The sequence below is a fragment of the Myodes glareolus genome, chromosome 14, assembly GCF_982192425.1.
Source record: "Myodes glareolus chromosome 14, mMyoGla1.1, whole genome shotgun sequence".
NCBI classification, from domain to species: domain Eukaryota; kingdom Metazoa; phylum Chordata; class Mammalia; order Rodentia; family Cricetidae; genus Myodes; species Myodes glareolus.
This window is the reverse complement of record NC_142039.1, coordinates 2,154,628-2,442,985: the sequence shown is the minus strand read 5'-3', so window position 1 is coordinate 2,442,985 and position 288,358 is coordinate 2,154,628. Positions and strand designations below refer to the sequence as shown.

General features: G+C 42.2%; 3 protein-coding genes, 5 long non-coding RNA genes and 1 pseudogene across 16 annotated transcripts; 2 read left to right on the top strand and 7 right to left on the bottom strand.

Annotated features, from left to right (window-relative positions):
- Positions 1-17,342: 17,342 nt before the first annotated feature.
- Positions 17,343-37,120, bottom strand: LOC125417628 (uncharacterized). Its single transcript, XR_007237186.3, has 2 exons — positions 36,634-37,120; positions 17,343-19,202 (listed from the first exon to the last, which is right to left on the bottom strand). It is a non-coding gene; the product is annotated as an uncharacterized LOC125417628 (long non-coding RNA).
- Positions 37,121-37,229: 109 nt separating this feature from the next.
- LOC146891890 (uncharacterized) lies at positions 37,230-38,381 on the top strand. Its single transcript, XR_015005004.2, has 2 exons — positions 37,230-37,527; positions 37,798-38,381. It is a non-coding gene; the product is annotated as an uncharacterized LOC146891890 (long non-coding RNA).
- Positions 38,382-39,603: 1,222 nt separating this feature from the next.
- LOC125417413 (uncharacterized) lies at positions 39,604-41,653 on the bottom strand. Its single transcript, XR_015005003.2, has 3 exons — positions 41,214-41,653; positions 39,896-40,007; positions 39,604-39,791 (listed from the first exon to the last, which is right to left on the bottom strand). It is a non-coding gene; the product is annotated as an uncharacterized LOC125417413 (long non-coding RNA).
- Positions 41,654-96,443: 54,790 nt separating this feature from the next.
- LOC148119744 (uncharacterized) lies at positions 96,444-117,795 on the bottom strand. The gene is given in 6 exon segments (XM_087896732.1): positions 96,444-98,198; positions 98,231-100,094; positions 100,096-100,668; positions 100,670-102,070; positions 111,522-111,582; positions 117,771-117,795. Coding segments are annotated over 6 exon segments (5,646 nt in total). The 3' UTR covers positions 96,444-96,476.
- A 331-nt stretch (positions 117,796-118,126) lies between these two features.
- Arhgap12 (Rho GTPase activating protein 12) lies at positions 118,127-221,767 on the bottom strand. Of its 8 annotated transcripts, none has more exons than XM_085698915.2 (19): positions 221,625-221,767; positions 202,925-202,961; positions 199,612-200,366; positions 162,018-162,278; positions 158,665-158,805; positions 157,237-157,317; positions 154,656-154,781; positions 150,303-150,377; positions 145,929-145,990; positions 141,035-141,116; positions 134,198-134,299; positions 130,502-130,600; positions 127,797-127,899; positions 126,398-126,514; positions 124,012-124,110; positions 122,426-122,503; positions 122,188-122,322; positions 121,846-121,948; positions 118,127-120,909 (listed from the first exon to the last, which is right to left on the bottom strand). In XM_085698915.2, the coding sequence occupies exons 3-19, from the start codon at positions 200,287-200,289 to the stop codon at positions 120,735-120,737; spliced, it is 2,517 nt and encodes an 838-aa protein (XP_085555041.2). In that variant the 5' UTR covers positions 200,290-200,366; positions 202,925-202,961; positions 221,625-221,767; the 3' UTR covers positions 118,127-120,734. The 8 variants fall into 8 exon arrangements, with proteins under 8 accessions (XP_085555041.2, XP_085555040.2, XP_048316568.3 ...); XM_085698914.2 differs by having other exon boundaries at positions 127,797-127,902; positions 221,625-221,766; XM_048460611.3 differs by lacking the exon at positions 221,625-221,767 and adding an exon at positions 215,528-215,640 and having other exon boundaries at positions 127,797-127,902.
- Positions 221,768-224,590: 2,823 nt separating this feature from the next.
- Positions 224,591-231,385, bottom strand: LOC146891889 (uncharacterized). 2 transcript variants are annotated; one of them, XR_015005001.2, is made up of 2 exons: positions 231,171-231,385; positions 224,591-224,849 (listed from the first exon to the last, which is right to left on the bottom strand). It is a non-coding gene; the product is annotated as an uncharacterized LOC146891889 (long non-coding RNA). The 2 variants fall into 2 exon arrangements; XR_015005000.2 differs by having other exon boundaries at positions 224,591-224,846.
- Positions 231,386-233,945: 2,560 nt separating this feature from the next.
- LOC146891887 (uncharacterized) lies at positions 233,946-259,552 on the top strand. Its single transcript, XR_015734922.1, has 3 exons — positions 233,946-234,334; positions 237,373-237,581; positions 258,396-259,552. It is a non-coding gene; the product is annotated as an uncharacterized LOC146891887 (long non-coding RNA).
- Positions 259,553-259,901: 349 nt separating this feature from the next.
- LOC148119743 (small ribosomal subunit protein eS28 pseudogene) lies at positions 259,902-260,630 on the bottom strand (annotated as a pseudogene).
- A 17,900-nt stretch (positions 260,631-278,530) lies between these two features.
- LOC148119742 (igE-binding protein-like) lies at positions 278,531-279,641 on the bottom strand (the record flags this gene model as incomplete). The annotated part of the gene is made up of 1 exon (XM_087896315.1): positions 278,531-279,641. A coding segment is annotated over one exon (1,107 nt), but the record flags the coding sequence as incomplete, so codon positions are not given.
- Between the last annotated feature and the right edge of the window lie 8,717 nt (positions 279,642-288,358).

Here is a 288,358-nt window from a genome sequence, read left to right as displayed (position 1 = left end):
TCTTGGCAATGGCCTGTTTTCACTTTTCTGGGGTCTAGAACATGTGGCCCAGGGCTGTGCCTGCTGAGACAGAGGGTCCCACACAAAGGCAGTTGCAGTGAGGAAGGAGAGGGAGGCCAGCCCACTCCCAACCCCACCCACAGCTGTGGAGCCCATGAGCCCAAGGGTTAATCTGTCCCAAATCCATCATTGTGACAGCCAAGCTCACAAATTAGTCCTGCCTGAGGTGATCCTGACCCTGCCATTTAATTTTTTGAAGGTGTTTTTTGTATGGCATCCGATGTTCAGATTGGAGCCCCCATGTAATCACAGAAACCAGGGATATTGAGGACAGGCCCAGGTGTACTACAGCTCGCCCAGCCTCTGTCTTTGTTAGCACTGACCCAGGGCCACCAACAGATGGACCTGTGGGGCCCAGAGCTGGCCCAGGAAGTTCCTCTGCTGAGTCTCACACTCACGTGCCAGCCTTCCCAGGCTGCCCCTGCTGTCACACAACAGATAGGGCCCCATCAGCCTGAGTGTTACACACCTAGGGGCTGTCTTCATGACTCTTGCAATCATTTGGTCTCTTACTTTAAGGGACCTGTGAGGATGATTCCTGTCACCAAGAGGAGCAAGCAAACCACCCTCTAGAGGACATTCCTGTGACTCCATGTGCTGGTGGGACCCTGGGATCCCATGGCAGCTGAGTAAATAGCAGTGAGGTGGGATCCTGCCCTGCCCTACTTCTTTCCCAGCCTTCAGTGGGTGCAGGTGAGCTCTGAGAGGCAGACGGGAGAAGCCGCTGCCCCTTTGCATCTCCTCCCAGCCATTCTGTTGCCTACAAGTGTCAGTACAGGTTGAAGAATATGTCTTGCTACAGGTGAAGTGTTAGAGTAACTTTGCAATCTGTTGTCTGAATTTTTGGGTCACTGTTGAAAGAGTGAAGGGCTGTAAATAACCATGCCAGAACATCTGAATCATGAGCTGAAAATTGATGCAGTCTCCAGGGCTGGGCGCTCATTTGGTGTATTTATTTTAAAAAATCCTGAAGGTCCTGCATCCCACAAGGTAGATGTGGGAAAGAACAGAAGCCATCAGAAAAGCCTGCCTCTGAAGGCCACCATGGTGATCCTGAAGGCCATGGTGAGGGTGGGATTTACTCGCCCAAGAAATGGCTAGTTTGACTGCAAATGAGGGAACCCAGTCCCTTCTCTTGTCTGAAGTGCTTCTCTCGGCAAAGGAGCTAAGTAAGTCCTGCGACTGAAGCTGCAGGCCCGCTCTCCCTGCAGCCTGAGATGCAACACTGCAGTCTTCAGTACCTGCTCACTCTTGCCTTCTCGTCTCAAAGTGCCCGCACATGCCAGCAATCTGAGTTCAAGCCTAGGGTGGGCTAGCTAGTGAGACTCTGTCTGAGGCAGGCCAGACATCAGACATTCATCTTCAGGCCTTCTCACTGTCCACGGCAGCGCCTGCCCCACCCTGAGCAAGCCCCTCCCACACCCACTCTGGAACCCAGGCCACACATCTCCGTAAAGACAGCTTCCTCTATTCCCAGAGCCAAAATGACCTGAAGTGAGCTAAAATAGCTCGTTAAAATAATGGTTTTCCTCAGAACCCAAAGGGGGAAATATCATTGTTTAAGAATAAAGCTTCTTAATTTTTAAAGAAAAACCTTAACTATAAGCATCTTTTACCAGTTGGAATTAGAACGTTTTGTTCTAGCCGAGACTCTTCACTGGTCTACAAAGGAATACGCTAAGCGGAGTGGAGTGGTAGCCACCTCAGCACCCAGGAAGTTGAGGCAGGAGGATCATGACTTTGAGACCAGACTGGATTACAAGACAAGAATCTGTCTCAAAAAATAAAAGTAAAAAGGTGCAAACTAGTACAGTCACTTGGGAAATCAGTGTGAGGTTTCCTTGGGAAGCTGAGAACAGATCTACCACAAGATCCAGCTATATCACTCTTGGGCACATACCCACAGGACTCTACATCCTACCACAGAGAGCTTGCTCATCCATGTTCACGACTGCTCTATTCATAACAGCCAGAGATTGGAAACAACTTAGATGTCTATCAACTAATGAATGGATAATAAATTATAATACAATGTAATATTATTCAACTGTTTAAGAAACATGAAATTTGCAGGTAAATGGATGGAACTAGAAACCATCATCCTGAGTGAGGTAACCCAGACCCAGAAAGACAATTGTCATATGTTTTCTCTTATATGTGGATATTAGCTCTTAAGCTTCAGATATGTGTGTTCTATTTAAAATACCCATGGAAGCTAGGTAGCTGTTAAGGGACCAGTGGGGTGGTGGTGGTGGAGGGTGTCTGCCTAGGAAGGGGAAACAGACTATAGCTTTAGGAAGGGAAATGGGAAAATTAGAACATGAAGAAGGATGGGAGGGCAGGATAGAGAGGAAATATGGGGAAGGACAGCTAACACTGAAGGCCTTTGGAAAGGCCATGTGGAAATCTACTACTATGGAAGCACCCTAAAATATATACAAAGGTGAAAGAGTTTAAGTGGGGTAACCTAATGGAGATATAATATCCAACTAGACATTATATGCTACCAAACAGAACCCCCAGTATAATGACTCTTTTTGAGTCATTGGCCTGAGGATGCTCATGGACCCACCCCAAACACTAAAGGCTGATGTCTGTGCCATTGGTTACCCTCCAGGATCCTATGGCTGAACACGCCGTCTATTTATACCACAGAGCATGGAAAAATCTAGCTGATGCCCAACTAGGAGCTTCTCCGCTATGGACCAGTGTCCATGGTGCTAGAAGATGCTGAACATGCTGCCAGAGGAGAAAAGCAACCATCCAGTTATCCAGCTCTAGAAACCCTGAAAGCTACAATAACAGCCTGTCTATAAGATGTGTCCACTAGAGCACAAATGTTACCAGAGTAACCAACTATTTAAGACCTGGTCCATGAGATAGAGCCCAGATTTGGCACTGTTAATGAGGCCAAGGACATGAGACTAGGTAAATCATGGGAAAACTTACTAGTAATATTCTGTTAAATGAACATAGAAATAAAAGGATTCCTAAGGACATATTGTTATACCCATAGCATAGAACAGAGCATTGTTCAGTCCTTATCAGATAAGCACTTCCTTGCAGTAGGTGGGAATTAACACAGACATCCACATGCAAACAAGTCACAGAGAGTTAGAGAAGCAATGGAGGCCAAGACATCACAATCTGCCTTTACAGGGGCCAGGCAGTTGCACATGCTCATGTGGTCAGACGCATGTGGAGGCCAGAGGTTGGCATCGGTGTCATCTTCTGTCACTCACCACCTTATTTACGGAGACAGGGTCTCTGTCTCCCCAGTTCAGATAGACCAGCTGGACAAAGAGCTCCAGGTATCCTCCCATCTCTGCCTACCCAGTGCTGCAGTTCCAGAAGCATGCTGGGAGTCAGAACTCGGTCCTCTTCTTGTGCAGTGAGGACGTTGCTGACTGAGCTATCTCCCCACATTGCTATTATTTTTAAAAATCTGAAGCTTGTTCAAAAGCTTGTTGAACTAATGCAGCTCAGTAGTAGAGAGCACTTGCCTAGCATGTGAGCCCGAGTTCCATCCTCAGCACCACACACACACACACACACACACACACAAATAAGTATAATTAAAGTTTAAGTTAATACATCGTGAGCTTTCTAAGTGTGTGACAAGAGCACATACCATGAACTACAATTAATAACAATTAATTATTACTGCTAATAACATGGGATCTTTATTAGAAAGTAGCCTGAACAACTGCTAAAAGATATAATGCGAAGCATAGCTAAAGTCAGTATGGAAAATCAATATTCAATATTATATGGGAATTCAATATTAGGACATGTGGAATTCACCCTCCTTCTGAAGAACAAAAAAGGCATGAAGAACAGAGCAAAGGCAGAAAGACTCGTGGGCTAACCTGTGGCAAACTCAGCCAGGAGGCATGTATCCAGCAGGATTACACAATAGTTATGTGGAATGGAGATGGGCATATGCCTTGATTAAGTTTCAGAGATTGCTAGCCTGGAAACAAAGAGGAATCACACACTGTTCATGTGAAGACATAGACAGGCTGAAAGTATCTGAGGCATACTGTGAACGATGTCATATCAAACAGAGTGGACTTTCAGACAAAGAATGTAACTAGTTTTTCATAATAAAAGTGCTGTGATCCCAGCACTTGGAAATCCAAGGCAGGGGGAATGTTGTCTGAGGTCATCCTGAGCTACATAGTAAGTTCTAGGTCAATCTGAGCTACAAAGACCCTGTCTCAAGAAATAAAAGCAAGCTGGGTGGTACTAGCATAGCACTTGGGAGGCCGAGGCAGGGGGATCTCTGTGAGTTCAAGGCCAGCCTGGTCTACAGAGTGAATTCAAGGACATCCAGGGCTGTTACACACAGAAACATTGTTTCAGAGAAAAAGGAAAGAAGGAAGGAAGGAAGGAAGGAGAAAAGGAAACAAAAAGAACAACAAAAAGACAAAAGAATGTGTGCATGCAGCTCACTCTATTCTTGAAGGGAGGACTAGATGAAGTCACAGATATAGACAGGTTTAGAACAACCTTTCTTCAATGACTGATAGGAGAAATACGTTGGTATAAAGACAGAGAGAATGGGAGCCCGATCAGCTGAGCTTATCTCTGTCTCATCACAGCGCAGCCTACAGCTAGGAATGGGCCTACGTGCCTGCTGGCTCACACGCCAGTGGCAAGAGGAGCTCTGTAAGTATCAGAGGACAGAATGATAAAAATCAATCAAATGCTAGTGAATAAAAACAAATCTCCAACTAGAACTTTGACCAGAGGGGGTTTTGTCCATGTTCTCTGGTCTCAACATGATAAAAAAAATCAGTATTTTACATAGATTGGACTTTGAAAAATAATCTCTCAGTCAAGTCTAGTTGCACACATCTCTAACTCCAGCACTTAGGAGGTGGAGGAGGAGGAGGGTTAGAAGTGAAAGCCAGTCTCAGCTATATAGCGAGGCTGCGTTAGATCCTGTCTCAAAAAACAAAACAAAAAATCCTTCCAAATCCCCATAATTAAAGTAGAAATGGGGGGGGTGTTTTATTTTTTAATGAGAGCATTATTAGAAGGAGGGTGGGAGAGAGCATGCCATACCCTCACATGTTGATCATTTCAAACAAAAAGGCACTCGAATGACACAGAGATCTTCCTGTCCGGTCTCCAAAGGAACAGTGAGATGCTGTCCCACACCCCAATAAAGAAAGAAGAGAGGGAGGGAGGGAGGGAGGGGGAGGGGAAGAGAAAGGATGAATTGGAGAAATAAACTTAAAATTTGGTTCTGGGGCTAGAAAGTTCTTGCTGCTTTTGCAGAGGACTGGGGTTTGGTTCCCAGCGTCCACACCATACAACTCACAACTGCTTGGAATTCCAGGTCAGGGGATCTGATGCCCTCTTCTGGTGTCCTTGGGCTCTCTTACTTAAGGTTTCTATGCTGTGATAAAACACCATTACCAAAGCCACCTGGGGACAAAGGGTTATTTCAGCTTCCATGTCCTGTACAGTCCATCATGAAGGAAGTCAGGGCAGGACTTCAGGGCAGACACTGAAGTGCAGGCCATAGAGGACTTCTTTTTACTGACTTGCTCCCCCTGGCTTGCTCAGTTTGCTTTATTACACCACCCAGAGTGGGCTGGGTCCTCCTGCATCAATCAGCAATCAAGAAAAGCCCTTCAGGCTTGCATGCAATAAATGTGATGGAGGCATTTTTCTCAACTGAGATTCTTATTCACAGCTTGTATCTAGTTGACAAAAAGCAACCAGGACAGGTACCTGAATGTATGTGTGTGCGCACACACACACACACACACACACACACACACACACACACACACACAAGCGCGCACACTCGCGCAAGCACGCACACACGTGTACACAAATAAATAACAAGAAAATATTTTTAAAATAACCAGTCATGTGGCACATATTTGTGTTTTAGTAAACAAAGCTTGCCTGAAGGTCAGTGCAAAGCAGTCACACTTGTCAGCCATACATGCCAGGCAGTGGTTGCACACACCTAGCAACCACACTAGTTAACCATAGAGGCAGGGTTGTGGTGGTGCACACCTTTAATCCCAGCCTGAGAGGAAGATAATGCGGGATGAAACAGGAGCTCTCTCTCTTTCAGTCTGAAGATGTGGAGGGCCGCAACCACATTCTCCTTGCTTCAAGGGACAAAGGTAGAGATTGACCTCTGTGACCTCAAGGTGTGATTAGTCCCAATGCCTGGGAGGCAGAGACAGGCAGATCTCTGTGAGTTCAAGGTGTTGTAGCACACGCCTTTAATCCCAGCGCATGTGCTTGGTAACCTACTACTGCTGCGTCCCTGCCTACTTCCGAGGCATCATCTGGGATAATGGGCAGTGGACCAATCCAAGAGTGACACGTCAGAAGCGAGGACTGTTTCCTTTATAAGGGCTGGGTTCCCCTCATTCTGGGTCTTCGCAATGTAAGCTGATGCTCTCCTCTCAAGACGCATTAAAGCTTTACTGCAGAAGAATCCTAAGTGCCCCGCGTCGTTCTTGCAGGCGAGACGGTAGCGTGGGACATGAAGATTTAAAAGAGGTAAGAGCTCTCTAGTGGCTTGGCTGCTTTTGCTTTTCTGATCTTCAGGTTGAACCCCAATATCTATCTGTGGGTTTTTATTATTCAAACTATAAATAACCATTTAAAAACACATCAAAGAAAACAATGAAGAAAGCAAATAAGAAATGAGCAAATGATAAACCTCAGGATAAAACTCAAGAGTGATTAAAACTGTGTGTGATTTTATGGTGCTATATTTGGAACTCTCTATGAAGAACACATTTCCCAGGAACTATAAGCAATCAGACTCAACAAAACAGGACATGAGGCTCTTGAAAACGGCAGCCTTAAGAAAGTTACTTCCCAAACCCCCACCACTGTGAAGAACTGACTGCAGCTTTTCTGGGAATTGTCAGAAGGAGACAGCACGCTGGGCACTGGTAGTGCACGCCATTAATCCCAGCACTCAGGAGCCAGAGACAGGCGGAGACAGGTGGATCTCTGTGAGTTTGAGACCAGCTTGGTCTACAAGAGCTAGCTCCAGAACAGGTGGCAAAGCTACAGAGAAACCTTGTCTCAAAGAACCAAAAAAAGAAAAAGAAAAAGAAAGAAAGAAAGAAAGAAAGAAAGAAAGAAAGAAAGAAAGAAAGAAAGAAAGAAAGAGAGAAAAGAAAAGAAAAGAAAAGAAAAAGGAAAGAAAGCAAAGGAAAAGAATAGTCCCCAGAGGGCTCGTATATTTGAATGCTTAGTCACCAGGAAGGTTTGCAAAAGATTAGGATTAAGAGGTGTGATCTTATTGAAGGAAGTATGTTCCTGGGAGAGGTCTTGGAGGTTTCAAAAAGCTCACACCAAGCCTAGTGTCTGTCTGTCTGTCTGTCTGTCTGTCTCTCTCTCTCTCTCTCTCTCTGAACCAGGATGCACTCTCAGCTACTGCTCCATCACCATGTGTGCTGCCATGCTCCCTGCTAGGATGATAATGGACTAAGCCTCTGAAACTGTAAGCCACCTCCAATTAAATGCTTTCTTTTATAAAACTTGCCTTGGTCATGGTGTCTCTTCACAGCAACAGACTTAGACAAGTGAGAAGGGTGAAAGAGGGGTTAAGGGAGGGCATACCAACACTAAAATATTTTTTAAAAAATACACAGAAACCTGTTGTGGAATATTACTTTAACTAGGCAAAAACGTGTTACATGTGTTTATGCTGCATTTGTTTAATTATGTAAAGATGTGTTGCTGTTCCACCTTGCCTGCCTAAGGCACCTGATTAGTCTAATAAAAAGCTGAATGTCCAATAGTTAGGCAGAGGGCTAGGCAGAGCTGATGGGCAGAGAGAATAAATAGAAGGAGGAGTCTAGGCTCAGAAGAAAAGAAGGAGAGAGAAGAAAGAATGAGGGAGAATGAGAGGGAAATGTCCGGGGCCAGAAGGCAAGCAGCCGCCAGTCAGCTAGATAGAGTACATACAGAATGACAGAAAGCTAAAAAGCACCAAGTCAAAATGCAGATAAAGAGAAACAGATTAAAACAAGAGCTAAGATAAGGTCAAGCATTTATAACTAATTACAAGTCTTCATGTCATGATTTGGGAGCTGGTTAAGACCACTGTTGAAGACACTACACACATTAGTCACAGAATACGACTGGCCAGGAAGCTTCTTTTCTGCTGGCTAACTGTCACCGTCCTGGAAGGCAGCACACAATCTGCCGGGGAGGAAAGTCACCGACAGCGTGAACTACCTGCCATGGCAAGATGTCCCTATGGGTGCAATAGTGGCACAAACATCCTGAGATAACCAACCATCTCCTGGTTGGACTTAAAGCCAGCTCCACAGGAAGGAAGGCATGAACCAGAACCCATGGCTGGAGAGCTCATAGGCCCTAGGAATGAATCTACTACTTTTACTTTGCTAGATAGACATATTATCAAATCTAAATTCCTATCTCTATCTGTAGATTAGTACAGCTTTCAGACCTCATCAGAAAAGTTTTTGCAATGGATGATGGCTAGTGCAGAAACTTGCAACCATTCAGAGTGTAGAGAGGAAGGACCAGTGGTATTCAATCAGGTATCTGTATTACACCACCAAGGACTCAGAGACCACCAAGGAAAGGCTATATGTAGCACGAATAATAAAAACCCAGAGACAGAAATTGGGGTTCAACCTAAAGGTCAGAAAAGCAAAGCAGCCAGCCACTGGCTCTTACCTCTGCCTCAGTCTGAAATGGCGATCCTGCCTCCAGGAATCTCAGAATGACTGAGTTGAGAGCTGTCTCCTCCCATCTCATATTCCTCTCTAGGGCTGGGATTAAAGGCGTGCACCACTACTGCCAGGTTTTTACGGCAAACTAGTGTGGCTACTGGGATTAAAGGTGTGTGTTACCACTGCCTGGTCTGTAAGGCTGGCCAGTGTGGCCACTTTACTCTCTGATCTTCAGGCAAGCTTTATTTATCAAAATACAAATGAAATATCACTACAGCTATAAAAGTCAGAGGTCAGGGAAAACCAGGGCGAACAGCGTCTTCTGGATGTAACTGAACTGCTGTACTCAGAGCTCACAGCAGTGACAGCTGTCTGCATAAGAACAAGCCTGCTCGGATAGGTGGGCCTAGGAAAAACCCAGACCCAGAAAGACAAATATAATATGTACTCACTCATAAGTGGCTTTTAGACATAAAGCAAAGAAAAACCAGCCTATAATTCACAAACTCAGAGAACCTAGACAACAAAGAGGACCCTAAGAGAGACATACATGGCTCTACATAGGAAAGAGATTAAAAGACAAGATCTTCTGAGTAAATTGTGAGTGTGGGGACCATGGAAGAGGGTAGAAGGGGAGAGAGGAGGAAGGGGGAAGCAGACAAAAATTTATAGCTCAATATAAACAATTTTAAAAAGAACAAGCGTGTTAACAATCCAATAGGAGAAGTTCCCCGAACTGAGGTTTCTGACAGGTGGTGTTCTCTGGGAAGGGGCAGCAGCTTTCTGTAAAGCTGTGGTTCCTGCGGGCTGAGCATGCTCCAGCAGAAGGCCCCACATCCGTGAGGATATGGGCAGTCTAAACTGGACTCAGTGGGGCTTTAGAAAAGAAAGGACACAGGTTGGGAAGTAGGAGGATAGTGAGTGGATCTATGAGGAGTTGCAGGAGGAAGGATATGATCTAAACACATGTCTGCATGTAGGGAATTCTCAGATTAAAGGAGTATAGAAGGCTGTGGCTCCTTTAGGATGAAGTATCTCTTGTTACCTTCAAGAGTGTGCATGTGAGCAACCTTGGTGTATGCCATTGCTTTGCAGGTTCTAATCATAAAATCTGCAAGAAGCACTGTGCCCTGTGCCTCATGTGGCTGCAGGAAAACCTTCTGTGCCTCAACCTCTCCTTCCCAGTCCCCTGAGACTCAAGGACAGGTCTTGGTGGCTCAGAATTCTAAGCTGCTCCTAAAGAAAGGATCAGATCTTTCCTTCCTCCCTTCTCCTGTTTGCTGCCTGGTTATTAGGTGTCAGCTTTAACTGTCAACTTGACACAGGCTAGAAGCGGGTGATGAGCCACCTAGATTAGACTGGCCTGAGGGCAGGTCTGTGTGAGACTGTCTCAACTGTTAGTCGATACAGACAAACTCAGCTATTAATTGTTATAGGGTGCCACTGTGGGGGAGCATATACCATCTTTTGAACAGGTAGGCCTAGGCTGTGTGAGAAAGTCAGTTAACCCTGCCAGTAAGGCAGCAATGGCTTCACTGTCAAGGTCCTGCTTGAGTTCCTACCCTGATTTCCCTCAGGGTTAGATAGTAACCTGTAAGCTGAAATAAATCCATTCTTCCTCTGAAGCAGCCATCTTGAACCATGAAAAAAATAAATAAATAAAATCCAAAACCAAAAGAGTGAGCTCAGGAGGTAGCCAGACCAGATACAGTTTCTCCACAGACTGTGAATCCATCCGTCACCCAAGCAAAGTTGGAAAGCATAGGCTCGACACTTTCCCTCCATGGAAGGCCCTGCCCTACCCTCTGGGGAAGTCCAGCAGCCCCAGACTGAGGCCCTCCCAGCAAAGGCTGACAGCCCTCCAAGGACGCAAGAGCAGCTGTTGCCCACTCTCTGTGGCCAAATGCCACTCTACTTCGTAAGAGCTGACCGCCTGCCTACTTTCCACTGCACGAAGATGCCAGAAAAATTGTGTTGGTGTTAAGCCAGGTAGAATTAGCACTCTTTCTTGCCTTTATCCTGGATTACTTTAATAACTGTCTTTGTCAGTCTTATTTAGTGCTTCTTACAATTTCTAGCAAATAACCTCATTGAGTCTGTGCACAGGATTAAATAACAGCAAACTTCAGAAGCCTGCCTGGGAATAGTCAACATAAGCCAGCTGTACCCTAAAATGTCTTTTGCACAAGGAGCCCTGTTCAGTAAAAACGTGGGCATACAAACCCCTGACTGACACCCAGGAGCGCATACCCCGGCTCACATCTCTCACTCTTTGCCTCTGTTTTATCCCAGAGGCCACCTCACAGACACTCCATCTTCTGGGAGACTGTGTACCCTCTCCCTACGCTGTCTGGTCTGCAGAAGACCCTCAGGAGGCTGCAATTCCACAAGGGCCCCACATTCTTGGTTACCCCTGGCTAGAAAACACCTCAGCCTTCCTGAACACACAGCCTTCTTCAGCTGTCTAAACTAACAGCAAGGTTGGTTGACCTGAAATGTCCCTAATGTGGAAAGGATCCTCACACCGCAAGTCAACAGTCACCAACCTCCTGTGTCATTAATCATTTCCTCAAGACAAAAGAGGCTCGTCTCCTGCACTAAGGAGACCCACCAAGACACACACGTCTTCTCTGTTGTGTTCACTTCTGAATAAATCTCTTGTCTTGACCATGTGCCCTGTATTGACTGAGCCTTTCAGGGGTGGCTCGAGGGACTTAGGTCTGAAGAGAAACAGCTTGACCATCTCACTGCCTGCTCTCCACTTCTTCCCAAGTCGAGATAAGATTTCTTTTTCTTTCATTTTCTCATGCACTGAAGTTTAAAGGTCTCTTTTATTGCTTGGTTCTCTGCCAAAACCATGCCTTTCATAGTCTCATTTTGTAGCCCAGAGCTTATTCAAGATACTTTCCTAAGGAGGGAAAAATCCTTGAGAATTTAGTGTTGCCTCGGAACAGTTTTTCTTTTTTTAAGGTAAAATTCAGGACAGAGTCCATTCAGGAGCCTAGCTCCAAGAGGTAATAAACCTTGCAAATCACGGCTTCCCTCACTGTCCTTTCTTGAGTTCCATTGCTCCAATTTCACCCATACCCCCCACCGATTCCCTCTCCCAACTTCACATGCTCGGTTTTTGGTTTGGTTTGGTTCATGCCTTTAACTTTTTTGATTTTTTGACCTGTGTTCGTTTTTTAAGCCCACTGAGTCCAGCTGTTGTTTAGGGCCAGTCACTGGGCATGGGCAGCGTGTCTGGGGCCGGTTCAGAGGAAGCTGACTCTCCCTGCCCCAGCAGTCATCCACTGCAAAGCTCCTCCTCTGCGGGGAAACTGGGGAACCCTCTCCACTCTGCTGTCCTGAAATGTTGGCTGTCTTATTACAGAAAACTAGGGGACATCCCTGGGGGCTTGGTCTCCAATCTCTGGTGGTTCTTGGAAGACATGGGCCTCTCAAAGCCCCTTTCCTGTCTCAGTCAGGGTTTCTACTGCTGTGACAAAATATCATAACAAAAACAAAGCAAAACGTGGGAAAGAAAGTGTTTATTTGGCTTACATGTCCACATCACTGTTCAACAATAATCAGCATTAAAGGAAGTCAAGACAGAAACTCAAATGCGGCAAAATCCTAGAGGCAGGAGCTGATACAGCGGCCATGGAGGGAAAGGACGAACCTACCAGCTTGCTTCTCATGACTTGCTCAGCCTGCTTTCTTATAGAACCCAGGACCACCCGCCCAGAATGGGCTGAGCCCTCCCACATCGATCGCTAATTAAGAAAATGCCCTACAAGCTTGCCTACAGCCCAATCTTATGGAAGCACTTTCTTAATTGAGGCTCCTTCCTCTGATGATTTTAGTTTGTGTCAAGATGGCATAAAACCAGTCAGCATGTCTTCCATTCTGATCTAAACCCCTCCTCCAGCTATTTTCTCCTAGGGCCCCACATAGCTTCTACTTCAGGAGACGAAGTGCACAGCTCCCTGCTTTCCCAGCCTGGCATCTTTCTCATATGATATCTCTTATTCCTTTCCCCTAATTTCTTGATACCCTACCCATCTCTATTCTAGGAGCCGTCTGACATGGAACTAAGTATTGCCCAGTTATATGCCAGGCGTGGGGGCCCACAGAAGTGGGTTCACTCCACCTTGACTGACGGTCAAAAAGCTTAAGACTACTCTTGCTCTTTCAAAGTTATTGACAAGAAGTCTGACTTGAAAAGTGGCTACAAACAAGATGTCCTGACCTAGGGTGTGGTTACTTGGTGTTTTGGATACTACGATGACCCATAGAGGTGGATGTGCTTCACTTTGACCGAAGATCAGAGAATTCAAGCCTATTCCTGCTTCTTGAAGGATAAGACAGGACCCTAACCATAACTCTAACCCTAACCCTCAGTGACTGCTTACAGGGTCCTTGATCTAAGGTGTAGTTGCTACACATCCAGCCTAAAACATTAGAAGGCTTAACTAAAGAAATTATGACTTCATGTCTCAAGTATTGAAGCAAGTAACTGTTCTGGTTGTTGTTTGTGTCGTATTAAAGAGGTCTTTTGTCTTCTTCCCCCTTTTTATATTGGGGTATATAAGCATATGGAAAATAAATGCAGACATATTCAGTATTCACTGGATTGCCCTCCCGGTTCTATTTTATGTCTCTGTATTTCTTTCGTATCTCTGTTCCTCCTACCTAATCCACAAGCCCCTACCCTGGAACGAATGAACCCTGTCGAGACCGGACCCCGATAGATGCTGCCCCAATGAGTGGCTAAGACAGCCATGCCCAGGATCAGGCTGGCGAAAATACAGGGGAAACAAACACAAATAAATCATTTCAAAAATACGTGGGCACAGCTGAAACAAATAGGTTTCAGACAGAGACACACACGTGACCAGAGAAGCTTGTCTTCAGGCTGTAACTAGGAGGCTCTCCTCTGTGGATCCAGGACCGAGTTACCTAACCTCTCCGAGCTCTGACGTCTTCAGCTAGGGAGCTGGGGGCAATCACACCTCCCCCCGGGATTGGCTTCCTCACACTGAGTTGGCACTGCAGCTGGGATGACTTCTATGGCAACAGAAAGTTAGAATGGCCATTTCACCATGCTGTCTGTCATAAGCACTGTACCACCAGGGGACCCTAGGGCAGCTGCAGAATTTCAGAGCAGACAGGAAAACGAGCTGAGTGGGAGACTGGCGGGAGAAGTTTGTGAGGAGGGGCTTTAGGCTCCTGCATCTGGCAGGAACCCCAAGAGCCTCGCAGCTGGAGGGGAGATGATCCTTGCAAGGTGAGAAGTGAAGCTTGCGTCGGTATCATCTCTGCGGGCACTGGACCAAACTCCAGGAGTCTGACCTCGAAGTCCACTCTTCTTCCACACCTAAGCACAGTAAAGCTCTGAGGAAAGGCTCCCACGTGACAGTTACCACAGCACAGCTTTGGGCACAGCTACACAGTAACTCCCTAGCAGTAGCAGAGCACCTGTGACCTTTGCAATAAGAATGAGTTCTATTGGCTGACAAACAGCCCAGGGCTGGGGACTAGAGCAAGGATCTGAGACAAGCCTAAGAATGGACTCTCTTGGTGGAGATGCAGACCACATGGGCCTTCTTTTGAATGAATGGCTTCCATCTGTTGAGAGACAAAGCTCAGGATTCATACCTGAACAATGCTCAGGACATTGGGGATTCGGGGAGAGGCTGGTTCCTAATGGAATAGCAAAGGACCACCAGCTGCTTGACTACTTTATGGCATTCCAGGTGAGAAGGCATCATTCATCTCCTTCCACTGAAGAAAATCAGACAATCCTGGGTTCTCCAATGCTTACTCTGAATTGTACTTCCTACATGCACCTTAGACTCAGGAATCATTTTAGAGGAGGGAGTAGAAAGATTCTAAGAGTCAGGTCATGACGTTCACTGTGAGACTGTGCGTCCTAGGAATGTCAGAGCGACATCCGTACAATCTTGTCGACATGACTGCCTCAACATGAGCAGAATGGCAATGCCAGCAGACACGCCAAAGGGGAAAGGAGAAAGCCCACGAGGCCTCGGCGCTACACAAAGAACTTTAAACTGTGAAGAAGGATGAGAACATGAGAAGCAGTGTTCCCTAGGAAGCGCACACCAACTGGTTACACAGTACCAAGTGATCAGTCCTGAAAACATACATACAGTCAACATTATATAGACTGAGCAGGATGCATTTATGTATTTAGGAATATATGTGTATATTCGTATACATATATGTATATGTGTGTATATGCACACATAACAGGAATTAATGAAAAAAGAGGCCATGAATTTGAGAGAGAAAGGAGGGGTATATAAGAGGACTTAGAGGGAGAAAATAAAAAAGGGAAATGATTACTTATATTATAATCTCAAAAAATAAATAATTTTAAAAAGGAGACTGTTTTAGAACTGTTTGTTACTGTGGTCCCAACTTCATCCCAAGCATAACCACATGTACAAGATGTGTTGGTTACTTTCCTTGTTGCTGAGACCAAATACTTGACATGAAGCAACTTAATGGACAAACAACTTCCTGGGATCACAGTCTGAGGGACACAGTACCTCCTGGAGGTTCCACAGCCTTCTCAAGTAATGTTACTGACCAGGACCCAGGTGCTCGGGCGCTGGACCCGAGACGGACATTTCCTATGCAGCCCATCATAGTAAGTTCTTCCTGGTGTGTCCTCCAAGCTGGGCCTGACTGGCACCTGGCAAAGTCTGAGCACCTGTGTCCTGGAGCTGGGGTGCTCAAAAAATGCGCTGCTGAAGCTCCAACACAGCACAGGAAGGAGAACGAGCGGGTTCCCATGACCCTCGGGTCAGAGTGATCTCACAGCAGCAAGGTCCCCACGCTTTCAGGCTACAAAGCCTGCTCACATTGGGACTTCAAAACAGTCCACAAGCAGAGATCCAGACCCCAACAGCGCTCTAAAGACTGGGGGAGGGGCTGTCCACAGTTGATCAAAGTGGACCTGAGTTGGTCCCACCACCCAAATAACTCAGCTCCAAGGCACCTGACCCTCTCTACTGACCTCATGAGTATCCACACGCATGTGGCAGACAAACACACATACACACATATAAATAAAAGTAAGTCTAAAAAGATTCTTATAAAACACTACTTTCAGAGATGTCCCCTACTCCTGGCTGGAGAACTATTAGCAGCTGATGGCTGCAGGACTGAGGAGAGTCTGTTTTCTTCAGGTAAGCGGCCCATGCTCCAGCGGAGGGCCCTACGTGCATGTGTGTGTGTGGGCGGCACACAGTGGATTCAATGGGTCATTAACAACAAGAAGAAAAACAAGAAGTTGAGGGCTGGTAGGGGGTCTGAGAAGAGCAGAAGGAAACTAGGAAGTATATATAATCAAAACACATAATACACATGCATGGACCTCTCAAAGAAGAAACATGTGTTTGTTTTTAGAGATTTGGGGACTGGCAAAGAGCTCTGCAGTTAAGAGCACCTGCTGCTCGTTCAGAGGACCCTGGGTCAGTTCCCAGAGCCCCCATTAGGCAGCTTACAACCTTCTGAAACTCCAGGGCTCCCTTCTGATTTCCTCAGGCCAATGACACACACATATGCACACATGAATGTTCTCTCTCTCTCTCTCTCTCTCTCTCTCTCTCTCTCTCTCTCTTTCTCTTTCTCTCTTTATCTATCTCTCTCCCTCTCTCTCTCTCTCTCTCTCTCACACACACACCTTTTTAAAAAGACTTTTTCAAAATTAACTCTTAATTTTTGTTTCACTCTTGAGTTTTAACCTGTTGCTTTCTGCACCACACTGAATCCCAGCATGAGTACAGGGTGGCTTTACAAAACTTTATGCTTCAAGACATTAACTGAAGCAGTGTGCACAATGGAAAAAAAAAGATTAGAAAATATCTTAGCTAATTGTGCCATAATGAATGCATTAATGAAATAAGCAGTGATACATTCTCAAAGTGAATCATTAAACAGTGAAAAGACTAGCAAAAAGCACAACATAGAATCACACAGAGTGTGATCTAAAGCATGAAAAAATGTGTGAAAAACTTGGAGTAAAAGCACACTGTATTTAAAGCTGTCTGAATTATGAGAATTTTGTGATATTCCTTTACAATCATCTATATTTTATGAGTGTGTTTGGTACAGTCAGTTCCAACAGAAACCACTTAAAGGTGAAGTCCATGGTTGCTTGGCCCCACATACTTAGACAGAGCCAGGAAGTGACATGAGGAGGTCTCATCCCATGGCAGAAAGGAAGAAGAGAGAAGGAGAGAGTGAGGACAGGGTATAACTCAGGCATACAATGCCTCCTCTGGTTGGACCTCACCTCCTAATGTTCCCATCACCTCCCAAAAGAGCACCACAGGCTGGGAAATCAGAGTTCCACACATGAGCCTGTGGGGACAGTTCATATTCAGAACATGGCAACGGGTAAACATTGCTTCTATTTTCAGGGCAGGGTGTTGTGGGCAGTGGGACACTATCGTTTCCAGTCTTGAGGGCCAGACTGACCACACTCTACACCAGGACTCCCCAAATGTTTTCCCTTTTACACAACCCTAGGTGGGTGGGTCTGTAGACTGAGTATGCAAATCAGATGCTTAATAATATAAACCATACATAATTTTATTTATTTATTTATTTTGGTTTTTTTTCGAGACAAGGTTTCTCTGTGTAACAGTTCTGGCTGTCCTAGAACTAGCTTTGTCAACCAGGCTGGATTTGAACTCACAGGGATCCGCCTTCTTCTGCCTCCCATGTGCTGGGATTACAGGTGTGGGACAATACCTCCTGGCAGAATTTTATTTTAAAATTATTCCCTGGTACACACATATAATTTAACCATTATTAAATCAATCCGAAAGCAAATTTGTATAGTAAAAAGATGGATTGCTTTACCTTTCATTTTTTTACATAAATAATTAAATCTCATGCCAGTAAGATCACTTGGCACATAAATGTGCTTGCCACCAAGTCTTACAGACCTGAGTTCAGTCCTCAAGGCCCCGCATAGTAGGAAAGAACCAACTCCTACAAATTATCCTCTGGCCTCTGTATGTGTAGCAAACACACATATAAATAAGTTTTGAAAGATTAAATCTTGGCAAATATTTAAAATACTAGAGAACATAATGAATATTCAACATTTTTCATTGATTGATTGGTATTTTGATTCTGAGGGGTTGGTTTGGCTTGGCTTTGAGTCAGGGCTCATGCGGTCCAGCATGAACCTGAAATCACTGTAGCTGAGGAAACTTTTGAATGTCTGCTCCTCTGGCGTCTGCCTCCCAAGAGGTGGGATGGCAAAAGTGCCACCACGGCCAGTTTTGAGCAGAGCAGATTTGGCACAGAGTGGACAAGCACGCCAGCATCTGAGCTGCATCCCAAGCCCCTCGGTCATTGCTGCTTGGTCGGTTTCATTGCTGCTTTGTTTTCTGTTTGTTTGTTTTTTTCTGAGGCAGAGTTCATGCTGTAGTCCATGCTGGCCTTGAACCTGTCAGCCACCCTCCTACCTCAGTTCCCACAGGACTCACCATCCCACCATCACACCCAGCTCAACATATTGTGATCTGTAGGGATCAATGCTGTGAATAAAGTTTTAAATAAATGTAGACACAAAATGGCAGAAGTATGTTTATGGTCACAGAATTGTTAGAAATTCTGTTCTGATCCAAAGCCAAAATTCATTAAACAATTTTTAATGAAACTCAAGTCACTAATTCAGACAACGATGTTTTGAACTCAAGTGTTCTAACCCAGTAGGATGCACTAGCACACCAGCTTGACACCTGCATGCTGAGGTCACAGGAAAACACAGAAGTCTGTTCCTGTCAGCATCGCGGTTCACAGAGACAGACTCAGCCCGAGCAGCGGTGCTCCGGGGGTTCTTTGGCGATGCATGGTCATTGCACGCATGACACAGAGTGTGCCGTGCCTTGTGCCCAGAACCGAGGTTGTGGTAAAGTCTATCACCAGAAACTACCTCGGGTTCTGGATAGGTCTAAGTTTTTAATTCATTTCCTATTGTGTGTTCAGAAACCTTTTATTCTTGCCAAATTCTTTACAACACCACATTCAAACTCCACAGTTTAAGAAGCAGTGTTCTAGCACCCTCTCACCCATCTGTGTCAAGCTAAAAACTAAAACTAACCAGCAGGCAGAGCGAGGTCACGCAGGCCACAGCTCTCCTGTGCTCTCTTCGGCCGGTGGTGTCCTAGAACAGCGCCACCCCACCCTGGTGCAAACGCTTGGGAGCTTGTTTTCTTGGGGTTAAATTTAGGCCAGTGTCTCATTCCAAGTTCAGTCTGCAGCTTGGATGAGGTTCAGGCGAGCCTCTGTCTCGATAGATGGGGTGGAAGAGCCCTGAGGAACGGGTGGTTCCTTGAGTCGAGCTCCGCACAGCCACATGGTTCCCCTCTAGATGCACAGTCAGCACCTTGATTTCAGAATGTCTGATGCCTGGAGCTGTAAAATAACAAATCATTTTTGTTTGGAGCCTCAAAATTTGTAATAAATTGTAACAATGTATTATTATAATTATTATAATTGCAACAATGGCAGCTGGAAACTAATGCCCAAGGGCAGCTGTAAAAGGATGACAGCTATTTGTGTCTCACGGAATCGCTGAGTCGATGACAGGCAACCTTTGCTTAGCAATGCATGTGCTGAGCCCTTGGTGTGAGGCCGCTGCCTCTCACTGCTTTCTGCAGAACTTTATGGGAACCAGCCGACAAAAAGAAATCAAACTAGGCAGGAAAAGTGGCATCACATAAACGTCACCACCATGCAGATGACACTGAACTCTCGTGGAAGTCACACAAGTTGCTCAAGGTTACACAGCTGGCTACCAGCAGGCAGAAAAAACACTCCCCTCTTGACCCGCGCCAGGGCAGGTACTTTACCACACTTGCGGTCCTCCTCCTGCCAATCAGTTAAGTGTGTGAGGGTGCCTGCACCACACCCCAACGCAAGCAGGTGACAGTGGTGGCCACGAATCTGCCTCTCCCCAGACTCTGCCACTTTACCAGGCTAGAGAGATGCTTCTGACAGCTGTGGAGCTGTGGAATGCTCCCAGCCACTCCCACCTCCTTGGAGAAATGGGAAGCCACAGTCACCCTGCTATGCTCTTAACTCCATCTCTTGAAAATTGTCACCCAGAGAAAACTAAAGCAACGGCAGCGCACCTGCCTCACAATACAGACGCCACACTGGCTGCGCTCACATAGACTCCTCTGTGGAGAACACTGCTAGAAATGGGCTGCAGGCGCCACGTGCTGTTGACACCATCTGAAGATGATGCATTCCTTCCATGTCTCTGAAATCAGGTGATGCACTCCGTTCACTGTGATGCCCTACTCTGTGATGGAGGAGGGTTATCTGTCTATTGTGTTATTTTCATTGGTCAATAAAGAGACTGCCTTGGCCCTTTGATAGGACAGAAAATTAGGTAGGCGGAGTAAACAGAACAGAATGCTGGGAAGAGGGCTATGAGGCAGATGCCATGGAGCCAGCCACCAGGTCAGACATGCTGAATCTTTTCCGGTAAGCCATTACCTCATGGTGCTACCACAAGATTATTAGAAATGGGTTAATATCAAGATATGAGAGTTAGTCAGTAACTAACTCTCTAGAGATAATGGGCCAGGCAGTGTTTAAGTGAATATAACTTGTGTGTTATTATTTCTGGGGCTAAGCTAGCTGTGCGGGAGCCGGGCAGGATGAAAAGCAGGCCTGCCCGCAGCCTCTCACTACATATGGCGCCAACGTGGATAACTGAATCCACATAAAGCTTGAGAAAGCTTGGGAAAGAATAGAGTAAAGCATGTTTTCTTGGTAGCAGCAATTTCTCAGGTCTGCTCTGCTTGCTAGAGGCAAGCAAGCACTCTCATCTAAGAGAGGCTTCCTGACTCAGCTTTAGCTGCAAAACTTTGTAGCTCATTAAGAGGTCCTGCCACGAAACACTTAAATGGTATTGATGAAAAGCTGAACACATGCTTTTCAGTTTTCAGCCATAGCAGGAAAAAAGCTGCGCTGTTTTAAAATGCTAGTTTTCTGGGCTGTCCTGCCAGGGCAAACTCTGACTCTTTCAGGTAGGCAGTCTGACTGAGTGTGGTCTGTGAGCAGAATGCTGCAGCTTGCTGGCAAGGACCTTGAAGCGCCATAGAGTTGTGGCAGTGAACACAGCTCTGGCTGGTACCTCAGCCACGAGGATTTAGCTGTCAAAGCCACGGCTTTCATCCTCTCTTTAAAGACTCCTGTAGTCAGAAAAAGAGAGATATATAGTAAAAGAAAGATTCGAAGTTGAAGAAAACCTCTAAATGGTTTACAGTGTGCTAAAAATATATACAGGCTAAAAGTTAAAGTTCTTAAAGTAAAGAAAGAAAGGGAGAAATAGGGTGTGGTGGTACACACCTTTAATCCCAATGCCTGGGAGGCAGAGGGATATTAACCTCTGTGACTTCAAGGGACAGAGGTAGAGATTGACCTCTGTGACCTCGAGGTGTGGTAGTACACGCCTTTAATCCCTATGCCTGGGAGGCAGAGACAGATTTCTGTGAGCTCAAGGTGTTGTAGCACACACCTTTAATCCCAGCACTGGGGAGGCAGAGACAGAAAGATCTCTGTGAGTTCAAGGACAGCCTGGTCTACAGAGTTATTCCAGGACAAAGATATACAGAGAACCTGTCTCAAAAAGTAAAAGTAAAAATATAAGAAATAGAGGTTAAAGTAAAGCCACATAAAGATGGAAAATAAACAGAGAATCTTGATACTGTATGCTATTATGCTCTCTTTGAATTGTCTGAATGCTGAGGAAGGAGCAACAGCTGCTAAAAGATATTTGTTTATAAATGCTGCTGAACTAATCCAAGATAGATATGTTGAAAATACCTTGACTTCTGAATTTGGATCTAAGGATATGATACTTTGGAAAGGAGGTTCTTCTTTTGTTTTCACAGAGGATGAGACCCTGTGGATTGCTTCTATCCCAATATGGTATGATAGACCACGCCCTCCTGAAAGGTTGCTGTGAACACCCTCAAAAAATTACTTCATTCACCTATCAACTGAGACGAAGCTAGCAAACAGGTTTACTGTGAAAGACCTGATTAACAGCGCCCCTATTCAGCAGGAAGAAGTTTGGAGAGAAATAACTACGTCCATATTCCCAGATATTGTTTATAAATGTTCTTTTACATTTAAAGGGGGATATGGTATAGATATGAATAATTTGCTTTGTTATGGATTTTAAGGTCAATTTTGTTATATGTGTATATATTTCTGATTTTGATTGTGTAGTTCATTTAAAAATGCAATGTATAATTAAAAATATAGGTTGTTAATGGATAATCATCGATAATAGTCAAGCTTGTAGTAATGTTAGTCTGATTTTCTAGAAGTGCATAGATATATTTCAGATAGACATCCATATCTTTCAAAGACTACAGAACATGGCATTTAATGTTTTAATAACTTAGGACAATGAGACACGTCTGCTCCTGGCAGCACCAATCTACTTCAAGAGGAAGATGGGCATCGAAGAGGCTCCTTATGGAGTTGGTTAGCCATTTGGGCAAGAAACTGCTCTTGCCTGGACTGTTGTATAAACTGGACACAGAGAACCCGCAGAGAGAGGACTGCTGAACTTGCCTAAAGGTGAGATGATCTTTCGAGGTTCTTGATTCATGAAAGAGTCTGCGAGACATTCTGCAGGACATAGCAGATAGTGACTGAACTGCCTTTGAAATTTCCTGCTTCATGGAAATGTCTCTGGATATTATAGGCCTGAAGGCTGAAGATGGGTGCCCCAACGATACAGAGGAACTTTGGGTGACTGTCCAGGCAGCGAGATGTCTCTGTCATTTCTAGAGTTTTGGAATTTCTTACTTCTTGTTTACTTAGGTAATATATCCTTCTGGAGTCTTTGATGGAGTTGAAGAATGGATAGTCATAGTTATAGTTCTCCATTATTATGATAAAGATATAGTTATAAATATTGTGACTGTAATTCTTGCTTGATAACTGTTTTGTTATGTGTAATTTTACTATGTTAAAATGAAAGCCTTTCTTTTTTGTTTAAACAGAAAAAAGGGAAATGATGGAGGAGGGTTATCTGTCTATTGTGTTATTTTCATTGGTCAATAAAGAGACTGCCTTGGCCCTTTGATAGGACAGAAAATTAGGTAGGCGGAGTAAACAGAACAGAATGCTGGGAAGAGGGCTATGAGGCAGATGCCATGGAGCCAGCCACCAGGTCAGACATGCTGAATCTTTTCCGGTAAGCCATTACCTCATGGTGCTACCACAAGATTATTAGAAATGGGTTAATATCAAGATATGAGAGTTAGTCAGTAACTAACTCTCTAGAGATAATGGGCCAGGCAGTGTTTAAGTGAATATAACTTGTGTGTTATTATTTCTGGGGCTAAGCTAGCTGTGCGGGAGCCGGGCAGGATGAAAAGCAGGCCTGCCCGCAGCCTCTCACTACAACTCTGGGCAGCTTCAGAGGGTTCCCAGGATGCGGTGCCACTAGAGTTTCCTAGGTTTTCCATAGGCACCTGGTGAACACAGGAACTAAATAAACACTGGCTTTCCCCTGAAGCCCAGGCCTGTCTCTCCTGCCCCAGGAGCAAGGCCCTGGTGTGAGCGGGGTTAGTACCATGAGGCCACCACTACCACTAGATCTTTCATGTTCACCACTGGTTGCCAAAGGAGGTTGGAACCTGGAACATGTAAGCAGCCCCAGATGTGACTATCGAAGTCACTTCAGGACTTTATTTCAGCATAAGAAAGACAGAGAAAAGGAGTGTGGGAGGAAAGAAATTATACATAAAAGACTGGAAAGGAAGTCAGCAGGAGTCTGCGGGACTGACAGGAATGGGGCTTCTAAGAGCGCTGGATGGAGGGTGAGATATGAAACTCAATTGGGGAGGATTTAATGATATAGGAGGCTCGCTTGAGCTCTAGGGTTTGGTGTGCTGGCATGAGCACCTGGGAGGCATCATAGTACTGTTGGCTAATGTTAGCCTGAACTCAACTGTGGCTAGCGAATAAGGAATATTTCAGAATTCTGAAGGAAATAAAACTGAAGGTTCAGGAAAGCAGATATTAGAAGGGATTTGTTCTATGAAGCATGTTCAGCTGCTCCTCAAGCATGGTCCCCTGAGGGTCAAGGGCATTCCCTTCAAAGCCCATAAGACTGTCATAAGTATGGCGCTCACTGGTGCCCTGGGAAAGCTCTTCCCAGCCTGCTGACTGTAAGGAGTCCCTGGGGGAAGTGACAGGGGATTGGGCCCCCTTATCTTAATGGGATTCCAGAAGAGTAGAGGCCAGTGGAACTCAGTTTCTCCAATGAACTGCAAGACTGGAAAGTAACAGTGCCATCTGGCTTGTAGGGATGGGTGGCACCAGTGAGCTAATGTGATTTCCCCACGACTGAAACAGAAAGAGAGACTGTTGAGGTTATGCCTGAGATATGTAGGCAGAAATATTCCAGGTCAGTTAGGCAAGATAACAGTCAAGATGTAAAACTTACTTACTGTTCAGACCCCAAAACCCAAATCCCTTGCCTTGCCTCAGTAGAGGAGCAAAGGGTCACTCCAGCAGACCACGAGACACCTGCCTGGGGGTGTGCCCAGCCTTTCTCACAAGGTCGGTTGTCCACACACAGCTAACAGCAGAGGGCAGTGCTGAGCTCCACAGGAGGCATGATTCCTGCGATGATCAGTGGGCCACCTGGTGGCGGGTTGATGGGGCAAAGATTTGTCTTATTCTGAATGGATTTATATTCTATATGGTTTTGCTTTCCTGGCTCCTAGTTCTCATCCCACACCATCACTATCACCTGGGCCATCACCACAAGACATAGAAAGTGAAGTCCATGTGTCTTCCACACACCAGGACATCCAGAAGCAGGTGGTTTGACCTCAGGAAGCTGTAGCAGCACCTGTGGGGAGACAACATTCCGCAGAGCTGATGCTGTCTCTGGGACGTTGTGCTAACAAATGTGGCTATACTTACCCCACAGCTAACACAGTGTTGTTATAGAGCATGACCAGAGCAGCCAAGTCGAGGAACTGGGGGGAGATGTGGAAGTAACCACTCGCTCTTGCACCTCTTAGATGTCACTCACTTACTGCCTATTGCCGACCTCAAGCCGTGCTGGATTTAGGATGAGTCTTTGCTCTCAGACTGGGCCAATCCTCTCTGTCCCTAGTGTCTCACACTCTATGAACCTACAATTCACTTACCTGTGCCTGTGTAAGGGTCATCAGCTCCACATGGATGGAAGCCCTTTCTAAACACTTTGTTTACGAGCAGGACAGAAGTTTAAAGAGAGATCTCCATCTGGCTCGGACACTAGCTCACTTGCTAAGGGTATCTAGAACACTGTGTTCCAAACGGTGGAGACTGAGGTGCTAGCTCGGTCAGTAAAGGGCTTGCTAGGCAATCATGAAGCCCTGAGTCGATGCCCAGCCCCATGCAAGAAGTTAGGCATGGTAATGCATGTTTGCATTCCCAGTGCCAGGGAAGTGGAGATCCCTGGGGCTCAGTGGCCAGGCAGCCTAGTTCATTTAAGAAGCTCCAGGGCAATCTCAAAAGAGTTGGATAGTGTTCCTAATGATGATTCCAAAGGTGGTCCTATGACCTCCACACATATGTATATACACACAAAAACTGAATAAAACATTCCAAGTAATAAACAAACTGCAAAGTTACAACTAGTTGCAGGCATATTTATGAGGTGACCTGGGGCCCACATGCAGCTGAGCAGGGCCTGGCTCTGCTGGAGCGGAGGAGCCTAAAGAGTCTTGGGAGGCATCCAGGAACACGGGGTCTAATGACAGGGCCCACAGGCTTGTGGGCAGCGTTCACAGTGAGCACTGTCCACACCTGTTGCTCGGCCTTCACCACGTGACCACTGGGACTTTAGCAGCCAGCCACAGAGTCTGCAGCTGCTGTCACAGGCAAGAGCCCATGAGCTGCCAAGGGCTCTGTGCTCCATGTTGCTAAAAGCATGGCCCACAGCCCTAGAGGGCCACATGAAGTGTTCCCTCAGAAGACATGTTGCTTGCACTGAACCCCCAATCCCACAATCAGATATTTATGCCGTGGTTGTGGGTGCTATTCCTCTTTTTTGCTGCACAACATAGCTCATGCTGTACTTCTCCATCAAAGCATGACTGCTCTGGAAGCCACGACTTCTTTATTCTACAAAAAATACATATGAAATACTTTACCTGGAATTTAAAATTCTATCATTGGAAATAACCGCTGAATTTCATTAAGAAAGAGCTATGTGAGTCTTTAAATATAAATATGTAACATATTTGCTAAATATAAACACATCTATACATGTTACAAATAATACCTATAGGCAGATGGATAATAGACACATTTGAGTAACTGTTAACACTGTCTTACAATCTTGCCCTCCACTACAAAATTCTCTCTTCCATTTCCTCGGGCTCCATTCCTTCTGGACTGGGTCAGCACTCTAGGACACCAGCCACTCCATTCCTCTGCCTCTGAGCTCTGCCCATAACTATGGATTAAATGCTGAACTGCTCACATGAATTACAGATCTTCTAAACTCCAAATAACCACTTCCCAAATCAATTGAGAAAATAACTTGCTACAGAAATTCAATCCTTCCACATGCATATTGTGTTCTGGGATTCTCAGTATAAGAATGCACCTTAAGCTCTGGGGGAAGTGACTGACCGAGCAGTGAAAGCACTTGCTAAAACAGTCAGGGTTGCTTTGGTTCAGTAATAGGAAGCTTAACTGGCCTTAAAATAGTAAAAGATTTTTGAAAAACTAGGTTACTGCTCAAAGTCAGTCACTTTCCCCAGAGGTGTTTCAGGTAAAATTCTAAGACTGGGAGGTAGCTCTGTGGTAAAACACCTGCCTAAATGAGCAAGGGCCGAGGTTCCAGTCGCTAGCAGACACACACAGACACACACAGACACACAGACCCCTTCTGACTCAAGGATCTGACACGACACAGGGACTATGTCAGTCACTGTCAAATCAGCCAGTGCTGAGATCGCATACCTTAGTTTCTAGATGCCTAGATCTGACGGGTTTGACTTTATTTATGAGAACAATAGCTTGTGTGTGTAACCCCTCCATCCGCTCCTCTGGGGCACTTTCCAACTCCTCTGTGTTCAGAGTGTGTTTGGAGTTGGAGAAGCCGGAAGGCACTGTGGTGCTCACTGCAGCTCCCAGGCAGCTGGTGGGCAGGCTCTGACCTGAGCCCTTCTACATCCAAAGAGCCTGCCAGGACCACAACAGGGCGCAGGTGGGGAGTGCAAGCTATATCACCCGTCACCATGGTGACCTCACAGCCTGCAGCGGCTCTGCCATCACAAAGATGTCTGAATGGCTTCCTAAGAAGGGTTCTGGGCAGTGGGCAGCTCCAGCTGAGTCCAGATCTGGGGAAGTCCTGGCCACCGACACAGCAAAGCAATTGCCTCTCTTGAGGCTCCCAGCAGAAGTCAGGGTTCTCTAGAGAGCAAGGCTTTGCCAGAAAGCCTGAGAAATGCCTCCTGGCACTAGTGTGCTCTACTTCCCTGGAACGTCTCCGGGACTGGGGATTAGACCTTAGTCCGAGGCTGTGTTTTTCTCTGTGATAACTGAATTATGTGGAATATAAGGTTTAGCTCAAAACTTTCTCTCCTTATCCACCAGGCTTCTAGTGCATTTTGTAGCTGTTTCTATCAGGAGACCTTCCAAAGCCCTCCAAATCCAAACCCAGAAAACACAGCAATGTCTAGGGTCCCTCTGCCCTACCCTTCCAGCCCTTTGCTACTAACTGCAGGGCCAGGATCGCAACTGGCACCTGCCACACATGAAGCCGAGACAAGGGCCAGCACCCAAGGGAGCCCAACAGCTGGCAGGCCTCTCAGCTAGGCTTCAGAAAGGAGGGGAGGTTAGTGTGGGCAGGGGGGCTCCTGATGGGACGTCTCCAGCAAGACATCTGCTTCCCTGGCCGGGAGATCTGAAGGGCGGATGCAGGAGATGGAGGGGGTGACAGGGCAGCTTTGCCAAGCCCCACACTGCTCCCACTCTTTGGAGGTGGCTGCAGCCTGTCCCCTTTCAATGCCTGTCTCCTCTCCCCTCCCCCTTGTCAGCTGGCGTCTCAGCAAAGAGAAGTGTCACAAGAAAACAAAGCTGTCGGCTGGCAGCTGTCCCAGCCTGGCCTCCACTCCTCTTGTGAAGCCCACTGAGTACCAAAGGCTCTTCCCAATGTGCTGAGCCCACCCCAGGCAGCTCCTGGGACCTGGCCAGGTCAGTATAGGACATCTCCTTGCTTCCATGGACTAGTCTGACACTCTGGCAGATGCCAGAATTGATGGGCTCAAGCCTTGAGGGCCAAGCAGCTGCTTTGGGAAATGGAGGGACAAGGCAGAGGGGACCTGGGTTTGTCTCCTCACTAAATCTCAGATCTGGAGCCTGACTGGCGGTCCAGAGAAAACAGTCACTCCATCCCTGGCTTCTGCTCTCCTGAAGTTGCTGGACGCTAGAATTCCAGCTCCTCTGAACTGAAGGAATTGGTTTGGGGGTGAACACTCTTTGCAAGGACAAAGAGCCATTTCTGTAAGTTTGATTAGAAGCCTATCCTCCCTGATTAGCACATGGATTTAAAAATAAACAGTTCTGACCTCCCCGGTTTATAAACTGACAGAAGGCCATAGACCTTGGGTAGCTTGCAACTTTCTTTCATCCACCACGGCTGCTGCCTGTGTCAGGATAGGTGTGTAAGCATCTCATCGAGGGACAGTACTGAAGGTGGCCAACCAGCTCAGTCACAGAGGGGACACTGTCCCTAGTAACCAGTGATACCAATGTCACCAGAGAGTACTGTCCTGCTAGCATGAGCAGTCCATAGATGCTCTTTTTTTAGATGTTCCCAACGGAGTACAACAGCCTATGACAAAGCCCTGACTCTTGCTCCCCTGCCAGCAGCCTGGTGCTGTCCCCTGTCCATCATCACTGTGTGCTCACTGACTTCCTGGCTCTGATCTTCCTTCCCACACTCCTGGTGACTCAGAAACTTGTCAAAAGAGCCCCTAAGCATCAAACTTGCCCTATGGGTGATCAAAGCCCAGCCTCCCCCATATAATTTCTCCACAAGGTTACCAGCCACTTTCTGCACACTGGTGGCCAGTGATTCCCAGTGTGGCTGCAAATTCTGTGCATCTCACATAGCTTTCACCTGCTGTGGTGCATATTCCAGGGATGCAGACAATACAGGCGCAATGGGTGCAGTGCATCTCAGAAGCTAGCACAGGCTTAGGCGTACAAAATGAAGGCTAGTCTGCCTGGAGAGGTGTCTCGACAATTAAGAGCACTTGTTACTCTTGTAGAAGACTCCAGTTCAGTTCCCAGCACCCATGTCAAGTAGCTCACAACCATCTGTAACTCCAGCTCTAGGGAATCCTATACCCTCTGCCCTCCTCTGGCCTCCTTTGGGTACCTGCGCTCACATGAGCATACCACACTCACAAAACACATAATTTTAAAAAAAAAATCTCAAAACAACAGATGACTAGGGGCAGCTATTCCCTTACTGATCTCTCTCTCTCTCTCTCTCTCTCTCTCTCTCTCTCTCTCTCTCTCTCACACACACACACACACACACACACACACACACACACACACACAACCTTGCCCCACCCCCTGCCCAGGTTCAGACCTCCATCACTTTGTCAACTGCCTGTTCTGTCTTCTGTCTTCATTCAGTTACTGCCTCCTCCTGCAGCTCCTTCAAGTAGCCAGCAGGGGCAATATCCCTGTTTGCCACCTAGGACAGCACTTGCCAAGTATTTGTAAAGTAATTGAACCCTCTGGATCTGTCACTAGTCCCCAGCTCAGCCATGAACGTCCAGGCTTCTAAATCACAGCTTGACATGAGCTTGCCTAGTTTCCTGGACTGTTAACTTTCTCACCATCTGCACCAAAGTGAAAGAGAGATTCTCCTTTTACATAATAAGGAGAAACAGGGAATACACTTGGCCAAATACACTAAATGGGACTATTCTCCCAGCAGTTAGAGTAGAATGTGAGGCATGACAAAAGGAAAAAGGGGGATCTCTTGTGCATTTCTCCCTCAATAGATTTTGCTGGCTTTGTTCCCCAAGGCCCAGAAAGCCAAAGGAAAGATGGTATGCACAGCAGGGTCCCAACATTACTGTGAAACGACCAGAAAATCTAGGTGACCGTCACAGTATCCTCAAGAATGCACTTGCCACCTGTGAACTTCTGGTTCCCCAGAAGACAACAAAAAGTCCTTGCTCTGTCTCAGAAGGTGAAGGTAAGAACCAGGAGAGAGCTTTGGAACAAGGGAAAGGGATGTGGCATTGGCCTGCCCCCTTCTCCAGCAGCTCCCTTCCTTTGCGTGCCCACTCTAGGTTGACTTATGTGTCATGCCCCACTCCCCATGAAATTCATATTTTGAAATATTAACACCTAGGACTTTAGAATGTGACTAGATCTTGGAGACAGGACCTTCAAAGAGGTGATTAAATTGAGATCACTAGGGGGATATGTGCCACTGTAACCTGTATGTTTGTAAGCGATCAGAACACAGACCAACCCAGACGGGGGACCAAGTGACGAGCCAGGGAGCCAGGGGAGGAAATTAGCCTCTAGAACTGTGAGGAAGTGAGTGTCTGTTGCTCGAGTCGCCCAGGCTTTGATGCCCCCACCCTTCTATACCTTCTATACCCCTTAGCCAGGGCTCAGCTAGTGAGCAGTCCTGGAGCAAGTTCTCAAAGTTAAGCATGTTCTTCCCACCAGTCAGGAGGTCAATTTCCATCCCAGAGGCCCCCTCCACAGGGGCAACTCCCACCACTGCTAAGCCATTTGGGAGAGCATACCTCCTGACCACCGTGAACCTTGCTATTAGCTATGAAGTCCCTGCTCCAATGTATCCAATGTATCATCTAGCGACACCAATGTGGTCTGACTGGCTGAATGCTGACTGACTCCTGAGCCCCCTCAGAGATGCCAAAGCAGACACTAACAGGCAGGTCTGGGGACCTTTGCTCTTAGCACCTTGGGGACCAGAGTGCAGCCCCGTTCCTGGATGGATAAGTGGCTTGCCAGGGTGAGGGGCATCCCTGAACCTGAACTTCAGTCGGATGGAGGTGAGGATGATGGACTGCCAGCACGGCGGCTCAGAGGGCACTGTTCGTTAAAGCACACATGCTCAGCATGTCCTGAGAACTGCCTCATGGGGTGGGATGAGCCTCGGGTTCCCTCTGCTTGGTGGAGCTCAGTGAAAAATGACTCAGCCTGAGTAGCACATAAAGCACAGGACAGTGGGGTCCTGCAGTGAGAGCCTGTGTTTGCCTGGAAGGAGAGAGCAGGGGTGCGAGGTGGTATAACCCTGGATCTCAGTTTGCTTCCCAGTTGTTGTGATAAACACCATGAGCAAAAGCAACTTGGGGAGGCCAGGAGCCTCTCTGGCTTGCAGGTTGCAGTCATCATTGGGGAAAGGCAGGGCAGGAGTTCAAGCAGGAGCCAACAGGGAAGACCGCTTGCTGGCTTGCTTTCATGGCTTGCTCATTTTGCTTTCTTATAGAGCACAGGACCACAGACCTAAAAATGGCACTGCCCAGGTCTGGACCCTTCCATGTAATCACCAATCAAGAAAATGCCCCGCAGACCTGGCCACAGGCCAGTCTAATGGAGGCGAACCTTCAGTTGAGCTTCCCTCAGGTGGCTCTTGCTGGTGTCCCATTGACAAAAACTAACCAGAACATCTGTCTTGCCTACGTAACCAGTAAGAGCTGGTCCTGGACTAGGCTTCTCCACTCCGTGTCCCTTTCTTGTTTTCTGCATCTATCTCTTACATCCAGTTTCTGAATATGATTGACAGAAATGATAATAAGACCAGCTAGGCCTCTGCTTACAGAGCCACTGCATGCCACACCCTTTGTGACACCACATTTAGTCCTGGCAGTCACCCTGACAACTCCTCTTCCCTCTATGCTAGAGATCTGCCTCAAGTCACACACAAGGAAGGTGGAGGCAGAGCTCAGCCAGGTCTGTTCAACTTCATCTTAGGATGAGAAGCCTCTATTGCTGGACGTGCTGGGAGGCCCGGCTGAGACTGAGACCAGCATCTGAGAATGCTACCCGGTCCTCCACATGGCCACGCTGATCTAGGCTGCCTGGCTTTGCACAGTCTCTGAGAGGGACCGGTATACCAATGGCCGCTTGGGTCTCTCATGAGACCTCTCAGATGATACTACCTGGGGTGTCCAGGGTCAGAACAGTCCTGACAGAGGAGGGTGTGCCCCTGCCCTAGCACCTCTGCTTTCTCTGCCTCTGGTCACTTGAGACAAGATTATTTCTCACCAGTCATGGTGATGGACATTCTCTTAAATATCCTGAGGTCCTGGCCTATCCGTCCTTGCTACTGTACCTGAATCCAGGCATCTTTAGGAGTTCCCAGAGGGCAGCACAGAGGTATCCGCAGATGTAGTGGGTGCCTACACCCGCTGCCTCCCTGGATGGAGTCCTCTCAGTCCTGAATGTGGCCTTCTTAACTTCCCCTTCCACAAACCTCTGACTCTCACCTCTCCTGCCCCGTGAGAATTCTGGAGTCTATCTACAACATGAGGCATACTGTGGGGCTTCATCCATACAACCACTTACTCAACAATTATTTTCTAAGTATGTGATATATGCCAAGCATGGGAGACAGGACAACCAATAAGAAGTACAGGAAAAATCTCTGCCTAGGTAGAATTTTGTTCTAGCTGAGGAGACAGAATAAGCATTTGAGTACAAAATAAGTTAGTGCAAGTGTCAGCAGGAGGAACGAAGGTCAAGCGTGGTGTAAGTCTCAAGTAAAGATGCCAGGGAGACACTTTCCAGAAGTTGCTTTTGAGTAAAAACATGGCAGAGCCTGCAAGAACACAGCAGGTTGGCTATCTGGGGAGGGTTGGCGCTCTAGGCAGAGAGAAGGCAGGGTAATCACTCTTCCACAAAAGCAGACTGGAGGATGGGGTCGGGAGTGGAGTGGGTCAATGCAGGCAGCTCTCCTAGAGGGGCTGGCAGAGGAATGCCAAAGCCAGCTGTCCAACTGGACTCTACTGCTGTGTGGCACACAGACTGAAGCAGGCAGAGGAAGACAGGGGCCTGTCGGGAGGCCGTGGCAGTTCTGGGAAGGTTGGGTGGTGGCTAGCCACAGCAGAAAAAATAAAAGTGGTGTTAATATCAACTGTAGGCGGGACTGCCTATTCCACTCTGTCCCCTGACACACATGTCCAAACACAGGTCATCACATTCCTACACTCCCACACTCGTCCCAACCCACCCCAAATCTCCACCTTCTCTGTCCCATAACCTCCTTCCTGTCCAGAAAATCAAATACAACCCCAATGCTTTCCAGCGAGATGACCTTGAGATGACCTTGGGCAAGTTATTTTATCCCATCTGATGCTCTTTTTAACTGTAAAATAGGAAATCACATTTGCCCTCAAGGGTTATGAAAGTGAACCTCACAGACCACACACCATGGACATTCTATCATGGTGACCACTGATCAGACCTGCTCTTACCCATGTCTACACCCCTGTGATGTGGGTACAGGCCACCCATGCCACCCTGGCACATGGTGGTTAGCACCTCAGAGTTAGGTGTTTGGCTGCCATTGAGTTCAGGGGACACACGCATTGGCCAAGAGAAAGGTCATCTCTGCTACCTTCCTGGGGATTTGGTGCAGGAAGACAGAGGTAGCCAAGGTTTGGCTGCACAGGAGAGAATGGACAACAGCAAGCCAGACCCACAGCACAGAGCAACAGGGCAGCAGGAGAACGCCCTGGCCATAGGCCTCCTCCCACCTGTGCCTGTGCCTGTGGCATCAGCGCCCTTTAGTCTCAGCCTACCTCCCTGCACCTCCAGCTCTTCTCCCATGAGCTGCTGTGATACCAGAACTTGCTAGAGGCAGCAGCCATGGCTCGACTGAAAACACCTCCCAGGGTCTGCCTCCTGGTAAGTGCTCAGACTTGACAGATCACCAAACCCTGCAACATCATTAAGACTGCTTCATCTCCCCTAATAAGATGATAAAGAGAAGGCATTCTGTCTTATGATCAAAAATGATAAAAATAAAATAAAATTCTGAGTCCTCTAACTTTGTTCAGGATCTCAGGCTTACAGAGCACATTTACTTTTGAGGAAGTCAGGGGTTTCCCACAGTAAGGGGGCAGCTCTCAGGAACACCAGGCATTTACAGCCCATGGTCTAGCTAAAGATCATGCCTTCGGGCTTGTGTCGTGGACGGAATCTGAAAAGGCCCCAGAGGCTCTCACTTTGAACACTCGGGCCCCAGCTGTGCAGGCACTAGAACTTTCAGGAGGGACGGTGTGGGGGTGGGCCTCTGAGATTATACTCCTGCAGCCAACTCCACTTTGTGGTTGGCGGGCACACTAACAGCCTCTGCCTCATGTGCCCAACACTGCAGAGGGAGTGGCCCTTCCTGATCTTCCCCACTAAACTCTGAAACTCTCAGAATCACAAGCCCAAATAAATCTTTTCTCCCTTAAGCTGCTTCCATTAGGAAGTGCAGTCACAATAATGTAATGAACAGCCTGCAGTGAGCTCTGCCCAAGTGCTGGAGATTCCGAGGGCTGCATACCCTCCTCTCTCCTGAGCCTGTCTCCAGCCTCCAAATGCCTGGGTTTCCCTTCCGGCAGTGTGCCCTGCCAGCAGGTGAAGATGGCCACCGTTCTCCTTCACACTGGCTGGATGTTCACAGGACTCTGAGCCAACGGGCTGTCTCAGGGACGTCTGGGTGGGAGCCAGGAGATAGGACAGACAATAGGGATATGCTCTGGGGCCATTTTCCTTTCTGAAAAGATCTTCATTTCCAAGCTAATTGCAATTTCAGATCTGCCTGTTTCAGACTTAGCCGGATTTGATTTGCCAGGTCTTCTGGCAGGTTGTTCCTGGCCTGTTTCCTCCACCTTTTTCTTGGCCAGACATGACCAGCACTAATTTAACAGAGAAAAACACAGTTCTCCAAATTATGTTGGTGCCTTATGTTAGATCATTATGGCATCTGGGACAAATCCCAAACAGGATTCAGCTGCTGCAGATGCTGACCTGAGCTAACTTCACCTTCACCCTGCTGGCTGCTATGGTTTGGATCTCAAATGCTTCCATGTTGAAAGCAGTTGATGGCATCACTGGCAGATGCTGGAACCTTTGCAGAGTGGAGCCTTGGGATAGTTTATATTCGTCGTCAAAGTGACTGGATTATAAATTACCTAGGAGACTGGCGAGGCATATCTTGAGGAGTATGTCTTTTTTAGGGTTTTTTTGTTTTTTTTTTGTTTTTGTTTTTGAGACAGGGTTTCTCTATAACTTTGGAGGCTGTCCTAGAACTCGCTCGGTAGCCCAGGCTGACCTCGAACTCACAGAGATCCACCTGCCTCTGCCTCCCAAGCGCTGGGATTAAAGGCATACGCCACCACCGCCCAGCGAGGTGTATGTCTTTCCAGAGATAATTGATGGGGAAGACCCACCCTGCCAGGCTCTGGCGTCTGCCCTTCTTTTGCTTCCTGGACTAAATTCCTCTGCTCTGCTCTGCTCTGCTGGACTGAGCCCTCTGAAACTATGGGCTAAAGGAAATCTTTCCTACCGCAAGTTGTTCTGTTGGTATTTGGTTAAAATGATGATAGAGTAACTAACATAGGCTCACTAAAAGGAAATTAAATCCCTGGAGATGGGCCCTTAAAGGGGTGCTGGAACCCTAGCTTCCTCCCTCTCCTTCTCAGCACTTCCCAAAAGACAGGAGCAGGCTTGATCCTCTATACCATCCCTGCCATAATGTTCTGCCTCACCATGGGCCCAAAGCGGCAGAGCCAAGGTACCACGGCCTGGAACAGTGAACCAAATAGGTCTTCCCTCTTGTAAGCTTCATTTGCTTGGGTATCTTGTCACAGCAGCTGAAGCACACACACATTTGCTACAAAGGAACCTCACTTTCCTCAGACTTTTCCAGGATGTTCTAAGCAAGGATCATGTGAAGTCCAAAGCGAGGCTGGATCTTCTGAGTAGACTGAGAGAAATGGAGGCCTCTCTCCCAGAACTAGACTAACCCTACCATCTGAAAGGCTGCCTTCATTCTTGTGTTTTCCTAGGTCAAGGCACTCAGGGGTTGGACTTCAGGGCTGACCAGAAGTGAGTGAAGAATGGGGTGTTTGCAGGTGGAGAGGGGCTTCCACAGGTAGAAAGTATGTATGTGGGCCACGACTCAGCGAATGCAGGAGCCACACTGCGAGTGTGACAGATGCGTTCCATCAGTTTGTTCCACACTTCAGAATGTACAGTTAAGGGCCTTTTGACGTCAACTCCAGGGTGAAATCAGGAACCATAAATTCTGAGGATACAAATGTTTATGAGGAAAGACTGTTTTTCAAGCATGGAAATAGTAGAGATTCTGTTTGCTGACGCCTTTCATCCTGTCATTTCAGGCTCCTCAACCCCTCAAGACTGCAAAACAGAAGTATTTCAAATACTGATGAAAGAAATTCCACTTTCTGCTTGATGGAATTTGTAGTTTGTTCGCTAAAGAAGGGCATGGACGGTGGGGGGGGGGGGGGGGGGCGCGATTGTGTAATCCAAAGAACCCAGACCATCTCCTTTTACGGCAAGTCCTGAGTGGAAATAATTGTATTCATCTTAGAAGCAAAGGGACTTTAACCTTTGCACGACAGAAAGGGGTAAATTTGTATTGTTGGCCTCATTATCTACAGAGTAAAGTCTATAAGCATCAGAACATAGACGCTGTTGATGGGTTGCGTCAAGATAAGCAGCAGCAGGGTTATGAAGTCTGGGAATTGCCACTGGGGTCAAGAGGGTCATAAATACCTACCAAAAGAAAGCAAGAGGAAAGGGTAGCACTTGCTGCTTGCTTAGAGTTCCTGGGTCCCTGCTGGACGGTGCAGGAGCAGGTGACGTCATTGGGCGAGGGCGTACACTCGGAGGGTGAGGGGATCGCGCCATAGGGGAACTGCAGCAAGCCCGTTGGTGTCTGCAGCTTTCTCAGATGCACCAGGGTAAGGCAGCGGGTGGTGGGCGGGACCCCACGCGCAGCGGCTCCCAGGCTGGGCGAGGGGTCCTGATGAAGCAGGTGCGCCTGCGTGGCCGTCCAGGTGGGCGGTGACTGGTTCTTGTCCAGGGTGGGATGTCCCTACTCTTTCAGGACAGGTCCGAGTGCGCAGCAGCCAGGCAGCGAGGACGTTGGGGTCGTCCCTTCCGAGCCTCTTACCAGGTAGCCCGAGGTAGACTTTAGCGCTTACCCACATCCCACAGAAGCCGAGCCGCTACTCGAGGCTGGGGCGGGCCATCCGGCTGCTCACTGATTCCCGAATTCTGGCTCCGCCCACCAGAAAGTCCCGCCTCCCCATGGTCTCCATTGGCCGCCGGCCCCGGCTCTCCACGAAGCCACCAATCCTCTATTGCATCGACTTACAAAGGGTGGAGAGACTCCTCGCGGCCGAGGTCGTTCTGTGCTGGAGAAATCAGTCTTGTTATTTGCTTGAGATTAACGCAAACCCCAGCCAGAAAGGCCAAAGACGACAGCATTACCTAGCCACGTAGGTCGAGGGAGCACTGCGACTGACCGAACCCCAATAACCATCCCTGGCCGGTACAGTGGCCGAAAGCCCTTAAACTGAACCTTTAGCATTGGTTCGTTTTCCATCCGGAAGGCCTGGCCTCTGATTAAAAGAACCATGCTTTTAATACCAACTCTTGGGAGACAGAGGTAGGCTGATATCTGAGTTTGAGGCTAGCCTAGTCTACAAAGCGAGTTCCAGAACAACCAGTTACACTGAGAAACCCTGTCTCAAAAACCGTGTGTGTGTGTGTGTGTGTGTGTGTGTGTGTGTGTGTGTGTGTGAACCAACTCCAGATTTCTAAAACAGGATTGTTTAGCATTCAAACCTGAACCATAAAACATCTTATGGGAACTGAAATGACAGTTTATTTATTTATTTGTTTGCTTATTTGTTTGTTTGTTTTTCTGTCTCTGCAGGGAGAGAAACTGCAGTCTCATTCCCCTTGCCAAAGAGGGAAAATCAATGGGTTTTTAATCTGCAAGGGAGATGGATTTCCTATTCAAGCTACGGAGTTGTGGAACAGCTCTGGGCTGAAGATTGATGGAACTGTCAGGTGTCAGCCAGCAGGCGCATAAGTAAACCTGTCCACCCCCGAGGCTTTGAAGGTGTGTAGGAGGCCCAGAAGTGTGAAAAGGCTTGTGCAAGGCCACCCCGCTGTCAAGAACCCAGAGAGAGGGCCCATGAGACAACTCAATAAGGCACTTGCTGCTTAGCCTGCCAGTGTGTTTGGTTCCTGGATCTGACAGAGTGGAGGGACAAAACGAACTCCTGCAAGCTGTTCTCTGATGACATACTTGCATGTGTCTTCCGAAAGATAGATTAAGATGTAACTTTAAACAGTTCTTAGAGCCCAGATAGAAACCAGTACGTTTTCTGCTATGCCAGTGGCTCTGCCAGTGGCTCTGCCAGTGACAGCCTTTGACTCTGAAGAACTACACACGGGTTTCGTCAGATTCCAAAGCCGCTAGGAACCAATCTATAAAGCTTTAAGTTGGCAGTATCATGGCTGATGGCCAGATTCTCTTATTTCCCAAATGACACCGAATCTGCCCGGTTTGCTATCTATTAAACCTGGTAGCCATCCAGGAACAAATTTCTGTATTTCACCAAGCCCAGTTCCTGTTTTCTGGGTACCTCCCCCAGTCCAGCACCAAGTGTTTATGGAACTTCCATGCCCTCCTCAAGTGATGCAGAGAAGTGCTTGCCTACAGGGCTCTGTTGGCTTGGTGAGACAGAGCATCAGCATTTAAGAACAGCTGGGATGAACCTACCTGGATGATCCACACACATGGGCTGAAGGCACAAATGAGGTCTTGCAATATTAGTGCTTTTAAGTATTAATGACTCAAAAGTCCTCCAACAAACAGGACTTTGGCTTGCTCTCTCCTCCTTGGGGTCGGGGGTAGCTCAAAGTCTCTCTCATCTCTGGTCTTTGGCAATGCCTATTTGTGTAGCTACCTGTGATGCGGGGACCTGAAACCCCTTTGAAAGATGTAACTTCCCCATTGTCAGTGGTGGCTTCCCCACCTCACTTAAGACCCAACCATTATCTGGGGAGCTTTCTGGACTCGGGACAACCAGATAACTTCTAAGAATTCACATGTTCATATGTGTGCCTTCAGTGGAGACAACGGGTCTTATGCATATTGCTGGGAGCCATGCAGTCAAGAGCCAAACTGAGGTCCTGTTCCTCTGGGCTAGTCATCTGAACTATACGTTACTCCTGATGGGGGAAAGAAAAAAGAAAAGGGACCCTGTTGCCGGATATTTGACCGCACTATGAACCCCAAGATTACATTATTTCCTGGAAAAACTTGCTTGTACTTGTGGTGTGGCTCAGTCCTAGTGCACACCTTTAATCCTAGACATTTCTGTTTGGTTATTATAAACAGATTAAATAAACCAAACCATACATCAAGAAGTAGAGCAAGCAGCCAGTTAACAGGAAGTGAACATAGGATTATTAAGAAAAAAACACAAAGAGTAAGAGGGAGTCAGGATGGATAGAGAGACACACGGGAGGTAGAAGGGAGGAACCTTGAGTTGGAGGAGGGTGGCTGGAGATGGTGGAGGAGAAGAAGGCTCCTGGGATGTGGAGCAGGAGGATCAGCTGGCAGCTTTCTCTGACTCTCTGGGTAGCAGGTTTTCACTCCTGCATCTGGCTCCTGCATCTTTATTGGTAAAAATAGAAGGATTGAGATGTTATTAAAAAACAACAGGAACTAAAATGTACTTCAATCTTCCCCAATTCTTCAGAGTTCAGAGCCTTTCCCCACTACGTTCAAAGGCAGTGCCTCCAACACTGATGGGCACCTTCATTTAATCAATACTTCAGGTCACCGCTGGGTGGACAGTGAGAGAGAGCTGCAGTCAGGACTTCCCACTGCAGGAACAGTGTGAAGCCTTCAGCCTGGAAGGGAAGGAAGAGTTCAGAGGTGAGAGGAGAAGTTGGAGAGACAACCAGACCTCACAGACTCATAACTAGATAAAAGGAAATGGAGTCTTTTAACAAACCATTGCCTTGGTCCAAGCTGGGGCGAGGCACAGCTGTTCAAGAATAACAGCTTCTGTGTGATCCATGGTCACAGCATTGTGATGAGTCCGGGTCATTCAGAGATTTACCAATCTGGCCATTCGTAAATTTTAAGAAAGAAGAAGCTTTAATTTATATGCTGTGCGAGGTTTACACTCGGAACTAGATTCCCAGATGTAGCACCAGCCTATCTAGTCAGGATTTTAAAGGCAAAGTTATATTCTGTCTACAGAACAAGCAGAAGGTCATCTCCCACAAAGCAAGCTTTTATTTACAGAAGCAGAAACAGTGCTTTTGTTAAAGTTGTACAAAACCAGACAATTACAAACATTAACCCTTAGCACCCTTAACATTTGTAAGTCCATTTTTGCTTTGTAGGTCTGTTAAGCAAATTTTAAACTTTTAAATATACAGTTAGCCATCAACATAATGTTGGCCGTCATATTCTCCCCTTGAGTTGTGTCTTGAGTCAGATCCTTGAATCTGTGGTGGATACCTGTTCATATTGGGACTTAGTTACCATCAGCTCAGTAACTCCTAAGTGGGAATTTACATATCTAGTTAAGGCCGTGATGATGAGGGGCAGGAGCAGGAGAGCTAAGGGCCTTGTGATGGCAGAGTTACTAACCAAGAAGGGCCTGAGAAGGAGAACCGGAACCTTTCTCTTTTTTTCCACCTAGGGCCTTCTCCCTTCTTCAAGGTTTTTCCAGAGCGCAGGCAACTTGTCTCTAATGATTCCCCAATGGTTTGCACAGAATCAGCGACTTTCCCCTATGTATGTATGGTTATATGTATGGTATGTATATATGGTTATAAGTATGGTATGTATGTATGGTTATAAGCATGGTATGTATGTATGTATGGTTATATGTATGGTATGTATGGTTGGTTGGTTATACAGTAACCTTGCTCTGCATAGAGCAGGTCGGGTGCTCGCCCATGATGTAAATCAACCTCAGCTAATGAAGCCACCTGTTCTTCCAGTTTGGCAATTAATTTTTTTCTAATATGGACAGATCCTGGGTCATTTGGAGTCCTAGGTTTTCGAAGCTAATGTCAGCCGTTACGTACCAGTGGTGCCTGTTCTTCCTAACCCTAAGTTTATTAGGAGGCATATGGGGAGGGCTATGTTTTTCCTGAATATAGAGCTAGAAGGGCCTGGCCTGCTCATCCATGTTTTCTCTCCACTGAACCATCATAGACATACATCCAGGGGAACAGGGACACCAAAACACAGAATTCCAGGGGTTGATGCACATGTCAAATAGGCAAGCAAGGGTGTAACCTGACAGCACTTACAACCCAGTTTCAACCAGGAGTGAAGCAAGGAATGTCCACCTGATGAAGCAATGGCCAGGAGTTGTGAGACATTTATGGCAAATTTGCATTTGCTCTTAAAGGGAGAACCATATATCCTACGAAAGAGCAAGAGGGAACAAAGTCAGACAAAACACTATTCTTAGCCTATAACCTGCATCAGTTTTATCTTTCGTAGACAATCTATTTCATCAGTGACACACTTGACTTGGGAGTCATGTATCCAGGTTTGGATGCTATCTGCCTCGACAGCAGTGGGGTGGTCAGGATGACAATTCATGGTCCCTTCCAGCAGGGTCCCAGGCTCCTTTAGACTTAACATTCCAGCCTTTTGTTGAGGATAAGGGCAACATACTCTCTTCTATAACTGCTTCTCAGCTGAAATTAGGACATCATTGTCAGGACCCAGGAAGACTGGACTGCCAGTCTTGGGGGACATTCATCAGGAGTATCATGCCAGGCTGTGGGGGACATTCATCAGGAGTATCTAGTCTGCTGACCCAGCTGAGGAGACAGGAACAAGCACACTGGCTGTGGTGGTTTAACCCGCTTTCAGTAAGTCCAGGGCTCACAGCCATTTAGAGCAATTTGTAGTCCACAGCTGATTTCATGGGTGGTGTCTGTCAGCTGAGTAGAAATCCACTGGGACAGATAGAGACTAGAGACAGAAGTTGAAGGAAAATCTCACATTTAGAACTTCCCTCAGGAATAAGCAGTAAGCGGGGAAACTTAGGGCAGAAGTGCTTATCTGGAGTCCATTTGACCTGTGGCAGGCGAATCCAAGTCTCAACTGTTTGAAGCTTACGGGAGTTTAAAGTTTACAAAAAGAGATAAAGGTTTTTAGATATGTTATCATTATCACTGTTTGTAATCTGTACAGAAATCCACACCGTAGAAAAGGCAGTAGGCTCACACCCTTGAGTCATAGTCAAAGCTTTGGGACCAAAAACTTAAGTATGTGTTAAAAGCATTAACATATTTTCCTGTCCAAAGGGATGATATATACAAATTGGACAAAAATAGTTTTAGCACAACAAGAAGTACCTTTTAGTCTATATTTAAAAAATAAAGGAAAATTTAAAATTTGAACTTGTGACAATAATGGTCAGGCTTTACCAGAACCAGATAAATAGCTTATCAGAACTCCATTGATTATTATGTTACAACTCTAAACCTTTAAAGTCTTAACAACATATATCATCTTTAAGTTTTATTATTATTATTTAATTTTAAAAATTATTTTCTCATACCCTTACAATTTACATAAACCACAAACATTTCTCCTTTTTCCATTTAATCATTTACCATGAAACACAAGTGGTTAATTGCTGAGAGCAGTCATTGCAAAGCAAGTTCTTTTAAATACAGGAATAGTAAAAAGTTACATTGAAACCTGTGTTTTAAATTTGCCTTTCTCACCAGGAGACCTAATAGCTCTAGAAAAAGCAAAGACTGGTTTTCACATATGAAATGTATTGACCAGGCAGCTGCTATTAAACTGATAAAGCAAATCAACATCAGAGATCTGAGATAAATCTGACCAGGAAGTATAAACCAAACAGCCTCTGTATCAACAAAATGGCAGAAATTTACCCGCTACCTGGATGATTACCATAGGCTCCTCCCCTGCAGTCTCCGTGGAGCCAACGCGGCTTCAGGCTCCCGCAGTCACACAGGACAACATTAACTCCCTGACTGCCACCCTGGGTTCTGTGCAGCTGTGTGTGTGTGTGTGTGTGTGTGTGTGTGTGTGTGGTGGAAGAGGGGCAGTCAGCGTCCTGCTTGTCCTCACTCTCGCAGGATCTTGGAGGCGGATGAAGCTGGGGCAGTCCCACCGATTGGCTAGTGTTACCACAGTACTTGCGGCTTCGCCTTTGGAAGAGACCTTAGGGCTGCCTCTAGGAGCCGCAAGTTTTGTCTACCACAGGAGACATTTTTCACTGAATACTTTAAATACTATATTCACATATTTGAAGAATCTTTGAAGGTCCTCTCTTAAGTATACCTGACTTAGTAAACTCTACTTGTTTTAGGCTTAACCTGGAAAACATATACAGAAGATAAAAAAAAAAAAGCTTATCCCTGTCAATGAATTACATTTGTTCTTAGCATGACTACAAGCATAGTTCTGAATATGTCAAAGAATTTGATCATTTATAGGTGACTATTAACCTGAGTGTTCTAATTATAGCCATTAAAAAATTACAATTCTTAGCCAAGTGGTGATGGCATACACCTTTAATCCCAGCACTCAGGAGGCAGAGGCAAGCAGATCTCTGTGAGTTGGAGGCCAGACTGGTCTACAAGAGCTTCCAGGACAGGCTCCAAAGTTACAGAGAAACCCTGTCACGAAAAATAAATAATTAAATACAATTCTTGAATTGAAGCTCTTTTGGTGTCAAAATAAAACCTCAAATTATAAATGCAGCCCATATACAGACTAAGAATCTTATTTTTGATCATTTTATATTGCATTATTTATAGAATATCACAGTTTCTTATATGATTCAGTTTATCCAAGCAGCTAAAGATTAACGAAGTTAGCAAAGAAAAGGAGGCCAGATAAACATTTTCAGGTGAGTTTCTGTTAGCCTGACTAGGCCTGAGTAAGGAGAGGTATTCCATAGGCTCTTGACAAACTACTTAAACTTGCTAATCATAAGACAGGAATATGTCAGGTTCTGGTGCTCATAGCTGTGACCCTAACTCTCTCGCTTCTCATTTCCCTCCTTATAGTTTTTAAATTTTCTTTTATCCTTTTTCAACCTAGTTCACCCTGTTTCCCAAGTCTCTGTTGTTCTTTGTCGGGAATAGCACAGATCTCCGTGCTGCTGGACAGATCTTAGCCTGTCCAAAACCCCCATGAGACCTTATCTCATGATATCAAACCCCTGCTGGTCTTAAGAATTATTTTAAATCAGAAGATTGTACTAGGGATGCTGGTCCATGATAATGACTGTCAGGTTAGCATCAAAACTTGGAGGAGACCTGGGCTGATTTTTTTCTTAGACAGCTTCTTTTCTGAAGCTGTTCTGCGTGGTTCTGCCTCTAGCAGCATTTCCATGTTGCCCTTTAAGTGGATTCCTCAGGCCTAGTCCTCTGGCTCCTGAACTAGTGTGTTCTGTTAGCTCAGGTATGAATCTAGCCATAGCCTTCTATGTAAAGTGCAAACTAGAATTGTCAAAGTACTAGATGAATCTTTGCATGTATCAAGTCACTGATGCTTGTTGACTCAATGAATTTTAAGAACACCTGAGGACAAACATTTGGTTTAACCCATGACATTATTTTGAGGCAAACCTGACATCCAGAAGACCAGTTATTTAGCCACATTTTTAGAAGTGCAAAGAGTTACTGAACACAATAAACAAAACCTCATATGTGCTGCCTTGCTCATAACAACTATTACATTTTAATTCATCAGAGTCTTTTCAGTGTTGTTCCCTGTTTTTTAAATAGGCTTTGATTTTATGATATCCCCCTCATCTGTTGTTCTTATTCTCAGGAAAGAATCACCACACAAAAATCCATTCCAATCCAAAATATCTGTTATTCAAATATTCAAAAGCATCCATTCCTTTTAAAACAGAGATGAATCCAAGCATGGACACACTATGTGCTGCAGTAGATTAGGATAATCTTTGCATGAGTGTTCTACCATCAACCCTCTTGCTGGAAGTTTTAAGTTAACTTTCATTACAGATTTTACAGCCCTCTAACAATATCCAATAAACTTACAAATTGTGGGGTACAGAAAGTTTACATAATAGATTAAAAATCTGGAGATAATGTTCATACTTTAGCAAAAATTTTAGAGAAATAAATGAGAAAAAAAGAAGTGAGTGAAAACAGCCCCCATTGGGAAGAGTCTATTCTTCTGTTTCTTCTTTCCTTTCTCTGTCACAGAGTCAGGTGGCTCACCTGACACAGGACGGAGATTTTAGAGGAAAGTTTCAAACAAGCATACTGGGATCAAGAGAAGGAGGAGCCAAAACCCAGTCCAGAGACAGCTTTTCAAGAAATAGAATAGCATAAAAAACATAGTGATATTATCCATACCTAAAAGACACTTGAATCCCTAAAAACTGAATCCAGTGACTAGAAGGAAGGACCCGAGTAAGCTAAGGATAAAGGCTTAGAGATGAACGTTTTATGCACAGTGGATCACACCAGAAAACATAGATTCATCAACCAGTAGCTTAAAACATTCACACAGTCAGGGGAGAACCAGATAAAAAGAAACATTTGGTGGCCACCTTTGTTCATCCATCAAACAGCTGATTTCTATCTCGGCTTTTCCAACAAAGGCCAGCGATATCCCAGTGGTCCCTCTGACTTAGGAATTACGCTTATGTCTAGATTTTCCAGAAGTCCCAAAATGCACACTACAGACAAACAGGTGCCTGATCTACACACAGCTCCAGAAGTTTTCTGATCCCTCTTTTCTCACAGTCTAGGCACTGAGAACCTGTCTGTGGCTCCCTCCAAACACTAGGCCTGTCTTATTTTTCAGTTCCCACCATGTCCGGAACCCTCAGGGACTCAAGACTCTCTTGTGAAGTCTGGATATTAAAGGTCAGCGGCTCCCTCCAAACACTGGGCCTCTCCAATTTCTTGGCTTCTAGTATGGCAAAAGCTCCCAGGGTCCCAAAGCTGGCCAGAAAAAAAAAGGTGGATCTGGCTGAATGCCCAAATCCCAGACAAACCCCCAAATGTTATGAGTCCGGGGCCTTCACCAATCAACCATTAATAGAGCTAGCAAATAAGAGGTTTTAATTCATATACTGTCACCTGGTTGATAATGGAAGTTACAAAATAATCCCACACTAGCTAAGAATTGCATATAATAAAGGGTTATTTACTTAGGGGTTGACTCACAGATCACAGTCCTAGATCACAGTCCTCTGCATAAACGGGGAACAGGAACCGAATCCAGCAGCCAGAAGTGAGAGAGCTAGCACATGATAAGCCTGGCAATACTTAATACCTACATCACTTAAAGATTAAAACTTCATATCAGAACATTTAAACAACTGTGCAGTAAGGGAAGGCAATAGCCTCCAAATGTAAACAATGTTTAAGTATCTTGATCAGAGATAGAAATGTATAATGTTGAAGCCACAAAACAATCCCACACCAGTTAAGAATTATGGATAATAAAAAGGGTTATTTATTTAAGGGGAAAAAACTTACAGATCACCATCCCAAACAACAGTCCCCTTGTCACAAACAGGGAACAGAGTCTAGTCATCGGAAAGGGAGTCAGAAGCAAGAGAGAGAGAGTGCCCAGTTCCCACTGCTTTTTAAAGTATAAGAGACCACGGCCCAGTGGGCTGGTATCTTAAAGGCTATTGGCTGAAGGAGTGGAAGGAGCTCCTGCAGCACCTCTCCCCCTTTCACTTAAGTAAGAGAGTTCCAAAACCAATACAAAAGAATATACACTAGGAACAGATATCAAGTATAAGATTAGAATTACAATCAGCATAAACAATATTAAGCAAGGAACATATGCTAAATGTTTTAATAAGCATTCTATCCTATGGAGTCTAAGTCTTGTATAGGAAATGGTTTGGCTAGATCATAAGAGTGCAGTAATTATGACTATCTTGTAGAATGAGCAGTGGGCTACTTTTTGTCTCACCCGGCTCCTGGCCACCTAGCTGTACACCTGAAATAACAACACACAAATTGTATTCATTTAAACACTGCCTGGCCCATTATCTCCAGCCTCTTACTGGCTAACTCTCACATCTTGACTAACCCATATCTAATAATCTGTATGCCACCACGAGGTCGTGGCTTACCGGGAGGATTCTAACCCACGCCCATCTTGGGCAAGAGAAGCATGGCATCTGCCTGACTCTGCTTCTTTCTCCCAGCATCCTGTTTTGTCTACTCCTCCTATCTAAGCTGCTGTCCTATCAAAAGCCAAGGCAGTGTCTTTATTAACCAATAAAAGTAACACATAGACAGATGATCCTCCTACATCACTATCTAATCTTCAACCCTATTGAAGGCCTGAGAAAGGAGATAATATTACTTGAGCAGGCAGGAAGTATAATCAAGTACCTTCCAAAGCAAGCAATATATGATGGAGACAATTAGCTACCTGAGCAATCACCCAAAGTCTCATTTTGCAATGTTGAAGCAATCAACTTTGGCTAAGGCCTAGTGTAATTGACAGATCATTTTCAGAGGCAGGAAAATTTTCAAAACCATCTTACCCTGTCTTGGCAAGATTTGACAGTCCTGCTTATCCATTTCCAGATACTATGTAACTTGTCAATGGTTGAGGCATTGTCAGTTTCTTGCCCAAAGGCCAGTTTTGCCAAGAAGAAAACAAGCTCCAAGTGGAGTGTCTTCGGTGCTCAACATTATCTTAGGAATAGATTGGTGCTGTCAGAAGCAATCATGTTTCATGTCAACAGAACCCTAAGTTATTTAAATGCCATGCTCCACAGATCCTTGAAGTGGTTGAAGAATACCTATCTAGACAGAATACAATTTCTATGTAGTTAAAGAACCTAATTGATCTAACTGTATGTACAACAAACATGAACAATTATTGACCTATAATAATATGAAAATATACCCTAAAAATGTATCAATATACAAAATGTCCTAAACCAAGGTAGAAGCATACATATATACAATCTGGCAAAATAACTTAGTATATATGTACAAATAATGTAACCAAAAGTAACAAATATAATTTGAACTTGTATCAATATACAAAAACTATACCAATGTAAATTGTCCATAAATAATAGGTCACAAGTATTTACTCTATTACCCACTATTACTAACCCTCCCTTTTTTTTGAACAAACATAGTTTTCTCCCTAACTCTCTATCTGGTACAAGTAATAATCAACAACCCCTAAACAGTGTTCCCAACCCTATGGACAAATTTTTTTTGGTTAGGGGACATCATCTTCTAGAATTGCTTTCTGCTGTCATGGGGCGATGTTCTCTTAATGAGATCCTGCAAAAATAAGTGGTGATTAAGTTCCAAAATTACTGTCTAGTATAGTTGCAAACAATTTCCAATCAGTCAATATGTTCTTTTTTTCTTTCAAAGTTCTCATTTGGAGTTCTGGCCAGAATATGAGAAGGTGCACCATTTCATCAGATGTCTTACAGTAGCACTGTCTACATCACAATGCCATCTCAGTTAGGTGAGGTGGTTGCTGTGGGGCCCCATCTTCTTCCTGGAAACTTCAAAGATTACTGCAGGAAAAGGATCAGTAGGAAAATCTATTGTTCATCATGAAATACTTAAACATTATTTATATAGACATATACAGACATATATATTTCTGTACATATATATGACATACATATTTCATATGAAAGGTATGATAGAGACAAAAATAGATATGAAGAAAAAAATTTTAATTCTTTTTTCTTTCTGTCCCATATCATATGGCTCTTGACATGAGATAGAAACTCTGAATTTTCTTTAACAACATGCTTGGATTTAGAGAAGGACAGAGCCAGAGCCATTGTCCAACTCCCAAACCAGCTCTATGTATTCATAAATACATATATATATATATCAGTTACCTGATCTCATAAATTGGATTTCTTTTTCTCGATGATTCTTAGTGCCCAGTTAATTTTCCTTCTGTCAGTATCCAAACATCCAGGGTCTCTTGAATTTTTGAAGATGAGTATTTACCTGCAAAGACAAGAACAGAACTCAGCCCCAACCCTTATGAAGTTTCCTAACCACCTGTATAGTTGTCACCATTGTGAATGTGCTGTCATTTCTCTTTTTCAAGAGGTTTCTCCTTTTCCAACCAAATCTTTATTAATTTTGATGATATTCATAATGTTTCTTCTCCTGATGAAACAAAAATAAAACCCCTTCCCCAACATAGCACATCTCCTGATTTCCTTTGTGAGGTCAGCACATCCTTGAAATAAACTGGTTGACTTAATTCAGAAGACTTTTCTATTATCCAATGTCTTTCTGCTGCTGTTGTCCCTTTCTCATTAGCATTAAGAAAATTCAAGGTTAATAAACCATTATGCAATCTATTTCTGGGGGTATTGTCCATCCCTTTCTGTTTGTTCAGCATATCCTTTATAGTGCGATTTGATCTTCCTATAACTGCCTGACCTATAGGATTATTTGGTATACCTATAATGTGCTTTATATTATAATAAGCAAAAAAACTGTTTCATTTAGATACATATGCTGGACCATTGTCTGTCTTTATTTGTACAGGAATGCCCATGATAGTCATAACTTCTAATAAATGTGTGATTACTACATCAGCCTTTTCTGAGCTCAAGGCAGTTGCCCATTGAAAACCTGAATACATGTCTATGGTGTGGTGTACATATTTCAGTTTAAAAAATGCCATAAAGTGAAACACATCCATCTGCCAGATTTCATTCATTTGAGTACCCTTAGTACATCCTGCAGGCAACGGTGTTTGATTATAGAAAGAGCAAGTAGGATGCCTCTTTACAATCTCCTTAGCTTGTTGTCATGTAATAGAAAACTCTTTCTTTAAACCTTTGCTATTGACATGATTTTTTTATGAAATTCTGAGGCCTGCAACACACTTCCAATCAATAATTGATCAATTTCTGCATTACCTTGTGTTAGAGGACCTGGCAGACCAATATGGGATTGAATGTGTGTTATGTACATAGGAAAAAGCCTATTCCTGATTATGTCTTGCATCTGGATGAACAATGTAGTCAATTCTGTATCATCTGGTATAAATTCAGCAGTTTCAATATGTAAGACAGCTCTTTCTGTATATTGTGACTCAATAACTAGATTGAGAGCTTCTTTAAAATCCCTTAGTACCATAAGACTAGCATATAATTCTGCCTTCTGGACAGAATTATAAGGGCTTTGTTCTACCTTACTTAATTCTTCTGATTTGTAACCTGCCTTCCCTGTTTTATTTGCATTAGTATAAAATGCACAGACTTCTGTTATTGATGAATCATGTACAATTCAGGGAAGAATTCAAGAAGTTCTATTTACAGGGTTAAGTCTATCACTTTTGGGATAATTGCTATTAATTTCTACCAAAAAATTACCACAAGCCCTTTCCCAGGGTTCATTGTCTTCCCATAACTTTTTTTATTTCATCAACAGTAACAGGCACTACAATCTCTGCTGGGTCTATACCTGCTAATTGATACAGTCTCAATTTACCTTTTATAATCAATTCAGAGACTTTCTCCACATAGGTTTTTAATTTTTTACTTGGCTTATGTGGTAAAAAGATGCATTCTGATATAATATCATCCCTCTGCATTAAAATTCCTGTAGGAGAAATTCTGGAAGGCAATATACCTAGAATACAATTAAGATTTGGATTCACCCTATCCACATGTGCCTCCTGTAATTTCTCCTCAACAATTGTCAATTCCTTTTCCGCTTCAGCTGTTAATTCTCTGGGACTATTCAAGTCTTTACCACCATCTAAGGTTTTATTTAAATGAATTATTAGATCAGGTGCTATCCCAACAGCTGGTCGTAGACTGGAAATGTCTCCCAATAATCTTTGAAAGTCATTAAGAGTCCACAACCGGTCTCTCCTAATTTGTGCCTTTTGTGTTCTAATTTTCTATAAGCCTATTCTGTAACCTAGGTAATTAACAGAATCTCTTCTTTGAATCTTTTCAGGAGCAATTTATAATCCCCATTTAGGCAAGACTTTCTTTACTTCTTCTAACATCCTTTCTAAAGTATCTGTATTTGAATCAGATAACAAAATATCATCCATGTAATGGTAGATTATAGACCTAGGAAATTGCTTATGTATTATTTCCAATGGCTGGCTGACCAAGTATTAGCACAGTGGGGCTATTGAGCATTTCCTGTGGGAGGACAGTCCATTGATATCTTCTAGTAGGATGAGAGTTATTATAAGTAGGCACTGCAAAGGCAAACTTTTCTCTATCCTTTTCTTGTAAATATATAGTGAAAAAATAGTCCTTTAAATCAGCAATTATTAAAGGCCATATCTTTGATAACAGAGAAGGCAGAGGAGTTCCAGATTGTAGAGGGCCCATAGGTTGAATAACCTTGTTGATAGCCCTTAGACCTGTCACCATTCTCCATTTTCCAGATTTCTTTTAAACAAATACATGAGAATTCCAAGGGCTGGTAGATTCTTCTATATGTCGAGCATTTAGTTGCTCTTGTACCAGCTGTTCTAAAGCCTGCAACTTTTCCTCAGCTAGAGGTCACTACTTAACCTATATTTGTTTCTCAGTTAACCATTTTAAAGGCAGGGCTGTTGGTACCTCTGAAGGTTTATCAATTGCTTTGTGTTCTTGTACAGTCCGAATGGCTGGTGTCTGTCATCTGTAATATCTTCTAATGTTTTCCTCAGAAACATAAGTTTTGAGGGCTGTAGGAATGTTAATCTGGGTATTCCATTGCTGTAATAGGTCACGACCCTACAAATTCACTGCAATATTGGCTATATATGGCCTTAGTCTTCCTATTTGCCCTTCTGGCACTATACATTCAACCCATCTTGTGCTTTGTTTTACCTGAGATAGGGTTCCAATTCCTAGGAACTAAACATCTACCTCTTGAAGAGGCCAATTTGGATGCTAAGATTCTGAAGTAATGATTCTTACATCCACACCTGTGTCTAATAAGCCTTCAATAGAAATGTCATTTATACAAACTTTTGGCTTTGGTCTTTGATTATTAATAGAAGTCTGCCAAAATATATGTTTCCTCTGTCCTACTGGAGTTTTTTACTCATCCTCCACATTTAACCCATCATTCAGACCAGTATTGCTTTTTAGAGCAGGCATTGGATTTTTTAATTTTCCTGGCAAGACACGTTCTCCACAGTAACTGGGAATGACTGGGCCACATTTGTCATGAGGGTCTGCGAGAGGCCCCCCACAGCATTTCCTGATGGTATCGGGTTGCCTTGTCTATCTGTCGTTAACCTCCATTCATTGGTCCAATATTGGCCTTTGGCACACCTCCTATATACCTGAAGGCTAAGTCCCTCTATTTCTGCCATTCCCAGAGGAGGCATTATTCCTAGGAACCCGTTGTCTACAAGACTTTTTCAGATGTCCCATTCTACCACAATTAAAACATCTGGTATTCTGATGTTGTCTCTTACCATCGGAAATTGCTTTTCCTACCCATGCTTCAGTAGCATAGTCAAGTGTCTCAACATTCATTATACCCAAGACCATGCATCCATGGGTGCTGATCTGCTCTTTAAAGGCCTAAGGATCCATTTGCACTCAATGTTGGCATTCTCATAGGCCAGAGATTTAATTATTGTACACCTAGTTTCTGGGTCAGTTGCCCCTATTTGTACAGCCCTAGTTAGTCCTTACAAAAAAGAAAATCATGAAAAGGTTCTCTCTGACCCTGTTTAACCCTAAGTTGTGATTCAACTCTATTTCCTACTTCCTGAATCCTGTCCCAAGCCTTTAAAGGTGCTGTAGTCCATAGGGACAAGGTGTGGTCATCATAAAGAGCTTGATCCTGAGGATCAGGGAAAAATCCTTTACCTAGAATTTGATCTAGGGAAATCTCAAGTCCTTTTGCTTTTTCTTGTTGCTCTAAAATTCTTGCTTCCTCTTTTAAAAAGCACATCCAAAGCAGCTGTGGTCCACTTTCTAGAACTGCTGAGATTAACTGAGCCCAATCTTGAAGCATGGCTTTGCTACTGAAAGCCTACGATTTAACCATTTCCCTAATAAAAGACGAATGTAGTTCATAAGCTACAACTGCTTGTTTAATTTCCTTTAGATCAGTCAAACGTATGGGCTCCCATGTATATTCCTTGACAACCTTAGGGTACTTGGAGCCAGATACTTTTTCTGATGTTATTACTGGACAGGCAGGCAGAACTCTGAGGAAGCTATCCCAGAGATTTTTACATAATGACGAGGCTAAATTTTGCCTTTTTACCTTTTGTTCCTGGTCATCAAATTTGATAATTTCCTCAATCTTTTCAAATCTGTTTACCACTGCCTTTTGTAACTTCTGGATCACCTGTGTTCGGCTTTAATGCCCTCATTGAGGATTCCAAGATCTGAAGTCTGTCCAGTAGAGATAATGTCTTATCCTTGGACATAATCTTTGTAGCATGCATATTACCTTCCTGGGGAGACATTCTATCAATCTGCCATACCCCTTTGACAGAGTCCAATTAATACATTCAACAGTGCAAATTCTTTCAAATAATGTTTCAGTACCCACTGTCATTGATTGGGTTTTATGTGCCAAATCAGCTGTTTCCTTCTCTAGACCGCTGAATCTTCCTTTAAATAAATTACTATCAGTCTGTACCATTTCCAAAAGTATCTCATTTGACTGAGTTTTGTTAGTTAAACTGGCCATGCAGATTCATAGCCTCTTTCCTGAGAAGTGGGTTTCAGTCTGAAAAGATTGTACCATTTCTAAACATGTCTCATTCCTAGCCCTATTGTCAATCCATTTTTTAAAGAAAAAAAATATCGAGGACAAGACTAATTGTCAAAATCAAAAATAGTGATATAGAAGGGACATCATATAAGTCTTGTAAAACCTCTCACATGGTGTAAGTAAAGAGGCTATTGAAACTTTGGACAGTTAGAATGCCTGGCCTATTGTCCTTTTAAATTAACAACTTATGCTCTATACTCAGGATGTTAAATCTTACCGGTGGTTCAATTAGCTGGATTAGGTGCAATAACTGTAACCTGCCAGTAGGTGTCTCAGGCCACCTACAAAACTAATCCAGTGGGGCTCAGTGGTGACCGTGAATTCACCTGTGGTCGGTATGAAATCTGATTTTAGAGCAGAATGCTAAAAGATAAATCACAGACTGTGTGCTCTGAGGATGTATAAAGCAATGGAAGAGGCAAATGCAAACAATTCTTTAGAATGCCGCAGAACATCTGGCTCAGATGGGGGAAGCCTGCCTCTCACTGCAATGTCTGCAGTGCGCCCTGGTGGGAGGCAAATGGTAGGGTTCATGGGTACTTGAAGCCAATCCGAGGCATGTAAAGAAAAATGAACTGTGGCTTATCCTTAGAAAAGCCTCTGTGTGAGATTCTATATGAACTGCTGGCTCCACACACAGGCCAAAGCCTACTAAGGGAGGGCTCATGCTGAGCTGGCTGGCATCAGGCAGCAGAGTGGGGGGTTGTAAACCCAAATGCTGGGCACCAGATGAAGCCACAAAACAATCCCACACCAGTTAAGAATTATGGATAATAAAAAAGGTTATTTGTTTAAGGGAAAAGCTTACAGATCACTGTTGCAAACAGAGAGCAGAGGTTCTGGTCACCAGAAAGGGAGCCTGAAGCAAGAGAGAGAGAGAGAGAGAGAGAGAGAGAGAGAGAGAGAGAGCGAACACCTGGCTCCTGCTGCTTTTTAAAGTGTAAGAGACCACACCCCAGTGAGTTGGTATCTTAAAGGCTATTGGCTGAAGGAGTGGAAGGAGCTCCCACAGCCTAATGCAATATGATAAATATATCCTAAAATTATATCAATATACAAAATGTCTTAAACAGAGGTAGAAGCATGCATGCATACAATCTGACAATATAACTTTGCGTAGGTGTACAAATATTGTGAACAGAAATAGGAGTGTATTCAATACAACAAATATAATTTGAACTTGCATCAATATACAAAAATCTATACAAATGTAAATTGTCCATAAATAAAAGATCGCAAGTATTCACTCTCTTACTCACTATTATTCGTAGTAGCATAAGTTCTCACTAATCTACCTATTGTCCTATTCAGTTTTTCCTCTTTTTATTTTAATGAGATCCCCAACCCTTCATAATTTCCACCCAACTCCCAACCCTATATGAGTAATAATCAACCCCTTAATGGTGTTCCTAACCCTGAGGACAAACTATTTTGGGAGAGGGGACATCATCTTTTAGAATTGCTTCCAGCTGTCATGGGGGCAGTGTTCTTTCAGCCGTTTCATGCAAGACAACTCTTTCTGCATATTGTGAATCAGTAACTATATTGTGAGGTTCTTTAAAATCCCTTAGTACATAACTCTGCCTTTTGGTAAGAATTACAAAGGATTTTGTTCCACCTTACTTACATCTTCTGACTTGTAACCTGACTTTCCTGATTTATTTGTATCAGTATAATATGTATGGACTCCAGTTATTAGTGTGTCATGTACAATTTGGGAAAGAATCCAAGTAGTTCTCTTTATAAGGTTAATTATATCACTTTTGGGATAATTGCTATTAATTTCTTCCCCAAAAAAATAGCACAAGCTCTTTGCCATGGTTCATTGTCTTCCCATATTTTTTTTTAACTTTATCAATAATAGAAAGCACTATAATCTCTGCTGGGTCTATACCTACTAGTTAATAAAGTCTCGATTTTCCTTTTATAATTAATTTGAAGACTTTTCCACATAAGATCTTAATTTTTTACTTGGTTTTTGGGGTAAAAAATCCATTCTAAGATAATATCTTCCCTCTGCATTAAAGTTTCTGTAGGGGAAATTCTGGAAGACAGTATGACTAGAATGCAATTAAGATTTGGATTCACTCTATCTACAAGTACCTCCTGTAGTTTCTCTTCAATGACCATCAATTCTTTTTTCACTTCAGCTGTTAATTCCCTGGGACTATTTAAGTCTTTGTCACAATCTAAGGTTTTGTTAAATGAATTATTAGATCAGGTGTTACCCTGACAGCCAGTTGTAGACTAAAAATGTCTTCTAACCACCTTTGAAAATCACTTAGAGTCTGCAATTCGTCTCTTTTAACTTGTGCCTTTTGTATTCTAATTTTCTGTAAACCTATTTTGTAACCTAGGTAATTGATAGAATCTCCTCTTTGTACTTTTCCAGGAGCAATTTCCAATCCCAATTAGGCAAAACTTTCTTTGCTTCTTCAAACATTCTTTCTAAAGTATCTGCATTTGAGTCCGATAACAAAATGTCATCTATTTAATGGTAAATTATAGACTTAGGAAATTGCTTGTGTATTATTTCCAATGGCTTATTTACAAAGTATTGGCACAGGGTGGGACTATTGAGCATTCCCTGTAGGAGGATGGTCCATTGGTATCTCCTAGTAGGCTGAACATTATTATAAGTAGGCACTATGAAGGCAAACTTTTCTCTATCCTTTTCTTGTAAATATATAGTGAAAAAACAGTCACTTAAATCAACAACTATAAGAGGCCATCTTTTGGTAACAGAGAAGGCACAGGAATTCCAGAGTGTAGTGGGCCCATAGGTTGAAAAACCTTGTTGACAGCTCTTAGATCTGTCACCATTCTCCGTTTTCCAGATTTCTTTTTAACAACAACTACAGGAAAATTCCAAGAGCTGGTTGATTCTTCTATATGTCGAGCATCTAGTTGCTCCTGTACCAGTTGATCTAAAGCCTACAGCTTCTCTTCTGTTAAAGGACATTGTTTAATCCATAGTGGTTTCTCAGGTAACCATTTTAAAAGCAAAGCCATTAATGTCTCTGAAGACTTGCTAGTTGCTTTGTGTTCTTGTACAACCTTAATGGCAAGTGACCTTTGTTTATAGTATTTTATAATATCCTTCCCAGAAACATGAGTTTTTGGAACTGCAGGAATGTTAATCTGGGTATTCCATTGCTGCAACAGGTCATCACCACACAAATTCACTGCAATATTAGCTACATATGGCATCAGTCTTCCTTTCTGTTTTTTAGCCCTATGCATTCAACCCATTTCCTGCTTTGTTTCTCTTGAGATAGGGTTCCAATTCCTAGGAATTGAATATCTGCCTCTTGAAGAGGTCAATTCAGATGCCAAGATTCTGGAGTAATGATACTCACATCTGAAGCTGTGTCTAGTAACTTCACAATTACAATGCTATTTATATGCACTCTTAGTTTTGATTTTTTATCATTTATAGAATTATGCCAAAATATACGTTTCCTATTTCCTACTGGAATTTTTTTTATTCATCCTCCATGTCTATCCCATCTTCCAGAACAGTATGGTTTTTTACAGTAAGCACTGGATTGTTTAATTTTCTTGGTGAGACATGTTCTCCACAGTGACTGGGAATGACTGGACCTTATTTGACATGGGGGCCTGGATTAAGCCCCCCAAGGGGTTTCCCAATGGTATCAGGTTGCCATGTCTATCATTTGTCAGCCTACATTCATTGGTCTAATGTCAGCCTTTGCCACATGTCCTACATATACCAGAGTTCTCCTATTCTTGCCTTTCCTAGAGGAGACATTGTTCCTAGGAATTTCTTGTCTACAATCCCTTTTCACATGTCCTATTCTTCCACAATTAAAACATTTTGCATTTTGGTGTCTCCTCATACCATTGGAAATAGCTTCTCCTACCCAAGCCTCAGTACTATAGTCAAATATCTCAACATTCATTGCATGCAATATCCATTCATCTATTAGTGCTGATCTGACCTTTAAAGATCCAAGGATCTTCTTGCATTTTAAGTTGGACTTTTCAAAAGCCAAAGATTCAATAAGTACATGTCTAGTTTCTGGGTCTGTTACTCCTACTTGTACAGCCTTAGTTAATCTTTGTAAGAAGTCACTAAATAGTTCTCTCTGGCCATGTTTAATCTGAATAAATGATTCAATTCTCTTTTTCAGTTTCTTAATCCTGAACCAAGCCTTTAAAGCTGCTGTGCTACATATGGTCAATGTACATTTGTCACAGAGAGCCTGGTCATGAGGATCAGAGTAATGACCCTTGCCCAGAATTTGATTTTGGAAAGTCTCAAATCCTTTTGCTTTCCCCTGTTGTTCTAAAGGTTTTACCTTTTCTCTCCAATATCACTTCCAAAGCAGCTGAGGTCCATATTCTAGGACCACTGAGACTTAGTGCTTGAAACCCACGTTTTCACCATTTTCCTAACAAAAGGTGAATGTAGTCCATAAGATACTATTGCTTGTTTAATTTCCTTTAGATTGCTCATATATATTGATTCCCAAGCATATTCTTTGACTACCTTAGGGTACTTTGTGCTAGATGGTCTTTCTGAGGAAATCACCAAATGTGCAGTTAAAACTCTGAGTCTGTCACATACTGATGAGGCTAAATCTTGTCTTTGTATCTTACATCCCTGCTTATCCATTTCAATAAATTCCTCAGTCTTTTCAAATATTTTCACTACTGCCTTTTGTAAAGTCTTAATCTCCTGTCCAGTGTTCTGTTCTAATGACCTCATTGAGGATTCCAAGGTATGAAACTTGTCCAGTAAAAATAATGTTTCATTATTGGACATAATTTTGATGGCATACATATTACCTTTCTGGACAGATGCCTTATCTGTTAACCTATTATAACTTCTCAACAGATTCTGATTGTTAAATTCAATGGCACAAATTCTTTCAAATAATTCTATCAAAACATGCTATCCCTCTCCATAGTATTGATCTTCTCAACTGACTGTCCGTTATTATTCTATAAGGACTGTATCATTTCTAAAAGTGCCTCACTCTTGGCCCTGTTATCAAACCATTTTCTTAATGAGATAATATTAAAAAAAAAACCTAATTCCTAAAGTCAAATAAATGAGTGTATAAGGAAAATCACATATCCCTTGCAGAATACCATCCACAGCATAAGTAAAAAGGTTTTTAAATTCATAATTGGTAATATTGTCTCCATTGTATAACTTTCAAATTTATTAATTTATTTACTGCCATTAGATTTCAGTAAATTGCTGTAGGTGTAAGAATCGTTATTGACCAGCAGGTGTCGCGGTTTCAGCCACATGGCAGGAAGATGCGACCAGTGGTATGTGGGACTGTTCACTCAGCTTTGGTTTTGTGCATTGGTGCCTGGTTAAATAATGGCACTAACATGGACAACTAAGTACACTAAAAACGTGAGAGAGTTTGGGAAGAAATTCTAGACACAAAAACAACAGAATTAGGCATGGCTTCTTGGTAGCAGCATTTTCTCAGATGGGCTCTATTTGCTAGAGGCAAGAACATTCCATTTAAGAGAGGCTTCCTGATACAGCTTTAGCAGCAAAAATATTACAGCACTCTTAAGAGGCTCTGCCACCAAACACTTACATGGTGCTTATGAATAGCCAATAGCATGCTTCTTGGTGGTGGCAGGGACCTTGAAATGCCATAGAGTTGTGACAATAAAAATGGTTTCTACCAGTACCTCTGCCATGAGGCTAGACTCTCAGAAAGATAAGGGATGGGGTGGATCCATCTGTCAAAGTCAAGACTTTAATCCTAGTCATATCGCTGAGCACATTAAAGACTCATGTGGTCAGAAAAAGAGAAATATACAGTAAAGATAGATTCAGATGACAAAATAAAACTCTATACGTTTTACAGTGTGTTTAAAAATATATGTAGGCTTGGGAGAGAAAAGAAAAAGCATAAAATCATTTAAAAAGAAAGAAAGAAAGAGAGAGAGAGAGAGAGAGAGAGAGAGAGAGAGAGGGAGGGAGGAAGGGAAAGAGGGAGGGAGGGAGGGAGGGAGGGAGGGAGGGAGGGAGGGAGGGAGGAAGGAAGGAAGGAGGGAAGGAAGGAAGGAAGCTGGGTGGCAGCACTTGGGAGGCAGAGGCAGATGAATCTCTGGGAGTCAACACCTGGTCTACACCTAGGATTTGGGATTTCCTAAGGAAGTGTTCAGCCTCCTCAGTCAGCCCTCCACAGCCTCTACACCAGCTCCAGCCTCCAGGATTCTTCCCTGCTTGAATTCCCGTGCTGCCTTCCTTCCTTTGGTGATGAACAACAATGTGAAAGTGTAAGCTGAGTAAACACTGTCCTCCCTAACTCAGTTTTTTGATCATTGTGTTTTGTTGCAGCATAGAAACCGAAGACAAACAAAGCTACTTTCCGTCTACACATAAGCAGAAGGTCATCTCCCACAAGGCAAGCTTTTATCTACAGAAGCAGAGACAGTGCTTTTGTGAAAGTTGTACATGACCAGGCAATTACAAAAATTAACCCTTAGCACTCTTAATATTTGGAATCCCATTTCTATTTTATAGTTCTCTTAAGCCCAGTAATTTTTTGCCTGTGATAAAAGTATTTTCTTTTCTTTTCTTATATGCTTTATTTTATTATATACTAATCCCAGTTCCCCCTTCCTCGCCTCCCCCCCCCCACCTTTCCTTCATCCCACCCCCACCTGCTTCTCAGAGAGGGTAAGGCCTCTCATGGGGAATCAATGAATTCTGTCACATCACCACACTGAGGCAGGACCAAGGCCCTCCCTGTTGTGTCTAGACTGAGCAAGGTTTTTCTTCATAGGAAATGGGCTCCAAAAAGCCCCATCATTCATTAGGGATTGCTCATGGTCCTACTACCAGTGACCCCACAAACTGCCCAAGTCACCCACTGTCACCTGCATTCAGGGGCCCTACATCGGTCCTATGCAGGTTCCCCAGCTGTCAGTCTGGAGTCAGTGAGCTCCCACCAGTTCAGGTCAGCTGTTTCTGTGGGTATCCCCATCATGGTCTTGATCCCTTTGTTCATATTATCACTCCTGTCTGTCTTCGACTGGACTCCGGGAGTTCTGTCCAGTGATTAATTGTAGATCTCTGTATCTGCTTCCATCGGTTATTGGATGAAGGTTTCAGGAGATCTTGTCTATTTCCCTTTTCTAGGTAAATTCATGTATGTCTCTTTTAGGGTCCTCTTTGTTACTTAGCTTCTCTGGGGTTGTAGACTTTTAGACTGGTTACGCCTAATATCCAGCTATGAGTGGGTACATACCATATTTGTCTTTCTAGGTCTGGATTACCTTACTCAGAATGTTTTTTTTTTCTTTTTTGTCCATTTGCCTGCAAATTTTAAGATGTAATTGTTTTACTGCTGAGTAGTATTCCATTGTGTAAATGTACCATTTTCTTTATCCATTCTTGCCTCTGTTGAGGGGCATCTAGGTTGTTTCCAGGTTCTGGCTATTACAAATAATGTTGCTGTGAACATAGTTGAGCAAATATTCTTGTGGCATGAGTGTGCCTCCTTTGGGTATATGCCTAAAAGTGATATTGTTGGGTCTTGAGGTAGATTGATTTCCAATTTTCTGAGAAACTGCCATACTGATTTCCAAAATGACTGTACAAGTTTGAACTCCACCAGCAACGCAGGAGTGTTTCCCTTACTACACATCCTCTCCAGCATAAACTGTCATCAGTGCTGTTAGTCCTAGCCATTATGACAGGTGTAAGATGGTATTTCAGAATTGTTTTAATTTGCATTTCCCTGATGGCTAAGGATGTTGAATAATTCCTTAAATGTCTTTCAGTCATTTGAGTTTCTTCTACTGAGAATTCTCTGTTTAGATAAGTACTCCATTTTTAATTGGATTATTTGGTATTTTGGTGTATAGTTTCTTGAGTTCTTTGTATATTTTAGAGATAGGCCTTCTGTCAAATAAAGCACAATAATTTTTAAACTGTTAAACATAAGGTTAGTTATCATGAGTGTGCCTAGATAGGGTCTTAAGGCAGGAGGTGAAGAGGCCCTCATTCGGCTGGAAATACACTCTCTTCTGAACTTTAATCTGTCTCAGGAGGTATCTCCAGTCTATCCTGGGGCATAATTGATCTTTGGCCTTCAGTGTCTTGAGACCTGTTAGAATGAAATTGAATGAATGAATAAAATTGGCTTCCTACCTACAAAATGGTGGACTGGATTCTGACCCAAGTTCTGCCCACCTATAAGTTTACAGAAAGCTTTAACTCAGAACCCTCTCCATGCTCCCCTGACCTACAAACTATCCATCTGCATTAACCCATTTTCATAATTGTTGGAGGAGAGGAAGAGAATAAGAATAAGCCTATGTGATGGCCTGACACAAGGACCACAGTCTCCCCAAGCCCTTTCCCTCTGATAGAGGACAGAATCCCTCATGCTTCCCTGGGATTTCACACCTTCTCTCCATTCTCCTTCAGTCTTGGGTGCCATTGGAAGGCTCAACAAAGAGAAAGGTGCAGTGGAACCATTCAGGCATGGGGCAAGGGGCTCCTGTAGGGTGAGAGCCTAGAGTTGAGCAGATCCCCATCCATCCCTCCTGACCCCAGCATTCCACCCTGCACAGAAGTAGGACTGTGTATGCCAGTATAGTAGAGACCAGCACTTTTGGCCTTCTGACCAAATTATTGTCTGTATATTCCCACCATGTCCCTTGGCCACCAGCATGCTGCTTGGATACCAAAGACAATGGGCAAAAGTTGGTTTGTTGATGAAATACAGTGTTGCTACATGTCACCAGAGATAATGAGTAAGAGAGGTCAGGTCTGCAACCAGTGAAGAGAGACTGCAGAGATGTCCCAAAAGGGCAAAGCAAAGGGCTTTTGTTGGGGAAACTCAGACACATTCTTAGAGGACAGATCCATCCTCTGTGTAATGTGTGTTAGGGTCCCAGAGAATCCCCCAAACAGTCACATATGCAATAAACAAGAGTGCTTTATTAATTCCAACAAGTTGGGGTGGCAAATGCTTACCCCCCCCCCAAATAAGGTCACAAGTTCCTTTTAAATGGAGTTAAGGGAATTCCAGGGAGGAAGGATTAATCTGGGGCTGATTGGTAGAGGAAGGATTAGTTTGGGGGCTGATTGGTGGGAGGTCCTAGTGGTTAGGACTTTCCAACAGCAGGGAGGAAAGCTTTCTTTAGTTATCAGGAGACTGTGGTCTTCTGTTGATTGGTTGCCCCTGAGTTGTGGTTTTCCCTCAGAACTGTTTGCTCAGCTTCAGTCACCTCCAGTAAACTGAAACTAAGGCCTTGTCCCTGGCAGGGTCTATTAGAAACCTGTCATGGCTCTGGTCTGGCTCCCAGGCCCTCTCAGGTGCATTCCTGAGCATGCTCAATTCTAGGGCATGTGTCACAAGTTCAACAACAACAGATGGCAGAAAGGATCAACTCCTGGAGGTAGAATTTAACGACTACCTAAAAAGACGAAAATTTTGAACCAGATGTGGTGGCACATGCCTTTAATCCTAACACTGGGGAGGCAGAAGAAAATGGATCAAAACTAGCCAGGGCTGTATAGAGAAACCATCTTGGGGGTGACCTGGTTCCTGTAAGTTTCTCTGGAGGTCTTTATCTGAAACAAAGAAAAAAAATAACTGAAAGAGTGCTAACAGCAGTTCAAAGGGGCACAACACACAGAAACACAGCTGAATGGATACATAGTAGCAATGCGCTTACTTGAATGGAGCAAAACAGCTGAGCCCAGAGTAGGGGCTGAAAGCCCCAACTGTTGATGAAGTCTGGCTTCCCTCAGCAAAAGCTGACAGAAGCAGGCACAGAACTTATTTAGGACCTGAAGGCCTTTCACAAGGACTTGTTTTCTTTCTTCTGCATGGTTTCCTGTGGAGATAAATGCTTCCCACATGGCGGAGGCAGATCTTCCCACTCTGCTTTGATCCTCAGACATAAGGATCCCCGCCCACAGACAACCGATGTGCACAGTCCTCCCACCCACCTCTAAACAGATGGTCACTTCCCCACCCCACCCTGCAAGACCACCATCACACAACCAGAGGGCCCACCACCACCTGAGGCTCCAGGGAACATAATCTCACAGAGGAAGGGTCAGAGGCTGCCCCTGTGGCCATCACCCGTAGTCCTGTGGCTTCCTCTTAAAGCCCCTGGGGGACCACTGCTCCCAGTCAGACAAAGCAGTAGGGAAAACCGAGGGTTGGGGAACACTTCTGGAATGGTCCCTACAAGCTGTGTCTTCAGTCCTCTCAGTCCTCAGCTGGAAGTTTGGGAAGGCTACAAAACCATTATGAGGTGGGCTCAGGTTCTGGTTAAAAGAAGAAGCCTGCACCAGGCCAGTTCTGGCTTGGCTTCCAGGTCAGCAGTGGTGTGAGGAGCCTATATCACACACCCCTAGAGCCAAATAAATGGCTGCCAGGCCTTCCCTGCCACGATGAGGCGAAATCTCTCTGAAACAGTGAGTTAAGTCTCTCTTGGTCTCCTTGGTCGTCACAGGAGCAGGAAATCAACCCGCATGTCCGATATCGGTGGCATCTCTGTAGAAAAACGTCAAGGTGTAGAGGCAAACCCAACCCACGCTTTGAAGTGAGCACTGTCTAAGGCCCTGTCCCCACCAGGAGTCAGCCCCTGGGAAAGAAACAGCACTGTGCAAACGCCCTCATGAAGCTCGCTGTATCATTTAAAAAGGAACAACCCTGGAACTAACTTACCCACAAAATAACAGGGGACTCAGACCTCTCTTGTATGTTGAGTTCTCCATGACATACCCTTATCAAAATTAGTATTTGTGGTAATAAAGATACATATGTTTTTCATAATCTATATGATTATAATTCGATTACAAATATTGCCAACAAATTAAATGCATAAATATGGACATTTTAAGCAATGCTTTAAATTTATTTTATTCATTAATACTACAAAATAATTAGGCTTACAGGCACAATGTGACTTTGTATATGCACAATTATGTGTTTTCTTTTTTAAGATAAGGTCTTAATGTGCAGCCCCAAACTCTTAATCCTCCTGCCTCAGCCTCCTCAGTGTGGAGATGACAGCCAGGAAAATATACCCATATTTCATTACTTCTTAAAGTTGTAGTTCAATGCTTTGTGGTACAAATACTTGATGTGGGATTTCCCTCTGTATGCTGTGATTCCATTGATAAATAAAGGAACTTCTTTGGGCCTATAGCAGAGCTATAGGGGAACAGAGTTAGGTGGGAAAACTAAGCTGAATGCTGGGAGAAAAGAGATGGAGTCAGGGAGAAGCCATATAGCCCAACCCGACAGACGCTAGAACTTTAGCAGGTAAGCCCCAGCCACATGGCCATATACGAATTAATAGAAATGGGTTAAATTAATACGTAAGAGTTAGCCAATAAGAAGCTAGAGCTAATGGGCCAAGCAGTGATTTAATTAATACAGTTTCTGTGTGATTATTTTCGGGTGAGCAGCCGGAACGACCAAGTGACCTTCTTATTACAAATACCTCATTGTGATAGTTGTCATAACTGAAAACGAACAGCACCAGCACATCACTGGGCACTTTACCTTCCTGGGCGTGTCCCAGGCGCGCTTCCTCCTGAAATCGGACTGAGTGGATCCACCTCTCAGATGCCGAACATAGGTTCTACTTGAAACGCTAACATTCTTACTGGCAGACTTTTAAACAAGAAAATTCTCTCTCTACATTTTAAAGTGTGAAACACAAGAGTTTTTAACATGTGAGTGTCCTTCTCCCAGCAGTACAAACCACATCGATTTGGAAATCAGAACACCCCCTGCAGTGTTGTGTTACCACTAACTGTTAAACGCACAATGACATGAAGGGGCAGGTGACAGACATTCTTCTTACTTTTTTAAAGTTAAGCAACGTGCTAAGAATGTGGCTTGTAACCCAACACTCTGGCAACTGGGTCTAAAGGTCAGAGGTTCAAACCCAGCCTCAGCTATCTAATGGCACTAACTCATCTTTATGTTTACTGTTCAAAACATGTAAATACTCTCCCAACTTCTGTACACATAAAGGACATTTTGCTCATTTTCTATGCTCTTAAAATACTGCAACATTTTCACTATGTGAAGTTTTATTTCATACAGTCAGCTCTGTGATGATGGTCAAGATTCTAGATACTGCAGCTGACACCAGGACTCTGGTTGAATTTATGTCTACAGTAAAATATATAATAGTAATTTTATTATTATTATTATTTAAATATTTGTGATAATTCTCTGAGAATTTCATACAATGTAAAATACACTATATTCACCTCAACTCTCCAAGAACTACCCCTACCCCCACCCACCCCCAACTTTATGTCCTTTTAAAAAAAAAAGGTTATTTATTTTATGATTATTCTGCCTGTATGTATGTATGTATGTATGTGTGTGTGTGTGCGTGTATGTATGCACTCCACATGTGTGCCTATTGTCACCAAAGGTCAGAAGAGGCGTTGGATCCCCTGGAACTGGAGCTGTGAACAGCTGTGAGCTGGGAACCAAACCTGAGTTCTCAGAAGGTCAGTTCTCTTACCCTCTGAGTCATTGCTCCAGCTCCTTCCCCCACTTTTAAAGAGGCTCACCAAGTCTAGTCTGTGCTTCCCATATACTAATGGGTATGAGACCATCCATTGGAGTATGGTTAATTGCCACAGGCCACACCCTTAAAGCAAACAGACTCCTCCTCCCCTAGAAACCATAGACTAGCCATAGCTCCTTGGCTAAGGGAGGGGAGCTTGTGCCTCCTTCACCTTTGCTGGAATGTTGTCTGATTTGATTCTGTGCAGACAGACAGACACAGCTGCTGTGAGCCCATGAGCACAGTGATCCTGCAATCTCCCCCTGAAGATGCTGTTTGTTTCACACTGGTCCTCCCCAATCTCTGGCTCTTATAATCTTTCCTCCTCCACTTTCCTGACTCCCTGGGTTTTGTGGGGAGGGGAATGGTGTAGCTGTCTCCTGGTGGTCAAGCATTACACAAACACTTATTCTCTGCACTGTGAGGAGTTTCGAGTTTCTGTGTTAACCACTGTCCACTGAGCAAGGAAACATCTCTGGTGGCATCAGAGACGTGAAGTAATCTATAAGTAGAGAAATAGGAATCTAGAAGACAGTTTAAAACTATATTTGTTGAGCAAAGGAACAGTAGTAGATTCATCCCTGGATCTTGTGAGCTTCTAGCTGCCTCCCTGAGTTGGGGGGCGGGCAGACTTAGAATATGGTGAACGTGTTTCCTCCTTAAATTGAATCTTGAGTGTCTGTCAAGGATAAACTTGTTAAGCTTGATTCCTGGGGTGCTGTTTGTAATGGTGGGGCCTTTACAAAGCAGGGCCTATAAGAGGCCCGAGTCATTCGCAGGCAAGCCCTCACCACTCTCCTCCTGGCGGAGAGTTCCGCAGTTCTGACGCACCACAGGCTCCAGTGTCCATTGATCAGGCCCTGAGACCACACTGGGAACACAAACAAACCTCTTGTTTACAAGCTCACTCTCTCAGGGATTTTCTTAGAATAGCAGAAAGATTGACTCTGCATTACTAAACCTGTCATTATCTTCAGTTGTTTTTCTTACAATGACTTCCAAACACAAACCTCCTGGGCTGGAGAGATGGCTGGGTAGGTGAGAGCACTTGTTCTTTCAGGGGACCTGGGTTTGATTCCCAGCACCCACATAGTAGTAGTTCACAACTGTCTGTAACTCCAGTTCTGGGAATCCAGTGGCTCTCCTGGGCCTCGCTGAGCACCAGGCACATGCGTGCTACACAGACATACACGCAGACAAACCACTCATGCACATAAAATTTAAAAATGGATTGATCTTTAAAAAAGAAAAGATTCCATTTTTAATAAGATATGCCAGGTGTCACAATGAATTGTGTTGGAAATATATACTTTCATCACACTATGTGAAGATCTACTTCACCCTGGGATTTTAAGATTTGTTTCTTCAGATATTCAGCAACTTCTTTTTTTATTTTTGGTTTTTGGTTGTTCGAGACAGAGTTTCTCTGTACAACAGTCCTGGCTGTCCTGGAACTCACTTTGTAGACCAGGTCGGCCTTGAACTCACTGAGGGCTACCTGACTCTGCCTCCCAAATGTTAGGATTAAAGGCGTGCGCTGCCACCACGTGGTCAGCAACTTCTTTCTGTGCAAATCATTAATGTATTAGTCTGAGTTCTCTAGAATAACAGAACTTATAGAATGAATATTTATATTTTTATCTATATATGCAATCACACACACACACACACACACACACACACACACACACAAGATTTATTAGAATGAATTACAGACTGTGGTCTAGCTAACCGAACAATGATTAGTGAATGGAAGGGCCAAGAGTCCAGTAGTTGCTCAGTCCACGAGGCTGGATGCTCAGCCGGTTTTCAGTGTGTGCCCACATCCCAAAGAAGTAGGTTCTAACGACAGCAAAGGAATGGACTTGCTAGAACAATGGGAGCAAGCAGGCAAAGAGTGAAGCTTCCTTCTTCCATGTTCTTATACAGGCTTCTAGCAGAAGGTGAGGCCCGGATTAGAAGTGGGTCTTCCCAACTCAGAGTTCTGAATTAGAAGTGAATCTTCCCACTTCAAATTAAGCAAAATCCTTCCCAGGTGCGCCCTCCATTTGGGGCTTACTTCCCAGGTGCGCCCTCCATTTGGGGCTTACTTCCCAGGTGTGCCCTCCATTGGGGCTTACTTCCCAGGTGCGCCCTCCATTTGGGGCTTACTTCCCAGGTGCGCCCTCCATTTGGAGTTTACTTCACAGGTGTGCCCTCCATTTGGGGTTTACTTCACAGGTGTGCCCTCCATTTGGGGCTTACTTCCCAGGTGTGCCCTCCATTGGGGCTTACTTCCCAGGTGCGCCCTCCATTTGGGGCTTACTTCCCAGGTGCGCCCTCCATTTGGAGTTTACTTCACAGGTGTGCCCTCCATTTGGGGTTTACTTCACAGGTGTGCCCTCCATTGGGGCTTACTTCCCAGGTGCGCCCTCCATTTGGGGCTTACTTCCCAGGTGCGCCCTCCATTTGGGGCTTACTTCCCAGGTGCGCCCTCCATTTGGGGCTTACTTCCCAGGTGCGCCCTCCATTTGGGGCTTACTTCCCAGGTGCGCCCTCCATTTGGGGTTTCCTTCCCAGGTGCGTCCTCCATTTTGGCTTTACTTCCCAGGTGCGCCCTCCAATTGGGGTTAGTTCACTCCAAGTGTAGTCAAGTTTACTACCAAAAATAATTATCACAATGTTTTCTCACAAAAACACTGTATTCAAGTTCTTCTCATTTTTTTCCATGTGATCTAGGAGTCTGAGAATTGGAATAAAAGGGACTATGTACCCCAAGCTAGTAACCCTCACAAAATGGCACAAGCTCATAACTGGAAGGAGGCAAGTGAAAACGTTTGCCTAGGACTGGGTGTGGTGGCACATACCTTTAATCCCAGTACTTGGGAGGCAGAGGCAGGTGGATCTCTGAGTTTGAGGCCAGTATGGTCTACAGAGTGAGTTCCAGGACAGCCAGAGCTACACAGAGAAGCTCTGTTTCAAGAAACAAAAACAAAAATTATTTGCCTAAGAATAATTCATTCCTGCCACCCTGCGTCAATTTTCTCTTGATACAGTAAAACACTTAAAATACTTGAGGATAAATACTTTATAATGGAAACAAGTTGTTTTTGGTGTCTGTGTGGATTTTTTGTTTGTTTGTTTTTGTTTTTGTTTTGAAATAGGGTTTCCCTGCAGCTTTGGAGCCTGTCCTAAACTAGCTGTTGTAGACCAGACTGGCCTTGAACTTACAGAGATCCACCTTCCTCTGCACCCGAGTGCTGGGATTAAAGGGGGGCGCCATCACTGCCTGGCCTGAAAATAACTTTCTTTAGGTCACAGTTTTAGAGGGAAGAAGTCTAAGCTAAGGAGACGTCCCTGGTTCACCCTCTCCTGTGAACTAAGCCACAGTGTAGTGCCCCAGCTGGGGCCAAGCATTCAAAACATGAATCTGTGAAATGCTTCTCACTCAAACCAGAATGTGATCTCTGTTTCCTGGCCACCTTTATATGAGCAGCTTCCTCTTACTCCAGTCTCCACCATAATGAACTGCGCTGCGCAGTCCCAAAGGGGTGGAGCCCACATAGTTCAACTGCAACCCCCAAACCTTCATGCTTTGAAACTAACTCCCTTGAGTATTTTCTCACAGCAAGAGAAGCTAATTACCACATGTGATCACGGAGAGGTAAAGGGGGGATGTGCTCCTGAGCATCAATCCCTTGGCAGTGGGGAACCTGGAGCCAGGACTCAGCTTGAGAGTTCTCCAGATGAACCAGCTGCTGGAGTTCGTGTAGAATGCGTAGGCAGCTCTACATCTCTTTTTCCAGGCTGCTGGGCTGTTCTCTGTTCTTTCAGTGACTGGTCTGGTCTGAGCGTCTTTGAGGCATATCAGCCTGTCTGAGAGTGTCTCCCAGCAGGCCTTACTATTTATATATGCAATATTAATAGGAAGAAAGAGACCTTGTGAACCTCCTCCATTTCAGGGACTTCCTGAAGGCTCTGAGTGGCTTACTTCCTGAGCTTAAGGAGCTTCCCAGGAAGATGAAACATTGCACCTACCTTTGGAACATCCTGGGTCTTAAGGCACCTCTCTCCAAGATGCAATGCCTTATCCCAGAGGAATTGCTACAGAAAACTTTCCCATAAGGCCCTGCAAACGAAATCTGAGGGACTGTGGTCCCACCACTGAGGACAACCCTGGGCTCTCTCAACATGTGTGAGCTTCAAAAGTCTCTCCTTCCTAGGCTGAAGCTTTGAGCCAAAGACATAATAAAACATTTTTCTACCTTAGCTGCAGGTGTTGAGAGTGAAAAAGGATCAGATCGGCACCCATGTTCTTCCCCACAATCATCTGGACATTCCCACTAGGGTGTGCTCTTCCATCTCATGCTTCTAGATGAGGAAACTGAACTCAGGAGTTAGGAAATCATTCTCAAGGACAAGAGGTAGCTGTGGCTAAGAAGAGTCGCTGCCCCTGAGAAGACCTGGGTTTGGTGCCAAGCATTCACACTGATGCACAGCCTCCTGTGAACCCTGTTCCAGGGACCTCTTCTGCGACATGTGGTAACATATGAAATCTGCATATATACACATATATAGAGACATATATGTATATCTATGTATATGCAGGCAGAGCACCCATACACATAAATAGAGGGGGGAGGTCATTTTCTCAAGGTTTTGTGAAGGTTTTCCCCAGGAAGTGGGGAAACTGGGACTGAAATGAATCCCTTGTACTGTCTTCTGGGGAATGCTATTGAATTTGGGCCTGCAAGTAATTGTAAATGCTTGACATCTACAAGGTGGAGAGGGGCAGAAAGCAGGTCTGAGAGCCCCAGGCAGCCTGTGATGGCCATAGCTGACAGGCGCAGGGGTAGGTAAGAGTGGGTGGTGTGTGTGATGTGTGTGGGTGATGTGTGCGTGGTTTGTGGGTGATGTGTGTGTGGTGTGTGTGTGATGTGTGTGTGGTATGTATGTGATGAGTGTGTGGTATGTATGTGATATGTATGTGATGTGTGTGTGCTGTGTATGTGTGATGTGTATGTGTGATATGTGTGTGGTGTGTGATGTGTGTGGTGTGTGTGTGATATGTGTGTGGGAGTGTGTGGGCTGTGTATATGTGTGGGCTGTGTGTGTGTGTGATGTGTGGGGTGTGTGATGTGTGTGTGTGGTGTGTGAGTATGTGTATATGTGAGAGAGAAAATGTGTATTTGTACACATTTATGTGGGGAGTGTGAGAGAGAGTTTGAGTGAGTGTGTGTGTGTGTGTTTGTGGAGCCAGATTCCCACCAGCTTGAGGAGAACTGTGCTCTAATTTGGGACTCTTAAAAGCCAAACATGCATTTTGTGCTCTTGCCAGCACTGGGGCCTGCTTTATGGATGAGCAGGAAGCCCCACACCGACTTAAAAGGCCACCTGGAGAGCTGACTGTGATGTTTAGGAGTTACTCACTGCTGATGGACAGCCCTGGCCCTCTGTTGCTAATCTAAACTGTATGTGAGCCGCTGTCTATGCAGGGGCCATCCGAAGCAGTGGGTGGGCGAGAGACAGCCAGCAGTAATCAAGGTGCTGGGAGTAGACAGAACCCAGGGCTGCACAGTAAGAGGAAGCTGAGACCAAACAAAGCCAGGGAGGCAGCTGCTGCTGTGTGGCAGCTGTGGGGCATTGAAGGCAACAGAGCCCATTAAGTTATGCGCACAGGAGGCATGCCTTGTAAATCAACAGCAGGCTGTCTTCAGGAAGACTCCTACAAGCCATGGAGCCACACGCTAAGGCTTGGATAAAGGAAAAGCAGAAAGAAAGGGGTCTGGCTGTCCTGAGGATACACCTCTGGCAAGCCCATGAGGGTTGGGTGTGAAGCAGAATCTCCAGGGATCAGACCACTTCCAGATACCCTGGGATACCTTACTTGGTCTCACTGCTTCTTAGGTCTCCAAGGGGTGTAGCAGCCCCAGCCCCACTGACCCTGCAGCTGGAGAAGAAACATGGGGTGGTTTCCTCAGGGCAAAATAGCAATAGGTCAGCTCACCTGGCTGAGAGCTGAGACGGCTCATCTATAAAATGGGGCACAGGTGAGCATCCTTCCATCCAGTTCCCTGCTCCCACACTGAGACACTTCTTAACTTTCTAGAGACAGTCTTGATCAACTGGATTTCTTCTACCCTCCCCACCTTTTTTTAAAGTTTTTTTTTCAACATTTTATTTATTATGTATGCAGTACTCTCAGTACTCTGTCTGCATGTGTGCCTGCAGGCCAGAAGAGGGCGCCAGACCTCATTACAGATGGTTGTGATGTCTGCCTTCAGGCCAGAAGAGGGCACCAGACCCATTACAGATGGTTGTGTGTATGCCTGCAGGCCAGAAGAGGGCGCCAGACCTCATTACAGATGGTTGTGAGCCACCATGTGGTTGCTGGGAATTAAACTCAGGGTCTTTGGGAGAGCAGGCAGTGCTCTTAACCTCTGAGCCATCTCTCCAGTCCTTTTTTTTAAAGTTTTTTTAAACACCCCCCCACCTTCTTCCCCCTCACCTCCCTTTCTCTCCTCACCCTCCCTTCTCCTTCCATCCCTCTTCCTCTCTTTATCTCAATTCTTCTCATCTTTGCTCCTAATCTTCCTTTTATTTTTCTTCTCTTTTCTTTCTTCTTCGCTCTTACTTTGTTTTGATTTTGAGGCAGAGTCTGATGAGCCCACAGAGGCCATTACTCCAGCTCCTCCTACCTTACTCTCTTCAATGTTGGAGCATAAGGCTTGTGCCTAAACCAAGCCCTGCAGGAGACTGAATTTCTAGAAATCACAATGGCATATAGTTCATGGCAGAGCTGAGAGCAGAAACTACATCCCTTGATGGGCATCCTGATGCCTAAGCAGAGCATGACCTGGATCAAGTGTGTGCTGCGACCACACTTCTGCAATCTCCCCTCTCTGAAATGACAACTAAACAGAACTTCACAAGTTCGGTGCTTAAAACAACATTTAGTGGGGGAAAATATCAAAAAATGTCAAAAATATCAAAGCAAGCTTCCAGCTCCAACTCTTTAGCTTTGCTCTGTACCCACCCATCGTTTGCTGCAGACAAAGGCGGGATGAATTGGGACTGTTCACAGGATGCTCGGCTCTGCAGGCCTGCGGGCCATGCTGTTGTCTCAGAGAAGAGGGTAGAGGGAGAGACCCGTCAGCACAGGGCTTCCTGTGGCCTGAGCATCTGCAGCCAGGATCTTCCTCCCTCCTGTTTGCGTTGTCTGTAACACAACACATTCCTGGACTCACAGGCTCTAGGGCCGTCTGCCTCCTGAAGGTGAACATCAGTTGGTATTTAGAAAGAAATCTGTTTCGCCAATTAATGACAGTGTTACATGTGAATGTAAAATGCCACTGAAAGATTAAACATGGGCCAATGAGATGGCCCATGTTAGATTCCTGTGCTGCGGGAGTACCTTCTGCTCCTTCAGCCAATAGTCGCTGAAGTACGAGTCCACAATGCTGCGGGAGACCCTTCCACTCCTTCAGCCAATAGCCGCTGAAATACCAGCCCACTGGGGTGTGGTATATTTGTCTTTTAAAAAGAGCCGCAAGTCTCAGCTCGGCCTCTCTCTTGGTTCCGGCGCTTGGTTCCGGCTCCTGCTCCAGCGACTAGGCTCCTTTCCTGACGGTTTGTGTGTATGTAAGTTTTACCCCCCCAAAATAAATACCCCTTTAAAACCTAACTGGTGTGGGATTGATTCACCATTATCTGGTTCCCGAACGTGTGGGTTTTTCCACCCTCGTGGCGTGGGCCAAGCAACCAGAACTGCACACCACTACTGGCTCCCGACTGGCCCCAAACTTGGGAGGATCAGGGAGGGGACTTTTTGGCTTCTGCTACCCCTATCGGGCACTGTCTTCCCCGCCACCTTGCTGAGTCCAGCGCTCGACCTGCACCGGAGCACACGATCTGTGAATTTAACCTCTGGATTTGAGTGTATATATTTTAGAGTTTACTTCCTGGTCTGACTCCATTGCCACGTGGATTCGGGTGCGCCCCCGCCACCTACTGGCAGGCAACGGTCATTACAGGTAAGATCTTTCTTTTCTGTTGAATATAAATAAATACATACATACATACATATATACAAGTACAATTTCTTTTGATTGAAAATGTCAGAAAATATTACTATCCAAAAGTTCAATGGCTTTTTTAATTGCGCTATGAAGGATATTCTGAAGGATGTATCTGATATTCCTCTTACTTTGTTATTTCTGGGATCTGTCGCTTTTCTGGTGTTTGGCTATTTTGTAAGGATGATGCAGTCCTTACAGATTGAATCCACAATGTTGAGGGCAGAGATTAAAATCTTAAGGACAATTCAGGCTGACACCAACCTCCTCAAAAAAGAGTTTGGAGTTTTCAAGGAGAAGACTAGATCAGAGTTTGGAGTTCTCAAGGAGGAGACTAGATCTTTGTCTGATATGACTCTGTCGACTGACCAAAATATCAAGAAGGTACAGTCTGATATTGCGTCTTTAGAAGGGAGCTTCACTGCTCTGGAGGAGGGGACAATCAAAATGATTTGTAACCTCAAGTCCATGACTGTAAGTGCTGAAACATTAGCTGAGAGGATTAAAACCATTGAATGTGAAAATCGGACTTTATCAAAAGGGTATGATAGATTAATTGACAGGATTTCCATACTAGAAGGCACAGTACATGCCATGAGGATTATGTCCAAGAAGGATATGGTATCTCTAACGGACAAGCTCCACACCTTAGAATTATCAATGAAGGCGATTGTGTCCAAGGAGGAAATGGTGTCTCTGACGGACAAGCTCCATGCCTTAGAATCGCTAATGAAGGCTTTGGAGCATAATACTGGAAGGAGATTCAGGACTTACAGAAGGCAATGGTGAGCAGATTTAATAAGATTGAGGAAATCATAGACTCTGATGAACAGGAGCAAAAGGTAGAAAGGCAACATTTACCTCAAAAAACTCTCAGTCTACATAGAGTTATACCTGCCTTTCCAGTAATAACATCAGAAAAGATAACCGGCTCCAAAAACCCTAGGGTCATTAAAAAACATACATGGGAGCCTATACGTATGAGTGATCTGAAAGAATTTAAACAAGCAATTGTGAATTACGGACTACATTCATCCTTTGTTAGGGAGATGTTAAAATCCTGGGCTCTCAGCAGCAGGGCAACCCCTCAAGATCGGAATCAATTAATGTCAGCTGTCCTCGAGAACGGACCTTTATGGCATTTCAAATGCCTATTCAAACAAGAGGCCAGACTTTTACAACAACAAGAATCAGCGAAAGGAATTGAGGTTTCTCTAGATCAAATTCTAGGGGAAGGACTTTACTCTGATACTCAGGAACAAGCTCTTTATGATGAAAACATTTTATCCATATGTGCCACAGCAGCTCTAAGGGCCTGGGACAGGATTCAAGGCTCAGGTCAGAGAGTCAAATCGTATATCAGGGTCAAACAGGGTCAGAGAGAACCCTTTAGTGACTTCTTACAAAGACTAACTAAGGCTGTACAAATAGGGATATCTGATCCAGAAGCAAGAAATATAGTAATTGAGTCTTTGGCTTATGAGAATGCCAACGTAGAATGCAAAAGGATCCTGGGGCCTTTAAAGATCAGATCAGCGCCTTTGGATGAATGGGTATTACATACAATGAATGTTGATACATTTGATTATGGCAATGAAACATGGGTACAAGAAGCAATTCCCAAAGGTAAAAGGAGACATCAGATTACAAAATGCTTTCATTGTGGCAAAATGGGACACATGAAAAGGGACTGCAGACAATGGAATTCCAGAAATAATGCCTCTTCTAGGAATAACAGGAATAGAAGGAATCAGCCTTCAGGTTTATGTAGGAGATGTGGAAAGGGCAAGCATTGGACGAATGAGTGTAGGTCAACAAGAGATAAACAGGGCAACCCGTTGCCATCAGGAAACGCCATGCGGGGCCTCTCACCGGCCCCCATGGCGAATGTGGTCCCATCATTTCCGATCACTGCAGAGAACATGCCTCTTCAGGGAAATTAGAATGCCCCATGCCTGATGTTAAAAGCAATAACGGCCTGAAGGATGAGTTAAATGTGGTGAATGAATCAAGAAATCTAAGAGGACAAAGAAAACGTATATTCTGGCAGACTTCTATAAATGAACAAAGACCACAGCTAAGAGTGTGTGTAAATGGCAAATTTATTACTGGCTTACTGGACACAGGTGTGGATGTAAGTATCATTACTCCAGAATCTTGGCATTCGCATTGGCCTCTTCAGGAGGTAGATATTCAGTTCCTAGGAATTGGAACCCTATCTATCTCAAGTAAGACAAAGCACGAGATGGGTCAATTGTATAGGTCCAGACAGACAAATAGGAAAATTAAGGCCATATGTAGCCAATATTGCAATGAATTTATGGGGCTGTGACCTATTGCAGCAATGGAATACCCAAGTTAACATTCCTGCTGCTTCCAGAGCCTATATTTCTGAGGAAAATATTACAAGATATAACAGATGGCGGAAACCAGCCATTAGAGCTATACAAGAACACAACACAATTGATGGCCCTTCAGAGGTACCAACAGCCATGCTTCTACAATGGTTGACTGAGAAACCAATATGGACTAAACAATGGCCTTTAGCTGAGGAAAAGTTACAGGCTTTAGAACAGCTGGTACAGGAGCAATTAGATGCTGGACATATAGAAGAATCTACCAGCCCTTGGAATTCTCCTGTATTTGTTGTTAAGAAAAAATCTGGTAAATGGAGAATGGTGACAGATCTTAGAGCTATCAACAAGGTTACTCAACCTATGGGCCCTCTGCAATCTGGAATTCCTCTGCCCTCCCTGTTACCAAAGGGATGGCCTCTTATAGTTATTGATCTGTAAGATTGTTTCTTCACTATACCATTACAAGAAAAAGATAAAGAAAAGTTTGCCCTCACAGTGCCTACTTATAATAACTCTCAGCCTGCAAGGAGGTACTAGTGGACCGTCCTCCCACAGGGAATGTTAAACTCTCCCACCCTGTGCCAATATTTTGTAAGTCAATCATTGAAAATTATATGCAAACGATTTCCTAAGTTCATAATATACCACTATATGGATAATATCCTGATATCTGATCAAAACAAAGATACCTTAGAAAGGCTGTTTGAAGAAGTAAAAATAGTATTACCTAAATGGGGATTGTAAATTGCTCCTGAAAAAAATTCAGAGAGGAAATTCTGTTAATTATTTAGGTTATAGAATAGGTTTACAAACAATTAAGACTCAAAAGGCACAAATCAGGAGAGACCGATTATGAACTCTTAATGACTTTCAAAGATTATTAGGAGACATTTCCAGCCTACGCCCGGCTGTTGGGATAACACCTGATCTAATAATTCATTTAAACAAGACCTTGGATGGTGATAAAGACTTAAACAGTCCCAGAGAATTAACAGCCGAAGCAGAAAAAGAACTGACAATGGTTGAAGAAAAATTACAGGAGGCTCATGTGGACAGGGTAAATCCAAAGCTTAGTTGTATTCTTGTCATATTGCCTTCCAGAATTTCTCCTACAGGAATCTTGATGCAAAGAGATGATATTATCTTGGAATGAATCTTTTTACTACACAAACCAAGTAAAAAATTAAAAACTTATGTGGAAAAAGTCTCTGAATTGATTATAAAAGGAAAATTGAGACTTCGTCAATTAGCAGGTATAGACCCAGCAGAAATTATAGTGTCTTTCACTGCTGATGAGATAAAAAAAAAAGTTGTGGGAAGACAATGAACCATGGCAAAGAGCTTGTGCTAATTTTATGGGAGAAATCAATAACAATTACCCAAAAAGCAAGAGACTTAACTTTATAAAGAGAACTTCTTGGATCCTTCCTCGAATCGTCCGTAATGCTCCAATAACCGGAGCCTGTACATTTTGTACTGATGCTAATAAATCAGGGAAAGCAGGTTACAAATCAGAAGAATTGAGTAAAGTGTAACAAAGTCCTTATGATTCTATTCAGAAGGCAGAATTATATGCCATCCTTATGGTGCTTAGGGATTTTAAAGAACCTCTTAATATAATTACTGACTCACAATATGCAGAAAGAGTTATTTTGCATATTGAAACTGCTGAATTTCTACCTGATGATACAGAACTGACCTCATTGTTTATCCAGGTACAAGACATGATCAGGAACAGGCTCTGCCCTATGTATATAACACATATCCGATCCCATACGGGTCTGCCAGGTCCTCTAGCACAAGGTAATGCAGATATTGATCAATTATTGATTGGTAGTGTGCTGCAGGCATCTGAATTTCATAAAAAACATCATGTCAATAGCAAAGTCTTGAAAAAAGAGTTTTCTATTACATGGCAACAAGCTAAGGAGATTGTAAAGAAATGCCCTACTTGCTCTTTTTATAACTTAACACCATTGCCTGCAAGGACTAATCCAAAGGGTATTAAAAGGAATGAAATTTGGCAGATGGATGTGTTCCACTTTCCAGAATTTGGCAAATTAAAATATGTACATCACACCATTGACACACACTCAGGTTTTCACTGGGCAACTGCTTTAAGCTCAGAAAAAGCTGATTTAGTAATCACTCATTTATTAGAAGTTATGGCCATCATGGGTATACCTACACAGATAAAAACAGATAATGGTCCAGCTTATGTTTCTAGGAAAATGAAATGATTTTTTGCTTATTATAATATTAAACATGTTACAGGTATACCATACAATCCTACAGGTCAAGCAGTTATAGAAAGATCAAATCGAACTATAAAAGATACGTTGAACAAACAGAAAGGGGTGGAAAATACCCCCAGGAATAGGTTACATAATGCTTTATTAACCTTGAATTTTCTCAACACTAATGAGAAGGGGACAATGGCTGCAGAAAGACATTGGATATTGGAAAAGTTTGCTGAATTAAATCAACCAATCTATTTCAAGGATGTGCTGACCTCACAGTGGAAGCCAGGAGATGTGCTGCGTTGAGGAAGGGGTATTGCTCTTGTTTCCAGAGGAGAAGAAAAATTGTGGATACCATCAAAATTAATAAAGGTTAGGTTTGAAGAGAAGAAACCTCTTGGAAAGGAGAAATGACAGCATCTACGATAATGATGACCATACAGGTGGTAAGAAAAACATAGAATGGGGGCAGGGTTCTGTTCTTGTCTCCACAGGAAAACACTCATCTTTGAAAAATTCAAGAGACCCTGGATATTTGAATACTGACAGATGGAAAAATAACTACCCAATATGAATTATCAAGAAAACTGAATAGGTTCTGTGAGTATGAAGCTCTGGAATATACTAAATCATATTTCTGAATTTATAGAGCTGGTTTTTGAGTTGGACCCTTGGTTCGGTCCCTCTCTAATTCCAAGTCTGTTGTTAAGAGAAAAACCCAGAGTTTCTGGAGTTCCTGTCTTATGTCAAGAGCCATGATATGAGACAGAAAGAAATATGAGTTTAGAAAACATCTTTGCTTTTCTTCATATCTATCATACTTTTCATTGAATATGTGTATCATACCTTTCATTGAATATATGTTTGTATATGTCTATATAATTAATGTTTAAGTTTTCCACAATGAACAATGAGTTTTTCCTGCACTGACTTTTTAAGTTTCCAGGAAGAAGATGGGACCCCCATAACAACAACTCCACTCAGTTGATATGACGTCATGATACTGATAGTGCTACTACAAGTCCTGTTTTGGGTATCAGCTGCATAGATGATTTCAACTTGGTTAGCTGAAATGGTGCACATCTTGTACAACATTCTGGCCAGACTTCCACAAAATACTCAGAGACTGTTTGCAATTTTAAAAGACATTGATCTTGAAATTTAACCATCATTTTACTTTCACAGGATCCTCCAGAAAGAACCTCACCACCATGTCAGCTGGAAGTAATTCTAGTGGACGATGTCCCCTCTCTCAGCAAAGTTTGTCCTCAGGTTTAGGAACAATATTTAGGGATTGATTATAATTAGTATATGGTTGAGAGTTGGGAAAGGAATTTTATAAGCTCAGGGATCTTTTTGAAAAAAAAAAGGGATAATTGGATAGATAATAATGGTATTTGTGAGATATTGTTTATAGATAATTACATCGGCATAGATTTTTGTATATGGATACAAAGTTAAATTATATTGAATATTGTATGTATGCATGCTTCTACCGGTTTAAAACATTTTTATGTATTGATATATATTGTATTGATATATGTATACCATATTGCAGTGTACATTTCTACCTCTGATTAAGATACTTATATATTGTTTATGTATTGATATTTATTGTTTACATTTGGAGGTCATTGTCCTCATTTATTGCACAGTTGTTTATTCTCTTAGTCTTTAAGTTAGATACATGTTAAGAATTGTAGATCAATAGTCATCTATGTCTGTCATATTTATGGTTAGACTAATCAGGTTCTTTAGATACATAGAGATTATATTCTGTATAAATAATCTTCAACCTCTTCGAAGAGCTGTAGAAAGTGGCATTTAATTTAATCTTAGAGTTCTGTGTAGTGAGACACAATCACTACTGGCAACACCGACCTATTCCCAAGAGATTGTTGAGCACCAAAGACACTCCACTTGGAGCTTGTCTTCTTGACAAAACCAGCCTCTGGGCAAGGAACTGCCCGTACCTCAACTACTGACAAATACACGGTGTCCGGAAATGGATAAGCAGAACTGTCCAATCTTACCAAGACAGGATAAGACGGTTTTGAAAAATCTCTTGCCTGTTAAAATCTGGAAATGGATAAAATCCGGAAATGGATAGACAGAACTGTTAAATCTTGCCAAGACAAGGTAAGATGGTTTTGAAAAATCTCTTGCCTGTTAAAAATAATCTGTCAGTTATTCTAGGCCTTAGTCAAAGTTGGTTGCTCCAACGCTGCAAACAGGTCTTTGGTGATTGCCCAGGTAGCCAGTTGTCTCTGTGATTTGTTGCATGTTTTGGAAGTTCTTTGATTGCACTTCCTAATTACTCAGGTAACATTATTTCCCTTCTTGGATCTTCTATGGGGTTGAAGACTAGATAAATGTGACTACTTTCCTCTCATGACTTGGCCAAGTTATTTATTATACAAGACTTAAGCTAGTTAGAATAGGATATTTGTACTTATTGTATATAATTTTGTAGGTTTGTACTTACTGTATATAATTTCATAGTAGGCTTAGAACTCTCTTACTTAAACAAAAGGGGGAGATGCTGCAGGAGCGCTTTCCGCTCCTTCAGCCAATAGCCGCTGAAATACCAGCCCACTGGGGTGTGGTATATTTCTCTTTTAAAAAGAGCCGCAAGTCTCAGCTCGGCCTCTCTCTTGGTTCCGGCGCTTGGTTCCGGCTCCTGCTCCAGCGACTAGGCTCCTTTCCTGACGGTTTGTGTGTATGCAAGTTTTACCCCTCAAAAAATAAATACCCCTTTAAAACCTAACTGGTGTGGGATTGATTCGCCATTATTCCTGACAGGATCAGGAGAGGGGACATAGGCAGATAAAAAAAAGATTGCCCAGTTCTTCACCTTCCTGACCAGACATGAAGGTCTGGCCTCTTGAGAACAAAGCCAGAACCTGATGGACTTTTACCCCACCAGCAGGCTCAGTAAGCCTGACAAGTTCAAGAACGAAACAAAACATGTCTATCCAAATGTCGTGGGCCTATCAGCCTCCCTGTGTGTTTCAGTTACTCGACCCTCGGAGCCCTGCTGGAAGAGTGCACAGCGCAAGGTGTAGACATGGATCACATGCTGCTGGACTCCGGAATGCACGCCCCACACCCCCAGAGACCAGAGGACCTCTTCCTAGGCCCCAGTCAGCCCCTCAGTAGCACTGTAGAGAATACACTTCTACTACATGGACCTTTGGGTTCACTTAGGACTGATGTTTCCGCAACGACCTAGGCTGGGGGAGGCCAGGAGCCTGGCGTGCATGTCAGAAAGGATGATGTCAAAGAATACAAGCTTGATGCTCCAAGCAGCTCGTCGCAGACTTAGTCTCCCCACTTCAGCTATAGCGGTGTTTCCTCAAGGAAGCTTGCTTTGCCCCCAAGTGTTAGCCCTGTCCCTTGTGAAAATGCAAAGACCTGAGCCTCTTGGCTTCAGAGGGCTTGAGCTCATTTTTAATTCTGCATTTATTGGTTGGAAACATCTGATTAATATCTCTGTTCCTTACTGAACTATGTCACCTCACCTGCCAATATCCAGAAATATGTCTGGTAACACTCCTAAGGAATTATCAAAACTATGCTTCAGCAGAAAAGACTTGGGAGTATCCTAATCTTATTGCTTACCTTCTGCCTTTGCCTGGCACTTGAGTGGTCAGAAATTTAGTTATATAAGGAAATTAAAAGATACATCTTGCCAGGTGGTGGTGGTGCATGCCTTTAATCCCAGCACTTAGGAGGCAGAGACAGGCAGATCTCTGTGAGTTCCAGGCCAGCCTGGTCTACAGAGCGAGTTCCAGGACAGGTCTGAAAGCTACAGAGAACCCATGTCTTGAAAAGCAAAACCAAAAGACATATCCCAGATGGTGGATTAAATAAAACCCAAGATATAAAGGAATGGGATTTGTAGACTGGAAAGACGGAGCCGCTTGTTAGAGTGCTTGCTGTTAACTGTGAGGACCTGAGCTTGGGTCCCCAGACCCATTCTAAGAAGTCAGGCACAGTGATGTGTGCTGTGACCCCAGCAGTGGGGAGGTAGAGCTGGAAGGCTCCCTGGAGGTCACTGGCTTCAGGGAGAGACCCTGCCTCAAAAAACAAAGGTGGAAAGTCATTTAGAAGGGCACTGGACATTGACCTCTGGCTGCCACATGCCTGCACACAAACATAGGCACCTGCATACAAAGGATGGAAATTTATCTTAGGATTGTAGCTGGAGTAATTTTGCTAAATGGCTTGGTCATGCTTGGACCGTCTCTAAAGTAGGTACCTCACATTTAGTACCTCATTATCCTTAGTCTGAAAACTGAAGAGGTATTTCTACTTATGTCCTACATGTGAAGAAATGCAAGTCCTAAAAGTTTGAGAAATTTGGTAGCTAGAGAGTTGGCTCACCACTTAAGAGTGCTTTCAAGATCCAATGTCCTCTTCTGATCTCTCTGTGTGAGTACACGCATACATTCACACAGATGCATAAACACGTTTGTAGATCATTTTCAATTCTTAATTTTTTATTTTCAAAATAAATAAAATTACTTTGTTTTTATTAACTCAAAAATAAAAGCATAGCACAGCTACCTTAGGGAAGCTACTCCCAAACTCTGTGCATCTCAGTGAGCATCTGTGCAGTGAGAAGCTGGCAGCTTCACTTAGGGTTTAGACTTTTCTTATCAACTACACTTTTATTCGTATGAATCATGAAAAAATATAAATTCTTTTTTTCTTCTAGTTTTAATTTCATCATAATTTTTTCCTTTTTATGGTGGATAAGTATAAGCGAATAAAAAATTATTCTTTGACAATTACACCCATGTTTATAATGTGTCTTGATCATGTCCATGTCCAGCTTTTCCTCTTCTCCCCTTTTCCTCCCACAAGACATCATTCTCCTACCTTCATGTCCTCTTTACACGGAGTCCAATTACTGCTGCCCAAACAAGCATGGACAACTGCCAGCAGTCATACCCTGAAGAAAAGTGACCCCTTGCCCCAGGGGCAACCACTCGCCCACAGCTCCTCAGTGAGGCTGGACCCTCATGAGTCTCTGCCCAGTGGTGGAACTTGGGCTGGCTTGACTAGTGCAGGCTGTGCTGGCAACCACAGCGGCCATGAGTTCATGAGTGCTATACGGCCTTGCCACATACAAACCAGCATTTAGCCCCTTCCTTCCCATTATCTAGCACTCACATGCCTCCCTTTCTGAGATATCCCATAGCCTTGGAATAGGTGACACAGACGTCCCGTTTAGGACTGATCACCCAACAGCCACTATTCTCAGCGCTTTGACTGCCTTTGAGTTTCCATAATAACTGCTTCCAACCTCAGAGAGGATTAAACAGGATTGATAGCAGCACAATCTATGGGTAGAAAGGCAAATACTTATAAGACAGTTTGACAGTAAAGCAACACATACACACGTGCACACGCACGCGCGCACGCGCTTGCACGCACACACACACTCACACACACACACACACACACACACGTCTCCTCAGCCATGGACTTTCAACCTTGTTTACATTACTAGGCAAAACATTCCTCCTGTAGAGCAAGCTTCAAATTCAATGAGAAAGTACTCGGTCACCCCACAATGGTCATGCCACTATTGTACCTGTGGACAATGCATTTTTAAATTAGATTACAGGGGCTGGAGAGATGGCTTGGTGGCTAAGAGCACTGGCTGCTGTTCCAGAGAACCAGGCTCAATTCCTAGCACACACACAGCAGTTCACAACTGTCTGTAACTCTAATTCCAGGGGATCTGACATCCTCATATATACACACCTGCGGGCAAAACACCAATGACCATAAAAAACAAATAAATAAGTTAAATTATATTACAAAATAGTGGGTTTCTATATGGCTTTTCATTCCTCAATTTTAGTCAACCCATTCCTCACCTCTTCCTCTCCCCTCTCCCCCTTCCCTTATTTCCACTCCAACCTTTGATCTCCACTTTTAGGTCACATTTTTTCCTAGACCTCCTTCCCCATAAGGTCTCTTGCCCTCCCCCTCCTGTGTGCCCTTTCTAGTTTCCTGACCGCTATAGAAGCCCCGAATAAACACGAATATCAGTGTTTAGATATTCGAAGCAGAGATCCATACATGTGTTTGTCTCTCTAGGCCTTGGTCACTTAACTTTACAATATTTCCTAGGTCCATCATTTGATGTAAAATTCATAATTTCATTCTCTCTGAGTTGACTCAGATCTCACTGTGTGCATGGACCATGTCTCCATCATCCATCAGCTGATAGATATCTAGGTTGGTTCTATTTCCTACCTATTGTGAACAGAGGGGCAGTGAACATGGATGTGCAAGTCTCTCTACTAAAGCATAAAGTCCTTTGGGTATTTGCCCAGAAGTATTATAGCTGGCTCATATGGTAGCTTTATTTTTAGCTTTTTGAGAAACCTCCATACTTGGTGTAAGAGGCCCTTCTGTATTTGTGTTGCTTTCATTGATTATTAAAGAAACTGCCTTGGCCTAGTTGATAGGGTGGAACTCAGGTAGGCGGGGAAGACAGAATAGAATTCTCGGAGGAAGAAAGCAGAGACAGGCAGACACCATGGTTTTCCAGCCTGGGATGGACACTGGTTAGACTCATGCTGGTAAGCCACAGTCAAGTGGCAATACACACTATTAGAAATGGGTTAAATCAAGATGTGAGAGTTAGCCAATAAGAGGCTAGAGATAATGGGCCAGGCAGTAATTTAATTAATACAATTTGTGTGTGGTTATTTCGGGGGTTAAGTTAGCCAGGTGGTGGGATGTGGCCGGCTCCTCTTACTACACACGCTGACTGCCATCGGGGCTACACAGTTCACAGTCCCGCAATCAATACATAAAGGCTCTCCTTTCCCTGAACCCTCAGCGGCAGTTTGTGTTTATTTTCTTGATAATGGGCATTTTGATTAGACTTAAAGTTTTCCTTAGTTATGATAAAAAGGTAAATCAGGCATAAAACTTCAGACTCCTAAAGATAAGATAAAATAATATTTTCTCTAATTTTGACAAATACAAATAGACTGGTTATTGTAACTGTAATTCTTACTTGATAACTGTTTTGTTTTATATAATTTTACTATGTTAAAGTTAAAACCTTCCTTTTTAATTAGACAAAAAGGGAAAAGCTGTGAAATTGTCCATCTGTGAAATGTGTTGCTCTCATTGTTAATAAAAGCTGATTGGCTGAAGCTAGACAGGATTTTCCAGGCAGAGAGAATGCTGGGAAGAAGGGCAAAGTCTGAGGAGTCTCAAGCCAGACACAGAAGAAGAAGCAACATAGGAAATTCACAGGAGGGGTAAAGGAGCCTCAGATCAGCAAGTAGATTAATAGAAATGGGTTAATTTCTCAGAGCTGGCTGGAGACAAGCCTAAGCTATTGACTGAACATTTATAATTAATAATAAGTCTTAGTATGGTCATTTGACTGTGGCTGCTGGGACACAGAGAAACTCCACCTACAGACTTGGATAAAACAGAATTTCAAAGATGATTTAATTTGTATTTCCCTGCTGGCTAAAGATATTGAATATGTTATTTTAAAAATGTTTATTAGCTACTTGTATTTCTTCTTTTAAGAACTTTCTGTTTCATTCCAAAAGTCATTTTTAAAAACTGGGTTGTTTGTTTTCTTGATGTTTAAATTCTTATTTTATTTGAATAAATCTTTTTAAAATGCAAGGAAATTGCTTCAATTGTAATTAAAAATTGTGGAACTGCACATAATAGATCTGCTTTAACACCCCACATTTTCTTTTTTATTTATCCAGACAGGATGTTACTATATAGCCTAGCTGGCCTTGAACTCACAACCCTCCTGTTTCAGCCTCCCAAGTGCCAGGATTGCAGGTATATACCACGTGGCTACCAACACACCCTGCAGCTGCACCCACCCTGGTGGTCACTTCACCCAGGGAGTCAGGACATCCAGTTTGGAAGTGACTACTTGGTTGTACAGCAGAGGTCCTCTTCTATCTGTGTCCCCCCCCAAAAAACAAACAAACAAACAAAAAAAACAGAAGAAAGTCAGAGTTCACCAGAGCACAGCTGTGAGGGTAATTTGGCAAGAACCTGGATTTGGTAGAGAAAGCCAGTCTACAGTGTACTGTCTTAGTTTGAATTACTGAGATGAAATTCCTTTATAGATGTCTTTCACTTAAGAAAATGCTGAACTTCCTTAGTCATCAGAGAAATGCAAATCGAAACAACTCTGAGATTCCATCTTACACTGGCCAAGATCAAAAACACTGATGACAACTTATGCTGGAGAGGTTGTGGGGTAAAGGGAACACTCCTGCATTGCTGGTGGGAGTGCAAACTTTAGATATCAGTGTGGTGATTTCTCAGAAAGTTAAGAAACAACCTTCCTCAAGACCCAACAATACCACTTTTGGGTATATATCCAAAGGATGCTCAATCGTGCTACAAGGACATGTGTTCAGCTATGTTCATTGTTTGTCATAGCCAGAACCTGGAAACAACCTAAATGTCCCTCGACCAAAGAATGGATAAGGAAAATGTGGTACATTTACACAATGGAGTACTACACAGCAGAAAAAAATAATGACATCTTGAAATTTGGAGGCAAATGGATGGAACTAGAAAACATAATTTTGAGTGAGGTAACCCAGACACAGAAAGACAATTATCACATGTACTCACTCATAAGTGATTTTTAAACATAAAGTAAAGAAAACCAGCCTACAAATCACAATCCTAGAGAACCTAGACAACAATGAGGACCCTAAGAGAGACTTACATAGATCTAATCTACATGGGAAGTAGAAAAAGACAAGATCTCCTGAGTAAATTGGGAAAATTGGGAGCATGGGGACTTTAGAAAAGGGTTGAAGGGGAGGAGAGAAAAGGGAGGGGAGCAGAGAAAAATGTATATATTATATATGTGTGTGTATAAATATATAAATAAATTTTTATATATATATATATATGTGTGTGTGTGTGTGTGTGTGTGTGTGTGTGTGTGTGTGTGTCTTTAGTTCACTGTTTGGGAGGGACAAAGTCCAAGGCTGGCCAGCCTCACTTGGCTTGGCCTGTGGCGAGGACAGAGGGCGGCACATAGAGGAAAGAATATATAGAATGTATATGAGGACATGAGGCAGAGAGAAAGACAAGTCCTGTGTACGTGCACAGCCTCGAAGACTAAAGGACCTCTCACAGACCTCATTCTCAAACATTCTGACACTTCCCAAAAGCAACATCTGCAAAATCAAGGCTTCAGCCACAGTGTTCCCTGGGTCACATGGTGTTATACAATGCCAGGCTACAGTACATCATGGCCCATCACCTCACGGAGGTTCTTGCTTATGTTCTGCTTTGTTTCACAATGGCTTAACTCTTGCCTTGGACAACGGACTCAGGGCAAGGGTCTTCCAGTGTGGAAAGGTCAGGCAGGAAGGAACCGAGGCTAAAGAAAGGTTTTAAAAATCATCTCTCTCAAGTGTGCCCCCAAAGGCCCTGTGTGAGAAGTCTGGTCCTCAGTGAGCATGCTGGGAAGGGGAAGACCTTTAAGAGGTGGGCCCGGCTGGCCAGGAACTGTGGAGTCACTACGTGTGTCACCGTGCTTAGTATCACAGAAGGAGAATTTTAAAACACATGCAGACTATTTTATTGGAGTCTGAGAAATTAAAAACAGCATGCAGGCAAACTGCTGAGAAAGGGGAGCTGCATAGGAGGAGTAGGAGGAGCCATGCGGTCTCCTCTAGAGACAGGAAGTGGGCGGGTTCAGCCTTCGAGTTGTGGCGTTGCTTGGTGAGGAGGTATCTCTAAAGAGAGAGGTGCCCAGTGTCAGAACAAGCAGGCTTGGCATTTGGACCAGTGTCTGAAAAGAAAGACAGAAAGAGAGAAAGCAACAGTTATGCTTTCTGAGCGGTTGAGCAGGAAGAAACTGCACCGAGAGAGGGCGTCCGCGGTCTCTAAGCATACAGCCCGCCAAGGAACAGTTACCTCCCATCTGTCAGCCTTTTAGCATGCCGCCTTTCTTTAACATACAGCTTCCCATTCAGTGACTGACAGGCAGGTTTGGATGAACTCGAGAGGGAGGGGATAATGCCATTGTCTTTTATAATTTAACCTCTGAGCAGTTTAGAATGTCATTTAGAATGTCATGTTTCTACCCAGGGCCTGAGTTACAACTCAAATCCTATCTCCCCCCCCCCCCCCCGACAAGAAATTGTGTAATAGGATAGATTCTTTGTTGGCACCCATGGGAGGCCTGCCCATTTCTGAACAGAGATAGAGGAGGGGTGGATTGAGGTGGAGCAGAGAGGAGGTGGGGGCTGGTATGGGGGGAAGGGGAAAGGAAGCTGCAGTCAGGATATAAAATAAATGAAAAAAACTTAGTTGATAAAGAAAAATAAACGCAAAAGTCTCTGAAATAGTGACACCTTAGAAGGAGGAAAAAATTTTCCTGCCAGTCCTGAGCAGAGCCCGTAACCTCCACCTTCTCCCTTCTGTCTGACACTTTGGAGACAAGACCAGCTGTGATGTCCCTCTTTTCCTCCTTAGTATTTAGAATTCTTTTATTTTCTTTCTTTTTTTCTTTTGTTGATTTATTTAACTTATGTGAGATATGTCTGTTGCCTGTGGAAGCCCGAAGCAGGAGTTGGATCCCCTGGAACTGGAGTTCCAGAGGGTTGTGAGCAGCCTTGTGGGAATCAAACCCAGGTCCTCTGTGGAGGAGCTCTGTAGTGCTCTTACCTGCTGAGCCATTCAAAATGCTAAAAGCTCTTGTGATGAATTCCCCTTCCTTAAAGGTACAGAGACATCAATGAAACAGAAGGTGGCCCCAATGCTATATGTAGGGGAGGGGTTCACGCTCAGTGACTCCAAGCTTCCCCCTTCTCTGCTTCATGAGATGAACTGGGTGCCACCACAGGTTCCCTGCTATGGGAAACGCTTCAACACAGGCCCCCAGAACACCATTCTACCTGAGCATTGACAGAAACCTCACAGATGAAAACATAAACTGGATCTCTTCATAAGTTGATAACATCTGGCATTGCCGTAACTGAAAACTCACTATAACTGTAAGCTGAAAAATCTTAAAACAAAAATGTTTTAAAAATTTTGTCATTATTTCTACATCCAATGGCACTGTCCTCCAAGATTTTTTAAAAGAACATTAGTTATTATGGATTTGATTTGCAGTTTCTATTTTGGGCTTTAGAAAGCCCTTGAGAACATTTTACAATGTGGTTTTCAATTTCAACTATGTAAAGAACAGGGAAAACCTTGTGTTTGGTGTACCACCCGATTCTGCATCACCCTCTCTCGGTATGGTTCACGCACCTCCGTACCGATCACGAGTTTGGGCAAAGGCCTGGAGATTGAACAAAAGACACAACACACAAGAGACCTGGGTCATTCATCAAGAGATAGCCGAATGCCACTTTATTTAGCAGAATGCAAGGTTAATATACCTTGGCCTCAGTAAAGGAATTCCTTCCCAGCCAGGGGGGTGAGGGGAAACCTGCTCCGTGTGAGAACTCCTTCCCAGGCAGGGGGTTGGGGGCAGAGAGCAGCGGCAGACAGTGGGCCAAGCAGAAAGAGAAACTGGCGCCTGTAGGAACTCTCCCGGGCAGGTGGGAAATTGCCATACCAAAGATAAAACAAAGCCCTAGGCTGAATCACCAGGCTACAACAGAGGTAACAGAAACTAGCAGGAAGCTTAGCTGGCTGACCAAAACAGTCCTCCAGACGCACCCCAGGGAGTAAGGGAAAACCCGGCCCTACAGTTTGGTAGCTGGTTTAGTAGTGTGTACATACATATATGTATATTATATGTATTTAGTAGTGTGTACATACATATATGGAGAATTCCTTAAGAGAAAGAGTGCACTCAGGAGTCAGAGGCAGGCAGATCTCTGAGTTCAAGGTCAGCCTGGTCTACAGAGTGAGTTCAGGACAGCCAAAGTTACACAGAGAAACCCTGTCTCTAAGTACAAAACAAAACCAAAAAGAAAAAAAAAGAAAAGAAAAACTGTGGCAATCAGCAGAAACAATCAAGGCTAAAAGAACTGAATTTGGTCAGTTTTGAATGTGGAACTCAGTTATGCATAGCCAACTTTGGGCTATATATGCCAAGTTTCCTTCTGCAAAGAGGTATTTCCAGGTATGCTTCCACACTGCTAAAAATTAAAACAGATGCACTGCACGTGCACACACATACACACACACACGCATGCATGCACACATGTGCACACATGCAGAAACAGACACACATATGCAGTCATCTCAGTGTATTGGCACCAAGGATAATGAGCAGAGCAGACAAATGAGTCTGACAGGTAATTTACCATTCCTGCTTGATTTCATCAGCAGAGCCTCAGTGTGTTATGAACCAGGGAAATTAGACTTGTCAAGAGGAAGATAGCATCAGTGTTTAATGATTATTTTCCTTTACCTGACAGCACAATTATTCTCAACAAAATATACTGTTATCTAAGAGAAAAAGTTTAAGCAGTCCAATAATGAAAACAGTATTACTAAAGTTTTCAGCAAGCTTGACTTCTTGAAGAAGCCGGTATGTGTCCTGGTTTTTCTTTCTGTAGATTTGACACAAGCTAGACTAACCTGGAAGAGGGAACCAGAACTGAGAAGATGCCTCTATAAGACTGACTCATGGGAAGCTTGTGGGAAATTTTCTTAATTAGTGATTAATATAGGACAATCTAACCCACTGTGGGCAGTGCCACCCTGGGGTAGGTGGTCCTAGGGTTTATAAGGAAGCAGACTGAGCAAGCCACGAGGAGCAAGTCAGTAAGAAGTGTTCCTCTGTGGTCCCTGCCCGAGTTCCCTCCATTTATGAAAATGAAGTGGAATGGACTCTTTCCTCCCATTGGCCCTTGTGTTCTTTATCACAGCAATGGAAACCCTAAGGCAATATGGATGGATCCTCTTATGGCAGGTATGACACTGCCACTGCATTTAGGGGAGGCAGAAAAGCCAGCATACTCTGTGTATTCATGGAGAGATGTCTCTCTCCTTTCCTTCTGAATGTTGAACAAAATGTAGACATTTTAACAGAGTATAACAGAACTACACAGGATCACATCACTGAAATTGCTATGTTAGCTGGGCAGAGTGGCTCATGACTTTAATCCCAGGTCTCTCAAGTGAGCTTCTGGCCAGCGTGGTCTACATAGTGAGTTTCAGGACAGCCAGAGCTACATGGTGAAACCACAACTCTGAAAAATGAAAAGGACATAACAAGAAAGAGAAACTCGTGTGTCAGCAAGAGAAGCCTCAAGTGGTCTGGACCCAGGTGTAAGCTCACCCAAAGACGATGGAAACAGATTTAATATGTCCCTTTGCCTTCAAAAATTGAAATTATTTCGTGTGGGGGTGGGCAATGTGTGCATACAGCTGTGTACACACATGAGAGACCACAGAACATAGGCATTATTCTTCAGGAACCATTTGCCATGGTTTTGAGAGTCTCACTAGGCTCACTGACTCTTCAGCTATTGAATGCCACCACACGCAACTGCCTCTTCTTCTTTTTAAGTGGGTGCTAGGGACCAAATTCGTCCTTATTTTTATGTAGCCAGCACTTTACCAGCTGAGCCATATCCCTGGCACCAATATAGATATTTCTGATATCTATACTGAAAGAATAAATAAATACAATTTTTGGAGGAAAAAACTTTAGATTTCTTAGACATCAAGTGTATTTCATTTTAACCAGTCGCCAAGAAAATCACCTTATTCCAAAACGGTGTTTTCCTAGAAGTGAAAAAATATAATAATTAGAACAGTTCCATCAGGGAACTAGATTCATGGTCTGGCTAATTATTGCCCAGGCACCCACACACTAACAGACTGGTTCCAGCTTGGTACTATCGGGAAGTTATACAAACTTACGGTGGGGGGGGGTCTGTCCTAGGACTCTGGGGCATCATATGAAAGGGTGTTAGGGCCCTGGGGGTCTGTCCTAGGACTCTGGGGCATCTTATGAAAGGGTGTTAGGGCCCTCGGGGTCTGTCCTAGGACTCTGGGGTATTTTCTGAAAGGGTGTTAGGGCCCTGGGGGTCTGTCCTAGGACTCTGGGGTATTTTCTGAAAGGGTGTTAGGGCCCTGGGGGTCTGTCCTAGGACTCTGGGGCATCTTATGAAAGGGTGTTAGGGCCCTGGGGGTCTGTCCTAGGACTCTGGGGTATTTTCTGAAAGGGTGTTAGGGCCCTGGGGGTCTGTCCTAGGACTCTGGGGTATTTTCTGAAAGGGTGTTAGGGCCCTGGGGGTCTGTCCTAGGACTCTGGGGTATTTTCTGAAAGGGTGTTAGGGCCCTGGGGGTCTGTCCTAGGACTCTGGGTATCTCCTAAAAGGGTATTAGAGCTCTGTGATTTTTTTCTCCAGCTCTTTCTCTGGGTGGCTGCCATGCGGTGAGCAGTTTTGATCCACTGCTGTGTGCTGCCTCACACACCTGAATGGTGAGTGAGGCCAGCTGACCACCAAGCGACCTTCAATATTGTGAGTCAAGACCAGTTTTTCTCTTTGTAAGTCATCTCATGACTAATAGTAAAGCTGACTATCACAGTTGGGAATTGCAACACTAAACTTTGATCACACTTTTTGAAAAGTGTTGATTAAACCATTTTATGAAGAAACTAGAGGATAGGGAGAGGGCCAATAGGTCCGCAAGGTCTGTTGTCAACAGCGAGGGTCTCTCAGATGTCCTTCTCTGTGAAGTTCAATTACTTTCTAAAGCCTAAGAAGGTTAGTCCTGGCTCATCCTACCTCAGAGAAGAAGCTATGAGAGGGATGACGTAGGAATAATGGAAGCAGGGCTGGTAAGGAGGCTCATCAAGAAAGGCGCTGGCCACAAATCCTGAGGACCTGGGGTTCATCCCTGGAACCCGTGTGATGAAAGGAGAGAAATAACTTCAGTGAGTTGTTCTTCAATTTCTACATCACATTGTGGTGTGCACACATTACACATACCACACACACATACACACCAGACACACATACACACACCACACGTCATGCATACACACTACACACACATACACACACGTTCACACACACACACTGAAAGACTCCCGTGGGCATCTTCCCTCGGGAAAGACCCCGTGCCCAAAGATCAGTCGAAAACACACAGCCGGATGCAAACAGCAGGAGGTTTATTGGTGGATGCACAGGTACCTGGGCGACAAGTCTCTCGAAGGACTTGCGCGCCCAGGTTGGGGGTGAGGGGTTCTTATAGGAGAGCAAAAGCGCGGGTACAGAAGCAAAAAAGCGTGGTTACAGGGATTCATTCCATTGGTCAATTTAAATAAGGCTAAGCTGAGTGGCACATTCTTGACCTTTCATCTAAATACCAAGGAGGGGGATTGTCCAGGGGCTTCCTGTCCTGGCACATTCTTGACCTTTCGTCTAAATACCAAGGAGGGGGGTTGTCCAGGGGCTTCCTGTCCTGGCTGGAGACCCACCTGGATACCAAGGAGGGGTTTGTGCTACCTGTTTTTCTTATCTCTTCCTGCCTTCCTAGCTGGAGACTGTAAATATCCTGACTCATATCCTGTCGCGGGACAAAAGGCTCCCTTCCCCTCCCTTACAGCAAGGGGCCTGAATTGTTTATTTCTAAGGCCCTGCATTCCAGCATCAAGAGTGATATATATATTTTTTCCTTTGCATTTCCCCATTTTTTTTTGTAGGTATTTACAGGACCTCTGTTTCTCTTTGATTTACTCTTTGGTATTGGCTAGTTAAGACCAGGGCTTGAACAACCGAAAGTCTATCCTTAACAAATTGAATCAACCAATTTACAATGCAAGGGCCAACTGTAAGAATTAACATCAAGAGGATTATAGGTCCCATTAGAGAAGAGATTAAGGTAGTGAACCATGGTGATCGGTTCCAAAGCTCTTCGTACCATGTCTGCTGGGCTTCAAATTCTTTTTTACGTTTTTCTAGCCTTTCTTTTAGTTTATCTAGAGTTTCAGTCACTACGCCGGTTTTATCAGTATAAAAACAACATTCTTCCTTTAAGGCCGCACAAAGGCCTCCTTCCTTGAGGAAGAGCAAATCTAGTCCTCTTCTATTTTGTAGTACCACCTCTGACAGGGAAGCTACTGATTCCGTCAGGGTTCTAACTGACTTCTCAAGAGCCCTTAGGTCTTCATTCATAGCTTGATGTAAAAGCATATATTGGTCCGTGCGTACTAGAGCGGCAGCCCCCGTACCTATCCCTGCCGCAACGCCCCCCACCCCCAGGAGTACGGCCAGGGTCAGGGTAATAGCTTCCCGTCTTTCCCTCCGGGGAAGGTATTCATAATATTGGAGGACCGCCTCATCTGAGTGGTACGTGATGCGCGGCCAGATTTGTACCAAGACACAATATTCATGCGTTTGGTTGAATACTATTGCCGAAACACAGGGGGTTAGGCCGGTATTACAGGCCCAGAGGGTCCCATTTGGTGGGACTAGATAATAGTTTCCCTTGATAACGGGCGCGGTTGAGATGCAAAAGGGCTGGCCAGACGCAGCTCCTATGCAAACTCCAGTACCTGTCACCTGAGTGAGGGTTAGATGATGGTTCATGCTCTGGCAGATGGGGGGTGGTGAGGTGACATTGCTATAGTTGCCCCTGAGAGCTATCCCCTCATAATATGGGGGACTTGGGTTAAGGCAGAGCCAGCAATCGTGGGCCCGATCCGGGTCCGAGTGATTTAAGGCCTGGTAAGCCCCCCTGATGAGGTCTAAAAGACGATCTCCCGTTCCTCTTTCCTGCTTAGTTGTGGCTGCTGGGGGGTAAAGGTGGTGGTGGGAGCAGTAGTAAGGTTAGTCAGGCGAGGGGTAGCTGGCGCTTTGGGTAAAGATGGGGGCTTCTGATTTGCCAGGACCTGATTGGGTCCTATTGACCGGGGGACTATAGCCTCTGCTTTAAGCTGTATCTTGAAAACTAACCCCCTGTCTGTGGACTCCAAGTACCATCTGAGCCCCCAAGTATACCCTTGTTGCCATTCAGTGGCCTTTTTATCCTGTTCAGTGAAGGTGATATTGAGGGGCAAGCATTCTCCATCAGTTCCACATTTGGAGAGCTGGCAATACTCTGTAAAGTACTCCTCATCCCATCTCCTTTTCTCCCAGCCGCGGGTCACCCTGATCTTATCCCAGCTGGAATGGGGTTTCCAGTAGGCATCCCCAGTCGTTTCACATCCCCAAGCCGCACAGAACATTTCATTATATCCCCCACATTTGTAAGCCGTAGCTCGATCTCGGCCATCCCGGGGGCAGACATAAAAGTCGGCCTTTGCTAATCGATATCTTCGCCCGGGGTTGGAGCAGCCTACAGATCCTCCCCCCGTGGCCGGCATGCTTCTCGTTAATTGACTATGGTCAGTGGTGGCTATGTCCCAAGAGTCTAGTCCCGCAGCTAGCTGACAAAAATCCGGGGTGAGGGGAGGCCACCAGGTATTGAGGGCATGTTGGCCAGTCGTTTTCCAGACTACCTCCCCAGTCTGGGAAATAATCTGCCAGGTTAAGGAATAAATTGCATGGGGGCTTCCATTAGGAGCCCCCATGGAGCCCAAGATCAATATGGGAAAGACTAATGCCCATAATATCATTTTCGAACCAGTCTTATCTTTAAGGGGTTTTGGGAGCGTTGGATCTTCCATCCTTCCTTTTGGCTGGCCGTCTGTTGTTCTGGGCTGGCGGCTTTCACGTGTGAGGCGTGGATCCAGGCAGCAATTCCGTCCACCTTGAGCGCCGTTGGGGTGGTCAGGAGAACAGTGTACGGTCCCTTCCAGCGCGGTTCCAGGTTCTTGGTCTGATGTCTACGGACCCAAACAGTGTCTCCAATCTGGTACTGATGGGGCACCACCGGCTGGTTGAGGCTGTCTTGGTAGGCTGCTGCCAGGGGTTTCCAGACCTCTTGTTGTACCAGCTGCAGGGCCTGTAAATGGGCTTGTAGAGAAGGGGAGTTAGCATAGTCTGCAATGTCCATATCGAAGAAATGTACGGCTGGAGGCGGTGCCCCATACAATATTTCAAATGGGGTAAGGCCATGTGGCTCAGGAGTGTTCCTAGCTCGATATAGAGCTAGGGGTAGGAGCAACACCCAATCCTTTGTGCCAGTTGCGAGCGTTAATTTAGACAGAGTCTCCTTAATAGTTCTGTTCATACGCTCTACCTGTCCTGAACTCTGGGGTCTATAAGCACAATGTAATTTCCAATCAATCCCCAGTAACTTGGCCACCAACTGACTTACCTGGGAGACGAAGGCTGGCCCATTATCAGATCCCAATACCTTTGGCATCCCATATAGGGGAAAAATTTCTTCCAATAACTTCTTGGCAACCATCCTGGCTGTTTCATGTTTGGTGGGATAGGCCTCTACCCATCCTGAAAAGGTGTCTATAAAAACCAGCAAGTATCTGTACCCATATAAACCAGGTTTAATTTCGGTGAAGTCTATTTCCCAGTGGATGCCAGGCCGGTGTCCTCGGAGACGCACCCCTTGGAGGGTTTTCGAGTGGCCTGTATTAATTTGGGCACAGGCCCTGCAATTATCTATTGTCCGTTGGAGTGCCCTATCCCTGTTCAGGAGGAATTGTCCAGTCTCCATTCTGTCTAGGAGGGTTTTCATTTTCTTTGTACCTAAATGGGTCAATTTATGTAAGTAGTCTATAAGTTCATGGGTTATTTTTATGGGCACTGCTATTTTTCCCCGATAAATCCAGCGTCTATTCGCTGAGTTGTATTCTGCCCCCAATTTTTGGAGTAGGTGTATGTCCTCTTTATCATAGGCCCAGTCTATTGTGGATTGGACGGGCTCAGATACTAGGGTGAGAATTTGCAGTCCCAAAGCAGCCTCTCAGGCCGCTTCATCCGCCCACCGATTTCCTCTGGCCTCGGCGTGATTTCCTTTTTGGTGTCCGGGACAATGCATAATGCTCAGTCTTTTGGGGAGGAATAAGGCCTCTAATAGAGCAAGGATCTCTGTTTTATTTTTAATTTCCTTGCCTTCTGAGGTTAAGAGCCCTCGTCTCCGGTATATTTCTCCATGTATGTGTGCAGTGGCGAAAGCATACCGACTATCAGTATAAACATTCAGTTTCTTACCTTCTGCCAATCTAAGGGCTTGAGTCAGAGCGATGAGTTCAGCTTGTTGGGCCGAGGTGCCGCTGGGCAATGCACTGGCCCAGATTACCTGGGTCTCCGTGGTAACTGCGGCTCCCGCCCTGCGTTCTCCATTTAGTAGGTAACTGCTCCCATCGGTGTACCAGGTGTGGTCCGCATCTGGGAGGGGCTGATCAGTCAAGTCCATGCATTCTGCGAGGATCTGAAGGCAGTCAGGGTTCCATGCATTTCTGCGAGGATCTGAAGGCAGTCATGCTGGTCTGGTCCTTCCGGTGTGGGTAGCAAGGTCGCCGGATTAAGGGCGACTACAGGTCCAAACTGGACTCGGTCCGTATCCAACAGCAACGATTGGTAGTGGGTCATGCAGGCGTTGGAGAGCCACCAGTCAGGGGGCTGCCTAATCAAGGCCTCGACGGCATGGGGTGCCAGAATGGTCAGGGGCTGTCCCAAAGTCAGTTTGCCAGCATCCTTAATAAGGATGGCAATGGCTGCCACCATCCGTAGGCAAGGGTGCCAGCCTGAGGCCACTGGGTCTAATTTCTTTGATAAGTATGCGACAGGGCGTTTCCATGGTCCAAGTCTTTGGGTCAAGACCCCCTTGGCATATCCTTGTTTTTCATCAACAAACAGTTCGAATGGCTTAGTGACATCCGGCAGACTCAGTGCCGGGGAGGAGAGGAGGGCCCGTTTGATGTTCTCGAAAGCCCCTTGTTGTTTATCTGTCCATTCAAATGGGACCCCCTGCTTGGTGAGGGGATAGAGGGGAGCTGCCATTTCAGCGAAGCCTGGTATCCATAAGCAGCAGAACCCAGCTGTCCCCAGGAATTCCCTTAACTGGCGAGGGTTTCGGGGTGCAGGTATGCGAGATACAGTCTCTTTGCGTGCGGCTGTGAGCCAACGCTGTCCCTCTTTTAATTTGTATCCCAAATAAGTCACCTCAGTCTGGCATATCTGGGCCTTTTTGGCAGATGCTCGATAGCCCAGCCGTCCCAGGGTCTGCAATAGGGCCCCCGTACCTTGTCAGCAGTCATGTTCTGTGGGGGCTGCCAGCAGAAGATCATCCACGTACTGGAGCAGGATCAATGACGGGTGTTGAACTCTGAAGTCCGCAAGGTCCCGGTGCAAGGCCTCATCAAATAGGGTGGGGCTATTCTTATAGCCCTGTGGGAGCCGGGTCCATGTCAGTTGGCCTGAAATCCCCAATTCGGGGTCTCTCCATTCGAAGGCGAAAAGGGGTTGACTTTTGGGGCTTAATCTGAGACAGAAGAAGGCGTCCTTCAAGTCTAGCACCGTATACCAGGTGTGTGAAGGTGGCAGGGTGCTTAGTAAATTATATGGATTAGGGACGGTCGGGTGTATGTCTTCAACTCTCTTATTTATTTCCCTGAGGTCCTGTACCAGCCGATAATCCTTTGTCCCTGGTTTCTTTACTGGGAGGAGGGGGGTATTCCAAGGTGACCGGCAGGGAGTCAGGATGCCTTCTTCTAATAGCCTCTTGATATGAGGTCTTATCCCCTGGTAGGCCTCATTTGACATGGGGTATTGCTTGACTGAGATTGGGGTGGCTGAGGCCTTCAGGGCTACAACCAACGGGGGCTGCTGTAGCGCTAGCCCCATACCTCCCGTCTCGGCCCATGCCTGTGGGTACTCTGTAAGCCATATGTCCAAGTCCCTGGACCCTTGTACCTTGGGGTCCTGTTCGTATAGCCGGTATTCGTCCTCCAATTGTAAAGTCAAGACCTGGAGGGGGTCCCCGTTTGGGCCTGACACTCGAACCCCTGCCCCCTCAAAATGAATTTGGGCTTTCAGTTTGGTGAGTAAGTCTCGCCCCAGTAATGGATAGGGGCAGTCTGGAACATGTAGGAAGGAATGAGTTACTTTACCAGTTGCTAATTGCACCTTCCGCTCGGTGGTCCAGCGATATTGTCTTCTGCCGGTGGCTCCTTGTACCCAAGCAGTCCATTCACTGAGCGGTCCAGGTGACCGGGTAAGAACCGAATGCTGAGCTCCGGTATCTACTAGGAAAGTAACCGGCTGCCCCCCGACATCGAGTGTTAACCTGGGCTCGGGGGGGGGGTTCCTGGCCCTGACCCCCCTAGTCTTCATCTAGGGCCAGGAGTGAGGCTCGTGGTTTGGGGCCTCTGGGCTTACGAGTATTTTTAGGGCAGTCTTTCGCCCAGTGTCCTCTTTCCTTGCAGTAGGCACATTGGTCGCGTTCCACGCGAGGGCCTCTCCGTTCTCCCATCCTATCTCCCTGTCGACTTCCCTGGCTCTGAACTGCGGCGGCCAAGAGGCGGCTCAATTCCCTATTCCTTTTTCTATCTCTAGCCTCCTCCTTTTCCTCTGCTTCCCTTCTCAATCTATCTTCCCTTTCTTCTTTCTCTCTACGGATACGGTCCTCCCTTTCTTCTTGAGTCTCCCTTTTGTTGAAGATTTTCTCTGCCTCCTTAAGTAGATCCTGTAGCGTATACCCCTGCAAATTCTCCAGCCTCTGTAACTTGTTCCTGATGTCAGGTGCTGACTGACAGATAAAGGACATCGACAAGCCGTTAGCCTGCCCTGGGTCCTCGGGATCATAAGGCGTATACATACGATATGCTTCCTTAAGCCTTTCTAAAAAAGCTGCTGGAGACTCATCTGCCCCTTGAATCGTTTGCTTTACCTGTGCCAATAGTGGGGCGACGACCAGCCCCTCGGAGACCCGCTATGAGCAACTGGCGATAAAGGTGTAGGTGTGTCCTACCTGCGATCATAGTAAAATCCCAGTCAGGCCTGGTGAGGGGGAAGACAGCATCAATCTCGTTGGGCAACTGGGTTGGCCTCCCATCTTCTCCGGGAACCTGCTTTCGTGCCTCTGCGAAGACCCTTTGTTTTTCCTCAGAAGTGAGGAGGGTCTGTAGTAACTGTTGGCAATCGTCCCAGGTTGGTTGGTGTGTAAGCAGAATAGACTCTATTAAACTAGTTAATGCCATAGGATCCTTGGAAAAGGGAGGATTGTGTTGTTTCCAATTGTATAGATCAGAGGCGGAAAAGGGCCAGTATTGAAACTGGCCGTTATTTCCCTGTCGCAGGGGAAATGCTTGGGAGGTGGAATCCGGGGGAGACGGTTCACGCTTTCCCCGGAGCCTGCTCGCAACAGGGGAAGCAGTGGGTGGGGAGCTTCGTGACGAGGGCGAGGGTGTCGCAGGATCCGCTTCATTATTCCCGGGCTCCTGCTGGGGGTTGTAGGGGGGAGGATCTTTGGATAGGAGGTCGACAAGAGGGGAATTTGGGTCAGGGGGAAGGACAGCTGGCTGCTTATGGGTCTCCTTCGGTCTTCCATGTAGTTTGGGGGTCTCCTCCTTCGTCAGTGCAGGATAAAGGGAGGAGACCGTAGGGGTGGGGGTCTTTGATAGGGAAGGCGGAGGAGGGGAAGGCGGAGGAGGGGAAGGCGGAGGAGGGGAAGGCGGAGGAGGAGTCGGGGCCGAAGGAGTGAGACCTAGGGAGGGTTGGGATTTCTCTGGAGAAATAAAGGGGGCTACCCAGGGGGGTGGGTCATTAGTCAAACTCTCCCAAGTAACAATATAAGCGACCTGGTCAGGGTGTCCATGGGGCCCTTTGTCGAAGACTCGTTCCTTGACCTGCAAAATAACATTCTTGTTGAAAGTGCCGTCCCGCGGCCAGCCCACGTTGAATGTGGGCCATTCCGAGGAACAGAGGCTCTGCCATTTTTTCTTCTTGACTTCGAGCGTTTGATTGCTCGCTCGTTTAGAGACGTCTGACCAGTGTCCTAGAGTGAGGCTTAAAGGGGTGGTTAAAGATTGCCCCAAGCTGGTGTTCCAATAAACAAACAGACAAAAGATGCACAATAGGACAAACAGACTGACAGTCAAACACGCTGCACGAACGGAGGTTACAAAGGGGCTCCGGAAATCCCACCTCCCAAACAAACCCCGTACGGGTTCGGACAAACGAGCCCCGAAAAATCGGGCTCCAAAACTCCCTCGGAACGTCTTCTGGGGTGCGGGGGGGGGGGGGGAAAGTACGAACTCGTCAGTTCCTTTCCGAGGCCCGACAAAATACAAATCGACCCAGCTGAATTGTACAAATTCAAATTCACAGCCCAACAATCAAACGCCAAAGACGTAAGACAAGTACAGGACATAGAACATAAAACATGGAATTCTGGCCAGCTTACCTCACCTCCCGGCAGTGGTTCGGCGGTCTCTGGGATAGGGGCCTCAAGTTCCCGGCCAATGCACCAAATGAAAGACTCCCGTGGGCGTCTTCCCTCGGGAAAGACCCCGTGCCCAAAGATCAGTCGAAAACACACAGCCGGATGCAAACAGCAGGAGGTTTATTGGTGGATGCACAGGTACCTGGGCGACAAGTCTCTCGAAGGACTTGCGCGCCCAGGTTGGGGGTGAGGGGTTCTTATAGGAGAGCAAAAGCGCGGGTACAGAAGCAAAAAAGCGTGGTTACAGGGATTCATTCCATTGGTCAATTTAAATAAGGCTAAGCTGAGTGGCACATTCTTGACCTTTCATCTAAATACCAAGGAGGGGGATTGTCCAGGGGCTTCCTGTCCTGGCACATTCTTGACCTTTCGTCTAAATACCAAGGAGGGGGGTTGTCCAGGGGCTTCCTGTCCTGGCTGGAGACCCACCTGGATACCAAGGAGGGGTTTGTGCTACCTGTTTTTCTTATCTCTTCCTGCCTTCCTAGCTGGAGACTGTAAATATCCTGACTCATATCCTGTCGCAGGACAAAAGGCTCCCTTCCCCTCCCTTACAGCAAGGGGCCTGAATTGTTTATTTCTAAGGCCCTGCATTCCAGCATCAAGAGTGATATATATATTTTTTCCTTTACAACACGTTTACACACACGCACATGCGCACACATCACACACACATACACACCAGACACACATACCACACACATACACACCACACATCATGCATACACACCACACACGCACACACATACGCACATGCACACACACCACACATCATGCATACACACTACACACACATACACGCACGTTCACACACACACACGTTCACACACACACACGTTCACACACACACATTCACACACACACACATGCACACATTACACATACCACACATACACATCAGACACACATACCATACACATACACACACCACACATCATGCATACACACTACACACACATACACACACGTTCACACACGTTCACACACATGCACATGTGCACACACCACACACGCACCCACACACATGCACACACACCACACACGCACACACACGCACATGCACACATACCACACACGCACACATGCAAGCACATACACTCTAAATGTATAAAACAATGGGGACAATAGCATTAGAAACAGGAAAGCTAACAGAAGCAGGGATGCAGCGCGATGGACTGGGCTGTGAGCCTCCTCGTTTGTCCTTCTCACTCCACAGTCAGTGCTCATCAGAAGCAAATTATTCAGCTGCCCAGAGTTGTCCTCAGGCCACTAAGCTACAGTTAATTTTACAGTTCATCCAAAATGAGAAGAGTAGTTTAGGTAAAATATGCTTTTGAATCTTGAAATAACACTGTAATTGCACCTTTCCTGGTGGTCCTCAACACCACCTCAACAGCAGCCTCAAAGCTGCCAGTCAACACTCTTCACTTTCTGATGGAGCAAAAGCATCTGATGGACAACCATCCCATGTTTCTCTTTTGGGGTAGTCTTCAACCAACTACAGCGTTATTCAGCACGTCATGGTCCAACAGACTTCATGTGCCCAATGCTTTGCTCTGCCATAGGCTAATGCATTCTGAGCTCTTTTAAGGCATGCAAGACTGTGCCGCAATGCTTCACAGTTAGGTGTATTAGGTATTGTCAGGCTACAATATGTTTATTGGGATATAACACAATATTCTACTGAGTCTCTCTTTCTCTCTCTGTCTCGGAACTATCAGAGCAAAGCCATCTCTTGGTCTAGACAGTAACTTCCTGCTAGGCAGGATAGATACTGGTGAAGTAACAGAACATGGAACCATCTCAAGAAGCAGGCTCCTTGTGAATTTAGGTTGGAATGGAATTTCTCCATTGAATTACACTGAACTCGAGAACAATAATAAAAATAGTAATAAATACTGTATTCTAATTTTGCCCTCTGCTACCTTAGTATAAACAAAGCAGTTTATACAGAACGACAGCCAAAGCGGATGACTCAGCTCCTACGAAGTGTATCACATTGGCATGAGTCAGAGCATTTCCCTCTGCAAATCACAACTTCGTGCATCCCTGATCATGAACCATCTTAGGTGGCGACAGAACTGGCAGCAAAGCACAGGCTGAGACACACGTCTCCCCGTGCAAGGCAAACCACATGAAAATATGAGCAAGTAAACCAAGGGCATTGTTGAAAGGAGAGCTAGCAGGAAAGGGGAAAACAGTTAGAAAACTATACCACAGACTTCAACAGGTACACACGAACTGATAGATCACTGACCCAAAGAAAATGTCCAAAGGCAAAATATATACAGAATTGAGTATATGATAAAGATGTCATCTTAAGTCAGTGGCATCATGCTCACTTCAAAACATAGCCTATTTGGAGCTGGAGAGATGGCTCAGCAGTTAAGAGCACTTTCTGCTCTTAACTTGGATTTGGAGGACTTGGGTTTGGTTCCTGGCATCCACAGGGCAGCTCACAACCATCTGTAATTCCAGTTTCTAGGAATCCCATGTCTTATTTTTGCTTCCATAGGCAACAGGCATGGCACTTCATACACACAAAATAAAAAATAATTTTAAAATCAGTTACACAAAAATTAAGATAAATAGGATAAAATATGCTAAGAAAAACAATTGACCAAAAATAAAATAAAATTCAGTTCTTTTTCATGGGATCTCCGGGGCATCAGTTGCATCAAGATGAAGATGAATGTTTTTTTCCAGCCGCCAGCTGTCAGGAACTCCCTGAAGGGGACAATGCCCACAAATGTCATACTGCCCATGAGAAGAAGTAGCTGCTGGTGCTCTGGGTGAAGAGTGGAAGGGTTATGTGGTCCAGATACAAGGTTTTTCATGAAGCAAGACATCTTGACCCTCTGCAAAGTGCTGGTGAGTAAGGGGCATTCTCGTTCTAGACCAAAGAGAGTGAGAGAGAAATGTGAGTCTATTAGGGGTTGTATTGTGGATGTCAACCTGAATGTTCTCAATTCGGTTATTGTGGGAAAAACAAAAAGAGAGAAAGAAAGTCCTGGACTGGCAGGTGCCACTGTGCCTCAGAAGGTGGGGCCCACAAGAGTGAGCAGAATCTGAAAGTTTTCCACTCTCTCTACAGATGATGTCCACCAATATGTGGTCAGAAAACCCTTAAACAAAGAGGGTAAGAAGTCCAGGACCAAAGTAGTCAACATTCAGCGTCTTGTTACAACACACAAAGAAAAACAAGGCGGAAGCAGTAGAACATGCTAAACTTTTGGCCAAGTGAATGAAGGGAGTCAAAGAAAACACCAGAGATGGAGGCTGTCCTCCCTGGGAACTTCTCCTTCTGAATCCAGTTAAACAAAAACAACCACTAGTACTTACACTATGATTCCAGCTCTCGGGAGGCTAAGGCAGGGATGTTGCAAGCTCAGAGTCACATGGGTTACAATGAGACTGCTCAGAATGAAAATTGCTTATCTGGATTTTTTTTATCAATTGATAAAAAAATTGTTGATCATATTAAGAACAAAGACACAGAGTTTTAAATCTATTTCATGTCAACTCTTATGAAAATAAGTAGGTTTTCAAAACAACACAGCTATTATTTTATACATGTATAAATTTACTTTCATATATTTTATTAATACTTGGATCAACAGGAACTAAGGGTTGTCATGTCTATTTCAGTATTTAAAGTGTTGCTCTGATTGTGTGGGGTACTTTAACCTCCCATAGCTAGAGAGAAGGAGTGTTTAAACCACTTTTCCCAATAATTGTAGGGAGCATTCTTTACATCACACCAGAACATGGCAAGTAGAAGTTGAATTTTCCATACTTTACTTTCAAATTAAAATCTACATTGCAACTTAAACAGATCTTATAACTATCTCCATTCCTTTATCGTCATACACTGGTCTCCACTGGATGGTGCCGGCTCACTGAATGTTCATCTTTTCAGTGTTGACACATCCAGTGAGTGACGCAGCAAAACAGCCAGCTTCATTAGTATCAGCACAGCTCCCATGAGGCCATGTTTGTGGCATTCATATTTGTAGCAGCTATTACACCAAGAAGCACCAGAGGCTAAGTGTTATCTAAGACATTGGGTGCAATTTCATGGTGTGGGACAATGGTCTGTATTCTGTCAAGTAAGTATATTTTAAATAAATGCTGATTGGCCAGTTGCCAGGCAGGAAGTATAGGTGGGACAACCAGACAGGAAGTAGAGGCAAATCAATGAGAACAGGAGAATTCTGGGAAGAGGACCCAGTCCTGTTCCAATCACAGAAGAAGGAAGGTGTGATTGCCCCACTGAAAAAGGTACTGAGCCATGTGGCTAACATAGATAAGAATAATGGGTTAACATAAGTTATAAGAGTTAATAAGAAGCTAATGGGCCAATCAGTTTATCATTAATATAGACCTCTGTGTGATTTCTTTGGGGCTAAACGGCTGTAGAACCTGGTGGGAGGACAGAAACCAGGTAGGACAGAAACCCAGACAACAATTTCATACAAGGCTTTGTTGATTACAACATTTTTCAAACCCTTTGTTTTTTCTTTCAGGGTCTCACTCTGCAACCCAGCCTAGCCTCAAATTCACAATCATCCTGCCTCAGCTTCCCTAGTCCTAGAATTCATGTGCCCAACCCCATGCTCAAGTGTTCTTCTTCCTGAACTGATGCTCGTGAATGCTCTTTCCACTCTTACACAGCATCTTGTGCGTAAGACATATTTGGGGTGTCTGTCGGCAGGTTCTTCAAGAGGTAGAAGAGCACCAGGGTTGGTCTGATTCTGGAGATGAGCCCATCTGAGCTGCTGCCTTCTCTCCATGGCTTTCCTCTGGCATCCATCCATCTCTGCCTTGTTTTATCCAGCACTGCTTGCTGGGATTCTGCAGCTCATTATTTACCTTCGTGACAAATTTCTAATAGCCTCATACAGCTGCACTGTTGCATGGACATTTTGGTGACGTGCTCTGTCTGGGCAACTTGAGCTCTTCTTTGTCGCCTGCATTTGCCAGAGAGCTTCGCAGACAGGCACCGCTGTATTTAGTCACTCTCTCTTCTCTTCCCCGACTCTGCTCTCACTGAAAGTCTATTTGCAATCTTACTTCCTAAAAGCGTTCCCATGGGGTGATTTTTGGAACTCACGTGCCTCTGAGTTTGCTGAAATCGGGCTCTGCATAGCTGCCTAACCTAGCACCATAGTCTGTTTCCTACGAACTTCAGAAGAAAGGGCTCCCGAGTTTACTCTCATTTCCACACCTACACTAACATTGTTAAAAGTAACCACACATCTGCTCCCTTCTGAAGGTCAGCAGCAGGATGGGACTTGATTTCAAGATTCTACTTTTTGTCCGGATGAATGAAAGCCCTTGACTCTGTGAATCATAGCTGCTGAACATGTTCTATAATCCATACTAAGTAAACAGACCCCAATCTTCCCCTTTGTGACATGCTTCATTGTAGCAAAACTCCATGTTCTTGTGCTAACTTGCTACTCTGTAGCTGAAGTAATTCTATTACCTTGCTAATAGCAAAGCAAGTAACATTTATTACTAATGTTTAAATTTCCAGAAGTGTGCTGCTTAATAACTAGCACAAAACACACACACAAGATAAAAGAATTTAGTGATGCATATTTGATTTATAATCTCTTTATAGAAAATTCCACATGAACAATTTATTCTCAGTGTTTTTATTGACTTGTCCCAAAAATGCTTGTACCTGCAGCCATTCCAAGGTTACAACTGATTAATGAGTGTAATCTGGCATGCATGTTGGCAGATATTTCATTTGCATCAACTAGAAAACAAAAGAGGACAATTAAGGCATGTGTCAACACTTCACTTGTGGGTAATCAGTCTTTCTCTACTGAATGAAGCCATCGTTTTTGAGTACTGGGAGAATATTTTGTCAGTTTCTGTGCTGCTCACAGTGTGAATCAGACGGGCATCTTTTCAATCCTCATCAGCATCAACACTCCTTCCATCTGCTGCTTTGACAAACCAACCAAACAATACATGAATCCAAGTTGATCTAAATGCTACCATGATGCCATTATACACTGATCAGAGGAACCATGTGTACATATATGTAGCGGTATATATCACAGAGGAGTTCTACCACAAAGTGCCCTCAAAGTGCAGAAAAGCTGGACAAGGTGTCAAATGTCTCTGAGCCCAGCACTGGAGAGGCAACAGCAAATGAATCACTGTAGGTTTAAGGTTATCCTGGTCTACACGGAGTGTTCCAGGTCAGCCAAAACTACCTCTATCTCAAAAACAAAAAGAAAAACAGAGAACAATAGAAGAGTGCAGATAATAAGAGAACTGACCAAGTGCCAAATACCTAAATTTTGGCCATTGACTTTCTTTCTAACTCATGCCTAATTCTCAGCTGAGGAAAAAAAAGATACACAAATTTATCGTGTTCTTCTCCACATGTTCTTTTCCTACAGTTTCTACAGTCTGGATATTCCTCGCACGGGCTCATGATGTGGTCCTCTGAGTTTTCTGGGAACTGAATTCAGACCCTGGCCCAGACTCAAAGTCTACTTCCTGTGTGATAAAATCAAACAGTACAATAGTTTTCTCTGAATGATGACAATAGCAATTTCTTGAACCATATCAATTCACTTTATAGCTGAACACCTGGTATTTTCTCACTTCCTTGTCCATCATTAGTTGGTGCTTCCCCTCGTCTGCCATTGGTCTCTAGCCCAGCATGGATAGGACAAACTGGATTTTCCTTCATGACTTAAAGATGACAAGATTCCCTCTTACCACCCCAAGGTGACCAATCTAGTTTTAAATGAAGTTGTGCATTTGAGCATAGGAAGAGGTTTCAGTTCGTCACAGTTATCACTGAAGCTGAAACTGTCCTTCTTTTGCTCAGTGGTGTTCCTTGTGCTGTCACAATGCTCTCGACAAAAACCTTGTCACATTCATCAGGTTCTCTGCTGTGATCAGACCTTGCAGGATCATCTGTCTACTTCTTGCTTCACACCTGGAACCAGCTGTATATCCATAAGCTGTGCTATCACTGAATGAGTGATGGAGGAGGGTTATCTGTCTATTGTGTTATTTTTATTGGTCAATAAAGAGACTGCCTTGGCCCCTTGATAGGACAAAAAATTAGGTAGGCAGAGTAAACAAAACAGAATGCTGGGAAGAGGGCTATGAGGCAGAAGCCATGGAGCCAGTCACCAGGTCAGACATGCTGAATCTTTTCCGGTAAGCCACCACCTCATGGTGCTACACAGATTGTTAGAAATGGGTTAATATCAAGATATGAGAGTTAGTCAGTAACTAACTCTCTAGAGATAATGGGCCAGGCAGTGCTTAAATGAATACAATTTCTGTGTTGTTATTTCTGGGACTAAGCTAGCTGTGCGGGAGCCGGGTGAGGCAAAAAGCAGGCCTGCCCGCAGCTCCTCACTACAAATGAGAAGTGGACTTCAGAGTGCAGGTACTAGGCTCTCCTCCTTAGCTGATCACGTTCTGTAGGTCTCTTTGGTAGGCACAGTTAATAAATTACTGTGTCTTCTTTTCCATACATAAGATGGCTTATGGATCCTACTGTGACTGCCAGTTGAAATTCAAGAGCCTAAACTTTTGTTTTAACCAGACTGCTGTAACTCCTTTATTCCATTCTGAGAATTTGGGTAAAACCCAAATATCCCACATGAACACACTTGTTCAATTTCCTATTAGATATGCACCAGAAAGAATATACCAATATGATGCTCAAAACAATTTTAAAAATTGTGTATTCATTGTAAAAAAAAAGTACAAAATTTTCATTTCTGTGACAGTATATAGCATAGTTTCTCCCTCATCAAGTTCTTACTTCTATGAGTAATTAAATATCTCATGTTCAAGGGCTACAATTTGGATGAGTACCCTCCATAGACAGTGTATAAAGGCTGGTCCCCAGGGTGATGCTTTGGGGTAGGTGGGACCTAACAGATATTTGCACGACTAGGGCACTCCCTGAAGAGGATTGTGGAGTCTTATCCCTACTGCTTAGCTTTGGGGGTGAAGTCTGCTCTTTTATGTGCTCTGTGTTCTTGGCAAGAGGTGCAGCCCTTGTCAAAGTCCCAAAGGTAATTACAGGTGGTAGACTAGAACTCCAAGAATGCTGAGCCAAAATAAACTTCTCATAAGCTTGTTGCCTCTGTATTTCACTGTAGTGATGGGAAGTTTATACATCAGAGATAAGAAAGAAAGAAAATGGGAAAATGTTATATTTTCTTTTACTCTGGCCCCATGTTGGTGCACCAAAATGTAGGGGAGGAAATTTTTTTCCTTTTTTCTTTTTCTCTTTGGCTCTTTGAGGGACCTGTCACCCAGCTCCCAAATAAATCACACATGGAGTCTTATTCTTTCTTATAAACACCTGGCCTTAACTTGGCTTATTTCTAGCCAGCTTTTCTTAACTTAAATGATTCCACCTACCTTTTGTCTCTGGGATTTACCTTTCTCTATTTCTATATATCTTGCTTTTCCTCTTATTTCATGGCTGACTGTGTGGCTGTTAACCCTGAGGTTAACAAAACATTTTAAATACCATATTCTATAGGTCTTTGAAGTAGATGAAAACCATATATCTCTATATAATCTTGAAAACATACCTATCAATTCTGCTTGTAATACATGACTACAAATTTGATTGTTATAGGTGACTACTGATCTGTGTTTCTTGATTATCCTAATTAATTCACAAATAGCTTTCAAAAACTAGAATTTTACCTTACATTTCAAAAAAATTACATAGGTACAATATCTTAAACAAGAATAGAAATATATGTACAATATGGTATAACAGAAATAACTTTAAATTTATAACAATATACAAAAATTCTTTAAACAAGAGTAGAAACATATACAGTGTGTTGTAACAAAAATTACCTTAAATTTGTATTAATACACAAAAGTCCATACCAATACAAAATATTTGATATTAATAGTTGTTTTTTAAAGTAGATTCGATAATCTTTTATCTTGTCATTACTAGGTCAGTAACTGTGTATCAGGGATGTTCCTTTAGATCTGGTTCTTCAGCCAAGAGCAGGATCCACAGAATATGTAGAACTATTACCCAAGAATGTTAGGACTCTTGATCAGCAGATATGATCTAGTTTCCTTCTCAATGTGGTGGTGTTGGCTTTTTAGACACCCTCCCTCATGCCTTTGTCACTTGAGTTCATCATGTCCAGGAAAAACTAGACACTCTGAACAGTCCTCAAGAAGTCCTACCACAGGCTCCAGGGGAGCAACAAAACTGTCAAAAACAAACAACAGAACAGGGTAGGAAGGGAAAAGGTGACAGGAAGCTTCCCATACCTGTGCTCTCGATGACAAGCAGGGGCAAAGCTTGATGACATTCCTGTGATCTCAGTCTGACCTGAAACACAGTAAGATGGATTGAAGGGAACCATACTCCCTTCCCAGAACTTAAAGAATCTTATTCATAGAAAGCCTTTAGAACAGGGTTAAAAATACATCCATAGCAGCTTCTTCAACTAGAACATTGTATGTTAACTATACATGAGTGTTACCACTGGCGGTGGAGGGGGGACATGGCCTACATTCTTAAAATAAACCAAATAGTAATTTGATGAAAAACAAAAACACTGTCGGGAAGTGGAGGCATACGCCTTTAATCCCAGCACTCAGGAGTCTGAGGCAGGTGAATCTCTGTGAGTTCAAGGCCAGACTGGTCTACAGAGCAAGTTCCAGAATAGGCTCCAAAGCTACACAGAAAAAAAAAAAAGAAAAAGAAAAAGAAACAGAGGGGGGGGGAGGGAGAAGGAGGAGGAAAAACCAACTAATTCCACCTGTTCTGGAGGCTTTTCCTGTGAAGTTGTAATCCACACTTCAGCAAGCAGCAGTCATGTGCAGACCCAGTGATTTGTTTTAAGAATACTGACAATGTTCTCTTATTCATGCCTGAATGTCAGGCATCCAGAGACGACCTTGCTATCTCCAGTTCACCACTGCGGTCTGCAGAGGGTGGAGTGAAGCAGCTCATAGCCCACGGTTTTCACTGCTTCTTCGGAGTTCCTAAAATAGAATTTAGAAAATCGTTCCCACCAAAGTTGAAATTCCTATAGATGAAAGTTTCTGTCTTGTCCAGTCCCATAGCCATTCAGTCCTAAAGAAATATACAGAGGCTTATCTTAAGTATAAATTGGCTGGCCTATTGCTCACGTTTATTATTAACTTACCATTTAAATTAACCCATAATTCTTACTTATGTTTAGCCATGTGGCTCGGTACCTTTTCTCAGAGACATTCTCATCTTGCTTCCTCTGTGTCTGGCTGGTGACTGATTTTCTGCCTTTCTTCTTCCCAGAATTCTCCTAGTCTGGTTACCCCGCTTAAACTTCCTGCCTGGCTACTGACCAATCAGCACTTTACCAAACCAATATGAGTGAGAAATCTCTACCATGTATGAGAACATTACCCCACAGCAAATTCCTAAGGTTTGGATGTAAGTTTGTGACACGGTTCTGAGAAGATTCTCATAGTGCAGGCCACCCCCCACCCACCCAAAGAGAATGAGGTTCCTTTTAAGACAATTTCAAAGTGTCTTTTTAAAACCCAATTTTGATGACACTGTAACTGAAAATCACACCACCTTCTGCCAGCTCTAATAGCCCCAATCCACAGGCCCATACTGTGACAGGTTTTTAGGCTGGGAAGCCCTCTATTTAAGCTATATTCCCTCCCTAATGTTAAAGTCTAGTGTCTTAGGCAACAACCAAACATTCTGTCCCTTAGTTCTTGTATCCAAGAACTTGGCAAAAATTTTGTTTTATAATTATTTATTCTTGGGCTGGAGAGATGGCTCAGAGGTTAAGAGCATTGCCTGCTCTTCCAGAGGTCTTGAGTTCAACTCCCAGCAACCACATGGTGGCTCACAACCATCTGTAATGAGATCTGGTGCCCTCTTGTGGCGTTCAGGCAAACATGTAGACAGAACACTACATATAATAAATAAAATAAATTTTTAAAAATGACTTATTCTTCACAATCAATCTTCTGGAATGTTCTCTTGTTAGGATGAGATAATGCTGGCCACAGGATGTTACTGTTGGGCATCTGAAATGTGGTCACCATGACTAAGGAGTTGTTGAGAAGAACAGGTCTTCTTAAATAACAGTGGTTTTACATCCTCAACAAGGGACTGCTAATCACTGCAAGCATTCAAGTCTCTCCACACCCGTACCCTATCTTTCCTGTGAACAGTCATTCTGTGTGTGTGAAGCTGAGATCTCTTTCCAAACTGACTTCTTTGACCAGAAGCCGGGGCTTCTTTTCATAGGCCAATGGCTATCCATGTGTTTTCACAGGCCAATGGCTATCCATGTATTTTCACAGGTCAAAGGCTATCCATGTTATTTTCACAGGCCAATGGCTATCCATGTATTTTCACAGGCCAACGGCTATCCCTGTGTTTTCACAGGTCCAATGGCTGTCCATGTATTTTGGAGCAAACAGTCAAGTCCTTTGCTTATTTTGAATTGTTGAGTTTTAGTTTTGTACCTTTGCATTTGTATTTGTATTTTTCTTTTAAACACTTGATACTATGAAGTTCAATTGTCTTGTCATCTTTGGTGTCAAATTCAATACCACTGCCAAGAGTACTTTTTGCTGTTGTCAGCCAGGGCCTCACAAGGCTGGTTCCTATTCTGTAGAAAAGGCCTAGTCACTAACTCACAGAGCTCCTCCTGCTCCTGCTTCCCACCAAGTGCTGGGCTAAGTCTTAAAGACCTAGTTATCCGTCCTGTCTTCTAACAGCATTAGCCACAGTGACCAAGATGTGGAATCCACCTTCCCTACTGATAGGCAATGGGTTAAAAAAAAAAGTTATTCAGCCTGTAAAAGGACGGTAACCCCATAATATGCTAAAAATGAAAGCATCTTAAAGACATGAGGAAATGAACAAGCCACTCATAAAAAGGCAAATACTGTTTGATTGCATTTAGATGAATTAGTTATAATAGAGACAAAACAGAAATGTATGGGCCAAGAGCTTGAGGTGGAGTAAGGCAAAGCTATGAAGATGGAGAGTCTCTGGTTGCACACTATGAATGTTCAGTCATGCAGTTACCTGCTTAAAAGAGCAAATCTTAGCTGCGTTTTACCACGAAGAACTTTAACGGTGGTTGGCACCTATGGACAACTCTTTATATGGAACTAACTGAAACACATACTAAAGAGATAAATACACACAATGGTCTGTTCAGGACCAATGGATACAAACACTTCAGGCTTCATTTTTTTGCTAGGGAAGAGAGGGGGAAGGGAGGGAGCGGAAGAGGAGATGAGGGAGTGAGGGGGAGAGAGATTCTCGTTCATTTTCTATGCAGCCAGAATGAAAAAGATAGCAGAAACCAGGCCCTAGCCCATGCCACCTACACAATGAGCATAATGTGTAAAAGAATAGAATTTCAGTGTCACATAAAATTATCTTAGCCTGACAATAAGACACAAAATAATAGGAGTTATGCTCTCCCCCCAAATAGACGTATTGATCTAGAATGTGTCTTACAATAATTCCTCCTTTCTTGCAGTTTTTCCCGAGGCTACAGTTGGTGTATAGTTGCTGTAAAGCTGCTGTACAGTGGTAGTTCTAAACCATTAAATAGAAAATCCAAAACATAGTTTGTTCACTGTTCTGAGTAGAAAGATGAAATCTCTATCCGCATGAGACACAAGCCATCTTTTTGTCTGGTGAAGCCACACTGTGTACACTACTTTTATCACCTGGTAGTTATCTGAGGCTATGAGATGAACAGCAGTGTACCAGTGCTTGCTTTCAAGTTAACTTCAAATTTCAAAATCAAGTTTACTTAATGATGGGCCCAGAGTGCAAGTGGAGTGATGCAAAGCAAACACGAGGCAAATGTTGGCCATAAAAACAAAACATGAAAGAATAGATTGGTGCTGGGTGTGTGGCAACGTTGCAGGCTATACTGGAAAAACCAATGCCTTGATCTCTCAGATCGAAGACTCTTCCCTAGCAGATACTAAAAATCCATAGAACCCAAGTCCCTTAATGCTGCAATATTTACTGTATTACAGTACTGAGCCTATGCATGTTCCCACATAATTTAAGTCATATAGATCACTTACAACACATAAATATTTGCTATGCTGAATATTTTTGGTTAATGGTTGACTGAATCCACAAATACAGAACCCACACATAAGAAACAAATGTATGTAAATGGATGGATGGATGGATATAGATAGGGATAAGCAGTTTGGTACCGACCAAGGCTTCAGGCATCCTCCAAGGTGGATCGTTTATGAATAAGGCATAACTTAACTCAACTGATCATGTTAAACTAACAGTTAATCATGACAATAAGCTGTCTCCTAATGACTTGCTGCTATACCCACAGTTCAGTACATCGCTTGACCCTCATCAGAGAAGCTGCTTCTTCCAATAGAAGGGAATCAAGAGATCCACAACCGGACAATGGAAACAGTGAGAAACCTTGGAGCACTCAGTCCTAAAGGAGATCTCCTCACCAACCTCCTCCCCCAGGGCTCAGAATTTAGGCAGAAGAGTAGGATAAGATTTTAAGAGCCAGAGGTGATGGATAACTTCAAGTCACAACAGGGCTGATACACATTTTAACTCACAGAGACTGTAGCAGCCTAGATAAGACCTACACATGTTCAAGCCAGGCGGGTCCCAGCACTGAGATGGGGTAGGGCGAGTAGAACAGGCTCCCGCCTCTTACTAAGAAGCTATAGGTAACTGATACTGGTAAAGGGAGAATCAGTTTTCTCCAATGGTGTTTCACTTCAGGGCACATTCCATATATAGTAGTTGGCCACACAAAATGAACTCTATGTGGTATTTTTGCCTATTTGTTTTGTGGCTTTATTTACTTTGGCTTTGTCAACTTTTTTTGGTCTTATTGGTTGTTTTTTCAGTTTTTGTTTTGTTCTTTTATGAGAGATAATGAAGTCTGGTGTTTAGGGAAGCAGGGAGAATCTGGAACGGAAAAACATGATCAAAATATACCATATAAAATGTTACTAGAAATAACTTTGATCAAACTGCCCAGAATTATGAATATATTTAATAGATTTTTATCAAGGGGGGAAACTAGCTCCTTTTAGCCTCAGGCTTTAGTTGATAAGTATACTTATAACTTGGGACATTCATAAGCAATCCAGGCCCGTTAATTCATCTGTTAAAAGAAGCAGACAAATTCCCCTAACTATAAAGACTCCTCCTAGTCTTTATCAGTTAAAAAGACTGAGTTTCCCATTGCTTTTGCCTGAATGTGAACTTTCAAAATGTGCCAAAGGGAGAAAAGGCCTTGAAGGTTATGCAGGACCTCCAGGTCACTGAGTCATAACTTCACCTGGAAAGGCCCTGTTGCTACAGCTGCTCAACATCACATGTCCTGCTGATGTCTATGAAGTTCATCAACGGTGTAAGGATCAGGATAAGTTTCAATACCACCTGTCATGAACCACAAGTACCAGAACTACTTGAAAGAGCTGGCTACCAGCATTAGTAATTAAACATCTTTACCAAAGCATGCTTATCTGCGTGCACTGGCAGAAGTGTAATAAAGGGAGAGCTTAGGAGGGGAAAGAAATCAGACTTTGCTAAGTGTGTACTGTAGTGGCTTGTCCGGTTGTTACCTTGTTCTGCAAGTGCTGTGTGTGAACACTATGAAAGTGCTTCTGTTCACATGTGCCATGGGCAAAGGGCGGCCAAGAAGGAAATCAAGGGGTTCATTTACATGCCAGACCCATATAAGACTAATGTGTGAAAAGTACAATCAAGCTGAATATACTTACCGCCACCACTGGTCTACAGAACTGCGTGAAGACTCACTGGGAATCCTCAGGAGACTCACCCTGGCAGTTAGAGACCATCTCATCAGGCATCCTGCTCCTCCCTTCTCCAATAAGCAGTCTGGTTTGGCTCAGTCTGACTTTACAGGATTTCCAGGAGACTTCATCACACCATTGTTATGAGCCTGCTGGTTTTCTGTACCTTTTTTTTTCTTTTATTTCAAATTAAAAGTCACATTTAAGAGGACTAGAAAATGTTAAAACAAAAAACAAAACCTGCACCCATTTCCAACACTATTGTGACAGAAACTAAACAGTGGGCATATTAAACACCTTTTCTAGTCACATACTGGAAATGCATTTCCCAAATTAGGGCCATCAGATCAGGGCTGAGGGCTAGGGTTTAGACACAAAGTCAACTATACAAAATCCTATTTTCTAAGCACTTTCAAATTTCTGTCCAAGTGCAGTATTAGAACATGTGAATTTTCCTAGACAACTGAGAGCAGGGTGTCCTAGTCTGTCTTCTGAACACTGCCATATGCTCCGGTACAGTCTGAGGAGTTGGTGCTACAAGGAAACTCCATATTTACTTTCATTAGAAGCTTCTCTCACTAGCTGGAAAAACGTTCTTGGCACAAATACAGAGTAAGTTTTCCTGCTGTTGCAGACTTACTATCCAATATTGCAGCTGTCAAAGCTGCAAGTGCTGACATTAGAACAGTCACAGATTCCCAGGCATCAGCCACTACTCAGTACCGTTTTTAGTGAGTTTCACGCCCATGGGCGACAGCAATGCACACACTTATGTGAGGATGTATTTTATGAACATAACCTATCAGCCATTAAGTTTGAAGTCTGGCTGAACTCATGACTGCATTTGTAGTCTTCACAAAAGAGGAAAAGCCCGATTACCCCGCTCTAAAACAATGCCTTGTCAGAGCTGTTCATATTCTTCAGAGTAAAAGGCAAAATGTTTCACTGATAAAACATTTAAGGAAGTATTTTTCTAACTAGAATTGCAATTGTGATTCAAATAAACTTTTTCTTTCAATTGTCTCTTTTGTGATATGTTGAAAAAAGGCCTGTTAGTAAATAAAATTCCACTAATAATATTTATTTTTAGCTTTTAATATATTTTCTGCTAAAAAATCAAGTTGTCAAGACAGGAAAATATTACTGGTTTTGTTATTACAAAAACAATTGATAACTTTTAATTCACAAAGGATGAAAAAACAAGACACTGACCTCATTGTACATACACCATTACAATACAATATTAGTGGTAGAACAATACAACATCAAAGACTTTGCATACACACATGTACTTTGAAACAAGAAACACAGGACAATTTTAACCCTTTAACATGTCCATGACCACCAAGAGAAAGAATACCACAGATCACAGACTCAAGTCTAATTGGTTTCCTGGTACATAGTCAAGACACAAGAGCCCTAAAGCACACTGTATTATTAACGGCATCTGCAGGCCTACACGTGCTGATTTGGAAATTCTTCCTATTCCCATTCAAAATGATGTGGGAGGAGATGTATGCTGTGAATATGTTTTATTGCCATTGGTTAATAAAGAAGTTGCTTTTGGCCAATGGCTTAACAGAGTAAAGCCAGGCTAATAGAGATACAGAGAGCAGGCAGAATCAGAGAGAAGCCATGTAACCACTAAGAGGAGAAAGACGCGAGCTGCCAGCTGGAACCTTCCCACCGGTAGGCCATGAGCCTCGTTGTAAAATATAAAATAATAGGAATGGGTTAATTTAAGATGCAAGAGCTTGCTAGAAATATGCTAGAGTCACTGGCCAAACAGTGTTTAATTGATACAGTTTTGTGTAATTATTTCAAGTCTGAGCAGCCAGGAATGAACGAGCAGCCTCCCCCAAAACCAAAGCAATCTGCATCCACTGGCAAGCAGCTTAGTATGTTATGTATTTAAGAAGATTACAACACAGAGATTATCTTAGCTACAAGATTTAGGAGAAAGGTTCTGCACAGATCACACACACACACACACACACACACACACACACACACACACACACACACACAAATTGTTACCAAGGAAGGCAATCTGGAAATTACAAATGCAATCCCGGTAAAAAGAATCATGGTCATAAATCATTTCCTTTCAAACCCTGATGAAAAAAGAAGTGTGTGGTGTTAAGGAGCTGTTGGTACAGAAAGAACAGAAAACATAGGAGTGAGAAAAGTCAATCTGCCACAGGAAATATGGATTTAGTTGATTTTCTAAAATGAGGTATAAAGTATGTCAGTAAATAAAAACAAACAAAACATCAACAACAAATTAAGAACCAAAATGCACATCTCCAATGGAAAAACCCTCTAAGCTTATTACAGTTCCTTTATTAGATTAGATATTTCATATACAGCAGTTAATTTAGAAAAATACATTTAGAAATCTTCAACAGACCATGCTTCCCTGTAACAAAACCTTCCAAACCCTGTTTATTATATAAATCAATCTACATTAGTAATGTAAAAAGAAAATACTCAAATTTTGCAGTGTCGTTTTCTATCCCACACCCATCTGATTTACACAGGTTTCCACTATTCAAGTGGGGGTTAGAATTCTGTTATGCTTTCCCAATGTCTTCTGTACATATTAAATAACCTAAAGAGCTCCTCTTGTAGTGTGTTCAGTATTTAGCAAGTCTACTCAGTATTTCCCAGTACCATTCTCATTGAAGTAATCTGCCAGTAAATGCAATTAAAACCTGAAAGTGCATGGTTTAACTTTCCCAAATAATGGCTTATTTCTGGAGGAAGCCATGGAAACGGTTACCAATGCCATGATTAGAAACACCGGGTTAGATGTACTCTAAGCCTATACAACACAGGTATATACATAAGCTAAATTATATTAAGTCCTTAGCCCATATTTACATCAAACAATGTCTACTTCCAGAGGGTCATACCAAGAACTCAATATGGCACTAAACATAATCAGGATTGTTAGCTATAATTCAGTACAGCACGTACCAAATACCCTGATTTGACTTAGACTAATCAGAACTCCAGTATATCACAGTGTTTTAAGTACTGTCAGTGTGCTGTCCCAACAAACAACTAAGGTATCCAGCAAGGAAGCTGTGAGACAGTAAAATCAGACAGCAAACCTTCCCCAAGGATCCTATCTGGGTTACGAGCTTCAGCACTAAAGACTGCCACTCATGCAGATTCCCTGAAAAAAGTAGTACACAGGTCTCAAATGGATCAACTTCATTTGTTTTCAACGCCCAAGAATGTCTTTTAAAATAACTGGCAATGACTGTCATTGTACCAAGTGAAGAGCTTACAGAGCATGAGAGAAATCTACATTATCCAGTTTGGTGACAGCAAGGGCGATGACACACGGGACCCACACAGTTTTCCTTCCCAAGTTATCCAGTGTATATGACTGGTTAGAATTCTGAGTTTTGATCTTTTACTGATATTCAAATATGAGATGCAAGCATCCAGGATAAAATGAATCCAAAATTACACACAGTCATAGCTTGCTGTTTGCTTGCAACAAAACAGCAAATGAGGGCCCCGCTAGTATCTTCACTTTCTTCTTCCTCTCTGACCCTCAAAAAAGTGCAAAATTAGAGTCAATGTCACTGCTTGGTCCAAAAATGAAACACACCATTTTTAAGATTTGAAATTTCTGAATCCAGCTTCATTTCCACAGGCTATTTTTCATGAGAGTCAGCGTCCAAAGACAGTGCTCAATTCCAGAAGAATCAATTCTACAATCTGGTTTTGGTACACAGTATGAACCGCTATATTACCAGTCTCTCTTTCTGGCTTTAGCAGAGTGGGGCCAAAAACGATTGCTATACTCTGATAGGTCATTCGGTTTTTTTCTCCATTTTCTATAACCCTAGAGAGAGAAAACAAACTTGCTTAAGAAACAGAGAAAAACATCAAATTGTATTACAAACCTAATAGTTTGCATTTAGAAAGAGATCGCTGATTTTGCTGGGGTGATACAGGCAGGATTTAAGCATGTCTGGCTACATGGAGCCAGTTTCTTAATTAACAACCGAAAGATCAGCACTATATATACTGTGGCAAACTTTAAATGTGTGATATTATGGCTTCACTTTCAGACTAGGACACAGACTTAAATAAGTTACCACACAGGTAACAGTGATTTGTCGTCTACACGGGGAGGATATTTCATCAGGAAATAGAAGTTACAACTTTCGATTTAGTATTATTTAAAAAAAAATCTAATAGGTACTTTAATATTTTATTATTTTCACACTTTGTGTGTGTGTGTGTGTGTGTGTGTGTGCGCGCGCGCGCACCACAGTACACATCCAGAAGTTAAAAGGACAACTTGTGATAGTCAATTATCTTTTTCAGGTGGGTCCTGGGGACTGAACACAGGTCCTCAGAGTCATCGGCACATGCCTTTATATGCTGAGCCATCTGGCCAGCCCTACTTTACTATGTAACAAATTCATTTATTAAAGTAGCTATGTGGTAGTAATCGAGAGCCATGAGAGTTACGTTTTAAAGTAATGTAACATGTCTCACTTAAGCTATCTTATCTTCATTCTAAATTCAGTCTTGTCAGAACATCCACTGTGTAGTGAGCATTAAACAAACACTTTGCATAAAATACAAACTTTAACAAAGACTTCACACTAAAGCATTCTACTGAAAGAAATAAATGCTACAAGTTGAATTTCTTTTAAAAACTTACAAAGACAGCAAGTGACACATCTATGGACGAATTGGGGCCTGGATGACCCTGTCCATGTGCTCTCCACTGTCCTAAACCACACTTCTTACCCATACAGCTTCTTACCTTTTGAGGTGTCTAAACAGAATCTGCATTGTATCTTGATTTGGCTTTGGCAACTGTCTGATTAGGTCCTTAACGGCAGTGACACGCTGCCTCGGATCTTGTTCTAAAAAAGTAATAAGCAGACACTTTGCAGCAAATTCTTAGGGAAGGAAAGGCAATGGAGAGTTTGGAAGCTGGCGTTTGGTAATACACAGTGACATCTGGTGGTCACACCTAAAATCTCTGGAGTTTTTTCAACCCATTGAAAAAACTTGTTTAAAAAAGACCATCCAACAGCTTAATTTGTAAAAATGATTTTCAGTATCGGGGGTGGAGAGAAACTGAGTAGAAGAACATACTTACTAATTGCGTTAACAAAATCATTAAAATGGCTAAATGTAAAAAGAGGTTCTGGTAATTCTCGAAAAAACATTTTGAGTGCTCCAGTGACTACATGAATGTCTTCCCATTTACTGTCATTCAAATCCAATTTCTCATCTGAAAAACAGTAGCAATAAGACATTTTTAAGATTGCTTTGAACCAGTTCTTCAAGCTACGGGCAGTGCTGCTGGAAACAAGCAGGAAGGCATGCCCTCTTACCGTGATTGACAGCAAATCTCAGCTTCTGAATCACTGCAAGGTTGCCACTTACTCTGTAGATACCATCAACATCTAAACCTACAAGGAAATAATATCTCATGTTTGGAAGAAACTCATTGTTGCCTCTAAAGATGCATAAGTATCTCCATTTGGGGATTTCACCATGCTGACCAGACTGGTCTCAAAATCTTGGGCTGAAGCGATCCTTTGCGAGGTACAGATACATTGTACCCAGCCTCAGAATTCTTATTCTTAGCATTAGCTGAAAATCAACCGGACAAATACTCTCTTTTTCTACATGGTCATTTCGATTCTTGGCAGGGGAATGAGGTGGCAATTTATTCTGAATATTGTTTAATAAACAGCAGAAATTCTACTGTTTATCAGGTATACTGTAGCTTTGCTCATAAAAAATCTCACAAAACTCAAAATATGAACAACTGATATTTAATATTAATGTTATTATTAACATTATTTAATATTAATAATATTTAATATTAAGATATTAAAGGATAGCTTTTAAAGCAAAGACAAAATCGACCCATCCATTTTTTTGCACACAATTTTAAAATGTAAATGCACACACTGAAGAAACTGGCACTTTCTTAACAGTGTGTCCCACCAGTTGCTATGGCAGTCTTGTCAAAGCTAGTCACTAGTGGTTCTATAGGGAACATACCACGTGGTAATAGTTTTTCAGGTACAGTGAGAATCATTTGAAATTCACATAATTAAACCTAAAAATATTAAATATTCATTAAATAACAAAGCTGTACACACCAAACAAAGCACATTTCCAATATTCTATTAATTATTTAGCCTCAAATAAAGCAAATAAACAGTGTCAAGTCTTGACTGTCATGCTGACAGAGTCAATGGACAAAAGATCTGAAACTGGCAGAAGTTACAAGTGAAGTAACACAAGCTGCTACCTGTGTCAGATGCTTCTGATACAGATGCTGTGACAACAGTCAGTGCACTGTCAGTCACAAGACATAAGAAATGAGTTTGTTGTATTCTCAGGAAATGACCTACATGATGTATGCATTTTGACACTCTATAGCTGAACTCTTCTATGGCACCACAAGCATTCTCTCAACCACCATCCTTAGAGAACTCACAGCAGCACATCAGTCCTTGTCAGCTTCAGTCACCCCTGTTTTCTGTTTTCATATAAGCACTGGCAACACCAAATGACTTGGACTGCTACCATAGTGACATATCAAACACTGAATGAGGCCTGAAGGCCTTAATTTGAAACAGGTAAAATTAGGTAATATTTTAGCATACAAAATGCTTCATTTCTTTTTATACATTTCAGGACCATAAGGAACTTCTGGGTGCCTCACTCAGAAATCATACAATCTTATAAGAGCTTTTATTACACTTATTTACTAAGAGTATGTAAGACAGGTACCACACTACTTGTGTGAAGGTCAAAGAACACTGTGTAGAAAATGATTCTTTTTCTCTCTCTCAGGTCCTCAGGCTGAGCCATTTTACTGGTCCAGCCCTAGGGATTTTGGTCTGAAACAAAGAGTTGTTTTGCTTACTGTGAAAAACAAGACTTGGCAGCATTCTCTTACCATGTTCTTCGACATGCTCAATGCATAACTTCACAAATTTTGGCACCGTCCCATTCTCTCTCTGACACAGACTAGCAAGATTAGATCCAAACACCTGATCTGAAAGAGATTTTTCAAATGAATCACTCTGCTAAACATCAGCTCAGAAAACAGCTAAGTCCCTCAGCGTGCACACACGTGCCTCCTTCAACCTCACAGTAATCTTCCCAAATAAACTCGAAGACTACACAACTCACTCTTGTCAAAAAGGCTTTGTATTTGTATTCCTACTGCAGAGACCACTGTCCCTAAATATGGTTCCCTTTCTTCACCCCTGGCCTCAGGCAAAAATCACGTCCTTAGAAAAACTGACTATCCTTTCCTAAGATAACCAATTCAATCATTTTCTACTGGACTACTGGGAGAGGCTCACAGTATTCATCAGGTCTGCCTGCCACCCAGATGATCCTGAAGGCTAGAACCTTGTTCGTAACAGCACAGGTGCTCACGGCTCCTCTCTCGTGTAGCACTTAGAAAATACCCAAATAATTGTAAAACTATCAACTATGTACTCTTCTTGTGCTGACACAGGATTCCACAAAATGTTTTAAAAGCTATTCCATTAATCTTTTAAGCAGTTTAGACACTGCATGTATGTGCTAAGTATTCAGGATAATAAAATGTCTAGTCATATAACCCCACAAGGCGACAATTCAATATTTCTCAGTGAAAAAGTTCATTTAATGAACAAATTAACAGTTGCTTCTGAGACCTCCTCTGACATTTTTTTTGAAGGCTCTAAACATACCAACCTACATGTTTTATCCATTAGTACTTATCTCTAACCCCTAAGAATTGCATCGTAGTATGAATAGGTACGGTCCCCATAGACTCGTGTGTTTAAATACTTGTCCCATAAAGAATAGCTCTATTAGGAGGTGTGGCCTTGTTGGAAGAAGTGTCTCGCTGTCAAGGCAGGCTTTGAGGTCTCATATATGCTCAAGTCACATCCAGTGTGGCAGTCTCTCCTTCTGTAGATTAAGATGTAGAACTCTCAGCCCCTTCCCTAGCACCATGCCTGTACCATGTCCCACCATGAAGATATTGGACTAAATTTCTGAAACTTTAAGCCATCCCCAATTAATATTTTCTTTTATAAAACTTACCATGCTCATGGTGCCTCTTCACATACAACAGAAACCCTAACTAAGATCATACTACTTCTTTTTGTTTTGTTGGGGTTCGAATTATTTTTATTTTGTATCTGTGCATGGGTATGTACATGAGTGCATGTGCTCATGGAGGCCAAAGGCTGGAGTTTCAGGAGATGTGAGCCCTAGTATGGGTTCTGGGAACAAAACAGCAGTCCTCTGCAGAGGGTACACAGTAAACAGTCCTCTGCTGAGGCAGTACACAGTAAACAGTAGTCCTCTGCAGAGGCAGTACATAGTACTCACTCTTCAGCCACATTTTTCTGTTTTTGCTTGTTTGTTTATTGAGACAGGGTCTCAACCTATGTTGAGTTATCTAGCTGAGGGTGACCTTGAACTTCTGATCTTTATGTTTTCACCTCCCAATTGTTGGGAATATAGATATGTGCCACTAAACCCAGGCACAGTTGCTCATGTGAATCAGTCAATTCTTACAAACTCTAGAAGTTTTATATCTGTCGTCAATGGGACTCATCTTTGCTTTTCAACAGAGAAGATGCTTTGCAAACAGATTTCCAGTGAGGGTCCCGGTTACAAACCTCATAACCAGACTCATATATGCACATTATATATTACCTACACCTTTATTTCTGAATAAATGCCATTGGTTAGGGTCATAAATTTAAAATTTTAACCTCCAGTGTTAAACACAACCATTAAGAACTGCAGGTATATGCAGACATATGTGCTTTTAATGCACACTTTCCTTTTTGATGATGCATTAAGGTGACCATAAATGAAATAAGAAACATACAATTGGGGGAAATATCTTTAGTTAATTTTAAAATTACCTTAAATTAGAGCCAAAAGCAAACAATCAGGAACAGAACTACTGCTGTTGTTTGCTCTCACACTGTTAGTGGTTCTCTGTCACATTTCTAACTTCTCATCTTTACAACGCAGAACCAAAATCTGTCGTGATATCTAAGAACACCACTGACCGACAAGTATCTCATCTGTCCTTCTCTGATACGGGCTTCAAAACAATGTAGTTTGGGATTTGCGCCTGGCTCCATGTTTTAGTTACACTTTACACATGCATTTTTAAAAGATCAGTGTTAATTAGTCAAATGCCTTCCATCTGCACAGTTGGAGACGAATAAAAATGAAAACATTGAAAGTGCTCAGTTTTAGCTTCACACACCGCATTTGATTCAGCTAACATTCATTATGTAAATACCACTTCTTGTACACACCTTTGATATAACCTTTCTCACGAACAGCTTGCAATGTGGGGCGTCGGGTAAGAAACTTCTTTAAGTTTTTCTTAGTTTTCTTCTGCTCTGATGAATCCATGCTGGATCCTTTCATTGCTTTAGGCAAACAGATATTAAGTACTTCAGGAAACTTTTCTAGTAAAAGTTTATCCACAGATGACTCAAAACATACCAACCCATGGTTAAATAAATAAGTAATAAATAAAATAAATATCACAGCAGAAATGGTTACTCTAACTTTAAGCAAAATTATTATTTTCAATCACTAGAAGTGGACTATGTCTCTTCTTTCTTTGGGATAAGTCAAGATCTTAAGAAGTGATTTTACTTTTCCATCAGTGTCAGAAAGTAAATACCATTTCCTGTACCACACACACAAAATTCACAACATAACCCAAAATTCCTACCCTAGTGAACAGATGTAAGTCTGAAAAGTCCACATATTTGCATCTGATGCTTTTATGATAAACTGTACTCTGACGTAAGAAGAGAGCACATAGAGCCTGTTCAATATTACCTTCAATCCTGATTTATGAGATATAGTAACATGAAATTCTAAATAACATGTTAAAAATATAATTATGTTTGGAGAACATTAAGAGCAAAGAATACATCAATCGAGAATAAAAACTTTAAGGACAGCGTGGTGACATATGCCTGTAATCCCACTACGTGAGACTCAGAGGCAGGAGGATTAAGAGCTCAAGGTCAGTCTTGGCTCCACAGGGAGCTTAAGGACAGCCTGAACCAAAAGAACCCCTTAAAAACTTAAAACTGTGTTAACATTGCTGAGTGATGGTGTTGGTGTGTTTGTGTAAAATCTTCGTATATTGTTGGAAAACAAAAGTAGAATTGAGGCCAGAAAATCCTTAGTTAAGCGTGTGGATTTAGATAAACTGGAAAAGGTGTGGAGTCACAGTTAATGGCCAACATCAATAATATACTTCTGTGTTCAAAACTAACCATCTTAAAACTGCTGGCTTAGCTCTGCTCCTGTCTGTGTGCTCTGGAGATCTAAGTACATGGCTGTGTGCATAAGCACATGACAGTGGGCTCCTGGTGCCTTTGAGGTAGTGGTGGAACAATTATTCCTTGACTTTGGACTTCCAAATGCCTAAGATTCTATGCAAACAAATATATTTTTAACTTAAAAAGTCCAGCTTCCTAAGACCTCAAGAGAAGGGTACTGTATTTTCTCTTGAAGTATCCCACCTTACTATTACAGTTTCATATGGATGTGCACTGTGGTTAAAAACCATGAGCTGAGAAGATAGTACTTAGCCCTGTCACTCTTCTTGTCTGTGGAGAGACTGCATATTTATATGGGCATATATTCAAAACCTAGGAGAGACCACTACCAAATAAGGGAACAGCTTACAGCGAAGTTTTTTAAGCTCCTTTTGGTCCTTTTCTTTATCCTGCTTTTCTACCCCTGGTGAATCTGGTGCCTCCTCTTCAGCTGTCTCATCAGTCTCTGCTGCCTGCTGGTGAAAGATTTTCCAAACACGTTACTTCTAATATTGTTGCAGCTGAAAAGAACAATCTTCAGAATGAGCCATACTGAACTCTTACCAATGATGATTTTAGGAAACAGTATATAGTATATATGGTTTAGGTATTTGATCAGTCTTTAAAAGTATGTTTCCTCTAATGACATTAACGTTCACTTCTGAAGGAGAACTACACGTGTTAACTCTTAGAACGCTAGGAATAAATGCCTCATTTGACATTTACGTGTGGGTAGCATAAACAGCAGTTAGGAAGTCGGCCGATAAAAGACAAAGCAGCTACTTTCTGTACACAAGGGTCAGACTTACACTCCTGGACATGACATCCGTGTTGCTATGACAACAGTTTAAGAGTATGTTACTACACCATGGAAACAACACTGTAAGACAGACTTAATGTTCACAGATGTTCGGTGCTCAAAAGAACCCAGTACTCTTCTGCAGCCTCACCAAGGTAACTTGGACAGCATGACAAAGTGGACTCAATTCCCAAAGTGAAGGACTTTGCTTAGTCCTTCTCAGAGGTCTACTCCACTGGATGTGGTTCTTTATGACATAAGGAAGGGCTCCCTTTTCTTCTTGGATACTCATCTGTGCCACTACTGTCTGCTAAAGAGTACATTCTTCCTGACTGTCCCACAAAGATACATCTGGCACTTTACTCTGTTCCACCATCTGTATGTCTACTTAAATATGAAGCTTCATAGGTTTGTAGTTCTAATATGCAATACAGCAGGTCTTTACTTCCTTCTTCAAGTAAATTTTATAGATCTTTAGCCCTTTTAAATCTCTAAAGAAATTTTAGAATAAAGTTTTCAAATACAACCAGAAAAACTACTTGGAATTTTAATGAGAATCAAAATTCTCCAATCTAGAAATCATGTAGTCTTTTAGACTCCGGTGTCTCTTCTTAGCACCAGCTGTCTCCAAAGCCGGGCATGCACTCTCAGCAGTCTCCCTGCCTTACCAAGTGCTAGGATTACAGAAACAAGCTGCATTTGGCTCCTCTCTATTTTCTGGTACTGTGAAACAGTAGGCACTTCCACGTTTCACATTAAATAATATGCTCTTCCTTCTTCCCTTGCCTCATTCCCTGCTTCTGGAGACCTCGACTACAAAACAAATATACACCCAGCACAGCCCTGCAGTGCCTTCCCTAGACTAGCCCTTCTTACTGTTTTTGTAGTATGTTACACTTCATCACTAATGCATAGTACATATTACTACATGTACAGTAAGCAGAGAAAGGTGTGTTATAGTACTGCTTGCTGCCTAATATACAAGCATGCACGTACTTATCAAATACAAGAATGCATGAGACAGGGCTCAAGTTGCTAGATTTTAATTTTAATAGGAGATGTCTAAGAATGAACCACTGGCTACCAAAAACAATTAGACTGTAGGAGTAAGCTCAGAGGAAGAGTGCTTGCCCAGCATACACAAGGCCTTAGGCTAATCCACACTACCAAAATAAGAACAGCAAACCCAGAAACAGACAAAAGAAAGATCAATATGTTAAATTAGGAAAATTATTTAGAAAGTTATTATTTCAGTATTAAAATAAAAGTCAGTCATGGTATCAGAGATAAACAGAAAAGGATACAAGTAAAAATATTATATATTATACACTATTACATTATATATAATTCACTATTATTTGCTAGAAAAGCTCACATCTCCCTTAGTGTTATCTTTCATTTTTCAAAGCTAGATGACCCTCAATGTCAAGTAAGAGGTTAACAATGCAGGGAACACACAGTTCTTGGCAGCCCAATGCCAATGAACACAATGAACATCTTCAAAAGAGAAGGAGCAGAAATGTAAAACAAGGTGTCACTAGAAACACACTGAGGCTACTGCTGCACACACTTCAAAACTTGACCTCTGGCCTCCTTCCATCAAACGGTATCCCTTCCAGCACATTCTGACGCTGAGTAAGGACTATACACTAAGCTTCATCAGTTCCTTCTTTATGATCCAATGCCTAATATAAACACTGCTGCAAATCCACTGGCCACTTAAGTTTTATAAGTGAGAATGTTTAACCACATCACTAGACACGGACTGCTAAAGTGACCTTTGCCTTTCCCACCGGGGTTAGCACATACATACACACATGCAGTCTTTCCATCTGTAAACTAAAATTTGCATATACAATAAGCAATTAGAAAACTAGAAAAACAGCTCTGCAATTAAGAAAATTGAGAAAGAGTCTCACAATGCAGCTCTGGCTATCCTGGAACTCTATATAGATCAGGCTAGCCTCAAATTCAGAGATCCATTTGCCTTTGCCTCCCAAACACTAGGATTAAAGGCACATGCTAGGGGCTGGAGAGATGGCTCAGTAGTTAAGAGCATTGCCTGCTCTTCCAAAGGTCCTGAGTTCAATTCCCAGCAACCACATGGTGGCTCACAACCATCTGTAATGAGGTCTGGTGCCCTCTTCTGGCCTGCAGGCATACACACAGACAGAATATTGTATGCATAATAAACAAACAAATAAATAAATAAATAAATGGCACGTGCTACCACACCTGACTCTGCAATAAAAATTTTACTTAAATCAAATACATACCTGATTACTGATAGTACTACTAAGAACTTTAAACCAATCATTAATTACAGCATCATTGTCAGACTGAATTAGCAGCTCTGTTCCTTGGCGAGTTTTCAGCTTTAGAGAAAAAGATGAGGAAAGAACATGTCAGTGCTTTCAACACAATAAATGAAAGAACATGTACTTCAAAGCTTGCACAGTCTCCAGTGTACTAGGTTCACAAGGATAGCAATAGCGGTACCAAGGCAGCTAGGAATGCCAGGCTAATTATTTTATAGAGGATAAGGCTGATTTTTGCAATAAACTCTGAATAAAAATCTAGTAATTCAGAATCCCAAAGTAGCAAAGTCATTTAAAAATAAATACAAGTACCAAAGCAATGCGTTTATCATTAAAACTGAAACATTTGTAAAGAAATAAAAGTCTGTGGTATTTCATATAGCTTAAGTAGCTTTTCATAGCCTGAGAATTTTCATGGGCTGGTTATAAACATAAATATAGAAAAAAGACTGTAACTGTTAGGTTTTCAGTACTTCCTATTTAACAGATGATGATGACTGAGTATGAGGGCACAAGTGACAATATGACATCCCTTTAAAACTTTTTATACATCTACCTATTGATTTAATTCATTTATTTATTGTGTGTGCATGTTCACATGTGCACCATGGCCCGAGTTTGGAGGTGAGAGAACACTAGTCAGTCTGTTCCCCCAGCACACCAAGCCCAGGAACTGAACTCAAGCTTGGCAGCAAGTGCCCTTACCTGTTGAGCTCAACAACCTCACACTCCTTCTGAGCAGAAATATTACTAATTGTTCAATTGTGAACTGAAGCATGGATATCCATTATTTTATATGAAACCCAAACCAACTTAAATCTCTCTGGCCTAAGTTTTTACACTTTAATGAAAGAGCTGTGAACTGTAACAGCACCTCACATGTCCTAGATAGTAATGAGTTTGTTTTCCTAGAGAAACATTTAGCAAGATTCCCAAAATAACTCTCAAATAATGTTCTGAGGATAATTTCCCCCATAATTTCTCAAGTAATATTTAATAAAGCTATTTCTCAAGAATTAAACTTAAAATATGATGAAATAGTAAGTTGGAAGGCACTGGATTTAAGGAGTCTAACAAGATGCTCTCCCTCAAGAGTCCCCAGGAGCATGACAATTTAGAGAACACTGAAACTGTCTAAAATAGGGATAAAATACACTCTATTTCCAAAATGTATTTGACCATGAATCCTTTTCTCATTCAGAAACCAGCTACTGGAACTGCAAACCGATTCAAAAGTAATGATATCCTTACTTTCATGCATCTCTCTAGGTAAAGCCCTCCACCCCTCCACTTCCGTGCACTGAATGTATGCCGCTACAGATAGGGGAAGGGGTTCCTAAATCAAAGTTAAAAGTTTCTTAAAAGCAAAACAAAAAAGCTAATTTAATAATCTACAGATTAATCTAGAAAAATTTATAAGTGATGTTAAAGGCAAAGCACACCAAATTAAAAATTCAAGGTTTTATTTTTCTAAAAGTAGCATCACTGTTGTAGCATTTGTCTTGAGTCTTGGAGATAAACAGCATTTGAGAAGCAGAGATGGGTGTGGGTTGGTACCCAGGACCTAACGCATGACAATAAATCATGTAGGTTCTCCTTGGAAGACACTGCTGAAGCCAATGAAAGGCCTCAGGTACGAGGCTATAAGGGACAGGGAATTACAAGACAGCTTACAGGCACATCTTACAAATTCCTCCAGCTTTCTACAGTGGAACTCCACTGCTCCCTGTCCCATGTGAACTCTTACTACCCAGGGCCCTGAATACGAGCAAGACTTCTGAGCTGTGTTATAAAAGTACACTGCAGTGCTACATCCACGGCTGTCATGCCAGGGTAGCAGAAATGCTGACTGGGCAGGCAAGTGTTGCCGGAGGATTGGGATCTGTGCTTCTCGGAGCTGTGTTCCAGGCGGTCCCTTGGCAATCAGCTGTGGTCAGGATGCCACCTGTAATTGCTACCTATACTGATTCGACCTGACTGTCCTTGGCGCCATATGTCTGTCTTTTCCCTTGTCTGTGTGTTCTTTGTGATCCTTGCATAGTGCTAACAGATCAGACTAATCCAGGCAGTTGCGGATGCAAACAAGACTATTGAGGACATTTTTGAGCTTTGCCCCAGTATTCATTAAAGCCTTAAAAGAAGTAGCCAGTTCTGGAAATTGGCAGGTTCATCATTAGGACAATTCCTTGATGATATGGAACAAAAGGAGTTAATTTTACCAGGAAAAACCTTAGAAGCCTTAGGCATTTGCCTGGGAAGTATGTGCAATTGTAAACAGAAGGCCTATGAAACCTTTCTCATGGGAAGAAAAAGACCTAACCTAAGCTGACAATATCTGAGTCTGAGAATTGAGAAGGGAGGAGAGTTGAGGTTAGTGATATGGAATGGATTTCAGAGAGGTTCGAGACTATGTCTTAGAAATTTCCTAGCAGAAAGTTTTCCCAGGAAGATAGTGGCCTTCTTCTTTCTCACCCAGGAACACAAGGTCACTTAGCTCAAACCAGCCAGCCACCTGGTACAAGCTGATGAAGATAGCCTAGCCCAAGGGCAATAGCCTCTCTGAAGGCACGAAAAAAGAGTTTATTTTACAAAATATGAGAGAGCAGAAGTCCTTGTGCTCAAGTCAAAGCATCTTCAAAGATTCTTTTTGTAAACTGTTTTATGCTGTTCTCTTCTGTTCTATGATTTGATGATGTATGCCTTTGCCAAGTTCTTTGATTGTAAAAAATATATAATCCTGCACTGCAAAAAGTAAAATTGCAGCAGCATTCTCAAATACATTGAGGGTGGTCTGTCTGTCATCTCCTCCGCCATATCCTGAAATCTCCTGAGCCTTCGTCCTGTTCCCCCACGGTCTGAGTGGCTCCCCTGAGCTGGTCCGTGGCACTGCAGCTAGGCCAACTTCCAAGTCTAGGCCTTGAGAAGCCTTGTCATCTCACCCTGCTGGAACCCTGACTGCATGTGGAGGAGTCTGTGTTAACCTTCTTGAAAATGAGAGGTCTTAAGGAGAAGGAAGCCTCTATTAGCTAGAGCCAATACAAGTCATTTGGAGAAATGAGATCAGCTCAAACTACCCACTCCATCTGAGCCTCAACAGTGCTCCCAGGTGAGAGCAGAACATTCCGGACTCATCCCAGACTAACTGTAGCAAGCATGAGATGCTTTTTTGCAAAGCTGCTGAGCTTTAGAGTTGTCTGCTACATGGTGAAAAATAACTGTTCAAGACCATGAAGTGCAGTGGAAGGGTTAGAGCAACAGGGAAGAGAGACTTCATTTCTGTAGAACAGTTCTAGGGTCACAGCAACACTAAGAAGAGATGAGACACACACACACACACACACACACACACACAAATACACACACACAGCCTCTCCAAGAAATACTTCCCTCAAGTTATTTTCTAATATTAAAAATCACATCTGTTTGTTACTGCCAGTAAAGAGAAAATTTGGGAAACAAGGCTTGTAACCCTTACTTTCTGTAACATGCAAATGAAGCTGATCCAACCCCTGCCCCCGACACACACAGCCTTTACATTATAGAGTACAGATGACTCAGTCACAAACTTTGCCTCAATTTGTCACAACGAAAGACTAAAACAAAACATATACATACTAAAGCCAAAAATGAGTTATTTAGCAAACAATGTATTACCTCAAATACATTCTTCTTGCTGGATTTGTCCTTTGATGCCATCTCTATTGTTGCCCCCTTTAGATCCACTGTGAATTCTGGTTTGGACTGATTACTCCCAAACTTCATTTTAGAAAAAAAGAAAAATGATTATGTGATATACATGTATAGTCAAAAAGACTAAGGTATATAATCCAGATTATCTTTTTTTTTACGTCTTATTGAGTTATATTTTCCTCCGCTTCCCTCCTCTTCTACTCTCTCCCATGATTCCATGCCCAAATTACTCAGGAGATCTTGTCTTTTTCTACTTCCCATGTAGATTAGATCCACATATGTCTATCTTAGAGTCCTCTTTGTTGTCTAGGTTCTCTGGAATTGTAGGCTGGGTTTTCTTTATGTCTAAAAACCACTTATGAGTGAATACATATATTTGTCTTTCTGGGTCTGGGTTACCTCACTCAATATGATTTTTTTTCTAGATCCATCAATTTGCCCACAAATTTCAAGATATCATGATTTTTTTTCTCCATGGAGTAAATGTACCACAATTTTCTTATTCATTCTTTGGTAGAGGAGCATTTAGGTTGTTTCTAGGTTCTGGCTATGACAAATGCTGCTATGAACATAGTGAGCACATGTCCTTGTGGTATAATTGAGCACTGTTTGGGTATATACCCACAAGTGGTATTGCTGGGTCTTCAGGTAGGTTGTTTCTAATTTTCTGAGAAATCACCATAAAGATATCCAAAGGGGTTGTACCAGCTTGCATTCTCACCAGCAATGCAGAAGTGTTTCCTTTTCCCCACAACCTCTCCAGCATAAGTTGTCATCAGTGTTTTTGATCTTGGCCATTCTTACAGGTGTAAGATGGAATCTCAGAGTTGTTTTATTTGCATTTCTCTGATGGCTAAGGATGTTGAGCATTTCCTTAAGTATCTTTCAGTCATTTTAGTGTTCTTTGTTTAGGTCTGTACTCCAGTTTTTTATTAGATTATTTGTTCTTCTGAAGACAAATTTCTTGAATTCTTTGTATATTTTGGAGATCAGCCCTCTGTCCAGTGTGGGGTTGGTGAAGATCTTTTCCCATTCCATAGCCTGCCGTTTTGTCTTGTTGACTGTGTCCTTGCTTTACAGAAGTTTCTCAGTTTCAGGAGGTCTCATTTATTAATTGTTGCTCTCATTGTCTGTGCTATTGGGGTTATATTTAGGAAGTGGTCTCCTGTGCCGATGCCTTCAAGTGTATTTCCTGCTTTCTCTTCTATGAGGTTCAGTGTCGTTGGCTTTATGTTGAGGTCTTTGATCCATTTGGACTTGAGTTTTGTGCATGGGGATATATATGAATCTATTTTCATTCTTCTACATGTTGATATCAAGTTATGCCAGCACAATTTGTTAAATATGCTTTCTTTTTTCTATTTTATATTTTTTGCTTCTTTGTCAAAAATCAGGGATTTGGAGGTGTGTGGATTGATACCTGAGTCTTTGATTAGGTTCTACTGGTCCTCCTGTCTATTTTCAGCACTGTAGCGCTCTCTGTAGTAGAGTTTGAAGTCAGGGGTTGTGATGCCTCCAGAAGTTCCTTTATTGTACAGAATTGTTTTGGCTATCCTGGGTTCTTGCTTTTCCATATAAAGCTGAGTATTGTTCTTTGGAGGTCTGTGAAGAATTTTGCTGGGATTTTGATGAGCACTGCATTGAATCTGTAGATTGCTTTAGGTAAGATTGCCATTTTTACTATGTTAATTCTACCTACCCAAGAGCATGGGAAATTTCATTCTGCTATCTTCTTCAACTTCTTTCTTCAAAGACTTAAAGTTCTTGTCATACAGGTCTTCCACTTGTTTGGTTAGAGTTACTCTGAGATATTTTATGTTATTTGTTGTTATTGTAAAGGGTGATGTTTCTCTGATTTCTTTCTGAGTTCATCTGTGTAAAGGAGGGCTTTTTTTTTCAAATTAATCTTGTATCCTGCTACATTACTGAGTGTTAAACAGATTATCTTAAATCCTTCTCTTTCAGATTTTAAAAAATTTAAGTATATCTAAATCTGGTGAGCCTTTAAACTTATGCTAGACCATAGGTAGCCACATAAAAGATTATGTTCTAAAGGCAATGCCAGACTCTCAAACATGTAACTCACAAATAGATGCCCAGCACATTTTCTAAGAAACAGCCTCTAATCCTGTTCTGTGCTTTCAAGACTCACTTCTTTATCAACTACTTATGTTGCCAATAACTAATGACTTTGAAATATACGAAAGCATAAGCCATGTCATTTACTTAGTCTTTATTAGAAATTATAAATCAGATGCTAAAAAGCCTCTAGCAACATGGTGAGAGCTGTGAAATGAACAGGAAAATAGGTAGCATGGTTAGTTAAGGAAAAAACAACTTAGCTATTTATTATGTTTTGTTAACTACACAAGAAAGGGATTAAAAAAATAAGGATTAACAAAAAGAAAACCACACTAAGTACATACTTATTCTGTGGGCATGGCTCTGATAACTTAAGATTCCTACTCAGTCTACTATGTAAGAATAGAAAAGGAGTACTCCTATGGTACCGCAATGGTTTAGTATGCTAAACCTTTAAGAACTATTATCTACAAGTAATAAAGCTTACAATATATCCTGAATATAAGAAGCTTCATTTGCTAAAATGTTGCCATGTCAGTTTATACTGGCTTTTGGAATCACACCCCACACCACTGTGGCAGATAACCTACTACTGTACCGGCAGTACTTCACTTAGCAGTTTTCCACTTAAGAAATGACCAGAATTCAACTATTCCATATTTCTTCTGCCTTTCAGTAAGTAATATGGGCTTACATAATGTGCTTGTTATAACAAAACAAGAAATAGGAGTTAAATGGAATCTATTACTAAGATTACAAAAACAAAAATAAGGCTAGTTTTTATTTTTAACATTTCCACCTTTGTGGTGACCAACCATAAAACTACAACAGACACAGCAACATTCTACATAGAACTGAGCAACCCCAAATGCTGTAGAGCTTGAATATAGTTAGTGAAAGAAAATCAGTTATTAATTAGTTGCTAGTATGTTTTGTAGAAAATTAGGATGGTCTAAGATCACATATAAACAACTAGTTAAACAATGATGTGAAAATGATAGAAAAATGGAATCTATATGTTTGGCAACATATTTTTCTCATTATTTTTCAAAACAAATTACCACTTTACTGAAATCACCTCCCTGTCAATGTATTTAGGGCACCAAAAACAAAATAAACAACAAAATCCCAACATGTGTAAGGGGTGCACCTAGAACAGAGTGATATATGAAACAAGATCAGACTATATACACTGATGATGGACAGGTCCTTTGCAAGAAGAAAGCAAGAACGCATAGATTGAACCCTGTAATAAGGCAGGGAAAGAAAATTATTTCATAACAACACACAACAGTGTAATGGCACACACAAGAAAGAGCACAATAGAACCAGGTCACATCAAGAATATAATTCTTACAAGCAAATGCCATATTAGCATAGCAAACTTCCAAATATATTTGCCAAAGACCTAGAACTCCTAGAGTATTTTGTAATTACAGAACTATTTATTTTTAAGATGAATGGTTTACATAACTTATTATAAGTAGGTATGTCTTAGCTTATATATTCACAATAGAACACTTGAGGGCTAACAGAAAGTACTCACATCTGGCTCTTGGCCATCTTGCCCAGCCTCTCTGCTCAGAAACTCCTGGCCTTCCTCCTGAGGACTACTTGCCAAAGTCCTGTGGCCCCTTCCAAGTCAGTTCCTACATGTGGTCTTATGTAGCTTACCTTCCCCTTTCTCTAGAATATTAAGACAAAAAGTGACCTTTGTCCAACGTGAGACATCTGACAATGTCAAGTCCTAAATAGTGAGAGGTGGAGGTGCCAGTCATCTGCTAAACACCTTAGCTCACAGGACAGTCACTCACGACAGAAATACATGTACTAAAACGGATCTATTTTGGGGAATTTTAAAAGTTCAAAGAATGGTTCATGGGCTCAGTGAAAAGGTGCTTGCTGCATAGGCCTGACAACCAGAGTTCAGTCCCTAGAACTGACAAGGCTAAAGGACAACTTCTGAAAGCTGTCCTCTGCCTTCCATGTGTACCCACACTGACAGTCAGCCTCCCTCCTCTCAACTCCCCCACCTCACTCTCTCTTCCCCACCCCACACAGAGATAAAAAATAATTTTTAAAATAATGCTTCAATAACTACAGATATCTGTGGGGTCTATTATTTATGGGTATGTGTGCAGATTTCTCAATTGCAGGAGAAATGCATGTATTTCATTTACTAAACTAACTATTCTTTGAAGAAATATAAGAGTATGATGATTTAAAAAGGAGAAATGTAAAGCATGTGGGTGAGCATGAGTCTGGACGCCTGTATGGCTTGAGAGTCTGCTGTTTCTCCCAGTGACCTCTTGGGATTCTAGAGTGTTTATAATCTTTAAAGACCTACACTTCTTTTACAATGGAACTCCTTTACATACACCTCAAACTCAACTGTCAACAGCACAGGGCAATGAGAAAGGCTCTGACAGAGCTCAGCTCCAGCACAGCGCTGGCTCAGAGACACAGAGAAGCTGTTTTAAGCACATGTCTCTGTCTTTCCGGCCCTTTCTAGTCTCCGAATCTCATCTCAGGTAGAAGGGACTCCACTGCAGATAGGGATATATTTTACCCATGCTTGTTCTACTTGATGACTGAGTGGAGGAAACAAAACTAGAATTCTTTCAAATCATGTCCAGTAACCCTAAGAGGTGTCTTACATATCCTGCCAAACCTTGCTATTTATGAAGTTTCTGCAAAATACATTACACAGACTCATATACTTCTTATTTAAATATGACTATTTGTATTGACTGGATCACTTAACTCTGTTTTTATTCTCTTAGTATGTGAATTGTACTATATGACCATAACATTAGTAAATCTTGATTTAAGATAAATAAATCACCCCAATGAAAATCTCAGTAATTATCCTCCAATTTCAAGCCTGGCTAGCCCAGTGAATTCTGAGCTGTATCACAATTGCAGCACAGTAGTTAGTCAGGTGACAGGCAAAAAGGCTTCCCACATCTGCATTTGTCAGTGTTAACACATTAATAATGAATTCTGAATTGTACAAAAGTGTTATGCAGCAAAAACTTCAAACAAAATACAAGTATCTCATGAATGTGTGGTGTTGTGCTCAGCCGACATCTGCCAATTTCTAAAGTTGTTTACATTTTTTTAAAAAATCACATACAGGGCTGATAACATGGCTCAGTAGGATTGCAGCACAAGCCTGGTAATCACATGCTTCCTCTTAATCTCTCTCTCTCTCTCAAATTTAAAAAAAAAAAAGACTTTACTCTTAATACAACCACACCTACCTAGATGACCTCCATCACCACACTGGTCTGTCTACTTGTTATCTATCACAGTCTTCAATAGATAAGCCTCATTAGCTATCAAATCAATGAATGCTGGGCAGCTTGTTTCAAGTACTGGGCTTTTAGTTATTAATCTTAACTGCTTCTCCATTTCTTTTTGTTCATTTGTTTTCTTCAGTAAGTTTCTATTAAGAGTTGAACCCCGAGTACAAACAAAAAGTAATTATACAGTTCTTCAGAAATGCCTCAACACAAAGCCCACATACTTTACTTCAGTGGGAAAAGGAGGAAGACATAATTCCCAATCTACTTCAGGAAAGACAGGTCAAACCAACATTTCCATTTCATTCTTTGGATATGAATGTGTTTTCTAAGTCATTTTCCACTATACCCGCTTAACAGAGAACAAATTCAAGGCTTAGTGAGGCCCAAAAAGAAGAAATATTCTAGAATGCTCACATTCATGCAAAGCTGATTTGGATTTTTAGAGCGCAATATCAGAGTGCTGAGGCACTTGTAGCTTAGCAGGTTCAGCACAGTCTAAATGGCTGCGTCACAAAGGTAGAAAACAAAAGGCTGACCCTCTACTAATTTGAAAAAAAAATCAGTATTTGTAAGAAAATGCTGGTTAGTGTCAGATAAAAACAGACCAGATACATTTGGGTAATTTCATTTTTAAATTTTATTTGAATAGTGATTATTTTAATTGCAATTACTGAGAGTTCTAGAAATACCCAGAGTATGAACACTGAAGCCAATTTCAATGTTCTAAAACCCAGATTTGTCACTTAGTATTTGTAGAGTCTTAAAGCTACTTGAACGTTTGGTGCCTTGATTTTTCACCTTTGATGGGAAAAAGAGGACAAGAGAAGTGGCTGCTGTGGAATAGCGGGGTAAGATGCACATAAGCCTTTGACACATGCCAGCATTCAACATCAGCATTTACTTCACGGCTTGGTAGCCTTGTGTGTAACTTAGTAACAATAGCAATAAAATTCCAAAATAAAGAAAAGAAAAAACCCCATTTCTTTGTCTCCTAAAAGCTGCCTGACATTACACAGACATGGACATCTGAGTCGACCCTAGTTAGAAAGGGTCAGACAAACAAAGCTGAGCCCAGTATATGACTACCCATTTTCTAAATAAATACGTGAAATAATAATTTTAAACACAAAAAAGTTTTTACATCCGAAAAAGGAGTCAATATTCTGCAATACTGAAGTTGAGAGCTGGTGGTTCAAAGGATAAAGCCAACTGCTTGCTGATTTTAACACAGCCAGCTAGACTTTTCTAACTGTCTCCTGTAAGTCAAAAGGCATCTTCAGAAAAATGTTTTTTATTTTTATATGCACATGTGATTTACTTCAAGGACTTTGGAAATTTAGAGTCTTGACATTCAGCCTCAATACTCACATAATTTAAGTGTTTAACATGTCCAAAGAGGAGAAATACTTACCCAGCTTGTACTACTTCCTTGAGTTTTGGTAAAAAGTAAAGATGAACCCTGCAACACTGCCCAAGAAGACAACCAGTTCTTTCTGCAATTATACAGATGAAAAGCAACACTATCAATTAAACATTAGAAACCAAGGCCTACTTAGCACGCATCACTGTTATCCACAGTTTAGTGATTAGTACTTACACTATTTATACTAGATATATGATTCTAATGACATCCAGTCATTTTAGTGCCTCAATCTGACATACAGCCCCCCAAAACAAATGAGGTTAGTCAGAAATGTAAATAATCAAAATAACTATAACCAAAATACCCAACTGTTTTCATATAGAACTAATCTAGCACAATGTGGTTAAGAACATTATTTTAAAGTCATACGGATAAAATATACTCAAAACAATAGGCAGTATACTAAATATTTTAAAAGTATGTAACTACTGACTGATTACTCACTAATATGAGATTTTTAAAAAATTACTAAATTACAAAGTCAACACATATAGATAAAAACTCCGAGTATTAAAGTATATAAAGGACAGCCTAGTGAGATGGCTCATCAGGTAAGTACACCTGCTAAGCTTGATGACCCGAGTTCAATCCCCTGGACTCACATACTATAAAGAGAAAATCCCCACAATTCTCCAACCTCCACGTGTACAGTCACAATGTGAAAAGCCGTGGTTCTCAACTTATGGGTCACAATCCTTTGGTGTTTCAACAACCCTCTCACAAAGGTTGCCTATGACCACAGGAAAACACAGATACTTCTATTAAAATAATTAACAGTAGCAAAATTCTGTTAATGAAGTGGCAACAAAAATAATTTCATGGCTTGGAGGTCACCATAACATAAGGACTTGTATTAAGAAGTTGCAGCATTAGGAAAGTTGAGAAACACTGGTGTAAAGGAAAAAGCTCCCCTTTCTCTTTCCAATCCACATTCCAAAGGCAATCAGTATTAGGTGCTTTGTGTATACAGGTCTGTTTTAAGTGTTATGTATACTTATGTGTGTGCTTGTGCATGTGGAGGTTAGAGGGTATCTCTGGAATTGGTTTTCTGCTTCCATCTTCATGCAGGTCCTAGGAGTCCAACTAAAGTTGACAGGCTTGGGAAGAAAGCACCTTCACCTGCTGAGTCATCTGGCTAGCCCTGTATATGGGTCTTTTAAACATACTGTCCACTGGAAGCTGAAGAGATGGCTCTATGGTTAAAAGCATTTTTTTTTTTTTTTTTGGCTCTTGCAGAGGACCTAGGTTCAATTTGCAGCAACCACATGGTGGTTCATGACCATCTATAACACCAGTTTCAAAGGACACAGAATTCTCTTCTGACATCCCTGAAAACCAGCATGCACACAGTGCACAAATATACATCCAGACAAAATGCTCCTACATATAAAATAAAATAAAAAATTTAAAAGAAACTAACCACTGATTCATGATCCTATCTCCAGATTCACGTTAAGTTCACAATAAACATGAGTAATACTATCAATGTTCCTACTAATAACCTTAAAGGTGACTGGTGTTACACTCTGGTCAGAATTAAGTCAACCCTGCTTTGTTATCTTAAAATTTCCATTAAAGAGTTTTTTTTAAAAAAAAAAATATTTATTTATTTATTTGTTTCTTATGTATACAGTATTCTGTCTGCAGGCCAGAAGAGGGCACCAGGCCTCATTATAGATGGTTGTGAGCCACCATGTGGTTGCTGGGAATTGAACTCAGGACCTCTGGAAGAGCAGCCAGTGCTCTTAACCGCTGAGCCATCTCTCCAGCCCCCATTAAAGAGTTTTTGCTGACATGTTTTTCCCATTGGAGTGAGCCTTACATTATTTGAGATTTTTCTATTTTAAGACTAGAAAATTTCTTTTTAGCAAACACAGATTAGTATTTGCAAATAAAAGATATAACTATAAGAGAATCCAGTTCCTGGGGGTAAAAAGAATGCTGACTCCACGTGCTATAAAGAAGTATGACTTTCCTCTCAGTTACACACAGTCAGTTCTATGGGAACTCTGGAAGAATTCATGTTTGATTACTTTTAAGAATGTAGAATTCTGAAAAGTACTACCTATTAATGACATGTATTTTTATTACTTTTTATACATACTTGAACTTCATAGATGAAAGAAAGTGAAGTAAAATCACTACTGAGTTTTTACTTTTCTATTTATTTCCTGTAGCTTATGCACAAGTCCCCCCCCCATAAAGTGTAATTAAGTTCAGGTCATATGTGTCCCAGGGCTGGATAAACCCAACACATAGTCAAGGATGACCTTGAACTTCTTTCTGATCCCATTTCCACCTGCATGCTGGAACTCAAACCCAGGTCTTTGTGTATGTCCAATAAGCACTACAGCAACTAAACTACATCCCTAGCCCATCAATGGCTATTACTCTGAAGCAATGAACCATGAACTGATTCACCAAGTTGTTATTTTATGCACACAGGTATGCATGTGCATATGTAAGTACAGCATATGTGCATGTGTGTAAGTGCATGCAGCTGTGCACACCCATGGACGAGAAGAGAGCATCGTCACTCTATCATATCATCTATCACACTCAGCTTTATTTCTCTGGGGCAAGGTTTCTTCCTAAACCTGAAGCTCTTGTTTGGAGCTAGGCAGGCAGCCAGTAAATCCTAGTAATCCTCCTGTCTCTGCCCCTATTGCACGGAGGTTACAGATATGATGAGACTATACTTGACTTGTTACAGGGGTGCTAGGATTCAAACTCAGGTCCTCATGGTTGTGCAAGAAGCACTCTGGCCCACTGAGCCATCTTTCTATCTCCTTGCTTTACTATTTTATAGTACCTATATTTGTAATACATCAAATGTTTTCCCCCTTTTACTAGGTTCCTATTCCTACTTTATTTTTTTTAACACTTTAACATCTCTGCTCATAGTTCTAAATCACTTTAGGCTGTTTTTAAACACAGGCCTCTGTTTCAATCTCAGTACCCACTGTTTCAGAAAATCTAAACAGTCTATGTGCATGTTAGACATAATGCAGATTCTAACACTGTCTATTAAAATTTACTTTTGATTTCATTTTCTGTGGAACCCTTTTTAGGGTGACTTTCATTTATTTGTGAACCTATTTCATATTGGGGCTTCTACTTTTTTGCAGGTCATCTACTAACCTCCCTCTCTACTATGAAAGATGCTTTTCTGCCTTCCCAGCTTTAGCTGTAAAAGGGTGAATTGATTTCCTTTCTTTAAAAAAAAAATGGTGATGGCACACTGATGTAGGAGAGTCTTCTATCTATCTGTTGCCTTCATTGGTTAATTAATAAAGAAAACTGCCTGGCCTGATAGGTCAGAACATAGGTAGGCGGAGAAAACAGAACTGAATTCTGGGAGGAAGAGAGCAGGGTGAGGAGAGCCGCTGCCATGAAGCTGCCAGGTCAGACATGCTGAATCTTTCCCGGTAAGCCACGACCTCATGGTGGCATACCGATTATTAGAAATGGGTTGAATCAATATGTAAGAGCTAGCCAATAAGAGGTTGGAACTAATGGGCCAGGCAGTGTTTAAAAGAATACAATTTGTGTGTTGTTATTTCGGGTGTAAAGCTAGCTAGCTGTGCGTGAGCCGGGCGGTGGGAACGCAGCCCGCTGCTCCTATCACAACAGGATAACCCCAACACTTTTAACCCCAGCACTAGGGAGGCAGAGGCAGGTGGATCTCTGAGTTCAAGTCAGTCTGATCTATAGAGCAAGCTGTAGGACAGGAAAGAAAGAGGGAGGGAGGAAGGGAGGGAGGGAGGAAGGGAGGGAGGGAAGGAGGGAAGGAGGGAGGGAAAGAAAGAGAGAGGGAGGGAGAGAGAGAGAGAGAACACGCTATGTGTATGTGTGTGTATGGTATTGTATGCAAGTGTACAAGTGTACATGTAGAGTCGTGAGACAGGCAAATGGAACACATGTTGGCCATGCTGATTGGCTGATCAGCGAGACCTTAGAATCTGCCTATTTCCTCCTCCAATAATGCTGGAGGAGCTAGGCACATGCAGTCCCACCTGGGTCTTTTGTTTTTTTCAAGACAGGACTTCTTTGTGTAGTTCAGGCTGTACTGAAACTCACTCTGTAGACCAGGCTAGCCTCGAACTCACAGATATTCACCAGCCCCTGTCTCCTGAGTGCTGGGATTAAAGGCGTGTGCCACCACCATCACCACCACCCAGTCCTACCTAGCCTTTTTATATGGTTGGTGGGGATTTGAACTCAGGCCTCCATATTTGTAAAGCAATCACTATTGCCCACCAAAGCATTTATATACTTTCAAAATTATCTATGAAAAACACTAAATGTGATATTGTGTGCAGTAGCAAAAATTGTAAGAACCCTAAATACCTGCCAACAACAGGCCCAGTTACATTCTTGAAAATAAATAATGATTAACTTGCTAGTGATAAACTACACTGCTGCAGCACATGCCGTACCAGCTCTGATGCAATGAAGTAGAACTATCTCCAAGATAAATATAAAATGGAGCATGTTTAATAATGTCATCTATGTCCATACAAACATCCATATGTACATCCTCTCTGGAAGAAAGTTCTACTGTCAGGAGACCTGAGAGGGAACACAGCTGGTGAAGATTTTTCCTACAGTAGTCAGCGTATCTTCATTTTTTATTATGTACCACCACTAAAGGCTTGCTGCAAGAAAAATATCTCAAAAGAAAGCAAATGTTTCTTCAGGACACTCTTGTTTCTAAACACTATTTTTTAAAGATGTTAACAAAGAGAATATTTTATGGAAAACAAAGCAGAAAATACATGATTGAAAATTGTTCTAAATCATATTATCAGTTCTAATGGAATAAGTTTTCATTTATTTCAATCAGATAAACATGTAAGAATATTAAAGATTTCATACTTACCGAACCTTTTTCCCATTTTCAGTAATTTTTGTTACATTTAACAATCCATATTTCTCCTGACCCTATAAACAAAATGGTACTTTTAATGTAGCATTCATATAGACAATAATGTTCAAATTGTAATAATAATGGAATCCAAATGGTCTTGCAGTTCCAACCTTAACAGAGCAGTCATTTATAACACACCTATTATTAAAGTGCTATAATCATCTTCACATTTTTCTCACCTTATTTTCAGTAATTTATAATTAAGGACTATTTATTTACTTTGACAAAGGGTTCTTGCAGCCCATGCTGGCCTGGAACTTGCTATAAACCCAAGCCTAACCTTGAATAGCTGCCCTCCTTCCTCTACCATCCACAGATATGCCCAACCATATCTGACAAAACACATTTTTTTCTCCTAAGTCACAGCAGCCATCAGATACTTCGTTAGCAATTAAGAGTTTCACAAATAAGCAACAGAAAAAAAGCTTACATCTTCCTGTTCAAAGAATGTGATGTGATGGTGATAAATAGTACAAAATTAACATATTAAAATAACATACTAATCTTGTTAGATCATAATAGTGACTAGGCAGAACAAATGAAGTGACTGCAAATTACTCAAAATAATCTAGTGTGCTACACAGAGTTTAATGTGATACAAAGAAATGCCAATATGTGCTTCATTAATCATATTACCATGTGGTCTGTACAAAAACACTCATATTAAAAAAGAAAAAGGACACAAAGTTTATCACTAACCATCGCTAGTCAATGTTAACTTAAAAGTCTTGCAGATAAAAATGAAGTAATACTTTCTCACCATATTAGTTTCCTACATGAATGAGATTAATCTAAATGAGCTGATGGCTGTTATAACTATCAATACTCCAAATAACATGCATGAGACAATAAGCAATTATAACTCAACTGAAACACATATACAAAGAAAATAAATTAAAAATTTCTTTTTTAAAATAGTTGTTTTACTTCTAATTCTGCATATGCATGTGTATCTGTTTGTGAGTATGTACACACACAGTGCAGCTACCAGCAGAGGCCAGCAGCAGGTGTCAGATCCCTTGGTGCTGGAATCACAGGCACTGTGAGCTGCCTGATATGAGTGCTGGGAACCACTCAGGTCCTCTGCAAGAGCAGCAAGCAATCCTAACAACTGAACCATCTCTCCAGACCCAAAATTTATTTCTATTCAACGGATTCCTCGGAAAATTCTCTCTAGGTACTTGAATAAGAAAAAAACAAAACTTTTTTGTATGATAAATAAACACAATATTGAGTATCTTCTTAATGTTTACAAGATAATGTTTGAAACTTTGCTTGCATCTCTAGCTGAAAATTTGTTAACTCCTATTTTTGGCATATTGAAAAATTGGAAATAACGTATTCATAATTTTACTGCGATACTTTTAAAAAGCATATTTCTGTCTGATCTCAGATATGCAAATTTGAATAGAATCCTCTTGCCTTTCAACAAAAATGTCAATGGTACAATTTTAAGTATGCACAAGATAAAATTGCATAAGTGCAATTTTAAGCATGTGTAAGATATTACATAAGAGCCTTCTGCGTTTATTGTCCTTTCATCAGATACAGGGAGAAATTTTCCAAAGAAAGAGAATGACATTAATCGCTCTGAATGGACCACTTTAATGTAGACTGACAGGAGTGAGACCCTGCGGTATTTTTTTTAAGCCACAGCTGGAATAGCTCAAAAGCAGCGACAGCGGCAGGACAGAGAGGCAGCAGGACAGAGAGGCAGGTATGAAAACAAAGAGGAAAAGTGAACGAACAGCAGGAGAGACAGACAGCGTACGGGTAGGAATGAGAAAAAACAAAACTCAGGGATTCTTACCAGAGTCAACGGGTGATGAAACTGACTAGAAACAAACCAACCAGCAAAAGGCTGCATTTGTTCAGGCACTGTTCAAAAGGAGTCAGAGCTCTCACCCAATTTCCACAGGGAGTAAGACAAAGTCCTGATGCTCTAAGTAGTAAGCCCTCTCATTTGAAAATAAAAGAACAAAACTTGCTACATCCAAATGTTTAGAAAAGTACCCCAAACCAATCATCACACAATGTGTTAAGTGCTATGAGAAATGAACACCTAGCTCAACCTGGACCAAAAAAAACAAAAAAAGAATTCACCCTGGAAGAGAAAGCACAGAATCAGAATCGCTTCCTAGAGGAGCTGACCCCCAGAGTCCTCTAATTACACAGCAAGGTAGGCAAACGGCAAGAAGAGAAGCACTAAGGGTCGATGGCACGGCTGGGAATCAGTTACACCCATCTGCTGATACTCTGAGAAAAGCCAAAGGTCTGAGCTTGACCTAGGACAGTGAGAAAGAGGCTAAACTCGAGAGACACACACAGGACATGAGGGGACAGGGAAGACACGCAGGGGAAATGGAGGATACCAGGGAAAGTGCCAAGTTTAAACAGCTAGGTAGGCACAGAATCTGTTTCAGTGATAGAAAACCTTCTAAATCTGTACCTTCATTTCCACTAAACTTTTATAACAAGATTTTAACTCACACAGAGGGAGGGGGAGAACAGCTCTGTAGTTCCTAGATATGAATGGAAGAGACAGGTAGGGCAGGCAGAGGCCTTGAAAGTAGTCACCGGAGAGGTCAAAGGGATAACAGTCTCAGGGGTAGGCAAAAGAACAGAAAAGGCACACAGGGAAGGAGCACACAGGCAACACCGTGTCTGTGTGGAAACAGTGGTCTTGGCAGGATCAACACAGCTGTTCGCCTTAGTGGAAAGCACTGCAACAGAAGGCACACTGGTGAGACAGTTCCTATGGAAGCCATCAGAGGGCACCCTGCATACAGGACAGTTTAATGGGTGTCAAATAGACAGGGAAAAAACTGGTAAACCAGTGCTTTGAAACTGTATGTTTCCACAATTACTTAGAAATTCCTTTTCATTAAAACATCGTCTATGAGGAGGTTTCTGTGAACTGTCTACTGCCTATATTTACAAACAGGTTTAAAGAGAAGCTCTGTTTTTACAGCTCATCATTATCTCTTAGCTTGCTTAGTACTAATTTTTAAAAAAGAAAGTATATACAACATGATGGGAACAACAAAGATAAGAGAACAACAATTAGGAAACATGCATGTATTTCCACAATGGATAAATGAGGAAAAGGAAAAACAAAGGTCAGGAAGGACCAGGAGGAAGTGAGGCACATGTGGAAACCCAGGCCTGCACAGAATCTGAACTCTGTAACTACAAGTCTGACATAATTTCATCAACTAGTAACAATAAAAGTTTGTTGTTTTAAAGTGTCAAACTTGCATTTATTAATTCATCAAGTATTTGCTGAACAGTCAGTGATAGCTGACCAGAGGGTGCCAGTACTGCTCTTGGCTTTATGAAATAAGTAAACAGAACTCACGCTATGAAGAGTATCACAAGGAAAGCTCCCCTGCCCTGGGGGACTGGCCTACATTCTCTGAGGAAGTCAAGCTTGAACTTCATCCTAGTGGATAGGCACAGGCTATCTGGCAGAGGTGCAGGACAGTCTCAGGGAGGGAGGAAGGGTTGAGAGAGTTACCAAAGTGTCATGCAGTATGGGAGAAGAGGACACAGGAAGCATGAGCTAGGGACACAGCAGGAGCCCAAGAGTGTAGTCTTGCTATCCTGTCCTTAAAAATGTCAAATGCCACCAAGAAGGGACAGTAGTGCAGGCCAAGAGTAGATGAGTGTGACAGGAAAGCAGGAGAGTGTGAACTCCAGGTTGAGATCAGGCTACACTGTTAGAAGAGAAAGTGCTTGGAGGTTTCCAGTGTGAAGACTTAGCATCTCCAGCGTTCCCTGGCCACATCAACAAGGCCTTCCAAGGGCAGTCACGCTGCCGGGAAGGAAGAGCATACGTCTTACCTTTAGACTGCTGGCCTGGGAAAGAAAGAAGTGTAATTGTAATATTCTCTGGAAAATTTCTGTTGTTGCTGTTTGTTTTTTGAGACAGAATTTCTCTGGATAGCCCTGGCTCTCCTGGAATTCACTCTGTAGACCAGGCTGGCCTTGAACTCACAGAGATCCACCTGCCTCTGCCTTCCAAGCGCCAGGATTAAATGCATGTGCCACCATTGCCAGGCTTGGAAATTTTATTTTTAAAAACCAAGTATAAATTTGTCATTTAGAATTATGACATATAAATTAATACCATATTTTGCATAAAAGGGACTTTAAAACAAATTAAAATTTGATTCTTAAAACTGTTTTAATTGTATTTTTTCTAAGGCCAATAAAATTTAATAAAGGCACAAAAATTACTTCAACATTATATATTTTAAAAATTAATTTACTGAAAGTGATTGAAAAGACTAGGCTATTTATTTTATATTTTTCTAATATACTAACTGGATCTTGATGCTTTGATGAGGTAGGAGAAGACTCATTTTCAGGTAAGCAGAGTTTTGTGGTAGTTGGAGACTCCTATAAGAAATAAGTAATGAAAAACGTTACTCTATTTTAAACATATCTGTTTCTCCCCGTGTTCACAGTGGGAGAGTTTAGCAAGGCAAACAAAGGAAACCGTTTGCTTGTTACTCTATTTCAGCTCTAAAAGTGGGATGGCACTGAGTTAAAGACTACGTATTTTATTAAAAGTTTACAAACTATGGCATGTTTTTATAGCAACTATGTTGACTAAAAGAGTCCATCACTGTTAATTAATCCTATTTAAAATTATACACTATTCACCATATAACATGTTATTAGTGTGATAGAAATGATTAATGAGGGCTATGCTAGAAACATTCACAAGAATTACATGTAACTGACAAAATAGAATTTTTAGTCTAAAGTAATGAGAAAATAAATTTAATTATTACTGTATTTCAAGGAATTTGTAGTTACTAGTCAATAATTAGATATAAAGATAAAAATAAACCCATAGAAATCTAACATTTAAAGAGAAGTGATGCACTGGGGGACGTTGTCATGTTTACAAGAATATCATAGGAGTAAACAGCCTGTTTGGTCAAAACTAAAAAGACAGCATTTCTCATCAAGGATTAAAACTAAAAAGCTTTTTTTTTGGGGGGGGGGGGTACCAACACTTACTTCTATTTAAATTTTCTCCATTCTCCTAGATGCTTTGAATAATTTGAGGAAAAGAGAGTACCAGGACCTCTTACTAATTTCCAACCCAACTACACAATGCCTTTAAATATTCATCTCCATATCTGTTCATCCTGATGTCTACACTCAGGAAACTAGAAGACTCTGACAACAAGCCCCGGAATGCAAATAACAATGCAAGCCTGATCTCAACACTCATTCACTTGAAAAACATCTTCAGTTTGCTACTGGTTCAATTTATATTTACAGAAACTAGGGGGCAATCAAGACTTACAGGGTAAGCTTTGAAAGGACAATCTTACAACCAATGAAAGCTAATACCACTGATACCACTGATAGATGAAATATTCAAATCCTATTCACAAACTCCAGAAAAACAAACTAGACCATTCAAATTTCAGTTCAACCTCATTTGATTAATTTTTCTGACTTCAGTAATATGACTTCTCTGTGTATTGTAACAGCCTGAAAAAGTAAAGATTTAATGATCTGCAAACTATAAAGCAATTGAACAAAAGCAATATAGGTTCACCAGACATAGAATCCCAAATAAGAGTAGCAATGAATACGTAATTATAACTATAGTAAAGAATCAAGTGTACATTTATGTATCTCTATAAGTATATATGTATACACACATCTTTCACATTTATGAACAGTTTTAGTAAGAATCATACACAAGCAGAAACAAGGAAATCCACTTGGATGTAATACCCACATCCCCCAACTTCCTTCAGGGTTATTTGGCTACTGAACTAGAATCCATGTTATTGTAATAATGCTTGACACACAATACTGGGTTTTATTCAATTTTTTATATATATACCCATTATGTATAAGCTTGTTCCAGTGCAGTCACTTTTTTATAACCTCAAGGACTGCCCTATTTTAAGAAGGCATATTTAGGCGATAAAAAGAAATGGAAATATTTACTTGATGAAGCAATTAGCTGTGAATCTATTTCAAAGGGCAAACTGGAAGAGAGAGACTTCTACTAAAAATAAGTAAACGTCTATTCTCAGGACAGTCACATTGCTGCTGCCTGAAGGCAATTAGATGAAAAAAGGATGTGAAGTAATACTTGGTGAAGGTGACTTCAAGGATCAGATTAATCTCACAGAATCTCACAGAAATGGGTGTGCATCTGTGTACACTCACTCTTGAATATAATGGGATATTTGAAAAAAGAAACTCTAAGTACATCTCACCAAAATATTTTTATTTTCACTTGAAGAGATAGTAGAGGTAGTTCAACAATGGCTTTTGCCAAAGAGTTTTCTATACCTAGATATATAATCCAATTCCTGGAGTTGATTGTATTTACCATTAACACCTCTAAGAAATCTTATTTGCCTAGGCTAATCTCAATACTAATACATTTTCAAATATATCTTCAATAACATGATTCTAAAACGTCATTCATTCAGTATGTCTTCTAGATTTCTATATTTAGTTATAAAATATTCTTGAAAACAAAACCCAGAAATTGGTCTAATTTCATTATTGTTCTGTAAGTCCATATTATAAACATAGAAAGTGTGTATACCACTTTAAAAAAATCTACCTTGTTTTATATACAAAGACTAATTCATACTCAATTATACTAACAAAACATCTTATTTTGAACTGAATAAAATCAATTGTTTATAAAAGTATTTAAGACTAAAAGTAGCCAAACATGGGGGAACATACCAACAATGTTTTCATTTTAACCAGACACAGTGGTGTACACCTATAATTCTAGCACTCTGGAGACGAAGGCAGAAGGGTCACTATGGTGGCTTGAATGAGAACTGCCCTCATGTGCTCATACATTTGAATGCTTGGTCCCCAGTAGACGGAAGTGTTTGGGAAAGATTAGGAGGTGTGGCCTCACTGGAGGAAGTGTGTTATTACCTGTAGGTCCCTCCTCCCTCCCTCTCCCTCTCTCTGTCCTTTCTTCCCCGCCTCTCTCCCTCTCCCCACTCCCCACCTTGTGCTTGTGGATCAGTTATAATTCTCAGCTACTGCTCCAGCAACGTGCCTGCTTGCTTACTATCATGTTCCCCAGCATGATGATCATGAAATATAGCTCTCTTAATAGTGAGTCCTTAAATTAAATACTTTCTTTTATAAGGCTACCTCTATCATGATGTCTCTTAACAGCAATATAAAGGTTACTAAAATAAGTTCCAAGTTACTAAAATAAGTTTCTCTACAGAGAAAAATCCTGTTTCACAAGAAACAAAAGGAGCAAAAGCGGGAAAAATCTGTTAATTACGCTACAAGAGAAAAGTGATGATGGCTTTAAAGAAAAAGAATGACAATGTTCTTTTAAAGGCAATGTGTTTAACTTTAGAACATTACCACCCCATCATCTTCTAAGAGGGTATGACTAATGTTCTACAAAGGCACAGTAAATGTCCACCATGCCCTGAAAGGAAACCATGCTGTTTAGAGTGCAACTGAAAAGTTTAAGAACCACATTTCTGAAATCTGAATCAAAATTCATTCCCTATTAGAAACAAAGAACATCACTCCTCAGACTGATAAAAGCAATTCTGTGTGAGAAAATAAAGTAATAAGGAATCCCAGCCTCTCCTGGGACAGGGAAAATGAAATCTTTACTATATAAACCTTCCTGGAGATCAAAGACAGCAAAAGTGACTTTAAAATCGAGTAAGAGTGTATGTGTATGTATAGTGCAATGTATGATTATGTATATACTATAGTATGAGTATATATACTCATATACACATACATATATATATACACCAGCTCAAACATGTCAAGTACATACATTAGACACCAGTAAGTTCCAAAAGAGTTGGCCTATTGTACAAAATTTGAGAAAAGTATAAGACCAAAACCAGTACAGAATAAACTGGTGCTAAATACAAACGCATGCCATTTAGTTAAGAAGAAAGCATTTTCACAGTGCATGAAGACAAAAACACTAACTTGCATGCAAGAATTAAATGACTATTGAGTGCTCTTCCCTGAACAGGGTATCTATACTACCCTCCAAAGCTCAGGGAATGTCAGGGAGAGAGAGGACAGAAAGACAGAAGACAGAGGACAGAGGATGGGAAGAAGTGCTACGAAACTTCTGGATATGAAGTGGTTGTTGCAACCATAAACTCAAAGCAACAGCGAATGCCTTCATAAGGCCTTACTTGACAAGACTAGGCTTCTCACCATTCCAACACACATAGTGAGGAACTCATGAGGTTTCACCCCTCACTGAGGGACTATGGGCAGTTCATGGCTGGAGATAAGGAAATATTATTGTCCTAAGATAGCCACTTATAAGTTGCCCTTGCCCAAGGAAGTATCACCCAAGCCATTTTGAAAACAGGCTATAAAAGCAAAGAAATGAAAATAGGGAGATTTTTTTGAGAAGAGGTTCAGTGGGAACAGTACAAGAAAGGTGATATAGATGAAGTACATTATATATGTATGTATAAAATAGTGGAAAAATAAAACATTAACTTGTACTCAAAGGAAGTCAACATTTTAGACAAGAATTGTATTTAACCACAGCAAAATATTGCATAAATAGTAGGACAAATTGCTAAACAATAAACTGTAAACAATATAATTCTCCAAACACTTGCCAAAATTCTCAACACATTTTTTCCAATCTCTTACCTTGTCATTGGTGTCCAACACTATGGTGCTATGTCTCCACTTTGTTAACACTATTGGTTCTTGCAGCCTCCTGTCCAAGCTCCTACTTTTAATTATTTCTCTTTGCTGCTGGGATGAAGCATTATACTAAAGAAAAAAAAATACACTTCATAAGTTTAAAATACAAACGTGAACCTACAGTGGCTCCTAATGACACATGATTGATCACTAGGCAATGTTCAAGAGAACACCCTAAGAATTGTCTGGTTTTCTTACTGAGAAACCTTGTGACTAAATCCTAGATTTCACAGTTGGATATATCCAGTCGGTGTTATCTTTTGTAAAATATTTACTCCCCATAAACTGCTGCAAAAAAGACAGAGCAGACCTGTCACCTCACAGAGTTGCTTTAAGAATAAATGAAGTGGAAACATCAGGTTCTTCATAACACTACCATAATTATTATAAGGCTTAAGTTAAGGTTTTTTTAGACACACAGCTTTTACATTTAATGGTTTGGGGTTTTGTCTTTGCTTCACTTAAAGTTAGACATACTACTGTTTTTCTAAAGTAATACGAGTTCTGAACACTACTTCTGAACATACTAATTGTGTAGAAAGAAAAAGACATGCAATTGCTGCCAAAAAAGAACTGCATGTGAAATTTATGTGGTATTTGTGCAGTCTGTACCATGGAGGAATCTGGAATGTAAGATCATACAGAAAGATGGAAAACTACAAAGCTTGGAGAGCTGTGCTACCTTATGTAGGCAACTTAAATGATCTAAGCTGTAACAAAATAACAATAGCAATCAATGTCCAAACAGGTGCATTCTTTACCTGAAATGGAAGGAAACATTGCATCACTCCCAGCATACCTTAGTCTTTAATGACTTTGATTATAATTTCAACAATTATACTTGGACTATGTTTTCTCTGTACAATATGTTGTTTTTTTAACTCTTCACAGTGGATGCAAGCAAACATCTAACAAAGCTGTTACTCTTTCTTCACACTGAAATGGGCAAAGTAGTCAACACATATGGGTGTTTGTTTTCAATTCAGCATTTTCTGACAAACAGCAATCTTCTGATTATCATTTCTAGACTAAACAATGATGATGTTGAAAGACCACCAAAATCCTGTGCCAGATATTTCAAATGTCTGTAAAGAGACCCAACTGTTACATAGGGCTTCTCTGAAATACAATCACTGGCAATCACTGTGTGGTTATGTGTAAGCTTGTATATAAAATTTCATGGAACTTTGTCTAGCTTCTGAGCTTGTAATTACTACATTTTAGGAAAGCTTTTCTATGTAGCAACAAAAAATAATATAAATTAATATGGTAATAATCATAATTTTAAATATGCTTACATGTTACTAGGCGCAGAATAGTCACAGATGCAAACAAAGCACAAAAATGTTAGACGATGATAAAGAACACATAATAAAGAAAAACACAAGAGCAGCCCCACAACTTAAACACCCTTAACCCTTAGACTATACTCAGAACCTAATGGGCTGGAGAGATGGCTCAGCAGTTAAGAGAACTGGTTAAGACAGATCTTCTTCCAGAGGATCCAGGTTCAATTTCCAGCACCTACATACATGGCTGCTCACAACTGACTGTAACTATTGTTTCTGGGGGATCTGATTCCCTAACAAAAACACACATGTAAACAACAATGCATATTAAAGAAAAAAAAGAAGAAGAACAGAGCACTGAGTTTTACCACTTTAATATATTTGTCTCTAGTGATTTTCCTAAGGAACATAGTAAGAGGAACATACATTTGATGCTTTCTGAATACAACTTCCAGACACCATGTCTTTCCACCTCTCCTTAGCTATACTCTAATAAAATCTTAGTACCAAAATATTTGTTTTAATATTTCATACAATATAATTATTTGCTTTTTTAACTTTACATGTTCCTATTTTAAAAATCTATCTCAAAGTGCTAAAGAGATGGCTCAGAGGTTAAGGGTGCTTGTAGAGGGCCCAGGTTCAGTTCTCAGTACACATATGGAGGAGCCTGCCATGGCCTGTAATTTCAGGGATCCAGCACCCTCTTCTGACCTCCACAGGCAATGCTCACTCATACTGTGATGTCCATGCAGATAAGCAGGCATACACATACTTAAATCTTTTTTGAAAAATCCATCTTAAATGTTTTTACCATCTTAAATGTATTACACACATAATAATACTGCATAGTCTTGCCCTTTGTGCTACCAAAGACATGTCTGACAATAATAATGATTCACAATACTGCAGCGAACTTATGTGTTCATCAATACCTGGCAGGGTCAAGTGTGTGTGTGTGTGTGTGGGGTCAGTTACTGATTTACTATATACACCTTGACTAACAATGATCTTGAATAACATTACTATCCTTTCTCCTAAAAAATAAATAAATACAAGACCAATTCCACATAAGAACTTCAGATAACTAAAGAAAATTTAAAGTTACCCTAGTCTACATAGGGAGCTTCAGACAAGCCGGTCCTACTGTGAAAGACTCTGTCTCTAAATAAATAAATGAAACAAGTCTAGGGCAACTGTCTTTAGACATTCACTTTAGACATTAAGCTTCTTACCTTTGGCAATTCCCATTCTGACCGAGATCCATCTGCACTGTAGTAATACTGCCTACCTTGATCATCAACATGCTTGAGCCACTGTAAAAACACAACAAATTTTTATTTAATTTAAATCAAGACTACTTTAACTGGCTACTCTAAGAGTTATTAGGTATTATTTTTAGAAATTTCATCCTATTTGCAATGAACTACCAAATAAACAAATGAACTCAAAAAACTCATCACATCAACTACCTGTACCTAAGTTCAGTGAGTATAATACTCAATATCAGTGTCGATTTCTCTTTCCTCAAAGGTCAGGTGGTAATTCAAATACACTTAACAACATAATAAGAAACATGATATGAAGATACATAGAAACACACATCTGCTAATACAGGGTACAACCCATCCTGAAAAGAAGTGTGAAACATTAAAAAAACTATTTTCAACATAAAATTTCACAACTTAAAAGACTTATTTTACACAAATTCTTATTATTTCCTTCAGCCAATGCATTATATTCAATGCATTTTAAGTAAAACAAGAAGAGAACTGCACACAAAATAATATAGGACAGGAAGGGAAAAAGACTACTGTTAATATGAATATATAATCTTTATTACTATAGAAGAAAAAAACCACTACTTCTATGCATTCTGGAGCTAAGTAACTGAAGCAAGGAAGAGGGCTATTTGCCTACCCCCTACCCTTAACTAGCAAACCAGTTAGCTACCATTTAAAATGACTTCACAGATAATGAATAAAAATTTGATATATTCATAAACTAATTAATCACAAAATACTAGATTCATGGTTTTTTGTTTAACACAAATTTTGTCCTAATGGAAAAAAGAATATAAGCAATGTGAGCGTGTAGTAACAGCAGGTTGAGAAAAATCATTGGAAAAACAAAACAAAACAAACCACCCTCAACCTCCCCAAAGAAAAATACAAGGAAATATTTTTATTGAAAAAGCCCAAGCAAATGACAGCAGGCCTACCCACAAAGATCCATCTGAATGGGTTATCAGTACCACAAAAATCACCATCGCCGTAGCCCATTTAAACTGGGAAGCAGGGATCACAGTGAAATTGAGTGGTAGACTGTTGGCACAACACGTGTGAAGTCCATCCCCAGACACAACAAACAAACAAACAAAACCATGAATCAATAGTATTACTAAGTACTCCATTGTCAAATTACCATGAGGAATACTTCCCACAAGATTCTTTTGGAGAAAGAGCCTTGTCAATCAATCCAGTCTAACCTCAAACTCAACCCCCACCCTGCCTCTGCCTCCCAAGTACTAGATTATAAACATGTACCTCCATACCAGCTAATGTGTTTATTTTATTGCTATTGAAAAGCTCAGTATACAATTATCTCATGAGAGGATTATGCCCAGGTATAGTAGATAAGAAAAAGAAGAAAAAGAAAAGTACCTTTTCCTTAGTATAGTCACTGGTATATAAGGTATGCCCACGTTCATCCAACTCTTCTGACCAACCCCTTGGAGGAGAACCACACTGACTATCTGACTGGTTGTAACAACTGCTGTGGTAGTTTTCTTCTGATGAAAAGGGCTACAAACAGTCAGAAACACAAGGATTTTTCTTCTTTCAATACAAATATGCAGTGCAGTGAGAATCTAAAAAGAATGAATTTACTTGACTAAAAATACTAGGATATCTTGAATATATATACTAATATTCAAATATCTAATTTTCAAAATAAATTGTCTTTAGTACATTATAAATAGGGAGGTAAAGTTAATAATGTTTAATTATTTGCTTATATTAATGCAATCCTAAAAAAAAGCCTTGACAGGAAAAAAATAGTTACAAGTTAGACACAGAACAGCCTGAAAGGCTTTTACGTGTGACAGGCTTGGCTCTCAGCTCTTGGTGCCACTGAAAGGATGACAGTCATGCAGATTAGATACAGCCATTCTAGAGCAAAGGCTGGATGAGCTATTAAAGGGTAGGACTTGAGCAAACAGGGAACAAGCAGTACGTATTTGAAGGGTGTAGCTTATCCCTGGCTCCTTGCTCTCTCTGTCTCCCATCCCTCGCCTCTCTCTTCCCTGGCAGCTGTCTTGCCTGTCTTCCTACTATGATATTCTCCCGAACAAACAGCCAGAAACAACGGACCCAACTGAAGAGACTGAAACTGTGAACCTAAGAAAACCCTCTCTTCTTGATCTGGTTTTCTGCACTGTGATATCACAACAGAAAGGTGATAAACAAAGACATCTTCACCATTCACACCCTAGTGAGACTACAGAAAAGTAAATCAGATTACAGAAAAGTAAATCTTCTGAGAAACTAGCAAGAGAAGACAAGACTCCTCTTCGTAGGATAAATTGACAGCTGAGTTTTCAGCATCAACAAAGGAAGCCAGAAAACATGAGAATAATGAGTTAGCAAATAAAACCAAACTAAAAGAACCAACTTGAAACTATAGAAGTCCTTTAAAATAAAAATACCTCAATAATGTGTCAGTTAAATATATGCCAATAAAAAAATTACAAACACATACTTTCAGACTGCCAAAGTCCTGGAAAGCACATTTGTTTTAAAGCACTGTCACCAGGTAAGAACCACTATTCTAAGAAAACCACTAGATAAGCTTCTAAGACAGCAGTTCTCAACCTCTGGGTTGTGACCCCTTTGGGAGTCACATATCAGATATCCTGCATATCGTATACTTACATTAAGATTCGTAACCGTGGCAAATTACAGTTATGAAGCAGCAACGAAAACAGTCTTACAGTTGGGGGGTCACAACAACATGAAGAACTGTATTAAAGGGCCACAGCATTTGGAAGGTTGAGAACCTCTGCTCTAAGGTGAAACAGAGGCGTGATCACTTACTTTCTTTCAAATTCTACAAAAATAACTGTAGTGAATTATATCTACAAAGATCAAACACCTCAACTAGTCATGCAGAAGACAGCAGAGCCTACACTGGAAGGCAGGCAGTGGAAGCAGAGGAGTACAATAAATTTATGGCTCAGAAACCAACAGGGGGAAGGTGTGTTAAAGATCAAGGTACTAAAGACAAGAGGACTAAAGGTGCCAGAATCCCTTTCTTCACGCCTGTCCTCTAGGCATGCTCCTCAACAGAACTATGGGAGTTAATCCCCTGAAGAGGGCAATCAATAAGACCTTCAGCTACAAATCAAAACATAGTCAAGACATGGATATAGAAACTAAGGAAGCATCTGAGAACTGAATGCTGGCACTGACACCCTGAAAGCCCCTATGTTGTAGGGAGAATAGCTGAAAGCTTCTGTGGACACCAGTCAGTCTACACAGAAAGACCCAACAGGGTAGAAAAGCATCTGACCAACATATATGATTCAAGTGAAGTTCAAAACACCTTGTAATTGTGAGAAAAAAAAATCACTTCCAACCTGTAATTCTATACCCGAGCCTTTGATTAATTAAATACAGAAGCAGGACAAGAAATTTTCAGACACATACAGTCTCATTTTTACCTCCATGTGCATCCTTTCTAGGGAAGTGATAAAAGGTGTGCTCAGGAACTCTGAAAATACCTACTGTCACACTACTATGCTGAAAGTATAAGTTGAAGCCCTAATAGACAAAACCACTTTCATTTACACAATTAGAAGGCTAAGAAACTCATAGAAGTTTCCTGTGTATATCTAAATTTTTCCAATTATTCACTAATTTAACCTTTAATAATTATAAAGATTTCACTATTGATATACAAAATGGTTTAATTTCAAATCTTTCTAGAGATGTAATTCATACACAAGTTTCTTAGCTTTCTCAATATAGATGAACAAATTTGCTATGGTTTTTCTATTTTTATTCTTATTTGTGAACATCAAAAGTGCAAGTCACCATCAACGAGAACTATGAATAGACAACTGAAAAGTAGGACAAGAAAGGGAAGACTAGCTACAAAGCTATTAGAGTCTGCTAAATGCAGGACAGGTGACCCAGCTCCTTCCTGGAGCAGCTAGCTGCTTCCTGTGAGACTTGGTCCCTGTGGGCAGCCCAGCACAAAATGACAGGACTTTACTTCATCCCACCAACTCCACCTACCTTTTACCTATACATCTAAGCTATAAACAAAACCAAGCTAGTCAAGTTTCTCTATGAGCCTGCAGCGAGGGGAGAGGAAAGAAGGAGAAAAGTCAGCTACCCCTAGGAAAAGAGTTGTGAGGGAATCATCCTTACACTGACTAACTCAGCCACAGCAAGGGCACTACCATCACCTCCCTTAAGTGGAATTAAAAGGTCACTTTGTATCCCTCTGACAGAAAAATAAACAGGAATTTGATGGCCAAAGAAAACTAACCAAAAAAAAAAAAAGTCTAACTGTTCTGATAAGTAACTTGGATTTTACTTCTCTAGTCATGTACATTCTTTCTTTTCTTATTGATTTATGCAATAAGCATCCTTTTGGGAATGAGGGAGCTATTGAGATGGGCCAGTCTCAAAACTGCTATGCAGCCAGGGCAGCTGAGACACTGATTTTTAGGCTTCATCCCCCAAGTGTTAGGAGCCCCAGTGCCCACATCTGCATGCTGCTTCCTAATGCAGTAAGCAGAAGCTCAAGACCCGGTCCAGGAGCCAGAGAGTGCTCTTTAAATCTAGCATCAGCACAATAGTTAGAGGTTAGAAAGAAGCTTGGGAAAACATTTGATATCTAGAGATAAAAATGCTCCACCATACTGACACCAAGAAACCAAGTCCTTTCTTTCATCTCTGAATAATGAAAGAAAAACTGGAGCCTTTGGTTGGCTCTGATTTACTCATACCTCTTGTTCCCCTGGGCTCTGGAAATCTCGGCTTGTGCCAGCATCCCGAGCCCATCGGGGTGGTTTCCAGGTTCGCTCCTGGGTTGCACGATTATAGTAGTAGCAACGACCTGAACTGTCTTTGTGAGTTTCCCATTCTCCACTAACTTGAATTGCTGGGCTCCCAGGAAGTGGAGGGAGAGCAGACTGTGATATTTTCAGTTCTTGCAGGTTAGCATAAACTGGAGAATCTGGCCTTCCTTGATTAGGGGGTGTGGTTGCCTGTAAAATAAAATTTAAATTTCATTTTTAAAACAGCATAACATTTACAAATTGAAATGACATTAATAGAGACTTATAAATAATTAAATTATTCTAATGTATTTCAAAATTTGGGTAAAATATCTGAGATACACCCTTTGCCCAGAATGTTCAGTCTAATCGTCAGTACTACAAAGTACATGAGCAAGTAAGTATTTCAAAACAACACGTGAAAACAACCAAGAAATTTTAAAGGAAAAATGAAAACAGATAAAAGTATGAGCATAAATGCTATAATCTAATATTCACAACCAGATTGAAAATGTAAGTACCTTCAAACAGAATCCAAAGAGTTTTGACAGATTCCCTCACTTTGAAAGCAACAATCAGTTAACTGATAGCTGTAGGTTCTATTCAAGATCTGCTCACCTATCCAAAAGTAAAATATTTAACCCATATACAAAAGGATGGGTGCAAGTCACTAAAGTTTCCTTTGGCTCTAAAATTCTAAGGTTTTAGGCAATTAAAAAAAAATCAATTTCTGTTTGTGTACATGTCTATGTGAATGTATGCCAGGATGTTAGGAGGATGCTGTCGGACTCCCTGAAGCCAGAGTTATGAGTGTTGTGTGCGGCTCAGTGTAGGTGATGGGGAACAAATGAGTCCTCTGGAAGACCAACAAATGTTTTTAACCTCTCAGCCACTTCTCCAGCTCCAAGACAATTTTTAAACTATATTTTTATAGTCTTAGATACGTGATAGTCTAATCTCTCTCAACTTAATAAATAATCAGAAAATGTAACTGGAAAAAGAAACACCCATTCACAGTAGGAAAACAAAGAGTTAACTACTTAAAAATAAATCTTAAAACCAAATGAGAATACTTAGAAAATGCTCCTCCAAGGGCAGACTCAGTGATACACAGGGTATGCTTAGCATCACAAAACTACAAACTTATTCCTCAGTACCACAGAAACATAACCCAGTTCCTCATTTCAAAGCTCAATTACATATAATTCTCTACAAATTAATACCCAATCTCAGGGTTTAGTATGGTTAGTACATTAGTTCTTGGCAGATAACAAAATTTACTGAATGAACAATGTTCAAATACACACAAAACTACGGAACTTTTAAAGCGAAGAAAAGGATGGTTAGTTGTGCCCCTATTTGAGAATGAACATTTTCAAATGAACTGAGCATCATGTGCAACACAAATAAATTCTGTCTTCTAGGATCTCAGAATATAGTAAAGAACAGTGAAATTAACTAATCATTTGAATGAATAATAGACAATGCTGAGACTACACAGGGGTCAGATACTTATGGGAGCAAAAAGAAGCATCCTAATCACGGATGCTTAAGATCCATGTCCTTTGCCTCCAAAGGACAAAGGAGGCAAAAACAAAATGGAGCTAACTGGGAGGCAGCAGAAGCACACGTGAAGAAAACAGCATGGTATGAAGTTGGGTACGGTGGCACTTATGCTGATCCCAGCACTCAGGAGAAGGAGGCAGGGGGACTCTGTGAGTTTGAGGGCAGCCTGGTCTACACAGTGAGTTCCAGGACAGCCAAGGATGCAGAGTGAGACCCTGTCTCAGAAAGGGGGTAAAGGCACCTGTCACAGACTCATACTAACCCACAAAGTGTGTGACAGAAGTGGCAAGGAGAATAAGAACAAAGACAACCCTATGTGCCATGTTTAAAAGCACTGATGTTGTTAATGGTGTAACTCAAAAGCACTTTGTTTAGCATGCACAAATCTGTGAGTTCAACTCTCAGCACAGTACCGTTGGAGAGAAAGAACTACCATAGAAGCCATCCGATATGGCATTTAGGAGTTACTAAGGCTTTAAGTCAGAAAGAACATTCTAAACTAGTGTGACGTTAAAAGGAATACAACTATCAGATGGATTTCAATGGTAGAAATGCTTGCCTAGCATACACAAAGCCCTGGATTTGAGTACCAGTACAGCACAAAATCAAGAGCAGTGGTGTATGCCTGTAATCCCAGCAGTTCAGTTCCAGTCCCCAGCTCCATATGACAGGTGGCATACATGTGTAACCTCATCCTTGTGGATCAGAGACAGGTGGATCTGGGGTTCACTGGCAGTAAGCCTAGCCTAAGCAGTGAGCTTCCAGGTTCACGGCGAACCTGTCTCAAAATAAGGTGGAGAGCTAATTTGGAGATTCCAGTTCCAACCTCTGGTCTTCACATGGACCCACACAGGCAAGTGCACATGCATATAACACATATGCATAACTCTCAAACAGAGTTTCTAGGAGAAGAATTAGCCCTGTTTAATCAGTTTACTCAATATTCATAATCTACTTAAATCTTCAATGTTTTGCTCTTTTTAAAAGAAAGATTATTTATTTATCCATTTATTGTGGAGGTGAGCCTATATGCACATCATGGGTAGAGGAAGGGTACATACATCTGTACTTAGGTGTAAAGGATAAATGAGAGTATTGAGTGTCCTCCATGATTCACTTGGCTTGTCCTTTGAGGCAGTCTTTTCCTGAATCAGGCAATCTCTTCCTGAGCCTGGAGTTCACATTTTATTGGCTAGACTGGAAGTCAACAAGTCCCAGAAATTCTCATGTTTCTGCCTTCCATAGAACTGGGGTTACGGATGCAGAGAACTGGGGTTACGGATGCAGAGAACTGGGGTTACAGATGCACAGAACTGGGGTTTCAGATACATATCCAGCTTGTGCAGATGTTAAGATCAGAACTTGGGTGCTCGTGATTCCACAGCAAGCACTTTAACTGCTGAGCCTCTCTCCAACCCGCAGTTTCAGTTTTTAAAGTGGTATTTCACTGTGTATCCACAATAGTCTTGAACTGAACTGTGTAGCCCAAGACAGTCTTGTTCTCCCAGCAATCCTCCTGCCTCAGTCTCCCAGAGTACTGAGATAAGAGGCATGTGCCACCACAATAGGTTTAAGTCTTCAGAGTGTCAGGGAAAAGAACAGAATTTGTGCAATTCTGAGTCTTAAACATAAATCAATGGGAAAATTTAAAGGAACTGTTATCCTTTAAACCATCCAAACTATTTTGAAAACTCCTAAAGAAACAAATTCTTGGGTATAAATACTCACTATAAAATATCAAATTAATTCTTGTATGAATACAAAACAAGTATTAGTTACAACAATGATTAATAACATACTGTTTTGTCTAGAGAACATACATATACACACACAAACATTTAATTTTATTTATTTGTGTGTTTAGGTGTGCTTGTGCTGTGGAGGTGGAGTGTGGAGTCAGAGGACAACTTGCAGGGATTGGTTCTCGTCTATTACCATATGGGTATAGAAACACTTTTTTTTGTTTTTGTTTGTTTTTTTTTTTTTTTTGCAGCAGGCTTCGAGAACTTCTAGAGCGCTGGTTAGATGGCTCAGAGGGTAGAAGTATTTGCTTGTAAACCTAATAAACATAAGTTTAAGACTTGGAATGCATGTCCTTCTGACTCCCAAATGCTGGGATTAAAGTTGTGTGCCACCACACTCAGCTAAAATTATTATTTATTTTATATGTATGAGTGATTTGCATGTTTGTATATCTATGTCACATGTGTGCAGGGCTCACGAAGGCCAGGAGAGAGCATCAGATTCTCCAGAATTGGAGTTGCCATGTAAGCTCAGGAATCGAACCTGGGTCCTCTAGAAAAGCAGTCAGTGTTCTAAACCACTGGGTCATCTCTCTAGTCCTTGATTTTTCTTTTAATTTTTAAAAAATTCCTTTAAGAAGACTTCTAGAAATATTTTTAGAATCCTTTACAAAAATAAAAATAAGAATTCTACTTACAGAAAAATCCTTTCCTAACAAAGATGTTCACTGTATTGTTACTTAACAGAATCAAACTAAATGTGTAAGAACAAAGGTGTGGTTAGTACTATCTAGTAATATTACATAAGCTTTGAAAAGGCCATGTGTAATTGATTTAAAGCAGCAAAAACAATTGAGGATAAGAAAAACAGAATACAAAACTAAACAGTAAGTCCCATCTAAAAATTGGAAAGCATGAAGAAAAACAAAAACATCAGTTTTCTCAGAGTAAGAACAGGCAGACCTTCTCTGTGTTTCATCTAACTTTATCAGCATGAGGATGGTTACCCCTAGAGCTTGCTTAGGAACCAGAGTCTGGGGACACAAGCATCTGCATGTTCAGGATTAACCCAACTAGAGTTTCAATGCAGTATCTATCAGTCACTTGTGTTAAAATTCTTGGGCAGAATCACAGAATTATAAATGGTGGTAGGATCAAGAGCCTACATGTATAAATTATCATACATGATGCTGTACAGAAGACGGATAAAATTTGATCAGAGGACTTAGTCCCCTTGATTAAGCACAAATCTTCAGTTTATACTCCAGCTGCCTTTTCCTACACAAGAATCAAAGCAAGAATTAACAGACACTTAGAATATATGAATCAAAGTAAGATTAGTTTTCTAACATAAAAAACCTTGTTTGTATATTGCCATCAACAAACAAAGGTGAATTTTTCATGCAACGAAAAAAAAATCAACCTTTAAAAGGAGAACGACAACAAAAAAAAAAAAAACCAAAGTTAATTTTACATGCTATATCTGTCATTAATTAACAACCAAATTGGGACTAGTACCTCTGCTCATGACCCAATTTTATACTTTAAAAAAGACTTGGCCTATTCCACTTTATCCTCAAAGGATCTCCAGGAAGAAACTTCAGGAAGTACATCTAAGGGTAGCTTTAAATTTAAACCACATCTGAAGTTTTATTTCAATGCAGGAAGTACTACTTGTCTTTTACCTTTGACGTCAACTTAAGAACTTAAGAACAATAAACTTCAAAGAATGGCAAAATCCAAGTCGGCTAAAGAGAAACACCTCATTTATTAAACAATATACAGTACTCAGCACAATCCTTAAATCTTTACCTTAGAAATGTAGAAGTATATCACTGAGTAGAATAAATTCCTCTGGCCAATCATACTGATTTAGGATGGGGGGAGACTAGGACTAGGTTCCAAAACTGAATTTACATTATTTTTAACTCTTAATTGATGCAACAAGAACGTGTGTGTGTTTGTGTGTATGTGTGTGCATACATCCAAGCAACATAGCACAGACCTATAATCACAGCACCAGGGCAAGAGAAATACACCAAACTCAAGGCCTACCTAGTCCTCATAGCAAGCTTTAGAATTAGCCAGGATTATATAGTGAGACCCTACTGAAACAAAAACAAAAGAAACAAACAAAAGTGTGTATGTATGTTTTTTATAATTTATTTACTTAAACAAGTTTTGCATGCTATCTTTGTTTTTGTTTGTTTTGTTTTTTGTTTTGCTATAACACCTACTGTGACACCTGGCCAGTTAACAGGACACTAGGGAACAAAACAAACAAACGTACTAAGTAGTCAACAATAAAATCACAGCTAAATCTGTTTTAGTTTTAAAACTAAAAATCACCAATCAACTTTAACTCCAAAGCAAAGTTTTTCACCTCAGGGAACTTTTAGAAAAAAACAGCATAGTACCCACTTAACAATTCTGAAATATAAACATAAATCAAACACTACCTTAAAGTACAGCCTCTCTGAGGCTCCAGCTCTGCACAACACACTGCTATTTTTGATGGTCTACTTATTTAACATTTACACACCACTAACAAACAGGTCTCAAGGAGAAATTCTGAAGCTCAACAAATGCTCACTTCTAGAAATCCTACAACACACTAATGAAGCCATTCATGTGTTATTAACCATCAGCAACAGGTGCAAATCAATAACACTAATCAATGTGCCATGTTAACATGTCAACAATAGAAACTAAAATCACTGGAAGCTGCTGTGCAGGTCCTAGATGTTACATCTATAACACTGTCATGTTAGCGTCCAGTTGGGAAGCTCATCCAGTCAGATTAACTGAAAGAAATGATAGAAAACTCTCCCTTCGGATCAAGGCCACACCGGCACTCCTACACTCCTACTCATGCTCGCACAAGCGCCCTCTCCTCTGGCTTCACTGCTCTGTAGATTAGTGTACTTTTCCTTCCAGAGCTCAATTACCTCTAAGGCAGAAGCATTTGCATTATCCCTTCATCTTCAAAGCCTAGCATCTGTGCAGAGAAGCACTCAGCAAGTTCCTAGGTAAAAGCTTTTACACAATTAAGGGCCTGTAAACCAGGAAGCCTCGGTGGAATTCAGAGTCTAAAATCAATTCCATCTTCTCATCTTTACAGTCTTCATGGGAAATCTTACCTATCGTCATTTCTTCAGCAAGACTATCTTTCCCTCCAAACCATCTCTCTTCCTCAGCCACAGTAAGTAACCTGAAGACATACTGATACTCTACTTGTACTTCAAACACACTGTGTTTTCCACAAACCTCCCTGCACTTATCAATTCACCTAACAGTATCCTCTTCTATCTGAAGTTATTTTGTGACTCTAACAGTTTTACTGTTTTCCCATTGTAACACTACTTCAATTCTCTTTCCACCCCTACCCAAAATAACTACCTAGTCTAGGCCTCTTCTTGCTGGAATGACTACCATTGTGTGCAACGAGGTGTCTACTGACCCTTTCTTTGTCTTGTCCAATATCCTTAGTAGCACTAGCTAATCTCTAGAAACACACTCCTTATTACTCACGCGCTGAACTCTAAGTCCGAATCCCACAACAGAAGTTAAAGCTCTGAAGTGCTCCCATCCCTTGCTGCCTCCGCTCACTGTTGTGTTCTGTGTTCTTCGCTCTACACCCCTTGCTACTCAATCCTACTAGCAAGCCCAAGCAACTTTTCCCCTAGATCTTGAAATCTTGACCTCTGAGGTCTCATTCCCAGCAAACCATGTTTAAAACTACAAAGCTAGGGATGTGACTCAATGTAGAGTGTTTCTCCCATTCCTCTGTTCACCTAATTGGATACAGCTGCAGTATGCCCTGTCACCCAAGGCTTTTCATATTAACTGTCAGGTGCTGTAACATGAGGGGCCGGCTTGTTGGGGTTTCTGTCCCGCCCGGTACCCCACAGCTGGCAAACCCCAAAGAAAATCACACACAAGACTCCATAAGATCATAAACTGATTGGTCCATTAGGTCAGGCTACTTATTAGCTCTTATAACATATGTTACCCCATTATCCTTATCTACGTTAGCCACACGGCTCAGTACCTTTCTCAGCTGGGCAGCTTACATCTTTCCTCTCCGGTGGTCTGGGCAGAACTGGGGAGGAAGCTTCCTGCTTCCCAGAATACTCCCAGTCTCTTTGCTCCACCTCTACTTCCTGTCTGGCTTTCCAGCCTATACTGCCTGCCTGGCCAATCAGCGTTTTATTAAAATACATGATTGACAGAATACAGATAATTCTCCCGCACCAAGGTGCTTTGGTTTCTTAACACTGTAAAATTCCTGGGGTTGGATAGGATCATGTAAAAAGATGGCTCCAACTCTCGGAGCCACACTCTGTTTCCAGAAGCAGAATTCACACAGATTTTTTGTGCATCTGAAACAGCATGAATAGAAATATACCAAAAGCCAGGTATGAAATTTTTAATTTTTCAGTAGCCACATTAAAAAGGTTAAATGAAATAGATATTAATAATATACTTTATCTAGTATATACAAAATATTATCATTTCCTTATATATTTAACATAAAATATAACCGGTTTGTTTTAAACTTATGTTTTTAAAACTTAGTGTACATCTTATACCATATTTCAATTAGTTCTTAAAAATTCATTATGACTTATATTTATGCTTCATAAAACTTACAGGTGAAAATACAACATACTTGAATTAATCACAATTCTTAACTTTCCAACAAATAAACTTAAGTAAAATTTAAAATTTAAGCTGGGAGCCAAAAGATAGTTCAGTGGGTAAAAGCACCCACTGAGACAGTCTGATCACCTGAGTTCAGATCCAAGCTGAATGAGATTGTCCTCTGACCTCCACATGTGTGCTGTGATGTGCACACCCCACACAATCATCTGTACATATACAGAAAAATAAGTAACAGACTTCAGTGAATCTTATTTTCTCCTTTACTGTTTTCCAAATCCATGAAGTATTTAAAAACAAAAACAAAGGAGATGACTATAAGAAGCAAATATATACTGATGACATTTATTATTGATATGCTAAAAAAAAATAACCATCCAAACAAGTTTGTCTTTGTTGGTCGCAAAGCACACACAATTCTCCAGCAGGACATTATGCTGAGGTAGCAGACTTAGCTGCTATTTAATGTGGATGAAGCAGCAGACAATGACCTGGTCCCCTTCCATTCACAATTACAAATCTCCTTTCCAAGGGACTTGAATGGTAACTCTATGATCAGCATTCAGAGAATGACTAAAGATACTTTGTTCTAACATTTCTAGAGACTAAAAGCTATAGTGGGGGTTGGGGATGGCTCAGTGGTTAAGATACTTACTGCTCCTTCTAGAGCACCTAGAGCCTGGTTCCCAGAACCCATTTCAGGTGGCTCACAACAATCTGTAAACTCTTGCTCCAGGAGATCCAACACCCTCTTCTGCCCTCCCTGCCATAATTTGTTTTCTTTTCTGTCTACAGAGTATCTCTTTTGTTTTATGAGAATATTTTGAAACAACAAAAAAGTTCATACTGCTTAAGCAAAAGATTTATAAACTGTCACTTCAAGGTTGAATAAATGCCTTTCTAGAATGCCACATGTATTAGCAAGTTTGCTTGAGAATTCTAGACCACGGCTGCTTAGATAATCTATTAATTCTACACTGAACGTGTAGTTAATAGTCTTAAAATAAGATTTCCTAAAAATGTCTTAAAAACCTTCAAAAAAAACCATAAGGACAGTAATAGAGGCAAACACCTGTGTGTTAATCTTTGGTTAACACGTATGGATGAGCATACCTCCACATACGCATCACCCACTCCAACACACACACAGCAACTTGTTTCTCTCTACTTCTTCACATACCATACTCTAATCAAATTTAAAAGTGTGGGAAACACAGGCACACTTAAAAAATATGCTCCAATCTATAAGAAATCATGTCTGGTCAAAACTGAAACTTGTTTTCCAAAGCCTTTAGTAACTTTTTAAGGCGATTGCAAGCTTCCTTTTTCATCAAAAATTGGCTATCAACTCAGGTTGCTTGTTTTAGTTTTGTTTTGTGGTTTTTTCAAGACAGTGTTTTTCTGTGTAACACTGTCCTGGAATCTGCTTTGTAGCCCAGGCTGGCCTTGAACTCACAGAGATCAGCCTGTCTCTGCCTCCCAAGTGCTGGGATTAAAGGCAATGCCCCAGCTCAACTCAGATTTGTTGAGAAAGATTCCAAAATACAAAAGACATCCATCTCATAAGTCAAATTAAATATTATTCTGTTCCAAGGCACACATGGTACCTGAACACACAGACACCATGAATGGCCTGCACAGAGATTTAAATTCAGCTAAGATGTACTTCCTGCCCAGCATTTCCTTTTAGTCTGCCATTGCCCTTTGGAACGAAGGCATAAAAACACCTGGTTCCTTCTCAAGGAAGAAAGTGCCACTCACAGGAAAGCACAAGTCTGCTTCTCCATTTCCAATGATGGCACTAACATAAAAATGATGTGCACAGCAGAATGCTGCAGGCACTAGGCTCATGTGACTGCCAGTCACTAGGTTGACACCAATATCTACCAATTCCCTTTTTGTCTTTAAACTTACAGGAACAGAAAATTATAACAAGATCACATTCCTTCCTGTTTAATTTTATTTTTAAAATTGCTAGCAAGTCAACACATCTTATTTAAAAGATTTTTCATTAAAATATATTAACAAAGCTTTACAAAAGAAAAGTTAGCTGACAAACGAAGCAACAGAATTCCTTCCCTCACACTCTAGCCGTATGTGTATACATTCTGAGTATATACTCATCAATACTAGATATGACACAGGCATCTAACAAGGTCTCTGAAAACAGGCATTCAAAATAAATTTTTTTGGTTTTTTTGTCTTGTTTTGTTTTTTGTTTTTCAAAATAGGGTTTCTCTGTATAACAGCCCTAGCTATCCTGGAACTAGCTCTTGTAGGCCAAGCTGACCTCAAACTCACAGAAATCGGCCTACCTCTGCCTCTGAGTGCTGGGATTAAAGGCGTGAGCCACCATCGCCGGGTTCAAAATAAATAATTTTATCTGTGTGTCTGTGTGTGTGCTCACGTGCATGCAAGTGCCTGCAGAGGGCAAGAGAGGGCACTGCTTCCTCCCGAGCTGAAGTTACAGATGGTGAGAGCTGTCCCATGTGGGTACTGGGAACCAAAGTCCAGTCTTCTGGAAAAGGAACAGTCATTCTTAACCACTGAGCTGTTTCCACGGCCCCATTAGCATTAAAAATAAATGAAAGAAAATCTGGCATGCTTAAAGAAGATATCTAAATAAATATAATTAGGAAAACTTAAAATCACAATTGCATGACAAGAAAAATGATACATTAGCTACCTAGAACATTCCCCTTTTTAATTTATGAAATAAAAATACAATGGGCAAAAATAAACTCAGACAATCAAAAGATTAAAGGCGAGAAATGCAGAAATCCATCAATCAAGTGTAACTTCTGCTGATATCTTAAATGACAAAATAATCACAGTTGATTCAGGTGACCTTTTACACAGAACAGTTGACTTTCAGTTTGCCTTTTAGAATTTCATAGCAAAACTCCTAAAGTTCCTTCCATAATACAACGGCAACAGCAGCAGGACTTCTAGGGTAGACATCTCAAGGTGCTATCTATCTGTGTGACAGCAATTTGACAGTTCTGCTCTTGGGGTGCTTTATTTTGTTTTATACTTTCTAAGATATAAAAATTAGGGCACCCCAACCAAAAAAAATCATTACAACACTTGCCTCTATGGGATTTCCTAACAGCTGACTGTGCACCAGTGAGCCGCTCACTGTCTGCTTTACTAAGAACACCACTTACTCACAACACAGTGTCTCTTTAAAAAATATGCTACTCTTGGATCTAGATATATAGCTCAGTGGTTAGAGTATTTACTAACCTTGAAGAGGACCTGGGTTGATTTCCTGGCACCCATACAGATCTGTAGGCGGGGATGTGTCATACACACATGCAGGTGAAACACTCACACACATAAAAAAAATATATCTAAATAAAATGTAATACTATTCCTAAGCTTGATGGTCCACAACTAAGCCCAGCATTAGGAAGTAGGGACAGGAAGATCACAATTAGGAGGAGACCATCTGAAGCTATACAGTGAAAACCTGGTCTCACAAAAGATAAAAATAAAACAAAACCCCACAAAATACACAGCTGGTGTTCAACAAATATTTATGTAATTAATTTATGAATGAATTATTCAAATGAATCTGAAACCAGCTTATGCTGATTATTTTCCTCTTCCTTTCCAAATATAAAAATCATTAAAATATTTAACAAATGCATGAAAAAAAACCTAACAGTTCTTTTAAAGCCTTTGGTTTATGTAATGTGTTTAAACTTTCGCTTCCTGGTAGGCTTGGTGGAGCATAACGATAATCCCAGAACTCAAGAGATTGTAAATTCCAAAAACAAACAGGCTCAAACTTTTCTGAAATACTAGGAAGAGAGTTCAGATTCTATTTCAACACTGTATCATTATATATATATATATCACCAGAAAGATCCTTAAGACAATCTCACAGTTCTTAATGTAAAACCACCAAATCCTCAATGTTCGTACTAGCACCATCAATCAGATACAAACCACAATCCTATAGCTTTTACATTCATATGCTCACTTTGAGAGGGGGGGGAGGGGAGGGGAGGGGAGAAAACAGGAGAAAGTTTACTGTAGATAAAAGGGAAAGCATAGCCAGAGGCAGGGACATCTGCAAGAATCCCAGAGTAAACATTACCTCGAGGAAGGTCATTTGAGAAAAGGGGGTAAAGTAAAGGAAAGAGAAGAGGGGCAGCCTGGGCCAAGAGACTGGTCAAGGGCCAGGTAACCAAAAGAGCTAGATGATATAGGGAAGGATAGGTGGGGTAAGGGTAGCCCAGCCTCTGGGCTGGAGAAGTTTAGGGTAGGGGCAGGGTGGGCCAGCTATACTCTGTAATAGGTAAGGACTAAGGGATGCAGGGAGAACCTGAAGGCCAGCATGTGTGTTGAGAGGTCAATGGTACCTCAGTTAGTCTTTTGACCTGGGTTTGAAGCCTAACATGCTTAAGTTTTACTTTCTCAGTATATACTAAAATACCGTTTACCTATTTTTCCTTTTTTTTTAAATAAAAAAAGTCAAAAATAAAACAAAAAATATCACAAAAATATCTGAGTGCTGCCTGCATGACTTGGATTCCATTACAAAAAGTATACATATAAAACAAGAATACAGAAAGCCTTTACATAGTATATTTTGTCAATTGCCCATTATTTTAAAAGTTGATATTACTTAGTGTTCATCAAAACTGTATGTGCTAGTTAGTTTTTGTCAACTGAATACAAACTAAAGTCATCAGGGAAGAAGAACCTCAACTGAGAACAGGCCTCCATCAGATTGGCCTGTAGGCAAATCTATAGGGCATTTTCTGAATTAATAACTGATGTGGGTGGGCCCAGCTCAGTGTGTATGGTGCCACCCCAGGGCATGAGGTTCTGGGGTGTATAAGAAAGCAGGATGAACAAGATGTGGTGGCTCATACCTTTAGTCCCAACCCTCGGGCAGCAGGCAAGCCAGCTTTGTGATTTCAAGGCCAGTCTGGTCTACAAAGTGAATTCCAGGAAATTCTGTCTGGAAACAAACAAGCAAAAGAAACAACAAAACAAACAAATGAAAAAAAAACAAAAAGGGGAAGAAAGAAAGAAAGAAAGAAAGAAAGAAAGAAAGAAAGAGGGAGGGAGGGAGACAGAGAGAGGGGGGGGGGAGGGAGACAGAGAGAGAGGGGGGGGAGGGAGAGAAAGAGAGAGAGAGAGAGAGAGAGAGAGAGAGAGAGAGAGAGAGAGAACAAAAGAAAGAATGAACGAACGAACGAACAAGCCATGGGGAGCAAGCCAGTAAGCAATATTCCTCCATGGCCTTTGTTTAAATCCTAAGCCTCAAGCTCTTGCCCTGACTCCCTCAGTGATGGACTGTTACCTGAAAGTGTAAGATGAAATAACCCTTCCCTTCACACATTCATTTTGGTCACAGTGTTTATCACAGGAAAGTGTCTAGGACACTGTATGGATGTCACTATTTAACCCTATTATACAGATTGGAAAATATGGCTGAGAAAAGTTCAGCTACTTGCCCAAGGACAGAAAACTGGAAAATGACCCACCCATCCAGACTTGGAACTTAGGCCACATATGACTTCAGATTCTGTATCTCCCATCTTCCATACGCTATACTACCTGTAACACCTTACTGAAGAATGAACGGTTTATAAAGGCTATGAATTTAATATAAAAATTAACAACCAGTGATTAGAAAAGGTTAAGTTTTATAAGTTATAAGAAGTAAACAATATCACATTAAAAATTCTTCAAAAAATCATAGAGATTAGACCATAAAAAGCAGAAATATTTCAGCTAAGAAATAAAACCACCATCCTGTTAGGGTATGCCTTATTGGGAGAAGAAAAACAAGCAGCTTTAGTTATTTTATTTACTAGTTCTTTTTTTAATGTTCGTTCATTCATTCACTCTCTCATTTGAAAAATGTCCACTACCTCATTGCTTGAATTTAAGAATGAAGTAACAGACCCAAGGTCTGGCCTTGAGAAAATTTGCAAACAACAGAGAGATCTTCCTATACTTCACACAGTAAGTTTCCAAGTGTGTTTACCATTCTCATAAAATATAAAGCCTGACAAACACAATGTGACAATAATATGTTAAAAAAATAACAAGCAGAGCCTGGCATAGAGGCACATGCCTGTAATCTAAGCTACTCAAAAAGCTGAGGCAGGAGGATTATCACAAGTTCTGGGCCAGCTTGGTCAACTTAGCAAAGCTGCACTGCAAAATAAAATAAAAAAGGGATCAAGGGGCACGGCTCTGAGAACTACACTTGTCTGACATGTAAGGTCCTGAGCTCAATCCCTGGAACTATAAAGGTGAATTAATTCTAAATTAGAAACTACACACTTAAAAAAGTTTGATGCTGCGGGAGCTCCTTCCGCTCCTTCAGTCAATCACCACTGAGAGACCACGCCCCAATGGGCTGGTTTATGGAATTTGGTAAATTAAAATATGTATACCACACCATAGACACGTATTCAGGTTTTCAATGGGCAACTGCCCTGAGCTCAGAAAAGGCTGATTCGGTAATCACACATATATAGGAAGTTATAGCCATCATGGGTATACATGCACAAATAAAGACAGACAATGGTCCAGTATATGTATCTAAGAAAGTGAAACGCTTCTTTGCTTATTATGATATAAAACACGTTACAGGTATATCGAATAATCCTACAGGTCAGGCAGTTATAGAAAGATCAAATCATACTATAAAGGATATGCTAAACAGGCAGAAAGGGATGAAAGATACCCCCAGAAATAGATTGCATAACGCTTTATTAACCTTGAATTTTCTTTTTTTTTTCTTTTTTTTGAAAGTAATTTTATTAAATTATAAAAGTTTCCATTTCCGCCCCTCTTCCCAACACCCTCCCACTCCCCCCACTCCCTCTCCTCCTCCCTCTTCGTCCCTTAGGGCAGTCAGGGTTTCCTGCCCTGTGGGAAGTTCAAGTTCCTCCCCCCTCCCTCCAGGTTCAGGAAGGTGAGTATCCAAACAGACTGGATCCCCAAAATCCAGTATATGCAGAGGAAACAAGTCCCAGTGTCATGGTCAATGGCTTTTCAGAAAGACTTCGGGCCAGCCACATTCAGAGAATCCGGCCAAATTCTGAGAATCTGGTTAGATCACGTCCTCGTTCAGTCCCAATCCAACACCTTGAATTTTCTTAATGCTAATGAGAAAGGAACAACAGCAGCAGAGAGGCATTGGATAATGGAAAAAACTTCTGAACTAAACCAACCTGTTTATTTCAAAGACGTGCTGACCTCTCAGTGGAAGCCAGGAGATGTGCTACGTTGGGGAAGGGGTTTTGCTCTTGTTTCCACAGGAGAAGAAAAATTGTGGATACCATCAAAATTAATAAAGGTTCGATTGGAAAAGGAGAAACCTCTTGGAAAGGAGAAATGACAGCTCATCTACAATGATGATATTCATACAGGTGGTAAGAAAAACATATAGAATGGGGGCAGGGTTCTGTTCTTGTCTCCACAGGAAAACACTCATCTTTGAAAAATTCAAAGGACCCTGGATGTTTGAATACTGACAGATAGAAAAATAACTACCCAATATGGATTATCAAGAAAACTAAATAGGTTCTGTGAGTATGAAGCTCTGGAATATACTAAATCATATTTCTGAATTTATAGAGCTGGTTTTGGAGTTGGACTCTTGGCTCGGTCCCTCTCTAATTCCAAGCTTGTTGTTAGGAGAAAAACCCAGAGTTTCTGGAGTTTCTGTCTTATGTCAAGAGCCATGATATGAGACAGAAAGAAATATGAGTTTAGAAAACATCTTTGCTTTTCTTTATATCTATCATACTTTTCATTGAATATGTCTATCATACCTTTCATTGAATATGTTTGTGTATGTCTATATAATTAATGTTGAAGTTTTCCACAATGAACAATGAGTTCTTTCTGCACTGACATTTGAAGTTTCCAGGAAGAAGATGGGACCCCCATAACAACAACTCCACTCGGTTGATATGACATCATGATACTGATAGTGCTACTACAAGTCCTGTTTCGGGTATCAGCTGCACAGATGATTCCAACTTGGTTAGCTGAAATGGTGCACATCTTATACAACATTCTGGCCAGACCTCCACAAAATACTCAGAGACTATTTGCAATTTTGAAAGACATTGATCTTGAAGTTTGGCCATCATTTTACTTTCACAGGATCCCCCAGAAAGAACGTCGCCCCCATGGCGGCTGGAAGTAATTCTAGAGAACGACGTCCCCTCTCCCAGTAAAGTTTGTCCTTGGGTTTAGGGACATCATTTGGGGGTTGGTTGTAATTGGTGTACGGCTGAGGGTTGGGGGAGGAATTTTATAAGCGCAGGAATCTTTATAAAAAAGAAGAGGAGAAAAAGAGAGGGATAATTGGATTATGGGATGGTAGATTTGTACTTGTGAGCTATTGCTTTTAGACAAACATATTGGTATAGATTCTTGTGTGTTGATACAGAGTTAAATTGTGTTGACTGTTTTGTGCATGCATGCTTCTACCTCTGTTTGAAACATTTTTGTGTGTTGATGTGTGTATGTTGTATTGATGTACATATGTTTGCCATATTGCATTGTGTACTTCTGCCTCTGATTAAGATACTTGTGTGTTGTTTATGTATTGATGTATATATTTGCCATATTGCAATGTATACTTGCACATTGTTTGTGTTTGGAGGTCACATTGTCCTCATTTGTTGCACAGTTGTTTATTATCTCAGTCTTTAAGTTAGATAGATATTGAGAATTATATAGATCAACAGTCATCTAAGTTTGTCATTTATAATTAGACTAATCAGGTTCTTTAGATACATAGAGATTATATTCAGTATAGATAGATAGTCTTCAACCTCTTCAAAGAGCTGTAGAAAATGGCCTTTAATCTAATTCAGAGCTCTGTGGTAGGGAGACACAATTGCTCCTGGCAACACTGATCTATTCCCGAGAGAATGTTGAGCACCAAAGACACTCCACCTGGAGCCTTTCTTCTTGGCAGAACTGGCCTTTGGGTAAAGAAATGCTCATACCTCAACTACTGAGAGAGTTACAGAATATCCGTAAATGGATAAAACAGGACTGTCATATCCTGCCAAGACAGGGTAAGATAGTTTTGAAGTTTCTTGCCTTTGAAAATGGTATGTCAGTTACGTCAGGCCTTAGCCAAAGTTGGTTGCTTCCACGCTGCAAACGTGACTTTGGGTGTTTGTCCAGGTAGCCAGTTGTCTCTGTGATTTGTTACATGTTCTGGAAGTTGTTTGATTGCACTTCCTAATTACTCAGGTAACATTATTTCCCTTCTCAGATCTTCGATGAGATTGAAGATTACATAAATGTAGTTACTTTCCTTTCATGACTTGGCCAAGTTATTTGTTATACAAGACTTAAGCTAGTTAGAATAGGATATTTGTATTTATTGTATATAATTTCGTAGGTTTGTACTTATTGTATATAATTTCGTAGTAGGCTTAGAACTCTCTTACTTAAACAAAAGGAGGAGATGCTGCGGGAGCTCCTTCCGCTCCTTCAGCCAATGGCCGCTGTTTTTGCTTAGTAGTCTCTTTTGAAGATCTCAAAGAGAAATGCATAAAGCCTTGAATTTTTCCTTTCAACAAATTTTCTTTAGTTAGATCAAAACCAGTAACAGTTAATGTTATCAAACATTTACTCTGAGGCTCATCTGACTTACTTATTTTGTCAACTGGCTCAAAAATCCAGGCATGTATTCCTCTTTATGAGGAAGTTACAGAAGCATTCCAAAGTCCACACTGTTAGTCACAACCTGTGCTGCCCCACCAAACAGAACTATATCACAAGTCACTTCTAACACTGTGCTAAGAATACGTGTCACCACAGTGTAAAGGATGCAAGGACCCACATACTTTTCTCTCCCTGTAGTCATAGAGAAATACTCCAGAGACCTTATACTCTATCATTTCACATTAGCTCAGTTTGTCTTTTAGTAAAGACTTGAGAAGATTTTAATTTTTCTGTGTTAAACATGTCTGACACAGTATAGATAATAAATAAATAAATAATTAACCAATGATCTCTCCCTAAGCATGACAATGAAACAGGCTAGTTCATATCTCAAATATTTTCTCCTGTGCCCAGAAGCACATTCTCACTTCCCATATTCATCAAAATACACTTTTATTTTAGTCTGGGAAATATGACTGATATGACTCTGTCAGTGCCGTTCAACATGTTTCTAGTCTCTGGCTAGCTTTGGTAAGCAAAAATAAAAGATTATCACTACACAAGTGTGTTCTGCTGGCACCTTTTTTTCAGTTTGATATATTTCTCTTTTTTATTGCTTTTATTAAGCTATATATTTTTCACCACTCCCCTCCCCTTCTACCCTTTTCCATGGTCCCCATGCTCCCAATTTACTCAGGAGATCTTGTCCTTCCCTACTTCCTATGTAGCTTAGATCTATGTATATTTTTCTTAGGGTCCTCTTTGACTGCTGGCACCTTAACATGGAGTCATCCAACAAAGCTGTAGCACTAGTTAGTTCTTAGTAAAAGGACAGAAACAATCCTCAAGATTGATTCTCATGGTTCCTCAGTATCACAAAGAACACTTAAAAGAATCACTGAGAAATTATAAAATCAACTACCAAGATAGACTCACCAATTTCTTTTTAAAACGAGTTTCAAAAACATTTCTGACAACATGCAATCTGACCCTCTCTCGCACAGATGGACACAGGAATCCCTCCCAGCACAAGCAGCTCAATCAGTCTGCCAGATGGGGAGGTACCTTGCAGCATGTCTGGAGATTAAGAGCTTCTAAGATGTGCAAAAACTGCAGCCTGGAAATAAGACCAGACTAAACTCTGCAGTTACACCTACACTCAAAATGTCAGCAAAGCCCACCTAAGCAAAAGCCATTAGGCAAGTGATACTTCTTACAGTGTATTGTTTTTCTCCAAAGTAACATTAAATATGTGGTGAACATATTACAAACTAAATATACTAATTTACACTTCTGTGGGGGGGGGGGGCAGAGACAAAGGGGGGGGGCGGAGGGAGAGAAAGATGCTTCAGTGGTTAAGAGCACTGGCAATTCCCAGCACCCACACAGCAGTTCACAACTGTTAACTCCAGTCAGGGGGTCTGATGCCCCCTCTAGACTCCAAGGGCACTGCATGCATACAGGGCACAGACATAAACGCAGGCAGACAAAAATAACATAAAAAATTTCTTAAAAATAAGTTTCCATTTCACATTACTCTTGGAAAGAATGGACTAAAACTAATGACTAAAAAAGAATGGACTAAAACATTATCTACCATGTTTAACTCTCCAGATGACTTTGCTATGGAAAGTAACGGCAGGATGATTAGCACTATGGAAGTGTGTTCTGCTAGGAAACAGCCTAACATGCTGTCAAAGAGAGCTGAGTAAAGCAGATACACAGACAAGTCTGATGGAGCACATCTGCAATCCTGGCACTGGAGAGTTAGAAGAGGATCAGAAGACCACAGCTAGCCTGGGCTATCCCTCCCCCCTAAACTGACAGACCTCTTATGTTTGCCCCTTCTAAAGCAAGAACTGCCCAGTACTTGAGAACACAGAAAACAGAAAAAGACTCCAATGTGCAGAGGCTGGCAGACTAAATCAGTACCTTAGAAAGTCCAAACTACCAAAGTGATCAGATTCAGCTCAATCTCTAGCAAAATAGTAACATTTTCCTCAACACCAGGGAGAAAAAAATTCTTAAAATCTATAAAGAAGCAGACCCAATAACCAAAGGAATTTGGGGAAAGGTGGGTAGGAACCTTTACACTAAAGGACTCTACAACGTGTCTCAAAGCAGAAGTCAAACAGCATAGCATTAGTCTGAAACAGGACAAGAGAGGACCTGGAAGTAAACTAGCCATCACAGCAAACAGGTCTTTGTCAGAAGTAGTAAGAACACAGAATGAAAAATAGAACAGCCTTCAAATAAAAGTACTGGCAACCATGGATCTCAAAATATGAGCATGTGTAGGCTTACAGTATGGACTACATAAAACTAAAAAACTGCACAGTAAAACAAACATGAATGAAAAGGAAATCTGGGAGTTAGAGATAAATATGATCAAGATATGAAATTCTCAAAGGATAAAAATTAAATTTTTTAAAAAGTGGATAGGCTTACCAAAGAAAGCTGAATGACACTAATTAGAAGACAAATGCAAATTAAAGCTACAGTGAAACACATCAAACAGGTATGAACTGCTGGTGAGAGGACCGGGAAGAAACAATGCTCACACAGTGTCAGGAGGAATGCTGTAGCAATGCTGCATGGAAACTCCTTAACCATATGATTCAGCAATCAAACCTCGGTACTTATTAAAAATGAGAAAGTAGAAGAAACATCTTCACTCATGTTTAATATCAGTCATAATAATCAATATAATTAACCAGTGTCAGTAACAGATAAAATGGATAAAGAAAATAAGATAAATATGTGTGATGAAATACAATTCATCCATGAAAAATATGTAAATATGCATTAAGTTTATTCAGTCATAAAAAGGAAATCCCATCATCTGTACAGCAACATGCATGAGACTGGAAGACATTATATTCAGTGAAATAAATCATTCAGAAGAATAAACATTACTTGATCTCACTCATATCTAGGTTTTTGGTTTTTTTGAAGTTTTTTTCAGGCCAGTAAGATGAATCAACATGTAAACAGAGGTGTTGTCAAGCCTGACAACCCAACTTCAATCCCTGGAACCCCATACATGCTGGAAGGATAAAACTGACTCTTTCCTACATGTAGTGTGAGGGGGCTGGCTTGTTGGGGTATCTGTCCCGCCCAGTACCCCACAGTCAGCATATCCCAAAGAAAATCATACACAGGACTCCATAAGATTATAAACTGATTGGCCCATTAGATCAGGCTTCTTGTTAACTCTTATAACTTATGTTACCCCATTATCCTTATCTACATTAGTCACATGGCTCCGTACCTTTCTCAGCTGGGCAAGTTACATGCTGCCTCTTCGGTGGTCTGCGCAGGAGTGATGGAGGGAGCTTCCTGTGTCCCAGAATACTCCCAGTCTCTTTGCTCCACCCCTACTTCCTGTCTGGCTTTCCCGCCTATACTGCCTGCCTGGCCAATCAGCGTTTTATTAAAATATGATTGACAGAATACAGACAATTCTCTCACACCACCTACAAATTGTCCTTTGCCTCCACACACAAGCTATCATCGCTGCACACACAATACACATGCATATGTGCTAAGTATTGGCATGCAAAAAGTAAATAAATAATGGAATACAAAATTTACTTGATAAAAGTTGAGAATGGAATAGTGTTTACCAAAGGCTGGGGCCAGTAGAAACAAGAAGAAGGAAAGTTTACATTGAGTATTAAACCAGAAAGAGAAGTTTGTGTTCCACTGTGGAGGAACTGTACATAACAATGCATTGTATACTCAAACACGGAAGGAGGAAGCAAGATGTGGGGTGCTATACCTAGTAGGTAAAGGCACTTGTTGTCAAGCCTGACAACCTGAGTTCAATCTCTGGATCACATGGTGCAAGGAGAGAAATGACTGACTTCCTAATGTTATCCTCTGACCTCCACACAAATGCACACCCATGCATTAAATTGAAGGAAGGGCGCTAGAGCAAAGAACTGATGATGTTTTCATCACAAAAAAAATGATATTTTAGTAGGTGTACCTAATTCAAACATCATAAAATTAACACATATATCAAACAAAACATCATAGTATATACCCCACAGACATAGAATTTCTACATATGTAATGGTTTGCTCTGTCCCTTTAAAAGACAAGCCACACCCCCATCCGCTGAGGCAAGTTGATCTTCAGCTTCCAGCCTGAGTCTCTTCCCTTTTCCATCTCCCTCTTGAAGAGGCAGCTTCCGCCTCTCCCCACTTCTTCCCTTCCCCACCCCCTCTCTCTGCTCTTTTCCTCTTCTTCCCTTTCCCCTCCATAACCCACTAAATAAATATCCAACCTCATTCTGCATAGCGTGCCTATCCATGTCTCTCGCCCACCATGTGGCTCCCTGCCCAGGCCCAGCCACCTTCAGAGACCTGCAGCGTGGTCCCATGGTGTGCCCAGCTGACTGTTTCTCCTCATGGGACTAGATGTCCTATCAAGGTCTCTCACCTATCACGCAGCTTCCTGCCTGGAACTCATGGCCCGCTGTAGCCACTGGAGGAACTGCGCCATTCCTGCCTGGGACTAGCTACTCTCAAGACCTGATGCCTGCCGCTACTTCGGATACCTGCAGCATGGTCTCATGGCCTGCTGCTGTGCTATTATGAACACACTCCTTCCTCTGGTTATCTGCTCTCTCCCCAAACAGACACAGTTCTGATGGTACTGCTAATGAACGAAATTGCCCTGCATACATCACACTCCCGAGTGTGCACCTAGTCTACCAGAGTAACAAAACACATAATCAGTCAGGGTAGGAAGTCTCTGCAAGAGTCTGCATGTGAACTTCAGTCCTTTCTTGAGCACCTAACTGTGGTAGTAAAAAACTTAAGGGTGTGGAGCAGCTTTACTGTTTATTAGGTAGAGTTTCCAGAGAAGCATACCAAACAGGGAGCGTGTATGTGTATAAATGCTATACGGGAAGGGAATTTCTTTTAAAGATTTGACTTACACGACCAAAAGCTTAGCAGATCCAAAATCTGCAGGATTGATAGCAGGATGAGATCCAGGGAGTTTAAGGGCAGTCACAGCTCAGAGAATTCTTTCTTGCTCAGATCAGTCTTTGTTCTATCCAACCATTCCACAAACTGGATGATGCTCCAACATTATGCAAGTTAATATGCTTTACTCAAAACCTAAACTTAGAGGTTACTCTCATACAAGAGATATCGTCACAGAAACATCTAGAATAATAATGAATCAAAGTATCTGGGCAGTGTAGACCAGCTGAGTTAGCACATAAAACTATCACAAGTTTATTTGTTGTCAACTGTACACAAACCACAGTAAGGTGTTTTGTATTTGTTAGGTATGTGTGTATGTGTACACACATGTATGCCTGTATATGGAAGCCAGAAAACAATTCAGGTGTCATTACTCAGGCATCATTCACCTCTTATTTTTTGTTTTATTTTCTTGGAAACAGTCTTTCATTAGCCCAGTACTGGCCAGCTGGCCCCAGCAATCTACCTCTCTTCAGTTCCCCAAACTGGAGATTGCAAACATACTACCACACTTGGCTCTCTTTCACGTGTTCTGAGGATCACTCAAGTGCTTCTGCTTACAACACAAGTTTTCACAATTGGGCCCCTTCCTCAGCCTTATGGGTTGTTTGTTGTTGCTGTTGTTTTTAATTGAGTATTGTTTTCACTGTATAATAGATATATTCTGTAATAGTGATTATCAAAAGGACAAAATCTTTGGCATCAAGAAATTTATAACTTGGAGAGTCAGACATGAACATATTCATTCAAAGATATTTTATTCTTCTTTCTTTATATCACTTAAAACTCTTTTCTCATCAAAGTTTTCTATGGGACCCAGAACTTTACTTTCTGCCTACACTTCCATGGCCTTTATAGTAGCTGGTGTCAATTGCCATTCTGGCACCAAGTATTATGTGGAAAGACCTAGGATATGTAGGCAGTATACTTTGTCTGCCGGGCAACTCTCCCGTATTCTGCAAACTGCCTATCTCAGCTTCTTTGGGGAAACTCTTTTTCAAATTCTAGCTATACATTTTAGATCAGCTTCAATCATGTCCCTGGATGTAAGTCCAACCCTTGGCCACTAAAAACAATACAAGCACTGCTTCAAGTCAAGTCAAACTAGACTCCTCCAAGGTTTGCTCCATTAGAACTAAGAAAAGAAAATCAGATCGTTAAACAGAAAAATTAAGAGTAGGCTGGGTGGTGGTGGCACACACCTTTAATCCCAGCACTCAGAAGGCAGAGGCAGGCAGATCTCTGTGAGTTCAAGGCTAGCCTGGTCTACAGAGTGAGTTCCAGGAAAGCCTACAAGGCTACACTTTGTTTACACCAAAAGAAACCCTGTCTCAGAAAAAAAGAAAGGAAGAAAAAAAAGAAGGAAGGATGGAAAAAAGTTAGGAGTATACCTGGCAGAAGCTGGTAACTTGCCTCTAGTTATGAGGATGAAACAACATCATGGACAGAGAATCCGCACAGAATAAGGTCCCTCTTCCAGTTCTAATGCTGGGTGAAAACACCCATTCTGTAGTTCACTTTCAGAAACCAGGAAGCTCTTTTAACTAAACTACTCATGACCAAGTTTCTAGTACTTAGTAAGCATTCTGACTAACACACAAAGCAGGGTGTGGGGAAACAAACAAATATAAAAATAAAACCAAGAAGAAAAAAAGGCAAGTGCAATTTAGAAGAAAGATAAAACAGACCAGTTCGTCTCAGCAAAGAGATAACGAGCTGGGCATGGTGCAAGCCTGTAATCCCAGCACTTGGGAGATGAAGGCAGAAGAATCACAAGCTCAGGGTCAAGCAGTACTATTCTGTGAAATCCTGTCTCCAAAAAAGGTAAAGAAGGGATGGAGGGGAAATGTTGAGGAAAAATAAAAGCAGGGACCACTGACACAATGTGAAGAGAACACAGAGCGCTTTCATGTGGCCTGTGAGCTAATAAAACTGTATGTATGAACACACATACAGGCATTCTCTTAGAAGACAATCCATAGCTTTGTGCTAGATCCTAAAAAAGGTCACAACCAAGTGAGGAAGGAGACTTAGGAACAGAGCTATCTCCAAATAAAGGAAGCTTTTTGCTCAGGGGAGCTGGCTAAAGTATTTGTGTTCTAGTATCAACAGGTTCTTACAGAAAGACCCCAGTTGTTATCTCCTGTGGGGTGTAGGGTGCCAAAGGAACAAGATCAGTCCTCCCAGCTGAGTCAGTTTCTTCTTCCAGATTGATACAAATGGAACTTCAAGCCTGTCTTACTCTACTCCCAAACTTTCTTCCACCTATTCATCTATGGCTCAAATTTCTTGAAGTTTTGCTGTTTTTTTACTTTGTAATTACTTGGTCCAGATCACTCTAATTTGGGTCTTTGAACACTATAAAACTACAGTAAAATGTGATATAAATATGAATTTTCTAAAAGGAGTTCACAGTTTCCATGAAGTTTCAAGTCTTCTGGTTTTCTGAGTACACAGCCAAATAAAAATCTAAGAATTATTATTCTTTCCTGTTTTTTTTAAAATAAAAAATTAAGTAGCAAGATTTGACAAGCAAATGAACAGTAGGAAGCCAAACTAGAAAACAGCACCTCCAAGATGTTATTTAGAAAGGAAGGTACAGTTTTGTCTAAATGTGGTTTGCTTAACCTCACTTAGGTTGGTTTATAAACCAAAATCAATCAAACAAATAACAACTTTTCCCATGTTAATGTTTAATTTGTCTTCTTCCTATCAGAGTTTGTGGGTTTGTATCCTCTGTTAATCTCAGAATTTATAGTTGTGTTTAATGGGAAATAGGAAAAAGTACATTTATTCTTCCTGAAATTGAAAATGGTTGGTCTATTTAAAATATAAATCTGTTTTTGTTTTTGTTTTTTGTTTTGTTGAGACAGGGTTCCTCTGTGTAAATGCCCTGGCTGTCCTGGAACTCAGTTCCTGCCTCTGTCTCCTGACCTCTGGGATTAAAGGCGTGCACCACCACTGTCTAATCATCAATTAATTCATAGATGAGTTAAGAGACCTGGATGAATGTTGTTTGCTTCTGCTTGGAAAACAATACTACCTGTAAGAACACTGTTATTTCCTTTTGTGACTTATTGTATGTATGTGCCACAGCACACATGTGGAGATCACAGGACAATTTGTGGGAATTGGTTTTTTTTACTCCCACAATGTGGATCCTGGGGATGGAACCTCAGTTGTTAGGTCTGGTCCAAATGCCTTTAGTCACTAAGCCATCTTGTCTACCGGACAGAACACACCCTTAAAAGAAGAATGTAATTCACCCTTGAAAGAAGTCTTCATTATGGCAGAGGGCTACTACAGCGCTACTACAGCGCTACTACAGTACTACTCTCTAGCACTCCTGGAGCAGATCCCTGCCTATTTGATGAGTTTGTTTGAAGACCCAAACCTGGTATAGATAAAGTGATTTTTCTGTAGTTCTTGTTGTAAGCTTACGGTGATTAAGTTCTAATTGTCATACTTAGGAAGAAACCTGTTTGTAAACTGCAATTGTCTCTTGAGCACAAACGTAACTGCTGTTTAATTTTTTCTTTTAAATTTAAGACAGAATGATGTTTGAATTTGAGTTCGGACAAACGTAGGTTTTGATTGTATGACCTTGGACAAGCCATTTAATCTCAGAGCCTCAAGTTTTTCATTTGTTGCTAGGTTTAGATGGGATCTGGTGTGTGTACAAAATTACTTTTGAGTCTGGCACAGGAGGAGCAGAAGTGGCACGATGTTAGTTGTAGTCACTACTTATCAGAGTACACACACTGTGGTGTCAGAGATCTCAAACTCTCAGAGATCCACCTGCTTCTGTCTCCCAAGTACTGGGATTAAAGATGTATGCCACCACTGTCCAGTTATTTTTATTTATTAAAAAATAACATATATTTGTTTGTGTATGAGTCTGGGGAACATACCCATGTGCTGTGGCACATACTGAGGGCAACTTGCAGGAATTAGTTCTCTCTTTCTGTTAATACTGAAAATTGCCAGAAAAAAAAAAACAGTTCCACCATTTTGGCCAAATTAAAGCAAGCATTAAAGTGTTGAATACTGACCAAGATGGAATTTGGTCTGGATCATCATCTGGAAATTTGGTCTCCAGACACATGTTGGTGGGGCTTATATGGACAAAACTCATAGGTCACTGTACTTTCCCATGAGGCTTTGTTGCTATTTCCCAAGAGCTACCAACTCCCAGCATCCCAGGAAGTTACCTGGTCCTTGGGCAGATGGGGCTTACAGGTTAATTTAGGGTCTAAAACTTAACCATGTGGGTCCTGAGGAGCAAACTCAGGTCATGAGATTTGGTGGAAGTGCCCTTACCCACTGGGCCATCTCCCCAATCATAATATTAACTTTAAATAACTAAAAAGATAAAATACTGAGAATAAGAATCAAAGTATATGAAACTGAAGATATGTGTAGTAGTCCTTTAATAATGCCTGCCTATATGAAAGTATTGCCAGGCAGTGATGGAGCGTGCCTTTAATACTGGTGATCCCAGCACTCTGGAGGCAGAGGCAGAGGTAGGCAAATCTCTGTGAGTTTGAAGCCAACCTGGTCTACAGAGTAAAATCCAGAACAATCAGGACTGTTTGAGAGAAACCTTGTCTCGAAAAACAAAACAAGGAAGAGCAGTGCCATCTCCTAGGCAGACAGCCAGGAAACAAGAGAGCAAACCTCATTCTTCCGTGGTTTCTGCCTCAAGCACCTGCCCTGGCTTCCTCTGATGATAACTTAGAGGCCAAATAAATCCTTTCCCTCCCAAGTTACTTTTGATCATGGTGTTTTATCATAGAATAAATAGCTAACTAGAACAATATGTATATGGAGAGAAATAGAAACACATACTTTAGAATTTTAATCATGGTGACAATTAAGAAGATACTATACAGTATGATAACATCGGAATGGAGCAATGAAAAGATGAAGACTCCACTTGATCTTTGACAGAACCTGGCTATGCAGCTCAGGCCAACCTCAAATTCCAGATCATCCTATTAATAGTTAGCCAATCCCATCAACAAAAAGAAAGCAGAAGATAAAAATAAACAGAACCTTATGTACCCATGAAACCATAATAAATGATCTAGCATTCACTCAATTGTCAAAGTCCCAAAAAGAGAGAGGGGATAGAGAGAAAGAGTGAGAGAGCACAGGGCTGAAAAAAAATTGTAGAATGTCAGAAACTTATCAGACTTGGGGTGCAGGGAGTATAGAGCAAACTACAAACACGATAAATGCACAAAGATCCACTCTAAAATCATCACAGTCAAATTGAAAAACAATTTGAAAAATATGAAAGCAGTTCTAAGAGAAACAGGGCTCATTTGAAAAAGAAAGTTTTTTTTAAAAAAGGCTTCTCATCAAAAACCATAGAAGCCAGAAGGTATGAGTGTTTTTGAAGAGTTGGCAAAAAGAAGAACTGCCCACAATTGTGTAGTTATCAAAAGTTTCAAGAATAACGAGAAATCAAAATATCCTCAGATGACAGAAAACTAAGAACTTGCCCTAAATGAGTAATTAAGTCTGCTGGTTCTCTAGGCAAAACAGAAATGATGAAAAGAGAAGCGTGGAATGTAAAGGGAGAAGAAAGAATTCTGAATTCACCTCTATAGAGTTTCTAGACTGTATTTGGCAGTTGCGATGAAAACAACAGTGTGAGGGCTTCTCTTGTGTTTAGGACAGGACAGTTAGAAATGGTAGAATAAAAAGTCCAGGGAGGATGAACCCATGGTTTACTCAAACTGGCAATATGACACTAGTGGAACAACAAGCCATGCTAGTATACACAATGCTTGGAGCAAGCACTGAAAACTACACAAAGGAACCAGGCGGTGGTGGCACACACCTTTAATTCCAGTACTCGGGAAACAGAGACAGGTGGATCTCTGAGAGTTCGAGGCCAGCCTAATCTACAAGAACTAGTTCAGGACAGTCAGGGCTGTTACACAGAGAAACCCTGTCTCAAAAACAATAACAACAAAGAAAAAAAAAAACACTACACAAATGTCAGGAACACACAAAGCATTCAAAAGTAAACTCTAAAAATTGCCACAAGAAAAGGAGTGTCTTCTTACACTAATCTGTTTCTTCTTAAACAGAAAACAAAATGTAAAATGGAACTTAAGGTTTAGCAATCAATAATTACTTAAATTCAACATTCTGTGGCCCCTAAAAGACAAAGATTGGCAGAACAGATTGAAGAGAATTTAAAAGGCCTCCCTATATGTTTCTATAAGAGCAGATTAAGTAGGTCTCAAAGAAAGCTGCCAGAAACAGATTATGAATATTTATAAAGGCATCAAATGTACAGAAAAGCATAACAATCTGGAAAAGTGTATTGCCAAAGTTGCCACAGGAAATGATGCTGAAAATATTTGGACCCAAGTAGAAAGACTTGAGAAGACAGACCCACTTAACAACTGAACTCTTCAGCAAGCAGGTATAAAATCAGCAAGACTACAAAAGGCTCAACACCATCAAACTAAAGGGTCTCATCAAAATTATAGACTAACAACATAATACACTATTTCAATATCTATAAAATATATTCCAAGATTCTATCCTGGACATTTAACAACTCTCAACATTTTTTTTAATTAAATCACAGATTGTTACTCAATCTGTTAAGGTACCAAACCACAAACCAGTAATACAAAAGTGAAAAAAAAATCCAAATCTCTAAACAAGATACTTCCCCAAGCATCCCAAGAACATAAAAGCACATCTTCAGAATTTTAAAATGCATTGAATTCAACAGTATGAAGACAAAATACAGCACATTTACTGGAGAAAGCTAAAGCAGGGCTGGGGGAGACTTACAGCAACAAATGCTCATATTAGGAAACGGGGAAAGTTTCAAACCATTTAGCTAAGCTTCCACTTCAAAAAGCTGGAGTGGAACAGGAATACACCAATGAAAAAGAATCAGAGCTAGTGGTTGGGCATGGTGGCACACACCTTTAATTGGATTTCTGTCAATTCGAGGCCAGTCTGCTGGTCTATAAAGTGAGTTCCAGGCTGTTAAACAGAGAAACCCTGTCTCAAAAAGTAAAAAATAAAAAATAAAGAATGGGGTGGGGGAGGAAGACGACGACAACCATAGCTAGCTAGGCGTGGTGAGAAATGCCTTAATTTTCCTAGAAAGATTGGGAGTTTATGTTCATCTTACTGCACAATTCTAAGCTAAGTTGGGCCTCAAGAAACCCTGCCTCAAAAATAAAACAAAACAATAAAGAGAAATCAATGAGATTTATCACAGAAAAACAAAGAAAATCAATGAAACAAGTACTGTGCTACTTGAAAAGATGGATAAAACTGACAAACCCTTTGCAACACTAACAAAGAAAACAGAGGGAAAAGAAATACAAACATGGTGAACACAAAGTATCAATGAAGACACTGTACATAGGGAAATGGCAATAACACTGCCAGGACAAATTTGAAAACTTCAATGAAACCAACCAATTCCTTAAAGGGTTCTAATCTTCCCAAAATGAAACTGGTAATTTTTAATATCCCAATAACTATTATAAGAAACCTTTTTTTAACTATGAAAAGTAACTAACCCAACAAGGGCTCACATTTCTTGAACTTCCCCTTCATACTGACTAGCCAGTTGAATCAGGTTGTGAAGTCAAGCTTCACCAATGGGATGAGTTGCAGTCACCACTTAAAATCAAGATAAAAAGATAGAAATCATCTTTGCAAGTGCGCTTGCTAGCTCTAATGGGTTCTGGCGCACTCTTTCCACAAAGACTTGTAAATGTAGTCTTGCCAAGCTACATTTACTTTTTCCTATGTTCTTTGTTTCCAACATTATTAAAGAAAGCAAATGAGATGATAACCAGGAGGATTCGTAGAAAAACATTTATCAAAACTAAGCATCCTTCACTAAGCACAAAAGAGGAATACTTCCCCACTCATTCATTGATATCCTGACTAATGTGCAACAGGTCAAGCATAAAAAAAGCAAGTCAATATCGTCTAAACACAAATGTAAAAGAAAATTTAATAGATAGATTTCAGCAATACATAGGATCACTGACTAATAAGACCATTCATGTGGCCTTGACTAAAAATATTATCAGCTAGAAAGGATGATGAATGTTCAAAAAGCAATCAATGTATTATATATTAATAAGCTAAACAGCAGATAAATGCAAGATGGCTCAGTGGATAAGTTTTTGTCACAAGAGACTACCTGAATTTGATCCCTAAAACAATGATAGGAGAAATCCAGTTGACTTCCATATGCACAATCATGCTCAACAAACATTAATTTTAATTTATTTTACTCACAATCTTATTGACTTCCAATTTTAGTTCTAATTTGCAGAAAATGTCAAAATCATCACTCTCTTAATATCAAGACAAAACCAAAAATCAAACAATTCATGATTTCTTGTACCCATTAGACAAAAAGGTTTCATGTAAAACTACTGCCCCAACATTTGGAAGGGTAAATCCAGAGTTGCAGAGGAGATGCAACTAAACAGAAACTACTAGAGTTACAACTGGTTGGAACACCTAATAAAATCATGATGAATTAATGGACACACTACAGAGACTACTGTCTGTGAGAAACCTGGACTTTGGTGGGGATTATTTACAAGTCCACCACCAGGTCCCTTCAGAAAAGGTTCAACAAAAACATGTCTATAGCTGGTAAGAGGAGAAAAGGTAATCCAGTGCTCTAAGTCCTGGCAGTCCTGCTAATAATGACCAGATGTCTAAGGGAAAAAAAAAAAAAAAAAAACCTTCAGCAGAGTTTATCCAGCCTGGAGAAACTGATCACTACACTCCAAAGCCGCTCTGGTCTTCCCTAAGGGAAAGGGCAAAACTGAAAGACATGAGAAAGTCACAGCCCAATAACACACAGTGTAAAACTGAGACTCAATCACAGGATTACAGAATACTATGACACCTTCCCCACTGTAGGCTTCCTTCAGTGGACCACAGAGGAAGAACTTCAAGAACCAAGTACCTAAGAAAGGGAGTTGTTAGAAGAGGCTAGGCACAGTGCACACACCTGTGACCCTAGCACTTGGAGGAAGGAAGTAGGAGGAAGTTCAATGTCAGTCTTGTATGTCTGAGGCCAGTGTGGGCTACACTGAGACCGAGAAAAAGAGAGACAGACAGACAGACAGACAGACAGACAGACAGAGAATAGAATACCTCCCCCCCCCAAAAAAAACAAAGAAACATCCAAACCCACAGATACTTTAATTTCAAGTGTCTAGTATGTACAACTACAATAAACATTAAACACAGACCAATTTCTGGCCAAATTAGTCTAACACCTCACACTATAGGCCTATTTAATTCAGTTACTATTACTTGATACATATCTGATTTTCAACCAAAAATTGTAAGGCATGCTGAAAGGTAACAAAACACAGTAACAAAATCAAGTAACACCATCACACTTGGATACAGTACAGATGCTAGAATTACCAGACAGGGAACTTAAGATATTATTAATATGTTTAATGTTATTATGGAAAAATGGACAATACACAAAGACAAATGAGTAATATAAACAGATTTTTTTAAATCTTACCAAAGTATCAAAATGCAAACAAGAAGTTAAAAAATTGTAACATAAATAGAAGATGACTTTGATGGTAAGAACCGAAGACTGAACATGGCTGGGAGTAGAATCTGTTTGAAGATATGCCAATACTAGTTTTCCAGCCTGAAAATAGGATAAGAACCAAAAAATCTACACATATGCGTATCATATTCAAGCCACAAAAACCAAAAATGAAAGGAACTCTTGAAAGACAGCAGAGAAAAAAAATTTATAGAGGAACAAAGACAAGAATCACACTTCTCTCCCAGAAACCATGCTTAAAAGAGAGAAAATTTTGAAAGAAAAATAACAAAACAAAAATCCAGGTTTCTGTACGTAGAGCAATTATATGCCAACATGAAGCATACTTTAAATTTCACCCTAATTATATATATATATATATATATATATATATATATATATAAGTATCTATATGTAGGTGTGTGTGTGTGTGTGTGTACAGTGCCCATAGAGGCCAGAGCCGCCATATCCCCTGGAACAGGAGTTACAAATGATAGTGAGCCACCTGATATCCTGGGAACTGAACTCAGACCCTCTGCAAGAACAATATGCATTTTTACCTATTCAACCATCCTCCAGCTACAACCTTCCCTTGAGCCAATAAATTTGACATTTTCAGCCTGAGGGGAGTAAGAGGAGCATAAATGGATACTACCTCTCAAACTGTTGCACAGCCTCAAAGACATTACCTACCAGATTCTCAGCAAGTTTATTTGTTGGAATTGATAAGTTAATTCTAATACTGACACAGAAGTTAAAGGAACCAGAAAAGATGTAACTCTCAAATAAAAAAAAAAACCCACAAAGGAAGAAGGCTAACGCTTCACAATTTGAAAATGCTACAAAACAAGAGCACTCAAGATTACCCCACTGGTGTAAGGAAGTGTATAAATTACCAGGCAGGTACTAAATGTCCTGAAACAAGGCACTGTGTCTATGGTCAACTGATCTTTCTAGGTGCTAAGTCACCTGATGAAGCAGATGTCTTTAAACATATTGCACTACAAGGACTAGATAGTCATTTTTAAAAGAAAACTGAAGGCCAAATATGGTGGTGCACACCTTTAACCCCAGTTCTCAGGAAGCAGGGGCAGGCAGATTTCTTAGCATGGTCTTAAAAACGAGTTCCAGGACAGCCAGGGGGCTGCACAGAATCTGTTGGGGGCAGAGGTGGGTGTGTGTGTGTTTATTTCACACTTTACTTAAAAAGTAACTGAAAACGATTAAAAATCTAAACTATAAAACTGTCAGGAGAAGGCACACAGTAAATCTTCATGACCTCAGACTTGGCGATGGATTCTTGGATACAACAAAAGCACCAGCAAAAACAGTTTTCCTGGAGTGCCAGCCTGCCAGGAAACCCAAATTCTGAACATGCAAGCCTGTATGCTTGTGCAATCAAGTGCTTAAAATACACCTCCACCTTGTGTATGTGTGTACTTACGAAGATACATATGAACCACACATGCACCCTAGTGGTTCTGTTTCTTCAAGTATACCTAAAATTGTTATGCCATGAGTTCCTAGGTTTGAAACAAAGCATGATTCACATAAAGAACTGATTAATTGGAGTTCATCAAAATGAAACACCGGTTCTGGGAAAGACCCAACCAAAAGGATAAAGAGAAAGCTACACAATGGGATAAAATATTTGCAAGTCATCTATTAATTAGACAGATGACTAATATTCCAGATTATTAAGAACTCTCAAATTCCCATTTAAATGGGAGGTGGTGAGGGGGCTGGGGCAATAGCTCAGTCAGTAACGGAAGGAGTAATGATGCAACACAGGAAAAGCAGAGTTACAGATCTTTACTAAACGGGAAATATAAGCAAATCTAAATTCTAGGGAAGATGGCTCAGCAGGTAAAAATGCTGACTATCAGAGTGCCTAATGACAGGAGTCTGATTCCTTTAACACATGTAAAAAGCTGGATGCAACCACAGTGGTGGCACACGCTTTTAATCCCAGCATTCGGGAGGTAGAGGCAGGCCAATCTCTTGAGTTCGAGGCCAGCCTGATCTACAGAATGAGTTTCAGGACAGTTAGGGCTAGATAGAGAAATCCTGTCTAGGAAAAAAAGGAAACAAACAAAAAGCTGGATGCTTTAACAGTTATCTATTATTCCAGCACAATCCTATAGCAAAATGGGAGGCAGAGACAAGAGAACTCAGAAGTTCACAGGCCAGCTAGTCTGGAATACACAGCGCAGCGGCAAACAAGAGGCCACTGCCTCAAAAGCAAGGTACAAGAGAACTCAGAAGTTCACAGGCCAGCTAGTCTGGAATACACAGCGCAGCGGCAAACAAGAGGCCACTGCCTCAAAAGCAAGGTGGAAGGCAAAGCACCTGAGGTTGTCCTCTGATTTTCATGTGGGTGCCACATACACACATTAAAATCACACACACACACACACACACACACACACACACACAGCTAACAGAAAATACTTGACAATGAGGCTGAAGTCATGAACATAACATCCTATTTTGCAGAAGTTGGTGGAAAAGTACAAAGAGCAACTGTGAAGAAAATACACTTTAATAGAACAAGAAATGTTTGCACTGTACCAGGAGAAAGGCAACTGCCAACACAGATGTACTTATAGATTTGATGGTGGAAATAACAGAAATGACAATCACAGTGGCAAGTATGTTTTACTGAGTATCTGTTAGCAGACAAACACCAAGATATATTCCCTCACTAATCCTCAAAACTCATACTCCTGTTCATTCTCCAACAGAAAAGAGGAATGAGCTACATCATCAACAGGATACAACAGTGGGATTTCCAAGATCTGAACTGAAGACAGCACAACTTCTACCATGCTCTTACTCCTTGACTACTCATTTTGGGGATGTCTACTTCCCATATTCAAACAGCTGTGAGGAGGCTTAACTAGCAACATTGTGATGAAGCAATTATAAGCAATTTTTCATCTCAGCTTGGTTTGCCAAGAAGATCACAGCCTCAAGGGACCTGAAGCTTCCACTGATGTATTGACCCACAAAAATAGAGAAAGGATGTGTTCTATGTTTTAAGCTGATAAACTTGGTAATTAATTAAGCAGTGACAAACACCCTTACTTTGTGCCTCAACATCCCTGCAACTACTCCTTAACACAAGTTAAGTTTTCCCCTCAGGGTCGGAGAGGTGGTGAATTATGAGATCTTGCAGAGGACCCAGGGTTTGGTTCCCAGTCCACACATGTGACTCACAATCATCCCTCTCCAGTTCCAGGAAATTTGCCACCTTTTCTTCTGACTCTGCAGGCACCAGGCACGCACACGGTGCAGATACATGCAGACAAAACGCTCACACATAAAATAAATGAAATTTCCTTTGATTTGGGGTGTAGCTCAGTGGTAGTGTTTGCCTAGCATGCACAAAGGTCCAGGGTTCACCAAGAGCATTACAAAATGAGTAAATTTCCTCCAATTATCACACAGCTGGCAAATGCTAAAATCATATGAAAATGAAAGCCAGCATTACTGACTACTGTGCAAATATGCTTCCTATTTCTATACCATGGCTTTTTTGTGTGTTGTTTGGGGAATTAATTTTTGCTGTGAAATATACGGCAAAGTGATCTAATAAGAAGCAGAGTAAAGTATAAGTGATTCAGCGAAAAAAAGGAAATTCAAAAGATTTGAGACCATTGCCATGGAGAGTTAAGAGCCTGCCAAAGAACTCCTCTTAAGACTTTCAAACAGTGCTAAAGCACAGAAGAGATCAGGAGCCATCAACTTCCAGTGCAGGAACTTAAGACTATCATAACCAAAAGAACATAGGATTGTTTGTGAACATAAATATAAAATAGTCTTAGCTGTGAAACAGTGATTATGATTGGATAGAACAGAAAACACATCTTTCCGAAGGCCTCCAGGTTCCATAAAGAACTACACATACAAAAATTTCAGAAATCTCTCTCTCTGTATATATGTTAACATACACACATATTCTAAAGACAGGGTCTCACTATGTAGCTCTGGCCGGTATGGAGCTTGCTGTATAGACCATCCTGACTTCAACTCAGAGATCCGCATACCTCTGCCTCACAAACTAAAGGCGTGCACCTCCACATTCAGCCTCAGCAAACACTACATATTCTATACTGGAGTATCACACTAAAACTCAAGAGTCCATTGAAGACAATGATAGTGCTACTTCCTGCCTTGACCTCAAACACTGGAAGTTTTTCCATAGAATCTTCCCGTTTCTTTTATTCAATCAAAAATGCTATAAGCAGCTATAACTTACAGAACTAGACCATACCTAAGAGCAACCTAACTACTAACCAATTTGAACCTGAATGAGTTTATTACAAGGGCTAGGAGAGTAGTTCAACAGCAGAGTACTGACCTATTAAGCCCAAGACCTAAAGTTAAGTTACCAGTACCAAAAAAAAAAAAGGAAAGAGTTAGAGGAGTTCAAACCAAAATATTATGTTTAAATTTATTTTAAACTTTAGATTTAAAAAAATGCACTTAAAAATCAGAATTTCCCAAATGCGCAAGATTTCAATTTCATACATGAACTTTTAAAATGACTTCATCTGAAAAATAAACCAGCATACACAGTCTGAAAAGTAAGCCAGGTAAAAAAAAATCAAACCAGGAACACTTTTTTTTTTTTTTTTTTTTTTTTTTTTGGTTTTTCAAGACAGGGTTTTGCTGTAGTTTTAGAGCCTGTCCTGGAACTAGCTCTAGTAGACCAGGCTGGCCTTGAACTCAGATGCCTCCCCAGTGCGGGGATTAAAGGCATGTGCCACCACTGCCCCAGCATGGAACACATTTCTTTCCAGACTAGTACTGACTGCAATCAAGGGGAAACACTTAAGACACAAGCATGACTGGAAATAGGGTTAGTCATGAAGTAATGCTTGGTGTTCCAGGGTATCAAGTTTCAATAAGCAAGTTAGTCACAAATATGCCAGCGACATCTTTCCTCACATGTGTAGCCATGTATTACACCTGAGCACTGCTAGAAACAAGTCAAAATGAATACCACCAGGAAGCAGAACACATCTTCTACATAAGCACAAGACACCATTAAAGGAAAGTTTTCTGCCTAGTGACATCAGCAGGGAGGAAAACAGCCCCACAAAGACAGCAGAACTAAGAATACCACAAAGGGATTCTCTGAATATCATAAGCTATTTCACATTTTTTTCTCTATTTAAATCAGGACAGAATCCATGTTTTCTGAACATATAAAACAGAACAGACAATTCATAACACTATGGCTTTAATTAAAACACCACTTTTATTGATGTGAGCTCACATTTCACTGACTTCTCTCTTACCCTCATCTGTTCAGTGGAGCTGCTGCTAAGCTCATCCCCAGACTCGGAATCCTGATGTGTTCTTTCGGAGCCTTCTCCAGCTGAGTCACAAGACTGCTCCTGAGAGAAGTTAGTCTTCTCAACGTCCAAGAACTCTGGCCCGGGAAAGTGACCAAATAAGCGTGTCCTATTCTGGGTGGAAACTTTGGGAGAATGTGAATCACTGTTAAATTTTCCATTATTATGGGTCAGGTCCAGGCTTAGGTTGAGAGTTTGGCCTGAATTATAATTGGATCCAAAATTCTGATTGGCATCACGAATAAGTCCTGTTCCTTGAACAGATGATGATGGCTTTCCAAAACTTGAAAGCTCGGGCATTTTGTTCACATTTTCTGTCGATCTCTGGAGATGCATACTCTGTATCGTCTTCATAGAATTATTTGGCAGTCCAGCTGCCTGCTTCACAGGTGGCATCAGGGCTTTGCGGGTGACCTCCTTGACATACTGCGCTGGCACATAGAAAGCTTTGGAGTTCTCATCGGGTCTGACCTGCCACCAGTCGTCATTGGTCTTCTTCACTAAGATGTAGCGCTCCCCTTGTCGAATGACAATCTTCCTGTCCTTTGCTTCATACTCATAATCATATTCCACTTCAATATACACTTGTCCTGCACCAGTCTTCCCACTTCTCTCAGCCATTTTTACTCAGTAAAACTCACTCTCAAGACAGACGGTATGCCACATTGTGCCTTGTGCTTTGCTGTGTTAATGTAACACTTTAAATGGAGAAAGAGAAGAAGAAAAAAATGTAATCTAGATTTGATATTCACAAACATTATACATACCATTTAAACTTCAAGCCCTATAAAGCAAACATGTCTAATAACACATGTATCATCCTACACTTAAAATATTTTCATTCTAACTCTTCATGTTATTTATGCTATACTGGTATAAATTGTGTCCCACAGATGGTACAGTCAAGTCCTCACCTCAAGACTTAAAAAGCTGATCTTATCTGGAAATAAAGGTCTTTGCAGGTGTCAAGACGAGTCATTGTGGTGGTTTGAATGAAAATGGTCCCTCTATAGGCACACAGGGAGTGGCATTATTTGAAAGGATTAGGACATGTGGTCTTGTGGGAGTAGGTATGGCCTTAATGGAGGAATTGTGTCACTGGGGGTTAGGCTTTCACTTTTCAGATGCTCAAGCCTGGCCCAACAGCTCACTCTCCCTGTAGCCTGCCCATCCAGGTGTAGTACTCTCAGTCACTTTTCCAGCACCATGTCTACCTGTGTGCCACCATGCTTCCCTCCATGATGATAATGATAAACCCCTAAATTGTTAGCTAGTCCCAATAAAACGCTTTCTTGGGCTGAAGAGATGGCTCAGAGGTTAAGAGCATCGCCTGCTCTTCCAAAGGTCCTGAGTTCAATTCCCAGCAACAACATGGTGGCTCACAACCACCTGTATTGGGGTCTGGTGCCCTCTTCTGGCCTGCAGGCATATATACAGACAGAATATTGTATACATAATAAATAAATAAATATTTTAAAAAAATAAATAAAACACTTTCCTTTATAAGAGTTGCTGTGACCACAGTGTCTCTTCACAGCAATAAAAACTCTAACTAAGGCACTCATATTTAATTAGAGTGATCTGTATCTCTTCATTCTATTATTGTATGGTGTGTGTGTTCTTCTATATGTATGTTTGTATGTGTTTGAGCACACGTAGATGCAGGTCCATGTGCAGGCTCGAGGTATTTCCCTCTATTACTCTCCAGGGTACTTTGCTAAATAAAGCCAGAGGTTTGGCTCGTCTGGCTGGCCGGCTAGCTCTTAAGGATTCTGTCTACACCTCCCATGAGACAGAATTATAGCCAGGCTCCCACACCCATCCAGCTGCCTATGAGCTAGGGATCTGAACTCTAGTCCTCAGGTTGTATAGCAAGCACTTTACCAGATAAGTCCAATCCTCCAGCTGTTGTGCCTCCTCCCATGTCTTTAAAAAGGAAGAAAACATCCAGAAACAGAGAAGAGAGGGTAGGGAGGTAGGTCAGTTAGTAGTGTGATTGAAGAACAAGCATGAAGGTCTGGATTCCACTCAGCAACTGTGGCTCTTCTCAGCACTTTTCATCCTGCCCCGAATCCTAAACCTTTCCAGTTCAGGGGCTAGGCTTCATTTCCCTTCCTCCAGCTTCTCATTCCTATATAAATCTGCCATTTTACTCTTGGTTCTTTTCTCTTGGTCTGCTTGCCCTCTCTACTCTTCCTCTCTCAATCTCTTGTCCCCTCTCTCCTATCATGGCCCAGTCTAGTCTGGACCCTTCCAGATGTCTCTAGCCGAATTCTCTCCCTCATATCTACAATAAAATCCTTCTCCTCAAAAATACCTAGGAGTAGTCATGTCCTCGTTTTCATTCACATCCTAGGCTACACAGCAACTTTATGGTTAGCCAGGATTTATGAAAGACCTCTCTCAAAAAGAAAAAGAAAAGGAGGGAAAAAAGGAAGGAAGAAAGGAAAGAGAGAGAGAGAGAGAGAGAGAGAAGCAAAGAAAGTCAAGAGGGAAACAAAAACAGAAGCGCCAAACAGAAGACAAAGGCAGAAACTAGCAGAACGTCAAGGATTCCCAGCAACAAGAAGCGATGATGAAGTAAGACAGGATCTTCTCTAAAGCCCATAAAGGACAAACACTGCCAACACTAACACTTGATACTTTTAGATAAAGGTTCTCATCGTGTAGCCCAGGCTAGCCTCATCAAGATCTACCTGTCTCAGCCTCCCCACTGTAGAGATTAACATCACTGTTTTGTTTGTTTTTAAATATTTATTTATTATGTATACAATATTCTGTCTGCATGTATGCCTACAGGCCAGAAAAGGGCACCAGACCTCATCACTGATGGCTGTGAGCCACCATGTGGTTGCCGGGAATTAAACTCAGGACCTTCGGAAGAGCAGGCAATGCTCTTAACCGCTGAGCCATCTCTCCAGCCCAACATCACTGTTAAAAACCATCCGTTTACAGTATCACTGACCCAAAATTGAAAATGTGTGAAACTTTTTGCACACTAATATGGCACAGGTGGGAAATTTCATGCCTGTTCCCAAGTGATGGGTCACAGTTTTAACACAGATGCAGGTGTTACTGTACACTGTGTGTGGAAACAATCATTCTCCTAAGGACTATCATCTCTAAGATAAAACCAGTAAGCTGAGGTAGAAAGTAAATTAATTATCAACAAAACTTCAGCAACTGCAATTTATTTCTAGACAAGATACTTGAGTTAGTAAATACAGTAACACTGTTTCAAAAAGATTAAACTTACCTTAGAAGGCTGTAAACAGCTGGTGTTTCATTTAAACCTATAAAATTAAATAAAAATAATTATTATCTCTAACCAAGATTCCTTAAAGGAGGCTAAGCACATAATGTTGTGTACAATTCTGAAGCCATAAGGAATGCAAGGGCTGTATGACTTCTCGGAGTCCACTCCAACAAAAGCACTCAGGCCACTGAGGTCAGTGTGGCCACTGCCTTCGCTTGCTGACATCACTGCCTCAACATCCCTTGCCTTTATTCTGACAAACAGAAAATTTTTAAATTTTTTTTGATTTATGATAAGCAAATTTGATAAAATTGCTAAGTTAATTGTTTCTCCAAGTTCACAGTATTCAGTGGACATGGAGAATAAATGTATTGAAAAATAACACATGTTTTCACCACAGATTACTTAGCTCTTTACAAAAATGGAAACAGACATCATAATGCTTCTTTTCAACCAAGCATTCTAAACCAAATGATCAAACTTACCAATCAACAGTGGATACCTAAATAAGACAAAGTGCACTGTCACCTGTACTGTGTTCTTATCGAAAGTACTTTACACCTCATGAAACTGTTACACACAAATCCAGAAGGCAAGACATTACACAACAGAACTAAACTCTTCAAAGAGTCAATGTCATGAAAACTAACAAAGGGGGAAATATTCCTCAATATTAGACATTTTTATAAGCAAAACTGTTTGGTTAAAAGTTCTAAAATTTACCACATTCAAAACCTACTTCCTGTCACATCTGCACATAACAGGAAAGAGAACTTCCAACCTTTGAACTGTTCGTCTCTGATTTCATGCAGAAGTCACTCTGTGCTTTAATTCCACACAGTTTTTCACAACTTTGCAGAAGTGCATCATGAGGGCAGCAGAGATGGCTCAGTAATTAAGAACACTGATGCTCTTCCTGAGTTCAGATCCTAGTACCCATACTGGTGGCCACAGATAAACGGTACTCCAACTCCAAGGGTTCCAATGACCTCTTATGGCTTCTTCCATGGACACACACACTGATGTTAACACACACAGACACAGATACTGATAAAGATACAGACACACGCACACACAATAATCTTTAAGAAAAAAAACAGCTGGGCAATGGTAGCGCACGCCATTAACACCAATGCCTGGGAGGCAGAGACAGGCAGATCTCTATGAGTTTGAGGCCAGCCTGGTCTACAGAGTGAGTTCCAAGACAGTCACAGAAACCCTGTCTGGAAAAAAACTAAATAAAAAGCCCAGAAAGCTCATACTGAATCACAGTCATGTGCAATACAAAAACTGGAGGCAGACAATAAATACGATGGTGGTCCCTAAGATGTCAATAAAACTGAAAATTCCTGTAATGGCATCCTAACATCCTAACGTGACACATTAGTCATGTTTTTGGCAATAATGACATATACACACCCACCATGTTGCAACAGTACAAAAGGTATAATATAAACAATTATACACAGAGCATAATACTTGATGATAATAAATGTATAGTTGTGTTTTTATACTGCATTTCATTGATATTTTAGAAACTATCACCTAAGACATATATTTGTTTTTTAAGAAGTTCCTGGATGGGCGGTGGTGGTGCACACCTTTAATCCTAGCACTTGGGAGGCAGAGGCAGGTGGATCTCTGTGAGTTCAAGGTCAGCCTCGAACTACAAGAGCTAGTTTCAGGATAGGCTCCAAAGCTACAGAGAAACTCTGTCTTGAAAAACCAAAACAATAAAAAAAAATTAAAAAAAAAAAAAGAGGTTCCTGTAACAATATGACATGTAATACTGGTGGCACCATTAAACATCATGTGCTGACATCATCCACTGCATGCAGAAAGCAGTGACAGTCCAGGTCTGGTAAACATACTGATGGTCTAACAATGAGGCAATCAGCCAATGAAGACTCTCACAATTCTACTGTTAAATGAAAACATACTGTATTTTATCCTGGGGTGACTTGGGTTTTCTTTTTTTCCAGGGAAATAGAAAATAACAAGTACCTTTGAAGGCACAGATATGAATAAGGAAACATGCAGCTACTTTTCTGCATGTTTTTACTGCAGCTTAGAAACATCGAGACTAATGGTCAGATGGTGTCTGACTTCGTGCGAGTACAGAGGTTGTGGCACTGGAGAACAGCAATCCATGTTCCCTCTTTACTGCCAGGCCTTATGATTGATTGCACCCACCCTGGTGACTACAAAGACAAGTATGCACGAACAGTGAGAAAGAGAAGGGTTGATTATACAAGGAGTCGACTTCTCTAATTCAACATCAGACATCCAATCTATAGCTTTAGATGAAGGAACTGAGATGTGAGAAGAAAAGGCAAATTATAATCTATATAGAAAGGTAGTCTCACTAGGGAGGTAAGAGGTAGGGAATAAAACCGGAAAATCTTGATTGTTAACATCATAAACATCTAAAATCTGCTATGTATAGCAGATTATGCACTACACACAACCCTAGGGGAAAAAAATCAAAATGAAAGTAAAGTCTTATTATAAACAATTGAAAGATTAAGATATTCAAGGGGTAGCTACAAAAACAGGCTTATGTGAAAATCATATACAATTATGTGAATCACTTATTCTATTTTGTTTTAAGAACAAGTTATATTAAAATAAAAGCTTACTTCTGATTTGGATTTGTTTCTTCCTCTTCTACTTAGATTAAGGCAAAAGCTGCTCATTCTGATAACTTTAGATGGGATTTTGCTTTTTAACTAGAGAACTCTCTCAGCAGAACTCTCCTGAAATGAAATCTATTCAGTACTTATCACCTCATGCCTCCATCCGTGTTCATCCCAAACACAAACTGCTAAGCACCCAATCACCAGAACATTCAGTTTTTGCATATCCACGGCTTTGAACATCCCCCTTGCTTTTCTCAGCAATTTTTCAAACGTCTGCTTCTTCCTTCCTTGCTGCAATCACATCTTCCCTTTTGTCTCAGCTAACATATACACACACAGGTACCTACTTACATCTTCTGTATCTGTTTGACAGGAAAGGGGAATCGAGAAGGGGTGTGTATGCCACGCAACTTGCTACTTTTTATTTTTAATTTTTTGTTTTGAGTTTTGCTTGTTTTGAGACAGGAGTCTTACTAAGTAGCTCTGACTGTCTTGAAACTCAATATGTAGATCAGGTTGGCCTCGAACTCATGGAGATCCTCCTTCTTCTGTGTAGGATTAAATATGTGAGCCACCACACCAGGCTTTGTTTTGCTCTGTTTTGTTGGGGTTCTTTTTTCTTTTTTGAGACAGAGTCTCTCACTGGTCTGGAATGCATCACTTAACTTAGCCCAGGCTGGCTGATTAGCAAGCCCCAAGAATACACCCCAAGGATACACAGGGTTTCCATCTCCCCAGGGGTAGGATTACAATCACATGCCACTAAGCCTGCCTTTTTATGTGAGTTCTGTGGACCAAACTCAGGTTTTCCCAGCTGAGCCATCTGAGGAGCACTGTCCTATCTACTACTGCTCTATTCTCAACTCAGACTCAGAATTTTCTATCATGGTACTTTATCATCTGATAATCTCTTTTTCCCATCTGTTATTTTTTTTAAACTGTCTTTCTCATGTAAATTACTAAGGAGCCTACCACAAATTATACAGCTCAGCAAATGTTATCTTATTCCCCCAGGACATCTGTTCCAACCAACCACATCTTACCAGATATATGCAAAATAAAATAAAAAAGAAAATAATATATTAAAGAAAAACAAAAACTTAAGTAAATACATCCATAAAGGTTTACAATTGAAGATTAATTCAGATATGCACATCACATGCAGCAATTCTAATACTCTAGTACTTAGAACAATAAAATCAAAGTATGACTCAAACTTGTAAATATTAAGCAATCTAAAATATTACAGCTAAATCACTAATGCTTGGCACTATGTTCTCCACATAGTATTTAAAAATATTGCTTAAAATTAATAATTAAAAACATGCCATAGCCCAGTGGTAGAGCAGTCTCTAACATGCGTGAGGCCCCAAAACAAAAAAAGAATAAAGTAACTGGAGATGGAGACTTAGCCAAGGAGGGGTAGGGATAAGAAATGGAGGACAAATGTGATAGAATATGCATGCACGTACAAAGCTGTCAAAGAGTAAATCACAATTTCTTTTAAAAAAAAAAAAAAAGGCAAAAAACCCTGAAGATACAGCTTAATTGGTAATATGCTTGCTTGCCTAGTATGCAGAACCACAAAAGGGAAAAAATAAGAACAACAGTTCCTGAACAGGCACCTAATAAACAAAATAAAATTTAATGAGTACAACAAAAATCCACAGAGGTACCAACAGAAGTGACCAACTATTTTCCTAAGTTGTACATTTATAATCATTTAGCCAGCAGTAAGTACTTCAAGTTTTTTCTTAATGAATAATCTCTGCTTTCTAAGAATGAAGAGATACACAAAATTAAACACTTCTCTGAACTAAAACAGGTAAAGAAGGAAAGGCAAATACCATAAATCAGTTCGGCTGTAAAGAAACAGCACAAATAGAACACAGGAAGGAAGCTGACGGCTGTGAAGCAGTGAAGGAGGGGACAAGGGAAGACCCCCGAAGGATGCAAAGCAAGGCTTCAGTGTGAAACAGACCTGAGGAGACAGCAGCAGCAGCATGTGGAGAAGCAAGCATATTTTAATAAGAGGGAAATCTGTACGCCAAGCTTTTAATCCCAGCACTCAAAAGGCAGAGGCAGGAGTATCTCTGAGTTTGAAGGACAACTACACAGTAAATTTCCAGGTCAGCCAGGGTATAGTAAGACTCTGTCTCAGAAAAAGAAAAAAATGCAATTAAAATTTTTAAAAAGAAAATTTGCACAGGGTATCTGCACCCACATGCCACGAATGACAGAAATGGGCATCTCAATGGCTGTTTCTGGGGATAGCTACTAGAATGGAGGAAATATTGTAGCTCACAGGCTGGAGTTATAATCAGTGGTACCCAGTATGTGCAGGGTTTAGTGTACATATGAGGGTGTAGGGTGCTTCAGCACAAAACAGAAATCAGAAATACAAGTTTGGATTTGGCAATGAATTTTAATATAACAAATTTGTAATCCATGTGGGAGAAAAAAACTGGACTTTACTAAAATTAAAAACTTGTTCAAGTCAGCATGCGGAAGAAGCAGCTGCAATTCCACGTTTATCACAGATCTATTTACAACAGTCAAGAAATGGAATCAACCATTTCCACCAACAAATGAATGACAAAAATGTTGTGTAGACACAATAAAGGAGCTGGCCATAAAAAGTGACAACATGAAAAGAACCACAGTACATATGTTAAATAAGTCAGAAACTGAATCCAGTGTGATCTAACAGACAGATGAGAGAAGAACAGAGCTTGGGGAAGCCAGGAGAGAGCAGGAGAGGGAAAACTTCTAGACCAGTGGTTCTCAACCCTCCTAATGCTGTGTGTGACCCCTTTAATACAGTTCTTCATGTTGTGGTTACCCCCAACCATAAAATTATTTTGCTGCTACTTCGTTTTTCTATCTTTATGTTTTCTATTGTTAAAAATCATAATGTAAATATCTGATATGCAGGATTATAAGCAACCCTCAAAGGGGTTGAGACCCACGAGTTGACAACTGCTGTTCTATAATGCACATGGTGAAAGAAAAACCCATGTACTCCATGCACATGCCCCCACACTACCACATGAGAGAGAGAGAGAGAGTTTTTAATATATAAACAGTTGGGTAGTGAAGCAGGATGATGAGCAGTGCTGTACATTGTTGGGCAAATGTGAACTGAACAGTGGGGCATATGGTGTGACAGCTCCTCCAAAAATCCCACTCTGGATATATGTCCAAAAGAACTGAAAGCAGTGACTCAGGTTATTTGTATACACATGCTCACAGCAGCATGATTGACAGTAGCCAGAGTGCACATAAACCAAATACCCACAACCACTGGAGAAAATAAGCTGTAGTATACACTCACAATAAATTCTCAGTCTTTTTTTAAACATTTATTTATTATGTTCTGCCTGCACACCAGAAGATGGCACCAGATCTCATTATAGATGGTTGTGAGCCACCATGTGATTGCTGGGAATTGAACTCAGGACCTCTGGAGAAGCAGCCAGTCCCCCTAACAGCTGAGTCATCTCTCCAGGCCTGAGTACTCAGTCTTATTTAAAAAAAAAAAAAAAAAAAAAAAAAAAAGGTTTAACAAAATACAATGAGAATGCAGAAGAGCCAATCTCAAAAGGTGGCATTAGCCACTTACATCAGGTACCTCAATAGTCAAATGCATAGAAACAGAAATGAGAATGGCGGTTAACAAGAGACAGAGAGACCATAAAGAACTGTTTTGAATGGGTATGGAATTTCAATTTGGGATGAGGAACACATTTGGAAATAGATAATAGTAATGAATGTACAGCAATGCAAATTTACTCAATGCCACTGACAGGTATGCTTAAAAATGGTTAAAATGGGGTTGGAGGTGTAGTTCAGCAGTGTAGCACCTGCCTAGCATGCATGAGGCCCACAACTCAATTCCCAGGAACACATACACGCACACACACATACATTAAAATGGAAATTTTTAAGCAATATTTTAACTTAAGGTAATTATAAAGTTAAGATATAGCTTGATGACAGAAAAAAAGGGTGGTTACAGAGTACAATTTAAATCACCCACCTACTCAAACAGCATAAAAGTACTAATCACATAGTTATTTTCGAAGTAAAATATTTAAAAAGTGGGCATACAAACATTGAGAACACTGAAAAGCAGCACTTCAGTAACACACAAGCAATCAACTATTGTTCCCAAAATCCTAGGGCTTTCTGTCCTCTACCTCTTTAAAGAGGAACCACAAGCCGGGCGGTGGTGGCGCACCTCTAATCCCATCACTCACGAGGCAGAAGCAGGCAGATCTCTGAGTTCCAGGCCAACCTGGTCTACAGAGAGAGTTCTAGGAGAACCAGGGCTACACAGAGAAACACTGTCTCTGGGGGGGGGGGGGGGGGAGAGAACATAAATAAAATTTAAAAAGGGAGAGCGAGGAAATACAGGGCTGGAGGGATGGCTCAGCTGGCAAGAGCTCTTGCACAGGACTTGGGTTTGATTCTCAGCACCTATATGATGGCTCACAACCAGCTGCAACTCCAGTTCCAGGAAATCAGACGTCACCTTTTGGCTTCTACAGACACATAAACAAATGCAGGCACAACACACATACAAATAAAATTTTAATTAAAAAAAATTTAAGAAAATCCTGGACTGGAGAGATAGCTCAGCTGGTGTTCCATGCAAGCATGTGAACCTGAGTCGGTCCCACGGAAACCATATAAAAAAAAAAAAAATCACACACAATGGCACAAACCTGCAGCACTGAGGGGTGTAGATGCAGAAGGATCCCTGGAGTCACAGACAGACTCTTTGTCACAAAAGTAAGGTAAAGAACTATGAAGACATTTGAGTCAACCTCTTGCCTTCACATGTATGGGCAACATACATGTTCACAAAAAAAAAAAAACAAAAGGAATTACTCCAAAGATCTTAATTTTTACTCAAACTTAAATTTTAAAAAAGTAAATTAAAATCTAAACAAGATACCACCATTCAGCTAGCCCTGGAGGTGTAGAGACAGGAGAGATGGCCCCACTCTTCATTGGGGTGGTGCAAGAGATAGAGATATTTTGCTTGGAACACCTTTAATTCCAACATTAGGGAGACAGAGGCAGATGGAACTCTGTGAATTCAAGGCCACCCTGGGCTATATAAGATTGAATCATCTAAAAGAGAAACAGCCGTGTGGCAATACAAAGAGTAATAGAAATGGGTCAATTTAAGATGCAAGACCTAGCTAGAGATACACCTGAGCCATCATCCCAACAATGTTATTAATATAGTTTCTGTGTGATTATTTGGGTCTGGGAAGCTGGGAAAAGCACAGTCTCTGTCAACAGCATTCACTCTGAGGATTCTTAGAGACAGGATTGCCCCTTCAGTCTGAGCACTGGTAGAGGTAAGAACTCTCTAGTGGCTAGTGTTCTGCTTCTCTGATCTTTTATATCGGACTCAAGGTTTTATTATTATGACCAATTAGAATTTGTGTTATAGCCCTCACGAGCTGCAGCACTCAGGAGAGGGGGCTCTCCACCTCACCTGGGCAATGTGATAGAGATGGTCTGGTAGAATGAGCATGGGAGAGCTGGCCCTGGCCCTGCCCCTCTTCGTAGCAGTGATTACAGGAGAGCTGGCCCTGACAGCATGAGCTCAGGTGAGCCAGTCCTGCCCCTTGACAGCTATCACAGACCGGAAAGATGGCCCCACCCTTCACCTGGGCAAAGTGGGAGAGCTGGTCCTGTCCCAGGAGCACAGGCAGGCTGACCAATTTAGTTACCACCCAATCCCAGATCCAGGGCTTTGAGTTGGCCCATCCCAACGTCTACCCCATGTAAGAACTGCTGGAGCAAGTGAAAGGGCTGGTCCTGCAGAACCAAAGCTGCAGGACCTCCATGACAGAGGACAACAGCAGGATGTCTGAGAGGAGTCCCCCTGAGGATTCAGTATTGATGGTGTAGCAGAAGCCTGAGGCCTCAAACCAGACCAATAATTCGCTGCAATGAACACTTGCAAGTAAAACTGGGCAAAACTTTAGTAGACAGGGTGACACATCATAACTTCCATGGCAAGATACTTTTTGGGTTTTTTAATTTTCATTTTTAGTTTTTATTTTTTGTTTTCTTTTCAGGGGAGACTGCAAGAGCAGAGGCTGAATACAGAGGGACGGGGAGATGAGAGGCATTGGGGATGCATTATATGAAATTCACAAAGAATCAATAAAAAGTTAAAAGAAAAGTATCACCATTCACCAACTATCATAGATCAAGCAATCAAAACAAAACTAAGCACAGGGGTGACCAGCAAAGTGCTTGTACACACTGGAACCAGGTCAACACCAACAAGCCAGGGTGACATTCGTGAAGCATTCCATACTTTTTAAAGAGATTATTTTTAGGTATTTTTCTTTTCTTTTCTTTCTTTTGAGACAAGGTTTCTCTGTAGCTTTGGAGCCTGTCCTGGAACTCACTCTGTACAGCAGGTTGGTTTCTAATTCACAGATATCCGTCTGTCTCTGCCTTCCTAGTACTGAGATTAAAGGCCAGTGCCACCACTGTCCAAAATATTATTTTTTAAAAGGAAACAAAATAAAAACAAACAGCAACAACCAAAACCAAGCACCACATGTTCACAACAAAACACTCTGGCAAAGGAAGATCAGTAACCACAACTGAAGAGCAGCTTCTGGGAAGGCTTGCTTCCTGAGCCCACACTCTGGGTCATGAGGCAAGTCCCAGAATATGAAGGACAGAATCATGCTCAGAATAAATTTATAAAGTTACAAAACCAAAGAACTCTAAATGAAGGCTGGAATGTAATTTGGAGGGACAGTACATGAGTAACAGACTCTTGGTTAAATCCTCAACACCACTGAAAAAGTAATATTGTTGCTAATTAGACAATACACTTTGAAGTAACTCAGATGGGGAAGAAATCAGACAGAAGCCTGAACTGAACTCAATGGTACACAAAACGAAATAGTGCCAACATTTACACTATTTAATATTATTTCAAAGAAAACAATTTTTAAATCTCTATTAAATGACACTGAGAAACTAACAAAAATCTAATAAAATACAAACTTAACAGAGGTATATGATAAAAAGCAGAGCAAAAGTCAGTACTAGGAAACAGAAAAATGTTAGAAGAAATCAGTAGAACCAGATCTGGTTCTTCTAGATCAGTAAACTGGTACCTTGTGGTCACACTGTTCAAGAGCAGAAGACACAGTGTCTTAGGAATATATTTACAGGCCTTAAGACAGAGAGGAAAGTTTACCAATTTGATAAATGAATAAAATAAAAATTTTAAAAGATAAAAATTACCAGAATTTGCTCAAAAAGAGATACCTAAAAATAGTTTATGCAACAAATTGAGTGATTATTTAAAAATTAGCCACAGGTTGTCAAGATTCAGTTGGTAAAGAGCTTGCCCCACAAACATACAATGCGACCTGAGTTAAATTCCCAGAAGCCATGTAGAAAACGAGACAGCAGACCAGTCAGCCTATTGATCTATGAGCTCCAGTCCAGAGAATTCAGCCTCAAAACAAACAAAAAAGTGGGATCTCTGGCCTCCACACACATACATACACATGCACATACACAACATATACAAAGTAAATATTAAAAGTTATTCACAAAAAGAACTCCTGGCTGGGGGGGGGGGGCGGGGCAGTGGTGGCGTATGCCTTTAATTCCAGCACTCGGGAGGCAGAGGCAGGAGGATCTTTGTGAGTTCGAGGCCAGCCTGGTCTACAAGAGCTAGTTCCAGGACAGGCTCCAAAAGCTACAGAGAAAACCTGGGGGGGGGGGGGGGGGGGGAATTGGACCTACTGGCTGAAATGGTTCCATTAGTTAATCTTACTCAAAATTAAGGAAAAACTCACATTTTTACAAAAACCTCCATAAAAGAGCAATGTAAAAAGAATTCAACTCATTCTATAAAGTTATCATTATAGTTATAGCAACATAAACAAAATGTTGACAGAGGAAAAAACGATACTAACCAGTATCATTCAAGATTATAGATACAAAAAATTGCTAATCCAATTGTAACAAAATGGATCCTTCTTACCCTCCACCATCTCATGTAACCCAAACTAGCTGTGAACTGCCATGCCTATTGACCCCAAACTCTTAATCTTCCTAACTCCACCTCTCAAGTTCTGGGATTCAGGCATGCACCATCATGCTTACCTTCCAAAAATATTTTCAGATTATAATGTATCAAGTTCAAAGTTAATCATTTAAAAACCAATCAATTTGGGCTGGAGAAATGGCTCAGAAGTTAACAGCTCTGCACCAGCTATTCTTTCAGAGAACCCAGGTTTAGCCAACTCCCACCACTTACTTGGTGGCTAACAATTTAACTCCATTTCTAGGGGATCCCAAAGCCTTCTCCTGGCCTCCTCACTTGGCACACAAATGGATCCAACAAGCAAACACCCATACACATTTAATAAAATAATTTAAAAATTTAAAATCCACCTATTTAATTAAAAAATCAATTAAAAAATACACCAGGACTGGAGATAGTTCAGCAGTTAAGAGTACTTACTGCTCTGAAAGAGGTCACAAGTTCAGTACCCACCACCCATGCCAGACAGCTCACAATCCTCGAAATCCAATGCACAGGCCTTCACAAGTGCCTACACTCAGTGTACACATACAAAGACACAAAATTAAACCCAATGCATAGGCCTCCATAGGTGCCTACACTCAGCGTGCACATATAGAGACACAAAATTAAAAATTAATCTTTAAAAAAAAAAGAGCCAAAGACCTTAACAGATACTTCACCAAAGATGATATACAGATACCATAAAAACATAAGAAAAGAGATTGGTGGTTGAGACCTGGTGACACATGCCTTTTATCCCAGCACTTGAGAGGCAAAAGCAGACAATCTCTGAGTTCAAGGCCATCCTGGTCTACAGGGCGGGTTCCAGGACAGCAAGCACTACAGAAAGAAAACTTGGGGGGGGGGGTCATCAAAATATCCATACCATATGCCATCAAGGAAATGCAAGTTAAAATAATAATGAGATGTTACTGCATACTTATTAGAAGGGCAATGTAAAGAATATTGACAACACCAAGTACCAGCCAGAATGGAGTTCCAAGTATTCCTTCATTGTTGGTAGGAAAGTGAAATGAATGGTACAGTTACTACTGAAAACACACTGGAAGTTTCTTTCAAAACTAAACATATATACTTTTAGCACATGTTGTAGCAACTGTGCTCCTAGATTTTTGTTTTGTTGATTATTTTGCTTGTGTTTTTGTTTTCAGAGACAGGGTTTCTTTGTGTAGCCCTGGTTGTCCTAGAACTTACTTTGTAGACCAGGATGGCCTCAAATTTGGAGATCCACCTGCCTCTGCCTCCCCGAGTGCTGCTAACTCCTAGACTTTTACCTATATATCCATAGTTTGGCATTTTCAACAAACAATAAATTTCAACATTCATATACCATATACTTCATAGAAAACATAATGGATCACAGATTTTTAAAAGCTTATAGCTAGGAGGATATAAGTGAATATTGGTTTGGCAAATGTTTATTTTTTTTTCACACAGGTTTTCACCACGTAGCCCAGCTGGCCTCAAACTCACCATCCTTAGCATCTCAATTACTGAATTATAGTTATGCACAATCACAGTCAGCTTGCCACCAAAAAAAAAAAAGCAAAAATTCAAACTAGATTTCATCAAAATTAAAAGTCTTTTTCTAGAGCTCCTCTAAGGTTTTCTCAGCATGTGGCACCAAAGGCAGGAGTTGGAGGGATGCTAACTGCCCTCAAAACTAGCCATGTCCATTTTGTCTCGTATAAAGTACTAGGCTTAATGCAACCCTTTACTTCTTATAGTCATCCCTTGTAGCATCAGGTTGCTAACCTACAGGATGCTCCACGGACTGAATATTGCTCCCATAGCCAGACTTCACAAAAACAGAAATGAGGACTCCTCTCCTTATTTTACCTTAAAACTCACCTGTGTTTGGCTTCTATTCTACCAATTTAAGAAGTCAGAATTCCTAATGGCAAAATGCCTCCACCAAGAAATAGTTGGTTTCACTATAGTGCCTGGAGATTTCCAACTGGACACTTAAAAAAAAAAAAAAAAGATACCACTGAAAAAACTGAATAGGCAAGCTAGAGATGTCTGAAAACATACTTCAACAAAGAACTCTTCTTGTAGAAAATACAGTTTACTAACTTGTAAAAAAACAATGAGAAAACAATTCAACACAATCTCAGCACTCAGGAGGCAAAGGCAGACAGAGCTCTGTACATTCAGAGCCAGAACACAACGCCCACATTCCCAAAAGGTGGGGTGGGTAGCTTTTGGTCATTCAATGAATTACGGGTATTTGTCATTGTTTGGGGATGGGTTACAAGCTGTTATTGGTAATGGTCAGGAAAAAAGCTAAATGGGAGATTATATTCAGGGTTCTTGTTTTGAACAGAAAAAGGGGGGATATAGATATAAGATAAAAAGGTATACTATTAAAAAAAATAAAAAAAAAGGTATACTATTGAATTTACTTTTATAAAGCAACTACTAGCTTTAAATATTTTATATTGGATTGTACTTTTGTATATTGTATATAAATTTTGTATATTGATACAAGTTTAAGATTTTGTTAAAACATACTGTATGTATGTTTCAAATCTTGTTCAATATTCATTTAACAATGCAATGCAAGTTTCTAGTTCTTGAAAGTTATTATTATCAATTGTTTAGGATAATTAAGAAATGCAGGTTAGTAATTAGTCACCTATTACAATTATTGTTGTAGTCATATTAGGTATGTTTTCAAGATCAAACAGATATATTTTAGATAGACAGGTCGACTTCAAACACTTCAGAGATTGAAAGAATATGGCATTTGAGATGTTTTAATAACATAGGTTCTTCTATTTATTTATTTATTTTGGTTTTTTGAGACAGGGTTTCTCTGTAGCTTTGGAGCCTATCGTGGAACTAGCTCTTGTAGACCAGGCTGGTCTCAAACTCAAAAAGATCTGCCTGCCTCTGCCTCCCAAGTGCTGGGATTAAAGATGTGCACCACCACCGCCCAGCCATAGGTTCTTCGTTTTTATGACACTGAGACATATTTGCTCTTGGCAGCACAAATCTATATCGGAGATGATGATGGGCATTGAATAAACTCCACATGGAGTTATTTTCTTTGAGGCAAAAGAAAGCCACTGAGCAAGGAAGTGCTCTTGTCTCGATTGCTGATGGTATGCTGTCCAAATCAGACAAGCAGGACACAAAAGAAAGTGACTAACAAACATTGCCAAGACAAGGCGGGACCAACCTTCAAGAATCCTGCTTCATAGAAGTCTGTCGAATAGTCTAGGCCTGTAGGCCAAAGACAGATGCCCCAACGTTGCAGAGGAACCTTGGGTGACTGCCCAGGCATCCAGCTGTTGGTCATTTCTCACACTTTTTTGGAAGTTGCTTGCTTGCACTTTCTGCTTACTCAGTTAATATTCCTTCTCAGGTCTCTGAGGAAGTTGAAGACTAGATAGTTAATAGCTTCCCTTGTTTACCAGATTCAGAAAAGAAACTCACTAAAGAAGTGTAAAGTGTATAAGGCTGAAAGACAAAAGAAGACAGTTGTGTATAAGGTTGAGAAACATCAGGAGATAGTTTTGAATGGTAATGCAAGTTATGGTAGAAAGTAAATTATATAAAAGACTTTGGACTCAGCAAGACAGAATAGATAATGGAGTATTTTCTCTGAATTTGTCAAATGCAAATAGACTAGACATTGTTGATGCATTTATTGCCTGTATATATTATATATAGCTATTCTTCTTATATTAGTTATAGCCTTTTTTAATTTTAGACAAAAAAGGGAAATATAATGACATTTTGTTTGTAATCTAAAAAAGCTTGCCTGAAGATCAGAGTTCAGAGCTAAGCCACTAGTAAACCATAGAGGACAGGCAATGGTGGCACGCACCTTCAATCCAGGCACTTGAGAGACAAGAGGCAGACGGATCCCTGTGAGTTAAAGGCCACCCTGGGCTACACAAGATTGAATCTATCTAAAAGAGAAACAGCTCACACAAAGGTGATCCCAATCACTCGCTTTTAATCCCAGCACTAAAGAGGAAAACTAAAGAGGTGGAGACAGGAGTGATATGCCTAGGCAGACAGAGGAGGAATATAAGGTGTGGGGGGGAGTCTATGATGCAGGAGCTCAGATGCAGTCTGAAGACTCAGTCTGAGCATGCGGTCTGAGGATTTGTAGAGATAGAATTGTGCCTTCGGTCTGAGTATTGGTAGAAGTAAGAACTCTCCAGTGGTTGGCTGCTCTGTTTGCTTCTCTGATCTTTCAGCTTTGGCCCGATAGCTGATTCTACAATTCCTGAATTGTGTGCTACAATTCAGGAACTGGTGGGGGGAGGGAGAGTAATCCCCAGTTACAAAATGTATTTCTTATTTTAGAAGAGTTTAAGATTTATAGAACTCAGGCAGGTGATGGTGGTGCATGCCTTTAATTCCAGCACTCAGGAGGCAGGGGCAAGCAAATCTCCATGAGTTCGAGGCCAGCCTGGACAGGCTCCAAAGCTACAGAGAAACCCTGTGAGTTTGAGACAAGCCTGGTCTGCAAATTGAGTTCCAGGACAGCTAGGGATACATAGAGAAACTGTCTCAAAAAATAATAATAATAATAATAATAATATTTAGGGCTAGTATATAGGTAGAGTAGCAGCACAGCATACAAGAGACTCTGAGTTCTTCTACTCCCAGCACGGCATAAACTGTATGTGGTGACAAATACCTATAAACCCAGCAACTGGTAGGTGAGGCAAGAGTATTTTAAATTCAAGGTCACCTTCAATTACATATTAAGTTCAAGGTAAGTCTGGGCTACATAAAACCTTATTTCAACAAGAAGAAAAAAAAGAATTCTACAAAAATAGTTCAGAAAGGTTCCCATGTGCCTGAGATCCAATTTGTCTCATTAAATGTTACACCTGGCACACTTTTCTTAGTCTATAACTCAAAATCACCTGATGCATAACTTTATTCAGATTTTCTCATCTAGGATCCCATCTGAACAGACCTGGAGTTATAAACCAAGGGTTACCGAGTCCCAGTTCTAGAAATTTTAATGACGGAATGAAACTAAGGTCCCAAAATCTACACTTCAAAATCAACACGTTGCCAAGGGCTGCTGTTGCAATAAACTGCAAACATACTGAGAACAGCACATCAAGGATTCAGACTAGGAGCTGGAAAGATGGCACTGGCTGCTCCTCCAGGGGACCTAGATTCAATTCCCGGCACCCACATGGTGTTCACATCCAGTTCCAGTGGATCCAACAGCTTTGCACAGGCATACATGCAGGCAAAACACCAATGCATATAAAATAAAAATAAATAAAATTTAAAATAAAAAAAAGATTTCAGACTAACCAACAATATTATATAGGATAACACGATAGTCACTATTAATATGTGACTACTGAAAATTTGAAACACAGGCAGGAAAAACTGTGTGTTCTAAGTATAAGCTACACAAGCTATCAAAATTTTAATCAAAAAATGAGAAATTCTTCATATTAATTATATATTTTTAATATACTAGGTTAAGTAGATTTATGCTATGTAGTTTGCTCACTTAGTTTTTTTGTAACTTGAGTACTAGAAATTAAAATCACAGGGTAGCTGGCAGTGCAGTTCTATCTACACACAACAGTACACATATGACCAGGGGACTCATTAGAAGAATGATTTCCCTGTACTTTAGGGTAAGAGAAGCCCTAGGTTGTCAAAATAGGTGAGGAGCTCCAAGATGAAGCATCAGCATTTTGGGACCCAGGTCAAATCACCTACAAAAAGAACCACAGAACTTTCACTGATTCTATGAAAGCAACACGGCAATGGCTCAGTCACATAGTTCTGGCACAAGTAGACCAGCTAACCAAAGAGAAGTAAAATCACAAAGATGGTAGCCAGTATTTGGGTCTTCAACTGAAGGTGACTTGAAGTACAATGAATTCCTGTGTTACAAAGATTCATTTCCACATCTGACTTCTTCTACAGAATAGAACACATTTATAACGTATTTATTAGGTTGTTGGTTTTAGAAGAAAACGCTCACCTAACATGCCAAAGCCCTGGGTTTGACTTCCAGCAGCACATATCCCTAAGTAAAATTACACCTGTTAAATAAGAAGTGTGATAAAAGCTTATTTTCACTTTTCTCTCTCATTGTTTATTAAAAACTGCAATGTTTATTTTCTCAGATAAATAATACTCCTACTATCTAGTGACTTTCTAGATCACTATCTCACTTTAGCCTATTTAAAATTATTATTCTTAGATGGGCATGGTGGATGCACACCTTTAATTCTTGGGGGAGGGAGATCGCTGTCAATTCAAGGCCTACATAATGAGTTTTAAGCTAGCCAGGGCTACAAAGTGAGGCCCTACCTCAAAACAAAACAAACAAATAAATAAATAATAAAATTATTGCTCTGAATCCCAATAATGTCATTTGCACTTTTAGGACTTAATTTAGTCCTAAACTTATGTTTCATATCAGTCCATTTTTTAAAAGCACTGAATAAATATTTTACTTAAAAAGTCAAATGATACCATTAAAAGCTGTTCTGTGTCATTTACATATTTCATTTGTGTCTCAAAACTAGAGTAGTATATTCAAAAACTAAAAGACTGATAATTATATAAGCACAACTAATATACACAAGTGGCGTCATATCATGACTCAATGCAATCTCCAACCCCATGGTTGATAAAGAACAGGAGGTTGTCAATAAATACTAAGAACTACACACACACACACACACACACACACACACACACACACACACACGCTTTGTTTCCTGGACAAAAATCACCTCAGAAAGGTGAAAAGTTATGCGCACCCTATTTGGCCTAACTCTTCGATGGCATGGCTAAATCATACCTTCACGAACCAGTCTGGCTTTGGGTTCCAAAAACTGTTCTGACAGGCTTACAACGCAATTTTCAAATAGAAAATAGTGCACCTGCTGCCAGACTCAGAGCAGTGGAGAAACGGAAAGCTGATCCATTCCACCTTACACCCTCTTAGAGAGCAGGTAGGCAAAACCGGACGTGAGCAAATAAACACCTCCAGGCCACCATTTCTCAGCTTTAAGTACAAAAGAAGCAGTGCCACAGGCTAGACACTGAACAATTTCTCACTGCAACATTCGGAGTCTTCCAAGGTCTCACCTTTTTAAAGTCGGACAGCTGAGTCTGAACCAAAAGCCGGTGACTCCTTTCTCCAATTTACCTCCCTTTAGGAATGTGTGCCTAAATGGTCAATAAAATCTACTTCCGTGTGTCAACATAAACCATACACGGCCAACCTTGTAACCAGTGTTAAAACCCTTACCCGTGGCTCTACACTTGGAATGGTATTCCAACTTTTAAAAAATGGTATACTAGAAACATTTAGCTTTTGCCTTTGCAAGGCATTTTAAATTGCTGCTGCAGGCAAAAAGATTTAAAAAAAAAAAAAAAAAAAAAAGGAAAACATCACCCGCCTCTGAAACTGAAGGGCGTGCCTTTCTTCCTAATGACCACCTTGTGGCCATTCTGTCTGCGAGGGTCTGCAGTAACTTAAGACACAACGTGTCAAGGGCAGCCTTTCCGGAAAGACAAAACAAGCGCCTGGGACGGGAGGCAGGCAGCGCGCTGGCAGCGAAGTCTGTTGTTTCTCTCTGAATCGAGGGCTCGGAAGAGATTTCTCAGAGCAGAGCCGGGGGCAGCAGACGCGCTCCTCCGGGCCGGGGAGAGCGCGCCGTTCGCGTCCACGGTCCCCGCCGCGGCCCAGGTGGCAGGTGTGTCCGCCGGCAGCAGCCGCGGGGGGCGGGCCGGTCCTCCCGCCCTCCCGAGGGCCCGCTGCCCGCAGGCAGGAAGCCCGGGAGCCCAGGCTGAGACCCGGGTCATGTAAACCTGCTCGCCCCGTGGGCCAGGCGGCCGCCGCCCTCCCCGGCGCAGCCCTCAGCAGGCATAGCCCGCGTCCCCGAGTGCCTTTGTGCGTTCCGCGGGAACCCGCGCCCGGCCTTCTTACCAAGGGTCGGAGACCTAGCGACGGGCAGCTCCCTCCTCCGTCGGCGCTGTGGCCGAGCGACGGAGAGCCCGCCTAAAGCGCTCACTCGGCGGCCGCCACCGCCGGGCGTCCCCGCAGGCTGGTCTCCGAGGGAGGGTAAGTTCCAGGGCACGTCGGAGCGCGCCGGCGCGGGGGCGGGGCGGGGCGGGGCGGTGCTAAGGGGCGGGCGGGGCGTCGTGCCACGTGATGAAAGAGGCTGGGGCGGTCTCTGGTGTGGGCGGGGTGAATAGATCACGTGATGATAGAGGGCGTGGCGAGTCCCTGAGGGGCGGGGCGTAGGGTCACGTGATGGGGCGTGGCAGTTTATGTCGATGGGCGTGGCGGCGCTGGTCACGTGGCATGGGGGCGGGGCATTGGCGCTTTCAGGCGCGAGCGACTCACATGACGGTCGGAGTGGGCGGGGCGCCAGGCTCTGGGCAGCAAAGGGCGCGCAGGGAGGGGTGCCCGGAGGTTGATTCGGCTTCCTCCGGGGTGCGGAGGAATTAGGGAGGGCGCGAAAGCCGGCGGCCGAGTAGGTGTCAACACTTTGTAAACATCTCGTGGGAAGTGTTGGGAAAACGCTAGTGGGAATACGGGGGAATGGAGAACGGAAAGTGCTACGGCGGCAGGGAGTCTGCAGTCTGAGGCTTAATGGCGCGCTAGGTCACGGGTCCACAGGCTGGCAACCCCTGGGAATCGGGGAACGTGCGGCACTTACATTGGCACTAAATGAAACTCTGGTGATCTTGAGCTACTGGATCTACGCGGAGCTAGTGGTGGCCTGAGCCTATCTCAGAGTGCTGGATGAGCAGTACACAGGTGACTGCTCTTTGAGTCCATGGGGCCTGCTGTGTGCAATCACTGTGGGCCTGGATGTCATTGTCCAAAGTTTACAGAGTGGCAACGTGGAACCCGGAAGTGGCCCACAGTGAAGGGTTTGGGTGAAGGATCGTGTAGTGAGAGTTGCTAGAATTCACTGCACCTCAACTATCACGTGAAGACTGTTGACTTAAAACCTGCTCTGAAAGCGAAAGACATTGGAAAGAAAATAAAGTATTGGGAATTCAGAAATGATCTATTAATCACTTGTTGGTTGTGCCTCTTACGATGTCCAGATCAGATTTCAATAACATCAGAAAAGAGGGGCAAGTTGGCATAGGGTTCAAGAGCCAGGTTCTGGAAATAACTCTTTTTTGGCTTCATCCATAAAAATGCAGCAGTGTCAGCTTAGCACAATCTGAACTCTCAAGTTTGTTAAGCGATAATAAATAAATCCAACTGGGATGTTGGCAAGGTTACTAACAGTTGTCTCTTACAGTCCTTATTAAATCAAACTGGGCTAATGTTCTAAGATGTTCTCCTCCTCGATGCTCAAGATGAGAATTTAAAGTAAGAGACTACTATCTTTGCACTTGCTATTTCTTCCCTTTCATTGTCTTTCATCATGTTTCCAGTCTCCTCCAGTCTAACATGTTGCCTGTCCCATGCCCTCGTTCAGCATATACAGAATAATGTCATTGTTCAGCATACATAGTAATGCTATGTGCTTCTGAAACTACTTTCGGCAGAATCCCCTTTTGATCTCTTTCCAAAACCAAAACAAGGACAGTGTGCAAAAAGGAAACTGTGTGTTGATAAGAATGTGCTGATAGCCCTGTTTTGCCTCCTCCCAAACCTGAATTATGCACCCTTAGTTTCAGCAAGAGATAGAAGGGAACAATTTGCATACATTTGCAAATCTGCTTGTAACTCCACTTCCTATTTCACAACCTAATCTCAGATGATACCACAGTGCCCACAGTATGCTGATCACTACCAACAGCAGATGGAGTCAGTTAAAAAGAGCTCTCTGGTTGGTATGTTGTTGGAAGAGGACCTGATGGAGTGATGAAATCATGGGCAACATTGCCCCTAGTTGGTTTTTAAATAACACTTCATAGCATATGTCTGGCTCCCATGTGGAGAATCTCAACAGATCCTTTTCAGGATTTTGACATTTAACTGGCTTCTTAAGAAGGAGTAAAGAATCTCAAAATGTAGAACTCAAATGTAAGTTCCATACACAAGCGGAGCTATGACTTTGAATTGTTGGGGTGTCTCAAGTGCCTAAAAGCTCTTGGCATGAGATAGATTCAAAAGAAACTCCTGTTGAATGTATTTTCAAGTGAAATCTAACTCTGCATTGCTGAATGTACTTGTCTTACTTTCTGGTTCTTTAATGGGAACCTACTTACTTAGCATATTTCTGGCATTAATGTCTATCTATGTAGCACCACCTCTTTGGCAAGGCTAGAGCAAAACAGGAACTGGCAGAATCAAAATTACAAATGTATGTGAGTTTGGAAATACATATTTCTATACATAAGAATGAACAGCTTTTTGCATCAACACACATTCCAACCAGGATGTGCTGCCTAATCACAAGTTCAAAGCACCATCACCAACCAATCATGGATTCGAATCTCCAACACTGGCAACAAAAACCTTTTCTCTTCATAGGTTAATTGTCTCTTGTATTTTGTTATAGCAATGAAAAACTAACATGTACTGTTGTAGAGAATAGAAAAAGATTGGCTGCAACATAAATGTAGATTGATAGAACACTAAAGGATGATATTGCTTCATACTGTGTAACTATTAACTAAAAAAGTTCTTTCTGGTTCAGTATTAAGATTGTAAGCTTTTAAGTGAAAATACAGAAATAGTCTAGTCTATGAATTATCTTATTTGGGGTGTGCTAACTCAGTAAACAGAAAACAAACTACAATTAGTTTTGAGACTAGGTATGCTCCTTAACAAATAGATGTAAATCTGTCTTCCTTCTGATACAGTCTAGGGATCTTTATCAGGTCCATTTTCTCTGCTAGTTAAAGAATTAAAAGGCAGAAAAAAAATCTGAAGCTTTAACAGGTAACTGCAGAGAAATCTCAAGCACAGCTAACAGAATCAGCAGTTGAAGCAAGTCATTTATTGGGGTGAGGAAACATGTACACAGGAGACACACAGAAAAGACCCTCGGCAAACCAGAGGGGAAACTCAGGAAACTGAAACTCTAGTTTCTTCTTGAGGCCTGGGTTTTCAGTCTCTGAAGAATCTTCCTCCCCTAATTTAGGGTTGGTCAGCTTGAAGACAGGTAGGATAGTTGACTCTCGAGCCCTGTGTAATCTGTCCTGATCTTCTTGACTGAGTCCATCAGCAGGGAACCTGCTAGAGGGAAATGGAAACTGAGAGGGGGTTGTATAGACTAGTTTTCTGTCAACTTGACACAAACTAGAGTCATCAGAGAGGAGGCAGCCTCAATTGAGAACTGAGATCCAGCTATAGGGCATTTTCTTAATTAGTGATCCATTGGAGAGGGCCCAGCACATTGCCAGTGGTGCCATTCCTGGGCTGTTTGTCCTGGGCTCTATAAGAAAGCAAGCTGAGCAAGCCATAAGGAACAAGTCAGTAGGCAGTACTCTTCCATGACCTCTGCATCAGCTTCTGTCTCCAGGTTCCTGCCCTGTTTGAGTTCCTGTCCTGGCTTCCTTCAATAATGGACTAAGGTGTGGAAGTAAAAGTCAAATAAACCTATTCCTCCCCAGCTTGCTTTTGGTCTTTTAATGGTCTTTTTATTCTGACTATTAATGGTGATTAATAACCCCAGCAATAGAAACCCTAACTAAGACAGAGGTTGAGGAAGAAGTGATCCGTCTTGGGAATTCACCCCCTTTCTTACATATCCACAGCCCCTCTCCCTAATTGTCTGCCTGCCAGGGAGTTGGTCTAACTCCTGGACTCTCACTCCCTTGTTTTCTTTCCCACTACTGGGGATGGTGCACAAGACTCCATGCAAGGAAGGAAGTACTCTGCCATTGTACTACCATCCTAGCCCCTGCAAATTTTCAGAGGTATTTTAAGTAGAACCGTGTTTAAACAAGTTTTAATTGCTTGGTTCCTCTAGTGTAAACATTAACATTAAAATTTCACAGACCATTTTTTGGTCTGCTAATTAAGGTCAAGGAAAAAATACTTTGGGAAAAACTCCAAGGCCATGTGTTTCTTTGTGTGTCTGTTCTCTCTCCCACTTTGTAACTTTGTCAACTGCCTTTTGTTTCCATGGGTTACCACAGATGCCCTGTAAGTTATGTTAGCTGACATGTTTCATATTTGATTGTGCTTATTTCTAAAAACCTCAGAGATAATTATGGGTACAATGGTAATTAAATTAACAGAAAATCATTTCTTTAAATATTAATATTTTCTTATGAAATATCATTGCTTTTATTCACATGATTGGCTTTGTAAATTGCTATATAGAGCTTTGTTTCCAAAATTACATAGCCTGGGCTGCTTAATAAGGGAAAATGTAACCTTTAATCTGGCATTCAGAGGTTGAAGCAGGAGGATCATAGGTTAGCCTTTCTCAAAACAAAACAAAACAAAACAAAACAAAAAATGAAAATTACTATTTGACTTTCAACTTTAAACAATGCTTAGCCAGTCAATAATTTTGAGATATATTCATTTGTAAATTGTTCTGCTGTGCCCTTTATAGTAAAGGTGAACTCATTTTAGTTTTGCACATAACTCAAATAAAGACACTAAAGAGTTATTGAAATTTTGCTTTTTTAAAAACCAGGCTTAATGGAGCACACCTTTAATCCCAGCCCTGGGGATACAGAAGCAGGTGGATCTCTGTGAAAAAACAGCCTGGTGTACATAGTGAGTTCCAGGACAGTCAAACTGACAGAGCCTGTCTCCAAACAAACAGAAGTTGTTTAAGCCTATTCACATGGCAGGTAAAACTGTCACTGTGTGTCACAGTTGGGTCACAGCTCAGAGAGAGATAGCATGGTTTGTTTCCTTGCTACAGGAACAAAGCAAGGACGTGTGCTCTTGCGGATTCCAGCCAGCGAGCACTGGGAGCACTAAACACCCAGCAATATGTCAGTTTGAAGAGAAAACTTTAGGTCATTTGGTTCAATAGATAGAATATCCAAACCGCACATTGTTAAATGTCTAATCAGTGTGTCAGGATGTGTGGAGGACCAAACAAAATAACAGATCAGCACATTCTTATCTGGACACAGCTTCCCTTTTTTTGGCTGTCCTTGGTTTGGTTTGAGAAAGAGATAAGAGGAATATAGGGCAAGAATCTCAGAAGCCGAGCAGGAAAATAGTTTCAGAAACAAACATGGGTAAATGGTTGAGGACAGGAAATGCAAAAGAAACTTTTTTTTTCAATTCTTTTGTTGGTGAAAGGAAAGGGTTCCATGAAACAAATCTAGAGCTTCCTGTTCTGCTCAAATATAAACTTGACTTTGTGAAGGTTTCAGTACATAGCGTAGGATACAGCCCGCCGTCCTAGCGCAGGACACAGCCCGCCGTCCTAGCGCAGGACACAGCCCGCCGTCCTAGCGCTGGGTACAGCCCGCAGTCCTAGTTGGAATCTGGGCTACTTTGGGTTGACGATGTGAGATTTCCATTATGTGAGTTTGTACTGCCAATTCACCCCTACCACTGTGACCAAGATTAGGTTGAGAAATCAATCTCGGGCAATTTTCTTTTTTACAGACTTAGAAAAACTGTTTTTGGGTTGCTAAAAATATTAGAATAGTAAAATGTGTGCTGTCACCTTTGTTGCTACAGAAAGCATATCCTTGTCATTTCCCAGTGTCAGGGATGATCTGGTCTGGGAGGGTTGGCTCTGGTGGAGGCCTGTCCTAGGTGCACATGGCCTTGGTTATGACACACAAACAAAAATTGGAAATAAAAAAGGTGTAATAATCAGTCAGGTGTGGTGGAGAATGCTTTTGGTCCCAGCACTCCAGAGGCAGGAGCAGGAGGATCTCTGAGTTCAAGACCAGCCTGGTCTACAAAATGACTTCTAAGACAACCAGGGCTACACAAAGCAACCCTGGCTTGAAAACAAACAAACAAACAAACAAGCAAACAAAGAAAGAGTAAAATGGTTACAAAACTGTAAGTCAGATACATGACAATATCAACTGTCCAAATAACTGAATAGCAAAATTTAAGGAAAAAGGTGGGTTGTTATTTAAATTCTCATGTGTTCCACAGGCTGGTTATTCTCTGTTTGCTCCACCAGTTTTCAGGTTCTTTCTCTAGCCCCATGTGTCCTCGAGCCTCGTTCCTAGGAACTATCAATAAAATGAGGCTTCCTTGTTCTGTCGTTCCTTGTTCACAGTTAACAGCAGTGGGAAGACAGAAAAGTCAGATTTGTTTTGTTTTGTTTTTCTTGACAAGATTTCTCTGTGTAACAGCCCTAGCTTTCCTGGAACTAGCTCTGTATGGTTGGCCTCGAACTCACAGAAATCTGCCTGCCTCAGCCTCCTGAGTGCTGGGATTAAAGGCATATACCACCACTGCCAGTTTTTTCTACTGTTTTAAAATATTTTTTATTATAGTGTGTGTATGTGAACTCTATGTGTACAGGTGCCTGCAGATGTCAAAAGAATATATCTGATTCCCTGAAATTGGGAGTTAAAGGCCTGATGTAGCTGCTGGGGACTGATTTCAGATCCTCTGGAAGAGCAAGTGCTCTTAACCACCGAACCCCCACACGTCCCCCTTTCGATGGAAGCCTTTTGGCAAATAGCATTGATGATCAAAGCAGTTATGTGCCAGTAATGACAGCATTAGAATGACTCAGCTAGTGCTATATCAGGACCTTGGAAGCCAAGGGCCAGCGAGATGGTTCAGCAGGTAAAGGCACTTGTCACCAAGCTTGAGTTCAATCCTCGAGATCAACATGATAAAAAGAGAAAGCCAGCTCCCACAAATTGTCCTTTGACCTCCTCTCAAGAGCTACACAATATGTGGGGCACCTCGCCCCACAAAATGAATAAACAAATGTAACAATGTTTTTTAAGTCCAAAGGACTGGGGAAATGACTCAGTGATTAAAACACTGGCTGCTTTTCCAGAGGACTCAGGTTCAGTTCCACAAGGCAACTCAATTGTCTGTAATTCCAGGAAATTGGAGAGAGAGAGAGAGAGAGAGAAGAGGGGAGGGGAGGGGAGGGGAGAGGAGGGGAGGGGAGGGGAGGGGAGGGGAGGGGAGGGGAGGGGAGGGGAGGGGAGGGGAGGGGAGGGGAGGGGAGGGGAGGGAAGGGAAGGGAAGGGAAGGGAAGGGAAGGGAAGGGAAGGGAAGGGAAGGGAAGGGAAGAGGAAAAAAGTCACCCTTTGGGAACGCTCTTGATGATCCTCATTGTCTGCGGAGCTGTCATTGGTGCACAGAATGGTTCCTCTGATTAGATTGCCAGGAGGTAGCTCCTGAGCCATGACTTGAAGAATGAAAACTAGGAGGCCAGGCTCCCCAAAAAAGCATTGACCTCCCATTTGCCAGAAATTTAAGAAGTCATGGGGACAGGGTACATATTAACCTACACATACTCTAGAAATTTAGGGTCTCATTTTTAGGTAAAAATTTGGCAAGATTAAAACAAAAGATTAGTATTGTGCATCCCTCTAAAGCCCAGGGAACATTATAGAAAAAGAGGCAGAAAGACTAGAATAGACAGAAGAAAGGGAAAAGATGGAAAATGTCATCTTCCAGAATCCACAGCTGCTACACTGCCTGGACTGAATCTGCATAAGAACGAGCCATCCACAGTCAGGGTCACGAACGGGAAAGGGTTCAGGGCTTACTGCTGCTGAGCTATTCAGAGAAAGGCGGTGGCCGTTGACTTCAGTTGTATATACCCACAGATGACTAGCTGGCGTAGGGGTAAAATGATTGGAATATATTATATACATGGAAGAAAAACAGAATCAAGTAATCCAAAGCAAAGATTATAATTAATTGCACAAAGGGGTAGAGTAAAATTAGTCTGGCAGACAAATGAAGTTAAATTTAATGCCAGAGATGAAGCAAGTAGAGAATTTAGTTGTATGTAAAGGTTGTGGCTAATAGGCATCTCCTGTCCTAGCAAGTCTTTTCTAAGCATTTAAGGGAACAAGGAGCCATAGCCACATATAGTCAAGAAAATAAATGCTAGTGCTCTGTTTACTAAATTTCCCCCCAGTTAGGTTAAAAAGTGGGGGGGGGGATTTAACTAACATTCTGTAAGTCAATGGTGTTTAGTTATTTATTGAAGAAATACCATTATTAAAGTAATGTTTCAGAATTCAACTTCCAGGGAAGACTTACAAAATCTGTGGATATTATCACAACAGCATTTACATAGCTGTCATGGCAACCTTAATTTAATCCTCTATTAGTGTCTTGGAACACCCAGGCATCCCAGGAAATGAGGAGGGTGAGTCAGCGGGTGGCACACTCCTGTCTCTGAGTCAGGACGGCACTAGCGTCCTCCCTTAGTATTGCCAGAGGCACCGGTCTGGAGGGTGATCCATGACACTGTGCCCAAGAGCCAAGTGCTGACTTGGTTCATCTCCCTGTAAAGTCAGTCCCACTGGCTGAGTTTACACTTTGTCCTAACACAGGGCCTTTATGTCCTGTCTTAGGTTTTCAGTCAGATCACAGCGCGTCACTTTTCTCTTCGGGCAAGGTTGGTAGGGATGTTGAGCAGTTCTCTTACTGCTTTTCCACTTTTACTTGAAAGCAAGTGAGAAAAGAAATCGAAATTAATGGCTAAAGTGAGATATTGTTGGTGTTCATTTCCTGGCACTACATCCTAGACCAGAATTCCAGGACCAGATTCACACTGGGAGCTGTAGGAAGCTGTGGTTTGTGTGCTCCACACGAAGCGAGACATCAGCATGAACTGCAGCTTGACTCTGAAACCATTATTATCTGCAGTGTGCTGAATTCAAGAGCAGCACACACTCTGGTTCATGAGCCATCTCTCCAGCCTGCTTTGTATTTGTTCGCTTTTACTTGTTGACTTTGTTTGGGCCTTTGAGACAGGGTCATGTTGTGTTGCCTTTGCTGCCACTGGCCTGGTCCTCACTGTAGTCTGGGCTGCCCTAGAACTCACAGCAGTGGTTCTGCATTAGTAAACCTCCCAAGTACTGGAATTACAGGTATGCTCTCCCACACCACACTCAAACAAAAAAATAAAAATATGCAAATCATTTGGCCATGTTGAAAAAGTGCCAGCAAGCATAGAACTTGCTCACCGACCTTCTCTGTTGACTTTCTGAGACAGGGGTCACAGTGGAAGCCACCCTCCTACCCCCACCTCCAGGTACTCAGATTCCAGGCCTTAGCCCCACACCGAGCTCTATTTTTCTGTCCAATACATTTTTACATTTCTTGAATGTATGTTTGCAATGAAAGAATTTTATACAGTTGGCTATTTCTTATATATTATTTAGACTGGGTGAACTATATGAAGGAACTCAGAAGTTTGGAATTAAGGAAAGAAGAAAACCTTCACCCTTGGTTTTGCTACGGTCTCTGTCAGAACTCAATCTGTCTATAAGGTCCCATACAGATGCTTGTATCTGCTAATGTTCAATTTCCCAGAACTTCGAGCAAATCAAGCACGTTGTTCCCCCGCCCATCTTCTGTCAACAATGTCTCCCTCTACTGACTGTGAAGTTCCTTCCCAGCCAGTACCTCTGGAGTGCCGCACAGGTCCTCTGAGATGGCTGGAGAGAAGACTGTGTCCCCGCCTGTGGAAGCCCTCTGAAGTCACCCAGAGCCTGCCTTCTTGGTGGTAACCATTTTATTTTTTCTCATATTAATCAATCTGTTGAAACAAGATTGCACACTCTCTGTCAAACTGGTTCCACCTCATTTCAGTGACCTTCGTTCTGCGTGTTTGCAGTATACGCTGGCCGATAGAGAATGAGACTAGCCTGAAATATGACTCTAGCAAGGTTTGGTTTGATTAACATCTGCTCTTTGATACTTATTTCTCAAAGTTTTAGATATACAACATTTTGTTCACAGAAATTCACATTTTATTGTCAAAAAATCTTCTATCTATACTTTTTAGCCTATTTGAAGTAGATTTTTTTTCTTTTGAGACAAGTTCTTACCCAGGCTGTCCTGGAATTCCTTGTGTGGCCAAGGCTGGTCCTGAACTCACAGTTCTTCATCTTCAGCCTCTCAAATGCCACCATGCACACAACTCTTTAGTAGAGATTGCTTTTATTGGTTCCCTAGCCTTTCTTACATGTTTCATAGGAGAAAGAGAGAAAGAAAACATGATACTGCATGCCTATAATCCCAGACTCAAGGAAGCTGAGGCAGAAGTTTCAGGCTGGTCAGAGCTGTACAGAGAGGAGGGGATGGGAGAGGGGGGGGAATAATATAGAATCCTATACCTAATGGTGCTTCAGTTTCATGAGTGTCTGCTGAACCACGGAGTCTTACTTGACATAACCGTTTGGACTGGAGATGTGGCTCAGCAGTAAAGTAAAAACATGCCAAGGCCTAGCATGTTCAGCACTGTCAACTGAACTTTCAACTGTCAACTTTCTAGGGTCTAAATCCACTTTGGAAATGATCCTCAGGGCATGTCTTTGAGGGTTTCTAGATAACGTTTATTAAAGTTATTATTTTTAAGTTATTAAACTTAAAGTTTAAGTTTATTAAAGTTATTTATTTTTAATAAAGTTTATTAAAGACCCATCGTGAATGTGGGTAGCACCATTACACGGGCTGGGACTCCAGATTCATCAAACAGCAAAGCTAGCTGAGCACCCACAATTGTGAGGGTGTCTCCTGACACAAATACAATGTCAACAGTGCCCTCTGCTCCTCTGCCACGCCTCCACCACCATGATTAGGACTCTCCTTCAAGTGAAAGCAGATATAAACCCTTTCTTCCTTAAATTGCTTTGGCCAGGTAACTTTCATAGCAATGAGGAAATTAAAACACTGCCAAACAATCAATGGGTGAGAAGAACATATTTTTTTTTTTTTTTTTTTGCCTCCGCGGATCTAAGGTGGACAGTGGAAGCCTGTGTGTGGGTCGTTCTGCAGGCCGCGGTCGGGCGCTCTACCCCCTGAGCCGTCTCTCCGGTTGAGAAGAACAATTATTATCCTTATTTTTTTCTTCCCCTTAGAAACTTAGGAAAGTTACTTGAAAAGTAGGGTGATGGCTATTATAGAGTCCCGGTTAGCATGTGAGGTCTACTTCCTGCTCTCAAACTCTGCCAAGCCCACAAGCCTGGGTCAGGACATTCCCTAGCACACAGCAGGAGGAAGCTCAGCTGACTCACATTCGCTTCCAGCCAGGGAGTCTCTATATCTCTTTTTATACTTATTCCACTGGCTCTATAGCCCAGGCTAGCGTGGAGCTTGAAGTGCTGCTTTCCCCTGTGTGCTGATATTGCAGGCCCATGTCACTGTGCTAGACCCCTTAAAACACCTGCTGGAAGAGACATGCCCGGTGTCAGCACAGGCAGAGAGAGCCTACGCTTCCCTCAGCAGCACCCAGCTTTGCACCCCTGTTTTGTCCCCGAGGACTTCCCTCAACAGCACCCAGCTTTGCACCTCTGTTTTGTCCCCGAGGACGTCCCTCAGCAGCACCCAGCTTTGCACCCCTGTTTTGTCCCCGAGGACTTCCCTCAGCAGCACCCAGCTTTGCACCCCTGTTTTGTCCCCGAGGACTTCCCTCAGCAGCACCCAGCTTTGCACCCCTGTTTTGTCCCCGAGGACTTTCTCTTAGAATTCACTGCTTCTGTTAGGAACATACACTATCTTTTGGGTACTGAATGTAATTAGTTCAGTTTGAATATCAACCACGCCTCCACCCTTTCACAGCTGTTCTGTAATATGTGGTTCTGGAAACAAAAGTTTAAAAGAGACAAAATGGTACAACACATTTTGCTCTCAACTTATAGACCAAAAATGAAAGAAATGGTCCTCTTTGATGAGACACGTTGCTAGCTCCAAGCACGCTGGGTGGAACTGTGCATTATATCCCGTCTTGCCCTGGTGCCTGTCGTCGTTCCAATAGTACCACCCATGAGCTCACACTCTTGCAATGCTCATAGCCTGAACCGTTGTATCCATTCCGTTCACCCTGCTCACCTTTATGGATTGATGCCATCTGCTGGAAAAACAGGCTTGGCTACCAGATGGTGGTTTTGAAATTTGTGTAGTGAAGTAGTCCTCTTTGAGGAAAAAATGTGTTTATTCCTCCCATGGATGCCCTAGGGTTCTAAAGTGAGGGGTTTTCTGCTGTTTCACTCAGGGAAGTATTTATCAGGTTCAGGTGCTGAATAGATGACAGACATATTTTCTTTAAAGACTACAGGAAAGTAATACTTAAGAAAAAGTTGGACCATGATTTTATGTAACTGTGATCCTAAAATGAAAATGACAGAATAAAACAGAGCTGAAAGCCTTCTGCTACCTTGCATTTTGTGAGAAAAAAAAATCCTGCTGCTAAATTCAATAATAGCACACTTGGGTTCTTGAGCACTCTTCGGGCATATTGGTTTGTAAACTGATGTTTATTTGTGTTCAACATTGAACATTTTTCAAAGTGACAAGATAAGCATAAGTCTAATGCAAGGAGCAATTTCTCTTTCGTAAGTTGTCACAAAATTTGCTGGCACTGTCACCGTTCTTTCCAGTCAGTAAAAAGAGAGCAGGTGCGAGCTGCTCAAGGTTGTCACCACTCGCCTGGAAACAGAAGACGGAAGATACGACAGAATGAGCGTGGCATAGTGCACCTGCCTGTCATCCTAGCACCGGGAGCCTAAGGCTGGAGGACTGGAAGTTGGAAACCAGTCTAGACTAAATATCCAGACGCTATTTCAAAGGTATAATAAAATTGGTAGTTACTAAATGCAGTGAATGATTCTTGGTTGAACCATTATCTATCAAAAAAGCAAAACAAAAAAAGACACCTGGAAAAATTTGGCTAAGAACTACATAGTGGCTACTATTTATGTGTATATGTGTCTGGAGGTAGGGTATGTACAACTGTAGGTGTGTGTGTACCTGGAGGTGGGTTAGTGCAGTTATAGGTGTGTGTGTGCCTGGAGGTGGGTTAGTACAGTTGTAGGTGTGTGTGTGTGTGTGTATGTGCGCGTGTGCGCACGCCTGGAGATGGGTTAGTACAACTATAGGTGTGTGTATACCTCGAGGTGTGTAGTACAGTTGTAGGGGTGTGTGTGTGTGTGTGTGTGTGTGTGTGTGTGTGCGCGCGCGCCTGGAGGGGGGTTAGTACAGCTGTAGGTGTGTGTGTATGTGTGCCTGGAGGGAGGTTAGTACAGCTGTAGGTCTGTGTGTGCCTGGAGGGGGGTTAGTACAGCTGTAGGTGTGTGTGTGCCTGGAGGTGGGTTAGTACAGCTGTAGGTGTGTGTGTGTGTGTGTGTGTGTGTGTGTGTGTGTGCCTGGAGGGGGGTTAGTACAACTGTAGGTGTGTGTGTGCCTGGAGGTGGGTTAGTACAGCTGTAGGTGTGTGTGTGTGTGTGTGTGTGTGTGTGTGTGCCTGGAGGGGGGTTAGTACAGCTGTAGGTGTGTGTGTGTGTGTGTGTGCCTGGAGGGGGGTTAGTACAACTGTAGGTGTGTGTGTGTCTGGAGGTGGGTTAGTACAGCTGTAGGTGTGTGTGTGTGTGTGTGTGTGCCTGGAGGGGGGTTAGTACAACTGTAGGTGTGTGTGTGTCTGGAGGTGGGTTAGTACAGCTGTAGGTGTGTGTGTGTGTGTGTGTGCCTGGAGGTGGGTTAGTACAGCTGTAGGTGTGTGTGTGTGTGTGTGTGTGTGTGTGTGTGTGTGTGCCTGGAGGTGGGTTAGTATGTCCGTGTGGAAACAGCAGCCTTGCTGTTGTTCTCAGCTACGATCCTCCTGGTTTTTTGAGATAGGATCTCTCACTTGGCCTTGAGCTCACCGATTAGTCTCTTCTGGCTAGCCAGAAAGCCCCTGGGACTGCCTGTCTGCCTCCCCAGCACTGGGATCACAAACTGTACCATCACAACTGGCATTTTTATATAGACACTAGGAATCGAACCTGACCCCTCATGCTTGCAAGGCAAGCACTTTCTTGGCTGAGCTATCACCCCAGCCCTATATTAGTTAGTGTTGTTGTATCAGTATTATATAATGCTTCCTAGGTAGACTGCTGGTGTGGCTTTATAAGAGAATGTTCCCTCCTTGAAGATGCAAAATAATCTTTTTTTTCAATTGATTGAAAATTTAAAAAGGAAATAAAGTATTTGTGGCAAAATATTAAAACTTAGTGAATCCAGAGAAAGACTATATGCATAATCACTGGTCAGTGTTTTAATATTTGACATAAGGCCAGGCGTGGTGGCATACACATTTAATCCCAGCACTCAAGAATTTTGAGGCCAACCTAGACTACATAGTCAGTCTCAGGCTAACCAGAGTTTATATTATGAGACCCTGTCTCACATAAACAAAAATAAATAAAATACAATTTCATAGAATCTTCACATTTTTGTTCTAACTAAACGGTTGTGATGACCAGGCTTAGAAGCACATGCCTATAATCCCAATGTGTAGGAACTGAGCTGATGCTGGCCTAGACTGCTTAGGAAGATGCTGCCTCAGAAAGAAGAGAAAGGGACAAAAAAGTTTCAGGAAAGAAAAATCATTGTGAACTTAGTGGTCTTTGGAAAGTTCTCAAGAATGGTGCACACATATTGCAGTTACTTATAGGCTGGTGGTGCAGTTCAGTGCTAGAATACATAGCAAAAATGAGGTCTATTTTCAGTCCTTAGAATCCCAAAAAGTACCACTAATGTGGATGACAAACGAACCCAATCATGCTCTAACTATGGACCCATTACTGTATTGCCAGTTGGCAGATTATGAGGGAGGTCACTTAGTCAGATCAAAGAGCATCAGGTAGTTTCTGATTCCAGCCATGATGAGACAAGACTTGAGTTTACATCTGACCTTAACTAAGAAGTTGAACATGTATGAAGCCCAAGTTTCTACACAGTGAGCAGCATTTACTCAGGACAGTGTTCCCTGGAAGAAAAGCAAATGAGATGAGACCTACCCTGGTCCCAGCATACTCTCTAAAAAGGAGATTTGGCTCATGGTGAGAAAAACATAAATAGGATCTCCTGGTTTCCCTGTGTTGAGAAAATGGAGTTTAAAATGACTGAGTTGGAGTGAATACAATTAGAATCTGTAGTACACAACCAGGTACATCCCTGTAATCCCAACACCAAGGAAGCAGAGGCAGATGGATGGATTTCTACAAATTCAAGGCTAATTGGGTCTACACTGTGAGTTCCAGGCCAGCCAGGGTACATAGTGATACCCTGTCTCAAAACCAAATGAAAGAGTAGAGTCTGTGGTACTCAGGTGTGTTTGCTGCGTCTGTGGTACTCAGGTGTGTTTGCTGCATCTGTGGTACTCAGGTGTGTTTGCTGCGTCTGTGGTACTCAGGTGTGTTTGCTGCGTCTGTGGTACTCAGGTGTGTTTGCTGCATCTGCTGGTACTCAGGTGTGTTTGCTGCGTCTGTGGTACTCAGGTGTGTTTACTGCGTCTGTGGTACTCAGGTGTGTTTACTGCGTCTGTGGTACTCAGGTGTGTTTACTGCGTCTGTGGTACTCAGGTGTGTTTGCTGCGTCTGTGGTACTCAGGTGTGTTTGCTGCGTCTGTGGTACTCAGGTGTGTTTGCTGCGTCTGTGGTACTCAGGTGTGTTCGCTGCGTCTGCACTGCTGGGACCCAAACGCCGCACGGAAACAGCTGAGCGAGGGAGAGCTGTACTGTGGCTCTCGGTTTCAAGGGGTTTTAGTCCCTCATGATGGGGACGACACGCAAGCAGCGCATCAGTCCCTGGCTGCAGGAACTTATGGCAAATTCTCTTCACATCACAGTGGACCAGGAGGGCCAGGAATCACCTCCCAAGGCCAGCCCCAGGGACCTACTTACATCAGCGAGGTCCCACTTCCTGAAGGACCAGGGAAGCAGCCATCCAGATTGCACAGAAAAGCCAGACAAGCTGTGAAAACTGTCCCAAGATGTTCCCAAAGGCTCCACAGACTCTGAATATCACCAGCTGAAAGCCAGCTATTGAAAACATGAGGTGTGTATTTCAGATTTAAACCATAAAATCTGTCCCTGACCCCCCAAAGACTCATGGGCACCACATAATGCAGAAAGCATTTAATCCAACTTTAAAAGTCTCTAGGCCTTAACAGTACCAACTTAAATAAGTGCCAAGTCTATACTAATACCAAGGCATTTTTTCTTTTTAAAATTTACTTAACCTATTTATTTTATGTGCATTGGTGTGAAGGTGTCAGATCCCCTGGAACTGGAGTTACAGACAGTTGTGAGCTGCCATGTGAGTATTGGGAATTGAACCCAGGTCCTCTGGAAGAACAGACAGTACTTTTAACCACTGAACCATCTCTCCAGACCCAAATAATTTTTTTAAAAAAGACAAAGTCTCTCTACATAGCACTGGCTGTCCTGGAACTCACTACATAGATGTAGACCAGGCTGGCCTCAAATTCACAGGCCTGCCTCTCCTCCTGAGTACTAGGATAAAGTTGTTTTCCACCACCTGGAGGCACAAGACAATCTTTCAATTTGAGTCCCTATGAAATAATTTAGAAGGTTACATACATCTGATATATAATGGGATTATGAAACATCCCTACTGAAAAGGGAGGGAACCAACATTTGACTGAAACTAACAGACATACATTTAACTCTGCAGCGCATGCCTAGTATTAAGTGAACTCCAACGGGCATGGGCAATTTCACCTCCTTGACCCTGCCGTTTGTAGCCCACATGACTCTTTTCTTGGACTGGCTTTCCTTGCAGGCATCTGCAACATTATAGAACCTCCAGTATAACTTAGGCCTCCCTCTTGCTCCACACACTGCCTGTCAGGAGCACCCTGCCAGGAACCCAACATTGTCACACACTACCTGTTCTCATGAGCTTCTCTCTGGAATCCTGGAAGAAGCCTCCATGATCCTGTAACTCTTGCTAGGGCCTCATGGAGAAGAGCTGCAGCGCCTTCTGGTTGCCAGTGTGGAATGTGTGGAAGCCCAGCGGCATGCAGTGGAGGCAGTCGGCCTCAAGCCTTTGTGAGGGCATTCTTCACAGTTTATCCACGGAGAGAACCCTAGTGACTGCTAGTTCCTCAAGGCCACATGTCAGTGCTGCTGCCCCAAAGGTTAAATTCCGGCGTGGACTTAGAGCAGACTGAATCCAGCACAGCACACTTCTCCAAAGAGGCCACAGGACGCACCACGGATGCTTCCTGTTAGATAGAAGCTATCATTTCGTGTAGAGCAAATGCAGGAAGTGAGGTCACAAGGGTGGCCCTCTGTCATGCTCCTTTGCCTGAAATGCTCCAGGGTGTGACTGGCTGATTCTCTATAACTTCTTTGGGCACGTCTTGGAATTTTATACCCTGATAACGTATGCTAAGTTAGCAGTCTTCAGATGCGAATGATGCTCGTGGGTTATTTTCCTCTGCAGTGAAAGGCCTCTCACTCTTTTTCTGTCTGTCTGTCTCTCTCTTTGTGTGTGTGTGTGTATAATATATGTATAGTATATATATTATATTTTGACTTTGACACACACACACACATATATGTCAAAGTCTCACTGTGTAGATCTGGCTGTCCCAGAACCCACAATATAGACCAGTCTGGCCTCAAGAGACCCTCTGGCTTCTGCCTCCTGAGTGCTAGGATTAAAAGCATGCGCCACCACACCTGACTATATTCTTTTATTTTAAAAACTCATTTTTTGTAAAGATCTATTTATTTTTACTTACGTTTATGAGAATTTTGCTGACATGTGTGTCTGTGCATGCAGTGCCCACAACAATTACTTGCGATCATTGTGCAGTTTTTCAAGGCATCTGTGGCATGTTCAGAGTGGCTGTTATTGGTCCCAGGGTCGTCTTACTGGATGTTCACTTAAGGGGCCTTTTACTTAAAGCAGTCCAGACAGCAAAGGAGAGTTCGGCAGTTGCTGATTAGGGAGCTGAATTGCTCTCCAACATCATTTTTAGTTTACAGAACATTAGGAGTGCAGTAATCCTTTGTAAGAACATAGTGTTAGGATCCAGTCACGCAGGTCATGGAATCTGCATCCTATTACCACAGATACCTGACAGGAACTGTACTGAGACACTGTGAGTCCCCGGTGATCCGGCTGCTCAGTGCCAGGATCTCTCATCTGGATGATGAGTTTACACCAAAGCCACACTTCCAGTTCCCAGTCCCTTTCCTTGCCTTCAGACTGGGAACCAGGGATCCCGGCTACAGGCTGCCACCATAAAGCCTGCCAATGCTGCCACAGGGCTCTGATTTCTCTCTTCAGAGATGCAGTACACTGTTGCCTGTCTGTCTGTCCAAGGCATTTTAAACCTTTTCGTGGGGTGTGTATATTCTATGGTGTTCTGCTTGCTTGTTTGTATTTTGAGAGAGGCTCTTATGCAGCCCAGGCTGGCCCTGAACTCACTCTATAGCTGAGGGTGAACTTGAACTCTTGATGCTCTGACTTCCACCTCTTGAGCACAAGCTTTACAAGTATGTTCCACCAACCCAGCTGTTTTCTGGGTCTGTGTCTTCAATTTTCGTGTTAAAGACATTGGCCCCTCTTTATTGTCCTTCCTTCCCCTGATGCCTCTCCCAGCTATCTCAGGCTATAGTACTCACCTTTGTTTTCATGTGACCCTCAGTGAGCGGCCAAACCGTGCTGCTGTCTCCATTAGCATCTGAGTTGGATGGGCCATGCTCATTTGGGCACTGTAACATTGCATGCACATTTTCTGCTCTCTTCTCTGGTCTTCCCTCTGAGGAAGAAGCCAGAAGTTAGGATTTTCTCTGGATCATTCGAGAAGTTAATGGGGACATAATTCCACATGCTTTCCTATCTGCTTTTGTCATTTTGTTTGTATTGTTTGAGATAGGATCTGAAATGGCCTAGACTGACCTCAAATTTCCCATGCTGACAAGGATGGTGGGACTCTGGTCCTCATGTCCTCCTCCTGGATTCTAAGCATCTAACAACACACCAGGCTTCTCCCTGCTTTGATGGAGTTACTTGTGACTTTGTACTCTCGCCCAGATGCTCTTGCATCTTTGACTGTCCGTCTGTCTGGAGACTGTCTCCTTGGGGGAGCTGTCCTTCAGGCCTCCCATCCCATCCTTTCACTCACATCCCACCCGACATTATTTTAAAATTTGGTACATGTTCTTTTAGAAAGAGTACATGCTGCTAACTTGGATGCAGCTGGGAACTTAACTGCTTCAGTTACCAATAAATCACTGAGTCAGGGTATTATAGCAAGTTCACAATAATAATGTGAATGGTGGCTTCGTGTTAAGTAAACGTGAAGGAAGCCCAAGGGAGCAGACCTGTAGGTTCTATGCCCACTTCTTTGTCTAGGCTGCTGTCTGTGCTCATGGAGCCTCCGGAGGGCGGACGCTGGTTCCAGACAAGAGCTCTTATTTCAGCTCTTCTATTGTTTAACCAACCGAGGCCTGATTGTTAAGGTGTGGATAGCACAACTCTGATCTCATGGATCTGAGGATTTACTAACTTCCTTAAACTAGTCCCTGGCAGAGTACATGCTATTAATGTACAGGTCGTTGTTAGAAATCACAGAGGAAAAAATACTTATCACTCCAATCATCAATTGTAAAGAGAGCTTATTTCTTTTGTTATTTGAAACAGAGTCTACTGTAACCCAAGCTGACTTCAGACTTGTTGGGTAGCCAAATATGGCCTCAACTCCTGATTCCCCCAGCCTCTGTCTCACAAAGGCATGCACCACCACATTTAGCCTAAAAAATTAATTATATCTGGGGAAGAAATTTTGAAAATGTATTTTGAGCCCAGCACTCAGGAGGCAGAGGCAGGCAGATGTTTAACGTTGTGACCAATCTGATGGATATAGTGAGTTTCAGGCTAGCCAGAGCTACACAGGGAGACCCTGCCTCCAAAGAAATAATGGAGTTTGAGAAGTTATTCTTGCTCTTTTGTCACAAATTCTTTACTTTCCATTTGTATTAGCAGAGAATATTAATAGTATAATAGGATATCAGGGGAAATATGTGCAACTGATTATGTACTTAAAAGATAATTCTAACTTAGCTTACTTTGCTTAGTATCATTTAACAGACTGGATTATCCAAAAACTGTGTGGGAGGAAAGTGTAAGAATGGGTCATTTGGTGTTAAAAATGGACTGCACTCTGGCAAGTGTTAATAAGTGTTGGCATGCATTGGGCATTCCCTGAGTGACAGACACTGCTCTGAGCACTCGCAAATCTCTTTGAACTCTGACATCACAGGCAGAAGCAGGTGCTATAACCATTTCCCTCCGACAGATGAAGAAACTGAGGCCTTGAGTGGATAAACAACTTGCCCAAAATTATGTAACTCATCACCTGTGGCTCAGTGAGCAGGAATTTCACATGATTAGGAAGAATGTCATTTATTTCAAAGAAGCTCGCTTTGAAGGAATTTAGATATGATGTATTTTAATGGCAAGAATATTGGTGCCAATCTAATTTCAAGTGGCAGTTTTCTTCTTCTTCTTCTTCTTCTTCTTCTTCTTCTTCTTCTTCTTCTTCTTCTTCTTCTTCTTCTTCTTCTTCTACTTTTCCCTCTTTCTTTTGAAGACAGAGCCTCACTACGCAGACATATAACTGACAGAGATCCATGTGCCTCTGCCTACCGAGTGCTAGAATTAAAGGCGTGTGTAAACATGCCAACTAGATGCTACTTTTCTATTTACTTATTTTTATTTACGTTTTATGTGTGCGAGTATTCACCTGTGTGTGCATGGTGCCTGCAGAGACCCGAAAAGGGCATCAGATTCCCTGGAACTGGAATTGTGGGCAGTTGTGAGCCACCGTGTTGGTGCTGGGAACCAAACCCAGGTCCTCTGCAAGAACAGAACCTGCGAGCCACCTCTTTAGCCCCATAGATAGTATTTTCCTTAAAGCTTAAACTGCATGAAGAAAATGAGTGTAGGATTATTTTAAAACATGTGTTTTTATATTACACAATCACCTCCACTATAGTTAATAGCATCAAGATAACAAGACATTTCTCTTCCTTGTTTAAAGATCGTCTCCTTTGAGTCTTGGTTTAGTAATAGTACAAAAATTGATTGAGCTGTCTTTAAAAAAATTCTTTGCCTATAGTTGCTTGTTATGAATTTTGACTTTCTATCTATATGGCTATGTGAGAGGAGTTTCCAACTAACACATTATCCTCCCCTACCTTCTGCGCAAGGATATTGGGCCATGTCTGAAGATGTTTTTTACACACACAACGTGGAGAAGCAAGGTGGCACTCACATTTAACAGACTGAAGCCAGCAATTCCTCTAAACACAAGGCAGTTCACAAAACAGAGAATATCAGTAGCACCAAGTCTCAGAAGCACTGGGGTATGTGCATTTCCACAACGTAGTGGTAGAAAGGAAATCTTACAAGATACCTTGTTTTTAAATACAAATACTGATTTTTAAAATATTTATTTTTAGTTTATGTATATAAGTGTTTATGTACCTGCACGTGTGTATGGGCACCAAATGTATATCTGGTACCTGTGGAGGTCAGAAGAGGACATTGGATCCCCTGGGACTGGCGATACAGGTGGTTGTGAGCTGTCGTGTGGGTGCTGGGAACGGAACCCAGATCCTCTGACAGAGCAGCGACTGCTCTTAGTTATTGATTAGGTCTCTCTCCAGCCTCTGACTGTTCGTTGTTGTTTTGTTTTTTGAGACAGAGTTTCTCTGTTTAACAGACCCAGCTGTCCTGGAACTTAGTCAGAGGACCAGGCTGACCTCAGATTCAGAGATCTGCCTGCTCTGCCTCCTGAGTGCTGGAAATAAAGGTGTGTGCTACCACCACCCAGCCGTCTGATTATTATTTCTTTAGAACAGGACTTCATGTGTCCCACACTGGCCTCAAACTCGCTAGCTATGCAGCTAAGGGCGACCTTAACTTCTGATCCTCCTCCCAAGTTCTAGGGTTACAGGCTTGTGCCACCATGCCATTTATGTGATATTGGGCATGGAGCCCAGGGCTTTGCATATGCTAGACAAGCACTCTATCAGTTGAGTGACATCCGTGGCATCAAATACCGTTTATTGTTTAATTACGATGATTGATTACAGACATTATCAGTAATAAGTTCCTACTGTGCACTCAGAAGCTCTCTGCCAGATGCCAGCATGAAACTTACTATAGCTCTCCAAAAAGACCAGAACAGCAGCTTTTAATTACATCTCTGTGTGTGTGTGTGTGCACGTGTGTCTGTGTGTTCATGTGTGTCCGTGTGTGTGTGTGTGTGTGCAAGACAGAGAGCGAGGGAGACAGAGAAAGTCTGTGGAAGCCACAGTGCACAGGTGGAGGTCAGAGCACAGCTTTCAGGAGTCAGCTATCTCCACACCACCTGGATCTTGGGGATCCGTCTCAGGTCATCATAAGTGTTGGGATGTGCCTTTGTCTGCTGAGTTACCTCACTGGTCCTCGTTAATATTTTATTAGCCTAAGCTAGGCTGCTTCAAAGCATATTTTCATTTTAAAAGAAGGGCAAGAAGTCAGCTGCCAACTGGTTTATGATTCAAGTATAAAATTAAAGGAAAATAAATTAGATAAAATAGGAAAACAGTTGTTGTAGGAGACCACTTGTTTATTCCCGGCTGCCCAGACTCAAAATAACCACACAGAAACTGTATTAATTAAATTACCGCTTGGCCTATTAGCTCTAGCTTCTTAATGACTAGCTCTTACATCTTAATTTAACACATTTCTATTAATCTGTGTATTGTGGCTGTAGCTTACCAGCAAGATTCCATCCTACATCTGTCTCTGGTGGGGCTGTATGGCTTCTGACTCTGCCTTCTTTCTCCCAGGATTCAGTTTAGTTTTCCCCACCTAGCTCACAGATCAAGCCAACTTCTTTATTCATTAACCAATAAAAGCAACACATATACAGAAGGACTTCCCACACCAAGTAGTCATCCACCTAAGGTTGTTGGAAATGTTCAAGAGAGCAAACCACTGAGGCGTTTTGCTGTGTTCCTTAGTGGGTAAAGTTCCCAGGAGTCATTGCTCTTCCTTAAAGTATGTGTCTTTAGAATGAAATGGAACATTGCACCTGAAGCTCCTGCCAATCTTACTTGTCCTGTTTAGAGACAGTCCAGTTGTCATTCATAGCATGGCAGAGTTTACCTTATACAACAGAGAGGTATAGGGCTGAGAAGGAGATTCAGTGCTGTTCTTCTGACAAACTGAGTTCTGTTCCCAGCACCCAGCTCAGGTGACTCACAGCCACCTATATGTTCAGTTCCAACGCCCTCTTCTGACCTCTCTCTCTCTCTCTCTCTCTCTCTCTCTCTCACACACACACACACACACACACACACACTTTTTTCTTTTTGTGACAGGGTCTCTCTATGTAGTTCTGGGTGCTGGGTGACCTGGAAATCTCTATGTAAACTAGGCTGGCTTCAAACTGACAGAAATCAGCCCAACTCCACCTCCTGAGTGTTGATATTAAAAGTGTGTACCACCCTATCAGGCCTTAAATCTTTTTTAAAAAGTTAAGAGAAATTCAGTCAGCATCCCAGAAGCATTCCAGACTGGGCAGGGCTTCCTTTGGATTAGGAAGTATGTATTCAGAAGTTCCTTATTAAAGTTCAAGAGGGCAGGAGCAAGGGAGAGGGAAGAGTTTTGTCGTGCTTGCTTCCCTTGGGAATTACAGTAGTTGAGGTGGAGAGAGAGAAGGAAGGACAAACAGCTCACACGACATACAGCTGGGTCAGGTGTGGTGACTCATCCTGGAATCCCAGCACTCAAGAGACAGAGGCAGGGGGATTGCTGCAAGTTTGAGGCCAGCCTGGTCTACATTGTGAATTCCAGACCAACCAGGGCTACAGAGCAAGATCTTGTCTCAAAAAATAAACAGAACAACAGCAAAAACAGCACACACTTTAACAAACTGAAGAACAACAGTTTAGATACGGAAAGGGGGACAGGGAAAGTCAGGGAGGTTCTAAGCCGCATGCTGGATTGCAGGAGATGCTCATTACTTACTGCTAGTGCACAGACACGCAAATGTTTTATTTTTAGACTGTTAGCATGTCCTATTTACATATTTACATGTTTTTAATGTGTGTGTGGTACTTGGATGAAATCTAAGATGTGTGTGTGTGTATAATTATTTCCTTACTTGCTTATTATACTTAGCATATGCATCTTGCTATATGACCCAGGGTGACCTTGATTTTTCTGGGTCAAGTGATCTCTTGTCTCAGCCTCCTATGTAGCTGAGATATTTGCCCAATTTCAGTTTTCTTGCTGAGGGGAAAAGGTAACAGTAATGTCCCGAGTAGATTGACATACAAACTTCATAAACAAAGTGCTGGAGCTGGAAACAAGGAGACACTGTCCCAGAAGAAAGCTTAGATTAACCATGATGGAGTCCCAGACAGCTGACTCCTTGCCCAGTTAAGTTTTCTGTCTGTTTCCTTGAGTAGCTTCCCGTGGTCTAATGCACTGCAGGACATTCCAGTGTCACCTTACAGGACACGGCAGTGTGGCTCTGTTCAGTGGTGGGAAGGGTTTCTCTCCAGGAACTAAATGATGAGCTTGTTGGCTTGACAGTTTATTCCTCAGCACTGTTTCCAAAATCTGCAACAAAATCTGCTGAAAAGATTATTCTCAATATAAAGCTAAGTGCAAATGTGTCTAAACAGTCTGGAACCTGGCAAAAGGAAAACTCCAAACACACACTTGTGTGTGTGCGTGCATGTGTGTGTATCAGAGAACAATTTGCAGAATTTCTCTCCTTCCATTGTGTGAGTCCTAGGGATCAAACTCAGGTTTGGCAGTAAGCACCCGCTGACTGCCTTAGTGACTCCAAACACACACTTTTAACAAAACCACTTTGTTGCTGCTTCTCTTGGTCTAGTGGTTGAGGATATTGCTGATGACACACTGGATTTAAGCAAAGCAAAGTCAGAACTTGAGAATAGAGAAATGTTTAAGTTCTAGACAAGTTTAAGGACAGCCCTTAATAAACACTCAGAATCAGCAGTGGTGATTATTAACCCTCTTTTTCTTTGTTTGTGTGGAGGGGATGCTTTTGTTGTTTGTTTGTTTTGCCCTTTTTTTTTCCCTTAGTTTTATCGAGACAGGGTTTCTCTGTGTAGCTTGCAACCTGTCCTGGAACTCATTCTGTAGACCAAGCTGGCCTCAAACTCACAGAGATCCACCTGCCTCTGCCTCCCATGTGCTGAGATTAGAAGCATGCACCACCACTCTTTTTCTATGTTTTATATAGTATTTCACTGCAAACTTTTCTATTTGTTCATTTTGGGGTAGAACTCTTATTGTATTGACCAGGCTGGCCTCAATCTCATGGGTTCAAGCAATGTGTCTGTCCTAGTGTCTCCAGCAGCTGGGAATACCTTGCTGCCTCTGTGTTTCTGTCCTGACAGTCTAGGGAAATGTCATAAACACCCCGAGGACCTGAGGTGTCTCCGCTGCTGTACAGGGATGGAAGGTGCAGGATGGACACACTGTGCACTCTGCATTCCCACCCTTAGGGCTGAGTGAGGAGCCAATGCAGGAGAGATGCTGGGGTAGGAAGCCCTGGGAAGGTCTGGGAGGAGATAATACTGCCGACCAGACAGGGTGGAGGGGAGTGATATTCCAAATTGACCTGAAAACAGTAACAAGAGCCCAGAGTGTAAATAACTGCCCGTGGTTTCAGAAGACTCCACTTCCAGTCAAGGTTGAGTGACCAGGATCAGTTTTAGTCTTCCATCTGAAATGGGAGAATTTCTAAAACCACAGATTCAGACGCTGCACACTGGGAGTGGAGGATAGGAATTATGGGGGTACATTAGGAGGTACAAGAGATTATTGTAGTTTACTACCTGGAGAGAGCTCCCATGGTACAAGTTAGAGTGGGGGGGGGGGACATCATGGAGTTTGTGTACCTTCACAGGCCTTGGTACCTTGAATTTACATGGCAAGAATAGGCAAGGAGAGAGCTGGGCAGAGCATTTCACAGATGGGAAGAGCTCCTTAATCCTAGCCACTGCTGTGGACATCAGTGGCAGACCCTTCTGGAGGCTGCAGGAGCAAAGTGCCAGGTGAGAGCAGGGCTTTAACCGGGCCTGTGAAGCACAGGGCATCATGGGAAATACCCAAAGAGCATTGCCTCCAGAGCATGGGAAAGCCAGCTCTAGAATAAAGTCTGTGTTCCTCTTGTCTACCAAAGCTTTAAAAAGTGTTTGCAAATGTTGAACTGCTTCTATGTAATAGAAAGTCAGGCAGAGGTTTGCAGGACTAGAAGGCTCCCAACATGTGAGGAGGGGACCCCGCCGTGCCGAAGGTGTATTAGTTGTCTTTCTGTGACTGTGCTGGAGTTCTCTGACAAAAGCAATGGCAGTTTCGTAGACCAATCTCATGGTGGGGAAGTCAAGGCAGCAGCACTGTGAGGCCTGAGACAGCAGGATCCCATTGTGTCCACGGCAAGGAAGCAGAGAAGGTGGGTGCTGGGAATCACCTCACATTCTTCTGTTCCCTCAGTCCAGGACCCAGAACATGGCCTGTGGCTGCCCACATCCACCATGGATCTTCTCACCTCCATTAACCTACCCTAGAAACTCCCTCCCAGACGTCCCCAAAGGCTTGTTTCCATGGAGATTCTGACAAACTTAACCTTCACATTTCCTGCATGTAGGCATGAATTCAGGAAAATACAATAAAAATTAGAAAAAAAATCAATCAGTAGAAATGACACATAATAAGTTTGACAAAGGTAGGATTAATAGAATGAAACATTAATACAGTTTTTTTTTTATGAAAGTAACTCATGCCTGCCAAGGACTGTATGTGTTGTTGTTAACTGGCTCATAGTCACCAATCTTTAATTTGGTAACTGATAAGATAGGCATCTTTCCACATGGTTTTGACTGTCCATGTAAGTTTCTATCCACACTGTATATGTACTTTTATCTTCCTTTCTCTCTCTCTCATGTGTGTATGTGTGTTACATGTGTGTATGTGTGTATATGTATGTATGTGTGTTACATATGTGTGTGTCTTCCTTGCTTTTCCTCCACTTCCTTCTTTTTCTCTTCTACTTTTTAAAAAAGATTTATTTATTTATTATGTATACAACATTCTCCCTCCATGTATGCCCACATGCCATAGGAAGGTGCCAGATCTCATTACAGATGGTTGTGAGCCACCATGTGATTGCTGGGAATTGAACTCAGGACCTCTGGAAGAGCAGCCAGTGCTCTTAACCACTAAGTCATCTCTCCAGCCCCATACAGTTATTTAACTATGTTTTGTATGCTTAAAGTCTAAAGGGAAAAATGATTATGTAAGGCAGAGAAGTAGAAGTTATAAAAGACATTAATTTCTAGATTAATTAGAATACAATACTTGCCACGTGGTGGTGGCACACGCCTTTAATCCCAGCACTCAGGAGGCAGAAGTAAGCGGATCTCTGTGAGTTGAAACCCACCTAGACTACCGAGTGAGTTCCAAGACAAGAGAAACCTTGTTCTGAAAAATAAAAAACGCAATACTTACTGTGAAAAACATACTAGGAAATTAACAGCAGATTAGACACAGCAGAAGAAATGAAAAAAAAAAAGGCTGAATACGTGGACATAGGCTGTCCAAAATGAGCACAAGGAGGGAACCATGTTGAAAAACAAAGAAGCCAGTGCTAAGCTGCGAGACTTCATGTGGCACATGCTATGCGTTAATCAGTTGTGAGGTACTGTGATAAAATACTTGAGACAGCTGCTATGGAGAAGAGAATTATTTAGTTGACAGTTTTGAAGGTTTGCATGCAAGATGGGGCAGCCCCATTGCTTCGGGCCTATGGTGAGGACAGAAGGAAGTAATGATGGTAGCAGTTGTCAAACAGAAACAAGAGAGACTGGCGTCCCCCATTCCCTGTCAAGGCTGCCCAGGAACCGAGAAGCCGCTACTGGATCCCACCTCCTCAAGTTCAGTACCTCCTGGAAACTGAGCTTTTAAAATAAACTAAATAAAATAAAATTTCACTTATCATCAGGTGTGGAGCACATGCGTGCCGTGGAGCATGTGCGGAGGTCAGAGGACAGCTCTGTAGAGTGGGGTCTCTCTTTCCACTTGTATGTGGGTTCTGGGAATCAAACTCAGGTTGTCAGGCTCGCCCACAGAATCACCCACCCAGACCTAAGTATATGAACTTTAAAACCTGAAAAATCCATGGCACAGGGATAGGGGATAGAGCTTAAATGGTCCAGCACTTGTCTATCGAGCATAAGACTCTGAATCTTATCTCCAGCACCAGATAAACTGCAAGATCACATCCTGCACCCAGGATGGAGGATGGTGTAGTCTGTGTGTCTATCTTGACCATTGCTGGGCTGGATTGATGTGTCTGTGTGTCTATCTTGACCATTGCTGGACCAGTGAGTTTTGTCCTTAGGATATGGAATCAAGAAGACCTTTGATCTTTGTTGTTGTTTTCTTGAAATGTTAGGGTGCAAACCTAGGTTCTTACTCATGCTAGACAGATGCTCTACCACTAAGCTACACCCCCAGACAAGCATTTTAAATTTAAAACCCAGAGAAAAGCAAGCTAGTTTCACATGGCGTGGTGAAGCAGTAGGTGAAAATATTCATGTTCTCTACCATACAGATTGAGAATCAGAAGGAATGTCTGTATGGGAGTGGAGTGAGGTAAACTCAGAGACAAGTAGACACAGAGCCTGGAGAGACAGATCTGAAGGAGTTCTGGGTCTTGACTGCACTTGCTTCCCGCTTGCCCCCGTGGTGTTCAACTTCTCCTTATATTCTGTGACATGTTGGTGTTTGTCACATACATGCAAAGGCCTAACCTTATTATTGATGAAGCATTTGATTTGGGTGATGTGAAGTGTGGAGGACCCGCCACCTCTTGGCATGGATTGTCCATCAGAAGGGTGAGCAGCGGCTTGGAGAATGGCTGCTGTTTAGTTCTCTGCATTTACAATGCGATCTGTGGGACTGTGAGACAAACATGCCAAAGCAAGTAACCTTACCTCTCCAGCTGGGAAATAGATGAAGAGCTCAGGGCCCTACTAGTCCCCTTCAAAGGACCCTTATAATCTAAGATACATAAACATGGAGGAGAAAAACAATAATAATGATTAGAAAAAAATCAATCAATAGAAACACCCAAGAAATGAAACACACTTTTAATTTGAAAAAAGATGGAGTTAATTGACCAAGACATCAATAAAGTTGTTGGAACTACCACATAAAGAAGGGGGGAAACTAAAGATGTGATCTGGGGACAAAAACACATTAAAGAGGCAAAATCAGAAAGGTCCAGGGCTGAGATGTAGCTCAGTTGACAGAGTACTGTCTGGAATGCATGAAGGCCTGGGTTCAGTCCCAGCATAAAATCTAGTCTGGTGGTGCATGCTTGTTGGTGGTGCACGGCTGCTGGTGGTACACACCTGCTGGTGGTACACACCTGCTGGTGGTGCACGCCTGTTGGTGGTACACACCTGCTGATGGTGCACACCTGCTGGTGGTACACACCTGCTGGTGGTGCACGCCTGTTGGTGGTGCTCACCTGTTGGTGTTGCTTACCTGCTGGTGGTACTCACCTACTGGTGGTACATGCCTGTTGGTGGTGCACGCATGCTGGTGGTACACACCTGCTGGTGGGACATGCCTATTGGTGTTACACGCCTGCAGCCCCAGTGCTTGGGAGGGAGAAACACAAGGGTGGGAGGTTTGAGGTCACTAAAGTCCACAGTGAGTTTGAGGCCAGCGTGGGCTATATGAGACCCTGTCTTCAAACAAACAAACAAGATCCAGAGAAAGTATTGGAGAAGGAATGTCTGTTTTCCCAGGCATGGTATGGAGGAAACCTAGGAAAAGAAAATTTTGCAGAAAAAGAAAATTGGGGCAGGTGAGGTGACTGATCCTCACAGTCCACAGTGGAAAGAGGGAGCCAGCTCCACCAAGTTTCCCTCTAACCTCTACCAAGCACTAAGATACAACTGAGCTTGTGTGTGTGTTCATACACACAGAATCAGACACTCAGACACATTGTGACATACACACAATAAATACACATCTTTAAAGAGAGGAGGGAAATTGACAGCAGTACAGATCCCTGAGGATCTAGAACATTCCTGACCTCTGATCATAAGCCACCAGCTGCCCACGCTTCTCACACTGCTTCCTTTTTTCCTGCCTGTATTTACCACTCATGAATCAATATTTCTGTTTCTTACCTCACCTTGCTAATTTCTCTACATTATTTGACTTTAACTCTTCAGTGTCCTGTAGTAGCCGAGGGGTTTGGTAGATCAACAAGGGAGGAAGGAAGCACTTAACCCTTCTCCCCAGAGTCAGGGCAGGAGTGAGAAAAGAGTGTATGGTGTCAGTAAGAGAGAGCTGAGCAGAATGGGTCTCTTAATGCCTGTTTTGGAGACACATGCACTCATGGGAAGAAATCTGTGAATGGTGTCTGTTTAGATTTTCAAAAGGCCTTTCACAAAGTTCCACACAGAAGCCTGTTTTAGATGTGGAGTCATCGTGGTTGGATGGGGACTGGGTGATGCAGGAGGAAGTTGCTTAGGGACAAGAAACAATGGTTTAGGATAAAAGAGCTTCTTGGAGGACTGACCGTGAGCCCTGGCATCTCCCTCCCTGCTTTTATGAACTATTTGGAGGAAGGGAAGGCAGAATGGCAGCAAGCTCTTCTGATTAGGAAAAGCCTACACATACAGGGCTCACCCAGGTGGACAGAAAATATTGAGCCAGTCTTCATGTGGGCAAAATAATGTGCTGGGCGAGCTTTGGGGAAACAATCTAAGTTATACTCAGAAGGTTCATTAGTCCACTCGACAGTGGTTAACGGGGTACCGTGTGACTGAACACTGCTATATAATGAAGACAGCAAGATTAGGAGCACAATAGGAAATCGAGATTTGATTTGCTAGGTGTTAAATTGCTAAGACTTAGACATTGTAAATATACTCATTGTGCTTAGATGATTTTACAAAAGGCTGGTGTGGTTTCAAAAAGGGAAGCAAGAATGAGGAGACACACCCCTGACATCTGGGTACATTAGTCAGGGCCACTTTTGTTTCATGAAGTCAATATTCCAAGCCAAATATGGTGGCACATGTCTGTCACCCCAGCACTTGGACACTAAGACAGGCTTGAAAGGTCAAACCTAGACTTGACCAGATAACAAGTCTTGTTTCAAGAAATATCAACAAAATGAAAAACACTTGACTCTTTTTTACAACGTTAGACGAGTTTCAGACTTGACAGGGGACAGAAAGACGGGACGTTGTCTGCCAGCCCACCTCTCGGTTTTGCTGGCTTTTGTTTGCTTTCCTTCTAGAACTTCTTTCCCACAGGAACAAATGTGGCCTGTGTGAAAGTATGGAAACTGGGGACGTATCTAGTGTCCTGTGTCCCACAGACCCTGAGACAGCAGATGCTCTTCCTTCTCCCGCACCACCAGGGAGTCCCACATGAAGGAAACAGGATTTGGAATGCCCCATCCCTGAAACACTCACTTAGGCCAGACAAAGTGAAATATTGTTCTCATCCAGGTCAAGAACAACGACATTCCTGCTCTACAAGCCAAGATGGGTAGAGCTGTCAGCTAGCCTACCTGGATCTGCAAAGCCAGGAGTCATTTCCCAAATAGATGGGAGCGGAGAGAAAACTGTTCACACCCTATAAAACCGTCATAGGTCAATGCCCCTGGGGTAAGCAGCTACTGTGACAAGTGCTCTTGAGTGCCATTTTCTCGTATTCGGACTTTTGTATGATCCCCTCTTTTCCAGTGTGGGCTGGATTGGTGTCTAAAGATCCGGCAGAACCAATGGTATGTCCCTTTTGAGATTAGATTATAAAAAAACTATAGACTCCATTTGTGACGGGTATTTTTATATGCTCTAGCTTTCTCTGGAATATTTACTGGAGAAAGCCAGCTACAGTGTTGTAAGTTAATTCTGTAGAGGCTCATGATAGTGATCTTGGAATCAGCTTTTCTGAAACTAATGATAATCAAGTGTGTGAACATGGGCCACGGCCATCTACCCAGTCCGAACTTCTGCTGAGATGTGGAGCAGGCTGCCAGCTTGTAGGAAACCTTCCAAGAGACCTAGAGTCCCAGGGGTGCTATTCCCATTGTCCTGATCCACACACACTGAGAAATCAGTGTTGTAGAATATTTCTTTACACGCTATGTGAAGATATATCACTGTGATTGGTTTAATAAACAGCTAAACGGACCAGACAGTGGTGGCTCACACCTTTAATCCCAGCACTCGGAAGGCAGAGGCAGGTGGGTGGATCTCAGTGAGTTTGAGGCTAACCTGATCTACAAAGTGAATTCTAGGATGGCCAGGACTGTTACACAGAGAAACCATGTCTCAAAAAAAAAAAAAAACCAGAACAAATCAAACACAAACACAAAAACCAACCAACCAACAAACAAACAAGCAAAAGCTAAACGGCCAATAGCTAGGCAGGATATTTGGGACAAAGAGAATGCTGAGAAGGAGGAGGCTGAGCTGCCAGCTGGGTTTGGAAGGAGCACAACACGCAGGAGATGCGGCAACAGCCATGAGCCACGTGGCAGCGCATAGATTAATAGAAATGGGTTAATTTTAAATTATGAGAGCTAGTTAGAAACAAGTCTAAGCTATCAACTGAGCTTTCATAATTAGTAAGAAGTCTCCATGTCATGATTTGGAAGCTGGCTGGTAGGACAGAGAAAGACTAAGTATAACTTAGTCTTATTTTTATAGGTCACTAAGTTTGGGGGCAGTTTGTTATATAGCAACATTTAATCAATACACTGAATGACACAATAAAGCAATACTTGTATGGCTTTTTCTAAACTTTAATTTTAACTGACACATAAAACATTAAAAATATATACAAGTTCACAGGGTATCATGTAATTTTTTAAAAGTGTGTGTGTGTCCGTGTGTGTATGTATGTGTGCGTGTGCACATGTGCAGATCCTGAGAAGTCCAGAAGAGGGCTTTGAATCTCCTGAAGCTGGAACTACCTGATGTGGTGCTGGGAACCAGACTCAGTCTTCTTCAAGAGCAGTATGTGCTCTTAACCCCTGAGACGTTTCCCCAGGAGGGACTAGGGAGATGGCTCAGCCATAAGAACATTTGTTGAGGACCTGGGTTTGGTTCTCAGCACCCACATAGTGGCATGTGGTGTACAGACATGCAGGCCAAACACCTATACATGTAAAATAAAAATGAACCCCTTTTGAGCCAGGATTTTTCTGGATAGCCCTAGCTGCCCTTACTCTGTAGACAAGGCTGGCCTTGAACTCAGAGATCTTTTGCTTTTGCTTCCTGAGTGCAGGGATTAAAGGCATGCATACCCATCATCCAGCTGAATTTTTTGTTGTTGTTGTTAAGGAAAGAACTATTTGGGAAGAGGAAGAGGCCATATGGAGGTGGGAGGGAGGACGAGGGAAGTAATATGGTGTTAAACATGATCAAAGTGTATTTATATGTGTATAAAATGTCATAATGAGACTGATTGCTTTATAAACTGAATATGTGCTACCAAGGGAAAGAGGAAACCCAATTGTCTTTGAAACCCATCCTTTCTCTGATGGTGGTTTCACAACAGGATAGCGACTGTTTTTGCGTTTCTGGGCACAAACTCCAGGCTGCTGTGAGGGGAGCCAGAGTACACGCTAGAGCCAAGGGCGGAACAGAAATGCCACTTGCCCTGCCCAAAATGTTCATGCCTGACTGCTGTTTTCAGAGATTTCTGAAGTATTTTAAAGCGTATCTTATTTCTATGTATGTATGTTTTGGAGGGGGGCTACCCACAGAAGCCAGAATAAGATGTTGGGTCCCTGGCACTGGAGTTGCAGATGATTGTGAGCCACCTGCCGTGGGTGCTGGGAAGCAAACCTGGGTCCTCTGGAAGAGCAGGAAGTGCTCTTAACCTCTGAATTGTGCCACTGACATCATTTTTACTTACCTATAACTCTGAGTGGGATTTTTCTATCCTGATTGCCCCTATAATTTAGAAAATTTTAATTAGGAACTAATTACCATTCCTCCCATCACCACAGGACTCATTGCTGCTGCTGATTGCTGTCTCCCCATGTGATGGGCAGCTCACAACATGTTCTGCTAATTACACAGCCCAGGGAACAATGCCACATGCAGTCACTTCTGCAAGACGTAACTGTGTCCAGACAGGCAATGGGCTTGATATAGAACCAAAAACAGGCTTTCGCTTTTGGTAGGTTCCAGCACTCCTTGTAAGGAGTTGGAAACAGGGCTCTTTAGTTAGCATCTGCTGAAATCCAGGGAGTAGAATCCACAGCCACTCATTCCATAGAGCTTACATGTGTGAATGGAGAGGAAACAGAACTGGCGTGTCATCTTCTCTCTGGCTCCTGAGCCCACCCGGTGCCAAGGTGGAAAAGGGGTGCTTTCATTTGGCATCACAAAGCTGAGGTTCGTGCTCGGGCCACTGGCAGAGAGAGAATAACTGTGATGGAGAATTAGCCTACTTAGCACAAATGACAGCTGTGTATCGCAGAGACGCCCTCAAGGGGAGAACTGTTCTAGTACAGAAAGGACAAGATACTAACAGGTTACAGAGCGGCATAAAACCATCTAGAAGGCAAATCAGTAGAGCAAATATGTTTATAAAATACCTAATAAGGGTCTGGAGAGATGGCTCAGAGGTTAAGAGCACTGACTGTTCTTCCAGAGGTCCTGAGTTCAATTCCCAGCAACCACATGGTGGCTCATAGCCATCTATAATGAGATTTGGTGCCCTCTTCTGGTATGCAAGCATACATGGAAGGAATGTTGTATACATAATAAATGAATAAATCTTTTTAAAAATAAAATAAAACAAAATGCCTAATAACACAATAGAGACTGAGGCCAGAGTTATTAGAACTTTTCCTAACCTGTAGATATAAAATTGGGGTTTTGCTTCTTTTTTCTCTGCTGGGATGGTATCTAGAAGTGTTTACATGGTATAATATTTGATGTGTGTACTGGCTAGTTTTGTGTCAACTTGACAAAAGCTAGAGTCATCTGAAAAGAGGAAACCTCAATTGAGAAAAATGCCTCTAAAGATCCACCTGTAGGGCATTTTCCTGATTAGTGATTGATGGGGGAGGGCCCAGCCCAACGTGGATAGTGCCACTCCTGGGCTGGTAGTCCTCGGTTCTGTCAGAAAGCAGGCTGAACAAGTCATGAGGTACAAGCCAGTAAGCAGCACCCCTCCCTGGCCTCTGCATCATCTTCTGCCTCCAAGTTCCTGTCCTGATTTCCTTTGATGACAAACCATGATCTGGAAGTATAAACCAATATTAAAAAAAAACCAAAAAACAAAAAACCCTTTCCTTCCCAAGTTGCTTTTGGTCATGGTGTTTTATCACAGCCACAATGACCCTGACTAAGACAACACACCACTGAAGACAGTCAGAAGCTGGGCTCCTGGGAGGTCACTGGACATGAGGGCTCTCACCTCCTCAGTGGAGAGTAGCTCAGTGAGTTGGGGAAGGGCTTCGCTGTAAGGGGAATTTTCTCACCACCTTCTGGCCATTCTGAGGTGAACAGTTGGCTCCACCACACATTCATGCTAGAATGTTCTGCCTCACCATAGTCAGAACCAACAGGGCTAAGTGACCATGTACTGAAGTGTCTGGAACCATGACTCCATAAGCCTCCCTCCTTCACTTGTCTTAGTAATTCCGTCCCTCACACTGTGCTGCGAGAGCCGAGCTCCTTCAGCAGTTTCATAAGATGAAAAGCATGTGTCTGTGGGACCAGCAGTACCCTGTGCACTAACCACATCTGTGACGAGACCAAGCAGGCTCTGTTCCTGGAGGGACAGAAAGCGGTCAGCGAGGTGTTAGAGGCACACGCACAGCCAGGGGGTACATCTAAAAATGAAGCTGGCATGATGGTTTAGCTGGTAAAGGCACTTGCTGCCAAACCTAAGTTCCCACAAGTTGTCTCCTGACCTCCACACATGCACCGTGTGCCCCCTCCCCCCGTACACGCACCCATGCGCCAAAGAAGTGGAAAACAATTAAACAGGAGAGAAGCTGGGAAGATGGCTCAGGGCACAAACACTTGCCACACAAGGACTAGAACTTGGGTCTCAGCACCCATAGAAAGGGTGGATGTAATGGCCCATTTGCAGTTCCAGTATGGAGGAGAAAATTGCCAGAATAAGGTGGCTAGCCAGACTAGCCCGATGGGTTTGTGAGAAACCTGCCTCAAAGTATAATGTCGAGAGTGACCAGGCTCATTCATACACATGTGAATACACACACACATACACACATATGCAAAAAAGTCTTCTGCATGTGTGTTTGTGTGTGTGTGTGGTGTTTGACATGGGGGGTATGTGTGGTCAGGTCCATAGCCTAGAAGTATTGGTATTGGATGCCTTCTTGAACTGTACTGCATCTTACATTGAAGACAAGGTCTCTCGTAAAACCTGCAACTCTCCAATTTTTTGCTCTGGAGATGTGTCTGTCCTCTTCCCTTCTCCCAATACCGAAGTTACAGGTGTGCAACAACGCAATCATGCGGATGTTAATCTAAACCTGGTCCTCATGCCCGCAGAGCCAGCATTTCTCCACAGAGCATCTCTCCAGCCCAAGGTTCAAGTAAGTAAATGAAATCAGAATCTGTTATGCTGTGCGTATGCACCTCAAGCACTGGAAACCCAATTTCTGGCACTGTAGAGCTGAGAGGAAGCACACAGTGTGTGTGTGGGGGGAAGGGTGTTTTATTCTCAAGGGCTCTGCCTTCATAAATTGATCATGTGTTTGTTCTAAAGGTGAGTCTGGCCTGCCCTGCTCTGATCTGCAGTCTGACCACGTGATGCCTTCCATCATGTTATGGCACAGCAAGAAGACCCTCCCCAAAGAGATGTCCAGTCTTGGATGATTTCAAGGGGAGAAGAATAGCGTGGGAAATCATGAAGTGGTTTACAATAAAGAAATGCTGTAACTCCATTCAAAACTACAATGCCTTTAATCCCAGCATTCCGGAGTTCGAGGTCAGAGCAAGTTCCAGAACAGCCAAGTCTACACTGAGAAACACTGTCTCTAAAAACAAAATAAAACAAGACAAAAACCCCTCAATGCCAATGAAGTACTAACTAACAGCACAGGAGAGAGGGTGCCTGAACTGGCCATCTACTGTAATCAAATTGGTGACTATTCTAATTGTCATGCTGATGGAAGCAGATGCACAAATCCACAGCCAAGCACTGGGCCCAGCTCTGGAAGTCCTCCTGAAGAACCAGAGGAGGAATTGTCCGAGCCAGGGAGAGTCCCGGTCATGACAGAGGAACCCACAGAGTCAGCTGACCTGAGCTTGTGGGAGCACATGGACTCTGGACCAACAGTTAGGAAGCCTGCATGGCCTCTGCATGTGTGTGACAGTTGTGTAGCTTGGTCTGTTTGTAAGGTTCCTAGCAGTGAGGTCAAGATCTGTCCTTGGCGCTTATCTGGCTTTTGGGAAGCTGTTGCCCTGCTGGATTAACCTTGCTGCAGGGGAGGAGTTCAGTCCTACCTCAACCTGCTGTGCAGCGCTTTATTCCAGACCTGGGAGGCCTGCCCCTTTCTGAATGGAAACTGAGGAGGAGAGGGTGGACAGGAGCTGAAGTGGGGGAATGCAATGAGAGGACGGAGATGGAAATATGGTTGGTAAGTAAAATAAAGGGAACGGATGTTAATTCAAAAAAAGGAAAGTGCTAGTTGTAAAGATACTAAATACAAATAGCCCAATTTTAGAAAAACCATAGAATATACTTGTAGTTTGGGCTTTTAACTTACTTTTCTCCCCACCCCACCCCTTTTATTGAGATAGGGTCTGTCTATATAGCTCTGGCTGTCTGGAGCTTTTAATGTAGACCAGTCTGGTCTTGAACTCACAGAGATCCTCTTGCCTCTGTGTCCTGAGTGCTGGGATTAAAGGCATGTGCCACCATGCCTGGCTTATTTTCACTTTTTAAAAATATTTATTCTTATTGTGTGTGTGCGCGCGCGCTCACGCATGCAGCTGTTCTTGTATGCCAAAAGACATCACTGATTTCCTGGAGCTGAAGTCACAGGTGGTTGTGAGCTGCCTGACACGGGGAATAGGAGTGAATACAGGGTCTCTGGAAGAGCATCAAATGCTTTTAACTGCTGAGCCATCTCTCCAACCCAAGTTTTAAGCTTTTATTATATCATTTCTTTCTTTCTTTAAAACAAACAAACAAAAAAGCTATACAAATGCTTTATTTAGCAGTTGCAGGTGATCTCATGGGCCAAGTGGTGGATACCGAGGAACAAGGTCAGCTCAACCTCTGAGCTTCTCTTTCTGACTCCACCCATCACCCTCTCAAACAGGGCCTTTGACATTTCAGATGACAGAGTGGTTGGTGTCATCCACGAATTCCACATGCACCTGTGTGCACTGCCCCTGCAAACCAGCCCTAGCTAGCACTTTGGCTACCCTAGTCAGCTGTATGGGCTGCATGTGACTTGTGTCCATGATGGTGACGACCTGGAGGAGAGGAGTGTATACGTTTCTTACACTATTTTTAAGTTGGTATACAACAGAATGGGTCTCATTAGAGTACTCTGTGCATGTAGTATCGTACTTTCTCACACTCAGCCCCATGTTCTGTGTTGAGAACGATGGGCTTGCATTATGATTTTAACACACTTTGTGCTATGCAGACCAGAGCTTTTGGGGAGCATAGCATTATCCCACATCCTCGTAACATTCAGGGTTCCTTTCATTTCTTTGGGAATAATTTCTCCCCCTCTGCAAGCAAGACCTTTTTTACCTTCCAGATATCAGCAGCCCAGAGACAGCAGTGATAGAACTTCATTGCAACAGTGACATTGTGCATGGGGATGTGGACGGGGCTGCTGCAGGTCTTCCTACTTGCAGCTTCTAGACTCTGGGGACTTCTCGGTTCCCTTCATTCCAGGCTGGATTTTCTTCTCCCATCATGCTCACAGGTATCTATGAGGCTGCCAGCAAGATCTTTTCTCCTTAAGTTAGCCAGGGTCTTTTTCTGTCGCTTGTAACAACAAAAACAAAACCAAACAAACAAACAAAAGTCTTCTCGATATACTAATTTTAACACCTGTACAGTGAATAAAGCAAGTATATAATGTGACAGCAGCTGCGGAGCCTCTGCAGGGGTCCCCTAGAAGAGCTCTTACCTGCTGACCCATCTCTCCAGTCCCCCAGGATCTCTTTTCAATGTTGATACATATTATTTGTTTCTGTAAGGGAAAGCTAACTAAACAACACAGTGGATAGACTTTGAGCTTTGTGCTAGGAAAATGCGCTCCAGGCCAGGCCGAGCTCTGAGCTCCATCTGCTCTGGCTGCCGCAGGGTACCTACACCTAACTTGGTAGCATGACGCCACTTGTTTTCAAAACTTTTCTTTGAGCCAGTTATTAAAATGATTATAGCCCTTGGTGCACAGGTAAGTACTTGGTCTCCAGCACACAGCCCTGGCCCTTAGCTTCCTAACAGTTTGAAGTAAAAGCTTCTAAAGTTTCATTTGCCTTTTCCAGCATCCTTCCAGCTCTCTCTAGCGGTGCTCAGGAAGATGCCTTCCTGCAGCAAGTCTGACCTGACATTTGCACACATTTTAACGCTTAGAGGACACCACGCATTTCGGAGACATCAACCATCCATCTCTTTAGAAATAATTGCTGTAAATACACTTTTCATTCATTATCCAGCTTCTTGTAAATTATACGCACAGTTTCTTAAGGGCAGCAGGAGCAGTTTTACTTTAAATCAGTGCATCTCCGTTGGATGCACACTCGTATCACGGAGCAGTCTTGTGAGTTGTGGCTGAGGGCTGAAGGATATTTCTGGATGGCTGCTGCTGCGTAGCGAACCCTCCCAAACACATCGGGCTAAAATAGTCATTAAATGAGTAGTCATTTACTTTCTCACATCCTTAAATTTGGGCAGGGCTTGGTAGGAATAGTTGTTTGTGGATGCTAGTTGTTAGTGGAGACCACAGTTGGAGTTCATGACCATAAAACACACACGCTCGCTCCTTGTGTGGATACAAAGCTTCCTGACAACATGGTGACTGAGTTCCACCAAGGGTCCCAGCAAGGAGAGTGAAATGTAAGGTACCTCTCAACCTGACCTCAGAAGTCACACAGCCATTTCTGCCACATCCCTGGCCAAGGCCATCATAAAGGTCTGCCAAGATTTAAGGGCGGGCTCAATGACCTCATTAATTGATGGGATGGGTGTAAACTTTATAGGAAGGGCATGTGGAATATAACTTACCATCGTGGTCATATTTATAAAATAGCATTGGCTACAGTAAGGCGTGGACGCTGAGATTTCACTTCTCTAGTAACCAGATGATCCCAGTGCTGCTGATACTGTGTCTGGGCTTAGAGCAGCAAGGGTCTAGACTGCTCTTTAAAGTCAATGGATATTCTTGAAAGATACTGTAATGGTTACTTTGCTGCTACTGTGATAAAACACCAAGACCAAAGGCCCTTTAAGGAAGAGGGAGTATGTTTTGGCTTCCAGTACCAAAGGATAAGAACCCACGAGGGTGGAGTGGAGGCCTGGTACCAGGCAGCAGGAATGGAGGTTGCAGCAGGATGTTGAGAATTCACACCCTTTACTGAAAGCATGAAGCAAGAGAGTGAACTGGGAGTAGCAGAAGGTTTCTTACACTAAAAACTCATCTCCAGTGACACACTTATTCCAACAAGGCCACACCTTCTAGCCTTCCCAAACAGTGGCACCCATGGGAGAGCAAGCATTCCAATACCCAAGAGCATGGGACATTTCTCATTCAAACCACAAGTACCTTTTGTTCCATCTTTTGTTTTCTTACAACATTCCTTTACCCGCATCCTTTACTCTTCTTTCTCTGGGATACTCATAAAGAAAGGAGAAATGCTTCATGAAGCTTTGGTTAGTGTCCTACTTTGTTTTCTATTGCTGTGATAAATAGCATCACCACAAGCGTCCTGGGAAGAAATGGTCATCCTACAGCCCATCCCTGAGAGAAGTCAAGAATTCCAAAGAGGAACCTGAAGTTAGAAATGTTGTTTACTGACTTGCTCCCCGTGACTTGCTCAGTTTTCTTCTTTCTTTCTTTCTTCCTTTCTTCCTTTCTTCCTTTCTTCCTTTCTTCCTCTCTCTCTCTCTCTCTCTCTCTCTCTCTCTCTCTCTCTCTCTCTCTCTCTCTCTCTTTTTGAGACAGGGTTTCACTGTTAAGCTCTGGCTGTCCTGGAACTCGCTTTGTACATCAGGCTGACCTCAAACTCACAAGAGATCCACCTGCCTCTCCTCCCAAGTGCTGGGATTAAAGACATGCATTACCACCTTAATGTAGCCCAGACTGACCTGGACCTCACATCCTCCTGCCTCCACCTTCCAAGGCTGAAATGATAAGCAAGAGCTACCATGCCTAGTTTAGCAAATCTGTTTACTAAGGCACATTTATGCCTGCTGACACTAGGTAGTTTTAAGCTCATTTATCTTTATGATGTTGATTGTTTTGTTTGTTGGTTTTGTTTTGTTTTCCTTGTTTCTTTTTCACAGAACTGATGATGGAATTCAGGGCCTTACACTTGCTAGGCAAGCACTCAAAGCAAACATTGAGCTATATCCCGGACTCTTGCATTTCTTACGTTTTGAGTGAATCTGTGATAAGCATCAGTGAAGTGACAGAGTAACTCAGATGGCCTCTTGAGGAGTCACTTGGGTCCAGTCACTAAACAAATGACTGCTGTGGTTCTCAGTGAGCTAAGTCTGGGGCACAAGACTCCTGCTCCCTGAAGCTTCTATTTGCTGGGTAGTATGGGGAGAAGGAATTACAAGCAAGCAATTAGTCAAAGTCCCCAAGACCCTTTAAGGAGGACTGCAGTGTTGTGTCTGGGTAAAAGATCTGACCAAAGTACAAATAAACAATGGATTTTAATAAGGTGGAATGTGTGGAATCCACATCTCAGTTTGCCTTTTGGAAACACATCCAGTCTGCCTGCAGGATCAGAGACAAATACCCACATACCCGCCTGTGCTAGGGTAGATCATCTCCAGACATTTCAGCCAAAACAAAATGTTTCTTTGCATGCAAAAGGAAATGAAAAATCAAGTTTTATGGTCAGCAAATATTAAAGAGATTTGCAAATATGGAAAACATTACTCCTCTTACTTAATTTAAAAAATTTTTTAAACATTTTATAATTTTGTGGGGGGCATATCCATACATGGCACAGACAGCATGAGGTCAGAGAATAAACTTCAGTAGCTGGTTTCTCCTCTATGACATGGGGCTCAGGGGCGAGGGTCTTTACCAGCCCTGATTTTAGTATGGAAAATATACTTGAATTTGTATAAAATATGTGCTAGGAAATATAACACATTGTAACGCAGTGGTGGAGCAGATGTTAGCATGTATATGCTGAGATTTGTGCCTCAGCACATACACATGTCATAAAAACCTGCTGTTTGCCTTCGTAGTACCTCATGGAAGGAGGATTTCCCACAATTGGAAGTCAGCCTTGTTAAAAATGCTACAAGATCCCCTGTGGCGGCAGGCAGCGGGCCCTGGGAGCAGAGCAGCTAGTCCCAGGCAGAGACAGCTGCCAATCCCAAGCAGTGGCTGGTCCCAAGTGGGCTGGTCCCTGCGAGCCCTGGGGGTGTGAGCAGGCAGCTTGCTCGTGGTGGGTCCCAGTGCCTGGTTCTGAGCAGCGGGTCCCTGACCAGGAGAGCCTCAGTCCGGGTGGGGCCCAGTCATGCGGTGGGAGATACATGGGCAGACACATCGCACAGAATAGAATTGGATATTTATTACTTAGAGGAGAGAGGGGGGAGAAGGAGAAGAGGAAGAGAGACAGAGAAAGGGGAGTGGGAGAGAAGAAGGGCGCGTGCCAAGAGGGGACAGTGAGAGTCAAGATGGTAAGAGAAGGGCAGGGGTCACTGAGAGTGGGCGTGGCTTATCTCTTAAAGTGACAATTAACCATAACATTCCTAACTCTTTTTTATAATAGAAAGCAGGAAATTAAATACCACAAGTTGATGGAATTGGGGCAGCGAATTCTCAAGACTGCTTCCGGCTTATTTGTGAGCGTTGTCTTGGGGGGGGGGGGGCTGAGAAGGCTGGGTGTTGGCCACATCCTGGCATAGCTGGTCTCTTTGTTCCTGTTTGGTGTTTGTGGTATGGAAATGTTTGGAGTCTCTTATACCTGTTTAAGGTCTTGGCAAAACAAAGAACAAAGTTAAATTAAGGAAAAAAAAATTTAGGACCAGGGAATCGAGGGGAGGGGGTGTGTATCTGACCTGTTTAAGGTGGATCCTTTAATTTGGCTCCCTGGAACTCACAAGAATTCCTTGGGTTTGTGAAAATAGAAGTTTTAGACACATAATGACTGTGGCATATTTTGTACTGTGACATATTTTTGTACAACGAAAAGTATTTTTTTAAGGCAGCATAAGAGAGAAATTTGATTTGAAATTTTTTTGGTGAGATAGCCTGGCGAAACCTCAAACTTTGAGAAGGATAAGATTTTACTTGAGTTACTGATTAAAAAAATGACAGAGAACTTACTTGGTTGGCACCCAGAGCTACTCTTTTTTGGGTCCTCCATGGTTGCTGAAGGTTGCACTTGACCTTTGCTGTTTTGCACAGGGCCTGCCAGGCTCCAGAAGACCCTTTGGGCTAAGAAATCTGTATGAAGACAGGCCTACCTTGACCTGAGCAACTAGGCTGTCGATTCCAGCGATTCTGTCCACGTCAGGAGATTTTAGTTTAGATGAAAGGCAGTTTTGCCCAATGGTCAGCACTTGGCAGTTGAAGCCAACTGTGGATGGATGTTGTTCTGTGCCCATTTGTCTTCTGTCTTCTTTGGAGGAAGCAGGGTGCTGCTGTTAGGAGCCAACCTGTCTCTTTTTGCTATGAAAAGTTTTTTAATAATTACATATCTAAATATCACATTCCCCAGTTCTCTGAGCAATTGAAGGCTGTTTATTAGGTATAACTGCAGTATAGAATCTGTCTGGAAGGTTGGGTCTGAGCTTGACAGTACCAGCTCTTAACAGGTAAGATTTACACTTGAAAAGGGCAGAAAGAAGAAAAAAAACTGCTTGCAATATAAGGTTAATGACAGAACTGACAATAGTAGAGAACAGCTTAATATATTTTAAATGAGGGTTGGATTAAATATAAGAGACTTAAAAGTACATACCAGTTTAAAACATGAGACTTATGATTTTGTAGTCTGAAATGAGATGTAATGAACAATTATTATACACAGAAAGAGTGAACAGGAAGTGGACAATGTGGATGCTTTTGATGGGCCCCTATCAAAAGCATGCCACTGCGCAAAACACGTAACAGAGTCAACAAGAGGATTTTAGTGAAAACCAGGGGACAAGGCAGGGTATCACCTGACCTGGCTCTTAGCCAAGATGGTGGCAAAGTCACCTGACCCCAGTCAAAATGGAGGCATCCACATGTTATATGAAAAAAAGCCACAATTTTTTGAGATGTAAGGATTTTTAAGCTTAATAAGAGGGACCTAAAGGCGTGATCTGCCCTGTTGCTGAGCCGCCATGCCACACCACAAGCTGCAGAGGGGAGCCAAAGGCTGAAACTGAAAAAATTGCACCATGCCATGGCTGGAATTGAAAAAGCCGGCTGGAATTTAAAAAAAGCTGGGGAGCTGACATGGGTGGTTGCTATCCACAGCCAGAATCGTGAAAACCTGTGAAACAGCGGCACCCAAGGCCTATAAGGGAATGTCTTCCAGAATAGGCAGGATGCAAATTGGCGCAAACACCCAGGACTCGTGGTCTAGTGGAGTTCTATGGCCTAGCCGAATCTGGTCGGGTGACTCAGAAACCAGAGAGGTTGGGGCCGCTCTGAGCGGCATTATGTTGAGGGAAGGAAACGAAAAGAGAAGAAATGAAAAGAAGATGAAGAAACTGGGAGACCCAGGGCCTCGAGTTGAATGCACTGCACAGGGAGTGTACAGTGCTAAGGCGGGCTGGCTGACCCCGGGTCAGTCCCAACACGATTCTGGTCAAGGGGAGCAACCGTGGCAGAACAGGGGCGACTCACTGATTGAAGCCAGGAAGCCGGTGGTGGGAGTGGTTCAGGATCCTGACCCTGGGAGTGACAATTAACCATAACAAGCCTTCTAGGTCATCCAGGGCTACATGGTGAATGAAATTCTGCCTTAAGCCCTCCGCCCCATAAATAAGTACTATTTATGTCTGCATCTGAAATTTTCATTATTTTAAATCCACTAATACACTAACATTTTCTCGGCTCAGATTTCAAATATAACTAATATGGGCATATGTGAACCACATCAATGACTTTGAAGGGCAGAATGTGTTTCCTACACTTTTTTGTTTTTTGAGCTCAGGCTAGATTCAAACACATTTACCTTAACCCCTGAAGCACTGGAATTACAGGCATGTAGGCATGTACCATCTTGTCCTGAAACCTCCCACATTTAAATTGCATCACATGTCCTCCTGGGTGCCTATGATGTTTTATACCGATTGTGAATGAGACAGGAGGTAGAATTTTCTAGAAAAGGATCCTCTGGTCATATCAGTGAGGAATTATGGAAATTAAGCTAACTTCTGGGCATGTCTGTGAGGGATTATAAAATTAGGCTAGCCTCTGGGAACCCCTGTAAGGGATTATGCAGATTGGGCCAACCTATGTAGATTAGGTTAGCCTCTGGCATGCCAGTGAAGGATTATATATATTTTAGTCTGGATTGGGGGTATGTGTGTTATTAGGTAAACTGAGGTGGGAAGACCCACCCTAAATGGAGCGGCACCCTCCCAAGGGTTGGGGTCCCGGACTGAATAAAGAGAAAGCCCACTGAGCATGAGCGCCCAGCACTTGGCTTCCTGCCCATCGATGCCGTATGCCCATCCACTTCGTGATCCCACTGCTGCTGCCACCCCGCCATGATGGCCTGTCCTATGGAACTGGGAACCAAATAAACCTTCCCTTCCTTAAACTGCTTCGTCAGGGCATTCTGTCAAAGGCACAGAAAAGTAACTACTGCAGTGGCATTTGGGGATGCCATATCTGTCCCTTCCTGTGTGGTTTCAAAGAAGTGGCTCACAACTATCCATGACTCCAGTTCAAGGGAACCTGCTGCTTCTTCTGGCCTCCATGGGCGCCAGACACTCACATGGCACACAGACATATACATTCATCCAAAACACCCCCACACATAAAATAATAAATAATTTTTTATTAAAAAAAGAAGAAAAGGGGAAGAAAGAAATGAGATAAGTAAATAAAATCAAGCACTGGCGAGAATATGGAGCGATTAGAATCCCTGTGCCCTATTGGAGGGAGTGGAGACAGCTGCAACTACTATGTAAAATGATGCAGAAATGGTTCAAACATTAAAAAAAAATAGGACTATCCTATTCTGCAATTTCACTTCTGGGCAAATACCTGGAAAGAAAGTAGAGGCTCACGTTTATAACAGTATTATTCACAATAACCAACATGTGAAGCTAGCCAACCCAAATGTCCCTTAACAAACAGATAGCGGCAACAGGATATACATGGCACACTATGACTGTCTATACTGCAACCTAGACTGAAGCAGGAGAACTGCATGCTAAGTGAAACAAGCAAGTTACAGAGGGAGAGATATGCTTCCAGTCATAAGAGGTATTTGAAACAGTCAGGCTTTTAGAGGTGGAAAGCAAAATGGTAACTGCCAAAGCCAGGAGAGATGGCAATGGAGTTGCTGTTTAACGAATGGGTATAACATCTATGCATAGTTTTCAGTGATGAAGGCAAGGCAGCCAAGGTGGTTCCATCTGTGACCATGGGAACTTGTTTGTATGTTAGAGGGTTAGGGAGCAGAGATAGCTTTGCCCAGACCAGAAACACTTGAGCCTTTCAAGGCCCTTCCTCCAGTGACCCACTTTTGCTAGCTAGGTCATGGTCTACACCCCAACACACACATTCTAAAAGTTCACTAGGGCTTGAACAGCTGGATCAGCAGTTAAGCGGACTTAGTTAGGAGCAGTTAAGAGCTCCTCCAGCAGACCTGAGTTCATAGCTGCCCTCACTCCAGCTCCAGGGAAACCAGCCTCTTCATCGGGCAACATGCTATCCACGCCCTCAGACACATTCACTTAGAAGAGAGCTCGTGTGAGCAGGAAAGTGTGCTGAGCAGGGGGCTGGACTAGCAGAGGAGTGAATTCCTGGGCTGTGATGGCAGGGAGGTTTTCCACAGAGATAGCCCTTGGAAATCAGAATGAATTCAGTCTCATGGAAAGGACGTGTGGGGCTGGGTGGGAAGAACTTGGATGTTCCCTCTATGACGAGCCTCTGGAACATGGACCTCAGCATCCCTTAATAACCAGGCTTTTCTTTTCAGTGTCCCTCTAAGAATGGGGGTAAGGCCTCCCCTCCTTAAGAGATCTCTTTAATGGTCAAGAGAAGTTTCTAGGCCCTCAACTGGTGTCTTTGGGACGACCGTGGTCCAGACCTTTTGATGAACTAGCTGCTACAATGGTGTGGGAGGCACAGGAGACCCACAGATCTCTCAGCTTCCTGTTTCTCTAGCCACAGCAGGAGTATTCAGAGTACTAGTGTTCAGGCACTTCTGAAACAGAGACAACTGAGAGATTCCAGGTCCTGTTAACCCATGTGGTCTCTTGGCCAATAGAAGAAAAACCCCTTTGTCACATTCAGTTCTCAGCCTTAAAATGTGGGCATTCTGATTCGCCTACATCTGCCTAAAACAAAAGTCCATTCTCAGAGCAGTGAGAGGGGGGTGTCTGTGCACAATTCTAGTCACTGCACAGGAAAGCGAGAAAACAATACAGGGGCGATGCAGAGGTGGTTATTTTCTGTTGCTCATACTGGTGGCATCTTGTCTGTCTCAGGAAACAATGGGCACCAAACTGGGTTGCTTGAACCTTTCTGTGCTGGTTGTCATTTCAGATGGCTCTGAAAGAAATGGATGAGAAATGCCAATTTTTAAAATGCTTTAAATAGTTGCCATAGATTTTAATTTTACCTATGGAAAAACAGTTTGAATGTATGGCATAATGTTAATACTACTTTAGTAAATTAATATAAATTGAAAAACTCTAAGCAAACATTTTGATTTGGATCATGAAACATACTTGTGGCAAGGATAGGAGTGGAGCTAGAGATGAGAAAGTGAACGAAGGCACTTGCTGCACTTGCTGCACTTGCTGCATTTGCTGCATTTGCTGCATTTGCTGCACAGCCTGACAGCCTGAGCTTGAGCTCGTCCCTGGGACATGGTGGAGGGAGGGAAGTGACCCTGTTAGTATTATTCTCAGACCTACACATGCATGCTGTGGTATATGTGCATGTGCTGCCCACACCCCAAAATAAATGTAATTTTGTTTTGTTTTATTTGCTCTTCAACACAGGTTTTCTCTGTATAGCCCCGCCTGTCCTGGAACTCACTCTGTAGACCAGGCTGGCCTTGAACTCACAAAGTTCTGCCTGCCTCTGCTTTTGCCTCCCAAACGCTAGAATTAAATGTGTAGTGGATACCATTTATCCACTATCCAGCTAAGTAAATGTAATTTTAAAAAGACACCAGCCTTTCTAGTTCTGAACTAATTTCTCTGTGCATTTTCATGGTGGTGGCAGTGACTCCTTCCAACATCATTGCATATGATTATACTTGAAAGTGGCCCACTTGGTAAATATTGTGTCTTACCAATATTGTGTCTTACCACAATTAAATAAAATACATTTCTATTTCAGATCTTCAAAATCTGCAAGCATTCAGTTAAAGAAAGAAGTTCTTCCAATATCTTCTTATTTACCCTGAGTAACTATACTCCAGATGGTTATGGGGGTGGGTATCATCCCAGCACCTGGGAGGCAGAGGCAGAAAGACTGCTCCAGGTGTGAGACCAACCTCAGCTACTTAGAGAGTACAAGTTAGAACCTGTCTGTCGGGGTCCAAAGCCCCAACATAAAAACTACTTTTCTCTAACTGGACTGATATGGAGGCATGGGAAATAATGAGACACAGTTCACATAGCAATATTGGAAGGGAGTTTCAAGCTTCATTCAGTCCTAAAGATCACCCGCCAACACCTTTTATCTCCCCGCCCCAACCAAGGTAGAAACTCATTAATATTCTCTTTCTGGGGAATGCAGAGTATCATCACCCCTGCAACTCAGTCACCAGCCTGGAAGCCACACCTCTTCCCAGGTGATCTACATAATAACAAAGAGAAGGAGCAATCCATCCTGAGCCTTTGTTAGGTGGTCACAGGTGGTCTGGCAGGATAGCCGCTGTCTTGGAAACTAAGTGTGGCCAGAGAACTTGGCTGCAAATATCTCATAGGAAGTATGGGCCTACAGTCCACTCCCTCTTAATAATTTTAATAAAACCTGTGCTTCTTCAACAGGACAGCTAGATCGTGCCTGGCTTCGGCAAAGTTTTCTTCCTTTACCCAAAATTTCCCATCTTTGGAACAGGCATTGACATATGCGAGCTCCTGTCTTAGGTATCTGGGGAGAAGAAGCTTCAAACCCATCATTGACTGCCGATCTCTGTAAAGAAAAGAGATTAGTGGAGAGAAACATACTTTTGGGTCCTGTGTCTTGTAACCATACTTCTTTGTCAGAATAAATTATAACACTTTATGAATAATCATGCTCCCAAAGGCTACAGTCTATTATTTAAAGGAGAAGAGAATCGCTTGAGTTGAAAATGTTTCTTCCGCTGGTTCAGAGCACCACTTAAATCTAAAATTTTTAGCATATGCATTAACTCCCAACATTTACAGTGTGCCTCAAACTCTTTCAGTAGTTGCCAATAACAACAAGTCAAAATCATAATTTTTAGCATCGTTGGTCAATACCAACTTTTTAAAATTTCTTTTGGTTAGTACCATTGGTGCATTGTTGGTCAATACCAATTTTTCTCATCATCTCATAAGCAGTTGTAAATATCAGGTCATTACCAGTAAGAGTACAATAACATTTGCTGTTATCAAATACCACTTTCAGTCTCTGAGCAGTTGTTAAGCCCTTAGTCTGCCCCCTTCTTAAGTGAAGGTTTTAGTCATTCCTTATTTCAAGTCTTTCTTTCCCTGAGGGGAAAGCTTGGGTCTTAGATCTTAGGTTCAATATTTTAATCAAAATGACTTCTGTGTCCCAGAAATTAAAAACACTCAAGTGTTCAGTCTGCATCTTAGTTCTAAGGCAAAAGGTTCAAACCATAGCAAGTTGCAGACATCGTAGTCAGGTGTCTCAGTAGGGTCTCTTTGTTCAAACTCTCTAGAGGCAGAATGGCATCCTGCAGTGTAGCATGTAGGCAGCTGCAGGTCTGAATCAGGAGCTCCTCTCTGTGGGGGCTGGGAAAGCTGGGTCACCAGTTCCTCCTTGAGCCTTTTTTATTCCGTTTTTCCTGCTGGGCAGTTATCAGCTATGCTATCCTCAGGTCTGCTGTTCTTCTGCTGAATGTACCAAATCAGTCACTCTGGAAGCCATCTCGCTTGATTTTCATCCTGGGAAAAAACACAAACATGCTGTTGACCCCAGCTTAATATGGGGTCTGGCCCTTTCCATGTTCCAGTGCAAGGGTCTCTCCACTTTGCTTTAGCAAAGGTGGTTTTTGTATTATTATGTCACAATTTGTCCGCTGATGATCACTCATGGACATATGTATTTAGAAAGTTTAGCATAAACAGTGCATGATTTAGGGCATTGTGTGGCGTCTGAGGATACATCTCCCCTGTCTTTATTTTTTGGAGTTGTGTTTTTAAGGAGCTGTGTGCACGCTCCACAATTCCTTGTCCTTGAGGATTATACGGAATACCAGTCTTATGTATAATATTCCATTGAGCACAAAATCTTTGAAAAGCTCTGTTAACATATCCAGACCCATTGTCTGTCTTTATTACTTTTAGTGTTCCCATGCATGAAAAGTATTTCAAAAAATGAGTTTTTACATGCTTGGTGGCTTCCCCAGTTTGTGCCGTGGCCATCATGAATCCTGAATACGTATCAATTGTCACATGCATGTATCTCAATTTTCCAAATTCAGTAACATGAGAAACATTCATTTGCCACATATGATTAGAAAGCAGTCCTCGGGGATTTACCCCCAAATGAGGCATGGGTAGGTATTGTGAGCATCTCTCACATTGCTTAACAATTTGGTAAGCATCTTCTCTGGTCAACTTAAATTGCTTTCTTAAACTTAAACTGTTTTGATGGTGCAAAGCATGTGACTGATGAGCAAGTTCAATCTTTGATAGAGCAATTATTTTTTTAATTATTATTATTAAGTTCATCAGATAGAGCATTATCTTCAGCTAATGGACCAGGAAGACTTGAATGTGCTCTGATATGTCCCACAAAACATGGTAACTGTCTATGTTGTATGACTTCCTGAATGTGCTGAAACAATATCTTAACTTGTTCATTGCTAGTTCCTATATATGGCACAGTTTTCAACACTTGCAATGCATTATAAATATACCGGTTGTCAGTATATAGATTAAAAGCCTTATTAGCAAAATTCTTAAACACTAGAGCTACAGCTTGCAGCTCAACTATTTGAGCTGAATCTGATTCTATCTGTACCACGTGTCCTTCCCATTAGATGAGCCATCAGTGAATATCAACAAAGTATCCTTTATGGGATTCTTTGCTACTGTTTTAGGAAAAATGAAGGAATGCTGTTGAGCAAACTGCACTAACTGGTCAGCTGGGGAAAAATTTTCAGATTATTAATCTGACCTTGAAACTGAGCAAACGCAATTGCCCAAGAATCACTATTTTGCAATAACCATTCAATTTGCTGCTTAGTGTAAGGAACATTGATCACAGCTGGTTCTTGGCCAAAATATCTCCTAGATTCTATCCTGCTCATCTGTGCTAAGCATGCTACTGCTTCAAAATAAGGATTTAAAACCTTAACTGGTGATACAGGAGGGTACAGCCCAGAAGTGGTCCGTTCTGCCATAAAACTGCTGTAGGAGTTAGTCTTGTAGGTAAAATACATGCCTGCTACGTCTGGCTATAATCAATATAGCACACCTGCTGTTCACAGATATAGCCTGCTCTATCTGTGAGAGAATCTGTCTGGCAGCTTCTGAAAGCTGTCTGCTGGAATTTGGATGGCTATCCCCTTTAAGGATTTCACTCAGAGGCTCGAGTCACTCTGGAGTCAGTAGGAAACCTTAAATAAGGCCTCAGCCACTGTATATTTCCTAATAACCTTTGAAAGTCATTAAGAGTTTTTAAGTCATCCTTCCTAATTTCTATCTTCTGAGGAAAGAGAAAGGGGACTACAGTTTTTCCATTTTTTGATCCATGACTGGTAGTTGCTGGGAGTAGGGAGCCAAACTAGGTGAATGGAGTTTCAAAATGTCAGGTAATGGATAAGCATCTTTTTTACCTCCATTACTGGGGTCAGTAGGACAAGAATCTAAAAAAAACAAGTTACTTTAGCATGACTGTGGCTAGCAATAGCAAACCTCATAAAGTCTGAGACCGTGTGGGCTTGTTCCTATCCAATCTGATTATGAAGCCGTCATTAAAGAAAACCCAACCCTTCCTTCACATGGTACATTAATAATTTCAGAAGTGATCATTCAACATCTCAGAATCAGAGAGTGATAAGAAACCTAGGGGTCACTTTGAGGTTTTCAAATGACAATTCATTGTTTCACAGATGAGCAGGGAGGATGCACCCTGAATGGCAGCCTGCAGTGGCATTCGTGAAGGTGCCATGTGACCAGCTGCCCCCTCTCCTGCTGCCATGATTTCCCAGACATGATGGACTGAACCCTTATCTATGAGTTGCAGACACTCTTCTGTCCCGCGCTACTGTCTCGCCAGCAAGAACAACGCAGGGCACGTAGGATCCTTCTGCAGAACAGCCTTTTAATGCTTCTTGAGAGCGAGAGCATAAGCCGACATGGCGGAGACCCAGAGCGAGGCGAGCCCAGCCCTTATATAGGAAACAGTCCCCGCCTCGGACGTGTCACTGTCAGATTGGTCAGCTGCCCATCATCCCAGATGACGCCTCGGGAGAGGCAGGGACTACAGCGTTGGAAATTTGCCAACACATGCGCATTATCCTGTTCACCGGGCAGGGGAACCGGATGTCAGCGCCATCTTGCAATGGCGAATGTGGTTGCGGTCCTCTACATCTCCCCCTTTTTTTACTTCTTTGCAGAAAGGCAACTCCCTCAGAAGGCAGAGATAGAGGTCGCACTTCCCAAAGTGGAAAACATTATAATGGGCTTGCATGGAATCTGCCCCTAGGTTCATGACACCTGGAACTTATCCGGCCTGCCCTCTGTCATTTTTCTGGGAAAGGGAATATACGGCAGGAAACCCTTATGCAGGGCAACATATCTCTCAGAGAGGGCCATTCTCTGTGCGATGCTCTTTAGCTCGACAACCTTCAGGGCTAGCTAAGCCAAGCACTCCACCCTGTGCAATGGACAGAGGTGTCCTAGGGGTGCAGGAGCTGGTTGGCATAAACCTTACTGCTTCAGCATAGATAACCACATCAGTAGAGGTTCCCTGTTCCAGGGCAGCCAGCGCTTGTGCAATAACCACACTTTGTCCCTACGACTTTGGGATTTGAGTCAGCAGACCAACCAGAGAAACACTGATCCTCAGCATAGGGCTGTTCCAAACATTCCCACCCCCACCCTATAAGCTTATAAATAGAAGGTAGGGGAGCCCCAGAGTCTTATTGGTTGTAAAATAAAAAAAAAAAACAAAAAAACGAGGAAACACTGCCACTCTATGGCTGACTGGTGTCGGCTTCAGGAAGGCTGAGAGTATCCCCCATTGCTGCTCCTTCGTAACCGTTGTCATCCATCCGCAAAATGGTAGGAGGAACAGAAGCCAAATCTTCAGGCGAGTCCGCGTGTTGTGGGTCACCCCTCACCGTTCGGGTCAGTCTTTCTGGCACCCAGAATGGATTTTCCTGGTCCTGTGGGAACACACAAACAGCTCCCCTGGATCTCAATAGGATGGGATCCGGGCCTTTCCATTCATTAGAAAACACATCTTTCCATATAACCAAATTCTTAGGCCGCTGCGGATCCGAACTATGTCGTGTTGCAGCATTCTGGCCATTATCGTCCAGATTTAAAAAATTTATAGTGAACAGAGCCATGGCAATGGCTACTCTTGGTGTCGGGGGTAATTCCTTCAATATTCCCCCTTTTTGTTTAAGTAGATAAGATTTGAGTGTGCGATGTGCTCGCTCTACAATACCTTGCCCCTGGGGGTTATAAGGCAGGCCTGTAATGTGTGTGACTTGCATCTGTGCACAAAATTGTTTAAACTTTTGAGAAGTATAGGCAGGCCCATTATCCGTCTTTAAAGATGTGGGCTTGCCCCAAGCACTCCATGCCTCAAGACAATGTTGAATGACATAAGAGGTTTTTTCTCCTGTAAGTGGTGTGGCATGAATAATGCCAGAGCATGTGTCAATTGACACATGCACATACTGAAGTTTTCCAAAGGCAGTGATATGAGTCACATCCATCTGCCATATTTGCAAAGGCGCAATCCCTCTGGGGTTTACGCCAGTGTGTCTGACAGGGAGAAACTGGCAACAATTGTGACATTGGGTTACAATATCACGAGCCTCCTTTCTGGTAAGAGAAAAACGTTTACGCAGGGTTTCAGCTGTAACATGAAAATTATCATGAAAGGTTTTAGCGGTCTGCAACGGGGAGGCAAGAGCTACTGCAGCAAGTCGCGTAGCACGATCAGCCAGATCATTACCTAAACTCATGGGGCCCGGGAGCCCCGAATGTGCTCTTATGTGTGTGATAAAAAATGGAGCTCTCCTATTTAGTAAACAGTCCTGTATCCTCTGGAAAAGAGCTGCCACTGTACTAGTAGGTTTTATAATTCCAGCGGTCTCTAATAATTTAACAGCATTAACCACATAGGCAGAATCAGAAACAATATTAAGAGGACAATGAAATTTTTGAAGAACCTCTAAAACCACCATACATTCCACTACCTGGGGTGAGGTGGCAGAAAAGTTCTTTGTATATATTTTAGAATCCACAACATAGGCTCCCACACCATTTTTGGAGCCATCTGTATACACCATCACTCCGTCTTTTAGCGGGGCAGAAGATGTAACTCGGGGAAACACAATGGGATGATATGCAGCAAACTGCAGCAGAGGGTGTTTGGGATAATGATTATCAATTTTTCCTGAAAAGGTGGTAACCAAAATTGCCCAATTGTCAGAGGTGGCGGCCAAAGTTTGTATCTGAAAGGAGGTATAGGGAACTATCATAACCGCTGGATGCTTACCAAAATGACTAACAGACATTTTAAGGCCTTTAAGGGCAATTTGAGCTATAGCAGCTGGATACCAATCAATACATTTGTTAGGAGAAGCATGCGGATGGATCCACAGTAACGGTCCATCCTGCCATAACACAGCAGTGGGTAGCTTTCTTGTTTTAAACACACATAGAACAAATGGTTGAGTTTCATCAATACGGCACAGCTGTGCCTCCTTAATGGATTCCTCCACTAGTAATAAGGCTGCTTCTGCTGCCGGCGTCAAGGCCCGAGGGGAGGTAATATGAGTATCCCCTTCCAAGATATCAAACAATGGCTTCAAATCAGCAGAGGGGATTTTTAAAAACGGTCGCAGCCAATTAATATCTCCTAACAACTTTTGGAAATCATTTAATGTTCGCAAATCGTCCCTATAAATTTTTATTTTTTGTGGTAGAATCTTTTCAGGAAGAATAACAGAACCTAAGAATTGGCCAGTGTCTGCAATCTGGACCTTCTCAGCAGCTATTTGAAGACCCCATAGCTGTAAACTCTTAATGAGCAATGGGTAGGCTTCCCTTAGGACCTGTAAGTCCTCATGACACATGAGTACATCATCCATGTAATGAATCACAAGCAAACGTGGGAAACGTTCACGAAGCGGTTCAAGAGCCTCCTGCACAAACATCTGACAAATTGTTGGACTATTGGCCATACCCTGAGGCATATTCCATGGAGAGGTGGATGGTTCTATGTGCCCCAAAACGAATTGCTCATTAACTAGCTGATTCACTGCTTCCAGTTTTTCAGAGGTAAGTGGCCACTGAGGAACCCATACTGGGGTCTCTGTTTTCCATGGTATGGGCCGTGCTGCCCCAGTGGCGCCTAGGAAAAACCCAGACCCTGTTTATTGATATTAGGTTTAGGATTTACTGACTCCCGTATTCCTTGCTCGGAGCGACCCAAGCCCTTTCCTGGCCTATGGCCCATTCTTAACATTATATCTTGGGCCTGAGATGAATATGCATTAGATAAGGTCAATCCCATACCCTGCATTACATCTCTTCCCCATAAGTTGACTGGCAGGGGAAGGACATATGGTGTAAAATATCCTGACTGCCCTTCGTCTGTTTCCCAGGTTAATCTGGTGGAGCTAATGGTGGGGTTTGCACTATAGCCCAAGCCCTGTAGGGCATGAGACGACTCAGTAACAGGCCAGGACTGTGGCCACCAGCGCGATGAGATAATACTTTTGTCCGCGCCAGTGTCCAAAATGCCTTCGAAGCATTTACCATTCACCCAAAGGGGCAGTTTGGGTCGATCTTGAAGGCTAACAACCAGGTAGGCCGAATCCTGTCCTGTTGACCCCATTAATTTACTCCCCGGCCTCTGGTGGGTGTCTGCCGGAAGAAACAGTAACTGAGCTATCCTGTCTCCTTTACTGATGGAAAAAACTCCACTAGGACAAGAGCACAGGGCTTGTATCTCAGCAGTGTGCTGACTATCAACAAGACCTGGGTGGACAATCAGTCCCTGCAGGGTAAGCGAGCCACGCCCTAAAAGCAGGCCCACGCTTCCAGGGGGTAGAGGCTCAGGCAGCTGCACAGGGACAGGCTGCACCCCCATTTGGGGCATCAATAGGAAGTCGGTGGAGGCACACAAGTCCATTCTTGTTCTGCCTCCGAGGGTTCCTTGGTCGTTGCCCTGACAAACTTGTTCCCATATTTCTGAGGGCCCTGGGACCGAGGGCCCGTCACCCCGTTTTTTGGATCAGTCTGTGGGTTTCCTAATGGTGGGAGGATCTTGCCATTGACATCCCTAACGGAGCGGCAGAGCTCAGCCCTATGATAACCTTTGCCACAGCGTGAGCAGAGGGTAGGAGGCGCTCTCTCCTTTTCTGATGACCTACAATCCTTTTTTAAATGTCCTGGCTTCCCACATTTAAAGCAAACTCTTCTGTCTGGCCCTTTAAAAGGGTGTTTTTGTGACTGCATGATGGCTGCAGCCAAACCCGCATTCGTCAGGGGTCCTCCTAGTTCTCTACAGACCCTGAGCCAGTCCTGTAATCCTTTATTTTTCCTGGGGGCTATGGCCGCACGGCACTCCTGCGTAGCTTGCTCAAAAATAAGCTGCTCTATGAGTGGCGTGGCCATATCAGTGTCGCCAAAAATGCGTCCTGCTGCCTCAGTCATTCTAGCCACAAAATCTGAAAAAGGCTCCTGAGTCCCTTGTATAATCTTGGTGAGCGGGGTGCTTCCTTCTCCCTTTTTAGACAAAGCTTTCCATGCTCTTATAGCTGTATTGGCTATCTGGCGGTAGGCGTCATAAGGGTAGTCTATCTGGGCAGCGGTGAAGCGCCCTTGCCCAGTCAGGAGGTCAAAAGTCCATTGTTGTTGTTCTGGAGTTAAGGCTTGAGCGTTAGCTCTGGCCTGTTCCTGGGCCGCCTCATGCCACAGAGCTTTCCACTCCAAATATTGACCCATGCTGACAAGCGACGCTTTTGCAACTGTCTCCCAGTCTGCCGGAGTCATGGCACTCAAGGCTAATCTGTCCAATTGGGCTAATGTGAAATTAGCGGTCACTCCATATTTTCTAACTGACTCTGCTAATTCTTTTATTTGGTTGTACTCCACAGGCGCATACACCCGTCCATTTTCCCCTTCGTAAACGGGGAAGGCCAGGTGCAGCTTTCTCTTGACCTTGTCAGGGATAAATGAAAAAGTCTTTGGCCAAGGTGTTCCTCATAAGGAGGCGCCGAAGGGGCAGTCGGGCGAGGGCGCAGCTCGTAAGGAGGCGGATGGGCCCTTTGGGATGACCTCATGGCCCTACCGCTGGTTAATTCTGCCTCCTCCTCTGTACCTAGTTCTTCTACCTCTTCTCCTGAGCCAGAACTTTCATGCTCATTTTCATGGTCACTTTCAATTTGCAGAGCTTCAAGCTCCTGCAGAGGATATAAACTACTGTCCTTTCCTTTTTTCTTATTGTTGGTTCCAGAAATCTTTCGACCTTGTAAATCAGTCTTCTCCCCCATTCTTATTTTCTTAAAACCACTGGAGGGTCCTTTTTCCTTATTTGAGACTGTGCGCGCACCTAACCTCTCACTGTACTCAGTTTCTGAAATGCTATCCTGGACTTCCTCCGTTGCAGCAACCGCCTGGCAGGATTCATCTTTTAAGCAGTCTTTGGCGAAAAATAAGAGGACTACTAAAAGAGGTAGCAAGGCCCCTACGAAGCCTTCCCAATGCGGAAACAAGTCAAGCCCAAAACCGAAAAATCCAGGAAAAGCCATATCTCTCTGAGTATACAGACCTGCAGTTCTGAATCCTCCTTGTGTCCAAGGGGTCTCCGGCGGTGCGAGCAGTTGTCAGGGTCCCTCAGCGTCCCGAGGGATTCGGCACCAGATGTCCCGCGCTACTGTCTCGCCAGCAAGAACAACGCAGGGCACGTAGGATCCTTCTGCAGAACAGCCTTTTAATGCTTCTTGAGAGCGAGAGCATAAGCCGACATGGCGGAGACCCAGAGCGAGGCGAGCCCAGCCCTTATATAGGAAACAGTCCCCGCCTCGGACGTGTCACTGTCAGGTTGGTCAGCTGCCCATCATCCCAGATGACGCCTCGGGAGAGGCAGGGACTACAGCGTTGGAAATTTGCCAACACATGCGCATTATCCTGTTCACCGGGCGGGGGAACCAGATGTCAGCGCCATCTTGCAATGGCGAATGTGGTTGCGGTCCTCTACACTCTTCCTTCTACAAGTAGCTTTCACCAGGTATTTTATCATAGCAAGGAGAAAAGGGATTAATACTGTCAGGAAACTAGAAGTACACAGTGGCCAACTACACTTGGGCAAGTCAGTTGACTCTAGGAAACCTGCTTCATAGCCGCAGCTCCCTGCCCCTTTTCACTTCTCTCCTTCCCAGGAGCAAGCAACCACTCTCACAACTTTAATCTCCAAACCACTAATATTCTAAATTATCACTCTTAAGCATCATCTGTTCTTCACTATGTAAGATGAAAATTGAACTCTCAGAATCAGCAAACCCAATCTCTCTCCTTCTCAATTATGAATTTTGTTAATCTGATGAACTGCTAATCACTGCTGAGCCATATAATATAGTATGGTGACATTTCCTTTCTTGTCTGAAATCAGTGTTTTGCATATGCTAAGCATATGGCCTTACCACTGGGTTATATGGAAAGCTCTATGCTTTTCTGAATCAGAAGGTCTTTTTTGTACCTTATGTATCATTTTCTCAACACTAAGCTGCACTCCCAATTGTATTAACTCTCCTATCAAAATGCAATACATCAATTAATTTGTCCCATTTTTTCTTAGAAACTTAGCGCTGACAGATTGCCCTAGCCAGGACTGACTGTCCTACATGCAGTCACCTTGGCAAGTCCTCTCAAAAAGACTTTTACTGTTTTAAACTATATGTAGGTATGTGTGTGTGTGCATGTGTCCAAGTGCATGTAGGTGCAGGTGCCTTGTGGAGGTCTGAAGCTGAAGTTAGACATGGTTGTGAGTAGACTGATACAGATGCTGGGAACTTAATTTCGGTTATCTGAAAGAGCAGTTAGTGCTCTTAACTGCTGAGCCATCTCCCTAGCCTCAAGTCCTAGCTTTTGTTGGATTTCTTTTCTTCTTTTTAAAGACAGGCTGTGTGTGTGTGTGCATGTGTGTATATCCTTAGTAGCTCTGGCTGTCTTGGAATTTACTCTGCAGACCAGACTGGCCTCGAACTCACAGGATCTGCCTGCTTCTGCGGCCTGGGTGCAGAGGTTGAATTAACTTCTGGAAGCCCTCCAAGTGGGCTATGGATGAAGCTGTGAGACCCCAAGATACTGGAGATGCTAATATAGAATGTGTGCTGAGGAAAGCTGCAGGCACTGAGCGGAACAAGTGACAGGAGAATAAGGGAAGTGATTCAGGCTCACGTCATGCTACCACAGAGCCTGGAAGCTGGACAGATTACAACGAATGGAATGGGGTTTCAGCCTTGTTCTAGTCTATCTGTTCTTCCCTTAGAGGATAGGAATGCTTACCCCTTCCATTGTATATTGGAGGTAGTTCTATTTAGAGTCTGGCAGTTGAGGGTTTGCTTTGAGGACTTGTGAAGATGCTTCAGAGTGTAGAGGTACTCGCACGTAGGCTGATGACAGGGGTTCAGCCTCTGGATCCCACAAAGTAGCTGGAGAGAACTCACTTCTGAGAATTCTCCTCTGATCCACACACGTGCTGTGGCACACACACATCTGCACAATACATAAAGTGTTTGCATCTTAGCAGACTGACCTTTGAACACTCACAGTGTTGGATCTGTCAAAATGATGGTCCTGATGTCGGCCTGAATACTACATGAGGGTTGAGATTCTGTGGTCTGAGTCTGCAGTATGGCTCAAGGCTCATGTTTTAAGCACGTGATCCCGTTATGTCGTGGTGTTACTCTGAAGGCAGTGGAAACTCAGGAGGTGCAACCTGGCTGGTGGAAACAGGGCTGTCTTTGGAAATTGTCTACAACTTTGTTTTTGCCCTCTGTGCTCTGTGAACAAGCCTCTGCCACATGCCCCTGCTGCCGTAACAACCCAAAATCTCTTCATAACTGTAAGTCCAAAACACTTTCCTTCATTATGTTGTTTTTAAAGTATTCTGTTTACAGCAATGCATGAATAATTAATACCCCAGGGAACACAAACCTGCTAGGCTTTAGTGTGATCCAGCCTAGGAAAGGGTTGCACAGGAGATGCAGATTAGTTGCTCGCAGATCCATCCATCACATGTACTATGACCAGAAGACCTAATGACACTGGAGATACCAGTGCTAGGACAAGAGGCCAAATACAATTAGTGGCAATGCCTGGAGTCTCAAGCCTCTGCAGTAAGACTGTAGACACTATAGTAAATTTTATAGTCTTGGAAAAACAAGTGTTGGTATGATTCTGGGTCTAGCAGAAATGGAGACCTGAATGCAAAACCCACAGTGATAGTCTACTTAGAAATTCCACCAAGAGATGGATTTTACCAAAGCCAGAATATTATAAGGTCAGTGGGGCATTCAGGATTGAGCATGAACAAGACCACAGGTACAAACGAAATCCCAGTGCTGGTCCCCAGATACCCACATCATCTATCACTACTTCACACCTACCATACGAGTGAGCCCATGTGAACTGGAGGACAATCCCAGGTTTGCTTCACAGAAGGGCTACTTCAGTGAACAGAGTCAGGTCAAATGTGGACTGCATTGTCTCATGTATAGTCTAGAATGATAGTGACTTGGGGAGATGCCTGATTTCCAGTCTAACAGATCAGGAGTTTGGAAGACATCACTCCCATTCTGGACCGGCTGCCACCCACTTCAACAGTGCTGAAGATGGCGCCTAGGCCCTTGAGCATGGTAGGTAAGTGATCTCAAGAGACATAGACAAAGTACTGGTCCCCAAACTAGAGACACAGGAGTACAGACACCTAGCCAACTGGAGGAGCAGAGTTACACGAATGACTCTAGGAGTCAGCACTGGATTTTAAACCAGTACATCATGTCCAGCTTTTAACAAAAGATTAAAAGACATTTCTTGTTGGAACAGATACAGAAAAGAATCAGAACATATTCAGGTAACAATACTGATTTCGGATCTATAATTAAGAATTTAGAATAACTCATAGGGTTGGGGGTGTAGCTCAGTTGGTTGTTTGCTCAGCACTGCACAAATGTAGTGTGGTGACTCACACCTGTAATCCCAAAGCTAGGAGATGAAGATAGGAAGGTTGGAAGCTGAAGGCTATCTTTGGCTTCAGAAAGAATCTGAGGTAGCTTGGGCTACATGAGACTGTTGGTAAACAACAAAACTGAAAATGTATGATGGATATACAGAGTGGGTATAGTAAATGTGAGCAACACGGAAAACAGAGTCAGAAAATGTAGTAGGGGACAAAGACTGAATATACTAAAGTTAATTAAAAAGGCATCAATGGAATGGCAGCAAAGGAGTATCTGAAGCAGTAACAACCAACGTTTCCTAAAATTAACAATACAAACCCACAGATCTGGTTAGGTATAATGTTGTGGGCCTGCAGTTCTAGATCTTGGGAGGCAGAGTCAGGACAATCACATTGAAGTCAGCCTACCTATCAGAAGACACTGTCTCAAAAGCTAAGACAGCAGAGATCCGTTACCCCTTGAAATTGAAAGGGGAGTACTTCTTAGATAAAGAAATGAATGTCACTGGTAGATGTGCCCAGCAACATGACAGGCCTATGGAAAGGAAGAACATGGAGAGGAACAGACTGAAAATAAACCCTAATCACAAGAGAAACTCCACCTGTCATCCAACAGAGGGCAAAATGCTCAGGAAGTACCAATCTGTATGTGCATTCACAGGGAAGAGCAATTGGTAAGCCTTAAAATGATGGATTGGTTTTATTCTGTTGCTGTGACAAACCAACTTTATTTTTGGCTTTTAGTTCCGGAGGGGACATAGTCATTAGGGGATGAAGGCATGGTGGCAGAAGTATGAGTTCAACTGGCAGAATGCATCCAGTCATGAAACAGACAGAACAGGAAGTTGGACACAGCTCTCCTCTGAAGTGTACTTCCTCCATCAAGGCTCTGGCTTCTAGACTTTCCTGTTAACAGTGCTGCTGGGGAATGAGCCTATGGAAACGAACTCTTCCCATCCAAACTTCAAATGACTAGCTAGAGGAGAACAGAGGTTTAGGCTGGAGTGAAAATGAAGAGCTCTCATGACATTGCTATGCCTACCAGGAAGAAGCATTCCTACACAAGTAGAAATTTCAACATCAATGAGTGCTAACAGTGGGCTCTATCAAAACCAAACCTGTTCCTAAAACAAGGGCACCAACTTAGGAAGTCTGAGCCAAACACTGCTTTAGTGTCATGTTCTACCTGTTAGCAATGGGCTTAGCCATCCTTGAAGAGACCATCTAGCAGTTTGGTGCTAAGTCTACCACTCTGGAAAAGACAGAGATGTGTCTTTTCTGCTTCTGGATCTTAAGCAGTATTGACAGAAGTTAGAGCAGTTTGTTGATCATTGTAAGACCAGAATTCTCATTTCACAAAGAGGTAGAGTATGGGCCCATTGTTAACTGCACACTTCAGAGGCCTCAACTGCTAGCCTGGCAGTATAAGAGTAGTCTGATAACAGTGTTAACTGGTCATCTTATAAACAAAATCTTTTAAGGATGAGGTACTATCCTTCAGAGCACAGTACACACTCATCTGAGTACTCTGTTCCCAAAAGAACAGTTCTACGAACAGAAGGGAGCAGCAAGACACCATTTGCCATCCCACCCCATGCCCGTGACCATGGGAACATAGTGTCCCCTCTCCTATAACCCAGAGTTCTACAAAGATAAAGGTCCTGATCATTAATGAGAAGAGTTGTACAACAAAATTAAATCCTGCAGTACTCCGCTACTTCATGCAAATTTTTTGTATGCACATGAATTTGTAGGTTGAAGGTCAATCCTGAGTACCATTCCTCAGATATCACCCACTTGTTTTTTGAGTCAAGGGCCTTTTTTTGGCCTGGGACTCATCATTCAGGCTAGGCTGGCCTGGCAAGTGAGCCCCAGGGATCAGTTTTTTGCCTCCCCAGGACTGGACTACAGCATGCCCCCATTAAAGCCAGCTGTTGTTCTGTGGCTATTAGGGATGAAGGCAAGCCTTCACTCCTGAGTGATCTCTCAGCTCCTGCTTTATTTAAATTTCTTTACAGTAGCAACCTTTTAAATACAAAACTATAAATTCTCTGTAGCCAAAGTGAAACTTAGCTCTCAATGAACAATGCAAATTTTTATTGCCTGCACCACCAGAATCGCCAAGCCTGAGCTATTAGGTGAGCATTTATAATTAATATTAAGGCTGTGTGGTAATTTGGAAGTGGATTGGAAGGAAAATTCTATCTACAAATGGTACCCAAACATTCAGCACCTGCAGTCTCTCATGTGGGCAGTAGTACAGAGGTGTCTCTTGGTAGCTGCCTGGGGGAAGAGCCAGCCACCATGCACTACTGTCATATACTAAGATACAGTGGAGGCTAACATAACATTTTAAGATTCATCTCATGTGATCAGAAAGCAATACAGATACTCAGCAAAAGCCTCTGAATGGGTTACAGTGGTAAAAAACATACAAATATATATAGGCTTGGGAGAGAGAAGAGAAAGAGTATATACAGTCATAAATTTTCAGGCTGGAAAGATGACTCAGAGGTAAGAGCACTAGCTGCTCTTTTAGAGGTCCTGAGTTCAAGTCCCAGCAACCACATGGTGGCTTACAAACATCTATTTTGAGATCTAGTGCCCACTTCTGGCATGCAGGCATCCACGCAGGCAAAACACCATAAACACAGTAATGAATAAATAATCTTTGAAGAAAGTTTTAAAATAATAAAATCCTTTAAAATGGAGAAAAGTAATATATAAAAAAGCTCATAAAATGAAAAATAGGCAGAGTCTGGATACTCTGTTATGTTTTTGTGTTGTCTTTCAATTTTTTGATTGCTGAGGAAGGAGCAAGAGCCGCTACGAGATATATGATTACAAAAGCTGCTGGATTAAACTAACCTATATATTTTTAAAATGCCTTGACTTCAAAATGGAAGCAAAAAAAAAAGTTACATTGAAAGTTTCTGCTTTTATTTCCACAGAAAATAAAAGGCTATGGATTCATGCCAAGTTAAAGAACTACAAAGAAGAACTACAAGACATGTGATGTATATTTTTTACCTGATCAAAGATCATCTTTGGCCGACTTGTGTACCATGCAATCTATAATTGTATTAAAGCATGTATGTGTATGTATTTTCAGAGCAAGGTGACCAGATACCAATGAAAATGGATGGCTCAGGTGATCCAGCATCCAGAACAGTTTGAAGGCTGCTGGCTGAAATGATCTAGCCTCACAGAACATTCCAGTCAAGACTTAACAATTACCCTGATTTTCTCAAAGTTCCCCCCCCCCAAATTACCAGCACTTCCAAACAGCAGGAAGCAGTCTAGAGAATGACACCCACATTCCCAAAAGATGGGTTATGGATATTTATTATCATTTAAGGGGGGTTAGTTACAAGTTGTTATTAGCAATGGTCAGGAAAAAAAAACTGAACAAAGATTAAATTCAAGGATCTCTTTCTAAAAAGAAAAAAGGAGGATACAGAAATGACAGGATAAAAAGGTAGATTATTGAATCTACTTTTAAACTACAAAAGCAACTACTAGTCTTAATATTTTAAATTGGTATGGATTCTGTTTTATTGATACAAATTTAAAGTTATTTTTGCTATACTATGTTTCTACTCTTGTTTGGGGTATTGTGCTTATGCAACTCATTTAAAAATGTAATGTATAATTAAGATTAGTAGTCATCTATAACAGTCAAAGTAATAGTCATTTTGGTATGTTTTCAAAATCCACACACAGATATACTTAGGTAGACAGATGGTATTCAAACAGTTCAAAGGCCTACAGAATATGGCATTTAACGTTTTAATAATATAAGGCTTTTCTTGACAGCGAGACATATATGCTCCTGACAGCACCAATTTACTTCAAAGATGATAGGCATCAAAAAAAAACTCTGTATGGGGGGCTGGAGAGATGGCTCAGCGGTTAAGAGCATTGTCTGCTCTTCCAAAGGTCCTGAGTTCAATTCCCAGCAACCACATGGTGGCTCACAACCATTTGTAATGGGGTCTGGTGCCCTCTTCTGGCCTGCAGGCATACACACAGACAGAACATAATAAATAATTTTTTTTTTTTTTTAAAAAAACCCAACTCTGTATGGAGTTTACTTTCTTTACGGCAAAAACTAGCCTTTTGGGCAAAGAAACTCCCCTTGCCTCAATTGTTGACAGTATACCATCCAATTGGACCAGTAGGGTGCAAAAAAAGCAACTGTCAAACCTTGCCAAGACAAGGTAGGACGTCCTTCAGAATTTCCCCTTTTCTCAGAAAAGTCTGTCATATATACTAGGCCTGTAGACCAAAGATGGATACCCCACTGTCACAAAAGAACTTTGGGTGACCATCCAGACAGCCAGATAGATGTCCCTGTCATTAGGTTAACATTTCACTCCTTTGGGATTTTTGACGGAACTGAAGACTAGATAGTCATAGTTAAAATTTTCTTTAGTTATGATAAAAGATAAAATAGGTATAAAACTTTACAGAGTCACAAAGATAAAAGAGATAATAAAATATTTTCTCTAGTTCTGCCCAAAACAAATGAACTAGATATTGTAATTCTTACTTAATAACTGTATTTATATATAATTTTTACTATGTTAAAGTTAAAACCTTCCTTTTTAGTTAGATAAAAAGAGGAAATGTGGAAAAAAAATCCTGTACACTGTGAAGGTTTGTCTCTTGGATTGGTTTAATAAATAAGCTAACCAGCCAATAGCTGAACAGGATGTTAGGTGGGAGAGTCAAACTG

Excerpts from the sequence above, each read along its gene's own strand:
- Arhgap12 (XM_085698914.2), bottom strand. The coding sequence starts at position 200,289 with ATGGCTGAGAGAAGTGGGAAGACTGGTGCAGGACAAGTGTATATTGAA. Across the intron at positions 162,279-199,611 it reads GCTCCACTGAACAGATGAGG|GCAACCACACCCCCTAATCA; the intron begins GTAAGAGAGAAG and ends TTTATTTTACAG. Across the intron at positions 120,910-121,845 it reads CTGTTTAGACACCTCAAAAG|GGTTATAGAAAATGGAGAAA; the intron begins GTAAGAAGCTGT and ends TTCTCTCTCTAG.